Genomic DNA, 245,604 nt, shown 5'->3' on the forward strand with positions numbered 1-245,604 from the left:
CAACCAGACGTCTTGGAATTTTGCAAGTTGCATCCAGTCTCGTTGCGAATCATTGATCTGAACTGGCCTTTAGTTAGCTACATTGCAACGCTGCAACAAGGTAGCATTGCATTTGAGAGACGGTTTGCGAGGTCGGTACCGGTCGGTAGCGTTAGCTAGCGTTTTTTTCTAATTGTTAGCTGACATTAGATTGTGTTAATTACATTAGCTAGCTAACGCAACGTTACCTGATATGAGAGATGGATACTGTGCGCAACGTTGTCTAAACTAATGTTGCCTTTATTGACATGGTCCGGTAGCTAGCGTTAGCTGTGCAAATAGCTATGTCATATAGTAACGTTACATTTCATCAAATGTAATACGAAATCTACATCAACAAATAATATGACCTCTCATGTTACACAAAAACTTATTAGGGTTCCATAACATTACATTACATGCATTTGGCAGACGCTCTTATCCAGAGCGACGTACAACAAAGTGTATAACCATAACCAGGAACAAGTATGACGAAAACCCTAGAGGGAAGTACCGGTCCAAGTGCAGGGAACAACCGCATAGTTCAACTTGGACCCTGAAGGTTAAACTGTTTAACACTAACACAAACGAGAACAGCAACAACGCAGTCTATGCAAAAATACAAGCAGTAGTTAAGACAGGTGCATTAACTAAGTCACCTACAAAACAGCTACCTCGTTACAACCCTAAGCTTACAGTCATTTACAGGGAGGTAGGAGATGGGGAGAGGTGCAGCCTGAGGAGGTGAGTCTTCAGTCGTCGGTTAAAGTGGGTCAGTGTCTCAGCTGTTCTGACCTCCACTGGGAGGTCATTCCACCATCTTGGGACCAGAACAGACAGGAGATGTGTTCGGGAAGCACAGGTGCGAAGAGGGGGAGGTGCCAGGCATCCTGAGGTAGCAGAACGGAGGGGTCTGGCTGGCATGTAGGGTTTGTAATGTAATGTAATGGTTCCATAACCCCCCCACCTTTAACACTAGCAGACACTGGAAAAAACAGTACGCCGCTCACACACAAGTGAGTTGAAGAACAAGCCTGTTGCATTAGCTCCGCCTACCCTCTCTGGCGGACCAATCACTGATTGGTGATGGAAAACGCGTCACTATCTATGCGCCGCTTGTGATTTTTTCCCGGGAATGTCGCCACAGACACCCAGTTCTTTAATCATAAATAATAATAATAATAATAATATAAATTAATATAATAATAGGCTCAATCACCATTGTGTTACCTAATTCAGCGATAGATAGTGACTTAACAGACATTTATTTTAATGAAAATCTTCGAGATTATGACTTTAAGTTACCAACATACTATATTTTTCAGATCCACACATCAGTCAGTCCCTGGGCAAATCATGTTGAGAGTGCTGAGCTGCTTCTGCAGAAACCCAGATCCATGCACCTGCTTCAGCCCACAGTGCGCCACCTTTGCTCCTGCATCAGAGCCTACCATGGGAGCCCTCCATCAGCATCCTCCGACATTCCAGGAAACCAAGGCGATACAACTAATTTCTGATGTCAACAAGGAGCTGATTGGTAAATGGTGTGTTGTTCTGTACGACAATGACCCTTATCCAGGCATCCTTCAAGATGTTGATACAGAGAGTTGTGCTTTGGTCAAAACAATGCGCAGGGTTGGGGTCAATAGGTTTCATTGGCCAATGAAGGATGATGTGATCTGGTACACACACGAGAGTGTGGTTGGACTTGTGCCAGAACCAAAACCAGTGACGTCAAGGCACATGATGCTTACTGACTCAGTGTGGAAGGAACTCTGTGCTCGTTTTAATTAGTTACCTGTATATTTTCCAAAAGCCTCAAAGCTACAATGAGTTTACTCCTCAGGCTGAAATGAGAAATATTTGGACTTGGTACACAAATGTAATGTTGTGGTGAGATGCTGTTAGTGTCATGGGTTTGTGTTAGAGTATTAGTATTAATGTTCATGCCACATCAACTTTAGGCCATAATATTTTTGAAACATGAAAAGGAGTTTGACCCAGTCTTTACTGCAATACCTCTACTATCTTTGACACGTAATACCTTCTGTTTTTGTCTGTTACTGTTGTTCTCTACAGTAGCCTATTGTTACATTATTAACATTTACCATTAGCACTGTGTCCTTACCAACACAATGTGTCATTACTGCAGCAATGCTTTATTTTAATTATTATTATGATTTTTATTTGCAAAAAATATTTTAACACTTATGTAGAAATGATTTACACATTAGAATTGCAATATCTGTAATAAAAAGCAATATATTTTATCTTTTTGTCTGTATGAAGACAATTGACATCTAAGGTTACTGTCTAAATTATCCATGGCATAGAGAAAACCATGAAATCCCCTATTTTTAATTATTTTTTATATCAGTATTTACAATGATGCACAAAGCTTGATGACAATGAATTTAAATGTCTTAAAATTTTACAGAAATTAAAAAAGGAAAATGTACAAAATGAACGTTATTGTAATGTTGCGGTAAGGACATTTTGTAAGAACAACTGATGAAAACCATCAAAAATAAACATGTTCCAGATTAAAATCTTAATGACTATATGCAATTTTGTGTATCTGTTTATATGTATTACAGACTCTGATGGTTAAAATTAAAATTCATAGAAGTTGATTTTTTTAATTTGGGAGAGTCAAAAGTGACCGTAGTTGCAGAAACACAAAGCTATGAATATGAATGGTATTACCACTTCCGGAACCAGACGTTTCAGCTACTTCTAAGGCGCAGTATAAACCAAGATGTAATTCAAATTGGACGTTCATTGTGCATACGGACCTTCTATTACCGGAACTACATCATTCTACAATATGAACGAAAATAGGAACTTCTTATCTGGACCAGGACAGCAAGACGTATACTATTAAATACCTCTTGGCAAATGATTGTGGGATCAACAACCGTTGTCTTAGTAACACAGGGACGCCGTAGCAAGCAGAGACTGCGTTGCAAAAGGTTGGCTGTCGATACTTAAGAAAAATATTGCAGCGAGAACTTTGTAATACTAGAATTACAATGCAAGTTAGCCTACTGGAACTTCGAGCTGGCCAATGTTTTTACGCAATATCTGACTTAGGCTTTCTTGTTTGCTTGCTTGCTCAAATATTAAGCGATTAGCATTAACTCGACGACCACCAACATTTATTTTGTCATACATAGCCAAAATCGGTTTAACGTTGGTAGCTTACACGGCTTTCCAACAAACGAGCTGACTACAAGCTAGATACGAAGCACGTGGTGGAAACGTTCACCAAAATTTAGATTACTTAACTTTACCAACGCTGCTTTTTAAAATAATCGTAGAGTTCCCAGTGTGTGACCGCTGGCGATGATGGCTGAAACTCGAGTGATTCCCAGCGGAAAGGTTTACCGACAGATGTTTGACGCCCAGGTATGCTATAATAAACCTTACATGCATTAACAACTTTTTACTCTAATTCTAAAAGTTGAAGTAAATCCCATTTGGACTCGTGGGATTTACACGGCATTTAGGCTAACTAAAGGACCCGTTCTAATAATTTGGGTTGACTCAGTGCGCTATGTTTTATTTAGCAAATGTCATCATGTTCAGAGTTAAGAGATCGAGAATATTATTTCTTTCAGGTTCAGTTGTCCAGGACTTTACATGACACTCGGAGGAGACGTGCAGCTAATGAGGTGTCCGTGCAGAGCGACAACGCCCCGACAGCCCGTGACACTGACACTGTTCAGAGGATCAGGTCTGTATGGAATAATTATCGCGCATTGGTAGACATAAGTATTAGGTAACCATATTAGCTAGTGGCCCTCTGCTTAAATTAAATTCTTGTATGTATATTATGTGACCACGGAGGCAGTCGGACTTTTTGAACTCGTATTTTCAGCTATAGACTGGGATCACGGCTATCTTGTACGTGTCATCCAGGCGGCGATCATCTATTGTTCGCGGATATATTTCACCCAACTGTGGCCACAATGTCGCCGGTAATACTATGTCATTGGAGCAGTCAGACCCGATTAACGTAAAAACTGTAGATTGTAGGCTGTGAGAATTCAGAAATGATTGAAAAACCGCAGTTGATATATCCATGGTTAGTTGCTTAAAAACTTCCAATCACGATTACGAATGTAACCTTAATATCTGCATGGACAGCTGTCAAGTTCCTCTTGAGCTCATACTTAAGATATCTGATTTCAAACAGTTCTGATATTTGTAACGTATTACAATTGTTGTTTTGTAAAGCCAATGGAGTGCTAGTGGTAATGAAATTACTGTATATACATGTTTTAAAGTTACATCACTTGTGATTCAAGAAGCATAGCATTTTCCTCTGTCATAGTGGAAGGTTCACGGTTTGGCGATGGGCATTTCATACTTATACAGCACATGTATGATGTCATAAGCGTAGGTTTTGTTTCAACACAAAAGTTGGGTGTATTCTTTAGGACGTAAGTCTCCAACCATGTACACGTGATTGTTTCAACAAAATAGAAAATGAGGGTTTATATCTTTTGTGTAAAAACCGTCTATTTTGTCAGCCACTAAGAACAAAAATGAAAAGACTACTTCTTTTGCTACTGTACAGTTTCTTTGGGCAGCAAAGATATGCTTCAAAAATGCATTTTGTATCAACAGAACACCAAAAAAACAAGAATTCATTATGGCCAGAATTGGACATTCAGTCAATTTAAGCTCATCATCATTTAAGTAAAGACTATTGGTATCCATGTGTGTCAATCCAGCAATGTGTCAAACCTGGACTTTAACATTCTGGCTCTCTGTCTATACTACATGATCTGGAAAAAATATTCTACATTACTGACATCAGTGCGGAACTTACCTTTAGCTTTCGTCCAAGCCCCTGTTCTGGTGAAGGCAACCTGAAAAATGTAGTTCACTTTAATCTATATTATGAATTTCAAAACCTCAACCTCAGGCTCATTTTCATAAGCCTGAATAGAATAAGCATCTTCAGCCTTTCCTCACATTTCCATTCCATATCAGGAACCAATTTACTTGTCCTTCTTTGTACATTTTTTGAGCATCACCAGGGAAGATACCCAGCATCTGATTATGTCTGTGGGTCACAGACTTCAAGTAGCAATCAAATGCAAAGGATTTGCAACCAAATATTGAATCTGACAACTTTATAACATATTCCAATGACTTTTGGTCCTATAAAATGTGGGGGGCTATGTGTAAAAATAGCTGTAATTCCTAGACAGCACACCCAATTAGGATGTAAATACCCTCAAATTAAAGCTGACAGTCTGCATTTTAACCTTATATTCATTGTTTCAATGTGCTGGAGTACAGAGCCAAAAGACCAAAAAATTGTCCAAATACTTACAAAATGCACCGTATAAAACCTTGTTTTGATTTAGATGAAATTATTGCTATGTATTCCAGTATTTTACTGCAACAGCACAATATCTAGATCCTGGTAGTCTTCAATCACCTACTATTAACAGATTTTTTAAGTTGAATACAAATCCATAAAATAATCTTTGTAGATTTATTTTCCAAATGCAGAACATCTAGCTATATTGAATGTCATTTTCCAGAATGCTGCTAATGTTGCAATGCTGTATTCTCTGTGAACACAAATTAGTGTTAACAGATTCATATTTTATGCAAATTTGAGAATCTACTCAGTGTAAAACCTCATGGTTCCAAACCCAACATGCATGTCACCACCATAATTTGCAGTTCAGCTGTTTGTGCACTGATTTAGGTGAATCTGAAGACAATTTACATGAAATAAAAACTGGAAAAGGTCAAAGGTTAAAGTCTTGGATTCTTAACCGTGAGGAATTTAAATTAAATATGAGACTTACTTCCTTATCCAGATATCTGCTCACATTCCACCTTTATCAGCTTATAGCCTACCTAAAGGCTTTATTAAACTGTTCTGATTTCTGGAACTTACTTTTCTAACAGCACTCTACAATTTCTGCTCCTTTTCAATAGAAGAGTTGTATGGGATGCCCAAATATCCCCCACAAGCCATAGAGACATAGGATTATATAGCTATTTGTACAGGTTACGTCCTTAACCATCATAGATTCAGATAAAAAACAGCCTCAGTGACTACTTGTACTCACCTGTCTGTCATACAACAATAACAATAACTCATATGTTTGTAAATGTCTTCTTGCTACAGTTATGAGTAGATGTATTGAGGTCAGTTATGTTTTAACAAACTCAGAAATCACAGTCAAGGCGAGTTATAATATTCTTAGGATACTGTGTTTCAATCAGCAGACACACCACAGCTTATCACATCCACACCTCCTTAGGTGCCCTGTCATTTATACATTCCTTTATAACAAACAATTAAATCAACCACCTCCTCAAAAAATGTCTAAATTTCCCCCCTGCAAAGCTACTCAATAAAGTCCATAAATCACCCCAAGAAAAATGGAACTACTTTCTTCCAATGTCCCATAAGTAACAACAACAAACAAAAAAACTTATCTAAGCACAACTGTGCATTGCCTCAAAACTTTGCTCGGTTACAGGTTCATGCCCGTTAAGTCCACCAGTGTGGGGAAGACCAGGCATCTGGATTCAGCCTGCTTTTTATCTATTTCCCCTTTAGTATCACGTCCTGGTTGCCATCTTGAGAAGGTTTACGATACCCTCTACCTGTTAAAGGAACAAATGGGGGACTGGCAGGTTGTGGGCGCAAGGAATTGCGTGTTATGCATTAAAACGACAAAGCGCTTCTTGTCGCATTAATACCGCTAATTAACTCAACCGGCAGTATACTGAAATTTGCTGACACAGTGCTGGATGGATCCATGGATTTATGTGGTTTAAACCAAATTCTGACCCTACCATCTGCATTTTGCAGTAGAAATGGAGATTTGTCAAACCTGGCAACATTATTTGAATCTTTAGTTGTCCCGTTTTGGAGATCACATGCTCACTGTAGTCTCATCTTCCTGTTCTTAACTGACAGGAGTGGAACTCAGTGTGGTATTCTGCTGCTGTAGCCCATCTGTTTCAAGGTTTGACACAGTGTCCCAATTGGAAGGCAACTGCCTTACTATCTGCATCCTTAGAATTGAGCTCCCTTTGAAGATAGCATCCTAATGGTAAAGGAACTTCAAAAGTCAACAAATTTGTGATTCTAGCTCAGTGTTGCCAACTTAGCGACTTTGTCACTAGATTAGGTGACTTTTCAGACCCCTTTAGTGACTTTATTTCAAAAAAGACCCTAGCGACAAATCTAGCGACTTTTTAACTAAACATTAGGTACTTTCCTTGAAAGAGAGTTGCCAACATTTCTCTGTGAGTCTGCAGTATTCCCTGTGCTCTCTGTGGCTTTCTAGTAGGGCTGAACGACATATCTCAGTGATAATTATCGCGTGCAATAACGGTCGTTGCCACCGTGTGGTGTACCGCTTTTCTTTTTGTCTTTTTCTCTTATATTAATTATACCTGACGCGATAGCAAACAACCACGCTTTTGGAGGCCGCGTGAAACGCTTTCCGGATTTTAAAAATTCACCTATTGCGTGGCAACAGGTGAGCTGAAAATTGGTAGGGCGCAAAACTTTCCTTTAAACTAATCATTGATCTCAAACTGTTTTAATTAATTTTCTGTGATTAACAAGCATGCAAAGATCTGACTAATCAATTGGAAAGTGACACACAGCTTCTTCACATTGTGTTAGGAAGATTTAATGATACATGCGATTTAAAAAAAATCCTTTTTAATCACTAAGCAGTGGCAGAAACTTCCCCTGATTTTCCTTGAGTATCAATACAATTAATCCACAAAATAGGCTACTCAATGCTATCATATATAGCCAGCTCTCCCCAAATAGGCAGTTTTAGCGAGTAGCCTTGGCCTTATAGCCTACATTTATTTTCATTTGCAGTACGAAATTGTGCACATTTTTAATCAAAATTATTTGCGGATTCATGCACTTCTTTCTCCGCACTCGTATTCATGGCAGATTTCTGCAATGCGTAGATTGTAAACAATCTTGAAGTGCAGGTTTTGTTTTTTCTGGTTATTCTGAAAGCTAACACGGTAGATAACAGACTGGTGTATCTTGTTTGTTAAGTGCAGAGTACTTGGTGATTAAAACTGATTTTTAACGGATAAATTGAATTTATGATTTAATCCCCCTAACACGGTATGAAGACACTGTGTGTTAGGTTACTTGCCATTTGAATAGTCCGATCGTTGGCACACTTGATAATAAAGGAAAATGAATGAAAACAGGTTGAGATCAATGATTAGTTTAAAGGGAAGTTTTGCGCCCCACCAAGCTGCAGTGCGACCTTGCTGCTGATTGGCTGTCTTGGCTGTCAACACTCAGTAGGTAAAGGCGGTTCCGTTTTTCTCCGGAAGCATTTTACACAGCCTCTTTAGTTGTTTAGTAACGCTTCAGGTATAATTAAAAAGAAGGCAAAAGAAAGGTGATACCCCATACGGTGGCGACGACCGTTATTGCACACAATAATTATCGCTGCGATATATCGCCCAGCCCTGCTTTCTAGCCAACATGACTGTTGCGGTCTGTGGGAGAGAGAGAGTGTGTGGCTCTCTCCGAGAGCAAGGTTTGGTCGACTGACCAGCAGCAAGACTGAAACATGAATGAGCTGCGCATGCGCATTTCAGTGTGCCCAACGACCAATCACTGATCATTCATTTGACTGTATATGTGTAAATAGTTAGTTTGACTCTACTTTGAAAATATGCTTAGTTAATTTGACTGTCTTGTAAATATGTAGCCTAAATAGTTCATTTGACCAAGTTAGACTATTTAGTAAATATGTACATAGTTAGTTTGTATGGCTTTCATTGGCATCTTTTCAGAAAATCTCCCTCCATTGTGTAACATGTTTTTTTAAATATGCAAATGATTATGTGGTGACATCATACATATGCAGATGAACATATGACGTCATCTAGCGTCTTTTAGAGGAGGCCTTAGCTACTTTCCATAGAAAATAGTTGGCAACACTGGTATAGCTATTCTGTTCAGATTATTCAAAGTCTTAGTTTCAGTGAAAACCAGAAAATATGTCGGTGGCGTTATCTCTGCTGAGTTCTAAGCCTATCATTTATACAACTACAGCATCCACAATTATTCATCCCCACCTAAAGGCTTTATCAGCTTGGTGCAAAATTAAGTTTGATAGCGCTTTGTTGGGTAATTCGTATCAAAGCATCGGCCATTCAATTGTTGAATAGCGTGCCAGAGTAGACAATGACACGTTCGCACCTGGGTAAAAGCACCTGTTGTTGTCTACTGTCTGGTGAGTGGTTTTGTGAAGAAAATTACACAGACTGCCTGTATTTCTTTACTTTTTTTCTAATTTTAAAACGCATTTTGAGCTCAAATATTTAGGGAAGTTATGGAAGGGGGGGATATTGCATTTGCAGTATTGGAGTAATTTTAATTTTAATGTCCCCCAAGCCCCATAGCCTATCTACTTTTACGAGAAACGGTCACTTGCTGTCTCTCTGCAGGTGTGTGTGTGTGTGTGTGTTTGTGTGTCTAATTGAGAAACTTGGTGCTGACTTCTGAGCGAATGGCATCAAAGAGGTGGGAAGAAAAGATCCAAATTATATTGGGAAAATTCAGGAGGAGAAAACATTTGGAGAGAATGCATTATTCAAGTGTTACCGAATATGGTATTTGTATTCGGCACCATCCCTAGAAGGTGTGGCAAATAAAGTGGCCATTGAGTGCATTTTACCACATGTTCTTTATCAAACCATCATCTCACATACGTTCTGTTGACATTATCTATGATTTTACAAAACGATTAAATTCCATTTGTCGGCATTTTCTCAAAATGGAAGTCGATAGTTCTTGACGTCAGGGTCTAAGGTAGGTTCCTTAAGGAGTGGGGTAACACAAGCCGATTTAAAGTCAGAGGGAACATGGCCACAGGCATGGGAGGCGTTAATGATGGAGGACAGATAAGAAAGGACCTCACTGGATATAGACTGGAGGTCTGCAGATGGAATGGGGTCTAGCGGACAGGGGGTTGCAAGATATGTGGTTGTGGTACTGTATTTGTGTCCTCCAGCATCTTGAAGGAGGTCTGTGTAGCAGTGGGTTATCCCTGAGGAGTAGGGGGCATCACTAAATGAGTGAAGGAATTCTTGATACTAGCCACGCTCCCTTCAAGCCCATTGAGCCTTTTACAGAGCTGAAATAGGCCAATTGTGCTTAAGGAGAGTGGATTGTGATTGTTGTTTTTAATTTTCATACTTAGCTAACAACAAGTGTAATGTTAAAACAGTGATAATCATCACTTTTATTTTAACACCTATTCATTAATAGTGTTACTAGTCAGGATTAATAAATTGCTGCTTTTACTGCCCTTGTTCTTTGATTTATGCTCTACAGCTCATAGAAACTGAAAAGGTTTCTCTCCTGCATTGCAGAGGCATTTGAGCTACGCTTTGTCCTTCCCACCTAGGCCAAAAAACTCAGAGGGACAAATATCAGTGTCCTGATGCTTCCCGTCCTCAACAGGACACCCAGGACACTGCAGAAGCACGGCCCGCATAGTCTCGTCCCCCATGACACATGAGAGGAAGTGAGTGGTTCTCCAGAAACCCTCATGACTCAGATGGCAATTCATCAGGCCCCTTTTCTGCTGATCAAGCAGAAAGACCTTCAGCTTCTTCTTCCCTGAAACAGGGGAAAGAATTCCACACTTTTACTTATCCCTCTAAAGGGGGGACCGGAAAGTCTTCAGACTTCCCATCTACATTTCTCATCCACCGCAAAGGTGATGAGCATTTCTTTGCTTAGGCCTCTCAGCCAGAGAGAGGATGCCAAGCCCAACACAAAGGTAAATCTCACCTCCTCCACATAGGACTTGGAAGACCTTAGACCAGGGATGTACAGACTTTTCTTACTGAGGGCCAGATGGATTAAAAATTATGGAGGGATGGGCCACAGGGCTTGAGAACAGGTTAATGTCCTTTTCAATGGAAGCAAAGTCTTGAAAGCGCTGGTTCAATTCTGTGATCAGTGATGTGAGTACTGTCACATTTCCCCATTTTCTCAAGTGGGAAGTGTGCGGCATTGTGGTCACTGATTTGTCTCTCAAAAAGACGGAGCTTCATGGCAAATAATTTAATGTGCACGTACATTTGAGACACTAGCGTGTCTTTCCCTGGCAGATTTTTGTTAAGCACGTTCAGCTGGCCAGTTAGGTCAACTAAAAAGGCCAGGTCTGCCAACCAAGCAGGGTCCCTCAGTTCATAAAGGGCCAGGTTTTTTTCTTTCAAAAATCGGTGAATTTCCAATCGCAAATTGAATTCAAATAGAACCGCTTTAGAACAGAGCTGCGACTAAGCCAGCACACATCAGAGTGGTAGATTATGTCACCATATTCCGCATCACTTTCAGACAGAAATGTCTGAAATTCTCTGCGATAGAGTGCTTTCGATCGGATTAAGTTGATGGTTTTCACCACTTTACTCATTATATCACCCAGCTGGGTGGCTCTGGCGCAGAGTGCTTCCTGATGTGCAATTTCATGGCCTCACCTCAAAACTCCCCAACTTTTCTGCATACGATTGAAGCCATCTCGTTCCACTCGCCCGTCATGGCTGGTGCTCCATCAGTGGTAACTCCACACAGCTTGTCCCATAGTAGATTGATGTTTTCAACTGACACAACTTCAAAAATGTCCTTTCCCATTGTTGTACCTGTGAGGCTCCTTAGATCAAGGAGCTCTTCTTAAATGCAAAAATCGTTGTCAACCCCTTGCAAAAAAATTAACAACTGAGCAGTGTCTGTGGCATCAGTACTGTCATCGCATGTGATTGAATAGAAATCAAATGTATGTGCTTTGCCTGAAAGTTGCTGCTTTTGGTTACTTGACAAATCTTCTATTTACGGGGTGGCTGTATTTCTCGTAAGACTAACATTAAATTTTTAAGTTTTGAAGAGGGGAAAGAGGAGGGGGAGCTGATCTATTTTTAGATGCGGGTTTACGTGATAGCGACACCCAGTGTTTAAACTAGGAACATCTTTTTTTTTACTTTCTTAATAGTGTTAAGTTCTGAGTAAGGACCCACACGCAGACCAGGGAAATCCAAAAAACGTTGTCTTTAATCAGTCCGAGGTTCGAAGCCAGGTAATCAGAGAGAGGACGGTGCCGAATCGAGTTTCCAAAAGAATAGTGAAAAGACAGGCAAAAAATCAAAAACCAGGAGATCAGAATGGCGAAGGTACAAAGGGACAGGCAAAAGAGAAGTCAAGGCAAAGCGAAGGTCGAACCAGAAGCAAACAAAACCAAAAGGGGCAGGCAAACTCGAAGTCGGGCAAAGGGGTGTCGCAGGAATCTCGATAGACAAAGGCTTACAAATAATCGGCACAATGAATACGATCAACGTTCTGACTCTGAGCTGGTGGAAAAGACTGACATTTATACACTGGGGAAGGTAACAATCAAGGAGGGGTTAAGTGAGTGAGGTAACAAACAACATCCAGGTGAAGAACATTAGGAAAACTAATTCAATGACAGGGGACTGACAAAACGCGGACTGGAATCACATAGACAACAATGATAATAGACGGCCTGGGTGAAGCAGGTAAAACACGTGCAGAGAGAGAGAGGTGCAGTCAGAGCAAGAGACAGGTGCAGGCAATTGCAGAACTCAGCGTTAGAGCAGGCTAGAAAGAAAAGGCGCGGAGCTACAGCGCAGCATGGAAAAGGGGAGACTGGTTAATGTATTAGTATAGTGATCTAAACTATCAAAAACCCAAAACTAGTGTGTGTTAGTCCATTAGTAATATTCACATGTTAGTATATTAGTGAGGTTAGTACTTTACAATCTATAAATTAGTAGGGATTAGTAGAAATTAGTAAAACTAGAAATAGGCAGGAAGTAAGTAAAGCGAGACTGGAAAGAAGGGGGGAAACCACGAAAACCCGGAACCACCCGAATAGTGAAATCACACAAGTACAGGGGAGTGAAGCAGCTCAGGGAACACAGACACAGAGACAGTACTGGGGAGACAAGTGACCGGAAATACAGACTACAACAAATAGTGGATCTTTTGTTTTTTAAATTTTCTTAATAGCAGGCCAAATTAGATTTTATTTAACTTGCGGGCCGTTTCAGTAATGCTGGGGGGCCGCAGATGGCCCACGGGCCGTAGTGTGGACACCCCTACCTTAGACTGTCTTCTATTTGAGGAGCTTGTGTTAGCCTAATCGCTAAGGATTTGGAATGTTTTTGAACCTGACAATATAGACGTGCATTCATGACAGTGAATGTTCTTGGTGAACTATGTTTGCAGCAAGAAGTTACTGTGAATTATTTTAAATTAACATTCCATTTAGTTCGCCAACAATGTATTTTTAATATGGATGCAAATAAAAAGGGGCCTTTTTGTCGTGGCTTCCAAGATATTAGAGGACTTATAGAAATCCTGATATGTCAGATATTGTACAAGTACACTGAGTATTGTCATGTAGTGCAACTAATGAAGAGGTCTGCAGAATAGAGTGATATGCCAAAGAAGTCATTCCTCAATATAATTTTACTTATCGCTCACATTTCAAGATGAAACAGTTTGAGGTATTCAGTGTTAATCATGGCATAGCTCAAAGTTCATATACAGTTCACTGTGTGTGTGTGTGTGTGTGCATGAGAGAAAGAGAGAGAGAGAGCGAGAGGGAGATATGCTGTTGCTAAGTATGCATTTCTTGGTACTCTGTCAAACACTACACACTACTTTCATCCTGCACAATTATGGTAGTTTCCTAGCTACATTGTTTCAAATAAGTGAGTTGTATAGTCGTGGTCATGTATGTGGTGTATGTAAACTTTTGACCCACTGGAATTCTGATATAGTGGATTAAAGCTGAAATAAATCTGTCTCTAATCGATTGTTTTAAAATTACCTTTTATGTGAACAAAGTAGATGCCCTAATTCACTTGCCAAAAGGAATGTATGGTAACATGAAATGTGCGGAATTGTTAAAAACTGTTTGAATATCTCCAGCCTAAGTGTATGTAAACTTTTGGCCTCAACTGTAACTAAAAGCAGGGAAATTTTGCAAGGGCTTTTCCAAGAAGTTGCACATTTTGGATAATGTTTTGAACATGTAATCTACCCCACAAAAGAAATTTTCTTCACTCAAAATCACATATTGTGAACACATCCCATACCGAAAAAAAATATATGTAAAATATATTTAATAACATATATAGATATAATAACATATATTTTAACAATATATGTAAATATTAAAAATTGGCACATTAAATATATTTTGTTTAAATATATTTCCATATATGTTTTCTGACTATTATAATGATTGTGAAGACAATCTGTATAGAATTTTTTTAAAAAACCATGTTGTATATCGATCATAAAAAATATTTCATGTCAATGTTAGAGATTTTGTCCCAGGAACCCCCATATGAGAAAATTTTAATTAGATATGATTATAACTGTACACAGGTGGGTAGTGAAACCTGTGATTAGAATGGATTCTTAATTGTCTGCCATCATGATAAATTAGTGAAACTTAACTATTCCTCATTTGCAGGGGACCTAACTTCCACAAGGATGCCTCTGGTTTCCTTGACCCACAGAATCAAATAGACAATAGCTATTCAAGTACTTGGCCTAAACATGCCACATACATTCATTTTAGTGTACATTTCATAGCAAGGAGTGTAGGCTAATTGTATACCTTTGCATATTTTTATCCATATATTTCTTAACCAAAATGTACTGTGACATATATTTATGCATATATTCTTGTCCATATATTTCTAACCAAAATATGCTGTGACATATTTTAAGCATATATTAAAATATATGTTCTGTATATTCTGAATATAAGAAATATATTTGAACAGGAATGAACATATACTGACAAATAGTGCACATATATTATGGATATATGGAAATATATGCCAATATATTTCTTTTTGGTATGGGATAAGAGAGGAGAGTCAATTCTAACATGTTTTTAGTTTCAATATCTTGCAAGAATTAACATTTTGTTTGCTGGCAGGAACTGAAAACTAATATTATGCAATTTGCTGTTGCTATGCTTCTGTGAAGATCATCCACCTATTGCCAGAGAATTTTTTATTTAGATGCTTTCCAAAAGAGAGAGCGATGGTCTGTATCTATGGCAGCTAGGGCTGTCAAAAAAATATTTGAAGTTCGAAAACTATTCGAAAATCTTTTCTTTTTTTTAAGTTCGAACCTAAATGTGAACATTCGAATATTAGTTTTGGACCCCGCGTTTTGTAATTAACATAAATATACAGGCTTTAATTTCATGCGGCGAATCATGTTCATGCACGCGAAATTCATTTGCTGTGCTAACGTTACTGGTCATCTGACAATTTAGGCTAAATAATGTTCCCATGGCAGGCTATGTTTTCTTTCTGTTTTGAAGATTTTGATAAAATTTGATGATGAAAGAAGTTAAACAAACTAAACCGAGTAAGTAATTTATTTTGTTTTAGGCTACAGTATTAGCCGTTTGAATAGATTTTGTGTTAAGAAATAAACAGGGATTTCCTAGAAACAATAATTTCCCTATTATTGTGATTAATAAATGCTGAGTTGTGGCAAATTACATCCACAAGAAAGTGCTTTATTCATTTGCGCATTAGGCTATAGAAACTGCAGGGGGCTCATTTATAAAATGAATTTGCTTGCATACGTCAAGTGAAGACCTGACGTAGAGCCACAGCAGTTTCCACGGTCAAATCGAGTCATGTTGAAATTTTATAAATCACTACTTTGACGTGATTTTCTACATATGCGCCACACAGTTGATCTAAAATACTCTTTATAAATGAGGCCCAGATGTAGTAACCTAGTATGAAAGTTCACCGATGTCCTCTATTCTATGCCCGCTTGTGAAAAATAACGCGCAGGCCAGTTTAGAGGGAGCGTCACGTGTATATTGCGCCCGACAATAAGCAGCTTATTTTTGTTAATTATAGGCAAATGATATTCAAATATATTTGAACGCTAACTAATTACAAAAGCTAATATTTGAACTCAATTTCATGGCACTTTCGACAGCCTTAATGGCAACTGCAGCAATCGATTGCAGCTAGTGTGCAGGTGTGTTGTTCATAATTCCACTGTGTTCATCAATGGGAGATTATCTGATGTGAAATCTTAAACTTCGCAAAAAGATATTTGCACAAAAAGGCAGAAGCAAGTATGTGAACTACTAGCCAAACTTAGTGGGTCTTGCTGAAAAGCTGTTGGACAAGTAGCGCACAGAATTTGAGCAAATATCCGCTTTACAAACATGAAAATAAAGCCTTTTTCAAGCTCTTCAAATAATTTTGTCAGAGTTTAAAAGCTTTTTCTCCAATCCACCATAATTATAAATACATTTTATAGCACAATGGCAGGCTTTTTTGCTGTGTGCATTCATTCACTGTCAGAACGATCATCATTAACCAGAGCCCCCCTGGCAGTACATAGCTACATTACTTGGGAATGACTGCACCCATTACACCAATGAGGGCTCATTTGAAAGGATACAGTCTTGTTCAATTCATTCTGTAAATTGATTGACTTAAAAGTGAACCTATCGCTGTTTAAATAAGCAAATGTCTGCTATACAAAATACTACTGTACTTAAGAGACCATGGGGTGGTCAGATAAACCAGCCATGTTCTAAATCGTTTCTTGCTGGATTGAGTAGAAAATACCACCTGACCTAGCTAACAGCGTTAGCTTGAATATGAGGCATTTTGGATAACAGAAACATGTACATAGACAAAAGAACCAGTATTTTATATAAGTGAATGCAATGTAAGTACATTCCATATGGACATTTTAAACTTTTTTTCTGAATTTTCAATCAATCAATCAATGTTTATTTGTGTAGCACATTTAACAAATGAGCTTTGTCACAAAGCAGCTTTACAGAAAACCGGCCCCCAAAGAGTAAGCCTAGGGCAACAGTGGCAAGGAAAAACTCCCTGACTGATAGCAGGAAGAAACCTTGAACCTCCAGCAGAACTGGACTCAGAGGGGGAACCCATCTGCCGTGGGCAGGCACCGGTTTGTTATGGAAAATCAACAGTGGCAGGAGGCGGGGGTACCCAGCTGGTCTAGCTGGTCTAGCTGGTCTAGGGCTGGAGCTACCCCCCCCGGGTTGGGGGAGGTGCTCAGCAAACTTGGGCTAGAGCTCCAGGCAGGTGCCGAGAGTCAAATCTTATTTGGTGATCTGAGCTAAAGTTCTGAAAGCTGAAAGGGTATGCGGTTTTTTCATGCAAAATTAAACGAGACTATGTAACCGTACAGAGTATAAAAAAATAAGTTTTATTATGTGGGTTACTGTGTAATAAGTCATTGGATGGGATCGGGGACTCTTTTTATTTTCCTGCCATTTATTGCCCTGAGCACTGATAAGGGAACGAGTGGCGTTATTGGCCAGAAAGGAGTCTGTTGTTGGGATTACCTCGAATTTGTGGTGTGTTTGTGGCCCATTTTAAAATGAATAGCGGATCTTTGCTATATTACCATTCTGTGGGTGCCGGCACCCATACCACTAGGGGGAGGAAATTATTGTGTTAATAGGAAAGGACATGCCAGCAGTATATTTTAATATTTTAAGATATCATTTCTTTCTATTTGAATTCTTATGGCCTCTTTCTGCAAGTTTCTGCAAAAGGATAATTTTTCTAGTGTTAGGTGGCGCAACCAGCAAATTTACTATTGCAACTGCAAGATCAACTTTGGGAAACTTTAACTTTAAACTCCTAAATAATATTTACAAATCATTTATACAGGTTTTTAAATACTTTAATTTCTTCTTATGGAAAACTTTAAGAAGTGTTTGTTTCTATGAGTTGCAGCAAAAGTGCTATCAGTAATGGATTTAGGTAATGCATAATGTTACATGTATTTTATAATAATTAATGTTTATAGTATTGTTCAGTAGTGGTAAGCACATTATAGTATATAATTCAATAGTTATATTTGTTTGCCCCTTTCGTCCCCTTTTGTCATTTAAAAGCTATATAACAAATATTAATATGCACATACATTCTGGAGTTGAAATGGCCTTTTAAATCAATTTTGGTCAGTTTAAAAAAAAAAAAAATCGAACCATTTTGAAAAGCTTATTTGTCATTGACCCATATGTGAATAACTTCACTTTTTTATGGTGAACATGTTTTTGCAAAATTACCTTCATAGTCTATGAATAGAAAATTCATAGTCATGAATTGAATGCAGAATTTACTCATCAAAGCTGCTGTAGTTTTATGAAACATTTTGTGCAGCATGATTTAGTAAAAACTATTGTGCATGTTTTTTATGCTGAATAAAGAAAACGTTTTTATTGAGCTATCATATCCATATAGCAGAAGTGGATTTGTGTGAACGTTTGTTCACAAATGTGTATGTGATAACAGGGATCAGCTGTCTTCAGGTGCGAGGCCCCTTCAGGAAAGCGAGGAGGAGAATGTGGAAGAAGAGGTTCGAGGCCTGCCAGATACCGTTGGTGAGTGAATCCTTGAACATTTGGCTTTAGCGAAGTTAGAGAATACCCAGACCAAAATAGATAAAAATAAAATGTATTTTTAAATGCATTACTCAGATAAAACATATAAAGAAGGTATATATGAGGAATAAAATGAAATAGTATATTTGCGTTGGGCAGCTTTTCCATGTAAAACAGCGATTTTTGAACCTCTATATCTCTGAGCCTAATTCATACTCTTCAGAGTCGTGACAACCATATAAATGTTTGCACTGTGAAGAATTAAGTCTGATGTTAATAGTGTAAAGTTATCATTCCAAAGATGCCATTTGAAATGGCCTTACACTGTACAGGGAATCAATAAATGTTAATAGTTTATATTTAGTTTGCACAGAGCAAGACTTAGCCTAATTCTACATGTAATGACGTAGTAACCATGTAACTTGGAGTTATGAGTTGGAAATTAGATTCATATCCTTACAAGATCATTACAATATACACTCTATATACTATAATATACACTGTAAAGCAGGATCTATAAATTAAGCACACTAGTTTTAAAATTGTATGCTATGTACTGACACAGTTTGTAGATAAGTTCTGCTTAAAGAGTGATACAAGATATGTGGTCCCAAATAGGCAACAATAGAAATTAACATGCTTCATAAAAGTGCAAAATCTGTATGTATATTGCCTTTCCAAAATTGCCAATGCACAATGTACAGAACATTACTCTTAAGAGTATGAATTAGGCTCTTTGAGAGAGGGGTTGAATCTTAAGCAATCTGCCCAATGGTGAGTACATGTTGTTTGAAGTACAGGAGACATATACAAAGCAGTTGTCAAAGATCTGTGCTAATACCCCGTGATGCAGGCTGATGTTAGCGTTAGAACTGATCAATTTAATTTCCTGTCTTTCCTGGCAAATGAAAAAATGTATCTTAAAACATATTTTTTTGTGATTAATTATGATAATGATATGCCACTTGTGATGAGTTGTTATATGCTACCATGGCTGGTAATGACAGGTGCTATGCAATTATTGTGGCAGTGCTATTTATGTTTTATGTTGCATTATTCAAGTGTTACCAAAAATATGCTGTAAATGCATGTTAATATATTATATATGACATTATGTAATGCAATTATTGTGATATGATGTCTATGTACAGGAAATCTCATATACTGAAATGACATATATATACATATATATATTCTTTTTTTGTGCCATTTTTTCCCAACTGGAATGCCCAGATGCTCTTGCTGCAATGCTTATTACAACTAGTGTTGTCAATTCACATGAGCACAAACAAGCAATGTGATGCCAGCCACCATATGTTATCACGCCACAGTCAATTCACGCTTGCTCAGACATGAGACTGCCAATTATGCATTGCCCCTTGGAGCTGGCCACAGTCAGCACTGGAATTCTCAGAGTTTCGATACTAGACTATGGGGCCCATCCATGCACTTGAACAGTGCCTTAGCAGAATGAGCCACTCAGCAGCCCTATGAATGTCTTTTATTTTAAGGATTTTCAGATATACTGTTCATTTTTCATTTCTGAATGTATTCATTTTTGTTATAGAAGCTTTACAGGCTAGCAAGTCTGACTGACCTCATTAATAAGATGAGGAAGAATGTAAAGCAGACTAGAACTTCTTGAATTTATTTGGTCAGTTGCTTGATGTGCTGTCAAACCATAATATATGTTGTACAAAAGTCACTGCTTTAAATTTCTGGTGGATTCTGTCCTGGTCTACATAGTGGTGGAGAAGCTGGGCTCTGACATCATTGAGCGGCTTGCAGAGAGGAAAGAGAGGAGTCACGAAGAAATGATTGCCCAGCTGCACCAGGACCTTGCTGCACTCAGCTTTGTATGCTAATAGAAGAGGAGGGAAATAAAGGCCCAAAGGAGAATCACTGAACTTAGTTTTATTTCATAATTATCTTAAACCGGTTTCTGGTTTTTTGAGAGTGCACAAAAGCATTTCATAACATTCAATACAGTTGTGAAACCTGACAAAAAACAGGTTCTGGATGAGTATTACTTTGAAAGTAAGCTGTTTCTCAGGGCTTAAAGGTAAAAACCTATTTTTTATGAATGAACAAGCTGTTGAACAATGATAGTATTTAGTGAGCTCATGGTGGCATAACTGTGTACATATTTGGAAAAAACAAAGCCAACTATGATGTGAGTACCATGAAGTGGCAGGCATTGCTGGTGATGGTTTATAAATATTTTTATTTAATTAGCTTAGTCATGATTCATAAGTTTCTCTTTTTTTCTTTTTAGGAGTGTGAGTCTTTCCTGAGAAAGACAGCAGATGAACTCCTGTGCAGACTTTTAGAGTCTATTGAGAACGCGGACAGGCTGATGCAGAGGATGAACAGTGACTCTGAACTGAACATGCTCACTTTTCAGGTGATGGGAATAAAGGGATAGTGGAATTTCTTAGGGCTAACAACTATTTTGATAATCGACTAATCTGTCAATTATTTGTTCGATTAATCGATGAATCGGATAAAAACACAAAAAGAAATTTTATTTCCATCATTTTATTCAAAAAACAAAATGTTATTCCAAATTGACAATATTAACACAAATAACAGACCTAAAATGTATGCTATACAATATGTGCAAAAGATATATGCTCATTTTTAAATAAAGTGAACAAAAAACAGGTATTTTTTATGTTGCTTATACGGGCCTGAGCTGTTAGAATAATAATAAATTATAAATAATTTTTAAAAAAAACGTAAAACACAAACTAAGTGTTTACAGGCTTTGCTACATCAAATAGCTTTAACAACAGGCCACAGACTATGGAGGCAGATTGTTTCTGCAGTAACACTTACTCACACTCACTCACTCTCTCAAACGCTCACTCTCTCTGTCACACACACTCACTATTTCACACTCACTCTCTCACATGCTCTCTCTCTCTCACACACACTCACTCTCTCTCACTCACTCACACACACACACACACACACACCCTCTCTCTTTGTCTTTCTACAGGAACTTTGCATTACAGTGCAAAAATGTTAGCATGTCCCTAGGATTTTGGTGGCCCTAAACAAGTCTATTGAGCTGGGGGGGGGGGGGTGTTGCTGGATTATGTGGAGCAGGGAGGGGGGGGCGGGGGGTTGGGGTGTTGGGGGGAGGGGGTTTACTTGATAAAATCGTTACTACATTACATTCTTATGAACTGTTCTGTTGCCGTTCCATTTTCAATTTATACCGCTAGTTCCGCGATAGTTCCGGTGAATAACGTAAATACGAAAATAACGTTATTTACCTTAGATAAACATTGGATCGTGTGGCCCCCCCTCGTGGTCGTGTGGTCCCCCCTAGCGGTTGTGGCCCAAAACAACCGCATAGAGCGTTTATGCCACGGGCCGGCCCTGATGCTAGCTCTCTTCTTGGAAGCTATGTTGCCTGCTGCAGAGAGCAGCCGCTCAAACAAAAACGAAACAAAAATCATGACTGCACTCTCCGTGTTAGCTCCCGGTCTCAGCCCCGAACTGTGCATTACATTACATTGCATTACAGGCATTTGGCAGATGCTGTTATCCAGAGCAACGTACAACAAAGTGTATAACCATAACCAGGAACAAGTATGACGAAAACCCTAGAGGGAAGTACCGGTCCAAGTGCAGCGAACAACTGCATAGTTCAACTTGGACCCTGAAGGTTAAACTGTTTAACACTAACACAAACGAGAACAGCAACAACGCAGTCTATGCAAAAATACAAGCAGTAGTTAAGACAGGTGCATTAACTAAGTCACCTACAAAACAGCTACCTAGTTACAACCCTAAGCTTCCAGTCATTTACAGGGAGGTAGGGAGGGATAGGGAGAGGTGCAGCCTGAAGAGGTGAGTCTTCAGTTGTCGTTTGAAGTGGGTCAGTGTCTCAGCAGCTCTGACCTCCACGGGGAGGTCATTCCACCATCGTGGGGCCAGAACAGACAGGAGACGTGTTCGGGAAGCGCAGGTGCGAAGAGGGGGAGGTGCCAGGCGTCCTGAGGTAGCAGAACAGAGGGGTCTGGCTGGCATGTAGGGTTTTAATATCTTGTGGAGGTATGCTGGGGCTGATCCCTTGACTGCCTGGTATGCTAGGACCAATGTTTTAAATTTGATGCAAGCTATAACAGGCAGCCAGTGGAGGGTAGTGAGCAGGGGAGTGACGTGGGAGTGTCTGGGGAGGTTGAAGACCAGACAAGCTGCAGCATTCTGAATAAGTTGCAGGGGTCTGATGGCAGATGCCGGTAGTCCAGCCAGAAGAGAGTCCATTGCTTGGACCAGGAGCTGGGTTGAGTAGGTGGTGAGAAATGGGCGTATTCTCCGGATGTTATACAGGAAAAATCTGCATGCTCGGCTTACTGCTGCGATGTTCTTGGAGAGGGACAACCTGTTGTCCATCACCACTCCAAGATTCTTGGCACAGGGTGATGATGTCACTATGGTGTCCCCTAGGGAAATGGAAAAATCGAGGAGGGGAGATTTTAGAGCAGGAATAAAGATTAGCTCCGTCTTTCCCGGGTTGAGCTTCAGGTGGTGATTGTCCATCCAGCTCTGGATGTCCCTCAGGCAAGCGGAGATGCGGGCAGGGACCTGTGTGTCCGATGGGAAGAAGGAGAGAAAGAGTTGTGTGTCGTCGGCATAGCAGTGATAGGACAAGCCATGGACAGAGATTACAGGGCCAAGGGATCTGGTGTATAAGGAGAAGAGAAAGGGACCGAGGACTGAGCCCTGGGGAACTCCGGCGGCGAGGGGACGGGGTGGTGATACCTTACCCGCCCAGGCAACCTGGAAGGAACGGTCAGAGAGGTAAGACTCAATCTCATAAAAAACACGTTTTCAACGTACAAAAATGCCAAGTTACTCACACATACAAGACATACACCGTCAATAACTCATTCATTCAGACTGCCAAAATCCAGGCCTGCCATTAAAAGTATTGATATCAAAATGACGCCAAGTTACGGTACTACAAACAATATAGGCTATCTTGCCTCACCGAAATTTAATAACATGTATTCCAAAGCAATGCTACCCAATATTTCCTCAATTCTTTCAAGTCACTTGGCCCTGTGTGTATATAAGCGTGCAGTACATGGACAGGCCAAACATATGTGTGGATGGCTCACAGTCAAGATTGATTGAATAGGCATCTATATGTCCAATTTGTATTGGTATGTATGTATTTTGGTGGCCAGCCTTTCTGTTGCGTGAATGATTGTATGTTTCTTGGTATAAATGTCTGTTCGTAAATGTCAATGTAACATGCTGCGAGGGAAATGTCCCCATGGGGATAAAGAAGTTCTCTATGTATGTATGTACAATATGTATTTTACATGTATTTATTGTACGTTGCAAATATACAATCACTTGTACATTTAGTCAAATTCAATTCAGAAGCAAGTATAAACATATGTTTTCTGGAGAAATATTCTTCCTGTAGTGACTGACCAGCAGTTTTCTACATGAATTTCAATGTGTTCCATGAGGCAATACGAAATATTTGACACTTTGATCTGACACAACGTTTGCATGACATTGTAATATGGTAAGATTACAAAACACAGGGCCAAGTGACTTGAAAGAATTGAGGAAATATTGGGTAGCATTGCTTTGGAATATATGTTATTAAATTTCGGTGAGGCAAGATAGCCTATATTGTTTGTAGTACCGTAACTTGGCGTCATTTTGATATCAATACTTTTAATGGCAGGCCTGGATTTTGGCAGTCTGAATGAATGAGTTATTGACGGTGTATGTCTTGTATGTGTGAGTACCTTGGCATTTTTGTACGTTTAAAACGTGTTTTTTATGAGATATCATTTCTTTTTGCAAAGCGTTTTATTACGAGCGTGAGAAATGCGAAGTGACCCTGTAAGAAACGGTTGTGGATTATGGCTATCCTTGTGTGAATTTGTACAGTCTGATGAGCGTGTACATTTAGCAGTTTCGGTTTGCTATATATGTAAAACAGTGGCTGTGACAAATGGTGCGGTGGCGTAATTGAAAACGCATCAGAAAAGGTGAAATATGGCCAGTGTAGCTATGTAGGCTACTCACGGATTTGACGGGCATCCAACGAGCCTTGATTGACAAAAGAATCAGCAAGCCCGTAGAATTAGAGCTGCCTAGGTCACAACTTGTGTACCCTTCTGTCCTGCTCCGTTGTCTGTTATTTCGTGAAGATGCACTTTTAGTGATTGTAAGGTTTATTAGGTATTTTGATAGGCTTATCTGCAGGTAGGAATCCTCTTTGCTGTTTTGTTAAGCTAGAACCGGAAAAGTTGATAGTGGAGAATAGGAGCAGACGCATATGTCCCAGCAGGCTTTGCATATGAGAAAATAACAACAGTGGGAGATAAATTAGGCGAAATGATGAAATTGCGTAGTTGAAACAATATGTTTTTTAGCAGAATGGGCATGTAGGTGAAGGTTGACATGATCACAGACTATAGTGCGAAGTAAATGAAGTGACCATGAGCGAGCTTAGTTTCCTTATCAAACGGTATATATAACAGTCTGTATTTAACATTAGTTGTTGAAGTGGAGGGTTAAATAACGTGTGCAATCTATTGCACTAATGTGTTTTTCTCATGTTCAGTGCTAGTAGTTATACTTATGAGTGAATCATGATTTTAAATGTAATGTTTTAATGCGGAGTTGCAGAACGTACATACGTAGTAATTGTTTGTAGCCTATGTGGCTAGATAGAGAACAGGGCGAGGTAACATGAATGTAGAAACGTGGCGTTTGCTGATAAGAAGGTTTTGTACGGTAGCCAAGTGAAGAAATATAGTTAGTAGAAATGGCACAGTGGTGAACTGGTGTAACTTTTTAATAAAAGGAATACATTTGCCGTCATGAAATGCATATGGGTGGCCGTGAGTGAGTTTTGGTAAAGCAAATATAAGCGTAAGAAAACGTTAGTGTAAAAGAGGAAATGATCTGCCTGAGGGCGAGTCGGGATTCAAGCCTTAAAGGAGTACCATGGTGGTTGAACGTGACACTTCCCAGTTGTCTTTAGGCAACAACAAAACAAATGTGCATCATTTTTTTATTCTTCAGTCATTTCAATGTACTTTAAAACGTATTTTTCTAAGCCTAAATTTCCCACTATAAAAATTCACCCGAACCGTCTGGGCGTGGTAATGAGAACTGTCAGTTAGCTATGATTGACAGATCGTGCCCTGTTACCACGCGCTCTCTTTGGGAGACTGAATTTTCACAAGCTAGCTAGCTTAGTAGTATATCAAGTATCGATAGATAGCTAAGGTAAGGATGTTGACTTGTATCCAATTATAATTTTTGCTATCTAGCTAGCCAAGTTAAGATAAAAGCACAACTATAACGTCCTCATAAAAGCAAACTAGCAAGCTAACGTTATCGATAACATTGCCTTATGAAAGCAAACCTCCTAGCTAGCTAACGTTAGCTAGCTAGCTAAATGAATATAACCAGAAATAATCTAAAGGCACTCTAATTTAAGTGAACCTAACGTTAGTCAAATATTTGCATTGTCTGAACAGCAGGACGGTATGTCCTGTCAGATTTCTTTACGGAGCGTGGAAATGGGAGTGGTTACTGTATTCGTGACGCAGCAAAATGACAACTTTCTCAACCGGTTGAAAATAGGACGATGAATTTAAAACGCATATTTCTCCAAAAATACAGAACGGACATGTTTAATACTTTGCTCATTGTGTTTCTTCAATGCCTCTTGTGCAAGTAGCACATAAAACCGAGAAAGTGTGAAAATCACCATGGTACTCCTTTAAACTGGAGGTTTACCAGTCTGTGACTTCGTTAGTGCAGCACCATGTCATAGCTATGCAATGCGTGAAATATCATTAGCAAACCTGCCGGTGGTTTTAAAGAAGAACACAGGCCAGTAAGCACAGAAGAGCTCCCGTTGACTCCATATAGCTTAGCAATATTGTAGCCGGTTAATAACTGAACGTACAGACGGTACGTCATAATGCATATGGCTTAGCAATATTGTAGCCGGTTAATAACTGAACGGTGAACGGTGGGTAGATATGGTGCAAAAGCAATAATTGATAAGTAGGCTAGTAGACAATTATTAGTGAGGGTCGAAGCAGGTTAAAGAAACATGTTCCTAGCTGGGCTTGAACTTACGACCCCGTGTTCCCAAGACTGTAACCTTGCCCACTAGGCCACAGGTGGACTAGCTGTTTAAACTGGAAATGTTTCAGAGTAAAAAGGTATGGGTATTTTGCGTGTGTATGCACGTTTTTGATTGGGTCGTGTAGGTGAAGATTTGGCTGGTGTCAGTGAAATGTCCAATGGGGAGACATGTTGTTAGTGGGATAGGCGGCAGGAAAAATAAGAATGAGAAGAAGAAGAAGAAGAAAGAGAAGAAGAAGAAGGAGAAAACGCAAAATCCCCTTAGTTTGGGGCTTTATTGTGTGGACATGTGAAGTTGTTTATGAATTCTGTCTGTTGAAATGGGGTCAGAATGTACAAAATTTAATGTTTTTAAGGGCTGAGTGTCTGTGGCTGTTGTGGTTATTTCTGTGGGGAACCCTGAAAAGTGCCAAACTCTCGGTGCTGTATAGGTATGGGGCATGCCCCCGCCAAGGCGTAACTTGGCGGGATGGCATACCTGCCATCCCAATCCAGTCAAGGACTGTGCCGCATATCCCTGTTGCTGCCAGGGAGGACAGGAGGATGGAGTGCTCCACAGTGTCGAATGCAGCGGAGAGGTCTAGAAGAATCAGGACAGAGGAGAGGGAGGCTGCTCGTGCGGCATGGAGTGACTCACTGACCGAGAGGAGTGCAGTCTCTGTCGAGTGGCCAGGCCTGAAGCCAGACTGGTGGGGTTCAAGCAGATTATTCTGAGAGCATACCTGATTAGCTAACGCAGCCCAGGTGCGTGTGCTCTCTCCACCAGCCGAGATCTTCGGCGGACCGACTGCTACAACAGGTTAATGCAATTAACTCCAAGCAGCTTGTGCAGTCATGTTATGTTTGCAGATACAATACATGCAAATGCTTTAATTTAATAGTTTATTCACAATTATAAGGTTTAATAGCAGGTATTTCTTTCCTTCTCAGTTCGCCAGTGGTGCAGGCTCTTCACATCCAGGGTTAAGGATCAGAGTGTAGATGCAGCAGGCCTGGCCAAGGGGTAGCTGCCTGTTCTTGCATGTCTAATATTAGTCGTGTTAGAGTTTCAGCTATGTTTCTGTATGTTATTTATTCAAGGCTGAATTTAAGGATCAGGAGTTGCAACAGTTAGAGGCTGAGAGGGTGAGGCATGTGGTTCAGTGCATGAGTCAGATGACTGTTAAGCCATAGAGAATAAGTCCCCCGGAGTGGGCAAGGGTTTGATCCCCCACCATGACACATTGTGAGCTGTGATCACTTCTCTATCTGTTACCCTCTCTGTTTTCTTCCATTCATAATACTCCTCTTTTACAAGGGGAAAAATATAGAAGCTGAGAGGTGGGAAGGTGGATTGCTTTGCTGAGGACAACTAGCCACATTTTCAATAGATCTTGGCTGTCAAAAAGTAGTTTGTGAAAGTGACATGAGGATGTTTTTGCCTTTTTTTCCTCACAAGTTGGAATTGCATATGCAAGAGCCATTTTTAGTCCTATTGATGCGTTGAGGCGCTTATCTCATGTTTAGTACTGCTGATACAGGAAGCTGTTTACATGAGCTTCTTTCCTTGAGCACAGCAGTCTCAGGCTGCATATATCATCGGAAATTGTTCCAGCCAAAGATATGATTAAATGTAAATTTTGAAAAGATAATCTGATATATACACACACACACTGCCTCTGAAGGAATAATAGTAGCTGTACAAGCTGCTGTGTAGTGCTTTTTTTCAGCCACAAATCAGTTGATGCCCCTGTACCTGTAAAGTTGGCACATTGTGAGAAACTTCTGTAAGTATCTAAAATACACTTCATTGCACACAAAGTGCCCTATTTTAACAATCTTAGTGCATGGTCTAAAGCGCATCTCCCATTCCTTTTAAAAGCCACCTGTTTGCACCTTGGCGGATTGCTAATATAACAAACAGCAAGCTGGACTTTGAAAAGACTTTACCTCTGATGAAACAGACTTGCTCATGTACAAGTCCATTAAAATTCTCTGAATTAATTGTGTAAAATTTGTTTTTGGTTCAAATTATTTTTAAGGTTTATTTCTCTTAATTAGACTTTTAATTCTCTTTAAATGGTAAATGGTCTGAATTTATATAGCGCTTTTATCCAAAGCGCTTTACAATTGATGCCTCTCAATCACCCATTCACACACACACTCACACACCAACGGTGAAAGGCTGCCATGCAAGGTGCCAATCAGCTTGTTGGGAGAAATTAGGGGTTAGGTGTCTTGCTCAGGGACACTTTGACACACCCAGGATGGGGGAGCGAACCGGTAACCCTCCGACTGCCAGACAACCACTCTTACCTCCTGAGCTATTTCGCCCCCGTCTTTAAAAATGATTTTGCTCAGTTATGGAGTAACAAGAGAAATCACAGTGGGTTTAATTGCTGGAAGTATGGAAACCTGGGATGGGTAAATTTAAAAAAGTTAAGAATGAAGAAAAGGATTCAAATTTGTGTTAAAATTGTGAAATTTTAATTCATTTTTGTTTCTGAATCATATCGACATGTAAAAAACTTTTATTCACAGTGAATCCCCAGGACCATATTTGAAAAACATTTGTAAAAATTAATTAAAAAGTCCAAATAAATTCAACATACGCTGGACAAAGTTTTGGACTTTTTCAATCAAATGAACCATTCTGGTTGTTTCCCTGGTTATAGATGAAGCAGCTCTTCTGCCAACAGTGGTTGGTGAATCTCAGTTCTTTAATTAACATTGACACATGCAGGTCACCATCACGTCTTCTAATGTTATCATTTATGTTCAAGACATCCATGACTTTTGGAAATGTTAGGCAATGCATAGCATCCAACAAAGAATATTCAGACCTTCTGAGGGCTATATTGTAATGTTCCATGTGACATATACAAGTATATGTATCTGAAGCACGTGTTTTCATGAGTCTTCAATTGAATGAAAATCCACACACTACTGTATATACATGTCCTCATCCATGTCTTTGATAGATAGACATTGTCCCTTAACAGCCACCTCTCCAGGGGGGAATCCCCCTGGAAGACTGCAGGAATTACAGAGTTGATCAATATGAAGGTGTCGGTCTTGATCCAGGATATTGTGTGAATACATATGGAACCTGACATGTAGCTTCGCAAATATATTTATGTGGTCAATTTTATTTGTCGTTACTGCGATTGTCGGATCAATAGTATGACCATCCATTAGGACGTTGTATTTTTTATTGTATATCTTTTTATATACACAATGATAATTTTTCACATTGTAATCTTTATATTTTTCTGCATGTTTGCGTGTGCCCCTGTATTTAACAGACAGGAGGGTGTGCACAAAGTCATTTTTTCTCGATTGGGCTCTGTACTCCACAATTTTAGATTTGTAATCAGCTTTTATTAAAGGGTATTCTTATACATTTTGGTTTCACCGTGTAGAAATTTCAGCTTGTGTACAATATATTTTACATATAAAATGTTGGAGTACAGAGCCAAATCAAGAAAAAAATATATGTTTTTGTCCCAAACATTATGGATCTCTGTAGGTGCATATTTCTATCTTAATATTGCTCCCTTAAAATAACAACGAAACAACTGCGGCATCACTTAAGACCAGGTTTCTGTTGGTCTTAGTACAAACACTTGCAGCTGCATAAAAATAGCAGTATACCAACAGTCGCCTGACGACACCTCATCTTATGACCAACCCACCTGCATGGGCACAAGTTACTTGGCTATTTAAATGTGGGGGCTGACCAGGAAAATGACAACTGTATTGATTTGAAACCAACAAAGACACTTTCGCTTGGGTTTCTGCTGCTTTGCACTGTGTGGCAAACAAGCCTGCCACAGGCCACCGAAGTGGCTTTCCAAGGGGCCCTGCAGCACAGAGACACAGGGAGATGATGTTCAAACAGTCCACGTTTATTTACGAGGGTGGCAAGATGTTACAGCCAACTGAGCAGATGTAAAAACTGTCATGACAGAGGCTCCCCTTTGTGTGGGTGGGGATGGCAGATTTAACCTGTGCGCACCGATTGCCTCACTGCGCACAGGTGCAGCCACCCTTGTTCTCGGATCCAGTTAGCCTGGCCAATTATCTAATTCCTAACCAATTATCTAATTAGCCAGGTCTAATTAGCTTGACCCAGGGCAGGTGTGGCTGCTTAAACCAGCCATCCCCACACCACACACTGATTATAAGATGAAGCCCAAAAACATCTTGACCAATCAACAACATCAACATTTATCAAGAATGTAAATATTAAACTCTGAATGCAATCAGAAGGCTGCATTTTTGGTTGGGGAACTGATAATGAACCGATATGATTTTAAGCAAGACACCTAACTTGACTCTGAAGACCCTTTTCCACCTGAAGGACCTTTTCCAGAACTCAAGAACATTTTGGTTTGACACTTCCAGGCACATGGACTGATTTAGAGTCCTGTCACCTTTTATAAATGATATGCAAATCGTATCTACATTGTAAGATTGATTTTGAAAAAGGGGATCTAAGGTGATAGGAGATAATATTATGTACTCATCTTCAGCTTCTGCTTCAACTTTATTGTTTGAATCACCATTGTATTACATAGAGCATATTTAATTTACTGGCCCTGAAACGATAGAGAGGTTTGCATCATTTGTGCAAACCTGTCTACAGCTTCACAGATTTTTCTGTAATGTAGAGGCACCATAAATTGGATGAGCTACCCAGAAGAAAAACACCCTAAAACACAGAGCACTCTTTTACAGGATCTGCAGGAGCTTTGGGACTCTGTGCAGCAGGGGTCAAAGATGAGGAGGAAACAGATCCGAGATCTGGATGCAGAGCTGACCCAGCGCGAATCGGAGAGAATGGCCATGGTGAGGGGAAGAGTGCTGGGTAGTAACAGATTACATATAATGTCAATAATCAGATTACAACAATGAAGTAACTAATCATCCCAGTTTGAAAATTATGACTAATCTGATTACAATTAGAGCCCGACCGATATATCGGCGATTATTTGACTTTTTTGACGACATCGGGATCGGCAGTTATGCAGCTGATGTGTCCCGATTTTTAAATATGTACAATAAACAAAAAAAAAAAAAAAAATAGATTATTTATATGTACTTGTCTGTTCGAACGTTGTAATTGCTATTTACTCGAATTATCCAGTAGAGGGAGCTCTAATACAAGTGTGAACTGCGGCAGCTGACGCGCTACTGTAATAAGACGTTTGTCACTCGTGCCTCATCCAATATTCTCCACTGCAAGACTTGTCTGCACAGATTCGTTTGCCGCAATAAAGGTATGTATATTTAGTGAAAGTTTTTAATTAAATGCGTTTATACGACCACTATGTTTATCAATCCTCATTATCAAGCGAGCGAGCTAGCTAACATATTTGGTTCACTTTAACAAGCTAGCTGGCTAGAAAGCCTTTATGAAGTGGCAGTGAGCACATAAGCAGCGTAGGATCGACATTTCCAGAGGACATCGCTGTATTCTCAAATAAATAACCAGATAAAATAAAGTGGTGATTGAATGCATCAACACATTTGTTTTTTTTTATCTGAGATGATATTAGCTACTATATGATGCTGTGTCAATAGCCAACGCGTTATTGCAAGCGAGTGTGTCATCTAGTCACGCGTCATTGTAGCAAGCCAACCAGACAGTAAAAACGCTGATAAAACACTTCTAACGTGGATCATTTTAAGCCATGTTATCTAGCTTTGTTGTGATAACGAGAGAAGGATTGCTGTTGGAGAAGTGAATCAACCAACAGTTAGCGCGGGTAACCTGCACGAAAGCTCATTGTAGTTTTTTTTCCACCTATTTCATCCAGTCAATTTAATTTCATCTAACGTTACACTTGATTCACTCATTAGCTCCGCTAGATAATGTCTTACTCTTTGAGATCATGTAGTAGAAATAAAATAAGAAAATATAATTCATTTAACTTACTGAGAATATATAATAAGAAATAATGAGGCTGTGTCAATAGCTAATGCGTTATTGCGAGCGAGTGTGTCATCTAGTCACGCGTCAGAGCGCATTGTAGTTACTTTCACCACCGAATTCTTATGGACAGGGAAGCTCGCTAGATAAAGTCTTACTCTTTGAGATCATGTAGTAGGAATAAAGTAAGAAAATATAATTAATTTACTGAGAATAGATACTAAGAAATAATAATAACAAATTAATAACAACAATAATAATAATATTGATAAAAATGCATGCTTTAAACTGGAAAACAGATTTTTTTTAAATTAATTTTTTATAGATGGCTGGAAAAGAAAGGAGTAAAAGCAAGGTGTGGAGTTATTTTGATTTCACACACTTAAAGATGGTGTAAATATATATATATATATATATATATATATATATATATATATATATTTATTTAATTTAATATAATCTTTTACATTTTTTTAATCTAAAAAGTTCTTTGTGTGTTTATTTTTATTTTTATTTGTTTGCTTATAAGTTAAATGTTCTTAAATATAGAAACTTTAATAAAAAAGTTTTTCAAATTGATTTGAAAATGTTGCACTTTTTGACAAAATATCGGTCAAAACATTGGTAATTGGTGGGCTAGTACTCTCCAAAATCGGGTTCGGCATCAGACCCAAAAATCTGGCATCGGTTGGGCTCTAATTACAATTGCTGATGCTGATGATTGCATTTTGGATTACTTCAACGTACAATGTACACACACATATGCTCCACATGTACACCTACACACAAAGATGAGCTGGAAATCGGTATACGTTTTGTAGCTATACACTCTATACTATACACTAAAAAAAAAAAGGAAATCACAGTTTTGTCAGAAATGTACAAACAAATGTATTTTGCTAACAGGTTTATTCTAGAAAATACTTTGGGAATTGAAACTGGCAGTAATCAGTGTTTCAGAAGATTATTTTTTTACAAACTTTTTAGTAATGTAATCTGTAATTAGGACCAGATGAAATTTTCGAAGTAATTTGTCCAACACGGGAATGTAGGAACAAAAAGTGGCACACAGGTGGCACAAGAAGACGCCACAGCTTTATGAAAGAAACCACCTATTTAGAAGAAAAAAAAAAACATGTTTTCTTTGATGCGTAGATTGCAGTGATACTGAAAACTTGCACTTCATCCCTGGAGACAATTGGACACATGGCAGCATATGACGTTCACAGGCTGATTGACAGTGAAGCCATGGTAAGACTCTTCTTATGGTGGTTTACATTTGAGGAAGGTGGGAGGCCAGGAAAGCTGCTAACTGACTGTGAGTAACTGTGCTAACTCCACTGATCTACTGTATTGGATAGAAGAGTCAGCTTCAGTCCAGGAGCTAGTATCAGCTTCATTGCACATGTGTATTGTAGTTAATGAGGAATAATTTGTCATTTGTCATTTATAATGGTTGCAGAACTGTGCTTGTACCTAATAGGCAGAAGGTTCAAAGCCTAGGTGGGGCATTACCATTATACACTTGATCCAGGTGCTTAACCTGAACTTCTTTAAAGTGATTGTAAAGGTAAATCTGTGAATAGCTTTAGACTACATTGTATGCGGTTATTATAGCAACAGTACGAGTGCTCGATTGCATGGCAAAAATCAACATATATCAGTCTAAACATTTCCATCTATTCCTATGTGGATGGAGTTCAATTTATTACCAGGCTCTAACTTATTGGATCCAGGTCTTTCATAACATCATGAAGGACCTGACATAATGACAAATAAATGTTTTAGTCTCATTACATACCTCCCATAGTTTGAGGCAAATATAAGTATTCTGTCCTGATAAAACCACCTCTGGGCAAAACACTCTTTTGCCATAGAGAATCGTTCTCCCTGTTATCAATACAGATTTGTAATATATAGCTGTAGTTATTTTTTCAGCTTTCAGTGGGGTAATAAACACTAAATCACGTTTTTTGAGTTCTGAAAGAGTATCCTGTCTCCATTCGAAACATCACATTAGCCCTACAGTAAAGAAAAACTAAAATCGAATTAAGCCGTGCCACTGCGTTTTGTGTCGAAAAAAAGAGCCATGCACTGCCATCCAAAGGTGAAAACATTTGCCGGGGGCCCAGCCCTTATCCATGACGTAGAAGTTCAGAAAACCTGAATCTGCAACGTTAGTCTTTTGTAATTGTAGTAATTTCCAATTTTGGTATTTTTTCAATTTAAGTAAGTAAAAAGTCTGGCTGTTTTCTAATTTTAGCTGATGGCTAGCTAGCTAGCATGAGTTTCACTTGTGAATGCTATGTTCAAAGTGAAACCATTCGATTATGGTCACCTAGCTAATGTTTGTCTACTTTTCATGGTTATGGATCACTGTTTCTTTACTAGGGAGGTAAATAAGATAGAAGATGTGAAGGACTGATACAGGCGGGTCATTTGTGTGCAACCGTATAAGGACAGTACTCAAGTCCTATTGGGTTTATGTAGCCAAAATACCTTTGTTGCTCTTCAGGAAACAACAATTAAAAGTAATTTGCTGACATTATAATAAAATAGCAATTACAGCTAGCTTGATCCGTGGTGGGTCCCTATTCAGAACAGTGACAGACATAAATGCTTTAATTTTTTTGACAGGTGCATTTATGATGCATTACTGACTGGCTCTCCCTCCTCCTCCCCACTCCTTCCCTCAGTTCCTTCACCATTGACCCCAGTAGAGTGCCACAGTTTGTAAGCCCTAAAACCTGGATGTGAGTTCGCAAATGTGAGCCATGGCTTCTCTCAGCAGATTTCCAATGCTTTTTTCCCATTGCTCTTTTGATTTCGGCAGAAAATGTTTGCAGAAAATAAGCTTAAGAGAGCTTCACATTTCTTTCTAAAGCATAGATTATATATGTTAAAGAGAAGTTAAAGAGAACGCCACCTGTGAAGACTTGTAGGCCTTAATATGATGTAAATGCCTTCAATTATATAAATATGTTATAAAAAATCACATGAAAGATTTTAGTTGTTAAAATTTTTTTTTTAAACTTTAAAAGTTTTAAAAAATCCTTCAACTCTTAAGTCGCCAGTGTTTTTTCTTTAAAAAAGTCGCCTTTTTTAAAGAAATCAAAACGATGAAGATCGGAGGAGATGAGAGTAGGGCATAAGACTAGAGGTGGTGTCTGTGGAGCAACTGCTCGCCTGTGCCAACAGAGATGGAAAAGTTGTCTGTTGTAAAGAGCTGTGCTTTCTAGCAGCAGCCGTTGACACTGACACTCTTGGAGGAAATCAATTTTGGCATTTGAATAAAAGCAAAAAGGTGGGGAAGATGGCAAACAATATACGTCCATGAAGCATGTTTGTTCACCATTTGTTGTATTACCTGGGACAGTAAGTCAGCGCTAGTCAGTGGAGGTGCAGGGTCTATGCTGTTACTATAATAGTCCACAAAACCTCAAGCGCCAAGTTTCATGAAACCTGATATGTCCCGTCAGCCTCATGGTAAATATGTGACCCAAGTTTGGTGCCAATAGATTAAAGTGTTGCATGGATATGGTGACTTTCATTATGGTGTCTTCACTGCAAAATTTGTCGGTTTATTTCGGCCATATTGTTTGACTTAACCGCTACCTTCTAAAGACTATTGAAGACAGTGATCCAAAGAATTAATACCCACATTGTTTGGCAGCTAGTGTCATTTACTGCTATGATCCACAACAGGTTTGGTTGAAATATCTGCTTTCTTTGCAGAGTAATTATGATTTACAGCTTTTTTTCTGTTGTAGCACCCCCAAGTGACCGAATTTCATAAAACTTGGTGGGTGCCTCTTAGACCACCTGTTTGGCATCAGTACATCTAAGCATTGCAGAGATATGGCTCACATCCTGTTTGGCGCCATCAAATTTGTTTGTTTACTGCAGCCATATTATTCAACCTATCTTTTAACAATTTTTGGTTAGCCTACCCTAAAGACGAGACATGCCAAATATTGGGGTGGCCCAGTCAACAGTCTAGGAGGAAATATTTTTCATAAAATTTTAAATGGTAGAAAATCAAATATGGCGGAAATTACGGCCAAAAAAGTCCACATCTGGCCTGTTGGTGGCGCTAAAGGGACTAATGTACTGACCCCAAATTTGATTTGAGGTGATACCTCGGACTGTCCTCTATTAATGTGCCAAATTTCACAAAAATACACCATCCTGTTTTAGTGGCTACCTTCGACTCTAGTGGTTGCCATCGGAGTAAAATAATAAGAGTGAAAAAAAACTTAACAAATACAGTAGCTGCCTATGCACCTATGGTGCTTTGCCCCTAAATATGTCTTTGTCCCAAACATTCCAGAGGGCATTGTATGACAGCTGGAACTATAAATAAAATATGTATTGAAAAGTACCATGGCAAAGGCAACCAGTATTCCTAGCAATGAGGCTGTTTTGGTCCTTGCGTTACTAGTATTTGCAGAATATGTTTGAGCTACTCTTATGTTTTTTGTTAGTGGGCTAAAGCTGGTGAATCTTTACCATCATATTTAGACACAGCTGACTGTCTGAGCATCATGATGCACTCAGCTCACAATTTGGTATAATACACGATACAGGATTCATGATTCCATGGTTGGGTTTTGTGATTGCGAACTGGAGAGGGGGTTGAATGCCTAAATTAAAAGTAAAACTAAAAAACAAGCTAGTGTCCTTGAACAATAGTAACCATTAATGTGAAAAGCAGGTTGCATGTTACGTTTCTAAACAAGTGACCTGATTTTTGAAAACAAGCCAAAAACCACAACCTGCTACTTTTTTTCAGGTGACTTCATAAAAAAACAAGCCCAAAGTTGTGTATTAGTGGACTGGGCCACCTTTGTCTATCAGTAGCTTATATTGTTCAGTTCTGTATGCGCAGTTCCTCACATAGTGTCCTACATATAGTGTAGCCTATGGTGAGCGTGTATTGCTTCATACCATGTTTAGTTACAATTTTCATGTACAGTAATCACCCCTTGTCACTGTCATATTGGGAATATACAAATGAGTTTGGACATTATGGGTGTCGTAAACACTGTTATAGACATATATTGTCATCTGAAACCATTAATTCTTTATGTCAGTTTTTGCCATTCTCAGGTTTTTCCTTGTTTACATATTATTTTTGTTCCTCTCTCACATATTGTCTGTCCATGTCAACCAGTGACAATTACTGGCTAGAGAGAGGGTGCACAATTGGCTCAATCTTGAGTACTGTGATAAATTAGGCTAAAAACAAAACAAAAAAACATTTTCTGTTACATGCATCCCTGAAGGGATCTGAAGGCATCCCGGGGATTGTTTCTGATCGTCCAAACACATTTTATATTGTCACTGGGACATTGGGATGCTGTTAGTCCTGATCCCTGAGGAATACTCTGCCTCTACTGCAAGCCAACTAATAATAAAACAATGTGTGTCATCCTTCAGATGACACACGAGACTAAGAACAGGTTAACAGTGCTTTGGTTCATTATCAGATGACACACAATGATGTCAAAATTACACAGCAACCCTCAGTCCTGTAAATAATTTCAGTGCCAGCGGTTCACTGTTTTTCTTTAGATGATAAACCAGGCATCCCTAGCCAACCGACGCGCTCTGGCCAGACTCTGTCTGAACCTGACAGAGAAGGACCTGCAGGGAACACTATCTCACAGGCAGTGCTGGGAGGACAGGCTGCAGGACTGGAAGATCATCAAGGTCCGCGCCGCAGTCAATAGGTTCAGGTATGTTGGTCACATACGTATGCACCCCTCAAACTTCTTCACTGGAGACGTAAACTGGTCCATCAGAGAATTAACCACAAAACATGAACAAACTATTCTAATATTAAATCTCAAACCTTTAATAAATGAAAATCAGTTCAGTTAAAAGTTAAAAGCCAGGTAAGAATTTTATATTTAAAATATTAGTAGTAAGTCATTCACAGTGATGCCTTATACAAGTAAAAGGAGTAAAATTAGATAAATTGTTGGGTACAGATTCAAGTTTCATATAATTACTTTTTAAAATACCAAAATTGACCAGTTTTAAAGCAAACAGATAATACACCCTTTTTTCATATTTTTATTTACTTGATTCAGGCAGGGGAAGGGCAGGGAAGGTAACAGCTAGAGAAAGCGGGGAAAGTGCCATAACGGGATTGAACCTCCAACCGAAAAGGGGGATTCATGTATGGCTTAGATAGAGGTTTGGCCATCCTATGGACTACGCCACACATCTCACCAGTTTTTTGCATTTTTAAATAGGAGATTCTTGGGTAGTTGCTGATTTTAAGGTGAAAATCTCATAGATCCCTTTACTTGTCCAGGACTAGGGTTGGCTATCCGTGATATACGCTGTTCTAACATGAATAATTGCTTGTGTTTTTTTTTTCACTGAGGAGGTTTAGCCTGGTTTGCGTGTTACATTCCTCAGTAGTTTATATGTTGCCTGGGTTTCAGTGTGTGCGATGCATTCTGTGATCACTTGGTCAGGGATTTCATGAGCAGTCCACAGATCCAGACCCCCAGGGAGGTACAGACCACACTTGACACCTTACAAATGGAGCAGAAGATGTTGAGCGAGAGGCGCGTTGAGATCCTGCAGTCACTCAGGTCAGAGGTCATCCAGACCATAAGAATCAAGTTCATAGCAAATGCCTGTAGAAACCGCACTAATTAGATGTCACAATTTTAATCTTGTAAAATACCAACATTCAAGTGAAAGTAGCAGAGGTCAGAGCACAGAGCTCCTTATGAAGTTAAAAGGTTTACTTATTGCTAAAGTACTATTTACTGTGGAACAGGCCATTCTCTGCTTGTGCTCTTATGGGTTTTGTTGCTTCTCTGACATGCATTTAAAGCATCTTGTCATTATACTCTTGAAAGTTGCTCTGGCTTTCAGCATCTACAGGTTAAATAGAAGTGAATATTCTACTTGTCCCCTTAATACACTGAAGAGGTTTCATTCCACCTACCTGCATTTTTGACAGTCATACACAAATCGGAGTCTACAGGCATGTTAGTGCCTTCCAACATCATGCCAGGGTGGCACCTGCAGGCTAGCAGTTGCCATGAGTAAGCAATATGCTTGTTCTCCAATGAACAATAGCTCTCTCTCCTGGGGTACTCTCCTGTAGTAGGCTACTGTGTATGGTGTAGGAGGCATAAATGTCAGTTGCAATAATGGTGGTGTCAGCACTATACTGTAGTGATAACTTGAGAGGTACAATTACTGATTCCAGTTTGGGAACAAAAACAAAAAAACGACCCTGGACATTCTGATTCATGCTGATGACATGTAGTGTTGGTGTAGTGTAATTCATGTTTCAGTTTTTGTTTACAGTTCCATGGTGCCTCCCAAGTGCTCCAAAGCATTGGCTGCTGAGTGGTACTCATCTCTCTCTTCTGTCAACGAACAGATAGGTGATAAAATCTGCCACTCCTTCTCTTTCTCTGCCCTCAATCCTGTGATTTAGCCTCTTCTCTTATTCTGGGTTTCCCTTCCTGTATTTTTGGGTTAAAAGCAGAAACCAAGGTGTTACGATTTGGTTTTGTTTCATGGAAAATATTTTGCCTGAAGGTGGAGATTGCAAGTGGTGAAATTGAACAATTACTTTACATCTCTTGTCAGGAGCAGTTGAAAAAAACTTCCACATTTCTTTCTTTGATAGCTCTGCTAGATTACTTCCAAAGTTAGTTATGTTTCAACTTTTCATAAATAGCTTAAAACCAGAAATCTTTTGATAATAATTTCATAGTGTTTAGCTCTGCTTCCAAAAACATAAGCAAATGTTTTATAGGACGTGAATTTGCTTGTTTTCAGACAAGACCATCCCTTTCGGCAACCACACCCCCACACTTCACACCTCACCGAATCAGCACAGCAAGATTGACCCCCTCTCTTAAACATGCCCCCTTTCTTGTAGAACTGCTTAAAAATGGAGACTTCTTTATCTAGGGAGTTAGTCAGAATAAGAGTCAAAGTCAGGAGGAAGGAAGCAGTTCTTGGCGGCTGAACATCAGCCAGTAACATCTGTTGTGGTGGACATTCTGGGGTGGCTATCTGCTGTTTGCCATCAGAGGAATCTGGACCTTATATTGGGGCCTGGTGTTGTGTGGGGTTTGGTGCACACAGGATCTGATGCTTCCGTCTTCAACTGCCATTTTTACCTTGCTTTTTGGATTATTCAGCTGTCTTTTGGTTTTTGGACCTTCATCTTGGGTTTCTGGGACTAATTTGGGAGAAAGCTGTGATTTGGTATTTTCTTTCATTCATTTATTTTGTGACTGTGTCCATGTCTTAATATATTTGTAAAGCTAGTTGAACTGTGTCTTTAGATTAGATGTGAATATTTGTTGTACCTTAATCATTTTCTTTATTTGAATCTGTTTGTGAGTTGTACATTTGGTAAAGGTTGATCCAACAGGTTGCTCAACAAATTCAGCATTTTTAATTAATAATTGATATCTTTGATAATAATTAACAAATTAAATTTACTAAATTTATTTTACATGTTGGATAAGTGAGGGGTTTTAACTGTTGATACATTTGTGTTCGGTGTTCAGAGTGCCGGGTGTCAAACGAGGGTGTTAACTGCTGGTTAAAACTGCCAGTTTCAGAAATTAAACATATTTCACATAACCCTCACATCATGTTAAATTCTGTTTGATTACTTACTACCGTGTACATACTGCGGTATTTTTATCTGTTGTACATGGGCACGGTAGATTTGGTGAGAATCAGTGGGAAATGCCCACAGTACATTACATTTAACTTGCACAAATAATTAACAAAAATAAATTCATGATTAACTAATGGTCTGATTGTGGTCATCAATCAAAACTTTAAGTAGAATCAGGTGCTGTAGCACTGGACTAAAACAAAAACCTGCAGTGGATAAGATTGGAAGCCCTGCTTTATATAGATGTGTTTTCCTTTTCCCTGCAATGATGCGTATTCCTCATCCTGGAGAGCCACAAGTTTTCTGGATTTTTTTGAGATCACTGACCTTTGGCTATGTATAAAAATGTAGGAAATACGTGAAGAATTATTCATGGTATACACAAAATGTACATAAAGATGTAACTGTACTGTTTATTTCACAATATTCACATGGGATAGTATCAAAGGTATTATACTAAGTTTACTCCCAACCTCTTTCCTACCATTGCAAAAAAATTGTGTAGATAACTAAAAGCAGTGAAATTTTGCAAGGGTTTTTGCAAGATATCTTAAAACCTCTCAAAATTGCGTATTTTGGATAATGTTTTGAACACATCATCTAGACCACAAAAACATTTTCTTCACAAAAAATCACGTTTTGAACAGATAAGAGGAGAATACATTCTGACATGTTCAATATCAATATGTAAATATCTTAAAAGTGTCAATATCTTACAAGAATTATGTTCAATGCTGAGATACGTGCGTTAGCTGGCAGGAATTATAACTGAAAACTAATATTAGTTTGCTGTTGCTAATGTTACTGCTACGAACGTCACCCGCCTATTGCCAGAGAATTTTTCCGTTAGAAGCTTTGTAGAAGAGAGAGAGATGGTCTATTAGACGACCGATTAGAGCTTGCATCTACAAGTGTGTTGTTCACATTCCGAACGTGTTAATAAATGGGAAATTATCCAATGTGAAATCGTAAACATGTTTTTATGTTGCACAAGCAACTAGGTGAACTACTAGCCAAACTTGGTAGGTCTTGCTGGAAGCGAGTGGCGAACAGAATGTTGATGTAGAATAAGAAGAAATAATGAAGAGAACACTAAACTCACTTTTCAGTGAACTTAAATGCCCTCCAGTGGGGCCATAACTTTGTCTAGGACCCCATCTTTGAGCAAACCTCCACTTTATAAACATGAAAATGAAGCCTCTAATTGAGATCTGCCTTTTCAAGCTCTTCAGATACTTCTGTCATACCTTAAATCCTTTTTCTCTGACCCACCATAATTATAAATACATATTATAGCACAATGGCAAGTTGTTAGGAGAACTAGCTGGCTTTTCGGCTGCATACATTCACTCATTATCAGCACGATTTTCACGACGCAGATTCCCCCCTGGCAGTACAGTTAGATTACTCGGGAATGGCTGGACCCATTAACACTAATGAGGGCTTATTTGAAAGGTTCCAGTCTTGTTAATGTGTTTTGTTACTTGATTGACTTTAAAGTAAACCTATCACTGTTCAGATAAGCAAACATCTAATATACAAAATATTACTGTACAAGAGAGAGCATGGGGTGGTTAGATAAACCAGCCATGTTCTAAATGGATTCTTGTCGGATTGAGTTGAAAATTGCACCTTACCTAGTAAACAGTGTTAGCTCAAATACGAGCGGAGGCATTTTGGACTGCAGAAACATGTACATAGACAAAAGTGCCATTATTGTATATCCGGAATGTAAATGCAGTGTAAGTACATTACATATGGACATTTAAAACTTTTTTTCTGAATGATTTATTCGGTGATCTGAGGTATGAAATCTAAAAGCGTATATGATTTTTTTAATGCAAAAATAAACGAGACCGGGTCACCATAGAAAGTACAAAACATTTTATGATGTGGGTTACAGTGTAATGAGTAATTGGGGGATGGAGAGGTTCCTTTTATTTTACTGCCATTTAATGCCCTGAGCACTGATCAGCAGACGAGTAGCATTGTTGGCCAGAAAGGAGTCTGTTGCAGCTGACCTCAAATTTGTGGCGCAGTTTTTAATTGATTTTTTTGTGGATATTTGCTTTATTACCATTCCTTGGGTCCTGGCACCCACACCATTAAGGGGGCTGGAGGGATAGGGCTTTCTGATCAATTGCTGTGCAACTGAGTAACAACAAATGCCAGCAGACCCTGTGGTCTTCCAAGACCAGGAGTGAGGACCACTGGCTCATGGACATGCTTTTTATTGCATTTAAACTTCCATCTGTGTTCACTTTCCTTCCTGACTCTCCCCATATTAGATCAACTAATTGTTTTTTAAATGTCTCTATTAGAAACTCAATTTTACAATTGTGACTGTGCCGTTGGAGTGCCTATGGGGACCCCTGGAGGATAATCATTGAAATACATTTTCTTAATTCCGGCAGGTCACATGGTGGAGACTAACTGGTGACCCTAGATTTGAGGCTAATGTTTAGGATGTTGTGTGTGTTACTGCAATTCTTGCCAGGTGCCTGTGTTCAAATCAGCATGATACTCAGTTGCGGTTACTCAGTTACTGGTTGTTTTGCCATTATGTTCTTACATGAAACATAAGAATTTTTCATAATGAGAACTGATCCTTCAGGTCAACTAGGCGCATCATCTGACCAGGCACACCTCAAGGATCTCTGCATCTACTAAATGATCTGGCAACCTGTTTCAGGCATTGAGACGTGGCTTGTTGTTGATGATACTGTAGGCTAGGCCTTTTATATATCCTTGGTCTTCTGCGTTCATTATGAGAAATGTTGTACATTATTTCCTCAGATTCCCTTCACATTCATTTGATGATTAAACTGCGCTTGTACTATGAACAAACCTATCAAGGCTGCTTTGAGGAAGTTGACAGATTTAAGGTAAACCAGCATGATTTTCTACCATTTTCTTGTCGCATGGTTTTTTATTTCCTGCACAGTTGAGTTACCGGTATATTGTGGGAACCTATGTTTGTCAAGTGATGTGGGATTCTTTTTACACACAGGAAGAAGTAGTTGGATATGGGCTTCCACCGGAGGAGATCCAGAGCATTGTCAGTAGTGAGCTCCTGCCAGTGATTGGTCAGTGCCAGAGCCAATCAGAGGAGCGGCTAGAAGCCATGGATGTAAGTATGTCATGAAGCACAATAAAGCATTTGCATTTAATTTTTTTTAGAAATTGTACTTTTACATTTTTTTTTGAGTAATACAATTAGACAAACAAAAATCATTTGAACTATTGAGGCCTCCATTCTCTCTCATGGACTAATATGAGTTTTAATGGCAAGATAAACATTTAATTTATGTGCCATTTCATTTATTTCTTTATGTGCCAAAGTTGTGTGAAGCTTAAGACCTAATGTCAGCGTTCGTACGGTCATGAAAAACCTGGAAAAGTCATTGAAATTTAAAATGCAATTTCCAGGCCCTGGAAAAGTTATGCTAAATAATATTTTTTGAAAAGTTTTGGAAAAGTAATGGAAACACAGCTAAAGTTGCATCAAATATAATTACTAATTAATCCAATCATAAAAATAGTATGTATAGTAATAAAACGTAAACTGGCACGTAACCTTCGCGATATTTTGGTGGTGTGAGAAGTTAATTCGGTCTGGCTCAGTCTGTTTACAGGCACGCCCAACAGGCACGCTTCTGCTAATGTAACAGTTAGTAAACGTAGGCCCTACTGTGCCGACAATATGCCAGGGAAGTGCAGCTTCAGTAATATATCAGGGCTCAAAATTAACTTTTTTACTTCGTAGCACTGGTGCTCCCAACTTCAAAAAGTTAGGAGCACCAACAATATATGCAATAGATTTTTTATTGATAAAAAACAACAATATAACAGTACGGTTTACAAGTAACAGTTAAACTGTCACGCCTAAAATGTGTCGACTCTTCAAGGAATTGCGTGTTATGCATTCAAACGACAAAGCGCTTCTCGTCACATTAATACCGCTAATTAAATCAACCGCCAGTAAACTGTTTCTGAAATTAGCTGTTTCAACCGGGTCGCTACACAAAACACTACGTTAACGTTAAAAAAAAGCCGTAATCATTCGCTTCAACTTTTCAGCTTTCGATAACGCTAATAAATTGAACATAAACTTTTGTCTTCAGGTAACATTAGTTAACGCGTTAGCTCCCTGTGTCGCGTGACAGTGGAGTGCAGCGAAAGGGAGTGATTGGAGGCTAATATTAACCAATTTAAAATCAGCATTAATGGTAAGAATGTCAAGCTCACGATTGTTTAGAAGGGTCACCGTCAGCTCACAAGGGACATACTGAGTGTACTAACTAGTGAATGTACGGAGAAAGAGACGTTCGACTGGAAAAAGAAAAAAAAAAAGGTCGCACCAGAACAATTATTTGCACTCGCACAAATGCTCCCAATTATATTTCGAGGTCACACAGATTAAATTTCGGAGCATATGCGACCAAAATGGTCGCAATTTCGAGCCCTGTTTGAGACATTGACAAAAATATTAAACTATTCGAATTAAAATATGAGAGAATGTATCTAAGTGTGTCTGTCTGGTGTTTATTTGTTTTAGAGAGGCACCATATGTTTCAGATGCAGACCTAATTTTACTTAGTGTTACAATAAATAATTTTAAATCGTCCCGCTGAGATAAAGTCATTTGTTTTGGTCATGGAAATTCAGTTAAAGGTTGTGGAGAAGTCATGGAAAAGTCATTGAAAATCATTGGTGAAAAAGTGTATGAACCTTGTAATGTACTACAACTTTCAGTAGGCTGCTTAACAATGCCGGGACATATCTGGCCAATTAGCCTGCAAAATGCAGAGAAACAACGCAAAAGCGACAGGTCCAAGTCTCCTCTCATCACATGTTCACTTGTACAAGTTAGCTAGCCTATAGCAAACAGCTCCAATCAAGTTCCATACTCATAAAATGAAGTTACAGGTACTTTCTGGCACAGAAATTTATTGTAAAACGGCAGAAATAAACTTTTTCACAAACTTGTTTTGTTTGTTTCTTTCTTCGTATGCGTAGGCTTACAGTAATATACCAGAATTAGCATAATTATTATTAATTTACACTAGTATTCATAAAGATTATCAGTGGTCGAGAGATTGTAGGACAGATTCATTTTAGCTTGGCTGTAATTTATTAATTTGCAGTAATACATATTTAACAGCGGTTAACAATTTTATTTGATGTAACACTCATTACTTGCAGCCATATATCTCTCAAGGCTAACAAAGAAAGAAAGGCTGAAAGTCTCATCACAAACAATTAAACCATGTAACATTCTTATCATCAAGTGTCTTTTTGTAGCCTTAGTAAAAATATATATATGTTCTAAAGTAAACCAAAAGAGGGAGCTAGCTGCCTAGAATAGGCCACTGCAGAACAATACAAGATGAAATAAATAACAAACAAAAAAAAACTTAAATATACAGATAAAAATTGTTATTATGTGGCAAATATCTTAACTGTAACACGTTACATAGCAAAGCATTTTTGTGGTTAGGGGTGTGGTGTTTATTAAGTTCATTAAGTTTGAAAATGTTAATGTAGCATAGTTATATAATCTAGATTACAATGAAACCGTCGACTAGCTGGTGATACCAGTCACTAAAGCTTTTCGCTTTTCCCCCTCATGGTACCGGCTCAACTCGACTCGACTCTACTCAACTTTTTTTGGTTTTCCATCGGGCAAAGGTTGGTACCAGATACCTGGTACTTTTTTGGTATCACCTCCGTCGAGGTTCCAAGCGAGCTGAGGCGATACCAAAAGGTGACGTGAGAACACTGCAGATCACTGATTGGTCAGAGCAATGCGGTGTCGCTAATGACGACCAGCTACGTTGACGGGGGTACTATCTGCAGTGGAAAATGAAGTACCTGGTACCAAAAGCGAGAAGAGTCGAGTAGAGTCTGTACCATGTGGTGGAAAAGCGGCTTAAATGCAGCTTTCATGAAAAGGCATGCCAATTTGCTATTAAAAATCGTGTTTTATAAATGTTTTATGCCTGTCTGTTTTGAAGTTGTTGCTACATTGTCACTATTATAAGGATTTGGTTGTTGTGAATATGCTTGGTGGCTTGCTTCGTGGGCACAAGATGGCTTCTTTTCTATTTTCTTAATATATCCTATTGGCTGAAATAGCATCACGTAGCATTCCCTATTCATTCTCTATGGGAATTTTTTAATATTTGGAAAACTGTTTGAAATTTCAAAAAGATTTGAGCAAGCACACTGCTTTGAACCAAGCTGAATATTTTGGTGGAATGGCATGTCTAGCTGAAAAGCGGTAGGAGGAGTAGCATGCAGAAATCTTGGCGTAAAAAAATATGAAGAATACTAGAATGCAAAGTTTATGAATAAACTTTAGTGTGGTAGCTTTAGCAGCTGTTTTGCTGTTACTTGATAAAGAAGTTAGAGAGCTGTGGCATCTTAAAACCTTACCAAGCTTATGACAGTTATTGTAAGGGTTAATTTAGTTGCCAATTTATAGCATGGGTAACTAGGATAAATCAGGCAAAGGTGTATTATTGTTATCATTATTAGGGGTCCAAGCAGCGAAGCTGGTGGAACCCTATTGTATCTGTTAGGATTATTATTATTATTATTATTATTATTTTTCTCCGCTAAAAGTGTCTGAGGCTCAGTAACCATAGGTCCTAGAGCAACCAAATTTGGTAGGTGGGTTCCTATGGCCCCCCACTACTCAGGCACTACAAATCACCTATGTCGGCCAGATGGTGGCGCTATAACAAAGGATCATACTTTAAAAGGCCATAACTCCCACACCATAAGTCAGATCAACACAAAACTTCCTCGACCGATGCATCTGTGCTCTACAACTTTGCTATTGGGACCACCTATGTCCGCCATATTGTTTGCCCGCCATTTGGACTTTTTTATTAGTTGCGGTGCGGAAGAGCTGTAGCTCCAAATCTGAAGTGTTACGACATCTAGTAAACTACTTTATGGCAAGTGGCTAGAAGACACCCATGGCGACGCAACTAAGTAATCGATTCCAACACCGTCGGGTCTAGTTTTTTATCAGTGAGGGGAGGGTCTGAACTTCATAATGGACAATATTATCTATCTGGGTATTCATAAAAATATTCTTTCACCACTAAAAAATCGTATTCCGTCACAGCAACAAGATAAACCCAACAATAGCCCTAAGATGTGCCAATACGGCAGTGAAAACGCTGCTCACTGAGTAACGAAATAAACGAGACGTTTTAAAAAATGATACCATGTCATTCTACAGTCAATATCTGGGACTATATATTGAATAAATATACAACATTACCATTGGTTTTACGCGTAGAAATGTCCCTTTTGAGACTGAGTGGTCATATATTGTCTTGGACAATCCCTTTTTGAAATAAACGCTCATCTGTGATGCCTGGTTACCTTCAAAAATAGCTGTGCGTAATACCACACCTGTGGTTTATGGCATTGTCGCCCTTTTTAGTACAGCCTGGCTTGATTGACAATTCATTTATTCCATAGGTGAGAGTATAAGCTTTCTAACGATGTATAACACATCTGATTTTGCTTTTGGAATAGTGTTTTATCGGTCAGCGTAACCGAAAATTTTCTTATCGCATTCACTTACGCATTCACTGTGGTAACAGTCGCTAAAAGACGCTGCACCTAACGAAACTTTGTCAATGATTTTTCATAATTTCTTGGAAAATACTATTATTATTATTATTATTATTATTATTATTATTATTGACCTAGACAGACCTAGCTGACATCATTTTCTGGAGCAAAACAGAAGCAAATAGTATCATTGCTTTACTGTCTCTGTCTCTATCTACTGTAAGGAAAAAAAGGACGTCTCTCGAACGTGATGAAAATGTACAGCGTTTATTTCCAATACCAGCAGTGACAAAGCGCACGAATGACACTTTGATTTCAGCAGAGTCCGACTGAACCACAAACCTTTCCAGAGGCTGCTTCTTATTTGTTTTCAAAGCTTTGAACAGGGGTGTTGAATACACATACTAAGAAGGATGTAGTCAGTTTTGTAACACCTATCAATTAGGCCGTAGTGTATTGGCCGTCCTGTTGTGATTGAATTAGCACGTCTGTTGACTTGGATGGTTCCCAATCTCTCACTCCCGGTCGCTATTCTACCATTGTACCAACTGTATTGTGATAATGATAAGATCAAGGGAATGTGTGGCCAGCAGACATATTGGCATCAGAGACAGATTTCTTACACTACTGAACACATAAAATTTCATCATTGCTATGTAAGTATTACTGCTCAAAATTTTTCGGTTTGTTCCGTTGCTACCATAATATGTGACAGGTGCTGGTGTTTTGGTCCTCAAGTAGGGCAAGGTAATTTTTCAGTTTTTTACAGATTATGAAAGTGCAGATTATAAGCTTTCAAGCGATGTGTCATACATTGAAATCTGAAAATAGTTGAAGAAGATATGCTTATTTGAATGTTGGTACTCCTAAAATCAAGTAGCAGAGAAAATCCCTGTGGAAAGTGAGTGCCACCCCTCCTGGTTTAAAACACACTCACGGGAGACAACCGTTTTCGTTTGTAGCACTTCCGTGCTCTTTTATTAAAGCTCTCGGCTTTTTCTCAAAATAACAAAACCGAGGTTTCGTAGGTGTCTTTTCACCGGCGCTCGTCCTCCTCTCCGGCTTCCGGTCTCGCTTTTAAAAACCCCAGGCTCACTGTTGAAAGCAATCAGAGTCAATCAGCGCAATTAAACAATTGACAGTTATCGGCGCTGATTACCTCCACCTGACAGTTGTGGCGAAGGATCCGAGAGCCGCTCCTCTCACACTCTCTCTCTCTGCAGCCGACGCTCAAACCACGCCCACCCCACCACAATCCCCTTGAAAGATCTTGAACTTTTCACACTTCTCACAGGGAGATTATGGGTGGGAACAATAGCTAGTTAACTCCACCCCAACCACTAGAGTACCTGTCAATCCTTGCCCATTTAGGGGTTACCCTATTTAAAGCTTTATAACTCCAGATGTGAACACCACAGAGACTAGATAAATGTCTGAAATGAAGCAATACATTTGTACCATTTATAATATTAGCTTAGATTACTTTATATTCATAATTTTGTAAGAAATAAAGTGCCACAAATGCAATGGTCAAGGCAAAAAATCTAAAATGAATTTTCTCCTTTTTTATTTCGCAATTAAATACTGGGAGATTGCGGGTTAAAGTATACATGTCCTGGATCAAAAACATCTTGACCACAAGTTCATAAATTCGAAGGGTGGATATGTAGAACTACTAAAGATCTATGAAGCAAAAACTAAGCAGTGTACCCAGCATCTCCAAATCTACCCAAAATGTCTAAATTATTAACACTGGTCTAAAATAGCTAAGGGTCCAGAAACAAATCCAAAATCTCTCCAAAAAGGAATATAATGCTTTTTGTCCATTGTAAAGCATATGAGCCCCTTATGAAGGTTTAAGATGAAACATAGATATAATTTAAACATAATGCAAAAATATAGTCACACAATGCTGCACAGTACCTAAATGTGTAATAATTAACTCTTGTATGTATTTCTATACTCTGTACACTCCTGTGTTTTCTTGTATGGGAATGGGACGATATGAAAACTATTTTCAGCCGTCCACCACGTTTTGGCAATGTTTCAACACTCTCCTCATCACTGTTGTATGCGTCACAAAAACTATTACACTACTAAATAACGTTTACATTAGAGTGTGAAATATCCACATTACATAATACCACTAACCTATTTAAAGACACTCAATTTCTAAAATAACATATATAACCGAAATATTTTGAGCAGTAATACTTACATAGCAATGATGAAATCTTATCTATGTTCAGTAGATGGAAACAGAGACAGTAAATCAATGACAGTTCTATCCGCTTCTGTTTTGCTCCAGAAAACGATGTCAGATAGGTCTATCAACAAACATATGGGTTAGCTATGCCCAGAAATCCTCAATAATAATGGTATTTTCCAAGGAATTACGAAAAACGTAACAAAATTATGTTTCATTAGGTGCAACGTCTTTTAATGCTACCATATATAGAGCGAATGCCATGGTAAGAAAATGTTCGGTTACGCTAACCTATAAAACGCTATTCCAAAAGCAAAATTAGACATGTTATACATCGTTAGAAAGCTTATACTCTCACCTACTGATTGAGCGTCCGCCATTGTAGCAACCTCACACAGTAAACAAACATAGGCTACTACCACACGGCTTTATTTATGGGCGGTGGCTTGACCGAAACAAAGTGACAATAGCCAACGAAATCAAACATGCTAATTAAACTGCACCCCCATCATGCCTCCAAAACCCGGCTGTAAGAATCACTAAAACAAGCCGACTTTGCTGACAAATTATAAGTATTTAGTGACCCTAAAAATGTTGTTTATTCTATTGAGTGACTTCTTCAACACTTTAACTTTAGTAATATGAAAAAAAGGAAAACAGTAAAAAAAAAATTAAAAAACCTTTTTTGCCTCCTAGCGCGATTTCAAGATTTGCGACTTGCGGACCTTTTCTCCAGCACCCGTCACATATAACAAACTTACTTGTGTCTACAGCTGCAGTTTCTCGCTGCATTTACTAATATTGAATATAAACAAAAGACGCAATTTATGCTGTAGTCTGCCAATGTCGAAATAAATAATACGGTACTCTGTGGGCGAGTTGATATTTCGTTTTTTTTTTCTCGTTTTTTCAATGTCGTATTTATTATTTGAAAAATGTATCATTATTCTATATGTCTCTGGGGCGCTCTGAAATGTGCATTCTCTGCTAAGCTGAGCAATGGATTGGAATATGTGTCTGATGTAGTGTTGCACGGTATACCGAATCTTCAGCACCTTTTCGGTAGCCTACTTAAAGAAAAAACGGTTCGGTATTATAATTTTCCAATGTTCGGTACTTTTAGGTCAAATATAAAAGCCAGGGAAATGTGTCTCCCGCATTACTGATTGAGAGGATGAAAGGTGTAATTTGTCAGAATCTTCGCTAGATGGCAGTAGAAACTAATGTAGCCAAGTCAGGTGACATGCGCTTGTCCATTCCTCCTCGTTGATACAGCGCAAGCTTTGACTCAGTAAACTTCAGTAGCAATAGGTGTTCTAATTTGGAAATATTTTGTTATAGGAAGATGCTATATTGATATTAAAATGTGCTGTTTTAGATCTATTTAAAAGTGGAGATTATTTAGTTCACAATTGTTAAATTTTTGAAATATATTTAATATATTTTTCTATTAGTGTTGTAACACTATAGGCCTATGCTTATTAATATGTTGAACAGGCTTCAACTTAAAGGTTGTTAATAACCCAGGTTGTTCATAAACCGTGAATTTGAAAACGAGGTCAACCCTTGTGGACATTATGTTTCTTGTGATGTTCTGTGTAAGGACCCACACGCAGACCAGGGAAATCCAAAAAACGTTGTCTTTAATCCGTGCGAAGTTCGAAGCCAGGTGATCAGAGAGAGTGCGGTACAGAATCGAGTTTCCAGAAGAAAAGTAAAAAGACAGGCAAAAAGTCAAAAACCAGGAGATCAGAAATAGCGAAGGTACAAAGGGGCAGGCAAAAGAGAAGTCAGGCAAAGGGGTGTCGCAGGAATCTCAAAATACAAAGGCTTACAAAAAATCGGCACAATGAATTTGATCAACGTTCTGACAGGGACATGGTGGAAAAGACTGACATTTATACACTGGGGAAGGTAACAATCAAGGAGGGGTTACGTGAGTGAGGGCGGAGTAACAAACAACATCCAGGTGAAGAACATTAGGATAACTAATTAAATGACAGGGGACTGACAAAACGCGGACTGGAATCACATAGACAACAATGATAACAGACGGCCTGGGTTTAGCAGGTAAAACACGTGCAGAGAGAGAGAGGTGCAGTTAGAGCAAGAGACAGGTGCAGGCAATTGCAGAACTCAGCGTTAGAGCAGGCTAGAAAGAAAAGGGGCGGAGCTACAGCGCAGCATGGAAAAGGGGAGACTGGTTAATGTATTAGTATAGTGATCTAAACTATCAAAACCCAAAACTAGTGTGTGTTAGTCCATTAGTAATATTCACATGTTAGTATATTAGCGAGGTTAGTACTTTACAATCTATAAGTTAGTAGGGATTAGTAGAAATTAGTAAAACTAGAAATCAGCAGGAAGAAAGTAAAGCGAGACTGGAAAGAAGGGGGAAACCACGAAAACCCGGAACCACCCGAATAGTGAAATCAACAAGTACAGGGGAGTGAAGCAGCTCAGGGAACACAGACACAGAGACAGTACTGGGGAGACAAGTGACCGGGAAATACAGACTACAACAGTACCCCCCCCCCCTAGGAAACGCCTCTTGGCGTTTTCACCGGTGGTACAGGGTGTTTGACATGAAAGTCCTTAACCATCTGCTTATCCAAAATGAAGCGAGAGGGGATCCAGCTTCTTTCCTCGGGGCCGTAGCCTTCCCAGTCCACCAGGTACTGAAGGCCGCGACCCCGACGACGAACATCCAACAGTTTGTTCACGGTGTAGGCATCACCACCATCAATGAGTCGGGGGGGAGGGGGGGGCTCAGGGGCAGGGCAGAGGGGATGGGTAACAACGGGTTTTAAGCGGGAAACATGAAAAGTGGGGTGAATTCTGCGCATGGTGGAGGGTAACTTTAATATAACAGCAGTGGGGCTGAGGATTTTAACAATAGGGAAGGGGCCAATAAAACGAGGAGCTAACTTCTGGGACTCAACACGTAGGGAATGTCTCTGGTGGTGAGCCAAACACGCTGTCCAACTCTGTAGGAGGGGGCTTTAGAGCGGCGGCGATCGGCCGTCACCTTCATCCTGGCGCTGGCGCGAAGCAAGTTGAGGCGAGCGGTCTTCCATGTTCTCCTGCAGCGCCGGATGAAGGCTTCAGCTGAGGGGACCCCCACCTCCTCCTCCTGACTAGGGAATAGAGGCGGCTGGTACCCTAGGCAGCACTCGAACGGAGAAAGTTTGGAAGCGGAGGTGTGTGAGTTAATGGCATACTCTGCCCAGGGTAGTTGATAAGACCATGAGGTGGGGTTCTTGGAGCAGAGGCATCTAAGGACAGTTTCGATCACTTGATTGGCCCGCTCGGTCTGGCCATTGGTCTGGGGGTGAAATCCTGAGGATAGGCTAATGGAGGAACCCAACAGTGAGCAGAAAGCTTTCCAGAAACGTGCAGTGAACTGGGGGCCTCTATCGGAAACTATATTAGTGGGGATGCCGTGTAATCTAATAACGTGATGAATGAGTAAGTTGGCAGTTTCTTTGGCAGAGGGAAGCTTGGTGAGGGGAACGAAGTGAACAGCTTTAGAGAACCTATCAACTATGGTGAGGATAGTGGTGAAAGTGTTGGATGGGGGTAAGCCTGTGATGAAATCTAATGCTATGTGAGACCAGGGGCGGTGTGGGATGGGGAGGGGCTGTAACAGACCTGAGGGTGGGTGGTGAGAGGGTTTGTTCTGGGCACAGACCAAGCAGGCAGCCACAAAGTCCAAGATCTCTTGTTTCATGGAGGGCCACCAAAAACGTCTCTGAATAAATGTCCTGGTTCTGGTGGCCCCCGGGTGGCATGAGAGTTGCGAAGCGTGGCCCCAAAGGAGAACTTGAGAGCGGACTTGGGCAGGAACGTAGAGACGATCCGCTGGGCAATTACTTGGACCAGCCTCATCCTCCTGGGCCTTACGAACCATCTCCTCGATGTCCAAGTGAATGGCATTGATGAAACAGCTCCGCGGGAGGATGGTGTCAGGTGAAGGATCTTTGGTGGGTGGTTCAAACCGGCGGGAGAGGGCGTCAGGCTTGGTATTCTTTGACCCGGGGCGGTAAGCAAGGGTAAAGTCAAATCTGGAGAAGAATAGTGCCCATCGGGCCTGGCGAGAGTTGAGGCGTTTGGCTGTGTGAAGGTACTCCAGGTTCTTATGATCAGTCCACACCAGGAAAGGTGTTTGAGAGCCCTCAAGCCAATGGCGCCATTCTCCCAAAGCCATCCTCACCGCCAACAGCTCACGGTTCCCAATGTCATAGTTCTGTTCTGTGGGTGTCAGGCGGTGAGAGAAGTAGGCACAGGGATGGATCTTATTGTCCCTGGAGGAACGCTGAGAGAGAACGGCTCCCACCCCAATGTTGGAGGCATCAACCTCTACGATGAACTGAGCCGTAGAGTCAGGATGAACAAGGATGGGTGCAGAGGTGAAGTGGTTTTTGAGGGCTCGGAAGGCTGTTTCAGCCTGGGCGTTCCACTGGAATCGGGTCTTAATGGATGTGAGGGCGGTGAGTGGGGCTGCCAGAGAACTGTAATTACGGATGAAACGGCGGTAAAAGTTGGCGAAGCCCAGGAAACGTTGCAGTTCCCGACGACAGTCTGGCTAAGGCCATTCCACAACCGCCCGGATCTTCTGGGGGTCCATCTGAATGCTGCCGGCGGAGATGATGTATCCCAGGAAAGAAGTGGTGTTGCAACTAAACTCACATTTCTCCGCCTTGACAAATAAGCGGTTCTCCAACAGTCTCTGGAGCACCTTGCGGACCTGGATGATATGTTCCTCCTTAGTTTTGGAAAAGATCAGGATGTCATCCAGGTATACAAAAACAAACTTATTTATCCAGTCCCTCAGAACATCATTCACCAGTGTCTGGAAAATAGCTGGTGCGTTTGTGAGCCCGAAGGGCATCACCAAATACTCCCAGTGTCCGGTAGGAGTGTTGAAGGCTGTCTTCCATTCATCGCCCTCTCGAATGCGCACCAGGTGATAGGCGTTGCGCAGGTCCAGCTTGGTGAATATGGTGGCTCCTTGCAGGAGTTCAAAGGCGGAAGCCATGAGGGGGAGTGGGTAACGGTTCTTGATCGTAATGTCATTGAGGGCTCGGTAGTCGACGCAAGGCCGGAGTGAGCCATCCTTCTTCCCCACAAAGAAGAATCCGGCCCCTGCTGGTGAGGATGAAGGACGGATGATGCCGGCAGTCAAGGACTCCTGGAGGTATTTATTCATAGCTTCCGTCTCCGGCCGAGACAGAGAGAACAATCGACCTCTGGTGGGAGTGGTGCCGGGCTTCAGGTCAATGGTGCAGTCGTAAGGGCGGTGAGGAGGCAGAGAGGTGGCTCGGGACTTGCTGAAGACCTCTTCAAGGTCCAGGTACTCGGGAGGAACCGCCGACAGGTCCGTCGGCTTCTCGGGAGGAGGTGACTCAGGAACAGAAGAATGGGCCTCTCGCAGACAAGATGCTAAACAGAATGGGCTCCAGCCCAAAATCTTGTGCGAGTTCCACTCCAAGGTGGGGTTGTGCTTCTCAAGCCAGGGATGCCCGAGAATGATGGGTGAGTGGGGAGATTCAATGATGTGGAGCCGAAGCTCCTCTTGATGGTTGCCGGAGAGCCGAACCTTGAGAGGAACGCTGGTGTGAGTAATATTCGCCAACCTTTGACCATTGAGCGAGTTGGCCACTAGGGGGCATGACATCTTCTCCAAGGGGATCCCCCATCTCTCGGCGGCCCCAGCGTCCAGGAAGTTCTCCTCGGCCCCGGAGTCGATGAGGGCGGTGGTCCCCTTGGTTCGTCCATCCCACTCAATGTTGACAGGCAGGCAAGTCCGGTGTTTGGAGGAGGATTCGGTTGGAACCATACCCACTAGTGCTTCTCGACACACTAGCGGGCGTTGTCTTTTTAGCGGGCAGGCTGCGACATAGTGGCCTGGTTTCCCACAGTAGAGGCATGACCTGGTGTGCATTCTTCTATCCCTCTCCTCCTTGGTCAGGCGAGCACGGTTGACTTGCATCGGCTCCGGGTCCGACATCATGACTGGAGGAGGTTTGAGATTGGTAGAAGGTGCAGCAGTGGTTCTGGACCTCTCAGTGACTGCTCGGTTGTAGACCCCTTGACTGCGAGCCCGTTGGCGCTCTCGGATGCGTGAATCCACGCGGATAGCCAGGGCAATGAGATCGTTTAGGTCCTCGGGCAGGTCCCGGGTCAGCAGCTCGTCCTTCACGCTCTCAGACAGGCCATTGAGGAAGGTGTCGTACTGAGATCTCTCCTCCCAGCCACTGGCGGTAGCCAGAGTACGAAAGTCGATGGCGAAGTCCGACACCGTCATTCCCCCTTGGCGCATGCGCAGGAGTTCTTGCGCCGCATCATGGCCGTGCTTGGAGCGGTCGAAGACCCGTTTCATCTCTTCTGCGAGCAGCGTGGAGGTCTGCACGCAGGGAAGCCCCTCCTCCCAGGCAGCCGTTCCCCACTTCCTAGCTCGCCCGGTGAGCTGCGTGATGATGTAGGCAACTCGGGCCTGCTCAGTGGGGAAGGTAGCTGGCTGTAGCTGGAAGATCAGCCGGCACTGGGTAAGGAATGGGCGGCAGCCACCAGGTTCTCCGTCGTACTTCTCCGGAGGAGGAAGGTCGGGCTCACGAGCACGTACAGGTGGGATGTCAGGCGTAGCGGGAGCCGCAGGTTGCTGGGGAGCGAAGCCAGGCGAGGAAGCCCGGAGTGCAGATATCAGCTCCGCCACGCAGGAGGTTAGGGTCTGCAGCTGGTGAGAGACCGACTCCAAGTGGGACTGGTGGCGTCCCAACATGGCTCCCTGCTGCCCAAGTACAAATTGTACCTGGGCAGGGTCCGCTGGGTCCATCCTGGTCAGAACGTACTGTGATGTTCTGTGTAAGGACCCACACGCAGACCAGGGAAATCCAAAAAACGTTGTCTTTAATCCGTGCGAAGTTCGAAGCCAGGTGATCAGAGAGAGTGCGGTACAGAATCGAGTTTCCAGAAGAAAAGTAAAAAGACAGGCAAAAAGTCAAAAACCAGGAGATCAGAAATAGCGAAGGTACAAAGGGGCAGGCAAAAGAGAAGTCAGGCAAAGGGGTGTCGCAGGAATCTCAAAATACAAAGGCTTACAAAAAATCGGCACAATGAATTTGATCAACGTTCTGACAGGGACATGGTGGAAAAGACTGACATTTATACACTGGGGAAGGTAACAATCAAGGAGGGGTTACGTGAGTGAGGGCGGAGTAACAAACAACATCCAGGTGAAGAACATTAGGATAACTAATTAAATGACAGGGGACTGACAAAACGCGGACTGGAATCACATAGACAACAATGATAACAGACGGCCTGGGTTTAGCAGGTAAAACACGTGCAGAGAGAGAGAGGTGCAGTTAGAGCAAGAGACAGGTGCAGGCAATTGCAGAACTCAGCGTTAGAGCAGGCTAGAAAGAAAAGGGGCGGAGCTACAGCGCAGCATGGAAAAGGGGAGACTGGTTAATGTATTAGTATAGTGATCTAAACTATCAAAAACCCAAAACTAGTGTGTGTTAGTCCATTAGTAATATTCACATGTTAGTATATTAGCGAGGTTAGTACTTTACAATCTATAAGTTAGTAGGGATTAGTAGAAATTAGTAAAACTAGAAATCAGCAGGAAGAAAGTAAAGCGAGACTGGAAAGAAGGGGGGAAACCACGAAAACCCGGAACCACCCGAATAGTGAAATCACACAAGTACAGGGGAGTGAAGCAGCTCAGGGAACACAGACACAGAGACAGTACTGGGGAGACAAGTGACCGGGAAATACAGACTACAACAGTTTCTGATCTATTAAGGTAATTTCAGTATTGTTAGGTATCGAGTATCGAATCAGTATTGTGTATGTTTCAAGTATTGTTTCAGCATCGAATATTGTGATACTAAACCTGGTATCGGTATCAAAGTCAAAATTTTGGTATCGTGACAACACTAGTCTGACGCCTTTTTTTGTTGCGGTGCGGACGCACTGCAGCTCTACATACACGCCGGGCCATCTAAGTGTTACAACATGCCATCTAAGTATTACGACATAGTAAAGGCCTTTACGGCAAGCGGCTAAGACACATCCATGGCAACGCAACTAAGTAATCCGACAGTGTCTCTTAGCACAAAATTGGCCGTCATCAATATTTTATACAATCATCATGATATTCAGTAGATATGTTGGGTGAAGGTATATGATCATGAGGACAAAACCATTTTAAAATCGCTCCATAGGGGGCGCAATAGTGCCAATGCTTGGACCCCTCCCAATGCCGCTTGCGGCTTTAATTATTATTGTAGTTGTAGCATTTATTGTATTAATGATGTGCTGCTACTATTACATCATTATTGATGTATTATTAGTAAACTCTTCTGTAATAGTAATGATAATAATAATTAATACTCACTTTGTGGTATATACACTAGCTATTAAGTGTAGCCTTGACAGTGCATTCCCAAACGTTAGATCAATATAGATTGGAAGTTTTTATCATGGTTGCTACAAGTCTAGATAGTCTAGTTTTGTTTCACCATACATGTAACCGTAATGTGATCGTTTGCTGAAAATAACGAGCATTAAAATAATGGGTGGCTTGCTTCATAGGCACAAAATGGCATCTTTTCAATTTTTTCTATGTGTCCTATTGGCTAAAATAGCATCACATGTACTATGGTTCAACATTTGCCATTGTTGCTATTTACTTTTCATTCCCCATTCATTTTCTGTGGGAATTTTTTCCCAATAAAACTTTAAACATGAGGAAAACTTTTTGGAATTTCAAAAAGATTTGAACAAGCACACTGCTCTGAAACAAGCTGAATATTATGAAGTTGGAATAGTATGTCTAGCTGAAATGTTGTAGGAGGAGTAGCATGCAGAAATTTAGGCGGGAAGAAAATAAGAAGAATAATAATAAGTATTCATGAGAACAGACAATGGGTTGCTATAGCAACCACACTAATAAGTATGCTAGAGAACAGGCAGTGGCTTGCTAAAGCAACCACACTAGTGATAAGTATACAAGACAATAGGCAGTGGTTTGCTGAAGCAACCACACTAATAAGAATAATAAGTATGCAAGAGAACAGGGAGTGGATTGCTGAAGCAACCACACTAACTATATCGGGTAAGCACTCTTGAATCTAGGTAAGTTTTCTTGAATCTATCTAGCTAACAGGATTTGCCCTACTCCTCAAAAGTTACTATCTCTCACAGTGTTATAAAGAGTTCTAAGTTATCACTATTCATGAGGCACACTACAGAATTGTGGGCAATTGCCTGTCCTAGAAGAGAAATCACGTTGAACGGAACACATTTGAACCAAACAACTTGTTGCATGGGTGTGACAGGAATATTTTTTATGTGCGCACAGTACATTTTCTCAAATCTCAAATGCGACAATATTGTCACTTTACAGCCCTGATAAATGCTAAGGTTACTTAGTGTTAAATAAAACCACAGGGTTAAATGCAGCCATTCCACCTTGCACCCTGCTCCTGCTCCAGCAGCCATACCACCATGCACCCTGCTCCTGCCAAATGGCTGCAGCTAAGCAAGTGTGGGCTAGGTTAGTACTTGGATGGGAGACCACCAGGGAATACTGAGTTGCTGCTGGAAGTAGTGTGGGTGGGCCAGCAGGGGGTAATCTTCCCTCTGGTCAAATAAACCCTAATGCCCCAGTGCAGTGACGGGGACACTGTGAAGTAGGAGATGCCGTCTTTCGGATGTGACGTTAAATCGAGGTAAATTGAGGTCCTGACTCACTGTGGTCATTAAAGATCTCATGACACTTATTGCAGACAGTAGGGGGTTCCCCGTGACCTGGCTAAATTCCAAATCTGGCTCTCGCAAACTTTCCACCTAACCATCCCCTGATTCAATTGGCTAAAAAATGTTCTCTCCCTCTCCACCTTCGCTAATGTGTGGTGAGCGTTCTGGTGCCAAATGGCTGCCGTGCATCACCCAGTTGGGTGCTACACATTGGTGGTGGGTGAGGTGAGTTCCCTTTCATCACTGTAAAGCACTTTGAGCGTTCAGAAAAGTGCTATATAAATGCAATGATTCATTCATTCATTCAAATGTAAATTGAAAACATATGAGTTCTTTTTAAAATTCTAAATTCTCTTTCTCTCTTTCTTTTCCTCTCACTGTCTCCCTGTTCAGAGAGCATTTGAGTCTTTGGCTAAGAGGGTTGGTGCACTGAGTAAGGCTCTGTTTAGGTTTGCCCAAGGGTCAATGCACATGTGGGAGGTGCACATTGCCAGGCTGCAGAGGCAAGAGCAGAAGCTACAGGAACAGATGGAGGAGCTAGCGCATACCCATGAGCTGAGAAACCAGGTAAACTGTGCCCCTCTGCCATGTCCATTGCCAACAATAACAGGTGGGCTCTTTACAACCCAGATAACCAGCGGCGCTCAAACTAAGCATAATCCACATAATCAGGCAAGCTTTGTTCCTTTGTCAAATCCATTTCTTAAAAATAACAAGGCTGGCTCAACCATAACCAGTCATAACCACATGCCAGACAACCAAGTGAGGCCATGCTCATAATCAGCATAATCAGCTAGCTCTGCCTTTCTGTCACATTTATGACTATAGTAACCAAGTAAAATCTGGATCACCCTAGGCTCTTTACTTAGCTTGAGTTGTTTCTGGGGTAGATGAGCCCCCTGGACCCACCTGTTCTGCTCTGTTTTATCTCCCCTGCAGACGAAAGAAGCTGAACTGGATATGATGCTAGACCGGCTCAGACAGGAGAGCTCAGAAAACACCCTCCGAATTTCACTGGACAAAGCTCTCCATCTCCTGGAGGAAATCAAGAATGGGTAGGCCTGTTTGCATAACCTTGGGTTCAAAGAAGTAGCAGTTACTGTATATCAAGATTGTCCAGAATCTAATGGAAATTACCAATTTCTACTTAAAGTGTTGTTTGTAACTACATTTTCTTGTCGATTGAATCCATTCACTTTTCTTTGAGGGTAAATGAGGTGACAAAGTCTACTGATGACGTTTAATTAAATATGAAGATAACTATGTTTTTCTTCAGCTGAATCTGTAAACCTATCTATAATGGAGATATGTGCAATTTGTTCAGCTGCAACGCAGCAGACAGGTCTTCCTGCCGTTTTCAGTTCGATGAACTAGGTCTGAACATGTTGTAATACCCCACAGATATATTACCTCACACAAGGAAGAGGTGGATACTGTAGAGAAGTACCCTGCCTCGGTGCTGAAGGAGATGCAGACATACAGCAAGGCTGTTAGTGGATACTTCAAGGTCAAAGAGATATATTGTCAGGTACAAATACAATGCACTTTTCTCAAAGGAATCACAGGCCGAAAGTGCATCTCAGTTTCCTCCACCTGATTCCATCACTACCTTTGGTTGCTTGGATGAAATGAACAATGTGATGCAGTGTGGCATTGTGCTGCCAATATTTAAAACATTCATCTTATCACAATTTTTTAAACTTTCTTCTACAGGGCGCTGAAAATCTCTTCAGCCAATTCCCTTTTATTGACCTTGGTAAGATTTTGTTGAATGGACCTCGATGTGACAATCACCCGAATCTGATTGCCACCCTTCTTTTTTAATTTCTTAATTAATTGATTTTTTAATTAATTGCACAGGAAATTAATCATATGAGGCATAATTCCCTCATAATTCCCCTAGGAAAGTGGATGTCACCAATTATTATCTAATTAATCTAATTCTTTGGGTAATCTTTTTTGCTTTACATTTTTGCAGAGGGAAACAATAGCAGCCTTTTTGTTTTTGCTCAACCCTCATACATTTTATACATATAAAGTTTTGTGCATAGATTGATTTTTACACAGAAACTCAAGTAAAGAGGCATTTCAGATCTTTGTTTATGTCAGATATACTCAGGAATGTCCTTGAGGAGAGAAGAGGACAGTGCCATGGAGTCGAGGACCTGACAGGCTCATCCTCTGAGCTGCTCATTGCAGAGGTAGAAATTATCTACATGTATTCTCACACAGTAGTACCACACTGTAAAAACTTTTAACTTTTGCTGTTTGACTAACAAGGATGTGCAAGCATCTGTTTTATTCTTCACAAACAAACAGTTTGTTTTTTGCTTGTTAAGAAAAAAATAGCCATAATTAAGGAGAAATGTTGATTGAATACCAGGCACAGTTATGATCCCTTTTTATATAGGATAACACTGACTCCCCTGAAGAGCTTTATGATTCTCCAAATGAGACCTTCACGACGTCGAGAGGAAATTTGTACAATGCACAAAGTTTTAGGGTGCAGTGGGAGGCAGATGGAGAGCAGGTGCTGAACCTCTCCGAGGTGCAACTGGTGGCATTCCCAGAAAGACTTCTGGTTGAACTTCAGAGAGAGTAAGATCCCGTTACACTAATAAACAGCACTATTGTATGTAAAAAACAACGGCAATTATTAGGGGTCCAAAGTGCTGGAACCTATTGTTTTTCTTATGATTGGGATTATTTGGGGTCCAAGCACAAAGTGTCTGATAACTTACGAAACTGCACAGTGGTCAAAGGTTGCTTGCTTTACAGGAAGGAAAGATTTTGGCACCAATTGGACACTTGATGACGCTCAATTGAATTGAATTCAATTTTCCCGTTTGGCTAAGAGATATTAAACCAAAGTTAACCGACAATAAACTCTCCTCACAATAAACAACTTTTCCACTGAAAAGGTGTGTTAGGTAGATTTTCCACCATTTTTAATAAATTAAAAACTTAAAAGACATCTCCTACAAAATTTGACCAATTTGCATGACACTTGGCATTCTGCATCTACTCATATTATCTTAAAAATTATATTAACTAAGTTGCTATACTTAAAAATGTTCCTGCAGGAAGCCAGTGAATTTGCATGTTGGTGTGGCTTTTTACAAAACAACTAATAAATCCCAAAAGGTTTGGCATAAAGAGATGGGTGGGTCTATTGATTGCTCACTGCAGGTAAATGCAAATAATTCAACAAGTTCAGCCACAGTGTGGCGCTACAGAGCTCAACAATTTAAAAAAAATCAGCCTGACGTTTCTCTTCAGTATGAATATGTCTATGTACAATTTGGACATTGCCATCTTGAATTGTCAGCCATTTTGGTTTTGTTCATATTTCACTTTCTGACTTTCACCTTGTTGATTTACATGCAAATTGGGACACTGATTTATGGTACCTCCAAACCACTAGTCATCAAATATGGTGCCGATTAGCTACATGGTGGCGCTTTAACAGTCTACTGAAATTCCACAAATTAAACAAAGTCCTGCTCCGTTTGACTTAGCAAACAGTCTCAAGATCCCTGTTTATATAGAGAATAAATTTGCCTCAAGGACCCAATATGCTAAGATTAAGGGTTTGATTACTGTTTTGATTAAATTATAAAAGACTTAAAAGACATCTTCTTGACAGTTTAACTAATTTGTACAAAACCTAATTGTAGCATGTATGCACAAATATTATATCTTTAAATATTATACAAAAAAAGTTGCTACGCTTAAAAACATGCCCTCTGTAATAACAAATTATCATGTGGGTGTGGCTTTTTTTCCAAGAAGCTAATAAATACCAGTTAGACAAAAAGTGATTAAACTTGGTAAGTCTATTTACAAATACATCCTGAGGACCGCCTTGAAGAATTGCTCCAATTAAACCACAAGGTGGCGCTACGGAGCTCAACTATTTAAAAAAAAAAGGAAAAACAAAAAAATTCACAATAGAGGGTATGCATTGACGTCACTTTCCCACCGGAATACGCCCCTTCAGTCGGACTGAGTGGCAAAACATGCTGCGGCATGGCTGCCTTTAGTAGAGGAAACTGCAAAACCGGGAGTAAAACAAATGATTCTCTGCTTAAATTAAAGGCAGTTGGACTCGACAGTGATCCTTACAACTTACCAAAGAACCAGTGGTCCATGGACATTCAACAAGAAATCGGCGCTATCTTTTTACAGACTGCCGAAAGCTAAAGAAAAGAGAAGCAAATGGATCACTGCAATTCGCAGAAACTACTGGAATCCAGGCACCGAAACGTGGATTTGCGGTTGTTGTTTTGTGTCAGGTATGTTGTATTTTTGGGTAAAAGCATACCTTAATTTATATGCTTGGCTAGCTAACATTGTCTAACCATCCCCCGTTTGTTTGTAGAACACAAGGCTCATCATCATAGATGTTTCTTAATAAATGCTGACAAAAACTTTGCAGTTACACATAATATAAATGAAAGATGAAAAGCTAAATATTGAATTGATGAGTAGTCTATACAGCAGCTACCTAACTTAAGGTATGATTTTACCCAAAAATCCAACATACCTGACATAAAATGACAACCGCAAATCCACATTTCGGTGCCTGGATTCCAGTTGTTTCTGCGAATTGCAGTGATCCATTTGCTTCTCTTTTCTTTAGCTTTCGGCAGTCTGTAAAAAGACAGCTCCGATTTATTGTTGAATCTATTTGTACAGTCAATCGCACAACAGCTCTTTTCCATTTTAGATGTTTTTTGTGTTTTCGCGGCATTCAAGCTGAACGCTAACGCTGCCACTCAGTAGTCTTTCCGCCACTCAGTGGGTGTAACCGCAGTGACTCCCACTTGCTGTGACGTTATGTGCATACCCTCTATTCACAAAAATCAGATTTTCCTTGTAGACATGATAAGTTTGCATGACTGACTAAGTGCCTCATTCAGAATGTAGTTTTTTTTTTTTTTTCATTTTCATACATATTTGATTTGATTGGATTTTGAGTCCCTAATTGTTGCTTGCAGCTATATTTATTATTCTTCCCTAAAACTGAATCATAGAGCTATGAAACTTCACCAGTAGGTTTATATGCACCCCCAGTACTTAGGTTATCATAATTATGCCAACTGGCCAGATGGTGGTGCTGTAACGCAGTAGTTTACATTTTGGCCCATAACTCCTGAGTCGTGTGGTCTCAAAGCAAAATTACATTTTTTCCTCAAGTCGATATCTCATGCCGAACAAAACGGATATTCCCAATTTAATTTGAGTCATATTGGATTTACTGCTATTTTGAATTTTTTTGCTAAACCTACTTAAGCAAAATACTCCTGGGCCGTTTGGCCTATCGTTACCAAATTAGGCTTGAAAGAATCTCTGCGGACTTGCCCTCAATAATTATTTAAAAAATTTTGACTTTTCAAAACAATATGGCCGCCATACATCAAGCAATTTTTGGTACAGACAAACCAGCTGTAACTTATGAATGCTTTGTCTCATCATCATTAAACTTGGCCTACATGTGGAATGGTTGATGCAGCATAGCAAATTTGGTGGCCCATTGCCAATAGATGGCACTGTAAGAGGAAAATACATAAATCTCCCATTGGATGAACAATCATTAAGTCATATCTGAAAAATATGGCCGCCATCAGTGTTTAGTGGGCATGTGAAAGGCTTAGCAATGGCTGATTCTCATGAAACTGGAATTTTTGTTGACCTCAAAGCTAGGAACAACCATGTACAATTTTCAGAGGCTGAAAATGTTTGTACCATTCATTCAATGTGTGTTGTTAGAGCTTAAAAATTCATAATTCTTGCATGCTGCTTGGACCCCATTAATTACCGCTTGCGGTGATTATTATTATTATTATTATTATTATTATTATTATTCTGTGATAAAAGTGTTTGCCCAGCAAAAACTCCATCCTAGATTAACAAAATTTGGCAGGTTTATTCCCATTCCCATCTGCTACTGAGGTAAGCAAAAATACCCAGATTGGCCAGGTGGTGGTGCTATAGGAAGAAAGTTACATTCTTCTATTCCTCAACTCTTTTTTCCTCAGATAACTTGGGTCGTCATTAAATTTGCCTCAAGAACCATTAAAGTCCACCATACTGGATTTTTTGCAATTTCAAATTTTTTGAGAATAATTTAAAAGATATCTCCGCCTCTACCGTTTAAAGTATCAACATAAAACTTGTATCAATTTGTTCAAGAGTCTGTCCATAAAAAGTTAATATAAAGAAAGTTGATACTCCAAAGAACATGGCCACAGTAAGCCAATAAATTGGGATATGTGCGCGGCTTATACAAATATTAATAACTCCAAAACAGTTTGATGCAAATTTGACAGCCACTGGCACTCACATCCCAAGCCCAATGCTAAAGTATTGGCCCAACTGAATCACATAGAGGCGCTTTAGAGCACAATATTTTAAAAAAATACATATATTCATGAAAAATCACTTTTGTGTTATCGACATTTAAAACACAATGGCATTTGTTCAGCAAATGCCATTGTGCAGAAATTGTTTGGCACTTTTCTGGGTTTCCTACAGAAATAACTACAATGACCACATAATCTCAACCCTTAAGAATGTTATCTTCTGTACCTTCTGACCTCATGTAAACAGACAGAATTCACAAACAACTTCACACATCCACACACATTTAAGGGATTTTGCATTTTTCTTCTTTTTACTGCTGTTTCATCGACAAATGCTCTAGTACCACAACCAACAATTCTCCCCATTGGACATTTAGCTGCATCTGCTAAGTACAAAATCTGATTAAAGTAGCCAATTGCAAATCACTAAATACACAGGCATAGGGGCGTTATAAAAACTTTGTTGTCGCCATTTTGGTTCTGCATGGAATGGAAGCTAGCTTGCTTGCTGACTAATAATAATTGCCCAACATTTACAGCTTTATAATCGTTGTGGGAAACTCATTTATATTTCATTTAAATGCATTCTCTATCATTTCACATGTAAACCCCACATAAAACCTCAGAATTAATTTGTAAACCATTACACTACACTTAACCAAAACATGGTATAGCCAACTACATAGACACGTTTGTTTCATTCATGCTGCTGGCTGTCTACTCAGCCACACAGCTTCATTAAGCAAGATACATGGCTAGTTAGCTTGCTAACTTCATCTTAGTTCAGTTAAAATGAAAAATGAAACTAGCATTTCCTTTACACTGTATGTATGGCATCAATGATAGACTAGATGGCAGAGTAGATGCCTGCTTTACTAGTAGCTACCTAGTTATAGACCTTTTGAAATACCAAAACAATAACATTACATCTGCGCATGGAAACTTACTCTGGTCCTAATAAACTTTCGGTGAGGCTAAAGAGCCACTAAAATGAAACTAAAGATGACAATACTTTTTTTAAAGTCTTCCCATTATTGAGAAGCAATGATACAGTTGAGGCCAAATGTTTACATACACCGAGGCTAAAGATATTCAAACTCAGTTTTTCACAACTCTGCACATTTCATGTTACCATATGTTTCTTTTGGAAATGTCAATTAGGGCATCTACTAAGTTCACATCAGAGGTCATTTTAAAACAATCGATTAGAGACAGATTTATTTCAGCTTTAATTCACTATATCAGAATTCCAGTGGGTCAAAAGTTTACATACACCAAGTTGACTGTCTCCTAAAACAGTCTGGAAGATTCCATAAATTGATGTAATGACTTTTTTGAAACTTCTGATTAGCCAATTGTCATAATTAGGAGTTAATTGGGAGTTAACTGGCAATTGTGGCTGTATTTAAGGGCCTATCTTTAGACACTGCCTTTTCACCCTTGATACCATGGGAAAATCCAAACAACTCAGCCAAGTCCTCCTTCAGAGCAATTTCCAAACAACTGAAGGTACCATGAGCATCTGTACAAATGATTGTATGCAAATATAAAAATCTTGGGACCACACAGACACTGCATCGTTCAGGAAGGAGGCACAAATGAACTCCTAGGGCTGAACAAACTATGGTCCGAAAGGTTCAACTGAACCTCAAAACAACAACAAAGGAACTGGTGAAGGAGTTGGAGGCATCAGTTACCAAAGTATTTACATCCACCATTAAGAGAATCCTACATCGCCATAATGAAGTTTGCAGGTGATCACCAGGATGAAGACCTTGCCATTTGGAGTGTTCTCTGGTCAGCTGAAACAAAATAATGATCAGCGCTATGTATGGAGGAAAAAGGGTGAGGCTTTTAATCCAAAGAACACCATCCCATCTGTGAAGCATGGGGGTAACAGCATCATGTTGTGGGGGTGTTTTGCTGGAAAAGGGACTGGTGCACTTCAGAAAATAGATGGCATCATGAGGAAGGAGGATTATTTAGGAATACTGAAGCAACACCTCAAGATATCAGCTAGGAAGTTAAACCTTGGTTGCAACTGGGTCTTCCAGCAGAACAATAATCCTAAGCATACCTCCAAAGTTGTAACAAAATGGCTTAAAGACAACAAAGTGAAAGTATTGGAGTGGCCATTACAAAACCCTGACCTAAATCCCATAGAAAATGTGTGGAATGAACTGAAAAAGCGTTACTGAGTTACACCAGTTCTGTCTGGTTGAATGGGCAAAAATTCCGGCAAAGTATTGTGAGAAGCAACGCCACCAAATACTAACAAAGTGTATGTAAACTTTTGACAATCTGATATAGTTCATAAAATATAAAATAAATCTGTCTCTTAGCTATTATTTTGAAATGACCTCTTATGGAAATAAAGCAGATACCCTAATTGAGTTAACACAGAAAATGATTGGTAACATGAAATGTGTGGAGTTGTGAATAATTGAGTTTGAATGCCTTTAGCCTAGGTGTTGTGGTACAAGTAAAGATTAATTAAGAATATGTTTATTTTCTGAATCCAGTGATTCCTTGTTAAAATGTTCAGCACTCTGAATACTGAACCAAGCAATATTGCCTGCTAGAACCCCTCACTTAACCTACATGTAAAATATATTTTATTTGATTTAATTTAATAATTATGTTTAAAATGAGAATTATCAATTAAATCGCCAGATTCATTGATAGGTCAGTCTACAGTAAACTGGTGGAATCAACCAACACATCAAAACAAGCTCTGTATCAGGTTTTAAGATTAAATAATCAAATTCAATACAAAGCAGTCAATTTGTTTAATTAATTGAAATCATACTTTCTTTATTGAATGCAGGCTCACTACTTATAAATTTCAAAACAAAATTGCTGCCCACGCCCTGGAAATAACATTAGCTCGCATTTTGCTTTCTGTCATTAAGCTGGTTTGGTAAAATATCTGTTAATCATCAATTGTCTGTAGCTGTTTTCACCTCCTGATGGAAATCTGTGTTTTATTGCATAAACAGAATTAAAAGCACTGTGAAATGTCAAGATTGTGTCATTAGCTAACATCAGTTATCCACGTACCAGCTAGCTAGGCTACATACAGTATGCTAGTCTTTCCTTTGCCTGCCTACCTTCAAAATTCTAAACAAAAAGCTCAAAAAGTTGATTTTTTTTTTCATTTTGGCAGTTATTATATGTATTATCATGGGACTTGCATTTTAATAGGTAACAGCGTTTAGTCCTCTTGAATAAATGTGAAATATGTGAATAAATATTTTTGTATTTGAGGTGGTGAATACACATCCCCACAGGGTGGTCCATAATAGGCGCTCTCACTCTACAGGTCATACCACAGACATGCATGCATATATAATTCTCTATGGGTCATACCACTATCAGTGATGTTTTATAGGGAAGTTGATAATACCAAGAGGAAACTAATTCACTTTAATTTCCAACAGTAAGTTTGTTTCAGGTTGCAAGAAGCAATCTACCACTAAACAACACAGTGTTGATTAAGACATTTTTATGGAAAACATTGCCTCTGAAAATTCTATGATACATCTGATGCCAGCTAGGTAGTTTACTTGTAAATGAAACTCAACCCACCGAAAGTTTTCTTGGAACACTGACGTCACTTCCACTGTTCATTAAAACCCCTGTGAAACCAATGTCAGATCAAAGAGTCACAGAGCAAATTCATTACGAACTACCGGTAAATTTCTTTGACCAATTACTGATTAAATTGTTCACCAGGACCACAGTTTTTGTCAAATAATTTGGGATAAGCCACACCTGCTTATCACAAAAATGCCATGCTTTTTGGAGTATCAACTTTGTTTATATAACTTTTAAAGAGAACTGTCTCCTGACCATATTAGTGCAAGTTGGTCGTTTTTCGGAAAATATGAAATAGCAAAAATCTAACCTGATACACTTTAATGGTCTAATGGACTTTTTTGTGCAATGTAAGGAATGTAGAGACAGTAGTCCCATCTTTTTACTACTATCGGTTCAAAATTTATCTCAGTTTAAATATAGAAAATTTGATTAATTACTATACTGCCACCAACTGGCCAATTGGTGCAAGTATAATACAGATCGTAGGGGCCTTCATCCTTAACAGTCCGACCAGTTTTCACGAGTTTTCACCAGTCTAAACAGATGTTATAAGCCTTTAAGTCGAAACCTGGGAGGAAAAAAAAAATCAATTATTAATAGTAATAATAATACTAATCAGAATAGGGTTCCAGTAGCTTTGCTGCTTGGACCCCAAATAATGCATTTTATTCATGATTTACTTTTTATACAACACCCAAAGGACAGGATGCAGACAATTGTTTGAACATATAGCGTAGTCATACTATTTTTGGTGTCACAGCTGAATTACAAATTTTTTCCACTATAAATGATTGCCATTTCACTTTCTTGTGACACAAACTTTGAATGACCATATTCTCTTAAGATGGTAAAATGAAAAAACACAGGGCCAAGTTACATGAATTAATTCAGGAAACACTGGGTAGCATTGCTTTGGAATACAGCTTGTTTAATTTGTGTGAGCTAAGATAGCCAGTATTGTTTGTTGTAAATGGCCTCACTTTGATATCAGAATGGAATGCCTAGATTTAGCATGTTTTTGTTAATGGCTTTTAGACAGTGCTTTGTATGTGTGAGTAACTTACCATTTTTGTATGTTGCAAAGGTTCTTTTTGTTGGGATTAGATGTAACTCTCCATAACGTATACAGTACATATGAGATGTTGTTTAACATATACATATAACATATACAGTACTGTTTGAAGCCTGACATCAGTTTTAAGGTTTCTGTTATAAGTCTATCAAGTTTTTTTAGAAATAAACTCCCCAAAAATGTCCAGTTGGATGCATCTTGTGTGTTTATAGGATTTAATAAAGCATTTCATGGTTGTATTTTAATCCTGCCCTGTAGTGTTCGTGTGGCATACTTCATTCACTTAGAGGACTGGTATCAGATGGCACTATTCAATGCTCTGAACATTGTGGCAGCCAAGAGGGAGGAGCTGAAATCTGGGCTGGATCTGCGACTGCAACTCCAGCAGTCCCGGGCCAAGAGGATTGAGGTGGACATTCACAATGTCCGTGCAGGTGAGAAAACATAGCAGGCCTGGCCACTTGGCCCCTTTAATCCCTTCTGCAAATCTTTTCCTTGTAATTGCATAGATTTTGATTTAGAATGGCACACATCTACCCTATGGAATTGTAGGTCTGCAATTCAGCTTTCTACTTTTCCCCAAGCAGGTTTCTTTTCAAACCATTCATAAATGGATGCATTTTTATGAGTTGTCCTGGTCCCGGATTAACAGGCAGATACATACCCTGGACAAATGAAAACTGCTGTACAAGGGGTTTAAACTTTACATTAACATCATTTAGACTTGAACTTGCGTAGCATTGGAACAATTTCCCTACCTGCATGATTGGAGACATCAGATATTCAGGTCTTAGGAGTTCTGTGATAAAATTGGTCTTAGCTGGTGGTTTAACCCTAGCTAAAGCTGTTACAGCTGTCTTACATGAGCAGCTGGATAACTGGATAAGGAAGTACACTGTGCATTCAGGCCGTCAACCTTTTTTCAGATTTTTCACATTTTCCCCCATTTAATTTGAATTAATGTATTTGTTAATTAATCACAAACACAGTTTGCTGGGATCAGAGATTGTTGTACATAACAGAAAACTTTATGAAGGAAAAAGGAAACATGTCACCTTTTCTTTACATTATAGTGGAAGTAAAATTTAAGTACAAATGGTGAATGAATCCAGATGGGGCAAAGTGGTCGGGGGCCACCTGATTAGATGCACTCACTCCATGTGTGACCGTGTGTATGTCCATCTCTTTCAGAGGAGCTGATACTGCATCGCGACCATGTGGACAGATACTGCAAGGGCGTACATGATACCTTGTGTGAGATTCGAACCTGCGCCCAGGATCTGCAGCTCCGTCAGCAGGAGCAAACGGAGGACTTTCGGACACAAATTCACGCAATGAAGGATGTCTTTACCTCTGCCACCAAGTCTGACAAGTGAGACCTGGGGGTTTAGTTTATTCTATATGGTTTTAATTGTATTTACAGTGGGCTCCAGAATTATTGGCACCCTTAATAAAAATGAAGAAAACAGGCGGCATATAATAAATGACACAGATAATAATCTATATGTTATGTTCAAACATATGGGAAAACTATATACTTTTATTTCAATACATTTACTCTCATGCTTCAATGTTTTTTTATGCCATAATTATTGGCACCCCTAACAATTATTGTAAGTAAAATCAAACAAAATGAAATTGGCAATACAATTGTACTTAATTTAGTTCATCTCAGTCTAAAGGAACTATATTGTGTCATTCAATCACTTCCAGTTTCACTAGAGAATAAAAATGAGGTAACAAGCATACAAAATCCCTTTGTCACCCATCAGCATGGGAAAAGCCAAATAACTGTCAATTCAGAAGGGACCGATGGTAATTTACTGTCACATGTCTGGTAATGGGTACAAAAAAAGACATAAACAGTTAAACATACCACTGTAATGTCAATAATAAAAAGGTGTAAAACATATGGAATGATTGCAAATCTGCCAGGAAGAGGAAGCAAGTGCATGGTGTCCCCACGGACGGTGAGGAAAATGGTGAGGGAGGCCATTAATAACCCAAGGATCACTGTTTAAGAATTGCAGAGATTGGTTTGTTTCTTGTGGTCAACAAGTCTAAAAAAAGAACATAAAATGGCACCTCCATACCAACTAACTATTTGGAAGGGTGGCACAAAGACAGCCCTTACTGAGCACAATAAACAAAACCAAGAATCTGGAGCTTGCCAAACCTCATTGGAATTATGACTGGAAGAGAGTGCTATTGTCAGATGAGACCAAAATTGAACGTTTTGGCCATCGACATGTTTGGTGGCAAAGGAGGAATGCATACAGGAGAAATACCTCATACCTACTGTCAAATATGGAGGTGGGTTTTGATATTTTGGAGATGTTTTGCTGGCAGTGGTCCCGGAGCACTATTTTAGATCAATGGCACAGTGAATTCAACAAAGTACCAGGAAATTCTGGCAGAAAATGAGGCTGTCTCTGCTAAGAAGCTAGGACTTGGTCATAGGTAGATTGTCCAGCAGGACAATGACTCCAAGCATACATCAAAATCTAAACAGAAATGCTTAAGTGAAATCAACCTCCATGTTTTCCAATGGCCATCTCAGTCTCCAGACTTAAGTTTAATCAAAAACCTATGGTCAGAGCTGAAGAGGGGGGGGGGTCCATAAGCGCAAACCCAAAGATATAAATGATTCTGAAAAGTTCTACATGGAGCAATGGTCAAAAATCCCTCCAAATGTGTTCTCTAACCTTATCACAATTCATAGGAAAAGACTCAAGGCTGCCATTTTTGCCAGGGGTGTTTTAACAAAGTATTAAGCCAGGGGGGCCAATAATCGTGGAACCTGTTTTTTGGGAAAATATATATATTTTTTTTTAATTTAAGACTTTGATTCCAATGAATCATTAATCAAGCACACTAGTTTACACATGTTGGAAAATAAAGCTTATTTCAATAACTGTATTATTTTTTAGTTTAGCATTTTTGTGCATATTTATCAAGGGTGCCAATAATTCTGGAGCCCAGTGTATTTAGTTCTTTAACTAATGTATTTATAATGAATTTGATATTACTTTAAATATTGTTTGATCTTTTATCTGTTCTACTTTGTTACAAAAGATACTATACAAATAAAGATTATTATTTGATATGTGTGCATTGAGGCTTTTAGAGTAAGTGTCCTGGTTTGGTCACTTGTCTGTGAGGAGCAAAGCCAAACTCTCCAGAGTGGTCAACCAGGGAACCAAAATCACAGGCTGCACACAGATCCAGCTCCCAGAACATCATGCAAAAGCAGTAAACAGAACGGCCAACAAAATCCTTGATAACACATTCGACCCCATTCATACCTCTTTTGAGATGATACCGTTGGGGTGGAGGTTCAGAGTCCCCTGTGCACAGAAGTACTGTTTTAAAAAATCCTTTATCCCCACTGCCATTGTGCTGCTCAACAGCAACTAAGGAGGAACCTACGGACTTACTAAGCTGAGCTAGCATACATCACTTTATATTTAGTATTTAATTTTTAATTGCCACTGGTCGACTTTTTAACATCTTAACTTTTAACTCTTACTCCTGTTTAGTACACCACTTTTTACTGCATTTTACCTTTTTACTGCATGAGATTTTACTCCATGTACTGTGTTGTCTTTTTATGTGCATTTGATGTTTTTATATGTACTGTATTGTATCTCTATGTGAGCTATGCACCAGCGAAAGACAAATTTCCATTATTGCCTGCATTAATGGACAATAAAGTTTTGAATCTTGAATCTTGACATGCTCTTCCTGTAGATTAGCTGGACTGTGCAGCTCGCTACAGTCCCACCTGGAGAAGCACATGACTGTGGTCCAGAAATCACAGAGGAGCTTCAGACAGGAGGCAGAGTTGACACTGGGAACGTTAAGGGAAGCCAACGCCCAGTTCATCAAATCCCTCCAGTATGATTCACTCTTCCATTTCTCCCTTCTTTTCTTCTTTCCCTATTTTCAAATCGATCTATATTCCAGCATGCATAGGTTACCTATCTCTGTAACACATTCAGATGAAATAAGTTCAGAGGCCCCCATTGTATTTCTGTATACTTAGTTCTGACAAAGACTACATTTGTAAATGCTATGTAAAAAAAGTTGTGTAAGTCGCTCTGGATAAGAGCGTCTGCTAAATGCCTGTAATGTAATGTAATGTAATGTAAATGCAAGTGTCTCTTTAGAAAGAGAGGAACTCAACAATTATTGAAAAGAACTCGCACATGTTTATATGAAGTAAAAAGGGACCATTTACAGGGATGCAGAATGGCTTTTCCTGGCACTGTTATAGTGAATTGATGATCCCCACAGCCTGGGATTGAGTTCTGACCATGCCAGTGCCTACTATGCACCACAATGCAATGCATAATCTGTGGTAGTGTTGCCCAGGGTTAGGGAGGGTTTAATTAGCTGGGATCCACGTCTCATCAGATAGCATAATGAGTATGGCTGCATATGATTGGGCATTCCAAATTTTGGAGAAAATGGGGGAAACAAGGAACAACTGCATGTTTGGCTGTTTTTAAAGGAAAAATTATGTTGACTCCAGGCCTCTTTCCTCCATTTTATGTGGCTAAGTGGCTTATGCTGTGGGCATCAAGCAAGACCATATTTGTGCACTCAGGTTGTTTTCAGATGGGGGGAACTACACTCCTGAGGAGATTGAGGTGTTTCAGAAACGTCTGGAGAAACTGGCCAAGTGCATCGACTCCACGGACGAGGCTATCACATTAGACATGGAAGGCACAGAATCCAGGTGTCTTGAGCAGGTAAATAGCATTGCCTGTCCATACAAAAGCTGTCAACACCAGTTTTCCACTTCCATTTATTGCAGCATTTGAGGTGTCATTGTGAGTTGTTTTGTAAAATGTTATATTGCCTTCAATTCTATTTTGAACATAATATTTCACATTATATTTCCTTTCTGTGCTCTTAGGCTAAAGAAATAATTGGTATGTTTGAGGAGAAGTTCCAGTTTCTGACAGTGGATTTGAAGTTCCTGGAGAAAATTCAGAGAATACTCACCAACACGCAGGTCCAGATTAAGACAGAGGTACGTGGAGGTAGACCCCTTGTTGACATCTACCTATATGTGTGTATGTATGACATCTACCTGTATGTTCTGTAGATAGATCGCTGTTTTGTTAAAGGGAACCTTGCCTGTTAAGACTTGTAGGACTTGATTTGGTGTAAATGCCTTCAATTATATAGTAATAAAAAGCACATTAAAGATTTTAGTTATTTTGAAAAAATGTAATCATTTGACTCGTAGGTCACCATTATTATTACCATCGCAATGCACTCTGGATAGTGACGTCAAATGGTTGCACGGGTCTCCCGTTCCATTGCTCTTGTCTATTGAGCGGCATTGAAAATGTCATCTGTTCAGCTTTTTCGATTTGAGCCAGAGCGGGACATTACTCAGCAGGAAAGCACCGAGAACAGTCCTCATCAAATAAACAAAACGATGAAAATTGGAGGCCAGAAGAGACAGGAGTATGGCATAAGAGGTGGTGTCTGTGGAGCAACTCCTCGCCTATGCCAACATCGACAAAAAAGTTGTAAAGAACTCCACTTTCTAGCAGCAGCCGTTCAAAGTCACTTGACCATATGGATTTAACTATCGTTTTTGGTGAAACTGAAACGTATACATTATCCCCATTAAATTAAATGATGTAACATTATTATTGATCCGCGTCATATGGATGGTAAATGGACTGCATTTATATAGCGCTTTTATCCAAAGCGCTTTACATTTGATGCCTCGCATTCACCAGAGCAATTAGGGGTTAGGTGTCTTGCTCAGGGACACTTCGACATGCCCAGGGCAGGGGATCGAACCGGCAACCCTCCAACTGTTAGACAACCGCTCTTACCTCCTGAGCTATTTCACCCCCTATGTCGTCATATGAGCTTAAGCCGATGATAATAACTCCTTTAAATGCATAATCCCAAATGATATTATGTGCTGATACACGAAGATGTTTAGCTATTGAATCCATCCTATTCACAGATATCCCATATATCACATCACACACAAATTGTGTCATTTTATTGATATTTTTTTTACTATTAATAACCGCAAATGCTGGACAAAACTATTGAGTTAACTTCAAGTGCAACCATTTTACGTCATCTACCGAAAGTGCGTTGCACGTCTGAAATAATGGCAATCGCCATTGGTCAAACTGAAATCTTTTGTGTGGTTTTTACAACATATTTGCATAGTTGTGGGCATCTACAACATATTAAGCCCTACAAGTCTTAACAGGAGGAGTTCCCTGTAAGCTTGTTTATAGCCGAGGTAAATTGTGACGACCTGGGCTTATCTGCCCCTGCGCCGCACTTAACCACGCCCATTTAGACTAATTACCTACCTGGTTTCCGCTGTTACATGGTCCAGCCCGTAAAAATATGGTGACAAAGTCAAAAATGGCGACGGACTGTGAGTTGGAAAAATGGTCTGTCCGCAGCTGTAGCTCCGAATCCTGTTTTAATCAACGCAAAGTTTGAGGTATTAATCGTCCCTCATCTAACGCGGTTCTAACTTTGGAGTCTCCTGGCGCAATGTGATTTCAACTCGCCGTGATCTTGAGGTAGTTTTTTCATACGAAAACAAGGAAGGAGGTTGCTGGCGTGTGACCGGCGAAATCCAAATCCCGGAGTGGATTATGATTTGCCGACTGGCAAACTGTGACTCACTGAACGCGATTAGAAAGAGTGGAATCGACGTTGCTGTGAGTAACAAAAGTATTGATTGATTGTTTTTTCGGAACTCTGTTCGGGATTATTCAAGATTGAACTGAATGGAACTGAACTGAATTGGATGCTGTGTGCATTGCTTGTTTGTCAGTTTGGATGGACTTATATTTTGAATTCACCACTTTTTCAATGTATTTCTTATTTGCGTTTAAAGTTTATGGTGTTGTGTGTTTTTTTTTTGTGGATGTGGGTTTTTGCATTGTGGATGTGGGTTTTTGCACTGTTATTAATATTGAAAATCAATGGAATGTTATAGGATGTATGGCATTAACATGTTCTATGCATCCATTGTGGGTTTGACTTGACTGAAGCTTATATGTCAGGAGAGAGACCTGACTGGCACCCCAATTTTTTCATTCAAACCGTCACATGAAAAAGTGGCACCCCAGATTAATGTACTCAACCTGGCTAAAGTAAATTTCAAGTAACAGATTCAAAATAAAAAACACCACGTGGTTGAAAAAAACAACAGCAACTGAATAATCTCAATAACATGAGTTTATGAATAAAACAAAGATTCTGACACAGCAAAATTAAATTGGCTTACAACTTGGATTCTCTAATGATGAGTCAAATAGATGGAATAGCAGATGAATTATCGGGTGTCCAAGCTCCAACTCCTTCTGAGCCACCTAAAGGGAAAAAAGCTACATATTCTTTATTGGATATGGATTTGTGCTCAAGCTTTGAACTTGCCAGGCCATTGAATCCTCTGGCTACAGAGCCACAAGTAGGTGCAGAGGAAACTGCTGTTCATTCCTTGATTGAGCTCATGGGAGAAATCGGGTCCTCTTTATTTGGGTCTGGTATGGTTGTCTGATGACCAACAGCGCCACAAAGAGGAGCTAAAAAACAATATGGAACAAATAACTGAAACAATAATGGCACACTATGAGAAACAACAAAAGGAACTCATTAAACATATGGACAAACAGTGTGAATATCTCAGAACTCAAAACGATATGAACTTAAAATGGCGCCTAATCCACCATCACACAGAGATACTGAAGGATCTCCACTCTGTTCTGACACCAGTGTTTACTACCGTAGAACATCTACAGACTGAGCTCACACAGTGCAGGCAGCAACTTATTACTGTATCAGAGGAACTGACGGTCATGAAATCCACTCTGCCTCTACATACAGTTTCTGTTTGCGACACTGCTGTGCAGACCCCCCTTGGTGATCTTGAGGAGACAAGTCAGACTGGGATCCTAAACCGCCCACGGTTACAATCCACTATGCAGCAGGGTATAGCAAGACAACTTTTGCTCTCCTGGAGGTTTAACAATCCAGGGAGAGTCAAGAGGCAGATTTATTGGGAAAACTCTGATTAAAATCTAATTCCCCACTTTTGGGTGACTAGAGGATCCACCGGACCCCCTGCTGTATCTACAGAAGTACAGCGATTAACTGGCACTCAACCCCCTTACCAATGAGGAGCTCATGGCCACACTTCGCAATGTGCTGCATGGTACTGCCCGGGATTGGTGGGATGTTGCCAGTCATAAGATAAACACTTGGCACAAGTTTGAATGTCAGTTTCAGGCCACATTCTTGGCGAAAGATTACCAGGATGAACTGGCAGAGAGAATCCGCACTCGTGTCCAGGGAGAGGGTGAGGGCATTCGTGACTTTGCTTACATGTATTCTACTCTCTGCAAGCGTTGGAAACCGGACATTAAGGAGGATGAGGTCATCAAAATGATCCTAAAGAACATCAAACCCCAACTAGCCAGTCAGTTGAGGAGTAATGGGAACATCTCTGTCAACAGTCCTGTCCACCTTAGTCAACAACTAGAGAAAGACAAGGAGAACCAACTGCAGTATGAACAGAGGAAAAACCTGATGAGTAAAACTACAAAACCTGTACTCTCTTCTCAGAGGTTTTTAACGGACAGAATACAACCCAACCCAACACAAACAAGCCCTTCCAAGTGTTCTGCTGGCGTTGTAAAGGCACCCACCCACCTGCTTCATGTCCACAGTGGCAACCTGCCAAAAACAAAACTCCCAAACCTTCTACCTAACATTCTGAGCAAGTTTCTAATAGCAAGGAAGGGCCAGCCACACTTGGCAACCTTACTCACCCAACTCACTTAGGGTTAACCAATTCAATGGATCCTGTTTCATCATTATCATCATCAGAATGCCCACCACCATGTCAACTGATGGTACCCTTAAACATTAGCTCATGGAATGATGTTGCCATCCTAGACACAGGTTCTTCTTACACTCTGATAAATGAGACTGTATGGACAGGAATTAAAAAAAGGCATGAAATGCTGAAGCCCTGGGCTCAGTTGTTCAAAAAATTCAATCTGGATCAGAATGATCCGGATTTGGAAATCCCATGTTTTGCTATCCAGGATCAAGTAATCCATTTTACTTTTGTGCTGGTTTTTCAAAGCAACATTGGATTGGATCACCCTGATCCAGATACAAATTTTTCAAGATTACCAAATCTGGAATACCAGTGCTCTAAATGGGACAACATATCGCAATGTAGGCTACTAGCTATGTAAAGAACAACAGGTAGAATAGCCAGCTCGCTCTGGTCGTTCATTTAACATGCACCCCCTTCCTGCAGTCTCATCTAGAAAACACCCCCCACCCTTGACATAATGGACAATATTGTCTATCTTGGCATTCATAAAAAATATTCTTTCACCACTAAAAAATCATATTCCGTCATAGCAACAAGGTAAACCCGACAATAGCCCTAAGATTGGGATGGCAGGTATGCCATCCCGCCAAGTTACGCGTTGGCAGGGGCATGCCCCATACCTATACAGCACCAAGAGTTTGGCACTTTTCAGGTTTCCCCACAGAAATAACCACAACAGCCACAGCCACTCAGCCCTCAAAAACATTAAATTCTGCACATTCTCACCCCATTTCAACAGACAGAATTCATAAACAACTTCACATGTCCACACAATAAAGCCCCAACTAAGGGGACTTTGCATTTTCTCCTTCTCCTCCTCCTCCTCCTCCTCCTCCTCCTCCTCCTCCTCCTCCTCCTCCTCCTTCTTCTTCTTCTTCTTCTTCTTCTTCTTCTTCTTCTTCTTCTTCTTCTTCTTCTTCTTCTTCTTCTTCTTCTTCTTCTTCTTCTTCTTCTTCTTCTTCTTCTTCTTCTTCTTCTTCTTCTTCTTCTCTTCTTCTTCTTCTTCTTCTTCTTCTTCTTCTTCTTCTTCTTCTTCTTCTTCTTCTTCTTCTTCCTCCTGCCACCTATCCCACTAACAACATGTATCCCCATTGGACATTTTACCAACACCAGCCAAATCTTCACCTACACGACCCAATCAAAAACTCGCATACACACGCAAAATACCCATACCTTTTTACTCTGAAACATTTCCAGTTTAAACAGCTAGTCTGCCTGTGACCTAGTGGGCAAGGTTACAGTCTGAGGGATCATGGGGCCATAGATTCAAGCCCAGCTAGGAACACGTTTCCTTAACCTGCTTTTACCGTCACTAATAATTGTCTACTAGGCTACTTCTCAATTATTGCTTTTGCACCATATTTACCCGCCGTTCACCGAACGTATACACTGCTAAACGGTACACGCTCATCAGACTGTACAAATTCACACAAGGATAGCCACAATCCACAACCGTTTCTTACAGGGTCACTTCGCATTTCTCACTCTCATAATAAAACGCTTTGCAAAAAGAAATGATATCTCATAAAAAACACGTTTTCAACGTACAACAATGCAGAGTTACTCACACATACAAGACATACACCGTCTATAACTCATTCATTCAGACTTCCAAAATCCAGGCCTTCCATTAAAAGTATTGATATCAAAATGACGCCAAGTTACGGTACTACGAACAATATAGGCTATCTTGCCTCACCGAAATTAAATAAGATGTATTCCAAAGCGATGCTACCCAATATTTCCTCAATATGTTCAAGTCACTTGGCCCTGTGTGTATAAGCATGCAGTACATGGACAGGCCATATGTGTGGATGGCTTTCTCACAGTCATGATTGATTGATATACAACCTTACCATTGGTTTTACGCATAGAGATGTCCCTTTTGATACTGAGTGGTCATATATTGTCTTGGACAATCCGTTTGGGAAATATACGCGCATGTGTGATGCCTGGGTACCTTCCAAAATAGCTGTGCGTAATACCACACCTGTTGTTTACAGCGTCGTCGCCCTTTTTAGTACAGTCTGGCTTGATTGACAATTCATTTATTCAGTAGATGAGAGTATAAGCTTTCTAACGATGTATAACATGTCTAATTTTTTCTTTTGGAATAGCGTTTTATAGGTCAGCGTAACCGGAAATTTTCTTATCATCGCATTCAATTACGCATTCATGTGGTAGCAGTAAAACCAAGACGCTGCTAACGAAACCTTGTCAATGATTTTTCGAAATTTCTTGGAAAATACTATTATTATTGAGGACTTCTGAGCATAGCTAAGCCATATGTTTGCTCATAGACCTAGCTGACATAGTTTTCTGGTGTAAGACAGGAGCGGATAGAACTATATACTTGATTTCCTGTCTCTGTTTAAATCTACTGAAAACAGATAAGATTTTTATCATTGCTATGTAAGTATTACTGCTCAAAATACTTCGGTTATACACGTTATTTTTGAAATTGAGTGTCTTTAAATAGGTTAGTGGTATTATATAATGTGGATATTTCACACTGTAATGCAAGTGTTATTTAGTAGTGTAATAGTGTTTGTGAAGCATACAACAGTGATGACGTGAGAGTTGGAGCGTTGCCAAAACGTGGTGGACGGTTGAAAAATGTTTTCATGTCGTCGTTCCATCCCCATACAAGAAAAAATACGAGAGTACAAAGTATATAAATACATACAAGAGTTAATTACACATTTAGGTACTGTACCGCATTGTGTGACAATATTTTTGCATTATTTTTTAACCTGATAGCAATGTTCCATCTTAAAATTTCGTAAGGGGCTCATTTATGTTATATAATGGACAAAAAGCATTTTATTTACTTTTGGAGAGATTTTGGATATGTTTCTGGACCCCTAGATATTTTAGACCACTGTACTGACTGAAAGCTTGTTATTCCGACTTGAAAATGATGCAACAGTGATTTTCTTGAGTCAAAACAGTTGATTTGTAGTGAAATACGTGAATATGTTGTGATTAACAGCAATGCATAATTTAGACATGTTGGATAGATTTGGGGACGCTGGGTACACTGCTTAGTTTTTGCTTCATATGTCTATAGTAGTTCTACATATCCACCCTTAGATTTTATGAACTTGTGGCCAAGAAGTTTTTGATCCAGCACATGTATAGTTTAGCCTGCTGTATATATGCAATCTCTCAGTATTTCATTGCAAACTAAAAAAGTGCAAACTAATTTTTGATTTTTTGTCTAGACAATTGCATTTGTGGTACTTTATTTCTTCCAGAATTATGAATATAAACTAATCAGCATTAGTATTGTAAATTGTACAAATGTCTTGCTTCATTTAAGCCATTTTTCAAGTCTCTGTGATGTTCACATCTGGAGTTATAAAGCTTTAAATAGGGTACCCCCTAAATGGGCAAGGATTGGCAAGATTTGGCATGTGCGCTAAGGGGTTAAGTGTTTATTTGAAGAGACAGAAAACAGCACAATAAAGCAATACAAACATCCCCTTCCGTTTTCAATTTCTTTTAAACAGTCAGGCCCCCTCATCTGACCCACAACAAATAAATAAAAACAAAGAAATATACATTATTCACAAAATCATTGTGAATATTTTGAACACGTGTTTTAAATCATAAAAAGGCTAAATGTTCAATAGAGTTTATAGGCCTTGGGCATGATTGATTTAATTGAACACAAGCCAAAGCACATCAGCTAATTGATGTTTAATGGGTGTGTGTTTGAAAAGACCAATTACACAGCCATCTTATTCAGCCTTTCTCAGAGGACTTACAGAGAGGCACTGACATGGCAGGTATTGTCCATCGCTACCACCGTTTTGGTAGGAGAGTATACCGTCAAAGGGTGTACGTTGAGCGTACAAAACCACTGGAGCAATACACCACTGAGGAACTGTATGCTCGGTTTTGCTTTGGGAATGCTGATATTAAGTACATTGCAGACCTTGTCAGGCCAAAACTTCAACGAGGAACCCAAAGGAGTCACGGTCTGTCTGTGGAAGAACAGGTCCTCATTGCTCTGTGCTTCTGTGCATCTGGGACTTTCTACCAGGTTGTTGCTGACAATATAGGAGTGGACAAATCAACTGTGAGTGATGTGGTGAAAGCTGTGTCAATCGCATTGGCCAGCCTGGTCAATCAGTTTGTTAAATTTCCAAAGGATGACCAGATTGCCCAGACCAAGCACAAGTTTTTTCTTTTGTGGAACATACCCAATACTATTGGGGTTATCAACTGCACTCATGTGCATATACAAGCACCTTGTGACGGGGGAGAGGTGGGAGTACGTCAGCCGAAAGGGGAGGCACAGCATCAACATGCCAGCAGCCATACCACCATGCACTCTGCTCCTGCCGACTGGCTGAAGCTAAGCAAGTGTGGGCTTGGTTATTACTTGGATGGGAGACCACCAGGGAATACTGAGTTGCTGCTGGAAGCGGTGTTGGTGGGCCAGCAGGGGGCAATCTTCCCCCTGTTCAAAAAAATTCCAATGCCCCAGTGCAGTGACGGGGATACCGTGCTGTAGGAGATGCCGTCTTTCGGATGAGACGTTAAACCGAGGTCCTGACTCACTGTGGTCATTAAAGATCCCATAACATTCGCAAAAACATGCCACCTAATCATCCCGATTTAATTGGCTAAAAAAATGTTCTCTCCCTCCAGTTGAGCTGCTCAGTGGCCAACAGTAGAGGATTGTGGTAGTACTGGACAGCTCCCAGGTGTGAATGTGTATGAGTGTGAAGCAGGGCGTTCCTGCAAAAGAGCATCCGTGCTCAGCGAACCTACGCTGGGTAAATAAAGGTTAAATAAAAAAATAAATAAAAATAACATCGAACTTGTGGGCGACACTGACCTCATCATCACAAACTGCGTTGTGAAGTGGCCTGGGTCTGTCCATGATGCATGTATCCTGAGGGACAGCACTCTATACAGAGCTCTCCAAACCAACCGACTGGATGGCATATTAGGAGACAGTGCCTATCCACTCCTACCATGGCTGATGACCCCTATTCTTGCAGCAAACACACCTGAGCAGACACGCTTCAACACTGCTCATCGCAGAACAAGATGTGCAATTGAGCATTTAAATGGAGTTCTGAAGAGGTGCTTTGCATGCCTTAACTACTTGAGAGTGGAACCACAGGGAGCGAGCAACATAATACTTGCCTGTATTGTCCTGCACAACATCACTACCAGGCGCAATGTCCCTCTCTGTGATGACGTTTATGATGCACCTGAGCCTGTTGAAGACCCAGACCAACCTCCGGCGTTCTCTCAGAATGAGGGACTGGACGTGCAATAAGGGATGCAATTGTTAGAAACTACTTTTGACTGGTTCATATCTGATGATTGTGTCATTGTAATTAATATACAGTGATAATCGACATTTAAAATTAAATATTATTTTTGATCGATATTAACAGCTGTTTGGGGGATTATTTTAAGGGGACAAAATCCTTTCTTTTTTACTTTACTGTACTGAAAGGCTTAATAGATAGCCTAATGTCTACTTTATCACTGTAACGGTTAAACAAATCAAGTGCAAAATATAAATAAATGTATATATACTACATGATACAAATGTTGTATTATTTGACCAATTTTAAAGTTTACATTTAGATTACATTTTGTTCCTCAAATCCACCCTGAATCCACCCTTCTGCTGGGATCAGGATAATCCTGATTTTTTGGATCAAAGGTATCCCAATCCTACTAAAAAGTTTTGAACAACACATACTGAAGGTTTGATCCAGATCAAAACCAAGACTGGATTACGTGATCTAATCTGATTTCAGAATCCTTTTTTTCTTTTGAACAGCCTATTTTCAAGATTTGATCCAGTCCGATAGCCAAAATCCAATCAGATTACTTCTGAACAACTGGGCCCTGGACAAGAGGTCCTTTGTACTTAGCAGATGGGGGAGGAAGGCAACCTTTGGGTTGGAGTGAAGTGGCACTCACACTACAAAATCAAACAGTGACCGTACCTTGTGTTCTTCTATCCTCTCAGAGCCTTGCTTTCCCTGCATTGGTGGGACTTGATTTTATCTTCTTTACCAGCCTGCAGCTGGATGTCTCTGAGAATAGCTACTGGTTCAAATCGGACAGTAACCAGAAGTTCCAATTCCTGAGTGAACCCATGGCGAGGCTTGATGTTGGCTCAAAGTCGCAACTTGTTTTTTTTCTGCTGTTGCTCCCTGTGATCTTACTCCACTGACACCATGCAGAGATTTGGTGGATAGAGCCATTGAGAATGCTCACCTTGATGAGAGTGGGAAAAACATTTGTTGAGTCAGCTGCAGGACAACTCAGATGTGTGCACCTCTGCCCTGGGATGCACAAATGTTCTCACTCACAAAATCTTCCTCACTCAAGACATACCTATCAAACAAAAACCATACCGTGTCTCACCATCCAAGCTCCAAGTAATCAAAGAGCTTGTAGAAGAGATGTTGTCCAAAGACATAATTGAGCCTTCAACCTCCCCCTATGTAGCTCCGGTTGTTCTGGTGCCAAAGAAACAGGATCCAAAGCTAGGATTCTGTGTGGACTACAGGAAGCTGAATACAGCCACACAAACTGATTCTTACCCTATACCAAACGTCCAAGAGATCCTGGAGTCACTGGCTGGGTCTGCTGTGTTCTTTACCCTTGACCTCAATAGTGGGTATTGGCAAGTCCAGATGGAAAAAGAAAGCCGCAAAAAGACAGCCTTCATCTGTCCTTTTGGACTTTTCCAGTTCAAGGTCATGCCTTTTAGCTTAAGAACGCACCAGCCACCTTTCAGCAGCTCAAGGAGCTTTGTCCTGGGGGAACTGAGGGGAAAGGTCTGTCAGGTGTATTTAGATGATATAATCATATATTATCCATCTTTGGAACAGCACCACTATGTCCTCCAAGCTGTCCTGGACAAACTAAGAGTAGCAAACCTCACAGTCAACATGAAGAAGAGCCAGTTCTTCAGGACTTCTCTAAAGTTTCTGGGAAACATAGTTACCTCTGCTGGAGTAGAGGTGGATTGGGAGAAGACCAAGGCAGTCCAAGAGTTCCCTGTCCCCAAAAACATCAAGGAGTTACAGAGATTCCTTGGGATGGCTGGATGGTACCATCGATTTGTGCCCAACTTCTCTCAGCTGGCAGAGGCTCTCAAGTTCTTATGGACTCCCCAGTGTCAAAGAGCATTCGAGGCACTGAAGGAACGCTTGATGTCCCCACCCATCCTTGGATATCCAAACTTAAATTTTCCCTTTGTTGTTTATACTGATGCCAGTGATGTGGGCTTAGGGGCAGTGTTAGCTCAACAGACTGATCTTGGCACAGAAGAGGTCCTTGCCTTTGCTAGCCGGTGCTTGAATCAGGCCGAACGGAATTACTCCACCACAGAGCTGTCGTTTGGGCCTTGGAGAAATGGAGATACTACTTAGAGGGGAGATTTTTCACGGTGGTGACTGATTCCTCTCTTGTGTGGGTCTTCAAGAATCAAAAGCCCAGCACTAGGCTGATTCGGTGGGCACTCTGCCTCCAGGAGTTCACCTTTACGGTGGAGTACCGTAAGGGTAAATACAATACGGTTCCTGATGCCTTGTCTAGAGCTCCCGTTGACGACCTCCAACAGCAGCTAACTACATGTGCCACAGTACTTTTTTCCAAGTGGGAAATGATCAAGGAAATCCAAATATGGGATGAAACCATCTGGAAAGCTCAACAGGAGGATTCTGACATCCACACCCTGTACGAAAAAATCATGAATACAGGGGAAGTGGTTGTCAGTCCTTCTACAAGATTCACCATTTTGGAAGACAAAGTCTACAGAGTGGTACAGCTACCTCATCAAATCTTGTACCAGGTATACATCCTCTTACCTATGCATCAGCAACTTCTCCATAATTTCCACGAGGATCCCTTAGCTGGCCATCTGGGAAGATTTAAAACATACAAAAGGTTACAAGCCCTTGTATACTGGCCCAAGATGAGCTTAGATGTGAAACATCATGTTCAATGTTGCCAAGTATGTCAACTCTACAAACCTGAGAGCAGGAAGCCTCCATGTAAACTGCAGCATACAGTGGTCCAACGTCCGTGGGAGATTCTTGGGGTTGACCTTATGGGACCATTTCCAAGAAGCTCCAATGGGTACCTGCACCTCCTTGTCTTTGTGGATTACTATTCTCGGTGGGTTGAGCTCTTTCCTCTTCGAAAAGCTACAGCAAAGTCAGTGTCCCAACTGCTGAACAGAGAAATCCTAACACGCTGGGGAGTGCCGGAATTCATTCTCTCAGATCAGGGTTCACAATTTGTGTCCTCAGTCTTTGAGGAAACCTGCAAGCAGTGGAATCTCAAACAGAAAAGGACTTCAGCATACCATCCACAAACAAACATAACAGAGAGAATAAACCAGAACCTAAAAACCATGATTGCTTCTTATGTTGAGGAAAAACACAAGACCCTGGGAATAAGTACTTACCTGAGTTTCGTTTTGCTTTAAACTCAGCGGTGCATGAGTCTACTGGAGTAACACCAGCAGAGCTCAACTTAAACCGCCACATCAGAGGTCTCATGGATGTGGTTCTCAACACAAACCTTTGCTCTCCTGATATGCCTGCCTATTCAAAAGCCACTCAAATAACAGAATTCAAACAAATGGTATCTGAGAATCTGAAGAAGGCAAAGCAACATCAGAAGCGAAACTATGATAAGAAAAGGAGGGATGGAACTTTTGCTGACAAAGATCGTGTCTGGCTTTGGACTCACCCTTATTCAAAGGCAGACAAGTCTTTTACTGCAAAGTTGGCACCCAAATGGAAGGGTCTATACTATGTGGTCCGCCAGGTTGGTCCTCTCAACTACAAGGTAGTGTTGGAAGACACTGGAGAAGACCTTAGGGTCGTCAATGTAGCCGGACTTGCTACCCTTCAGCTGAGGAACTGGAAAGGGAACAGTGTCGCCGTGTCCTTGAAATCTTTGAAGAGGAGAGCGATGAAGAAGATTTCCATGGTTTCCCTGCCTCAGATCTGTCACAACAGAATGTTAAAGCTGATTCAGATTCAGATGAATAATGCCTTCCCATGTTCAGGCTTTTCACAAGGGGGAAGGAGTGTGATGACCTGGGCTTAGCTGCCCCAGCGCCGCACTTAACCACGCCTGTTTAGACTGATTACCTCCCTGGTTTCCGCTGTTACATGGTCCAGCCCATAAAAATATGGTGACAAAGTCAAAAATGGCGGCGGACTGTGAGTTGGAAAAATGGTCTGTGCGCAGCTGTAGCTCCGAATCCCTGTGTTAATCAATGCAAAGTTTGAGGTAGTAATCGTCCCTCATGCAGTCTAACGCGGTTCTGTGGGTTTGACTTGACTGAAGCTGATCTTATATGTCAGGAGACAGACCTGACTGGCACCCCAATTTTTCATTCAATTCATTCAAACCATCACAAAATGCAGTGACAATGTAGCGGGACCACTATAATTAATTTTATTCAGGGGACACACCAATCCTCACTGACTAATGGAGAGACACAAAGCATTAAACCGCCCTGATTGACGCTTTTTTCTTATTAACACCACACCCTGACACGCACACACACCACACACACAAACATACAACTGTATCTGTGTGATGATGCATGTTGGCATCACCTACCTTCTGCCATTTTCAACTGTAATGTGCACATTTCATTCACAATTTCAGTGGGCACCACCTCCATTTGGTTAAAAAACCAACACTGATGTCAGTAACAACTATTTCATTTCAGAACTTTTTCAGTTTAGCTTTACTTTCCATGTTATCAGTTTCTGTGCAATTTTGTTCCTCTGTTTCACAGGTTACAAAGAGCAACATGCAGAAGAAGAACCTGGATGACATGCTGATGCAGTTAGAGAGCATGATGAAGGCATGTGCCAGACCTGACTCTGAGGAAAAGGTAACGCCAACTTCAACATCAAGAGTTCTAAATATCAATTCTTTAGAAATGCTGTAGCTACTAAAACCAACAGAGATAGTTAACCCTTTAACTGACACTCATTGAAATAGGTGATGAAAAAAATATTCAAACATAAATACCTATCACTAGAGCACCAAATAGCAATGTCTAACAGTTTTTTTCATAACTTGACCCTTTTTTTTTAAAGAAATTATAGACCTCTACCGTACGGTTAGTTTATGGTAAAAGATGCTATTCACAAATTGCTATATTTCTGAACATTTTTCCTGAAACACAGTCATATTGATCTCTCTTTAAAACCTTAACCTCTTAGCGCATTGCCCCTAGTGGTGGGCACGCCCGCGTGCCTAAATTACTAAACTCAAACATTCGGTGCTACTGCAACCAAAGTGTGAGATGAAAACAGAAACGCGTTGTTTCAGTTTCATTAGTAGACGATACATGACAACTATCCCGAAAACGGAGTTTCGCAGCCCCACCATTGTCGCTCCCGTCGTTCATTTAACACACACCCCCTCCCTGCAGTCTCATCTAAAAAACACCCCCCACCCTTGACATAATGGACAATATTGTCTATCTTGGCATTCATAAAAATATTCTTTCACCACTAAAAAATCGTATTCCGTCATAGCAACAAGATAAACCCGACAATAGCCCTAAGATATGCCTATACAGCAGTGAAAACGCTGCTCACTGAATAACGAAATAAACGAGAAAAAGTTTTTAAAATGATACCATGTCATTCTACAGTCAATATCTGGGACTAAATATTGAATAAATATAAAACCTTACTGTTGGTTTTACGTGTAGAGATGTCCCTTTTGAGACTGCGTGGTCATATATTGTCTTGGACAATCCGTTTGGGAAATATAGGCGCATCTGTGACGCCTGGGTATCTTCCAAAATAGCTGTTCGTAACACCACACCTGTTGTTTACGGCGTCGTCGCCCTTTTTGGTACAGTCTGACTAGATTTACAATTCATTTATTCGGTAGGCGAGAGTATAAGCTTTCTAACGATGTATAACATGTCTAATTCTGCTTTCGGAATAGCGTTTTATAGGTCAGCGTAACAGAAAATATTCTTAGCATAGCATTCACTTACGCAATCACACTCTGTTAGCAGACAAATACGATGCACCTAACGAAACATGTTCAACCATATTTCGTAATTTCTTGGAAAATACTATTATTATTGAGGACTTCTGAACATAGCTAAGCCATATGTTTGCTGATAGACCTAGCTGACATCGTTTTCTGGAGCAAAACAGAAGCGAATAGAACAATATAATTGATACTGTCTCTCTGTCTCTATCTACTGAACATAGAGGAGATTTCACTATTGCTATGTAAGTATTATCGTTCAAAATATTTCGGTTATATACGTTCTTTTTGAAATTGAGTATTTTTAAATAGGTTAGTGGTGTTATATAATGTAAATATTTCACACTGTAATGTAAGCGTTAGACGGAAGTGTAATAGTTTTTGTGAAGCATGAAACAGTGATGACGTCAGAGCCGGAACATTGCCAAAACGTGGTGGACGGGTGAAAATTGTTTTCATGTTGTCTCATCCCCATACAATAAAACATACGAGAGTACAGAGTATAGAAATACACACGAGTTAATTATTACACATTTAGGTACTGTACCGCATTGAGTGACAATGTTTTTGCATTATTTTTTTAATCTGATAGCAATGTTTCATCTTAAACCCTCATAAGGGGCTCATTTATATGCTTTATAATGGACAAAAACATTTTATTCAATTTTGGAGAGATTTTGGATATGTTTCTGTACACCTAGCTATATTAGACCACTGTACTGACTGAAAGCTTATAATTCCCATTTGAAAATTATGCAACAGTGATTTTCTTGAGTCAAAACAGTTGATTTGTAGTGAAATACATGGATATGTTATGATTTACAGCAATGCATAATTTAGACATTTTGGATAGATTTGGAGATGCTGGGTACACTGCTTAGTTTTTGCTTCATACATCTATAGTAGTTCTACATATCCACCCTTAGATTTTATGAACTTGTGGTCAAGAAGTTTTTGACCTAGCACATGTATAGTTTAACCTCCTGCATATATTCAATCTCGCAGTATTTCATTGCGAACTTAAAAAGTGCAAATTTATTTTGGATTTTTTGTCAAAACAATTGCATGTGTGGCACTTTATTTCTTCCAAAATTATGAATATAAACTAATCTGTGTTAGTATTGTAAATTGTACAAATGTCTTGCTTCATTTAAGCCATTTTTCAAGTCTCTGTGGTGTTCACGTCTGGAGTTATAAAGCTTTAAATAGGGTACCCCCTAAATGGGCAAGGATTGGCAAAATTTGGCTTGTGCCTTAAGAGGTTAAAACAGTTTATTGCTTTTTTTTACACTCCATCAACATGTTTTTGGCCTGTAAATTTCCCATCAATTACAATGGCTAGGTGCACAAATCTGTATATATTGACATATACTGCGTCATATGGCATTTCTGCTTTAAAATCAGGCACTGTTTGATTGTATTGTCTGAGATTTCCTGTTCTTGTGCCTTTGTTGGCAACCATGACCTCATCGATACTTTGTTTTTGGTCAGCTGGGAGGAGAAGACACTGTCTTCTCAACATGTCAAAAATGGGCCTGATTTTATAGAACCTGTCGCTAGTGTTTCCACAGTCTGCATTGTCAGCAAAGTGGATGAACATGCGCAGTGCCTGGAACCTGCGTAGTGGCATGATGTCGGCAACCAGAGCAAAGCGGCTCTCTGGATTCCAGTAATCCTCCAGGGACGGGAACGGGAACACACCTGTGTATAGCAATATGGCTGAATACTCTTGAATCTCTTTTGGATTTGTTTTAATGGGAAATCCAAGCTGTTGAGCAGAGTAGAGGTTTGTCTGCTCACTTATGCGGTGCACCATTTCATCAGTAAATAGCATGGAAAAGTCAAATAATGGTGTCTGAACCTTAATAATTTCTGGGGGTATTGTGAGGGAGTGAGGAATCTTGGAGACCAAACGCGACTGAGCAGGGATTCTCTAAGCTATCCACCTGAGCGGAATAACCACTAAGTCTCGTAGAGACAAAAGGATAGGGGAAAAAAAATAAAGAAAAGAACAATACTCCTAGGGGAGACTATCCAAAAGAAAAAGCTTTAGGGGCCCGAGAACAGGGTGAAAAAACTAAGGCTTAAGGAGTATTGAGTGAAACAAAACAACAGTCTGAAAGAAAGGAGAACGTGAAAACTTTAATAAAACAGCCCTCGCCCAGGGAACTGTCAAAAGAATCACTAGAGAGTAGTACAAAGGAGCAAGGACAGTGGTGCTAACTTTGTAGCCCATAATCCAATCACTGCCAAGTTCAGTTCTGCAGTAACTCTTTGCGTGAACAAAGGACGTAAAAGAGGAACTGATCTAGTACTGAACAAACACAGAATCTATTACCAAACAGACTAAGTTACCGACTTTCGTGTAACGCAAGTGACACTAAAGCGAGGCTTAATGGTTTGCTTGGGGTTTAAATAGAGCGCCAACAGGTGCAAATCGTAAACAAAGATTTGCACGCCTATAATTCAATCAAGGAAAAAGCCCGTAATAACTGAAGAAAAGGCGCAGGACAAAACCAATGGTCGTAATAAATGAAGAAATGACACAGGATGGAAAAGAAATGGTGATAACACCCAAAACCATGACAGGTATAGGTTCTGGAAACTTGACTGAAGTGATATCCACTTTCCTCTAGTGATGGACGAGAATGAACAAACATCTTTTTGAACGACTCTTTTTAGTGTCCGGTATGTACCGGGTCAGCCTGTTGAACATCCGAGTGCTCATGAATCGGACTCTCCCTGCATTTTTCCAAAACTGCTGCCTGCTACGGTAGGTGCAGCGCTCGAAGCATAGCAAACGGAACAACCAATGAGCGAGTTGAATCGGACTTGACTCAAGACAGACAGCCTGCACTCACTGAACGAGTTTGAATGAACCGGTCTCTCAAACTATCAGACGTCAATGAATGAGCGAGTTGAATCGGACTTGAGTCAAAACAGGCAGCCTGCACTCACTGAACGAGATCGATTGAACCGGTTTCTCGAACTAGGACGTCTGCTACTTGCCCCTCAAAAAGAACGACAAATCGTTGGTCTGTCACATTTCTGTAACATCATATTGAGCTTACATAGCCTACCTACATACAAGGATGCAGAATCAAGGTGTTAAAATGAATATTTTATCTTTATTAATGTAAACTTATACATGATGAATGGTAATGCATTGAAGAGAAGTTTTGTGGGGCGTGCAGCACTAGTTGTCAAACGTGCATGTACAATAACGGAGTGTCACGGAGAAACTGACGCCATTTTTTAGAAAAAGTATCAAAGCTCAAGAGGTTCGAAAGGTTCGATACATTTACATGTATCAACTCGAAGGAACTGGTACTGTGAAAAGAATCGGTCCGCCCCCCACTATTTTCCTCCACAATTTTCTTTTCTCAGCACTTTTGGGGGTAACAGAAAACTGATCTGTGACCTGCACAAGCTGATTTTTGGTTACCTTTCTCCTGGGGGCACTGTCTGAGTGTGTATCAGAGTCACTAAACTCAGGGATTTGTAACTCTTCAACTGTGTCACCTGTGTGCCTTGGCACATAGTCAGGATAATCAAAGTCCTAATCACTGTCCTCTGTGTCTGACTCCTCTGGATCAAGGGGGACCCTTTCCTCTGCCATAGAAAAATTTGGTGTCCATCACTAAGAATGAAACAATGAAGAGGTCTCAATACACTGCACTACATGTTTCCCCTTAACATATATGTGCATACTAAGGCATATGTTGACATATAATGTAATAGGATAATATTGTGTTTTAGTAATATAATCTAATTTCATTGTATTTGTTCACTTTTTCCACTCAAACATCTTCCTACCATACTAACTACTATGCTAACATCTGCCCTGCCTCATGGTCATTTCTACCCCTTACCGACATATCAACCGCATGGTTGAGCATGTTTTTGTAACATTCTGGCACAATGGATTTTTAACATTTTTGATATTTAATATCATATTCCTATTCTTTAAGGTCTCTTCTATCTGAAAAACATCATGGTTTATCCCTTACCTGCCAAATTCCTGCTTTATGCCCTAATCTTTGGGGAGTGATTTGTGGTGCTGCCTCTGTCGTCAGAGTGGGGAAAGTGCGGGAACTGCTGCTCCGAACAGTGTTGAAATAAGATACTCTTTATGCAGATTGATTAAGGGGGGTTGGAGCCCCACACCAATCAGGATGCTGGGCAGATTTTTTTTCACTGTCAAAGTCAGCTCTACCGCATGGTTGAGAAGTCAGTTTAATTCAAAAAACCCTTGTATGTTCTCAAAACTTGTCAGCTACCTGAGAGATGAAGGTTCAACTGCCTTAAACAATGAATGATACAGACAGAGACAAGTGATAGTCACAAAATAAATTCATTAAAGAAGATACCAAACCACAGGTTGTTTTTCCCAACGTACTGAAATCTCAAGAAAACCACAACAGAAGATTCAGGGTATTAGCCTTGTGGCAAGATGAGTGCCACCCCTCCTACCTTCCAACACACACTCACGGGAGACAGACAGTTTCTTTCAGCACTTCATGCTCGTTTATCTTAGCCGACCAGCTTTTTAGACAATTTACACAGACACAGGTTTCTCCGTTCTTACAAACAGTCTTTTCTTTCCGGCGTCAGCTGTCTCAAGACTCCCGGTCTCGGCCTTTTAAAAACCCCAGGCTCACTGTTGAAAACAATTAGAGGCAATCAGTGCAATCAAACAATTAACAATTATCGGCGCTGATTACCTCCGCCGTACAGTTGTGACGCTGGATCCGAGAGCCGCTCCTGTCACTCTCTCTACAGCCCACGCCAAACCACGCCCACCCTACCACAAGCCTCTTTCTAACAAGACCAAACATTAATGTGTTAGGAGGCCATTCAGCTCAGTTATTGAATACCAACAGAAGTGATACTTGTCAGCCATACCATGTTGGCCTATGCTTGGAACTGGAACTGCTTTTAAAAATGCTAATTCCAAACTGGCAGACCTCAACAACTATTATCTATGTAGATATTAAGACTTTCAATTAAACCCTAATAACCCCTGTCTGGCCCCACTGTAAGCTACTCGGCAGCTGTGGTAGGGATCTCCCCCTCCAAGACCCACATGTCAATGCCTTGCTTTTCCCCCAGTTAATCCTTGCTGTGGAGATGCTCTCATAAGCCCTGAGGCTATCCTTCAACACCTGTTACATCATCAGCATATGCCAACAACTTTACCGCCTTAACCTCCTTGTACCATTGCCAAAATGGTTCTACCACTGAGGTATACAATTTACCAGACAATGGGCAAACCTGTCATATCCCCCTCTCCACTCATAATGGTTTACTCAACCCACCTCCCACTTTAACCAAGCATGATGCACCCTTATACAGCAGCCGCACTAAAGATATAAAAGATTCCCCAAACCCAAAAGCCTTTAACGTGCTATACAAGTAATTGTGATCTACCCGGTCAAAAGCCTTCTCCTGATCTAAGGAGACCATCCCAAAATCCACCTGATCACACCGTGCCAAATCCATCATGTCTCTTATTAAAAACAAACTGTCCATTATGTAGCAGTCTGGAACATAATATGATTGGTCCATATGCACCAGCTACACCAAGTGGATCCTCAGCCAATTGGCGAGGGCCTTGGACAAATTCTTATAGTCTGTACAAAGAAGTGCCACCGGCCACCAATTCTTCAATGAACACAAGTCCCTTTTTTTCAGTAAGAAAGTGAGGACTGCCCGGCGACAGCTGGCCGGAAGTTCTCCCGCCTCCGTGCACTCCAGCAGCATCTCATCTCATTTCCTTAGTCATATACTGTACATTGAGCCATCTCCCATCTGACTAGCTGACATTTCAGATACTGAGGAAGAATCTGACATTCCGCCGTCATCTTTGTCCATCTTCCACCCGTTCCTCCGGGCCTACTCCACCCAACTCCGTTTCCCCCATCTCAGCCTCATCCTCTGGGGCCGCTGAAATTACACTCCCTGCCTTAAATTTACACTCTTCTGTCTTTTTCCTCTATCCCTTATACTGGCCTCACCCCCCTAAAACCGAGATATCTTTATTTGAACCATTCTTTTTCCTTAATTTTGCGTTTACCTCACTTTTTACACTTCTCTTCAGTGATCTTCTGGGTTTTCCTATTCCCGAACCAGACGCTAACTCCACTCCCAGAGCATCCCCTTCCCCCGGCTCCTTGCACACCCTAGCTGACACAGTCCCCGCCGTCTGTTTGGCTCCGTCATAATTCGCCTCCGTAGCGCTGTCCTCATTTCCCTTCTCCATAATAATCCTCGCTTCTTACATATGTTCACCATTATGCCCTACCTGTGGCTGGGTTTGTGCGAGCAAACCATTTGTGGCCATTATCTTCACACTTGAAGCAGCGCAAGCTGTCAGTCGATGCAAACACCATGTATGAACTTTCGACAACGGAATCATTTTTAACGAGTTGGTGAATTTTCCGAACCTAGCCAATTCTCTTTCAATTACTTTGTTATTTATGAAGGCGGGCACGTTAGAAAAAACTACTTTAGTGGCCAGCGCTTAAAGTGGGGCTATTGGCACAAAAATTTATTTTACCCAAATATTCTATAATCCTAGCCACCAAGTTTTCCTTTTTGAGGAAAACTACTATGGCTTTGTTCATCCTAGATGCTGAGTAAATCTGCTCACAGTCCACCTGTTCCCTGACTGCTAACAACATGTCCTCTACCGAGGCACTACTGTCCAGCACGCATCTGAACCCATGCCGGAGGGACTGCACTTCCCCATCCGACTGAGACGCTATCACGCCCTACCCCTCCCTTTCCACCCCCACAAAACCCCTAAAAAACCCATACAACCAAATCACACCACCCTAACACCAGTTTAATCAATTAAATAAACAATACTCAATAACTAAACCAACCTACTGTCGACAGGATTTTTTTTAAAGAGCACTGAAAAGGCAGAAAGACAGAGAAAGCCCTCCACACATCCTCTCAGCTGAGAAAGAGAGCGAGAGAGAGAGAGAGAGAGAGATAGCAGGCATTCCTACAGTCAAAGAAAGCAGGCTACTTTATAAGTTGTGGACTAAGAGAGTTTGTCCTATGAAATTATATTGTCTCTCTCTCTAAGGCGATAATCTAAAAACTGCATATCTGACAGTTATTTTATCTGATTCCTTCTATTTTTCTTATGTAGTGTACTATACAATTGTTAATTCTTTGAAAATCCCACTAAAATATGTTTAGATCAAACACTCTGAAAGCTGTAATACTCTCTTGTATCATAAAATCTGCTGAGGTGCATTAAATGTGTTGGCTGTATTCCAGTCCTGATTATATTTGTTCTTAGGGGTCGTTGTAATGGGGTGATATTCTCCATGTATCCTTGAAGGTGGCGGTAGATGACGTGAACACTCTTGCCTGCTCTATCATGGAGGAGCTGAAGAAAAGGTGCCAGTACCTGGAGTGCTCTCTGGTGAGTGCATGTGTGAGGGTCTGTCTTTAGAGAGACTGGGAAAACATGCAATAATTAATTTAAGCATAAAGAAGTGCGCAATTCTATCCCAGTGGATCATCATCTGGTCAGTATTTGTCTGGCCTAACAAAGACCCACTGAAGGGTTGTCACACAATGGAAAGTTTGTTTTAGAAGCATAAATGATATGCAAGATCTGACAGTTCTTATGTCTTCTCTGCACAGCATCAGGGTCTCTGTAACTTTCTTATTACAACAAGCCTTTGTGGAACTTTGTACTTAATGTAACTTCGATTCTCAGAACACGTTGAACAAACGTGACATTTCAATAATTAAATTCAGAACATTAAAAAAAATGTAACTGATTTCTTAACATCTGTGATGTTTTTCATGGCTAAATCATAATCATCTGGGGATATTATGTTGAGGGAATATTTTGTCATAATGTTATCTAACGAGTAAATGTAAGAACTGTTATAAAAAAACTGTAATGTTTCCCATCAATCCTGAAAAGAGACCTTGAGGAGGGAATGATCTGGCTTTTATCACATTTTTTATCAGCATGACTTGTTGAAAAGGTGCAATTTAAATTATTCACATTCTATATGATATACAGACTTCCCTGTTTGCAATGGGGGGATGAAATGTGAGGAATTGTGGGGGTTGTGTTCCTCACTTGTCTGCAGGACTCCTCAGTGTCGGTCCCGAGGCCAGACTCCCCCTTGCAGGGCGCCTTTGCAGTGGCAGTTCGCCCCAAATCCCGCCGGCAGGACAAGCCAAGCAGCCCTGCCACTGACAGCCTCCTCCAGCCGAGCCGCATGGGTGTGCCCATCACAGATGATGCTGCCATGGGCGTGGTCCGGGGCCTGCTGAGGTGAGGGGATGGAGCCAGGAACAGTGAAGGAGGGAAGGCTCCTGCTGGGAAAAGACTTGGGGAATAAACATGAAATTAGACACTTAGACACTTTTTATCATCTGTCTTTAGAATCAGCAAACAGAAGGCCAGTGAGGATGTCCACACAGAATCATCTGATAGAGGCCTGGCACTTACAAGAGGTAACATCAGTCTGTTATGAAAACCAAGGACAGATACACTGTAGAAAGATCAGTGTCTGTTATGTGCACTAAGGACAGACACTGTAACATCAGTGGCTGATATGAGTAGCAAGGACAGATACAGTAAGGTAATTGTCTTATATGAGCACCAGTAACCGATACAGTAAGATCAGTGTCTGATATATGCACCAATAACAGATACAGTAAGGCCAGTGTCTGATATGAGCACCAATGTCAGATACAGTAAGGTCAGTGTCTGATATGAGCACCAATGTCAGATGCAGTAAGTTCAGTGTCTGATATGACAGATGCAGCAAGATCAGTGTCTGATATGAGCACCAATGACAGATACAGTAAGATCAGTGTTTGATATGAGCACCAATGACAGATACAGTAAGATCAGTGTCTGATATGAGCACCAATGACAGATACAGTAAGATCAGTGTCTGATATGAGCACCAATGACAAATACAGTAAGATCAGTGTCTGATATGAGCTCCAATGACAGATACAGTTAGATCAGCATCTGGTATGAGCACCTTGGGTTCACTGCAAGATAGAACATTTGTATCTGGGATTCTCTGACTTATTCTTTTCAGACAGACTGGCTGCAATGTCTGCAGGGCATCGACAGCGCGGAGGGGGTACACCTGTTGCGCCATTGCTTGAGAGGCAGCTCAGGAGGTCTGCAGAGTCAGTCAGCTCCCAGAGGTTAGAGGTCACCTTCTCTGCAAGTTTTGTTTTGATGTTAACACACACTCTCACATAACGTGGATAAGAGAACAATGGTGGAAGACTATTCTGAAGAAGAGGTATTCAAAATGTGCAGTGTACTTAGTGTACTTGGCTACCTACAGATAAAGGGAAACCATTTTTTGCAGGCCAGTCATATGGAGTTTAGTGTATTCAAGTTTTATAGTATTTATCTGTACCTTTCAATATCATGTTTAATTCCTTGGACATTTATTAATAATATCTTAATAATAACAATTAAAATAACAATAATAATAATAATTATTGTTATTTTTATTGTTTATTATTATTATTATTATTATAATAATAATAATAATAATAATAATAATATAATAATAATATTATGTTTAGAGCATATTTCATGCAAAAATGCAATGCAAAGCCCAAAGTACTTTATAAATCAGAGGAAATATTTTGCTTTAGCATTTAACCTGGAACTTAAATTACTTGTCAAAAATTGTTGTGCTATAAGAACTTCAACTCTGCATGTGATGACTGCATTAGTAGCTTTCTTATTCAGTCCTTTGGGTAAGAGTGTATGATGGTACTTGCAATTGTCATAATTTGATTAATTGTCTGGTGTGTGATAGCGTGCAAAGATTGTCAAAGCTCTCTTGCTCCGACAAGAGATTCCAGGTGTTTGGGACCAGTCCAGATGAAAAATGCATGTGAGTGGCACTTAATTTCACTCTGTTTTCATTGTTTTCATTGTACTTCATTAAAAGTCTGTAGTGTCTTCTGTGACATGTTAAATAGATTGTGTTTTTCTTTCAGCATGGGTTTTAATGGCTTGATCACTAACATTTTGTGGAAGGCCAATGATCTTCTGCTTTCTGTAGCTGAGGTAGTAACAATAAGTTTCATAAATACATTTCAAATTTCATACAAAGAGTTTTATTTCCATATAAAGTAAATAATTTGTAAATGGTTTGCTGCATTCATTTTGTCGAATATTACTAAATAGAGCCATTATTAAATACACTATGCATTTTGTTACTGACATTTATTAGGAGTTCTACAAGAAGAAGGATCGTCGGCCAGTCACACGACCACAGCATCTACAGGAGACATTTGAGCAGTGTGCTGAGGAGATAAACAAGAGGCTTCTGATCTATCAGAGCCAAACACGGGAGTATCACAATGGCTGCCTGCAAGGTCAGCCTGGCCTTCTGCCACCACTGATTGATGTACAAGGGCATGAGTGGAGTTTATTGTGTGTGTGTGTGTGTGTGTGTGTGTGTGTGCAGTGTTGAATGTCAAATTATGAAGGCACATTTAAACACAGAAATAAGTGCTTTGCCTCTCAAAATGATATAAAAGTTGATTTTTTATCAGTCAAAAAAATTACTTATGGGTCTGTGTTTTTGTGTGTTCAGATGCTGTTCTCCCCCAGGTCACACGCAGAGTGGGGAGTGATTTACAGGAATGTGCCTGGACTATCTTGACTGTTTTGTATAGAGCCACGGGGTGAGCTGAATGGAAGTGACCACTCTTCCTCTGGCTCTGTTTCAGACTTTAAGGAGCAGCTGAGCCGTTCTGAGGAGCACCTGTCCCAGGTTCCCATGCTACTGCTCTCACACCTTGGGGAACAGCACCTGGAGCAGCTAAGCCAAGACACTGTCCAGATCTACCACAGCCTGGAGCTTGTCCAGTGTGGGAGTGAGAACAGAAAGGTACCGATTTTACAGGCTGCAGACTCCACTACCCACAATGCTTTCTGTGAGAATGCTTTTGTGACTGTATGATTGCCCTGCAGAGGGAGCACAGCAAGCAGTTGTGTGTGCGCTTGGGACACCCTGCCCACGAGGAGGAGCTGAAGAGCCTGTGTGTGGTTGAGGAGAACAGACAGGTCGAGCAGGACAACACCATCCACCGGTTCAAGCTTGAACTGCAGGTCAGTCCTGGTATAAACACTGACCTGGATAACAGAACACTTATGCATAAACAAATCAGAAGTCACTTATGCAAAAATGATGTACAGGACATGGTTTCATAATATGTAACTACAGAACATGTGTATGTGTGTGTGTGTATATATATATATATATATATATATATATATATATATATATATATGTAGTTTATAAAAATGAGCAGGCAAGGATGTAAAAAATAAATGTAAGAATTAATGAAAAACAATAATTTTATTTCACAGAAGAATAGGTGTCAACATTATTGTTTGTGTACCCTCCTTTTGCAACAATAACACTACTGAGTTGTCTTCTACTGTCTACTGTAAAAGTGTGGCTATGGTCAGATCAGGCGTCTGCGGACGCACAAACTGAGAATATGCTGAACTTGTTATCCTTTAACTACATGGGCAGCATATAATTGGCGGTGGGTATGCAGTGTGGAAAATAGTGAGAGTTGGAGTCACGTGAATCCCCCGATTCACGTGACTGCCATCTCCTCCTGGCATCGGCAGGAAGGGTTGCAGGGAGAGATCAACAAGTTCACTTGAGTTTGAGGTTAGGAAAAATTGAGGAAACGGGTACTAAATGTTTGTCTTGTTTGGTACCTGTTCCAAGATAGATTGACTGCTTGCTAACTAATTTTCCTGCTACATACCTGATTTGGATGATTAAATGTGTTGGATGATGCCAGTGTCATGGTTGTGCAATAGCAGTGCATTGACAGAGGTGACAGTGGTGACTCTTTCCTTTCAGGCATGTGTGAGGAAACACGGTGAGGAGTTTGTTGCCATGGTGGCCTCAGCAACAGAAAAACTCCTCTTTCAGATGGACAATCTCCTGACTGTTGATGAGGTCCAGGCTGGTCGTGAGTATCTGTCAACGGCAAGCTGACAGTAGTCTGACACTCTGAGGCTGAGTTTATCACAACAGTATTTATGACCCCCAAGATCAAATAAAACTCATAGTATAGCACAGTGTAATGCATATTTTTAAATAGTAATGCACAATAGTAGAGTCGTTTCCAAACTCAAACGAGCTCAAAACCTACTTAAAGAGCAAATATCTTTCCTCTGATCCACCCCTTATTTTATTTACATGTGCATAATGGCATGTATATAATGATGCATGTGACCAGAATAGTGTCCTTGACAGGTCTGCATATTATTTGGAAGTATATGATATATTGTTATTTTGTCATGTTTAAGAACCACTGTAGTACAGTACCTTATGTTGTATGTAAGTACAGCTTAGTACATTATAGTGAAGATACACAAGGGGTTCATTTCTTTTAAATCCTGGTTTGTGCAATGGTTTTCTCTGCTATTTTATCACTGACATTTGTGTTATGCTTTGTATTAAGTTAACAGTTAACCTGTCAGTCTGCAGCCTGGTGTTCTGTCATTTCCTGTCCTTTAGAAACTAAGAAGGAAACCCTCGCTATGCTAATTCGTCAGAAAGAATCTGGAGTTTTATTGAAGGAGAAAGAGCCCCAGATACAGAGAGGAATCAGGTGAATTCACTTTGTCACTCCATGCTGCACGTAAACCATGCTTTATTTAAAATCTCCAAATGCCTTGCAGATCTCTTCTGTATGCAAACTACTGTGGATTACGTTAAATTTCTGACCTCTAAAGATCAGATAATATTTTTCTGCTATCACCAAGGTGAATGAAAAAATAAAAAGTACTGGATTTTAGAATATCATCCATTTTTGGAGAAAAGGAAGGAAAACATTTATCTGAAAAAGTTTTAAAGTCTGACTGCCTCTGACAGGACCTGGCCAGGGGTGTGTTACTTTGAGACAGAGGGTGACGAGACTGTGGGAAATACCTGTAGAAAAACGGCTTCAGTCACTACAGTCAAAACCACGCTGGGTCACCTGGCCACACATGAAGCACGGGACGTCGTTTACCAGGTAGTTCAAGGATGAGCCACAAATGTGCCAGCCCCCCAGCAGGGCATTTAATCCCCACAGGCTTGACTACTCAATTAACAGTTTGTTACAATTCAGGGGTTGCAATTGTGGCTGGAACTAAAACCAGAATACACAAGGTGTCCCATGACCAAGTTTGAAGATGTTCAGCAGGATGCATCACTTAACTGCAATGTTTGCACTTAATGTATAATTGAGGTCAGTAGTGAAGTGGCCTAAATTAGGGGTTTAAACACCTTCAGGGGAGACTCTACTGTAGTTTTAATATAGTAATTTGCACAAAAACATCATTACAGTAGCAAAAGCCTTCTTCCTCCCCTTAACTGTAGCTTTGACATTTGATAAGATGTAAGATTGTGAATGCTGTAAGATGTAAGACTGTAAATGTCAGAGAATAGTGGGCAGTCAATGCTCACAATAATAAAATTTAACCGGACTTCCCTTGTCTGTCCTTGTGAGAACAGCGTTACAGGCAACGGTATGAGGAGGAGCTAGCTCGGGCAGAAGAGGAGAGCGGCACACAAATGAAGCAGGCTGAACGCTGGAAACAGCACTGGAAACACTCAGTGGAGACCCTCATCAAGTTGTACTCTTTGTGAACCTGTGGAGGACTGGGCTCAACCATAAACACACACAAACACACACACACACACACACACACCGTTCCCTGGAGTAATAACACTGTATAAAGTGTTTTTCTAAGATTTATTTATGGACCTTTTCATTATCACTAGCACTGCATAAGCGTAATGCATTCATTGCATGTTTTAAGTCACATGTACTTTTCAGAAATAGAACCAAAATGAAAGTTCAGAAACACAACTTTGCATGAACAATCAAGACTATTAAAAAAAAAAGGTCTTAAACACTTAACAGCAAGCTGCACCATTGTCTCACTGGTGCAGTGAACCGTGAGATTGAAATGCAGTGAGGGTACCATCTGCAGGTCCTTACAATGTGGAGTCAATGGTCTGCTCACTGCCTGGGCAGCAGTGCAAAAGTGGTTGACAGATGTGATTAAGAGGAAAACTAATATGGAATTGAGAATTTATTTTATTGATCATGGAGGCAATATGTGTAGTAGGGCCATGTACTGGTTTACTAGCCAAAACAAATATTGTGGTGAAATTAGCAATAAACCTTTTGCAAAACATTCAGGATTAGGATAAATCACAATAAAACTCCTTTAAAAAGCTGCAGTGGATGACAAAGTTCATTGAAATTGTGTTTTACTGACAACCTTCCTTGTGAATGTGTATGGGTTTGCCGTGCTGTTTCCTTTTACCTTCTGGTTTTGAGTATCGGGACCACTTACTGACCACATGCAAAAGAATCGGGTTAGGATCAGAGGTCAGGAAAGTTGTGGATAACGCTCTATCAACAGTTTGTAAAATGAGACGGTGTGAATATATATAAATGCTGTTACTGATCAATGATCGACTGTGATTTTGACTGTGACAATGATTTCTATGATTAGTTCAGTGTCATTTGTCTGCCAATGTGACCCACATTCCTGATGTGTTTTTTGGAAAGGCACCCTCAGCATCTTGGGTGCTTTACTGAGCCTGAATTACAAATGAGTACAATGACCCAGTTTGGTCATTTCACATTTAATACAAGATTGCAGAGGGCTTACAAGTTCCTCAAATAGAGGGAACATATGAACCACTGTGCTGCTAACCTGCATTTATCTGTATCATGTACAGTTGAGGCCATAAGCTTAAGTACACCTAGGCTAAAATATTCAAAAGTTTTCATAACTCCGCACATTTCATGTTACCATACATTTCTTTTGGCAAGTCAATTAGGGCATCTCCTTTGTTCACATCAGAAGTAATTTTAATACAATCAAAGACAGATTTATTCCAGCTGTAATTCACTATATCAAAATTCCAGTGGGTCAAAAGTTTACATACACCAAGTTGACTGTCTCTTTATACAGTCCGGAAGATTCAAGAAATTGATGTAATGACTTTTTAGAAGCTTCTTATTGGCCAATTGTCATAATTAGGAGTTAATTGAGAGTTAATTGCCACCTTTGGCTGTATTTAAGGGCCTACCTTTAGAGCAACTGCCTTTTTGCCCTTGATACCATGGGAAAATCCAAGCAACTCAGCCAAGACCTCAGAAAACAAATTGTGGACCTCCACAAGTCCGGTTCCTCCTTAGGAGCAATTTCTGAACAACTGAAGGTACCACAAGCATCTGTACAAACAATTGTATGCAAATATAAAAATCTTGGGACCACACAAACACTGCATCATTCAGGAAGGAGACACAAATGAACTCCCACGGCAGAACAAACTTTGGTCGGAAAGGTTCAACTGAACCCCAAGACAATAACAAAGGAACTTGTGAAGAGTTGGAGGCATCAGTTACCAAAGTATCTACATCTACCATTAAGAGGATCCTACATCGCCATGGCCTGAAAGGCTGTCGTGCAAGGAAGAAGCCCCTACTCCAAGACCGGCATAAGAAAGCTAGAATTAAGTTTGCTGGTGATCACCATGACAAAAACCTAGCCTTTTGGAGAAATGTTCTCTGGTCAGATTAAACAAAACTTGTTTGACCATAATGATCAGCGCTGTGTGTGGAGGAAATAGGGCGAGGCTTTTAATCTGAAGAACACCATCCCAACTGTGAAGCATGGGGTGGCAGAATCATGTTGTGGGGGTGTTTTGCTGGAAGTGGGACTGGTGTACTTCAAAAAATAGATGGCATCATGAGGAAGGAGGATTATCTAGAAATACTGAAGCAACACCTCAAGACATTAGCTAGAAAGTTAAAACTTGGTCACAACAGGGTCTTCCAGCAGGACAATGATCCTAAGCATACCTCCAAAGTTGTAACAAAATGGCTTAAAGACAACAAAGTGAAAGTATTGGAGTGGCCATCACAAAGCCCTGACCTGAATCCCATAGAAAATTTGTGGACTGAACTGAAAAAGTGTGTCCGAGCAAGGAGGCCCACAAACCTGACTGAGTTACACCAGTTCTGTCAGGAGGAATGGGCAAAAATTCCAGCAAAGTATTGTGAGAAGCTTGTGGAAGGCTACCCCAAGTGCTTGATTCAAGTTATGCAATTAAAAGGCAATGCCACCAAATACTAACACATAAGTGTATGTAAACATTTGACCCACTGAAAATCTGATGTAGTTCATAAAATATAAAATAAATCTGTCTCTTATCTATTATTTTGAAATGACCTCTTATAGAAATAAAGTAGATACCCTAATTGACTTAACACAGGAAATGTATGATAACATGAAATGTGTGTAGTTGTGAAAATTAAGTTTGAATGTCTATAGCCTAGGTGTATGTAAACTTTTGGCCTCAGCTGTATCATGCTCTGTATCTCTAAATGCAACGACACACTGGAATTCAATTTAGACAGTGCACAAATAATTAAGAGTAATTGTCTTTGTGATTCACTTCATAGTTAGACAGGGATACAGTTTTATCAATGTCAATGCCTTTGAATCACTGGATTTAGACACTATCAGTTTGCTGTTACTTCCACGAAGCATAACATGAATGAAATATGTCACCTGACTGTTGAAAGATGAATGAATGCTGAGTCACTGTGAAGGCTGATTAGCTCTCCTCACCTGTAAGGTGTCTAGGTTAAGAAGTTGTGTAGGCTTCCCTGAGACAAAAACAGTGTAAAGTGAATTCCCATGTTAAAGCCTGAGAACAACGTAAAACAAAACAAAAAAAAAAAAACGTCATTCCAAGTCAGATAGCAATCCATCACACCCACCTGTCACATTATTTTTTAGAAATATACTTTTATCTCTGAGAAATCAAGGTAATTGACTGCACCCAAATTGGACTTTTTAATTGGGTATAATTCATAGTTTATTCTTTAAATATAGTACCCAACATTCAATTTGGACCAAAGTCATTCCTGTTAATGATTATGCAACGACAAGGCCAAATAAATACTCAAAATCCACCCACAGATCCCTTTAACCCCATCCCCATCCCACCCCTAGAGACTGTATATAAAATTAGTTCTTGATGTTCAACAAGTAGTAATGTATTCTCAGCAAATGTGGTACTGTATTTATAGTGTATTATATGAATACTGCCCAATGGAAATATCCAAGTTGGGTGCAGTTAATTATCTTGATTTCTGAGATAAAATTACATGTCTCCAAAATAATGTAACAGGTCCGCAAACCTTATCTATTTATAAATTTAGAATGCATTTCAGAAGAATGTGAGACAGCGGATGTCAAAAATCCACTTTTGTGTGTTTTGACATGGAATGAACCAACAGGTTTCCAGGGGCAGTGCTATTTTATCTTTCGCCTGGCTATTAAATTTGCAGAGTTTCAGCATATGTAAAATATATGCATGCACATGTTAAGCAAATAGAAATGATACTCAATCAGAAACACCATCAATCCTTTTATGATAATCATATCCATATTAGGAATAAAAGAGCATTTCTTAGCATATTTCTTTTTCAATATTTACCCTTTTTCTCCTCAATCAAATCTGCAAGAATATTAAGCTTATTTTCTCTGTACCGTTTCAGCAAAAAAAACAGATGGCTCTGCTGGAGCCTGCAAATTTGTTTTAAATGTTACTTTTAGCCCATAACCAGTACACCAAAAAAATCCATTAATAACCCAAGAATAATTATACCACTCAGATGAGCTTTGAAAGGCAACAGATCACCAATTTGAATGGGTTAATCAGATGTAAAAACAGACAGCCAACAGGGTGCTAGTATCCTAAAGGCTGTCACATGCACCACGTTTAAGAACCACAGATGTAAATAACACTAAACACAGTAATTTTGTATAGATACGAAAGAGATGGCATTTAATATATAATCTATGCTCCTCACAAGAGCATGGTAAGACTGAAAATAACTAAATATATTCATTATATGCTCCTAATTTAATTTATCAGCCTTTACATTGACTATCCATATGCATACTTTTAATTTTATTTATTTCACCTTTATTTCACCAGGCAAGTCATTAAGAACAAATTATTACAATGGCGGCCTGACAAAAGCCACTTAAGGGAAGGGGAGGTGGGCATACAAAGGCCTCACATGTGCAAAGGATACTTTCAGAAGTTCAGGTTTAAAAAAAGACAACAAAAAAAGACTTGACTACCATCATCTTTTTTCAATAACACAAAAGTCACCAAACAGTGAAATCTCAGGTGATCTTGGCACTAATAGCAAAGTGCAGGGATCCTCATCCTTGGTCAAGAAGAAGCACATGTTATGCAGTTTTTTTTTTTTTTTTTTTTTACTCAGGATTGATCAAATAATGCAGTAGATTAAACAAATGATTAATTCCCACCTGCTTTCTATGGTCTAAATCGGTTGCTGATTGTAACTTGAAAACCAAAACCAGCTAATGAAATTACAAAATCAAGACCAGTGGTAATTATAAGAATATATTTTAAAAAGAAATCCAATTTCTGAATAATTTTCCCACACGTTATTTCCCCTGGAGCGCTAACATAAAATTTGGCCAATAACTTCCTTTATCACAACAGATAAGGCTGTCTGGCTAGGAAAAAAACATGAGCAAATACAAAGCATTTATTAAACGGGTTCAAGGATGAGTTATGATATTTTATTTGGCTCTTTATAATTTTCTGTGAGAATATGACTGTTCTGTCTCACTTTGTCTTTTTGGACAACCGTGCTTTTGATTATTCCAGGCTTTTCTTCTTGGAGGGGGGCAACAGGTGGGGTGGAAGTGTGTCGGGCAGCTCGTGACCCTCCAGCTTGACCTTGATGAGATGGTTGGCAAGGGCAAACTCATCGTCGTCGAGCATGCCATCTCGGTCGATGTCCGCCAGCTTCCAGATCTTGCCCAGCACGGTGTTGGGTAGTTTGGACTTAAGCATCTCCTTCTTAGCATTGGCACCCGTTACCTTGCCATTGATGGGGCAGAGGGTGTAGAATATCTCATCATAGAGGGGCTTGTCACGTGCCACTACCCACATAGGCTCATCGATGCCCTCGCTGGCGCCTTCCCCATAACCATGACCAAATGGCCCATTGACGGTGCCTTCGAAAGCCCCGCCCCTCACTGTCTGACTTGGCTGCTGGGTCTCCTCCTGCCTCACCAGTGCCATCAGCTCAGCAATGTCATGATCCAGCATCTCATCCACTGCGTCCAACAACTTGGGCTTAATGAGTGGGAATTTTGCCAGGTTGTGGGCCTGCAGCTGCTCCTATTTGAGAAGAATGTGTCATCAGTACTGTGGTGTAGTGGTATGGTCAGTGACACCATGGTTACTGATATGATTCTGGAAAGAACAAAATTACAAATTGCTAGTCTTTGGGTGGGGCTAGAACATTTATTCACCCTGAGATTCTAACCTTCCAAAAGGTAGCTAACAAGTTTGATGTAGACTTAAATAAACCTGTATAATCAATGGACTCAGCTTCACTTAGTTATTTTCATTAGAATAAAATGTTCATATAATCAAGAATGTTCATATGCAAGAAATGAGTTTTATTGAGGCATGCTCTACATTGTACTAGGAACATTTAATGTATGCTCAGGTAAAGGCAGAAACCAATCCACATTCCTGACAGTTTTCCGCATGTTACAGTCCTAGAGGGGTCCACTGCAGTCGAGCCACGGCCCAGCAGCTTAAGGAAGCAGGACCTGACTTGGTGTGAGAAACCAATAGAGGGTATGCGCATTGACGTCACTTTCCCACCGGAATACGCCCCCTCAGTCGGGACTGAGTGGCAAAACATGCTGCGACATGGCTGCTTTTAGTAGAGGAAACTGCAAAACCGGGAGTAAAACAAACGATTATCTGCTTAAATAAAAGCAGTTGACAGTGATCCTTACAACTTACCAAAGAACCAGTGGTCCATGGACATTAAACAAGAAATCAGAGCTATCTTTTTACAGACTGCCGAAAGCTAAAAAAAAGAGAAGCAAATGCATCGCAAATGCATTGTGGGTACGGAGAATGAGAAGGCTACACACGTGTCCACAATTTTAAATAATATCGATAAAAATGCACTATTCTGCGATGTAAATAAAGTTTTATTAGGCTACTCGCCTAATAGCCTAATTGAACAGAAATGGTTATATCTGATGCTATTGAGTATTTTGTGAATTAACTGCTATATTGTTAATCAAGGAAAATGACTGTAAACAGGTTGAGACCAATAATCAGTTTAAAGGGAATGTTTCCGGACTGTCAATTTATAGCTCTGCAGCTGCTACTGGTAGCTAGTCTTTACATTACATTACAGGCATTTGGCAGACGCTCTTATCCAGAGCGACGTACAACAAAGTGTATAACCATAACCAGGAACAAGTATGACGAAACCCCTAGAGAGAAGTACCGGTCCAAGTGCAGGGAACAATCGCATAGTTCAACTTGGACCCTGAAGGTTAAACTGATTAACACTAACACAACGAGAACGGCAACAACGCAATCTATGGAAAAAATACAAGCAGTAGTTAAGACAGTTAATGCACCTAAGTCACCTACGAAACAGCTGCCTAGTTACAACCCTAAGCTTACAGTCATTTACAGGGGGGTAGGGAGGGATGGGGAGAGGTGCAGCCTGAAGAGGTGAGTCTTCAGTCGTTGTTTGAAATGGGTCAGTGTCTCAGCTGTTCTGACCTCCACAGGGAGGTCATTCCACCATTGTGGGGCCAGAACAGACAGGAGACGTGTTCTGGAAGTGCAGGTGCGAAGAGGGGGAGGCGCTAGGCGTCCTGAGGTAGCAGAACGGAGGGATCTGGCTGGCATGTAGGGTTTGAATATCTTGTGGAGGTATGCTGGGGCTGATCCCTTGACTGCCTGGTATGCTAGGACCAATGTTTTAAATTTGATGTGAGCTATAACAGGCAGCCAGTGGAGGGTAGTGAGCAGGGGAGTGACGTGGGAGTGTCTGGGGAGGTTGAAGACCAGACGAGCCGCAGCATTCTGAATGAGTTGCAGGGGTCTGGTGGCAGATGCCGGTAGTCCAGCCAGAAGAGAGTCTTACTGTTGTTACCATGATCTTTAATCAGAGCTGAGTTCATGTGACCATTTCTGAAGATAACCATACTGGTGAAGAGTTCACCGTTATGGCTCTAAACATTCTCAATGGTAACTGATAACATTATTAGCTTGCCCGATTGCCTGTTAGATTGTTACTAGCCTGCTAACTAGCACTTGTGAACGCATCATGACTCAAGGCAGTCAATACCCTGACTAGGGCAAATATTACTACTGTAATATTAGCTACCAGCATAGAAAATATGCTTCAAGCTGACATTAGAAAGCCGTGTGGGTGTCTGAGCAGCACACAGCACTCCATTTGTCCCTTCATTGTGGTCTGTTCCCTGCTGCTGATTCCGAAGCATAAAAGATGGTATACTGCCTCAAATTAACATTGTGTATCAGCAGGTGTTTAATTATATATGACGTGTTACAAGTCATCTTTGCTTGGCATTTCAAGCACTAATCATGTTTGCCTCTTCACTGAAGTGTAGCAACACCTTCAAACACTTCAATCTGCTTGCCATCATTGTTGTTCTCTGTTATGCATACACATATCCTCTCCCTGACTCTGAGTCAAGATCACCTTTGTCACCACATCCACCCATAGCAGACGCAAACACAGGAAGAATACAAAGTGAGATTGTGTTTTTTTTTTTTTTGGATTAACCTCATTCTAAAAAAGAGCCAAAAAAACTGGGAATCAATAGAAGGACCAACCCTAACGGGAATGGCAGTGAACCTGAGAAATGGTTGGAGGTTGGCCACTATGATAATGAACCAACACCAATGAACAAAGCATTGCTCTGGAAGGTAACTCCAGAGAGGAAAAGGACTCATAGAGAAGTGTCTTCAGAATTCTGATCAATGGAATCGCGTAGCAAAATATCCATGGTTGAACAAGGAACAAGTGTAAACTATAGCTGGCAAAAGCACACCATATCTAGGAGTTGCCAGAAAAAGCAGCAGAGGTGGGTGGCATTTCTATACCCGTAGGAATAAACGGTTTATGATAATAGCCTGGTCTGAAAATTTATCTCTTCAATCTTGAAATTGTAAAAAAGATGTGTATATTAGCTGAAAGAGCTCTGAGCCTTACCTGCATCCTCCTGAGGTTGGGGAAGTCCCCTGGGGAGAGCTGGCGCTCCCTCTCAATTCGACTATAGATCTCCCCCAGGTTACGGATCAGCTCTCTCTTTCTGTTCTCCTTCCCGAACATGGACGGCATCTCCTTCTTCAGGGAGCTCATAATGTAGGCGTGCACCTGGGAGGGCAGAGTTGATTGTACTGAAGACAGGGGTACAGATGGACTGTGAGTGAGGGCACTGAGACTGGTGGACAGATAAACCAAACAGACAACACTCTGCAACTCTCCAGATGGGTAATGTTATAGGTGATCATACACCACTGTGTGGGGCAACCAGCCACAATCGGCACTGACACAGAATTAAATTCCAGTGACCATAACACACCATAAGTTTTTCCCTTAAATGTTTTACTTAAGGGATTATTTCCCCTTACCTAAGTGGATCTTGTAAGTGCGTTGCATAAAACCCCTCAAATGTTTTCCTTAGGTAAGGGTAATTCTTAAGTATTTTACTGTATATTGGCGCATCACCTTACGGTAAAAACGGGAATCCCCACGTTACCATGGAGATGGCTCGGCTGTCCCTTGTTGAGGAGGTTAAGTTAAACGGATTCACGAGCTACTGTACCTCTAACGGCAATTTTAACAAGTTAAATAGTAAAATAACTAACAGTCTAACTAGTTACCTAATAATAATAACAATAATAATAATAATAATAATAATAATAATAATAATCAACTACCTAGCGAACCAAATTTTGAAAGGGACAGTAAACGAAGAAACCCAAATTGGCGTTATTGATGGCACGCACATCGGGGTGCCTGAATCCTGATGTGTGTGCCGTCAATAACGCCACAGATCTGTGGAAAGCCATGATGCCTAAAAAATTCCCTCTTGATGACTTCGTGTTCGGTGTGAGATGGAAATTTCACGGTTCTGTTTTGGCGGCGCCATCATTCATATGTTGAAGTGGGTTGTCCGGCACATTTTCCTCCTCCAGTGGCTCAAAAAACGCTGCCATTTGTTCAGTTTTTTTCGACTTAAGGCAATGTGTTGCTAACCTTAAATTAAACTAAAGGAAATTGTTGTTAAGGTGTTTTATGCAACACTTAACAGATTTTAAGGGATTACACTTAAGGAAAAACGCAATACTTAAGGGAAATCTTAAGGGTTTTCGTCATTTCACTTAAGGGTTTTTTTATGCAACACCCTTAAGTTTAAGGGACATTTCACTTAAGGTCTTTTATGCAACCGGGCACAGACCTTACAGGATGCCACTACACAGAATACCAGGACCTCAGTAGAACAAGTGACTCAACTGATTTGATAATAGATAAATGAATTAATCTATTTTCATTAATTACTTTTTAATTAAATTTAGAAAGTATTTAGTACATATTTAATTATTTCAACATTTAACAAACGATAACATCAGTTCTTGGATTGCATGGATGTTTCAGAGGTACTTCACACTTTTATATGGAATGACAATAATGAAAACACAAGATAAATTCTATGCAAAAATTATGTTAACCATGTTTCTCTACAAAACCTTTCATAGACTGTCTCAGAGAGAGTAGCACTTACAATAAGTGTGGAAGTTTCATGTGAAAATTTTGCATCTTAACACTGAAATTAGATTATTATTACTGTTATATAATAATAATAATAATATTTGAAATATAATTTTAAGGGTTTCATAAAAGTATTTGAAACTGAGGTGGGGCCAGTGTCTTCATTATATTACAGGCATTTAGCAAATGCTCTTATTCAGAGCAACTTATACATAGCATTTACATTGCATCCATTTATACACATAGATATATACTGAAGCAATGCAGGTTAAGTACCTTGCTCAAGTGTACAACAGCAGTGTCCTACCTGGGATGTCTTCAGGTGGGCAGAACTCACCTTGGCCAGCCGTGCCCTCTTGATGAGGTCGTTGAGTTTGCGAAGAGCTGCATTGCGGGGTAGGGACTGGATGTCCTTGAACAGTTCCTGCTCCTCAGCCTCAAACAGCTTGCGGTTGTCTGGAATGAGCAGGGGCCGGGACCAGAAGGAGCCAGTATAGACACGCACCACCTCGGGAGTGTTGATGATCTTCCCCAGTGACCACATGAGAGCGCCATAGACATGCATTAACTGCTGGGTCTGGATTTGGTCTGCCTTGTTCAGCACCACCCGCATTTTGTCCTCATGGTTCTTCATGGCCCGGATGACCTCGGAGAACTCATCTGAGATGTCTAGTTTGTGGGCGTCAAAGAGCAAGATGATACGGTCTACCCGCTCAGCAAACCACTCCAGTACTGCTGCAAAGTCATAGCCTGGGAATGGGGGGGAGGGGTTGCAAACGGAGAGAAAACAGGAAAATAATGGAAAGGGAGAAAAGCATGTTTTGAATGTTTCTTTCAGTATGTCTTCCGTTAAAAGCATTGATATGACAAAGTGCCAGTCAAGACACAATAAGATTATAGAAATTTCCATAATTGGAATAATTATTCATTGGAAAAATTAATAATTTGTCATAGTGAAATTAAACCAAAGCACTAATGATTCAAAAATATGAATTGATGAACTGCTACAATGATAAATTTGCAGAACAACCTCTGGAGAAGAATGGGCGAAGGACGATAAAACTTCAGACCTCTCTGAATCGCAAGGAACAATCATGCGAAGGTAGTAAGTGCGGCATCAGCCCCAAGGCATTTATGTCACTGGCATGACAAACCAACATTTGTCACCATAAGAAACAGAGCAACAGCTTTTGAGGTGGGATGACCGCTACTCAGTCTGAACCAATCAGGACTGATTGTTCAGACAGCCCTGCACAGAGGAAGAAGGAAAATGCTAACCCCTGTGATGCACCACACATTATAATATAGCCCAGTGGGCCAAGATTTGCCTTAGTAACAAGGCAAGTCTCTCCATGAAAAATACTTGCGAAGAGAAGGCAGCTCAGAAACCAGTAGTAGTGAGGCAGTTTGGGACCTGTACTTGCAACTAGTTGGAAAAGAACACCTTCTGAGCAGATCAACATATACCAGGGGTTTGTAGTCTAGGCTTTCTATATAGAAACTAGAAAGGGACGAATGTTTGAGAGATCAGCTACTGCAATTTGACTGGCTCTAGCAATTCTGCAGACCCAACTAAACAAGTTCATGATTCATCAGGAAGTCCCTGACCCCGAAAGCTGGAAAAACTCTCTTATCAGTGCCAACCTGGTCAGGCTTATAGGAGCATACAGCTATGGGCCTGTCACGTTAGGCTAGGGGATTTACAACAACCATCACCACTATGTACTGACCAGTACGTAAAATCAATCGGGGTTCAGGTGGTGATTAAATAATAGGCCTCTCATGTAGTAATACAAAAATGTAGCAACAGCACAGAAATACCTTTCCTGAAGTTTCAAGTATATAATTCCTTTTTGGTGGCCCTCCAGCTATCGCTTTCTACAATTTGCATCCCAAATCGAATCCTACGCCTATGCTGACTGTGACTAATGAACTGTTTTTATTCAAAGATTAGGCCAAAATGTCTGTGAATTTATATTTAGCTTATTGTTATTTTGTGTTCCAATAAAAATAATGATACTGAGTACATTTGGGCTTTTGATTAGCGATGTTATACCAGGCTGTGAAGCTTCTCACCTGGAAATAGTTCAGGTTCTGTAACCTTTGTTTGACAAATTGAGGAAAGGATGTCTCTGCACTCTTTATGAAAAATGACGTTGTTACTTTAACATTACTAGCGTATTGTCATGTTTAAACTCAGTGAATGAGACAATCTCTCAATTTAAAACAAATTGGCACGTTATTATCTTGGCCCACCCAATTAAATTCTGCTGCCCCTACTGATTTACATGGAAATCAACAGGGACTAGAGTCTTCAAGCTGAAGTCAAATTGTAGTCCATCAGGGTACTTTAGACTGAACAATATATGATTATTCACATTAATATTCAAGCAGAATGCAGGTATTAAGTGTAACAATGATCTTTGAGGAGTGACCTAGCTGGTCAGCTACCTCGTCTATTTTAGTCATGTAATAAAATGTAAATGAATGGTAAATAGACTGCATTTATATAGCGCTTTTATCCAAAGCGCTTTACAATTGATGCCTCTCATTCACACACACTCACACACCAACCAATCAGCTCGTTGGGAGCAATTAGGGGTTAGGTGTCTTGCTCAGGGACACTTCGACACGCCCAGGGCGGGGGATCGAACCAGCAACTCTCCGACCTCCTGAGCTATGATGGTATGAACAAATTTATTAAGTTATTCAATCTGGAAATGTAAGCAACAAATGTCAAAACTGCTTCACAAATATGCAAATTAAGGCCATCATATGGAACCAGGGCTAATGTTATCTAAATATAATTCACAAAACTGATTTAATGTCATGTTTGCATTGTAATCAGAATGTGGTCTCCTGCAGCAATACTCCAAGAACTGCAGAGTGAAAAAAAGTGTCAGCTGGCTACATCCATTTCCGAGTACATGGCTGCTAATCTGCAGACTCTCAGACTGAGGGGCAATTTTGCATTAACGGGAGATGTTTTTCCAGACTGGGGTGGGGGGATAAAATGTGGGGAATAGCAACTGTCGACCGGAGAGTGGTAGGGGGACGGTTGGCAATTGTAGAGTAACTGAGAAATAGCTGCATTTATATTACAGTCTAAGGCTGCATTCACACCAGATCAGCTTGCCGCAGGGTTGTGCGGCAAAAACGGCAGTCTTCCCATTCATTTGAATGGGGGTAGTGCATTTAGGCTGCGGCAGTGGGGACCGCATGGGGTGCCGAAAAAAAAACGCAGCGGCCTGCAGCAAGAAAGTTGAACCAGAATCAACTTTTGCTGGAACGCAACCCGACGTCACGCTGCAGTAGCCAATCACGTAAGTTGTTTAAATTACCATGTAGCAGTCCGCTGTTTACCGAGCAACTGTCAGATGAATTACTGACGCGATTCATTTCCTAAGATTTGATTTTATTATCGTCATCGTGATTTGACAGTACCGGTAATGGGACAATAATTACTAGCTAAATATCAATTCCAAACATCGGAATTAAGCTGTATAAAAGATTCGCTATTTAGCAGTCCTTGCATGTTAATTTATTGTACCTAGCACTATGTTTTTCATGAACCAAACGATGATACTCTCCCAGTTGTGTCCTCGCTTGGTTTATTTCGTGTACCCAGCTTCAACGTCTGCGTCTGGCTGGCAGTCTACGCTGCACAATAACAATAGCAAGAAGCTTCCTTCGGTTTGCATTTTTGCCCTTTTTTTTTTTTTTTTTGAGTTAGCGGACAGTAAATGGGGGGTTAAAGTTCACAATACAACATCACACAAATGAGCCATGTAGTGACACGCCCACACCGCCGCACAACCCTGCATTGCCTGATTTGGTGTGAATGCAGCCTAATGGAGCAATATCTATCATACTTTCCAATTTGCTGTTGCAAGACAGATGTGAACTTTAAACAAATAATCTGCAAGACAGCCAGCACACACTGTGAATACTATGAGATCTCTCTGCTCCAAGACCCAAATGAAAGCAGGTGACTTTAATGTCCCATGAAAAGAACCAGCGGAGGGCGCTCTGGTCCAGGCCACATGCCATCACCGTCATTAATCCTCCTGCTGTTCCCAGGGCAAGAGAAGGACAGACTGTAGTATCTAAATTCACCTCTGAGCTAATAACAGCATGAGTTGGCTTCTTCATATCAGATTTTTACATGTGTGGAAAACATTTTCATGACACCCTTGCTTTTGCCTGGAACAATGAGCAGGAGATCAAATATGTTTACATTTAAATGAGTTGTTCTGTGATAAAGTAAAATTTAGGGGAATTATTAAGCTGGATGTATCAACCTACTAAAAAGCAATGTAAAATGCCTTATAACTTGGCCTGTGCTCTGTATGTCTGATTCAACACATATTTATGGTATTCATTTCCAAATTCTTATACTGATGCATGCTTAAATTTACTTAGCATGGTAAAGTATGACTAATACAAAGGATGTTAGACAGCTGCAATAGTTGTGTCATATCCTCAACAATTATTCAGTGTGTTTTGCCAACTACGGGAGAATCCAAATCTTTAGTATCCAAACTGCATGAAACTTTTCATAAAATCTGCAACCAATTTTATAATTTGAATAAATGCCATAAATCTTTGACTAGAATTCTGTATCTTTTCTTTCTTTATTCTCCTAAAAGCCTCAAGGGACAGACGTGTTGTAACTAGCACAACAAAGGAACACTGGCTGCAGCACATTAGATAACTGTGGATTCAATAGATCACAGTGCAAATAAGTTTGTCCAATTAAATACTAATAAAAGGAAGAAATAGGAGTCCTGTCTGAGGTCAATGTCTCCCACTGTACTGCATCCTGGACGCTGTGCCCTTATACATCAGGGCCCAACACTGCCAAATTAGGTGGTGATGCAACTACTAATGCCTGAACAGCCAGATCCAGCACATGAAATGCACACTCATAGCATGTTGTTACTGTAGGAACCAGGGACATATAGGGGCAAACGTGCTCATGTTACATTATATACATTTAGCTGACACTCATCCAGAGGATGAAGCAAATACATCCATTCAAATATAGGCTATAGTATCTTTGCATTTGGAAATAACTCTCAGGTCAAACTATAGGTACTTACTTCAGTTGTTGTTTCTGACTTAGCAGAAGATAACTGTTGTGCTGTATCCTTGTAGGTACAAATATTACCCTATGTTTTCCCTGGTGACTTAGGGGTGTGATTCAGGCACAATGCCTTCCCCAAAGCCCCTCCCCTTCCCACAGCATAGCTGCTGCTTCATTCATGTCTATTCTGAGTAATAAATTCCCAAGGGCCTTTGCAGTCATAGGAAAATGACATGGTAGCATACCCCTGCTGATCCTCTGCTTTTCTCCAGATAAGATCCCCGGAGTGTCAATCACGCTGATGCTCTCCAGCACAGGGTTGGGCAACTGAGCGCATACAAGCCTGCAGCACACAGTGGAATGGGACAGAAAAGGATCACTAACACCTTTCACATGTCCATACATGGGCAGAAAGATCAGCTTTCATATGACTGCCCCACACTACCACGGGCCAGCCAAAAATGGCCTACAAAAAACTGTTTCAGACATTGACATTTTTGGGCTTACTATCTCAGGTTACAGTCCAGCATGCAGTGGTTCTCTTCTGATGTAAAGCAATTTTACCAATGGACATGGGGCTAACTATAAGTGGGCAACATATCCAATGAGCAGCAGGACTGGACTGACATGATAAAACCAGTGACCAATGAAAGGGGCTGTAGGAAGAGGGCCCCTTGCCAAGACCCCAGCAGTGTCTGCAAGCAACTCTTGGGCCCCATAAATGCTCTTATTCTGGTGTCATATGGGGGGGGGCTATTTATTGTCTTTGGTATTCAGTTTAACTGCATTCACATTTGACCATAACCCTGAATTTAGAATTTAAGTAAATGACCCCAAAACATTTATTGCCTCATAGATCGTAGAACATGTTCAATTGTGTGATAAATAAAACATTTTGTTATTAAATGTTAAGGATAAAAAGAAAAGTGGACTTGACCGAATTTCAAGTTTGTCCAGAGAAAAAAGGACACCGTAAAAAAAAAAAAAAACTGTGACTCATATTTCTGCCAGCACATAGGACATTGTCATGGGCTCATCACATTGAGTGTGACAGAGGAATGAAAGCTGTCTCCACTGATGGAAGCCAAGAGGAGCTCGGGGTTCTTCTATTTCTGGGTTTGCTCTATGACTTAACATTAAATCTATTAATAAAATTCTCATAATGAGGGCCTCCACTGATATTTCAGTATGTTGAACCAGAATATTGCCACGCAAGAATTTCAGTTAGATGTTACTGTTTATTTCATATAAGAGATACAAATATTTGCAAACAATTTTATAATCTGTGTGACATTGGAAGCCATCACCTACCTTAACATTGAGCTCGGAGGGGAAAGTTTTACTGATATCCAGCTAGTTTTTAAACTGATGATTGTCATCCTTTGTTTTCTCAAGATATTAAATTTCAGCTTGTTCAATAATATCAAATATCTTTTACACTGCCATCTGTATTTTTGTAAAGCCCTACATTTATATACCTAATTTAGCAGACCCCACCAAAAGCCTTCAAGAAAATAGCACTAAATTATTCTGCCTCTAAGTTTATAGAGCCACCTGCCTGCATTACAGGAATGCACATCCTAAACTCCCACAGAAAAACAGAACATATTAAACTATAAAACTACTTGATAACTCCCTTGCTGTTACACAATTCAGACAATATTTTCTGCCATGAACTAAAATCTCCTAAGCACATGTGGATTATGCCAGCACAGTTTGATGAAATGTTGGATTCAGGACACTTTCACAAACCTGTCAAACCTGTCTGGATAACACTACGGCAAATGACATTACAGGCATTTAGCAGACGCTCTTATACAGAGAAACTTACAAGTTTTTGCATAGCATTTAAATTGCATCAATTTATACAGCTGGATATATATTCTAAAGCAAGTTAAGTACCTTGCTCAAAGGTACACTGCTGGATATATATATATACATACAGCTAGACATATACTGAAGCAATTTAAGTACCTTGCTCAAGGGTACAACAGCAGTAGCAGTACATATTCATCTGTAAATATATCCAGCAGTGTCCTACCCAAGAATAGAACCTGTGACCTTTAGGCTACACTAGTGCCCTGATCCACAAGTACCTCAGGATTGAATTATACAAAAACACATGAATTCGTTAATATCGCAACCGTGAATTTTGAAGCCATTTTGTGCTTTAAAAAAGTAAGTTGCTAACAAGTTTCTATTTTGAAACTACAAAGTTTATGGCGTACAGGCGGGCTAGTATGGATACTTCAGAGGTGGATAGCAGAAAGATACTGTTGTTGTTGTTTTAATCTAGCAACTTGTAAGCAACTCACTTTTTTAAAGCACAAAATGGCTACAAAATTCACGGCTTAGATATTAATGGGTGTAACTTCTCTGGTAGAACACAACAGGAAACTCTCTTAGGCTTTCATTAACCACAGACCTTTTTTTCTCAAGAAATCAAAATCCCTATGTGGAAAAAAGTATTGGAAATCTGCCGAGGGAACCTATGGCAGAAGAAACTTCCAGGGTAGCCAACAAAAAGGCACCATTGCTATAACACTGAACACAAAATACAAAACAAAAACTCAACCAAACAAAAGCAACAACACTTTGTGGCCATGGTCCAGCATCATGAAGCAGGATAGTTAGCTGGATAACTGCACTGATTTAAAAAGTAATCCTGCTTCATGACAGATGCCCCAGGTGTTTTAGAGCAGTTCCTAAACTATGGGTTGAGATGCACAGATGGATCACAATGCGGTGGTTGAGACAGATCACAAGATTTATGTGGAAAAGCACACTGTATTTACCGCATCAACATAAATGCATGCTAATCACTACACTGCTGATGTTTTTTTTAACTCCGAACTTGACCATGATGCACATTTTCAAATAGAGCAGGTCACAAAAAAACAGCACTGACACACTTTCAGGTTCTGAAAGTTTGGGAACCTTGGTCTTTGAGTACCTGTTGAGGAAAGCATTCCCAAAGGCACTGAGTTTCCTGAAGGGTTTCCTTGGGTCCACCACCAGGGCGTTTCCTGGGATCAGCCCCTCCAGGTCCCCATGCATCACTGCAGTGAAGGAGTCCGTTGTGGGTTCTGGCCCAATCCGCATCCCCGGGAAGTCCTCCTCAAGGAGGTACCTGGACACACATAATGCATGTGAGTGTCAAGTCTCAAACTGCCTATCATGTCTTAAACTGGATTTCAAGGGCATGCCCATGCTGGCAATCATCACCAAAAAACTGCCAATAGAACACCTCACAATGAACACCTACCACAGGAGGATTCAATATTGCCCTTGGAGACCTGCCAGGTGTTATTTTTATTATATTATTCCTCAGTACTTAGATTACATAAGTTATCCCACGGAACTTGGATTCCGGAGTCTGAATTAGTTGTTGAAACAAAAACCAGCACACCCCACAATTATCCAAGGGCAAAAGTGAACACCATTTAAGGGTGGGTGATTTGATGATTTTATGTAACTGGTACAATAAGCTTAGATGAAGTGGACTGTGGCTCATTTGCTCACAGAGCAGGTGTCGCTCAACAATTTCAACAATGGGTTCTGGGTTTTGTTGTTGCTCAGCATTTAATTGTTCAATTTAAGAAGTTGATTAAGAAGTTGATGTTTACTGCACCGCACCTGCCAGGTGTTTTCAGTATTCATGAAATACTGAAAACACATTAAATTGGATATTATCATTTGGATTTAACTCTATTGGACAAAAACCTGAGTAGTGACAAAATATTTACCAAGCATGCTAACTCCTAAATCCCGTTTAATTAAATACCTGTTGATTGGTCAACAGGTGGTACAGTTGGAGTTTCCCTGTTCAAGCATTCTTTGGGAGGAGCCTCCTAGCTCCTCGCAGCTGCTTCAAGGAGCAGTTAACGGAATGTCCTTAAAGATGGCATACTTTCATCGATTTTCATGCCAGTCGAGGATCGAAGAGACCAGGGGCTCATTTCAATCGCACATTTTATCTGTCCGTGTCTACACCATATCATTGAAGGCAAAATAGAACTTCCTTGGTATTTTGAAATTATATTAACGTTATGTTTCATGTGAGAAGAAAATTGTAGATGTTTAATTTTTAGGCGAATCTACAGTAAATTAATAATTTGTATTTCCCCAATGAATAAGGAGTGCCATTGTATCTCTACTTACCTGATAAACGTAGTCTTTCCGGTGGAATACTGTCCCACGAGAAGTACCATGGGCTTGTTATCGAAATCTGCATCTTCTAAGGCGGGCGAGTGGAAATCCTGGAATTTGTAATGCTCTTCCAGAGGCAACAGCTTCGTTTTGTACAACTTCTTGAGTCCATCACTGACTGTCTGAAAAAGCTCAGGATCCCTCTTCCTCCTGTCATCGGTACCCAACCAGCTGAACATAAGGCATTTTCAATTTTTTTTTTACTTTAAGGAGACGCGTCCGCTTTGGCTACCTTCTCTGTATTATTACTGCTAACCAGTAAGCATGCAGCGAGTGCTACAGTTAGACAGAGTAGTCGATTTCCGTTTCGCTAGCTGTCCAGCTAGATAATCTATTTTACGCAAGCTGACCACAATTAACACATTTTCACGGAACGCAGTTTATTTCCAGGTATGCTATTAGGCTAAGCTAGCTAACCTAAAAAGCTACACAGTTATGTTAGTTGCAAAACCAGAAATTTTACCAAGTAGCCTAGACATATTTTCTGAGGTTAAGCAAGCACGCCCCTTCCAATGTGCCAGACTGTTCACAGGCTACTTCAGCGGTTACTGTAGCGCTAGAAACAGATTTGGCAAACTGGTTAGTCTAACGTTAATGGTTAGGCGTGCACGTTTTCAAACACACAGTTTCATGGACAATGTTAACATGAATCCCAAACATGCATGCCCAGTATCTATAGTCGCCATTAAATAGACAATTAGCCAAATCGTCTTACATTGGAATGTTGAAACGAGTCCCAGTTCGTTTTAATCGCTAACTCCTCAAAATACCAATTACGACAACCGTTATGGAATGAAACGCATAAACTCCAACGTGTTACAGTCACTGCTGTCTCTCGATCCGTTGCATTTTAGGTGCGAATGCCACTCAAAAACAGTTACCGCTGCACGTTTCATTCCAAGGCAGCTCTGCATGTAAATTGACACCTGTCTTTAAAAGTCATGGCAAGGTCCCACATGGCACGCCACTGGACAAAAATCTGTGAGGACAGCTCTACATTTTTGTGTAAGGGCGTGGCCTGAGAGATCAAAAACATAAGTAACTATAGAAATTGAATAAAAAACATAACCACGCAAGATTTACTGTTTTATCAATGAAGCCACATAAGGTTTACTCCCATGTTGTGTTGTTACAAGGGGAAAAAATTATGATAGCCCAATATAAATGTGTGAATAGAAGTTTGTTAAAACTTGCAGTTTCTGGGCCGTTGTTCAGTCTTCAGATGAAAACAAGTAAGAAGCTGCAGTTCACCAAGGAAAGAAAGGAAATTAAAATATATTGAAAGGCATGGTGCGAGTGAAAGGGATGACAGGAAAATAGAGGAGACATCAGGTTGAGTGGGACACTAAAGCTTTCGGCTACTTTACAGTGTCAGTTTTTTTTTAACACAATTGGAATTGTGTTATTGCTGAATGTCTACTTGACATTAAGTAAAGGTTTTGATTGGTGTGACAACATTGAAGTGGGTGTTTTTCCTTTCCTGGCTTATGAAACCTCTGGTTAAGCATGCAGACACAGTATTGTTTTAGAATGTTAAGGCTGACATTCTGTCAATTATGATGTAACAATCAAACTTTCAGTGTTAAAATGAATTACTATTGGTAAAGTATTTAAAAAATGAAAATTAGTACTGATTCTTATCAGATTTTACGAAAATCAAGTTTACTTAACCTGACACTGTTAGATAAAGTGGGACAAGTAAAGTCGGACAGTGTTTTCAGGTAAAGTAGGACACTCCTTGTAAATATTTAAATATTTTTTAACAGCAAAAAACAAACATTTCTTGAATAAAGATGATCAAAAAATAAAATATAATTATGAATGTGTTATTAAGGTAAATGAACACATAAAGGTGGCACACACAGCAAGGAAAGGGAAACAGAGAGAAGAGGGAAGTGACGGGAATAAACAAAATAAAGAAAGGGGAGTGGCATACAGGTAGGAAGGGAAAGATACAATCAATTGGAGGGAGGAATGAATGAAAGGAGATATTGTGTTTAAAAAAATACTACCTCCAAAAGTATGAAGACACCTGCCATCCAACATCGCATCCTATTATGGGCATTAATATGGAGTTGCTCCACACTATGCTGCTATAACAACTTCCACTCTTCTGGGAAGGCTCAATACTAGATATAGGAGCACTGCTGCAGGGCTATGATCCCATTCAGCCAGAAGAGTATTCATGAGGTCAGGCACTAATTGGCAATTAGGCCTGGCTTGCAGTTGGCTTTACAACTGATCCCAAAGGTGTTGGATAGGGTTGAGGCCAGGGCTCTGTGCAGGCCTGTCAAGTTTTTCCTCTGTGTTCTCGACAAAACCATTTCTTCGATGTCATGCTGAAACATGAAAGGGCCTTCCCCAAACTGTTGGGAAAGCACAGAATCATCTAGAATGTGATTGTACGCTGTAGAATTTAGAATTAAGGGGCCTAGCCCAAACCATGGAAAACAGCCCCGGACCAAGGGGTGTCCAGATACTTTTGCTCATATAGGCTGTGCAACAGGTAAAAATAAAAATGAAAAAGGCTAATTTGTATGGCATTTAAAAATGAAAAATTATAAACAAATAATACAGTAAATCTCTCTAAAGCACGCTATTTTATCAAGCAGTCAAAAGACCGACTATACCCTGAAGTGTGAATGGGTCTGACTGCAGGACACTCTTGGCTGGATAGCCTAACTCACCTCTGTAAGTCACGCTCAACAATAGGTAGGCTTGTATCTCTGCTGTGATTCTTGTTTTGTAGCTAGCAGTATTTGTTAGTTGGGTAGACTGTTTATGCAAGCCGCTGGCTCTGGTCCAGATTGGCAACCTCTTCAAAAGAGATCATGCCCATGGATGTGATGTCCATGACCATACTCTTACTATTTACATTAGATATATAGAAATGGTATATACAATCTAGACGTTTAGTGAAAAAACAGCTAAATTTGGTTGAAATGTGAAAGTTTTCTAACCGGCTAGGATGTACCCAGGCTATATCAGGGTAAAACCTGAGCTAAACCTGGGCTAAATTGCACTAACTAGTCTGTTTATGTCAAAACATCTGTCAACCTGGAATTCCTCCTCTAGATGTATAGATTTCGTCTATATTCAGGCTTCTGCTCACTGGGTTATGTAACCTACATTTTTAATAATATAATTAGGTACATGTAATTTAAAAGTAAAGAGCTGCACTGGATGAAGATGACATCATAAATCTCTTAATTAAATAGATTTATCAACTTTAGTATTTCTTCCTGTTTAATCCCTTTCACTTTTTCAGGTAAACTGCCAATCAGCTGTTCATAGCATCTGATACACTGGGCTTCATTTATTGAACAGGATATGCACAAATTTCTTTTTTATTATTATTTTGATTTTATTATAGATTTTCCATGACAGACAAACACACAAGAAAGACAGTATGACAATACAAGTGGAAGGAGGGAGGGTGAGGGTTACAATGTTAAATTATTTTATGCATGTGTTTCTATTTAACACATAGTGTGTCCAAAAGAACACAGGCATAATCCTGATATTACATCAGCACATGCTTTGCTCCAACACATAAATATACTTATTATTTATTTATATATATATATATATATTTAAAATAAGAATTACTTTACAGGAACAGACAAGATAGTTGAGACCAGGGGTGAATATTGAGTCCAACATATATGCACAAATTGTTAAGCATACTGTTCCTACCGACATTTACATAAGGAATGTTTTATTTATGAAAGTTTTCAGGAGTTAATTCGGGAAAATATTAGTATCTTACAAGAGCTCCAAAGCATGTATACAACCATTAGTGTATACTTTCCAATTTAGATTAGGTTTATATAAGGATTAAGTTATCATTTATTTCATTGTGTGCCTGAAAAAAATGACGGGTAGTAATTCTTTTTCCAGTATTTTTCTATATAAACTGACAATATTCATGCAATAAAAAAAGAAGATTTTTTCCCTTGTATACATATAAACTGATATTATTTTATCAAATTCTTGATGGTCACAAAATGTAATTTCCACTCATGGTCAAGAAGATAATTCATATAACATATAGGGTAGAACCAGCAGAATTGTGACAATTTTCATTTTTTACTGAATAACGTGATCAAAAGCCAGAGGGCAGCACCGGCCTTACACACAGGTATGGCCGCGGCTGTGAGACGTCATAATCACTGTTGTGGCCCATTACCTAATGATTGGGCCTAATAAAAGGGTTGGGGTTTTGGACTGTGTGGCTGCATATGGGGACTTTGCTGCATATGGTGTTTTTGTTTCCCTTTGGGATCTTTTATTCTTGTCTGCCTTGTTTGGACATTTTGGTTGCCAGGGTTGTCTTTCTTTTGTTTTTTGGTTATTTTCTGTTGCAGAAGTTAATAAACAGCTCCAAGCCAATTATCCCCTTTTCTGTTTCTGTTGGTTCACCATGTGATACAGTGGTTACCCCCAGCTGTGCATCACACCAGTGGAGAATGCAGGCATAGTGTCCCCTGGTGGACAGACAGATGATTCTTTTCCTAGTTTTTTTTTTTTTAAATTTTATTAAATTTGAAAAGTTCATGTTTTCCCTCAAAAAAAAAACAAACAAAAAAATTAAAATCAATTAAAATCATCCCATGTTGAACACAGCACCCGCAACAAATCCCCAAAACCACAGCAATGAGGTGAATGGGTCGAGGTTCTGCGAATGGTGTGGGAAACCATTGCCACAGCAGGCCTTCCAGCTAAGGAGCCTGCTGCCCTGTCATCCTGTGTAGGGGAGCCATCGGAGCTTGCTGCCCCACTGCCCTGCTCAGAGGTCCCACCGGTGCCCAACGCGGTCCAGCAATGTGCACCGCTTTTAAAGGGAATGAAAAGAGGTTATTTGATTGGCTATTAATGAATCCAGCTGCACCACACCTAATATATTAAGCACGCTTTGACCTGTACACTCCTCGCCTCTGGTCACAAAGATGCCAACATTCACTGGCCACACCCAGTGCACCAACATGCTGCAACATTGACTGCGCCCAGTGTGCCATTGATTATGGAAAATAAAGCCCTGTATCTGAAATTGGGCTTGAGCTATGTCATTTAAAGAAAATTTGACACACCCGAATTTGGAATATCAAATTTGCAAACTATGTATAAGAATATTTTTATACAGCCCTTGCTGCCAGCTTGGCAAACACACGTCTGCTGCCAGCCAGCTGGTTTTCACAATGCAGACACAAGCTGTGCATGCACAAATCATGGGTGGAGGAGATCCATTCTTACAAATACGCAGAGAGCAAACCATGGGGTCCCCTGCTAGCCAACATTGAAGAATGCTATCCACACTGACTGAACCCCTCCCATATCTCTGAGCAACCCAAAGCCAGTTATGTTCTTTTTGTGAGAAGTCACACCTGCCACAATGCCACCCTTCGGCAAAATTTGTGTGAAAAATGTATCAGTTCTTCCTTGCCCCATGGACCATCTATCCACAATGTTTTGTGGTATTACATGAATCCATTTGGAAGTTACATGTCTTTTTGAGAGAAGTCACACCCACCACCATGCCCTCCTTTTGACAATTGGTGTGAAAAGCTAATCAGATCTTCCTTGCCCCCTGGTCAACCTTTTCACAAGGTTATATGTGGTGTTATGTGAATCTGTTCAGAAGTTATTTGCTTTTTTGTAAAAGCCACACCCAATGCTGCCACCCCCGTGGCCTATTAGTGTGAAAAGTGGCTGAGCTGTTCTTGCTCCTATACATTTTCACCTTAACAGCACTTACAGTTGACTGGAGCAGCTCTAGCAGGGCATAAAATTGACAAACTGACTTGTTGGAAAGGTGGCATTTAATAATTTTGAGTTAAATATATGAATAATTTATGTTTTAATAAAGTAATATTTTAATTAATTAACATAAACATAATTAAGAACATACACATAAAAACATATGTCTAAAAGGACCTGTGTAATATTTCCATAGCGGAACCAATATTCTTGTGTTATAGTGGGGTTGGGGCATTATTATTAGTTGCGCTCTACGAATTACCACGAGAGGCAGAGCACTTGTCAGGTTCTACGGAGGATGATGTTTGTACGTTGCTGTATAGTTATGTTCATGAAGATTGGAATTAAGTGAAGACTCGTAAAGCTTGAAGTTTCTTTTCTTACCTCCTTGAGTTAACGCGGCCAATGAGGTATGCAAGGTTATCTGTACTTTACTATATTGTGCTTATAGCTACTGGAAATATATTAACAGGCTAGCTAACGGCTAATATGCTAGCGGAGTTCATGATAGCAACGTGATAGCCCACCTACGTTTCAGTGAATGTTTAGCAAGCTAATTATCTGTAAGTTTAACAGCTTATAGCCTTCAAAGCTAATGGATTATGCAAGCTATCTGTTTCAATGGTTATTCTCTAGGAGAATGCTCTGTATTGCACTGGACTCATTTTATGATTTGTGTATTTTATTTTATCTAGTTCTCACGGCATGTTTGACGGGATGGATGTGCAAATAAATGCCTGTAACCAAAAGAACGCCTTGTGTTCATGATTTAACTGGAGGGGAGTTATAGTGAGAACTCAGCCTGCTCGACACCAGGTGAAGAGATGACAATCTGCGCCTTCCGTCGACGGAGCTGCAAGCAAGTTTCGCACTCTAGCATCGAACAGATAAGACTGTGCATAAACCGGTAACCAAAGAAAGTGGCAAGCGGAGTTTTGGAGAATTGCGTGGTTATGCCAACAAGAAGTAACACATTTAAAACAAGTTAAATGTTAAGGAGTGAAGTAGCCTCGTCAACTGCTTTAAAGGGACTCTGTAAGTGCTAAAAGGGTGAAGTGTTCTGGAGTTATGTACATGTTTCTAAGTTCAAGTCATTGCTGATTCCACCATAGTTATTTATAACTAAGCAATTTTGAAGTGTAAATGATATATAAAGGGACTAACACAGTATAACCACTATTGGTATAATTTGCTAAGTGTTAAAGAGAAGTGTTCTCTAATTCATTGTGAGTGAAAATAAGTTCATTTGTATTGTGAAAAGGTGTTTATGACACATTAAGTCATTCTAAACATAGTTGGTTAAAACTAAAAGCTGATAAAGCTAAGTTAATTGCAATTAGTATTATTAGGCTAATTAGTAACATTTAAGCTAAGCTAGTTAAGTAAACTAATTTTGTTCATTTAAGTTCAATGACCAAACAAGGAAGCTTGTAAGGTCAATTCAAATAATACTGACAGTGAATGAGTATGAGTATGAAGCTAATAAACGGGACTTAGACAGTAACAGTGAAGTTGTAGAGTTACAGCAGCAGTCTAAAACCCATGATAATGAACCTTTCGACACAAACCTACCAGAGACTGAGGTAAGTGTAAGGACACAAGCTACTGCAGAAGAAGAACAACGAAGAAGTCAGAGAACCCGAAAGCTCACCGAAAAGGGTCCAAGAGGGCAAATGTAAAAAGCTTCAGCATCGCTTCACAATTACTTACGACAAGTGGAAAGCTCTTGCTAAGGAGGCTAAGAAAGCACTCGACGGACCTATCCCCAATGAGATCCTACAAGACGTCATGACAAAGATCCGCTGTGCTTCAACAGATGTAAAACAAGTTTATGAAGACCTACGCCAATACATTGCCCCCGATGGAGAGACCCACCGCCAAGTAGACACTTGTGATGCCGTCTCAAGACAGATCTTGGAACATGCATGGAATCGTCATGAAGAGAAAGACAAAGGTCAAGATTCTAATAAAGAACAAGCACACTGGATTGAGACTGGCTTGGTGTTCTCATCTGCAGCATCCCAGAGGTCCAGTTCAAGCTCTCAAAGTCCAAGGTCTGCAAGCAGTTCAAGCATAAGATCAAGACGTTCAAGCCTGTCCTCTGCAAAGAAACAAAAAGCTGCAGGGGAGCTAGTCGCAACTCAAGCCACTTTAAAGGTCTTACAAGACATGGAACTTGAGAAATAAGAGCTTGAGGCTTGCACTACAAGAAGCTGAAAATGCTGCAAGACGAAACGCATTAGAAGAGAAGCGCAGGCAGATAGAGCCCTTAGATACAGTTAAGAAGATGAATGCTGCAAAGGCACGACTACAAGTCTATAAACAAGAAGTAGGCTCAGACGAAGAGATATCAGAGTTGCTCCATGACTGCAGTCCTAGGCAGGAGAAACCTGCACCTAACCCAAGAAGTCTTCCAGTGCACCACATGTCACCACCACAATATGCCACACATGTACAACCTGCTATGTTGACACAAACTGTCCCAAGGGGGGGGCTGCTACTCACGCTCATCAGGAGGATAGTGCTACAGCACTTGCCAAAGCAATAGCAGAGTCCATCAATGCAAGCGGTCTCCCAGTACCAGAACCTTCTGTTTTCAGTGGAGACCCACTAAGGTACAAAGACTGGAAAATGTCCAAAACATTGATAGGCAGGAAGAATATTCCAGTAAATAAGAACGTCTACTACCTTCGCAAGTATGTTGGCGGACCTGCAAAAAAGCCATTGAGAGTTATTTCCTGTTAGGCACACATGCAGCCTACCATTCAGCATAGGACATCCTGGAAGAAAGGTATGGAAGCTCCTTTGTGATTGATAAAACCTTCAGGGATAAGCTCACCTCATGGTCAAAGATAGGACCCAAGAACAGCTTTGAACTAAGAGAGTTCTCAGACTTTCTTCGAGGCTGTCAAGCAGCAATGCCTCAGATTAAGAGTCTTGAAGTCCTAAACGACTGTGGCGAAAACCAAAGATTGCTCACCAAGCTTCCTGATTGGTTAACAGCCAGAAGGAATAGAAAGGTCATTGAGATTGAAGAAGCAACCCAGGCATTCCGTAGCTTCAGCCAGTTTGTTGAGTTTGTCACAAAGGAAGCCAAGATAACCTGTAATCCGGTAACCTCTCTTCATGCTCTGAAGTCTAGCGTTGGTGCAAAGGTGCTGGCAAGCAGCTCGGAAGAAAACCCAGATGCTAAAGGGTGTGTCTTTTGTGAGAAGTCAAGCCATGCCATTCACACATATCGAAAGTTCATGGACAAGTCGATCACAGAAAGAGTTTGTGCAAATGAAAAAATTGTGTTTTGGGTGTTTGAAATCAGGACACTATTCAAAGAACTGTGAAGAGGAGTGTCTGGAACACATGTAAAAGGAAGCACCCAACGTGTTTACATGAAGATCGTGCCAAGGAGGACGGAAAGAAAGAACAATGGGATGATGAATGAAAGGAGAGTGGGAAACACTCAAAGGTGAAAGAAAGGTCAAAGGAAAGGATGGAGTCTAAACAGACTAATGAAACGTCAAATGAAGCAACATCTAACCGAGTGGTGCAAGACATGAACAGCACCTACACGTCCACAGCTATGCCAGTATGGTTGTCCACAACAATAAACCCAGAGAATGAAGTTCTCATATATACACTTATGGACAACCAAAGTGACACCACCTTCATCCTGCAAGAAAAGGCAGAAACTCTGGACACGCGGAAGGAGCCTGTGCAATTAACACTCTCCACGTTGTCATCTAGAAGTACAATCATTCCAAGTCAGAAGTTAACTGGGCTGCAGGTCAGAGGCATTTATTCATCAAAGAAAATTTATCTCCCAGTAACCTATTCAAGAGAGTTTATTCCTGCCAATCTAAGTCATATTCCTACACCCAAGACAGCAAGGGCATGACCTCACCTAGAGCACCTTGCCGAAGAGATTGCTCCTTTAATCGAATGTGACATTGGCTCATAGGTTACAATTGTTCTCAAGCCCTGCTACCCAGAGAAGTCGTGTCAGGCAAAGACAATGAGCCATTTGCTCAAAGAACAGACCTTGACTGGAGTATAGTCGGCTGCGCTAATCCATGTGTCGACTATGGCGATACAATTGGAAGCAGCCACAGGATCGTTGTGAGACAAGTGACACCTTATCTTCAGTTGCCTGCTAATCTAACAAGTGAAGTTCGATACATATGCCGAAGACAAGTCAAAGAATTAGTCACTTCACAAGATGGGATAAAGGTGCTTGAATCAGACTTCAATGAAAAAACTGTAGAGGATGCTCAATTCTCTCAAGAGGATCTGTGCTTCATATCAATAATGGAGGAAGGAATAAAAATCAAGGCAAACGGTCACTGCGAAATGCTCTTGCCATTTAAGGAAGACAGGCCGAGTCTGCCAGACAATAGGAGATGTGCGGATCACCGTCTCAAGTGTTTGAGAAAGAGATTTGAGAAAGACAAGCAATACCATAAGGATTACATAGCCTTCATGGGTGCATCGATGACTCTCGGAGATGCTGTGAAGGTTCCAGAAGAAGAAATCGACAAGAGCCCTGCCTGGTACATCCCTCACCACAGGGTTTATCACCCACAGAAACCAGGAAAGATACGGTTCGTGTTCGATTGCTCAGCGAAGTTTCAAGGTGTGTCATTGAATGGCCATCTGCTTACCGGGCCAGAATTGACAAATATTTTGGTAGGTATTCTCTGTCGGTTTCGTAAGGGTCCTGTTGCAATAATGTGTGATATTGAATGCATGTTTCATCAATTTCATGTAAGAGCAGAAGACCAAGACTATTTGAGATTTCTCTGGTGGGACAATGGGGACTTTCAATCCCAACCATCAGTCTATCGAATGAGAGTGCACCTATTTGGGGCAGCCTCGTCGCCTGGCTGTGCAAACTACGGCCACAAACACATTGCCGCTCAAGGACAAGGTCGCTTCAACGAAGCATCCATCCGCTTCATCGAAAGAAACTTTTACGTGGATGATAGCCTGACAAGTGTGTCAACAGAAGATGAAGCGATACAGTTAGTCAGCGAAGCAAGCCAGCACTGGCAAGCTACGAATCATTTCCAACTGCCAGGAGGTACTTGCATCAATTCCCAAAGAAGAATGTGCTGAAACAGTAAGACATCAAGACTTAGCCTTGGGTGAGCCTCAGATTGAGAGAGCCCTGGGTGCTAAATGGTGTGTCACTTCAGATCAATTCCTATTCAGAATAGTTGTGAATGAACGCCTGCTTTCTAGAAGAGGAGTCTTGTCGACAGTAGCCTCCATCTACGATCCACTAGGTTTTGTAGCCCCTTTCATTCTAGTCGGGAAGCAAATACTTCAGCAAATGTGCCGAGACAAGATCGGATGGGATGAACCACTATCTGATGATCTTTGACCACAATGGGAATCCTGGCTCTTGAACCTACAGAACCTAGCTGATGTCAAGATTCAGCGATATTACCTTCCAGCAGGTTTCAAAGAAGTCCAAAGATACAAACTCCATCACTTCTCATACGCTAGTGTCAAAGGGTATGGAGAATGTACTTACCTGAGAGCAATCAGTGCATCAAGAGAAATCCACTGTTCTTTAGTCATGGGCAAGGCCAGAGTGGCCCCCATGAAAGTCACCACAGTACCAAGACTTGAGCTGTCAACAGCTATTGTCGCTGTCCGTACGAGTGACCTGCTCAGAAAGGAGTTGGAAATAAAAGATGCCCAGGAATTCTTCTGGACGGACTCAAAGGTTATCCTTGGTTATGTTAACAACGATTCCAGACGATTTCACGTATTCGTGGAAAACCGCATTCAGCAAATCAAGGGAAGTACCAATCCAAGTCAATGGAGATACGTGACCTCGGAAGAAAATCCCGCCGACTAAGCGTCAAGGGGCCTCAAGGCAAAAGAGCTCATTGCTTCCAACTGGTTTACTGGTCCAAACTTTCTCTGGCATGACGAGCTTCCCAGTGGAGATATTAAGGTGGGAGACATTGCAGTTGAAGACCCAGAAGTTCGTAAGGTCTTCGTACACAAGACCTTGACAACAGAAGATTCACTGCTCGATCGCTTCATGAAGTTCTCCAGTTGGACGAGATTAGTCAAAGCCATCACCAGACTCATACGACATGTCAAAGAGCTTAAAGGTTTGGCATCAAGAACCAATGAAGCCACAAGTCTCAAAGAGAGAAAGAATGCAGAACTTACTATCATAGGCATTGTCCGAAGGGCAACCTTCTCTGAGGAAATCCAAAGTCTTCAATACAAGAGGGAGATAAAAACCAAGGATAAGGCCAGCAGGCTGCACAGATTGAATCCTTTCTTGGACGAGCAAGGCATCCTCAGGGTGGGAGGTTGACTAGAGCATGCAGCTTTGTACCCACACATCAAGCATCCAGCAGTCTTGCTAAAGACTAGCCACATATCAAAGTTACTGAACAAACACTATCATCAACAAGTGCAACACCAAGGGCGTGACATAACAATGAATGAGCTACGATCGAACGGCATCTGGATATTTGGATGTAGTCATGCTGTGTCTTACATCTACAAGTGTGTCAGGTGTAGAAAGTTCAGAAGGTGTACAGAAGAACAAAGAATGGCAGACTTACCATGTGAACGCATGGAGACAACTCCTCCCTTTACTTATTGTGGGATGGACTGTTTTGGCCCATTCTATGTCAAAGAGAGAAGAAGAGAGCTGAAGCGCTATGGCCTATTATTTACCTGTCTGTGCTCTTGTGCTGTGCATATAGAACTGCTTGACGACATGACAACTGATGCCTTTATTAATCCTCTTCGTGCCTTCATTGCCCAACGTGGACATGTTCGACAACTTCGTACAAGGGATGGACCAAGAATGCATAAAGTAACTAGGCTGTGAGTTCGTCATGAACCCTCCATCCGCAAGCCATATGGGTGGAGCCTGGGAAAGGAAAAAAAAGACAATAAGAAGTGTGTTGACATCCATTCTGGATCAGTCATCCCGAAGGCTTGATAGTTCATCTTTGCGAACTTACCTTTACGAAGTCATGGCAATCGTAAACAGCAAACCTTTAACAGCACACTTACTCAATGATCCAGCTGGGTCACAGCCTCTTACGCCCAATCACATCCTGACAATGAAGTCTTCAGTAGTCTTGCCACCACCTGGAGAGTTTGTGAAGGAAGACCTTTATCTTCGCAAAAGAGGGTGTATGGTGCAACATTTAGCCAACAAATTCTGGTCTAGATGGAAGAAGGAGTACCTGTTAAACCTGCAACAGAGACAAAAATGGCACAAGACACGCAGAAACGCAAAGATCAACGATATAGTGATTGTACAAGACGACACTGCACCACGAAATGAATGGAAGCTGACCAAGGTCACTAAAATGTACCCTGGTGAAGATGGATGTGTGAGAAAGCTACAATTGCTGATCAGTGACTCAGCACTAGGTGACCAAGGAAAGCCAACTGTGAGCCAGGGCTAATCGCCCAATCAGTGCCCGACCTCACTAATTCTCTTCCGGATGAATGGAGTCAAATCCCTGCAGCAATGCTTCAACATTTACTATAAAGCCTTCCAAGAAGAGTGGAGGTCGTTAGAGCAGCAAAGGGTGGACAAACTCCATATTATACAACGACTGAATACACCATTCTGATTAGTCAAAGGGTATGCGTTAATCTTCAATAATGGGACACCTCAGCCTTTAACAGTTCTAAAATCAGTGCGCTAAAAAATTCAACATTCTAAAGCAGCTAAACACCAACACCATTCATTCAGTTTTGAAAAATGTTACATCCCCTCCCCTTTTAAATGTCCAATTTTCACAATTAGCGGCAACGTTGACTCGGGTTCTAGTCATTGTAGCTTATCCAGTAGCTTGATATAAGGTTGCCAACCATCCCTTATTTGGACAGTAGAAGAGGAATTCCGTATTTTACTCATAGCTATATCTTTGTAAATGATTGCATTTACAACCGCTGTTTTGAATATAATTCAATAGTTAGCTTGCTAGCTAGCCGGGATAACAAGCATGCTGTTAGACTATTTTGAAATAAAGCCTCAACCTTATTACAGGTTCTTGGCGGAATCCTGTGATGACCTCTATCAAATTATTAGTGAGGTCCAGCCTTTGTAGCAGCTTGTCATTCAGTGCAGTCCCATGGTAAGATGCCCCACAGTCAAACACCACACAGATTTTGTTCTTCTGAGGGTGGTACACCCCATGATGTAGAATGTACCAAACTATCCCATCACTGCGACCTAGATCATCATAAAGCACTTTGATGAGGGGTTATTTGTGCTATCTTTCTCTCATTTCAGCAGAAAAGTTGTTGGGCTTGTGATAACCTTGTTCTTACTTGTCTATTTAAGAACAACTCAGAAGGAGCTTTTCCTGTGACAGCCAATGACGTATTTCTGTATTTAGTGTAGACTGGATAACTAAATGTGGAAAATATTTACAGTATCAATTCCCTTATGTTTGTAGTGTTGGGAAACAGACATTTTTGTGTATTCTGCGTTTGGGAAGTTTTCGCTGGGCCCCGGGGGGGGGGGTGGGGTCGAGGGGGCGAGCCCCCCTGTTGTATTTCAATTTCAATGTGAATGGAACCTGTTTGAATAGATAGGATGGGTTTGAATTTGAATGGTCCAATCGGAAGGAAGCACAGCCTCTTATCACCAATCAGAGGCAGCGCTCCAGTTCTGACATTATGCAAAATGTACCCACTCTAAACTGTATAAATCTAATTACCCACCGGTACTATTTTGAACTTTCTCGCTGAGTTGTTTCCGTAGCCGGCTGCGTAATAAATCTTCCTGTTTTTACTGGGATAACGGTCATTTTACCTGTTTTTGGTAATATCTTGAATAACCAATAGTAGTATGACCAAATTTCAATAGGTAAGGTCTATGAATTTCCAAGTCTAGTTTTGAAGGCAAACTGCGTAGCTCAAAATATGTTGTGCCATTTTAATTTCTAACTTGTAGCTCCTGTCAGATATGTAGTTTTCCAATTATCACCTTTGAGAAACAATCAATATTATCTGTGTGACCATAGGAATGTATCTCTTTATTCTCTATCCCCCTTCTCACTCCACAAACATCAAGGTAAACAACCATGGGCAAGTAGGGTCACCCCGGAGGTCTTCTAACTGGGGTGTCTCGGAAAGTTTTCTCTCCTTTGAAAGTTTTATGGCCCTCTGGAGGAAACTCAAACAGTCAGAGACCCTGCATGGCTATATGCCACACAAAGAATATTCCTTGTGATCTGAAATTTGAATGCAATCTGTGATATTTAATTGAAATCACTGAGTGAAAATCATAATGTCTGTATACACAAGGATTGTTAAGGCCTGATCATTGGAATTTACCTTTTCAGGGCATTCCAGTTAAAAGCGGAAAATACCGTAGTACGACTGTTTTTGTTACACGGAAATTATTTTACCCGAAGGTGGCGATCGCAACTGGTGAGATTTAACAATTATTTGTCAACAAAATTCAGCTCTTGTTGTCAGGAGCTGTTGTAAACTTCAATGTTTCTTTTTTTTGTTTACATAGTCATGACAGTCATGTTTGATCTTTTTATAAATGGCTTAAAACCAGGCACCTTGAAAACCAGGGACTCTCTCTCTCAACCATGCCCCTCCCTCATAGAACCACTTAAAAACACAGACTTTTCTTTAGCTATTCAGTCTGCTGTTGTGCTGTGTTTGGTGCGCGCAGGATCTGACATTTCTATCTCCCCCCTCCCCTGTCATTTTTACATTTTCATCCCTGGCTTTTTGGAATATTTGGTTGTTTTTTTAGTTTTCAGACTTTGATCTTGGTTTCATATTGGAGTATTTTGGCAGAAACCTGTGGTTTAGTATTTTCTTTCATTCGTTTCTTGCGTGACTCTGTCCATGTCTGCAACATTTGCTATTTTTCTAAGGTAGTTAAAACTCATAATTAGATCACACATGCATTTCTTAATTTCTTAATCTAGTTGTGAGTTGTACATTTGATAAAGGTTGATCCAACAGGTTGCTCTGCCTATCGACAAATTCTACATTTCAATTAATAATTGATATCTTTAATAATAATTAACAAATGAAATTGACTAAATTTATTGTACATGTTGAATAAGAGAGGGTTTAACAGAGGTTTTGCCAAACACCACTTGTGTTTGGTATTCTGTGTGCCAGATGTGAAACGAGGGTGTTAACTGATTAAAACTGCTGGATTCAGAAATTAAATATATTTCACATATTCCTCACTTCACCGACACTCCACTGTCTGTCTTGGTAATTTTATCAATTTTATATTTAACTCTCAGTTTTCCATTAATAGAATTTCATAATAATAATAATAATAATAATGATAATACATTTTATTCATCAGGTGCCTTTCTGAACACTCAAGGTCACCTTACTTGGTATTAAAATGGATGGAAAAATGACAAGACACTACACATACAGGACATGATATTAAAAACTGTTAGAAAAGACAAAAACACCGCACTTACAGAACATGGTAAAAATAAATAAATAAGTAAATAAAATAAATAAGTGCCATGGATAGTGGATAGCTATACCCTGTTCATGCGAAAGCTAGTGTGAAGACCTGAGTTATTAAATGTTTCTTAAAATGGAGAGAATCTCAGTATTATGGATGTGGGGAGGGAGTGTGTTCCAGAGTTTGGGTGCTGCACAGGAGAAAGCCCAATCACCAAGAGTGGAGTGGCGGGATAGTGGGACAGTTAAAAGTCTTGCAGAGAAGGGGTGGAGCGAGCTAGTGGGTGTGTAATCCATGAGAATATCAGAGAGTTAGGCTGGAGCTAACCATGGCGTGCACTGTAGGTTAGCAGGAGGGTTTTGAATTGTATTCAGAATTTTACTGGCAGCCAATGAAGTTTGCACATGATTGGAGAGGTGTGATCATATGATTTTGTGTGGGTCAGTATTTGTGCTGCAGCATTTTGTACTAATTGAAGTTTGCCAAATGATCTTATTGGGATGCCAGTGAGAATAGATTTACAGTAATCCAGCTGAGATGTTACAAAGGCATGGATTAGAGTTTCTGTTGTGCAGTAGGACAGGGTGGGCCTGAGTTTTGATATGTTGCGGAGATGGGGAAAGGCAGATCTGGTGATGTGATTTACATAGGTTCAAATGAGAGTGGAGTCAAGAATGACACCAAGGCTCTTCACATGAGTGGAATGTGGGATGGGGAAACCATCAATAGAGATGGAAAAGGTTGGGGTTTTGGATAGTGTGGGTTTAGACCCTATAAGCATGACTTTAGATTTACTAACTAGCTAGTGAAACTGTCGAACAATCCTCTCGAACATGGATGGCGTGGAGACAAAATAGCAACTGTTCTAACTGTTCTCAGCAAAGGTTCTAACTTTTGTTTTCTGTCTCCCAATTTTCACACAAGCAAGATTAGCATATTCAGACTGATATGATATTGAAGTATTTAAACAATTGCCACTGATGATTTGGGACTGTTTATTCAGAAGATCTCTTGAAAATGTATTTATGGCTAGTAATCTGAAGTATCAAACCATTGCTGAATTTTTGCTATCCAGTCTCCAGCCCTAAAGTAATCGAACAAGTGTTTTACAGGGGATATTGTGACACTATACTATATATAGTTTTTATTTATTTGTTTATTTTTATTTTTTGCAGTGATGAACCAGCTCAGTGACCTGATGCAGTCCCTAAAGAGAAGATGGCAGCTGAGTGCCAATGAGCTCAGGCCCATTGCCGACAACATTTTGGAAGAGGAAAAGGACCATCAGGGCATGGACTTGCCAAAGAAGGACGAACTGGAGGCAGAGCTGATGAGAGCTCAGTCCATTGATGAGCAGCACCAGTAGGTGGAGGAGAGAAAAGATGAGGATGATGGAATGGAACTACACATTGTTTCTCAGCTGGGGAAAAGATCACTTGCATTTGCCTACATGTGGGCTGATATTTAAAATTTGTTCTTATGTCTGTTATTCACATCAGAACTAACTAGTTTCATTATTATTTTGGGCATGGTTCGCCATTCTCACACAGGTCTTAAGTCAGCTAGAAAGCATAAGCTTGCTGCTGACTCCTCTTTTCCTTCCTATTTTGAATAGGATGTTCAGGTACCTAAGGCTCTCCCCTCTTTAATGAGTTGATTTTGCTTCTGATTTTAACTTTTTATATTTAGGAAAAGTTGTGGAAGGAGGAGGGTATTGCACAGCAGTTGGAGTAATTTGCATTTTAAAGTTCCAACGCCTGATGGTGTCAGCTCTGGCCTTTCTAGTGTTGACCTGGCATTTATTTTTGACTGTTACCACTGAATATGTAGCAGTTTCAGGGGCATAACACAATCACAGGATATCTGCACCCCATAGTGACTGGCCTATACACTAGAGCCATAGCAAGATACACAATTGTATCTATGCAGGCTACGCACACCAGAGTGTACACATGTCCGCGTCTACCATGATAGATAGTGATCCGCATAGAGCCGCACTACTGGCGGATCACTCACAATCTCCTTTTATGTACATCTGTTAGCACAGAGGAAAGTTCAAAATGCTATTTTGTAGTCAGATAACATTAAATTAAACCCATTTCCAGTAGCAATGGGTAAGACTACATGCATTCCGATACTTCGGCTGTTTGGTGTATCTGAGGGGTTTCTAAAAGTGGCAAGGTAGTAACTTAATTTTAACATTATTTCAACACAAAGTTTGACAGGTAGGATACAACACATTAACAAAGATGGAGCTGCTGACAATGATAATTTGGATCGTCTGTTTGAAATTGATTGAGTGTAACTTTTGGTCAGAGTCTACATAGTTCACCTGCCTATAGGCTACTTAATACACAAACAAAGTGTCAGGGTCTGGGGTGGGACTCAGAAGGGGACCAGAGTTAGTAGAAGATGCGATTTATTTTGCGAAGCACAGAATCAGAAGCAGTCTCTTAATCAAGTATAGGCAGGAGTCAAAATCCGGGAAATCAGGTAGACAGGGCAGAGGCACAAAAACGGGAACCGGGGGGCAGGTCGATTAAACAGGCAAGGGTCAAAATACCAAGGCAAGGAATAACACGGGCAGGCTAAACTCGAGGTCGGAAACAAACAAGCAAAAGTCAAAAACCAGGAAGGACAAAAACACTAAACAAGGCTGGAAAGGCTACTCGAAAAATCAGAGGCACGATCTGGCAAAGAAAAAAGGTGCACACAGAAACTAAATAGCAACGCCAATGAGTGAAGATGGGATGCAGGTGAGGAAGGTAAGGAACACAGAAAACACAACCGCAAGCGAAAACAAGTAAACTGAAAATAAAAATAAATACACACTAGAAAATAAAAAATAAACAAAACTAAAACGGAACACAAGGAGAATCAGGCAGGATTCCTGACACAAAGGTGGAGCAGCTTAAAACTATTGATTCAGTAAATTTTCTGTGAGAAACTATTTGTCGATAATATAATTCTGAAAGCCTAGCATTAATCTTGTGACATACTTTTAGTTTAGCCAGAGCAGAAAAGCCAAAAGCATCACCAGCAGGTTGAAAGTGGATGGTTTCAGCCTTCAAGTTCGTTCAACTGGACATACTTTTTTCACTTCATTGAATGTCCTCCAAACATAGATTTATAGACAGGGGTTCTGGTGAATTCAGTGCCTCTGTTTCCATTGAATAAAATTAATGGTAGCGTAATTGCTGAGAAATACTAGTATTAATGACAAATCAATAGCAGCAATACTTTGGCAAAGTTAACAGAGAATTTCTATTGAGTTGCAACAATAAATCTTCAGAATGACAGAGTGATAAGGGCATCATTCTCATTACATCATTATTCACGGTTTTACAGTCTCTACGGTACCATATCTGGTTAAATGGTAAAATTCTTTTTTTTTTTTTTAGAAATATTGGCATTATCTTACCACCACAAAACCATGAAAATCAGTTAAACATATCTAACATTAATTTGAAATTAGTAGCCTACATGCAAAGTACCAGGGGAATATGCTGGAGAATCAGACACTGAATTCAGTTGCACACCAGTACCTGATGTCAAAAATCATTGTTTTTTATTACTACTCATAAATTCCCCCGCCCCCCCCCCCTTTCCCCACCCCCGGCATTCGCTAATCTCTTTTCTTTGGCACCCCAATGACATGCAGATTTTTAAATCGTACGCACATGCCTGCGGTTAAAATGGTACGTTTTTCAGAGAGAACTGATTCTAGATGCTGTAGATATTTTTCTGAAGTATGATATCGAGTGTAAGCAAGCCTATTATTTAGCTTTTCCTGAGCAGGGTCGTGGGGGGTGCTGTAGCCTATCCCAGCATGCACTGGGCGAGAGGCCGGAATACACCCTGGACAGGCCGCCAATCTAGTCCAGGGCACACACACCATTCACTCACATTCATACCTATGGGAAATTTTGATTCTCCAATTAGCCTTACCTGCATGTCCTTGGACTGTGGGAGGAAACCGGAGTACTCGCGCAGACACGGGGAGAACATGCAAACTCCACACAGAAAGGCCTCAAGCCGAGATTCAAACCCACAACCTTCTTGCTGTGAGGTGACAGTGCTACCCATTGCACCACTGTGCTGCCCATAAAATGATCATGCCACAACCATTTTGTCACACCTTGCAATAAAATGATGGCGCAGTAGTACATAAAAGCAATTGGTATTTTATTTACAGTGACCCATCTCAAGAACAAACCAGTGAAAAAACATACAAGAAAAAAACTATAATACTGAAAATTTTACTAGATAAGTATTTCTGCACAGCGAGGCACTCAGACACTTGAACTCGTCAGTAGTTCAGTATATTTTGCTAGGTTCAGAATAATGATCTGTCCAACTCTAAGACACACACACACTCTGCATCCCAAAACTATTGGGGCACCCACTTTTAACACTTAAACCCTCCCACCAAACCCATCCAAAAAGTTGTGGGAAGATTACCATTAGTAATATCCCACAACGAAAGTCCCTCTTTTCACTCAATTTCTGAGGGGTACCAAAATATTATACATTACAACAGACATATCCACCATTCTGGTATAAAAATAAACTTCTGGGGAACAGTATTAACAAATTACATTTCTCTTACCTCCCAAATGATGGCTCTGGTTTGGGTCCTGCTGCAGCAACATGGAAACGCTCTGTATGTACTTGTCACACGCTGGTGTGACACCCCTGTGTGGGCTCTCTCCACCAGTCCAAGACAAATCTGCTTCTCCAGCGGACCAAAAGCTACAGTACTTTTTAACTTGATTCATCCATTGATCCATTCATCCATTATCTATACCTGCTTATCCTGGGCAGGGTCGCAGGGGGTGCTGCAGCCTATCCCAGTGTGCATTGGGTCCAGTAATACACCCTGGACAGACCACCAATCTATCGCAGGGCACACATCATTCACTCACACACTCGTACCTATGTGGGAGGAAACCCGGAAGATAATCACACGGACACAGGACCTTCTTGTTGTGAGGTGACAGTGCTACCCACTGCACCACCGTGCCACCCTCTAACTTGATTCAGACAGGGGATGTGAAAATACAGAATAAAACACCTTTCATGCATGTAATTATGTGTATAAACTAATTACAAATGTAGTCAAATACAGTATATTTAACACATTATTCATAAATCTGTGTGAGTTTAAATTACGCAACAAAATGCATAACACATCTCTCTCAATTTGGAACCTGAAGAAATATCATTCCAAAACATGAAAAACCCACAGTTATACATGGGAACGGAGAGAATGTTGAAATGCATGCTGGAAACTGTAGGCAAAGGAACACTGATAAAGAAATCACTGTCTTTGATGAAGACAATGTAGAAATTTAGAATTTGAAATACTTCATTTCAGGCAACAGTTTACTGAACCATACACATTTAGTAAATTTATTGCCAGAGATTTAGTATCCATTGTTTCTGATTCAGTTGAGATGAGAAATCTTAAGTTTAGAACTTTTTTTAGAAATTTTAAAACAGAGTTTTGATTTTGACCAGTCAGTTCTGAAATTATTACTGATTCCAGTAGTTTAGTTGGACGTGATTGTATAGAGCATAGAGTAAGCAGATAGAAAGAGTGAAAAGCCACGATAATAAGCAAACAGGCACATCCAGTTGATCACAGAGAAATTTATTCCACAATCTCCACTGACAACTGCAGAACTTTTTGTCAGAACCATTCTGTATGTACAAAAAGAACAGTGCCAGAATGTTCAAACAGTATTACTAAAGAGAGATATTCTGCATAAATTGACTGACTTTATGCTGAATGTGCAGCTGAATGCACAGAGAAGAGCACAAAATTGACAAAAACAATGACCAAGGAATATAGACATACCACTGCACATTTACACATTCTGACAAATTTACTGTCAAAACAAGTTTCACACCTAAAAGAATGTATGTTCCATTTCTTACTATATGTATTATCATTTAAAACATTTGCATATAGTAGTTTTTAGGCACATCATGAAATATTGTGCAACATTAGTGTTCACTAGAAAAATAAAAACACAATAACATTAATTAAATGGAATTTGATAGAGTTACAGACTGAAAAGGTATCTGACACAATCAGATCACACTATTCACATCAAAGTACCAATTTGTTATAAATACTATATAATATTATTTACAAAAATGTAACTAAGCTATTGCTATGGAGGAGCAAAAATGTCAAAAAATAAATAAATTAATATAAATACAATAAAAATGTAAAAAATGAATGTACACGTATAAATTAATAAATAAAATCATACATAAATGGGGGCGTTGCTTTTACTTTCAGGCATAGTAATCAAGCCTGGAGTAGGAGGTTTAGTGCAGGTAGGCACGGCGTGAGAAGTTCAGATATCTTCCCAAAATTGGATTCAAGTGTCCCCAAAACCACTTCAAATGGCACCAAACCTCTCCAAATTGGAATATTGTGTATACCTTTTTTTCCCCCAGACATATTCCACTTCCAGAAGCTACCATTGAGGGTTGCACCCTCTGGAACCCCACAAAACAAATATTCTTTATTTACCTGTAAGGTAAAATTTTGGCTGCCCAAGCCAAAATTCCAGGATTGGGGTCCTAAAGATCAGAAGGCTGCAAACACAGCTGAAAAGACAATTGCCCCGATTGCCGTGGGACAGTCTCGCGACCTTTTCACCCCACCAACACTTGTGGCCTGCAGGAAACCAGATAAAGGATTACCAAGATGGTGTCTGTTTACATGTCGTAAAAGCACCCACAGGCACCATTGGGTCAGACAGGAACCTGGTTGACCATTACCCACGTTATGGACTGTTGAAAGCATTATATGTACGTGCATGCAAGTTCCTGGGAATAGTTTGATAAATGTGGTGGACTGTGAATAATATCATTTGCAATGCAGAGGATATTGTATGTGCGGGCAGGCACACTGACTTTTTTGTAACTGACCGGAATTGCAGCTGCTCTGGGACAGATGTTAGTTTCAGTGTCCAGATGGATCCCAGTAGTATTTTACATAAATATTAATTGGATCATAGTCCAGGATATTTAGATAGTTTCACTAACCATATGGAGTAACCTTAGTTCGGGCTCCCTGGGATAGATGTTAGTTTCGGTACCCGGACAAGCATATTTTACAGATTAAAGTCGCCATTCATGGCGTGTCATTAGCAAGATTCTCGGATGAGTAGCATCTTTACCTGCCAGTCTTAGTTTCAGAGAACAATTAGATGAATGCCTGGCAGCAGTAGATAGTCTTGCTCTCTGGGGTGCAAGTCTTGCCACCCATTATTTCTGCACACCCCAGACAATACACATATACGCAAACCCGTATTCACACACACAACCACAATACATATTTATAGAGTCAGATAAACTTGGTTTTCCTCATTGCAAAACAGATCTAAATAAACTCCTTAATCTTCTTAATCACTTGGTCTCTTAGTTCCTGTCACCAATTTTAAATCCTTACAGTTTGGTGTCTGGATCGACGTGATCGGCGGGACACTAACGTTAAAACCTTACATACCCATTCTCTCTTTTTGACTAAGCCCTGTTTTTCAGTCAAATTGTGTTCTGTCTGAGAGCTTCTATGTACAAAAGTTTCTTGTGTTTTCATCACACAAAGTAAATTCACTTAGAAACAATAAAACCACTTGGTTTTACCTTACTATGTACTCTGACTAGAGGTCGACCAATTTTTCAAGGCTGATAACGATTCCGATATCTTAGATAACAGGAAGACCAATATATCAGCCGATGTAGCTAGCAATATATATTTTTTGATATACAGCTGATATAATATAGCAAACAACCATTTTGGAGTAGCATTACCAAACTATCTTCACAGCACTATAGAGCTGATTCTGATACCGCTCCATGGTGCCGATCTTCAATCTTTAACAACAGGTAGAAACAAACTGGTGTCTCTCCCTAGTCTAGTTATAGGATATACAGTTGCAGCATATGCCCTCAAACAGAATTTTTGGAGAAACCGGGGTGAAGTTGATCAGGTTCTTGCAATCTTATTATTTAGAATTAGTGCACAAAATGCTGAATTACATGAATGAATTAATTAGTGCATGAATTAGACCAAATAACTGTACTTAAATTACGATCTTAATATACAAATTAAATGCATTAGATATTTTGAAATACAATTCACAAAATGAATACAAATTTGACATTGAAAATTAACATTCTATACATGAACAACATACATGTTCATTCATTTTTATATAAATTAAAAATACATATTTGAAAAGATTAATTCGCCTACACAGGATAACTCTCAGATACAGGGAGGCATACAGGACTTGGAAAAGCCTTTTTTAATCAAATGTTTTAATATATTTTTAATAAAAGCCATTGTTAAGTATACCTCGAACAATTTCTCTAACTGGACAATTGTACAGTGTGGTAGTCTTAGCCTCAGATGGTCCGCTGACGGACCGTCCCTGTCCGAAACCACCATCTGGCTTGCGAGGTGGTGCGGAAACTTTGACAATATCAGCCTTTATTGATACTCATGAAAATGTTAGCCATGCTCAAACAGAGCCAACCATAGCCAGATAATACTAGCAGGGGTCATGCTAGCCTGTGACATAGCTGACAAAACCTTCACTTAAAACTAAAAAATAAATAAATTCAATATCGGGGCCCTTTCAGATATCAGATATAGCACCAGATTCAGATATCGATTGAAATCCAAATATCGGCCCAATATATCTGTCAAACTGATATATCGGTCGACTTCTAGCTCTGACCTGTGCTTAGCTGAGGGGCTAATGTTAATCAGGCTTGTAAGCAGAAAGTAGGCTGCTGTAATTTGTATATACAAACCGAGGCACCCCTTTTATTTTGACTGTGCTGACTTCTCACTTTAGTCTTATTCAATGAGATAAAAAAACTGCCAGGATTCCACAAGCCCCCTATTCACAACAGGGGGAGAGCCCACAGGGAGGAAAATTACAAAAATATAAAATAGTTTATGATTTTATTTAAAATAATATAGTCTGTTTTTTTCACTGCTGCAGTGTCCATTATGCAAGCATTTGGTGATAAACAAACAAATGTAAAAATGCAAAGTGAAAGTAAGTAGGGTATGCAGCAGAATAGCTAAACCATAATTTCAGATAGATGAAAGACATAGACTACGTCCAAAAGGTTTGTAAATGAGCCTGAAGAACACAAGACTGTAAGGTTACTATAACGTATACCAGGTTTCCAAGCAGGGACAAAAGTGACGATGGATAAATTATAGAGAGGGTTGATTTTTTTTAGGTTCTTGGTACATTTACAGGGCACTGGAATGTCTAATTGAGACCTTCTTTTAAATTATTTTACTGTTTGTGAGGTAAGAAGTTACTTTTTTAGAAAAATAGCTATTTTCACGTTTGAAATTCTATGCACGTACATAGAAATGCTTTTTTTCAAGTGCTCCTGAAAATGTTCAGCTCAATGAAAATAATGCACAACGAAATAATGACTTTTCTTAGCCTACGTACAAAGATCATATTGATTGTTTATGGCTCAAAGGGGGGTTTTGGCAATGTCAGTTGTTTGGCTTTTTGTGGTCAGTTATTGGATTATAAAATACCATAATCATCAAACTGGCATGTCAATTTAGCCCTCCTTTGAGGAAGGGGACCGCCTTGTAATTTCCTCTGTTATCTCTAGTGGTTTTACCGATCAAGACATCGATGCATCACAGTAGTAAGAGTCTAAGCTAAGAGTCTAAGATTTAAAACGGTATACGGGTTATAGCACTGCACCTTGAATCAGCGACCGATAAAAGCAATATTGTACAGTAGTTGAAAGCTATTATTAGACGACAGCATCTTAAATCATGGCCATGGACCTTAAGAGTTTAACCCGAAATACGTTGCTCAAGCTCTGATGCAGCTTCCTAAAAAAAAATCCATGTTACATGTCATCCTGCCCTCCCCTACTTAAATGTAGTAAAAGCAACTACGCTCTCTGGTATTAATCAACTGATGGGAATACGGTGACACCATGACATACTTTGAGAGCCTCCACATTATCATAAGGATGAAGAAATAGAGAAATAAATACGAAAATAAATGTATACAGAAATAAATGAATCAATAAATAAATAAATTAGGAAATGAATACAGAAATACCCAGATTTTATCTATTGATGAATTTATGTCAGTTTACATTCATTTATTTTTGCATTTTTCTTGCATTTATATTTATTTATTTACTTTAAATTTAGGCATGTTTAGTCCTCCATATATTGCACGTCTCAGGGAACAGTTGCAGTGCTAATCAGCCTATTTAGCCAAATAAAGCTTTATTTCATCCACACAAGTGCATCCCATTGCACAAGCACACAAACATCAGAAGGTGACATTAATCAGTTCCAACTCAGATCTATGATTCTTAACATTAAGACTAAGGGTGGACAGAACAGAGAATAGCTTCAGGTTGAAGATGGACAAAGTTTAGCTTCAGGTTGTTATTTTTCCCTGAAATTTGAATGAAGTAAAAAGAGTTGGGCTGATTCAGAGATGAGGAAAAGAAATATAGGTTTGGTTGAAGGTTGTCAGTGGAGCGGGAGGCTATTATTCCCATTATCCAAATTATTGGTGCTCCTCATCAGTGAGCTGTCCTGTGACAAGAGGAGCTTTTGGGAGTCAGACAGGTCTTCGCTCTCTGAGCCACTGTGACCTGCTGGAGAAGATGATCTCTGTCAACTATGGAAGTAAAGCACAGACCTGTGTGCATGTGTATGCATGTGTGAGTGTGTGCATGTCAGAATATGTGCATTTGCTAACGTGTATAAGAGGCCATTTAAGTCTTATTTCATACTTCTTATCACACACACCATCTCTCCATCTCATTATCATGCTCTTTCACATGCACGATCATAATCTCTCCATCATACTGTCATACACACCACTGTATTCTCTCACACACACTCACTATCATACTCTCTCACATATACAATCACACTTTCTCACATACACCATTATAATCTCTTACATACACCATTATATTCTCACACATACCATCATAGAGAATAGTAGTATCTGTGAGAGTATGATTGTCTGTGAGAGAGATAACAGTAGTGTGCATGAGAGAGTTTGATTGAAAAACGGAAGGTAGTTTAATCGAAACAGAAGGCAGTTTAAAATATAATTTCCTGATTGACATACAGCCTATTCACAGACAATGCCTGCCACCTCTCAACTGCACCTCGAGCAATTGACATGAAGCGTATAAATCAAGCTAGTTTAAATAACACAGCTAGTTTAATAGCACTTTAAATTGAACTTGTTGTGTTAATACGATAGCAAGGTATATGGTGCTGGAGAAGTGCCAAAAATCAGACTCATGGGAGGCCTGGAAAGCAGGCGGTGGCTATATCCTAACCAAAGCCGGAAACCGATCAAGCTACTGATAAGCCATCGCTGGTAAATGAAAGGCTGGTGCTGGTCATAAGCGGCTTGTCAAATTAAAATATTTACACATTTGTTTATGTCATTTCAACTAAAACCATAACTTCTGAATTAATTGATTACAAATGAAACAGACATTAAACTCAAATGAACTTGTACACAATTGAAAAATGCAACACAAAAATACAAAAATAAACCCAAAAAAAGTGGGCATTGGGTTCTCCTTGAGAAGCTGATTAATGGCTTTTAGAAAAACAATTCCATTGAAAGACCAATCAAATCCCTGCCAATTTTAGGTGCTGCTGAGAGGGGGTGGGCCTGTGAAAAGGCTCTTATCCAATTAGGAACTGATAATTTATATTTGCCTTCTATTTTGATAATTGCCTATATTGATAATGCCTTCTATTTCAATAAAACTACCTTACGTTTTTCAATCAAATCAAAGCATGCATACTACAATTCTCTTACTATTCACTATGATGGTGTGTGTGAGAGAGTATGATGGAGTGTGTTAGAAGTATGATTTATGTCCTAAACGGGCCCTTATACATGAGCATACATGGCATATAGCATATATGGGTCTGTATGTGTGTGAGTGCATGCTCTCACTCACTGTCATACTCCTGCAAGAGCTCCACAGCAGTCAGCAGCACTGCCCGTTGTTGGGGGTCTTGGATGTCCAGCTCATCCAGGTCCTCCTTCTCCAGCAGTTTGAAAGTGTCCAGATCCTCATAGCCATTGAAAAAGAAGGTGGGCATGTGCTCCTGGACAGAGTAGGACACAGGACATGAGCATATTAACTCACACTGAGAGACAGCACAAAGTTATACACACAAGACATGAGCATGTTAGCCTACATTGAGAGACAGCACGTCGTATGTTGTATTTATTGGCAAAAATGTGACTGGTATACACATTTTGAGACAGCCTAGAGATTGGCCTGATGGGCAGCTACTCCTTTGAGGCAACCTGCTCTTACTTCGAGGTTGATGCGCACTAGCAGCTCCTCCATTGAAGTGGGCTGTGGTAGATGACCCTTCCTTCTTTTCCTCACAGGCCGTTTGGGTTTGTCCTCTCCCTCTTCCAGGACGTCCACATAGTTGAACTTAAATGTCCCCCCCTTGTGGTTCAACTGGCCCATCCAGGTGCCCATTGGGTGTTTGCTGATGATGTCAATGATGTCACCTCTCTGTGCAACACAACGTGAACACTTGTGAAAAGTGATTTTTAAAACAATGGAAGATGAGGATAATGACATTACACAGTATTTCTCACAACACATTCTTTTGCAATAGGTGTAGTTGGCTGTCATTTTTAAAAAAATGAGTTTGAACAAATCCAACCATCCATCCATTATCTATACCCACTTATCCTGGGCAGGGTATCTATACCCGCTTATCCTGGGCAGGGTCACTGGGGGTGCTGAAGCCTATCCCAGCGTGCATTGGGCAAGAGGCAGGAGAACACCCTATACAGGCCACCAATCTGTCGCAGGGCACACACACCATTCACTCACACACTCATACCTATGGGCAATTTTAGTCTCCAATTAGCCTACCTGTGTGTCTTTGAACTGTGGGAGGAAACCGGAGTAACTGGAGGAAACCCACGTGGACACAGGGGAACATGCAAACTCCACACAGGAAGGCCCAGGCTGAATTCGAACCCAGGACCTTCTTGCTGTGAGCTGACAGTGCTACCCACTGCACCACCCATTGAACGAATCTCATATGAGAAATTTGTTCAGATTTGTTCTCATTTTCTTACATCAGAATTAGAACATCACTTAAAAGTATATTATGGGTTAGTTTCAATTTCCCATTAAACCTGTAGCTAAACAGCTTAAATGCTCTATGCTATAACTAAGAAGTAATTATAACAGTATCTTCAAGTTTTTTTAAATGAAAGAAATAAAATTTATAACACATGAGTCCATCATTAATTCACAACAATAACATGGCTTAACTGAGCGGGATTGGATGAGTGGTGGTTTCCTCATGTTTTAAATACACCTATTTCACTAATACACGTATTTATTTCCGGGTTCCAAATCAGCATAGGTTACTCACTCATAGACATTGCTTAGCAATGAAACAGCAAGTCTACCCCAAGTGCCAACAACTCACCTCTATTAGTGAAGCCTTTTCCCCCAGTGGCTACAGAGTAAACTGCAACGCCTGGTTGCAAAAAGAACTTGTAACCCCGCCCACCCAATGTTAAAGTTACAATCTCAAAGATTTCCGTTTCGTTCTCTTTGGCGGTACCAATGGCGAGAAGCAGTAATTGCAGATGTGTTTTTGGACCTCACTTCCCATAGATCCAACCGGATCCAACCAGTGTCGCCTGTGTGACGTCGGTCAGTCGGCACCTGGGCCACGACAACTATAACGATTACTATTCACTGAATAAAAAATGTTTGTTATAAAAGTAACGTTATGTAGATACTCATTCATTGTCTAACATTAGGCTAACTTAAGCTGTCTTTACACTGCCGAGCCGGGTTAAAATGCTGTAGCAGACCTGGGGTAGAATTAGTGATGATCAATTTCCATAAATGTTCTTTATCTACCTTTTGCCCGGTATGAACATCTTTACACTGCAGAGAAGAATTCAGTGCAGTGAAGAATTCAATCTCGTGCACAATAAACAGTCTTTTTCGTGAATGATTGTTGTGTGATATTTTTGAAACGACTGTCTTACAAAATGTTACCCCTGGTGTTTCTGGTTTTGCTAGCTAAACTGTTCGCTGAGCTGGGTGTTAAATTAGCAATCAGAACAAGAAGAATAAAACAAAAACAAAGGAGATTTAATCAAAAAAGGGCACCAAGGCTGAAGGAACATGTGAGGAAGCGTAATAAAATAATAACAACGCTAATCCATACTGCCGTATTCTTTTATTTAGTTTTCTCCGGCTTGACATCTTTACACAGAAATCAGACCCGGTTCTGCTCCACCTATACCCCAGCTTTATTCTGATCATTATAATATATTGATGAACTTGATGGCAATGTAAATAATGGTAACGTTAAGGCCAGTTCAGATCAATGATTCGCAACAAGACGAAACGGTTTTAGAATGTTGCAGAGAAAATTGCAGCGATGTGAACTGGTTAGTTGCAGAGCGTCTGAAGCCGTTGCCTGGAGTCTCAAAAGACCCACCTTGTCAAATCGCCAAGTGCAGTTTTAGAACGTTTACAATCAGACGTCTTGGAATTTTGCAAGTTGCATTCAGTCTTGTTGCGAATCATTGATCTGAACTGGCCTTTAGTTAGCTACATTGCAACCTTGCAACAAGGTAGCATTGCATTCGAGAGACGGTTTGCGAGGTCAGTAGCGTTAGCTAGCGTTTTTTCTAATTGTTAGCTGATATTAGATTGTGTTAATTACATTAGCTAGCTAGCTAACGCAATGTTACCTGATATGAGAGATGGATACTGGGTGCAACGTTGTCTAAACTAATGTTGCCTTTCTTGACATGGTCCGGTAGCTAGCGTTAACTGTGCAAATAGCTATGTACTTTAGTAACATTACATTGTAATCAAATGTAATACGAAATCTACATCAACAAATAATATGACCTCTCATGTCACACAAAAACTTTTTAGGGTTCCATAACTCTTCCCCCACCCCTTTCTCTGTTGTAACGCTAGCAAACACCGGAAAAAACAGTACGCCGCTCACACGCAAGTGAGTTGAAGAGCGAGCCTGTTGCGTTATCTCCGCCTATCCTCTCTGGCAGACCAACCACTCATGGGTGATGGAAAACGCGTCACTAACTATGCGCCGCTTGTGATTTTTTCCCGGGAATGTCGCCACAGACACCCAGTTCTTTAATCATAAATTATAATAATAATAATATAAATTAATATAATAATAGGCTCAATCACCATTGTGTTACCTAATTCGGCGATAGATAGTGACTTAACAGACATTTATTTTAATGAAAATCTTCAAGATTATTACTTTAAGTCAATGGAGAAAGCCGAAAAAGAGGCCAACTTTCTATGTGGAAATGTAAGATCAGTAATTTTTTTACACAAGAAATAACGGTTTAATTAGTAAATCACATGCCTTGTAATGTCTCCCATGTGTCTGATTTAAAAAAAATAATTCCGCTAATAATCCCAAATTTAAGTTAATTTCAGTGCATGCAATACAGCTTGTCCTACTACCGTATGACCATATGAGGAGACTTCCCATCCTCGCTGCCAGGCATCAGTGACAAGTGTCATGCTGTGTCGTTTTATTCTGATTAGTTAGCTAGATTCATACATATGCTGTCACCATTTTGTGAAGTCAACAGTCGAAAAATGTTGTGAGCTGCATTCAACTGTACTAAACTCAAGTATGGAGGTGACGTGATGTAGTATGCACTGTAAATTCTGAAATAGTGAGAAGGGCCTTTCTTTACTTCAACTGAAGATTGGGCCTTTATTTAAGACAGGCTATTATTGGAGACAGGCCATTGTTCATAATTTTCCCTTTCTTTAGTTGTATTTCATACTTTTATACTGGAATGTTTAATTTATAATTTATCCTATAAGAATTTACAAGTATGCTTATATCTCAAATAAAGCCTATATTAGAGAAGAGGCCTACTACAGACAGTTTGTGTCATTAATGATATGGTGCTGATAATAATAATAATAGCGAAATTAAAAAAATAAAAAGGTAATATCTATATATAGAAAAAGTCACACTTTGTTTTATTTCACATTCAATGTGCTGGAGTACAGGGCCAAAAAAATTGTGTCACAAATTACTTTCGCATTTAACTGCATTTTGTGAAGCAAGATAGTCAAGCCAGGTCTTCAGTAACTTTAGATTTTCAGTCCGATATTTGTTAATACATTTTTTTTTTTTAAGTTTACATTCAATGTTATGAGAATCAATGATTTATCATGATGTAGATTTGATACTGGTATTGGTATCAAAGTATAAATTTTGGTATCAGAACAAAACTACTACACACATACACCTGCACAAACACACCTTTTCTGAGAGAGAATTTCACTGTAAGGTACTGTGTGTGTGCATGTGTGTTGTACCCTGATTTTGAGGGAGTTGTAGGGGTTTGGGTTGAAGTCTGTGTGCGCTCTGGCTTGTCCACAGAAGGGTCCTCCATTGACCAACTCTTCATTGCCCCCATTCTCCAGCTTCACATTCTCACGGTTACTCACCAAAGAATCAGTTGTGCTGACTGTCTTACCACCTGAAAAACAGTGTCAAACAACCAGACAATTTGCCAATTCACTATCAATACTAAAAAACTGAGAATTGTGAATCTGGAAAGAATTTCATTTCGAAAGTTTGTTCTGCTTTCATGGTTTCATATTGTGCTATCCTTGACAATGCAATACTTTTTAAAATCAATTTGTCAAATAAAATGAACTAACATGGTTCACATTCCTGCACACTTCCATAGGAGGGAGAGAATAGTGTGTTTGTACTCACTAACAAATGTGCTTCTCTTGAACGAACACTTAGCAGTGACTTTTTCCACATGGGTGTTTGACAATCTTTTCATTAAATAAATGAAATAATTTGTGTTAAAAAAATATGTGAAATAAATGTGTTTTCTGTTTACTCAGTTTCTTTTTGTCTAATATTATTATTATTTTTTACACTGAAACCATTCAGTGTGACGAATACGCTGTAAACACTTTTTCACTTTTTCACGGCACTGGCCTACATATATTCTCACTCTCACTTCCATATACTCTCTCTCAAGTACATTCTTTTTCCTCATTTTGTTATGTTACCTTATATGGCCTTATTATAAAATTTATTAAATTCATTTTTATTCTCATAAATCTACTCACAATACCCCATAATGACAGTGAAAACAGGTTTACAAATTTTAGCAAATTTATTAAAAATAAAAAACTTAAATATTACATTTGCATAAGTATTCAGACCCTTTACTTCAGTATTTTGTTGAGGCACCTTTGGCAGCAATTACAGCCTAGAGTCTTTTTCGGTATGACGCTACAAGCTTGGCATATCTGTATTTGGGGGTATTTATCCCATTCTTCTCAGCAGATCCTTTTATGCTCTGTCAGGTTAAATGGGGAGCATTGCTGCACAGCTATTTTCAGGTCTCTCCAGAGATGTTTTATCAGGTTCAAGTCCGGGTCTTGCTGGGCCACTCAAGGACATTAACAGACTTGTCCTGAAGCCACTCCTGCGTTGTCTTGGCTGTGTGCTTAGGGTCGTTGTCCTGTTGGAAGGTGAACCTTTGCCCCAGTCTGAGGTCCTGAGCTCAAGGATCTGTCTATACTTTGCTTCGTTCATCTTGCCCTCGATCCTGACTAGTCTCCCAGTTCCTGCCGCTGAAAAAAATCCCCACAACATGACGCTGCCACCACCATGCTTCACCATAGGGATGTTATTGGCCAGGTGAGCGGTGCCTGGTTTCCTCCAGACATGACGCTTGGCATTGTGGCTCAAGAGTTCAATTTTGTTTTCATCAGACCAGAGAATCTTGTTTCTCATAGTCTGAGTGTTCTTTAGCTGGCTTTTGGCAAACTCCAAGCGGGCTGTCATCTGCCTTTTACTGAGGAGTGGCTTCTGTCTGGCCACTATACCATAAAGGTCTGATTGGTGGAGTGCTGTAGATATGGTTGTCCTTCTGGAAGGTTCTGCATCTCCACAGAGGAACTCTGGAGCTCTGTCAGAGTAGCTATCAGGTTTTTGGTCACCTCCCTGACCAAGGCTCTTCTCCCCCAATTGCTCAGTTTGGCCAGGTGGCCAGCTCTAGGAACCTGGTGGCTCCAAACTTCTTCCATTTCAGAATGATGGAGGCTACTGTGTTCTTCGGGACCTTCAATGCTGCAGAAATCTTCTTGTACCCTTCCCCAGATCTGTACTCAACACAATCCGGTCTCGGAGATCTGCAGAAAATCCCTTTGGTTTTTGCTCTGACATGCACTGTCAACTGTGGGACCTTATATAGACAGGTGTGTGCCTTTCAAAATCATGTCCAATCAATTGAATTTACCACTGGTGGACTCCAATCAAGTTGTAGAAACATCTCAAGTATGATCAATGGAAACAGGATGCACCTGAGCTCAATTTTGAGTGTCATAGCAAAGGGTTTGAATACTTATGTAAATGTGATATTTCAGTTTTTTATTTTTAATAAATTTGCAAAAAATTCTAAAAACCTGTTTTCGCTTTGTCATCTCGGGGTATTGTGTGTAGATTGAAAATGAATTTAATCAATTTTAGAATAAGGCTGAAGCGTAAGAAATGTGAAAAAAGTGAAGGAGTCTGAATACTTTCTGAAGGCACTGCATGCTTTCACTCTCACATACATACATTCTACTCATACAGACAGATATGTATGTGACAGTAGAATATTTGCGTGACGGTGGGGAAGTTTTAACGACCACACGCAACTACAGTGAATTCAAAAGGGGGGTTTCTTTAAGTTACCACCGAAGTGGAAACCACTAGGTCTCAGTAAGAGACTTGAGGAAGGGGTAACGAAAAGAAAAGACTCAATTCCTAAGGGAGAATATCCCAACACAAAGTAAATGTCTCAGCAGGATAACGAAACTAAGGCGTAAGGAGTGAGTGAACTTTAGGAAGACTGCAGTGCAGTCTGAAGAAAAGCAAAAGAAAATGGTGCCTCGTAAAGGAGGAAGGCAAAAGGCGTTTAAGGAAAATAAAAAATTAAAGCTAGGTGACTTGTAGGACAGGTGTCTTACTACTAGTCAAAACAAAAGCTAAATTCAAAAATCCTATACCTTTTTCTTACCACAGTTTCTCGAAGAGAGCTTTTCTCTGTACCTCCTTTTGTGTACGTAAGTAGACACTAAAGCGAAGAACAGAACTCACGTGAGCGTATATAAGCTCTCTCAATCAGGTGCAAACAATCGGTCATAATCAAAAGCAATCATGGAGCGGTCTCAGGCGGTCCTGAAGATTACCACACTCAGTTACCTGAAACAGCACCTGTCCTCAAAAGAAAACAAAACCCTTTTAAACCTGTGGCTCTTGTAAAACAGACATGCTGGAAGGTGGTGTTTCCATCAGTGAGATTAGCAGTGATTTGCCTGGCTGTTAATCTTTTTTTTAATGGATTGTCACATTGGTCTATGAGTATGAATCACATTAGTCGATAAAAATTTTGAAAGAAACTTGGGCGACATAGCTCAGGAGGTAAGACCGATTGTCTGGCAGTCGGAGGGTTGCCGGTTCAAACCCTGCCCTGGGCGTGTTGAAGTGTCCTTGAGCAAGACACCTAACCCCTAACTGCTCTGGCGAATGAGAGGCATCAATTGTAAAGCGCTTTGGATAAAAGCGCTATATAAATGCAGTCCATTTACCATTTAATCGTTGAGGTTGTTTTAACCTTTTCAGAGAAGTCAACTTCTAACACTCGAGTCAAAGGTTTTGGAAAAAAGCTTTGTAGGTGTGTCGTTGCATACTGTCAGCCTTAAGTCAGATTTGGTCTCAGGAAATGTGGCTGTAGGTGTGTGAAATGAGATTCCCATTGAAGGTTTACCTTCATACTCGGAAATTATATGGCCAGTGACAGAGTTTTGGTAACCCCAGAAGTTATTTCTGTCCCAGTGATGAATTGGCTCAGGAGCATCCCAGTGTTCCCAGTGTGTGCTGTTACCGTATGAAGCATTATATTATCCCCTCAATAGCCCTGAAATACGAGGGCTGTGTATTAAAAGCACCATCATTTTTACATGGTGAAACCAAAGTGTATAAAAATACCCTTAAATAAAAGCTGAGAATCAGCACTTTAATTGTTTGATTACAAATATAAAATTGTGGAGTAAAGAGTCAAATATTTTTTATGTCTTTGTCCCAAACATTATGGAGCTCACTGTATGTATGTGAGAGTGAGAATATATGTGAGTAAGAACATATGTATGTGAGAGGTAGGATATATATATGAGAGTGCAAACATGTATGTGAGAGTGAGAACATACTGCATGTATGTGTGAAAGAGAATACAGGTATGTGAGAGTAAAATGATGTATGTGAGAGGTCCAAACTGAATTATGGCTTAAACAGCCCCTCATTCAATTCAATTTCAAAGTGCTTTATTGGCATGACAAATATAGGCACTTGTGTTGCCAAAGGAGTGGTTACAACATACAACTATATACAATGAATCTGAGAATGTGAATTTGTTATAAAAAAAATATAAAAATATATACAAAAATATCAGTAAGTGATGTTAGGTGTGTGTCTGTGTCTGACTATCTGTGTGTTGTGTGCATGAGTGAATATTATGTGTCTGCTTGTATGCATGTATGCTGTGTGTAAATGTGTGCATGAGGTGGTCACACATTGTCCCTCAGAGTATGGCAAGAGAACACAAATTGTGCTGCTAGTATGCAGCAACCTTTTTCTTCTCCTAATAGGTAGGGTAGATTAGGGTAGGGTACATTTCTGGTAGAATTTTTGGCGAATTTGGTCAAATTTGGTGCATTCCATCAGGAAGTGTTTTTCAGTTTCAATTTGGTTGCCTTTGCATTGTCGGCACAATCTTTTTTCTTCTGGCAACCATGATTTTCTGTGCCTGCCAGTTTTTATGGCTAAGTGGTGCTCGCTGAGTCTGTACCTCATCAAGGTGGTTCTCAGTGTTTTGTCAGTAACTGTGGTCAGGTACAGCATACTGTCAGGTACAGCATACTGTCTTTTTAGGGCCAAATAACATTTCATTTTACTTTGCGATTTTGTTTTAGTTTCCCAGTAGGTTATATAATTCTGTTTCAGCTGTGTTGCAATTTGGTTTATTCTAATTATATTTGTAGTTTTGTTCTGATCCTGAGCAGGTGAGGCGTTAGTGTGTGTTAGTGTATGTGGGGAACTAAGGCTCAGGACCAGCTGAGTGAGGGGATTGTTTGCTTTGCTCAACTCTTGGTATTGCAGGGCTTTGTATTGATCTGAGTGGGGGTCACTTTGTTTTAGGTGCTTCCAAAATTTGATCAACCTTTTTTGTATTTTGACAAGTAATGGGTATTGGCCTTATTCTGCCCTGCATGCATTGTTTGTTGTGTTTCTATGTAATTATAATGACTAACACATGACTGCACATATGCAAAATCTCTCTCTCTCTTTCTCGCACACAAAACACACACACACACACAGTCTTACTCATGGAACTCTGTCCACTCGTGGAGCTTCTCAGACTCTCCACAGATCCTCCAGTCTTCTGCATTGATGTTTCCAGGGGGTCTGAGTCCTGCTGGAGGGAGGGAGGAGAGCTGGGCCTCCCCTCTGAGATTGACTGCCAAGAAAGTACAAAAAAAATACAAAACCGATAAATATTCTTTTAACCGAAATATCCACTTCAATGTGTCTTTTCGGCAGTTTCATCTTTTCCATTATAGTAAATTGCATAAAGATACTGAGTAGTAAAACAATGTAAATTCAGAGAAAGAAATAAGAAAGAATCATGACCAAAAGCTGTAAAAAAATACAAATAAAACAAAAAGCCAGAGACACTCTCTTATGGAATGTTAAAGAATTTTTATTCAAAAGTAACACCACTGGCATGTCCATGTGTGCGAATTATAAAATGCCTGGGTAGCAAGATATGTTGGTGACTGCATGATAAACTTCACGATAAACTTCACAATCAAAATTGCAGGTGTGCTTTAACAACCATACAGCAGCTAATCTAATCAAGTACCTCAAGGAGACAGAACAGAAGCACAAACCAATGCCCTGTTAACGGAGCACCAGGCCAGAGAGAGACTGAAGCATGGACCAGAGCCACACAAATTGGGCTGAAGGCAACAAAGAGCCGCAAGTAATTGAATTGTAGACATTCAAAAAATTCAGGCAGGATTAGTTTTACTAGGGGAGTTCAGGTAATGTGATTTCCTGAGCACATCTGTAATTTTACTCTTGTATGAATTGGCCGTGTCCATAATTTTAATTTAATAAGAAAGTAATAATTGAATAATAATTTTTTATCATGAAAGTAATAATTTCATCCAAAACCCTACTAATTTTTTGGTGAACCCAAGGTCCCCTGATAATACCAATCCTGATAGGCATCCCAAGTTTTGCACAGATTTGACATCAAATGGATGGTTTCTGTCTTGTTCAAAAGAGGAAGCCCTTAAAGGAAAATTTCTTTGAGTGCAACATGACACTAAACTTTGCCATCTGTTCCTGGAGAGCTATAAGGAGAAAAATGACATTGATCAGAAGAGCTAGGTCTCTAAAGCTGTTAAAATGCAGCTTTGGGTAAATATAATGGCTCCTCTTCCATTTTTTTCTCATCTCCTAAATATTGCCAACTGCCTATAGACAGTCACTGTTACTGTAAGACAGTGGTGTCCAACCCTTGTCCTGGGGAGCTACAGGGTCTGCTGGTTTTTGTTTTCACCTTAAAATCAGCACCCAATTGAGCCCCAAGATACCAGGTGAGTTGAGTTAACTGTGTAATCACTGCTCAAATTGATACATGAAGTGCAGAGTCACTATGAAAACCAGCAGACCCTGTAGCTCTCCAGGACCAGGGTTGGAGGCCACACGGCCCTCCAGTCTCATGCCCTTTTATGGGGATTGGCGGGGTGTTTACCTATGCTAATTAGGAACAACTGGCACGTGCTTTACACTTAAGAGGACAATGGGATTCATCATTTTAAGAACACATGTGCAAACAATTCTGCGGTTTAAGAACACGTCGTGAATCTGCCGTAGACTTTTCTTAGGAATTTTCTTTAGAACAAATTTAAGAAAAAACTTAGGAAGATATTGATGAATGAGGCCCATTGTTGCCTTCTAAGTAAATTGACTCCTGTCCCCAGCACTGATAGTGGTTCTGTGTGCACACTTGTAATGTTTTGATGTGGACTTTTCCACAACTTTTCTTGCCCTTTTAATATTTCCATGACTATTTTAATTATTTGTTTAAGTTCTCAAGGTCCACAGAGACACTGAATTTAGATGATCTATTTACAAAATAAAGACAATTATAACAGGAGTGTGCTGAGTGTGAGTCCTGAGTGTGGGAGAACAGTAGAGATGACTGAACTGTTCAGACAGAATGCTTCTCATACATATGCTTCCTCAGTCACTGTCACTGATTTGACCTTCCTGCCAAATGAGATCTGGGGAGCGGTGAGAGAATTCAGCCCCTCTCTGTGAACACCACTCTTTGTTCTGTGGGAAAATGATCACTCCTCAGTCACATGCAAAAACGTACACCTACAATGACCAAAGCTGTTTACTTTCTCCATGACATTTGTGTTTCTGTGTTGTTCATATACTATATTTGTATGCATCTGTAGAACCAAGGCAAAAAATTTGCCACTGTTCAAAGACTTGGACAGACTGTACATATTTCTTCAGGTTTGTTCCATCATTGTAATGATAAAAGCTATTTGTTTTAAACTGTTACCAACTCTGACTTTTGAACTGCAAATATTCCCTCTGAAGTGGGGGTGTGGTGAAATCATACCACCAAAAACTAACAAACTATGGTGAGGGTGGACCCATGTCAGCTCTGTAGTGACATTTTGGCACAAAATGTCACTATTCACACGGATGTGGATTGAAGTAGAAACCACACACACTGTGACTTAGTTCTGATTTTGGAATGGCGTTACATCTGTAGAATCTGAGCTCTGAGGTTGGGGCAGAGTAAAGGCTCCAAAGTAAAGGCTCAAAACACAGTTTTCACCAAGAGCACCCACCCCATACATCTCGCCATCAGGCTCAACACTAGATGCTCTGGGGTCCTCCACGCAACAGCATTCTGCCTCTGAGATAGAGGAGCCGCTGCCCCTTCCCTGTCGGTCGAGGCCGTGGGTACGGCCTTCAAAAGGCTCGCCTGGGGTTTTGATCAGTTTGCGGCTGCCCCAGGTGTCTTGGCTGCTGGAGGAGAGCGAGGTGGTCCGGCTATCTGAGTCTCCATCCAGGGAAAGCTCCTCCAGATGCAGGGAGGTCAAGGAGGCATCTTGGGGGTTTGTCAGCTTGCTCTGCCTCCCTGTGCCATGTGGAGGTGTGTTCTCACCTGGGTCTGACATAGGGGAGAGGGTGCAAGAAACCAAGCCTTTAATTTATGCAAACATTTTATTTGCCATAGTAATGCTAAAATAAAATCATCATTAGGGTACTCTTAACAAATAAAGTGTTTTTGGTCATTTCTAAAAATGAATGTTTTTTTCTTCTGGTGATTATTATACCTTTTCCTACTTTGGTCTACCTTGAGGTCATTCATAAATGTATTCAAAATATTGCTTGATGTCAGTTGCGGGTTAATGCCACATTCATGGTAGGATTACGCCCTGGGAAGCTTTTTCGAGAAATATGCTGTTGGTGATATTCCAAAAAGAAAATACTTCTATGCTTTTACCCTCTTTTTTTCCTCAATTTTTGGTATGCCTAATTGGGTTTTTATCAGGGCTCATTGCTCCACTCCACTATCGATTCAGAGAGTGAAGACGAGAATGTGACGTCAGCTGCCGCTTCTTATCACACCACAGGTTCAGGCCTGCATAGACAGGAAGATGCTTCATGAGCAGGTTAAGAGCTGGACTTGCTGTGCATAATCGGCAGCAGGTGTCACTGGTGTGTGACGAGATGCTGTAATCCTGCTGACTGAGATACAGCAGCCCATTTATGACTGAATGTGTAAGCAACCGGCAGATATTCTAAAGCAACTGACTGCTGTCGTTGTGGGTATTTATTAATTTTTTGGGATTTCCAATAACTAATTTAATGTTAATTGAAGCCAAAGGAGGCTTATTCAAGGAAAGTCATGCCTAAGATTACTTTTTTGTAGAACTCATGATATTGAACTTTTTATGATATTGTAAGTAGAAACTGAAAAAAGAAATGTGTACTTCGGTTTGATATTCAATAAATGTGCATATATTAACTGAATTCTAATCTACTTAAAAGCTACAGGTGGCCTAATACTTCCGGCATGGATCATATATATATATATATTTATATACACACACACACTACAGGTCAAAAGTTTTAGGACACCCCCATTTTTCCAGTTTTATTTAAATTTAAGCAGTTCAAGTCCAGTGAATGACCTGAAATGGTACAAAGTTAAGTGGTAAACTGACAGTGGTTTAAAAAAAAAAAGTTTAGGTTACCAAAAATGGAAAAATAATGCAAATTTCAGAGTTATATAAAAGGCCTTTTTAAGGCAACAAGTTGTGGGTTAACAACTTATTGCTTTTCTGCAGCAATGGAAGTAAATTAAGCCTTGAAAGTTGATGCAAACAATTCCTACAGGTGTCCCAACTTTTGTTGATTACTTACAAACCCTCTGTCCGTATAAAATCAGTGTTGGAACAGACTGTATTACGACACCCTCTGAAGCATTATTTGGACAATATTGCACCTCAGGAAGTAGAGAATTGCTATCATAATGGCGAGAAAAAGACAATTAACAAAGGAAGACAGACAGACCATTATAACCCTTAAAAGTGTAGGTCTTTCCGTTAGAGAAATTGCAAAGGAAGCCAAGGCGTCAGTGAGTACAGTTTCCTACACCATTGAAAGGCACTTGGAAACCGAAGGAAACTCTGACAGGAAGAAGTCCGCCAGACCCAAATCCACAACAGAATCAGAAGACAAGTTTCTGAGAGTCAACAGCTTGTGTGATAGGCGGCTCACAGGACAACAGCTTCAAGCACAGCTTAAAAGTGGTTGAAGTAAGCAAGTCTCAACAAGAAGAGAAGACTTCAAGCTGCAGGTTTGACAGTTCGAGTGGCAGTACAAAAGCCATTGTTAAAATAGCTAAATAAGAAAAAGAGGCTTGCCGGGGCCTTGAAGCACCGGCAGTGGACTACTGAAGACTGTAAGAAGGTCTTATGAAATCTTCGGTTCATCACGCAGGGTTTTTGTACGCCATTAAGTAGGTGAAAGGATGGTTCCTCAGAGTGTGACACCAACTGTCAAACATGGAGGAGGAGGCGTTATGGTCTTGGGCTCTTTTGCTGGATCCAGAGTTGGCGACTTGCACAGAGTGACTGGCACCCTGAGCCAAAAGGGCTACCACAGCATTTTTCAGCGCCATACCCTCTGGTCAACGCCTAGTTGGTCAGGGGTTCTTCCTCCAGCAAGATAATGACCCAGAACATACCTCCAGGCTATGTCAGAACTATCTTAGAAGAAAAGAACAATAGGACAGGCTTCAAATCATGGAATGGCCAGCACAGTCACCGGACTTAAACCCCATCGAGCTGGCTTGGGTTGAACTGGACAGAAGGGTGAAAGCAAAGCAACCTACAAGTGCAACACATTTGTGAGAACTTCTGCAAGAGTGTTGGGAAGATCTTTCCAAACAATATTTGATTTCCATTGCAGAACGAATGCCACGAGTGTGTTCATCTGTCATATCTGCAAAAGGTGGCTACTTTGATGAGTCAAAAAATTTAAATAAATTGTGTTAAACAGAATAATTCTATGATTTCCTTTTAAAATCTCCAATTGTTTATTTGTTGTATGCGTTAATTTCAGAGTACATTGATACAACTCTGTGAATTTCAATAAAAACTGGAAAAATTGAGGTTCTAAAATGTATATATATATATGTGTGTGTGTGTATACATGTGTATATTATATATGTATACATATGTATGTATATATGTATGTACACATATCAGAGACTGTAAAAAATATGGACAAAGCTACCGTGACGTCAACCATTGACTCTTCGTGGGTCTCTGAAACAAGTTTTGAAGCTCAATGGCGGACGTGGCCATGTTGTCGATTTGGAGCCAAAACCATATAGTTAAGCGGTTCTGTGATTTTTACAATGTGATTGACAGTCCGGTGCGGAAAAGCCGATCAATCTGAACGAACGATTGCAGAACGAACTCAAGGCTAGGTGACTGTCTGCCGTTATGTTTTAAAATATATTATCAATGTTTACAGAGTTTAATTTCCATCCGTGACTGTACGGTGTCATGTAATCACGTTATATGTATGACATTAATAATAAAATTATGTTCAGTTATCTTCAATTTATATTTCTCAGAAAAACGAATATGCTTAGCTAGCATAGCTTGCCAGTGAGCTAGGTAGGCTATCCGTGGTTAGCTCACGCATTAGCAATATGAACCACAGGGGAAGAACATCGACTACACTGATGGTCAATCAATCAGAGATGTGTACTGGTGATTTTTGACTAGGCTAATTTTCATATAACTGTCTGGTAGACCTGCTGTTAACCGAGCAAGTTATCACTGTAGGTTTTCGCCACAGTCAGTTAATGAGCCAGTAACTGCTACACCATCGCCGTTTGTGGTGTTCACTTGCTGGGTGACACAAGCTGACCGATCATTCACAAGTCACTTTTAAACGAATAAAAATTAACACTGTCAGTGGTAATTAACAAATCTACCAAGTATTTTAATAACTGATCTGCAGGTGTGTAAATATGACAACGCACTTTGTAGAGCAAGTTTTCCACCTGGTGCATGAAGACAAAAATAATGTACACTGAATTTCGAAGTATTATTATTATTTTTTTTTATTGTAGATCATCAAAACCAATGTAGAAAAACCAATATATGCATAAGGAGCCCCCAGGACAGATTCTGAGAACCACTGGCTTAAATGCTCTTGCCAGTCTTACAATGATGATTAATTTTGTTAAATTCTGTGTGTGATTTCATCGTGTGTTGTATGTTATCCAGCAAATAAACTTTAATACTCTTAATTCGCTTCCTGAAACTGACAATTTTGCAGTGTTTATCCCAAAATTGGGATTATAGTAGCTTTGTCATGTCCGTGAAGTATGGCCCAGATAGACATTTACGGAATGTACACAACTGACAAGCCATCAAACACGTTTGACAGATTGAATATTTGCCGGTTACGGTTAGCTAGCTAGTCAAATGGCTTGGTAGCTGAAGTTGCAAACTGTTTTAGCATAGGTTACTGGACTACCAAATATAGCAAATAAGCGTTAGCTGATTACGCTTTCTGCCAACTAATTATTTGGTAAAGTAGGCTAAAGGAAATAGTAAATATGACTTGGCTACCGAAAAAAACTTCAGAGGACGATTATTTTATGGTCGTCTAGTGCAGCTGTAAATAGCACATGCCATAATGAAATCACTACGAAATGGTATGCCTGCATTTTCTGACTTCGCACAGCTGGACCGTGGATGATGAGTCAGAGCCGCAATGTCAAGGCCAAGAGGCGCCACCTCCCACCACAGTGACCATAGACTGTAGCCCCTACTGTAGCTTAGTCCTCTGCAGTAATCAGGAAGTGACGCAAACTGTACCTCATTGGTTCATGACAAATATTATAACTGCCCAAATGACACAGTAAATCATGAAATCGACCCATGGACAGTCATAAGATGAATAAAATACACATATTGTGACTATTTGTTCTTGTGAGAAAAAATGATTGACTTTGTATTTTGACCGAATTTGTACCATAGACTTGGAAGCCGGATATGAAAACATACTGGAGCCAACCGCAGTGGCGCTAGTGAGCAACCAGGAACAACAAGACCAGGAAATGAGCTTCAAAAACGAAGTCTGGTTTTGGCCACTTGATACATATATACAAACAGGTGACAAATTAAAGAAAAACCTGAATAAATGAGTGGAGAAACATAACATTACATTACTGGCATTTAGCGGACACTCTTACCCAGAGTGACTTACACAACTTTTTTTTTACATGGCATCCATTTACACAGCTGGATATATACTGAAGCAATGCAGGTTAAGTACCTTGCTCTAGAGTACAACGGCAGCGTCCTGACCAAGGAATTGAACCTGTGACCTTTAGATTACAAGACCAGTTACTCATGCATTATACTACACTGCCGCCTGAAGAATAACAAATACAGATGCTGCCATACTGGTGTACTGCAAAATACAATTAAGCAATTAACATCCTATCATGCTGAACCCCATACTTGTACCTTGAGAGCATAGCCTCGTTTTCTCTTCCTCCTCTCTGATTAGCTTCTTACTGCCCTGGCGTGAAGAGCTGACCAATGTCTGGGCCTGGATTAAGGTCGCCAACTCATCTGGCTCATCATCTGACTGCTCCCACAACTTGAAGAGATAGGAGAGAGAGTGAAGAAGAGGAAGAGGAAGATTTTTACATTTTAAAATGTATTGAAATGTTTTTAACCAAAACGTGAGAAAACTCTTCTAAATTACGGATGTTGTTAAATATATCTGCTGCATTTTAAAAAGCAGAATACAGAAATATGACCTATTATTAGGGCCACCATGACCATGTGACCTGCAGGGATTTAAACTTCAATAGTTCATCTTCCAGGGGTCCCCACAGGCACTCCAACAGCACAGTCACGTAGCTAAACATACAACTGAGTTTCTAATTTAGAGATTAATAAAAACAATTTGTTGATTTAATATGGGGAAATTCAGTAAGGAAAGTGGACACAGATGGAAGTTCAATTGCCACGAAAAGCATGCCTTTGTGCCAGTGGTCCTCACTCTTGTTCATGGGGAGCTGCAGGGTCTGCTGGTTTTTGTTGTTACTCAGAACTTAAGTAGCACAGCAACTGATCAGTTAAAGCAGTTGATTACACAGTTAACTGGTTCTGAAATGGTCAATGATCTTCAGAAAAAAAAAAAAACCCAGCAGACTCTGTGGCTCTCCACGAGCAGGGTTGAGTATCATTGCAGTAAAAAGAAAATTCATCCATATAAAGCAGGGGTGTCCAATCTTTTACCCAAGAATTTCAAAGTCTAAGACTTTGATTGAAGTCTTGATTGAAGACCATGATTAGTTAATTAGTTGAATCATTAATTAATTATTTTTATTAAAGTTTTTTTGTGCAAGTTAAATGTTATATAACTGCTCTTATTTTTAATATTGGCATTTCCCACTGCTTCTGACAAAACCATTTAAAAAATACTGCAGCATGTCCACGGTAGTAAGTAATCGAACTGACTTTAAGCAGATCATCTGTGCTTAATTTATGCCAATTACTTTATCATCTTCTATTACTGAATGGGATAATTGTCTGAGAAAGGGCTTGACAAAGGCTACCACAACCTCTAGCTGGCAGAGGACTTAAATACATTGCGAGAAAACAAGAGGAGTCAAATTGGTGGCCCTATCTATTGTTTATATATGACAATGAAAGTGTATGTATTTATAATATGTGCCAAACAGAGCCCAAAACTAACTACACCCATTAAACACATTTATAATTCAGATCAATATCAGACTTTGACAGACAGACTTGGCAGACAGTGCTACAGCATGTGTGATAGGTGGTGACAGGGGAATTGTTTGAATTCCCATGTGGAGCTTAGAAATATGTTTACACATTCCAAGCTTTATTTACACATGATCAAAACAGCTGCTTATGTTGCAGTTTGTGGATGAGTTGTATGAATGAAACTTCACTTGTAATAGTGGGTAAGGACAGGTGCTTACATCGCAGTTTGAGGATTGGATATTGCAGTGGCAGGACTGGCCTGTGCACTCTGGCCTGTCCATCCATCCGGACGGGCTGTTCTGGGCCTCAGACTCCGTCAGCTACACAAAGGAACAGTTCAGAGGGGGTTTGCAGGGGGTTCCCCATTCATAGAAGCGCTACAGCTGACAAACATAAATCTGGTGATTCCCCAGGACCTAAAAATTTCTAATCAAAGTTACACAATAGGCACATACCCAGTCAAATGTGTTAATTCAACTCCAACAGAGTATTCATGAGTTAAATAGGGACCATGAACTCTGTAAGAGTTGATTTAACATTTAACATTTTACTATGTGGATAACTATAAAACTATGGACAGAATCACTGTCTGCTTTGCAGCATTAAATCCACACAAGTGGTGTGCTCTTTGGCCAGTAGATGAAAGATGGGGAAATAAACAAGAAGAAAAGGCACAGAGCATGAAACAGAGGGTGGAAGAGGGGGAGAAGAGTGAGATAGAGCAAGAAAGAAAGAGAAGGCGAATCATACATGGGCCAATGCTTCCTCCACTGTGATGGTCTTGTCCTTCACCATTAGCATCAGCTGAATGCTCTCCATGTCACTTCTGGTGACCTCACTAGCAGGGCAGCTCATCTCTTCCACTACGGGTCAAAGACCAGAGGGTCAGACCACAGCAGTGGTCAAAGCCCACACAGGAACAGCACAGAACAGGAGGAATGGTAAAAATGGTCTGAACTTTACAACCGGGTTCTGCTTGTGTCAAAGCTGAAACATTTTACAGTAAAATAAGAACAGTTCTGTTGTAAAGGCCCCCCTACCACCCACCCACCATACCTTTGGATGTTTGCCAGGGGACTCCCCTCTGAGACTTGTGAACGTTTTGACAGAACGACCTGTTTCTCTTCTTGCCATCCCACTTCCCTAAAAAAGGGAAGAAAAATTTGCTCTACCTGCCAAACACCAGTATATGCTGTCTGTCCATCAAAGCCAGGAAGTATTCCAAAATCCTGAGTACAGACTTTTTACGGAATATATTACTTGTAAAACAAGCTTCCATTCACTTAAGGTGCCTTATTTTACTTCATTCAAATGAACCCTTTCTTTTCTTGAGAGAATATTATGTGCTCATTCGATTTCTTGACATGTATATGCAAAAATGTTTCTGGTGTGATCATATTACACACCACAAACATTTAATAATATTACATGATCTGTTATTAGAGGTTTATACATGTTACAGAGAAGAATTTGTACGTTCATAGGATATTAACCCCTTAGCGCACATGCCAAATCTGGCCAATCCTTGCCCATTTAGGGGGTACCCTATTTAAAGCTTTATAACTCCAGATGTGAACACCACAGAAACTTGAAAAATGGCTTAAATGAAGCAAGACTTTTGTACCATTTACAATACTAGCTTAGATTACTTTATATTAATAATTTTGGAAGAAATAAAGTGCCACAAATGCAATTGTTTAGGCAAAAAATCTCAAATGAATTTGCTCTTTTTTGATTCGCAATGAAATACTGGGAGATTACATATACAGGAGGTTAAAGTATACATGTCCTGGATCAAAAACCTCTTGACCACAAGTTCATAAAATCTAAGGGTGGATATGTAGAACTACTAAAGATCTATGAAGCAAAAACTAAGCAGTGTACCCAGCGTCTCCAAATCTACCCAAAATGTCTAACTTATGCATTGCTGTAAAGCACAACAAATCAACTGTTTTTACTCAAGAAACTCACAGTTGCATCATTTTCAAGTGGTAATTACAAGCTTTCTGTCAATACTGTGGTCTAAAATAGCTGGGGTCCAGAAACATATCCAAAATCTCTCCAAAAAGGAATAAAGCCTAATGCTTTTTGTCCATTGTAAAGCATATACATGAGCCCCTTACAAAGGTTTCAGATGAAACATTGAAATCAGATTTAAAAAATAATGCAAACATATTGTCACACAATGCTGTACAGTACCTAAATGTGTAATAATTAACTCTTGAATGTATTTCTATACTCTGTACTCTTGTATGTCTTCTTGTATGGGGATGGGACGATATGAAAACAATTTTCAACCGTCCACCACGTTTTGGCAATGTTCCAACACTCTGTCCAACACTCTGTTGCATGCATCACAAAAACCATTACACTATTGACTAATGCTTACATTATAGTGTCAAATATCCGCATTATATAATACCACTAACCTATTTAAAGACACCCAATTTCAAAAATAACGCATATAACCGAAATATTTTTAGCAGTAATAGCCTACTTACATAGCAATGATGAAATTTTATCTGTGTTCAGTAGATGGAGACAGAGACAGTGAATCAACGATACAGTTCAAGCCGCTTCTGTTCTGCTCCAGAAAACGATGTCAGCTAGGTCTATCAGCAAACATATGGCTTAGCTATGCCCAAAAGTCCTCAATAATAATAGTATTTTCCAAGAACTTACAAAAAATTGTTAACAACGTTACGTTAGGAGCAGCGTCTTTTACTGCTACCACAGAGTTAATGCGATGATAAGAAATTTTTTGGTTACGCTGACCTATAAAACGCTATTCCAAAAGCAAAAGTAGACATGTTATACATCGTTAGAAAGCTTATATCTCACCTACTGAATAAATGAATTGTCAATCAAGCCAGACTGCACTAACAAGGAGACAACGCTGTAAACTACACGTGTGGTATTACCTACAGCTATTTTGGAAGGTACCCAGGCATCACAAATGCGCGTAAATTTCACAAACGGATTGTCCAAGACAATATATGACCACTCAGTCTCAAAAGGGACATCTCTACGTGTAAAACCAATGGTAAGGTTGTGTATTTATTCAATATTTGTCCCAGATATTGACTTTAGAATGACATCATATCATTAAAAAAAAAAAAACAGAGGGTAAGGATAAAATTTCTGTCAGGTCTCACTGTGATTCCCTGCTGCAGCACAGGCCACTGGAGTGGATTTACTGCATAATGCAGCACTCAACCATAGAATGCTCATACCTAACATAACATACTCGCAAAAAATGCATGTACACACTAACTCACATGCATGCATACACACATTAACACACACACACACACACATATACACACATGAACTTACACAAAGACATGCATGCAGACTAACTGCACACATAGACACACACATGCACCCATCTCTACATTACGGACAGGACCCATAAACAATCACAAATCATAAAATATCAGTAGTTATGAGCCGTAACACATGAAACCCATCCAATAATGAAATAGTCTGTAATACCAACCTACAAATCCATCCTCAGAGCTTGACTGGTGATGACGCAGCCTAAAAACATGGAGCCGAGAATCAAACTCGTACCAAATGACACCACCTGACAAACAGATCTTAACTGCAATACCTTTCTCTTTCTGATACTGTTATATGTACTTTCTTTCTATGCTGCAGTTTTAAAGCATTTAAAGAGGCTGTACAATAGACCTCTAAACATTCTGCACAGATCAAAGGCAGTGAAATTTTGTTATCACTGTGTATTAATATGACATATTTGCACTGCATATACAGTGAGCTCCATAATGTTTGGGACAAGTACTTTTTTTTATTGATTTGGCTCTGTACTGCATAATTTTTTATTTGTAATCAAACAATTTGAAGTTAAAGTATAGACTCAGTTTTTATTAAAAGGTATTTTAATAAATTTTGGTTTCACCATGTAGAAATAACAGAACTTTTTATACATACAGGGTGCCATAATATGTCAGACAATTGGCTTCATAGGTATTTCTGATTTGTTATTGCCGTTTGTCAGCAAATGGACCAGACTTGTGCCAATGAAAGTCAAGGAAGCCATTATAAGGCTGAGAAATATGAAAAGAATAATAGTCACAGACGGAGGCCAAACCATAGGCTTACCAAAATCATCATCATTAAGAAAAAAGAGAGGACTGGTGAGCTTAGTAAACGTGAAGGGCCTGGTATGCTAAGGAAGAACTCTACAGTCCATTTACTACCCCTCTAACTATTAGAGACTTTCTGCTTCTTTCCCTGCCGCATTTGTGCAGCCTGTGATCAGTCTAGAAAAGAGATATTCACTAGTAATATTACCTCTATGGAATACAATATCAGACTTTATATCAGAATTTATAACTAGCACTTCAACTAATGATATTTATTTTATTTCTTGTTCATGCAAATTACAATACGTAGGTAAGACATACCGACAGTTAAAAACGTGCATTACTGAACATAGGAGTGCTGTCTATAGTAATGACATTCACTCACCTATCGTAAGACATTTTACTCAAGCCGGTCATCCCATCTCTGCCCTCTCCTTTTGTGCAATTCAAGAAATTAACAAAGCATGACAAGGTGGCAATATTGAACTGAAACTGCTACAAGCACTTTTTACTTGAAAACATTACACCTAGATGGCCTTTAATGAAGATTTCAATTTAAGTTGTATTCTGTAGATTTGTCCTTACTGTATATCATGCCCATTTCAATGTTTGATATGTTCATCTTTTGCCTCATATGGTGTTGATTGATCTTCAGTCTTGTCCTTGTTTTGTGTCTATCAGTTGGAAATGATTATCTCTCCTTTCTTAGTGCTTAGTCATTTTAATACTTGTAACTTTCATGCTTTTGATGGTGTCTATCTTGATGCTCACATTTTATATGTGATATATAAAAAGTGTATACAAATTGTTAGGCTTGCATGAATTATATAATAGTTGGTGCTCTTCCAAATTCTTTTCCATTTTTATACACTAGTGTGTACAGCTGAGACCAAAAGTTTACATACACCTAGGCTAAGATATTCAAACTCAGTTTTTCACAACTCTGCGCATTTCATATTACCATACATTTCTTTTAGCAAGTCAATTAGGACATCTACCTTGCTCATATCAGGTTTGTTTTTTTAAAACAATCGATTAGAGACAGATTTATTTCAGCTTTAATTCACTATATCAGAATTCCAGAGGGTCAAAAGTTTACATACACCAAGTTTACTGTCTCTTCAAACAGTCTGGAAGATTCCAGAAATTGATGTAATGACTTTTTAGAAGCTTCTGATTGGCCAATTTTTAAAATTAGGAGTTAGAGCCACTGCCCTTTTGCCCTTGATACCATGAGAAAATCCAAGCAACTCAGCCAAGATCTCTGAAAAAAATTGTGGACCTCTACAAGTCCGATTCCTCCTTAGGAACAATTTCCACAAGCCACAAGCATCTGTACAAACAATGGTATGCAAATGTAAAAATCTTGGGACCACACAAACACTTCATTGTTCAGCAAGGAGGCACAAATTAACTCCCAAGGCGGAACAAACTTTGGTCTGAAAGGTTCAACTGAACCTCAAGACAACAACAAAGAACTGGTGAAGGAGTCGGAGGCATCAGGTACCAAATTATCTACATCCACCATTAAGAGAATCCTACATCACCATGGCCTGAAGGGCTGTTGCACAAGGAAGAAGCCCCTACTCCAAGACCGGCATAAAAAAGCCATAATGAAGTTTGCAGGTGATCACCAGGATGAATATAAATGATCAGCGCTGTGTATAGTGGAAAAAGGGTGAGGCTTTTAATCCGGACAACACCATCCGAACTGTGAAGCATGGGGGTGAGAGCATCATGGGGGTGTTTTGCTGGAAAAGGGACTGGTGTACTTCGAAAAATAGATGGCATCATGAGGAAGGAGGATTATCTAGAAATACTGAAGCAACACATCAAGACATCAGCTAGATAGTTAAAACTTGGTTGCAACTGGGTCTTCCAGCAGGACAATGATCCTAAGCATATCTGCAAAGTTGTAACAAAATGGCTTAAAGACAAAAAAAAAAAAAAAAAGTACTGGAGTGGCCATCACAAAGCCCTGACCTGAATCCCACAGAAAATTTGTGGACTGAACTGAAAAAGTGTGTCCGAGCAAGGAGGCCCACAACCCTGACTGAGTTACACCAGTTCTGTCAGGAGGAATGGGAAAAAAATTCCAGCAAAGTATTATGAGTAGCTTGTGGAAGGCTACCCCAAACATTTGATTCAAGTTATGCAAGGCAATGCCACTAATTACTAACAAAGTGGATATAAACTTTTGACCCATCTGATATAGTACATAAAAGCAGAAATAAATCTTTCTAATACAGTTATTATTCTGAAATGACCTCATATAGAAATAAATTAGATGTCCTAATTGAAAAATTGAGTTTAATGTCTTTAGCTTAGGTGTATGTAAACTTTTGGCCTCAACTGAGAGTTACTCAGTCATCAACTGTAAAGGTCTTTCTTAGCCTACCAGGGTCTTTGCCGTTACTGAGCTCACAAATGCTCTTTCTTTTTAAACATGTTCCAAATGGTTGACTTTGGTAAGCATAAGGTTTGGCCTATGTGTCATGGTTCTGTATTTTTGTTTCTATTTTTCCTTTTTGGCCTGCCAGTTGGCGGCACTTCTCAGTTTTTGTGTTTCTGTTCATTCCCTCATTGGTTTCCCGTGTTAATTGTATTGTTTTCCATTATTGTCTTGTTATTTGATCATTGTACCCACCTGTCTCGTTATTTAATCATCATCCCCACCTGCCTCTCGTTATCCCTTCCCTCTCGTTTGATTATGTATTGAGTTCACCTGTGTCTTGTCTATTTAAGTTCTTTGTCCCCTTGACTCAGGTGCTGGTTCCTAGTGTTTGTTTCTGACTTGTATGTATCTGCTTGCTTGTGTTTGTGTTTCTGACTGTGTTTCTGCTTGTGAGTTTCCGCCTGTTTGTAGGGCGACATAGCTCAGGAGGTAAGACCAATTGTCTGGCAGTCGGAGGGTTGCCGGTTCAAACCCCGCCCTGGGCGTGTCGAAGTTCCTTGAGCAACCCTACCCTAACTGCTCTGCAAATGGAGGCACATTGTAAAGCGCTTTGGATAAAGCGCTATATAATGCAGTCCATTACATACATTTTCATTTGTGTTCGCTCCGTATTCTGACCTGCCTGTGTTCTGTTCTGCGTTTCTTTTGGTTTTTGAGTTTGTGGTTTTGCCCCTCATGGCCCCTTTGTTTGTTCCTGAGTTTTTTTTTGTATTAAATTCTTTGTGTACATTTACCGTTTTAGTTTTGTGAGTTTTTCCCACTCTGTATTTGGGTCCATTTTCCCGAAAACCCTGACACTATGTTTCTGTTTTTTCATATTTCTCAGCCTCTTAATGGCTTCCTTGACTTTCACTGGCACAACTCTGGTCCTTATGCTGACAAATAGAAATAACACACTTGAAAGGCAATCAAAAGCCTAGATTCAAGACTAGATAGTGAAAGCTCTCTTAAATTTGTACCTGACAAATCAGAAAGTCCTATGAAGCCATTTGTCCCAAACATTATGGTGCCCTGGAATGGGGGGATTACGTATAAGTGGCATTATTTCTACATGGAAAAATCTAAATGTATTAAAATACCCTCTAGCAGAGAATCTGCAGTTTAACCAAATATGCATTGTCTGATTGCAAATCTAAAATTGTGGAGTACAGAGGCAAATCAAGAGAAAACATGCCTTTTCCCCAAACATTATGGACCTCACTGTATATATACACACAGAGACATTACACCCAAAAAGACATAGCACTCACACGAAGTTAGTGCTTATGAAATGGTAGCCTTACTTCCTCTGGGTCTCTGGGGTGCACATCGTACTGCTGAACCCTAGCGACTCCTGTGGACAGGAAGGGGAATTGCAGTCAAGTTATTGCCTTATTCAGGAAGCGACCCCACCCCCACAGGACTCAAAGATGCTCATTCTCACCTCAATCTCTGACCGCAACTGCAGTGACACAGTGGTGGTTTCCTCTTTCACCTGAAACTCATAAAGGAGGAGGGTCACAGAAAGACACTGCAGTAGGCAAGGTGTGTAAATATCCCAAAATATTGATATTCATTCAGATCCATGTCGTTTTATTCTCAATCAAGTAACTATTATCATATTTGATATGGTGCATAATAACCCCTTCGCGCAAATCCCCTAGTGGCCAGGATGCTGGTGTCCTGAGATTGCTTAACTCAGACATTCAGTGCTCCTGCAACCAAGCTATTAATGGAAATAACCCACTCTGTCTAGCTTTACTGGTTGACAATACACAACAACTATGCCAAGTACCACCACTGTCGTGTAGTTTGTCCATTTAACAAGCACCCCATCCCTCATCTGCAACTATACCCCCCAAGCAAACACTGCACAATAGCGTCCATTTGGGAGTTAACCCCTTGGCGCGTAGTCACACTGGTGTTACAGTGCTAGAGTGGTCTGTGAAGCGTACAGTCACACCGGTGTGATTACACATGATTAGAATGTCTATTTATGAATGACGCAGAAATAACCATTTGAGTTGAAGTTTGTTCTTTCTAAGACTGAACACACTTATTTTCCACAAAACACTGCGCCACATAAACTCTTCACAATGCCGGTTTTCATGTCCTCAATTTGAGCATTTATTTGTTTATGCAAACATTCACAGTTGCTCAGGCTCAAGTTGAAAAAAATACAAGGCTACAGTTAGCCAACGTTAGACCGCTAATTAAACTGTCAAAATGTGCAAAATACGGGCTGGCCAAAAGCTGAATATGAACACTAACAGTTATTACAATTTTCAGTGTATCGTACAGGTTAACTCGCGAGTGATCAGAATAACTGAATAAACACTCAGCAGAAGTTCGAACATAATCTGACAGTAATCCTTTTAGCTTTTTTAATGTCACATAATGTACAAAATAACAAGGGTTCTGCACTGAAAGACCATGAGACTATGGACTACATTAGAGTGCGATGGTTCAGCTGATACTGTGGGACCTTCGCGAGGTGTCGTGCATAACTGTCAAGGACACCGTGAAGTGGCGTGCCCACTATAATCTGCAGTAATCCGAGTTTCGTCTCTATTCTTGCATTTTGCATTAGCCTATGGGAATTGAGACGATGCAAAGTAATAACAGCAATTGTTCAAGTTGCAATGCTGTTAGAATGTGCTGAGGATATGAATATAATACAAGTAACATATTATAGTCATGTTGACCTTATTGGGAAATTGGTTCCTTATGAGGCTACCTGTTATTGGGACAGATGCATATAACGTGACCGAACAGTAGTTTTGGAAATGCTGGTGGAGCAGAAAAACAGCTCAACCTGTGGTTGGAAATAGTTTTGAATTTAATGTGAATAATGTTACATGTATAATCGTTGACACCAAAAAGATGTGACTTTCAATCATGCAGCCAAGCATTAAATAGCACAGACAAACGCCAATACAGCTAAGTTGAACAAACAATCTGACTCACTGAATAATGCTGTGAGTAAAACTAATTTGGAAATAAAATATACAATATTACCCTTTCAAGATTCAGTGGTCATCTATTGTCTTGAACAATCCTTTTGAGAAATAAACACGCAAATAAAAAGTGGGGGTAGGCATTCAAATTGGCCATGCACAAAACATCACAAGATGTAGTAACTCTTTCCAGTTCTTTTTACCCAGTAGAGGACAGTATAAGCTTTCCAACAGTGTAAGGCCTGCTTCATTTATAACTTAAACTGACTGCTCCGTACGAACAGGTAGAATGGTTGCTACATTATAGCTTTGCACTGTGAACCACAAAATGTTAGTTATATGCGAGCACTCTTTACACTGTTATTGGTTTTTTTTCCCACTTTGGTTTTTGGAAGATTTTACCAATTTTGCCAACTCATCAGCATGGCCAAATTCTCTGGGGAGTGGGTCAGAAGAGGAGGAGGAACCAGGATACATACAAATAAGGCAAAGTAGGTATCACTGCTTGTAACAATTCAATTATTTACATGTCACATTTTTGATATTGTTATATTTGCATTGGTCATAATGGACAACTGTTAGCCTTTACTATCATGCTCAGGATATATTTGGGGGCTAACTAATAGGCCTAGCTGTTAGTACAAGGACATTGTTAGCTTACCCTGGGCTGTGTTAGTGTTAGCATAGTGGTTCCTGCTGGCCTACTTTTTTAGAATTCATGCCACTCATGATTAAATTGAGTGTCTTTCAACAGGTTTGTGCTATTCTATAATGTGGGCATTTCACATACTATAGTGTAAGCATTCATAAGTGGCTCATGTCATGTCTTATGTTTGATACACCAGTATACTGTGAAACTAGAACATCGTCAACATTTTTCTGATGGTAGAATATTATTTTAGTGTAATATTATTGCAAATAATATGGGGTATTATTATCTCCATGGGCAATATTTGTCACTTAGAGCATGGAAAATACTTATTCAAATTTACTGTGTGTTGATATGTGCTAGATTAATGTAAAATTTCCCTTGTAGTGATAATAAATAGTAACATTTGTAAAATGTCTTCCCATCCCCATTTAACAAAACATTATATATTATACAGTACAGAAAAACACACAAGCATGAATGATTACATATTTAGGTATGTGTACCACAGTGTGTCACAATGTGTTTGCATTATTTTTCAAATGTGATTTCAGTGTTTCATCTTAAACCATTGTAAGGGGCAAATTATATGCTTTAAAAGGAACAAGCATTTTATTAATTTTTGGAGAGATTTTTAGACATCTAGATATTTTAGACCCCAATACTGATGGAAAGATTCCCACATTAAAAGTGAATTTCATAAGTGAAATCAATTGATTAGAAGTAAAATATATGATTATGTTATGATCTACAGCAATGCACAATTTAAACATTTGGGATAGATTTAGAGACATAAGGGACACCAAGGTACACTGGTTCTAGAGCTTTTCTAGTTCCACATACCCTCAGATTTTGCACACTTGTGGTCAAAGAGTTTATGATCCAGGACCTGTGCAGTTTTTCCTGGTTTATGTATAGAATCTCTCAGTATTCAAACTAAAGGAGAACAACTTAATTTTGCACCAAGATAATCACATTTGTGGCACTTCATTTTTGCCTAAATGAATATATACTCATTTAAGTTAGTATTGTAAATGATACAACTGTCATTTTCCAAGTCTCTGTGATACTTACATCTGGAGTTATAAAGCCCCAAATAGAACACCCCCTAAATTGGAAAAGATTGGCCTGATTTAGCATCAGTTTCTGATGACCAGCTGGTTTTCCAATGCTGTTAAATGAGTTAAATGATGTCCCTGATCTAAAACAAGAAAATACACTTCAGGTAACTAGAATAGGGGGAGTATTATGTTATACCACTGCTTCCCTAAGCAATGCAGGGTACTGTTGCTCTTACTGGGTCCATGTCCCGAGACACTCTGCGCCTGCGAAGCTCCTCCATGCGGTCACAGACGTCACTGAAGCAGGTGTTGTAAAACTCTGCGTACTCCTGTGCCAGGTCATTAATGTTCCCCAGAGAGCCATCCTGCAACAGACCAACACACATCAGCCTTGAAGTCCCCTTCAACAGGTCCAAAATACAATTGCAATGCTGTAGACTAAGACTAAGAATATGAAAATTTGGTAATCAGTTGCTGGGTGGCACCCTCTAGGAATACGCCAAATTTCATAAGAATTGGTGATAAGGAAGAATTAAGAAAAGTAATAGATGAGTAATTATAATATTAAATGGTTGCCGATTTAAGATGTTGCAGACCAATAAAGCACAAATCTATGTTCTTAATGATGGCTTTTGTTAATGTAACATGCTTGAAATCTCTGCAAAGGAACAGAGATTTCTTAGGAATTTTTGAATATTTTTTTATATTTCTATCTCTGTAGTGTCACCGTGCGGTCGGTTTTGGCTAAGCCTTTAGGGCTGGAGTCTAGATCCTACTGTCAATGCACACTCCAAGTTTTATAATTTTACATCAAACAAATTTGGAACATTTTTGTGATATGCCACACCTGCAAATTCTCTGGATTGTCATTTGACAATAACCATTTTACATATCCACTAGAAACTTAATATCTGTATAAAGATATTTGAGATGTGGCTAAATACAAAATTTTGGTAAATTTCTGTAGGAGGGAAAGCATTTTAAGTGTTTTCCAAAAATTCGAAATGGCATAAAATCCAATATGGCACACTTTATGGTCCTTGAGGCAAATTTATTCCTCATGAGGAGAGCATTGTCATGATATTAAATATGAAGGATTTTCTAATCTTTTTGGAGGAACATTTTGGTTGTTATGGGAATGTTTGTGAGCTACTATGTGGAGGAACTAAGTCAGGCAATGATTAACACTAAAAAGACTAGAGGTGACGCCACTGGGTGTTTAGACTTTAAAATTAAAATTACTTCAATACTCTAAATACAAAAACTTCTTTCATGATTTCTCCTGAATATTTGGGCTTAAAATTCTTTTTTATTTTTTATTTTTTAAATTCTAAGAAATCAACTTAGTAAAGAAATACAGGTAGTTTGTGTCTTCACAAAAATCCCCCACCAGACAATAGGCAGCAGGTGTTGGCACCTGGCCAGGTGTGAATGTGTCACTGTCCCCTCCAGCATGCTGTTGAGCAACTGAATGACCAAAACTTTGATACGAATTGTTTGATCAAGCGTTATCAAAACAAATTTTGCATGTATATTCACACAAAATCCCAGGTGCAGATTCAGATTCTGCTGTTGTGTTCAGAAAACAGAAGTGACAATGATTATCGCACCCAACACAGAAAACAATAGCACGGTAAAGGAACATAAACTTTGACAGATGGACTTCCATGATTTCAAGTCACTTTAATTTAGTTTGTGCTGCAAAAAAAGTAAAGAAGAAAGTAGACATGTCGCAGTGTTCGGTTTAACCCTGTGGCATATGTTGCGTGAGCCTACGCAGACTGTCACCATCAATGGTATTTTGCGATTGGAGTTTCAAAATAAAGTAAAAATAAAAAATAAATAAAAGTGAATTGACGTTATTGAATGAATATTACCACATTATATTCACACAATGCTCAGTACCATCAGATATTGCCAGTTCCCCTTAAGTACGCTATTTGAGAGTATTGAAATCATTTTTATTTGCATTGCAAAATTGTGCATGTTTTATGGGCATTATGTAAACTTGTGGATGTACTTTACTTTCTCCTCATTGACACTTGGAGAATATTCATGGCAAATGTGCAGATTTTGTAAGTTGAAGCGCATGTTTTGTCAAAAATAACAAAAATACAACCTACAATAAAGGTTAAGTGTAGGTTAGAGATTAAAACTGATTTCTCTCTCTCTCTCTCTCTCTCTCTCTCTCTCACAAACCTGTTGCAAAACGATTTTCTTGATATAAAGAATACAACTGAATCAATTCCAGCAGTTGTATTTTTAAATTATAGGAGTTTTTGTTATATAGGCTAAGGGAAAAATGTATCAAGGCATATTGCTGGCACATTGAGAAAAGCGTTTTAAGTAATTCATTCAGTCATAATAAGCAGGGACCACACACTGGTCGGTTACATTTCAGCAGTTGTTATTTGTCACATAGTCTATTCAGTATAAATTTCAGTGAAAAACTGAAAATATCTTGAAGGCATTATACTATCTAAACCTATCCTTTCTGTAACTACAGTGCTCACAATTATTCATCCTCACAGTCTTTATCAACTTTTGACGGATTGCTATGAATGCATTTTGAGTGATTATTTGTGCAAAACAATTCAAGCAATCCATATCAAAGTTTCGGTCATTCAGTTGCTCAATAGCGTTCCAGAATGGAGAAACACATTCACACCTGGCCGGGTACCAAATCCTGCTGCTTATTGTCCTGTATTTCTTTACTGGTTACATTTGTTTTATTTATTTTAAAACCACAGCCATTTAAAAAACCATTGAATACAAAATCTAACAACTTATTTTTATTCAAAATATCAAGATAGGTTTTTTCCCCCTCGCACGCTTGCTGGTGTCTGCACACATCTTTTCTGGACTCTTCTGGACTTTTTTACACACGGAATAGGGTGGGGGAACTGAGTATGTTTTTTTTGTGATAGGTATGTTTTTTCATATTATTTTTTTAAAACTTTTGTTTTATTGTTTATATAATGTAATTTATGTCATGGTGTGTTGACTGTGGAAATAAAGGATGGATTTAAAAAAAAAACGTGTTTGTGAGTCCTGCAGTTGAAGTGTTAACAATCAGATATGGATTTGAGTGCTCACATATGCCTCCTGTTGGTGGTTGTGCAAGCAAAAGTAGTTCCTGTGGAAAAACAAATAAAATTCTGTATATGCAAATTGGCCTCTGCTGGGAAGATCTCACGGGACAGCATTGCCAGTTGAACACTTGTTTTGCTTCTTAGCAACTAGATAGCTATAGCACTATCTCGTTGGCATCTTTGCTTTGCTCTTAAATGTGTAGCCAACATTCTGACAGTGCTGTGTAGACACGCAACATGACTGATAGGCAAGTAGGCAACCCTCCTTGCAGACAGCTGTCCACATTGGTTGTTAACTCCCTCACACAAGCCCCCTATTGGCCATGATGCTGATGATCATGAGATTACTCAACCCAGACATTCAGTGCTCCTGCAACCAAACTATGAGCTGAAAACACAAACTCTGTGTTCTAGCTTTATTAGTAGACGATGCATGACAACAATGCCAAATACAGAGTTTCTAAGCACCGCCATCGTTGCACAGGTCACCCATTTAACAAGCACCCCCTCCCTGCAGTCTCATCTGCAACTATACCTCACACACATGACATACTGGACAACAGTGTCTATCTGGGCATTCATAAAAATATTCTTTCACCACCAAAATTTAATTTTCTGTCGTACTGTAGAATACAGAAAAACATACAAGAGTTAATGATTACACATTTAGGTACGTGTACCACATTGTGTCACACTGTTTTTGCATTTAAAAAAAATCTTATTTCAATGTTTCATCTTAAACATCATAAGAGGCAAATTTATATGGTTTATAATAGACAAAAGCATTTTATTCATTTTTGGAGAGATATTTTAGACCCCTATACTGACGGAAAGCTTGTAATTCCGACTTGAAAAGGATGCAAAAGTGAATTTCATAAGTCAAAACAGTTTATTTGTCGTGAAATACATGATTATGTTTTGATTTCCAGCAATGCATAATTTAGACAATTTGGATAGATTTGGAGACACTGGGTACACCTCTTACTTTTTGCTTCATAGATCTTTAGTAGTTTTGAATATCCACCATTTTATGGATTTTATTTCAATATTGTAGGGCTGCAACAACTAATCTATGACCTCGACAAAACCGATAATAAGTGAAGCAAATTTCATTATCGATTAGTTAGGTCTACTTTTTAAATGTGTAGTAGGGCTGTGTTCCAAAATGTTGTGGTCTATCTGAAGCGTAATAGACAAAAATCTTGCCGGTCTAGATAGAACACAGGTCTTGCACGTTGACTGCACAGTCACTACGTTCCTTCCTTGAGAGAATGAAAACACATTTGAAAGATGCTGGAGATGGAGTGGCAGCAAGCGGAAATCACAAATTAAGCGAGTTTAGCTTGAGTTTCATTTTGATATCTTTCGTGGTTGAATTGCATGATGGCACCACAAAACCGATGGGCAGTACTTGTGCACATGCAGTTTGTTTACAGTTTAACAGTACATTAGATTGATAGCTAACTATAAATAGTTTGCTAGCATTCCCTGTCTTATCCATGGACTGTTTCTGTCCCTCCCTACCATGTCTCAGACCACTTCTTTCTTTCTTTCTCCCTCTCCTATTTACTCCCCCTCAATTCATCCAATAGCTCACCCACAGTAACTTTCAGGAGAAATCTCCCTACTCTGTCACAATCCTCCCTCGTCTCCACTGCTCTGTCTACACTTCCCCCTCCTGCGTCTTTCTCTAACCTGCCAGTTGACCTTGCCACCTCCACCCTCAACTCCTGCCTCTCTCAGTCCCTCGACTCACTTTGTCCTCTTGTCTCCAAACCAGCACGCTCCTCACCCCCCTGCCCATGGCTGACCGAGTCACTACGCTCCAGCAGAACATCACTGCGGGCTGCAGAGAGAAAGTGGAGAAAATCCCGATCCTCTGATGACCTGACTGCATACCATACCCTGCTGGCGACTTTTACATCTGCCCTCACGTCTGCAAAAGCCTCTTTTTTCCAATCCAAGATCAGCGCATGTGTCTCTAATCCACGTAAACTATTCTCCACCTTCTCTTCCCTCCTCATTCCTCCTCCACCCCCACCTCCCTCTTCCCTCTCCGCAGATGACTTTCTGGCCGCCTTTGAAGGAAAGGTGGCTACAATCCGGAACTCCTTCACCCATCCAGTGAGCCCCCCAACCCCCCAGGACAACCCCACAGCCACACTAACCTCCTTTGAAATGCTGGAGGACTCCGATGTATTACAACTGATCACCTCTCATCGCGCAACCACCTGTCCACTTGACCCCATCCCATCTAAAGTTCTCCAATCTATCTCCAGCGAGCTCCTTCCCTATCTGTCTTCCATTGTTAATTCCTCTCTCTCCTCTGGTCATGTTCCCTCTGTTTTTAAGACGGCTCGTGTTACCCCACTACTCAAAAAACCCACCTTAGACCCCTCCGATGTAGCAAATTATCGACCCGTTTCCCTTCTACCCTTTCTGTCCAAAACCCTCGAACGAGCAGTTCTTAAACAATTAACCTCTTTTCTCCATCAGAACAACCTGCTAGACCCTCACCAGTCTGGCTTCCGATCTGGGCACTCAACAGAGACTGCACTCCTAGCTGTGACGGAGGCACTTGCCACTGCAAGAGCCTCACGCCTTTCCTCTGTCCTGATCCTTCTTGACCTGTCTGCAGCTTTTGACACGGTCAACCATAAAATACTCCTCTCCACCTTGGCTGGGATGGGAATTGCCGGGACTGCCCTGTCTTGGTTCGCTTCCTATCTTGCAGATAGGACCTACCAGGTCACCTGGAAGGGGTCTGCCTCTGCTTCTCATCCACTTGTTACGGGAGTGCCGCAGGGATCTGTACTGGGTCCTCTGCTGTTCTCCTTATACACCAGATCTCTTGGTTCAGTCATTAATTCACATGGTTTTTCCTATCATTGTTATGCAGATGACACACAACTCTTCTTTTCTTTCCCCCCTCGGCCACACTGGTCAATAATAAGATCTCTTCCTGCCTGGCTGACATCTCCACCTGGATGGCCAGCCACCATCTGAAGCTCAACCTCAACAAAACTGAGCTGCTCTTCTTCCCGCACAAGACCTCCTTGCTTCGTGAACTCTCAATCACGGTTGATGGCACCACAGTGACTGCCTCTCACTCTGCCAAGAGCTTGGGGGTGGTCCTGGATGACCAACTGGACCTCAAGGAGCACATCAAGGCAACATCAAGGTCCTGCAGATTCCTCCTATACAACATCAGGAGGATTCGACCATACCTGACGACGCACTCCACCCAGCTGCTCGTCCAGGCTACGGTGACCTCTCGCCTTGATTACTGCAACTCTCTCCTTGCAAACCTGCCAGCTTGTGCCATACAGCCACTACAGATGATTCAGAATGCCGCTGCCCGGCTCATCTACAACCTCCCCAAATTCTCCCACGTCACTCCTCTGCTGCGATCACTTCACTGGCTACCGGTCGCTGCCAGGATCCGATTCAAAGCCCTGACCCTTGCCTACACTGCCGCCAACAGGACAGCCCCCATCTACTTGCAGGACATGACTCAATTCTATGTGCCTGCTCGACCACTCTGCTCTGCAGCAGCAGGGCGTCTTGTAACCCCTCCCACCCGCCCAAAGGGATCACAGAGCTTCCACCCTAGCTCCCCAGTGGTGGAACGAACTCCCCGTCCCTCTCCGAACCTCCCCCTCACTATCCATCTTCCGCCGTGGCCTGAAGACTCATCTCTTCAGACTATACCTAGAATAACCACCACCATGCTGTGTATATATATATATATATACATATAAAAAAAATAAAATAAAAAAAATACCCTTTTTTCCTTGTCACTTGTTACATGTTGCCCCATCCCTGCACTTCTTGGTAAATTGTATTTGTCCTAATACTCTAGCTTAATCTTCTGCCTAGTTTGGCTTTGCAGATGTTAGACCAGGATAGTGTTCATTGTTCTCAGCTAGAAATAGCTGTACAAAATAAGTAATTGTACCTTACTGAACCCGTGTTCAGCAGTTGTCTACGATCATGAAAATGCACTTCTTGTACGTCGCTTTGGATAAAAGCGTCTGCCAAATGAATGTAATGTAATGTAATGTACTGATTCACAATGCCATTAATGCCAAAACTGTGTAGATATTTATATGTTGAATCCATTATATTTTGATTTTATTTTTCTCAGTGCATCCCAATGTCCATTAATTTTAGTAGTGATGTAATGATAGTGATCAGTAATTGGCCTTGACATCAGCAACTGCTAACTGAAACAATCCTTCTTAAACTCTGTCCAAAATAGGTACCATGGTGTATGCTGGGTTTCGTTCCATCCATAACTGCAATTGCCAGAATATTAACATGTTGTTAATTTTTCTCACTTAGGTGCTCCTCATGCTTAAAGGAATTATTTGCCCTAAGCCACATTGTCTGAAATATCCACGGGTGCCACGAAGAATAAAAGTCCCATATTCACAGTGTAGTATATTCCACAAAATTTACATAAGAGAAGTAAAAGTGTTTTAACTGATCAAATTAAAGGCTGAGTTTGAATCAATAGGCTCCTACTTAGTGAAAGTGTGGACGCATGGCCACTAAAACTAACCATTTGTAGAAAATTAAAAATTAAAAAGACAAAGCAAATGATAACAAGCCAAACCTCCTATATATGAATAAGTTTAAGGGAAAAAAAAGAGAGCCAGCCTTAGCTCAGAGCATGTAGACATGCTAACATTTCTGCATTGCAATGCTTTGGAACCACTCTACCTTGGTCCAGCATTGTACAGTAGCAAAGCCTGTCAACAATTAGAGTTTTATATTTTTATCTTATTCATCTAAACAATTTAGCTCCTTTAAAACTGCAGACTTGAACATTATAATAATGTTAAAGGTATGCAGCTATATGAACTTTGTAAAAACCTTAATTATGCACGATACATTTGCATGTTTTTGTCTCATAGCTTTCATGTTCCACGTTGTTTGAAAGAAAGCATTGACAACAAACAATACTTGCAAATTGTCATTTTTTGAATATTCCCTGAAACAAAAGCAAATAGTCCGCAATCCAAATAATCGATTAATCGAAAAACGAATTATCAGGTCAATCGATTATCAATATTGTTGTTAGTTGCAGCACTGGAACAATCCCATGTTCAGTCAATGCAATGTTGGGAGTTTCTACTAACTATTGTGTTTGTTCCGGCAGTTCCGTGTTCAAACTTGAATGATGTCACGATTCTGAGTAACTGTATTAGAAATGCAGGACAAGGACAATTTGCTATTTTAGACAGGGGGAGACTGTCATGTGTATTTTGTTATATTTGCTGGTATTTGATTAGATGTGATTATATATTAGAAATATAGTTGTAACTGATAATGTATGTATGTATGTATGTATGTATGATGATTTAATTGTTTAAAAATGCAATGTTATTTCTTCTGTGAGATAATTGGATCTTTGTGTGGAAATGGTACAGTCTGGATAATGTACATCTGTACAAACAATTAAGCAGGTCATTTGCTGCCAGTAGGTGGCCGGCAGTAGAAGGTATAATTGACGTGCTGATTTTGTTGTTTTGTGTATGTATGTTTGTGTATAAGTTGAAAGGCACTCTGAAAATAATAGACCCCACTTGGGTTACAGAAGCTTTAGTCTCGCTCCCCCTTCCTTATACATCCCCTCTATGCTTAAGGAGCCTGTGGCTTTAAAATTCAGATATTGCACAAGAAGTTACAAACTGCTATACAATATCCTTTGCCTCATGAGTATATTTTATAACCACTGTCAATCTGGCTACCCTGGTCTCCACATAATGCATACGCTACTTACTAGCATTCATTCATCTTGACAAAGCATGAAACATTCATTACATCAGCTAAAGTGTAACTGTAGTTTATTTCCACTGTATATTTACCAAATGCACTCTGTAACACCATACATTTTTAACTGACTTGTACCATGCATTATTGACTGTACTGTAATACTGCAGACATAATACGCATGTTACAGTACAATGAGAGAACTACTTGTCTCTTTATATACAGGTACATTTTTTTGTCTGAATTTATATATTTGTGCTCTTTTGCAGACATGTGTGGCCTGAAGCATGTAGAAATGAGCGCATGTACATTTGTGTGTGCTTGTCAGTGAGCTCATGTGTGACCTTGTGTGCATGCATGCCTATGTGTATGCCTGGTTTGGCATGTGCTACATGCACATGTGTGCCTGTGTATGCGTGCTTTGAATATGAAGACAGTGCCAAGTGACCCAGTTTTTCTTTGAATGTGTTTTTTCACACAGTCCTTTAAATTATAGCCACAAACTGAAAGACCCTTCATGAATTTTGGTGGATCTGCTACCTTGGTCCCCTGGGATTAAACTGGTGAAGTGAAAGTAAATACATGGAGCTTTGCTCCTTTTCTGACCTCTCTGTCCCCAGGAGCTGGAGCTATGTGTCATCTGATCAGTTGCAGGAGCAAGGGATTATGGGTTGAGCAGATGGAGCCTGCAATGCACCAGCGGGTGCCAGGAAGACCGCTCTCCTCGGAGTGTGCTGCCACCTTGCTGCAGGGGGAAAGGTAATTGCCCACTGACAAGAACTTCTCTTCCATATGAAACCAAAACCATGAACCTCAGTTTTGATTCCGGGAGAAATGTGATTGAATCCTTTTCAGAGAGAAGTGCAGGTCTGATTTTATGAATAGAACATGTTACATTACATTCATTTGGCAGACGCTTTTATCCAAAGCGACGTACAAGAAGTGCATTTTCATGATCGTAGACAACTGAATGTGCGTCAATAGTGCATCTCTGAAGCATAAATAATGTCCTGGTGCTACCTATAGTTCTAATCAGAAGATAATTAACCAAGTTAATCATAAAAACACACAAATAATCTTAAACCCAACTCATTTTGGTTGTGAGCTTTCAAAAGGGAAATCTTGACAATTGAATTTTATACTTTACATTTCATGAACTGAACAAATTGAAATAGAATTGACCTCAGCACAATTTTCCACACATATACTGAAGGAAATTAGAATGTCTGCCTCTTTGAGAGAAATGAAATTCAAGATTTGAAAATGACCATCGTTCTTTGAGGATTTTTTAAATTCATGAGAAGAATTTCATTATTTTAGAATTTAAAATGAATGCACTGATTTGACTGGATTTAAAAGGAACTGACCCCAAACCTGCTACTGTGAGAACAATCTCTCTCCAGTCTCTCCAGCTTGGCTTTGACAGTAAGCTGAAATTTGTTTGTGAGAGGTAGGTATCCAATCTTTAGCCTCCCATGCAGTCAAACTACAGGAGTGTGCCACTGCCCCCCCCCAAGCCTTTTGGGCTCATCTAAAAGAGGCGCATGTGCGAGATGTGCTATAATCTTGGTGCGTAGTCCTTTTGTTTATGTTCTATGTTTTGCATTTTTTATTTTGTTTTTTACATTGTTTGGCTATTTTTACTGATAATCCACAGTAACCTAAGGCAGAGGGAAGATGAAGTCATTGATTTTTTCGATGTACTGCTTTTCATAACCCTTTTAATTGAACTTGACCATACTGGACCTCACTCACAACTCTATGGCCAGAATTGTTTGTACACGAGAAGCGCTAATCAGACCCAATGTGTCACCCTACCTCAATGCTAGCTATTGAACCACTTTTGCAATTGGACATTTGTGAGAATGGTGGACCTAAAGTAATAAAACGAGGCAAGAGAGGTGGGATTCAGAATTGGATCAGGACAGACAGCCACATAGACAACCATTATTAATGATCCTACTGGGAAATGTGCAGTAGGACATAAAAGGAATAAAACCACCAAACTACGTGCATGTGCCCAACGTATCTCGCATTATCGTCAATCACGCTTCACCTGCTTGTCAGAAACATGACTTTCAGAGACGGATTCAGACAAATCAGTGGATGTGGAGCATTTCATGCCCATCAGAATAGACCTCAATAGTAACTCAGGTAAAAGCTGTGTACCTGACTCTGCAGTTCATCAGCCAGGGTTCACACTATTAAGGGCTGATTGCACAGGAGCCTGAAAATGAGGTTCGATGGAGCCTGATTTTATGTGAACCAGAGTTGGTGCATTGATATTAAAGAACTTTCACGGTTAGGTTCACTTAAGCTGGAATTATTAGACACAGACCATTTTACTTACCAAGAGACTTCTCCTCAGTAATCTTTGTCGTTTATATTCTGCCTCAAGCTAGTGCTAACATTGCTACTTAGCAGCTGGTCTCTCTCATTACCGAGACCAAAAATTGTTACCCAGACTCTGTTCTCCTCATCCTAGGAAACTAACCACATCAACTTGAGAAAAGAACTGCTAAGGTATAGAAAGCAGATACAAGTTGTTATCAGAAATGAAAAGATTCTGGATCAATGCTACTACACTATACCTCTGGCCTACCATTCAGTTGTCCGGGTGCCTCTGGGCCAATTGGACCATAATATTATGTTCCTTATTCCTAGGTATCGCCAGGAGCTATAAGCCATTAAGCAATCTACTAGACAAGTGAGACAATGATCACCACTGGAAGCTGCTATGCTTAGTGACTGTTTGGATGTAACAGACTGGTCAAGTTTGAAAGTGGCCTGTGATGGCTTAAACAAATTCATTGATACTGTCATGTCATACATTAACTTCTGTGAAAGTATGTTCCAACTAAGTCTGTCTCTGTTTTAGAAATAATAAGGCTTTGTTTACAAAGGAAGTCAAATCCTTCTATAATGAAAGGAGTGATAAATGTAAGTGGTGATAGAGAACTTTACAAAATTGCAAAATATGAATTCCAAAGGGCTGTTAGGAAAGCTAAAGCTAATTGCAGTCAAACTTGAGGAAAAGCTACAGATGATAGTACGGCAATTTGTATGAGCTTTCAACAGATCACTGATTATAAGACTAAGCACAAATCTTATAACAGAATGAAGTAAAAACTGCTCATGAAAAAAGTCTGCAAGACCAGATCAGGGTTCTGGGTTTGCCTTGAAATAATGGGCTGATGAACTTGCCCCTGTTTTTCCATACATTTTTAACTTGACTTTAGTTAATCAACATGTTTTATATCTTCTATCATTGTCCCTATTGCAAATAAAACTAGTGTAAACTGTCTTAATGACTACAGGCTGGTAACAATGATATATCATGAAGATTTTTGAAAGGCTTGTGAGTAATCATTTACCCAGCACTAATTTAGACCCAAATAAATTTGCCTACCGGGCCAATAGATCTGTGGATGCTGTATCTCTTTGCTTATTTTCAATGATGCCGCACCTCAAGGCCCCATACACCTATGTCACTATTTATATATTACAGCTCTGTCTTTAATACTATATTACCTATTACTTTATGCATTTCTTAAAAGGAAACAGCTTGAAAGAGTGGTGCGTATGGCTTCTAAAATCATTGGACTTGATCTCCCCTCAGTTGCATCTAGCCATCACAGCAGATTGCTTCGAAAGGCTCATAAAAATTCTTACTGACGTACGGCTTCTAAAATCATTGGACTTGATCTCCCCTCAGTTGCATCTAACCATCACAGCAGATTGCTTCGAAAGGCTCATAAAAATTCTTACTGACGTACGGCTTCTAAAATCATTGGACTTGATCTCCCCTCAGTTGCATCTAACCATCACAGCAGATTGCTTTGAAAGGCTCATAAAATTTTTACTGGCACCTCTCACCCTGTAAACTATCTCTTTAAGACACTTCCTTCTAATAAGAGACAGAGGAGCTTTGACTGGCATACCTCTCCTTTTCTAATAGCTCTTATCTTCTACCCATACAGTTTATAATCTTGACAATGGTTGTCTTAGCATCAAATAAATAGGCAGGCACACTGTGCACTTTATTGGATTTAATTTTGTGTTATTTCATTGATTTTATTGGACATTTTTTTTTATTTTTATTAAAATGTATTTATTTAAATGTATTTTTATTTTGGGATAATCCTGGTACTACATCAATTTATAACGTGATGGTATATATTGTAAGTGAATTGTATGACTGTGTTTGTCCTGTCTTTAACTGAACTGCAACAAATCCCTCTCAGTTTTTACTGATATGGCAATAAAGTATCTTGAGTTGAATTGAATGAATTGATGTGGTTAAAATGCAGACTCTCAGTTTTTATTAAAAGTATTTTATACATTCCATAGTCGTATAGCAAATGCATCCAAACTCCTTGGATGGTGCTTCCTTCTACAACAAGATAATGGGCTTCATTCACAAAATATGCGTACATATCACATTTGATTGTAGACTGTGTGTAAGAACATTTCCAAGAACATTTCGGCATTCTTTTTCTTTCTTATCTGTATTTGTTCATGGCTGTTTCCTTACGCTAATCACATGAACAGGATTGAATGCAAAATTTACAGTCATCATCTCGTACACCTGGGATATGCACAAAAACAAAGGTCTGCACAAGTGTCATGAATCCCTTATTGGTTTGTTGTCGGAACAGTTTTAAGAGCAAAAATAGGAATAATATAAGAAAAGTTTTGTGGACTAGGCCCATTGATCCCAAACATACTGCTAAAGAAAAAAAGAAGTTTTTCATTCACCAGATCTGAATCCAATTGAACATGTGTTTCATATGCTGAAGAGTAAACTTAAGGCAACTAGCCGGAGCAGAAGCTGGTAGAGCATCACCAGAGAAGATACTCAGCAGCACCTGGTGATGTGTATGGGTCACAGACTTCAAGCAGTCATTGCATGCAAAGGATATGTGACAAAATACTAAAAAATGCATTCATTTTTACATTCATACATTTACACAACATTATTATGTCCCAAACATTATGGAATCGGGGAGGGAGGAGCTATGTATAAAAAATGCTGTGATTTCTACATAGTGAAACAAAAGTGTATAAAAATACCTTTAAATAAAAGGTGAGAATGTGTACTTTAACCACTTTGTGGAGTGTTTACACTGATGAAACATCTAAATTGTTGAGTACAGAACCAAATCAAGAAAAAATAAGTCTTTGTCCCAAACATTATGGAACTCACTATATTTGACACTAATCAATTAAATGGGATCACTTTATAATGTAAAGTAATTTTATTCTGTCAGCTTTTCTTAGGATATATCTCCTTTTCAGTGGCCCACTTTACCTTTTCGTTGCCTTTGGCCTCCATTAGTCTTACACCCATTTCAAAAAATATTTCTCTCTTTCTTTGAGGAGGACTTTGGGATTGTTCACAGTCCTCTGAGCACGTTTAATTCAATCAGAAGTTTAATCTTTCTTGGCACGTATTAAATACCCACGGTTGGGTGGATGGTCGATTCCCCAGAAAGGCTGCTAATTCAGGCCCAATTTAGGGACTAAATGTCACTGTCATTCAAACTGTAGATGGGTAGGTCTTTTTGACTCTTGCTTTTCATATGACAATTTATTATTTCATTCACCTTTATACAGGGTAGGTTGACTGAGCACAAATGCTATTTTACAGCAACTCCCTGTGAATGCCCCCCTACTGTAAGTAGCCTAACCTGTATGTCTTTGGATTTTTGGAGGAAACCAAACCCACGCGAGCCTGCAAACAGGAGGGCCCTGCAATCCCCTTCACCACTGTACTCCCTACATTTCAAAATACACTGAAGGCACTGTGAAAGATATTTACTATAATGACAAATAGGACAGGCATTTCCCCAGCCAGATTCCAAAAATAAAACAATATTTTCACATTTAACATCTGGGTCTGATAGCTGACAACTGTTGAAATCAAGAAGGGGATACAACAGTTGACTAAAGATACCCAGAAAAGAGGTGTGTGTTTGTATGGAACTGAGATTGTGCACACTTATGTGTTGATTTCCCTAGGGGTACATACATGTGTGCAAGCGCAAATGGACATGCATGTTTGCATGTGTGTGGTCTGAGGGATCTGCTGGTGTTTACTACATTCTGTTCATCATCTATCATCAGTTTTTATGCATAAAATACCGAATAAACTTAAAAAACACTGAAAATATAAGGCATGTATTAAAATGGATTATTTGCCTATCCTGAGAAAAATGTGCCTTTTTCAGTTTTTAATACATTCAATCTAATCACACACAGATTTGAAATATGTTTCTAATCTTACTCTGAAAACACTCCCACTTCTGACAGGAAATATATGGGAGAAGCTGTTTGAATACAGCTTCATATTTCAAAAGCTGTGTAATTATGTGCCATGTAATTATTTATTATTATATTATTATATATTATAGAAATATAGAAACCGCAAACCAACGAGCACACATTAGCAGAATGGTTTTACATTTTTTTGTCTCATGTACTAATGTACTAATATTTTATCTATTTGTCAGATATCTTTACTGAATCAATATTTCAATACTGGCATTTTAGTGCTCCCAAAAAGTAAAAACAGGGCTTCTCCTTGGATTTGAAGCCAATTATCCATGGTTAGACCGAACATATAAAAAATTTTTTTTTTGCTTTGTCATATTGTAGTGTTGCATACATGAAAACAGCCAAATTTAGAATACGTTTAATAGTATAGTATATACTATAGTATTCATAATGCAATACTTACATATTCATACAACTTTGAACAAACAATATAATTGAGCAAAGTTTGGTGTGATAGGTACTGTGAAATAATGTGTTTTCATAGAGGAATCCTCCCTGATCCTGTCTCAACACACAGTACTACAGTTTAATCATCCATTCCATCATAATGAACACAAACCCAAAAAACAAAGAGCTATAACTGAAGGGATATTTTTATTTTCACCCAAATCAAAGTGAAATTTCACTGTGGCATTATTCACACATATGACAATGATGAATTCATTGACCACTAGGGCAATGTCAATGAGCTGTTTTTAACCACATAAAACAATACCCACCCCTAAGGACTTTCCTTCAAATGAAGGCTCATGAAAAGCCATTCTGGTGAGCTCAGTCTCCCATTCACAGTGTTAATGAAATGACCTAATTATTTTTGCTGAAAAATGCCCAATTACATTTTTTTACAACTATCTCATTAAACCATGTCCCTTGACCGCATTTAAATTCATAAATCTTACACACCTGCAATTACTGGGAAATATACTGAAGTAGAAGGTCATCACAGTGAAGGGGTTTCACAAATGATATGAACACAGGTTTACAGGAGAAAAAAGCATGCTGCCCCTTTGCAAGTCAATCAAGTTTCCCTTATGAAATAACAATTAATGCTACAAATGATATAGTTTTTAAAAAGGAGCAAGCTTTTGAATACATTAAAACACTGAGCATATATAATATTCTCAGGTATATATGAAATTAATGGCTAATTGGCTACATTGAAAATCTACATGCAGGGATGTGTCTGTTAAATTGCTAAATCCAACAAGCACTGTTCTGGGGATTGCAGTTTTTCTGGTCCTTTTCCCATCTAGTGTCAAATGTGGTCTGTGGAGGGAGCTGTTCCCTCATGCTCCACCTGTTCAAAATTCTAAATAAATCTATGATCCTAGCATGGGCAACTTTAGTAATCGGAAGAGTGTCAGAAATACTACACCAGAAATATAATATACTTAACGCACATTAAATTAACTTTTAAATTGACCATAAATCTTATGATGGACATTTTCTCTCGTAAAACTATTCTACGGTAGTTTGTAAATGGCTGCATAAGGTTTTACTTGTATAGTATAGTTTTACTGGGACGTGGCTCTAGCCTTTCTGCTACCTCAGGCGAAATTGTGTATTGGTGGGGGAGTGTAAACAATTGCAGCCCCGGGGGATAGGGGAGCTAGCAATCGACTACCGCAGATGCAACTTGTGGATTTTTTCTCCCTTTATTTGGAGCCCTAGGCAACTGTTTAATTAATGATACCTTATAAAATCTTTCCGTCACCTCTGAAAACATCTTTGAAAACAAAAAAAAAGACTGTTAAAACCAATAAACCAATAAACCCCAAAGAGGCTAATTTGAACATTTTAAAAACGTGTGTCCTTCTACATATCTGTATTTTGCGTGTATATCCAAAGTTTTTATTGGCTGATGTAGCTAATAGGGAGTCCAATGGGGAGATGTATATTTTGTGGACCTGGAGCATTTGTGATGATATAAAAGTAGAAGGAAAAAAACACAAAATCCCCTTAGTTTGGGGCTTTGTTGTGTGGACGTATGAACTTGTTTCTGAAATCTGTCTGTCTCTTGACATGAGGTCAGAAGGGATGAAAATGTATGTAAGGGCTGAGAGTCTGTGGCCATTGTGGTTATTTCTGTAGGAAACCCTGAAAAGTTACAAACTCTCTGTGCTGTATAGGTATGGGGCATACCGCCCCACCAAGTCGTAACTTAGCAGGATGGCATACATGCCATCTCAATGACGTTAGGATTCACAGTCGGGTACAGACAGTTTTGATAACTTGATGCAGGAAATAATGTTACCATGGTAGCCACATTCACATTGATGTAGTGAGCAAATAGATAATTTACTCAAACAATGTTGCCTCCTCAGAATATGTTCTGGACCAATGGCTTGCGGAAGATTCAGGACTCGAGCATTCTAAAGTAGAGACCATCAGGCTACGTCATGTAGTATGCATGCTGGCAATTGGCAAATCCCAGATAGTAACATTTTCTACGTAACCCCCCTTTCACCTTCAGCCTGCCAATATGACATTGAACATTAGTACAGCTGCTTTGAACACAGTACACTGAAGCCACGAAATGGATGTACCAGCGACTCCAACGGGCTTAGAACAGGCTGTTGCAGCTCAACAGGCTGCCCTAACCGCCCATGATAGGGGCATTCAGATATTACATTCCCAACAAGCAACCTCTTATGAACGGCAGGGGGAAATGCTTGAACGCCTGCACCGTCAGGAAGAAAGTTTGCGCAGCCAGGAGAATGCACTGCGTGAGCTTGCTGACAGTGTTCGCCAACTGGCTTGCGCATTAAACCCCACAGTTCCACAAGCACCTTCCTTTCCCCCGACCCCAGAGCCGATGGTATCAGTCATTGTCCGCGAACCTAAACTGCAGCTTCCCCTGCGGTATGATGGAGAATCAGGGAAATGCAGGGGTTTTTTAGCGCAATGTATGATATTTTTTAGAGCTCAACCATCACGTTTCACTACGGAGGATTCACGGGTGTCTTATTTTATCCCTGCTAACAGGGACAGCCCTTGCATGGGCTGAGCCGCTCATCCGTTCACAAGCCCCTGTAATGAACACGTCTGGAAGTTTAATGGCAGAAATGGCGTCGGTCTTTGATCACGATATTACCGGAGAAGAAGCAGCTACAAGGCTAACGCGCATTCGTCAGGGAGAGAACAGTGTTGCAGCCTTTTCTGTTACGTTTCGTTCATTGGCTGGTGAAACAGGTTGGCCAGAGGCTCCGCTCATGACGTTATTTAAGAATGCGCTCTCAGAGCCAGTGAGAGACGCTTTAGCAACTCTTGAGCCCCCGGCCACATTGGATGCTTTGGTAAGGACGGCTGTCAGGATTGATAACCGAGTGCGGGAACGTGAGCGAGAGCGAAGTGAGAGGAGGAACCGTTCCCTCCCATATGTTGCCTCTCTTCTGGGTAAACCTGCAGTTTTGGCTCCCCCATTAGGCTCTGTGAGCCATGACGAACCGATGCAGATAGATCCACCCTACGCAATGTGCGTGAACTAAGGCAGCGCAGCGAATGGTGTCGGTATTGCAGACAGAAGGGACACATTAAGAATGATTGCCCTAAGCTGGAGGGAAACGGGAGGCCTCACTAGGTGAAAGAAAGGTCCCAGTGAGGCGTAACCCATCAGCCTTTCGAACCGTTTTATCTGTAGAGCTATCCTGGAATAATCAATTAGTTAAAACTGACGCCTTTTTAGATTCAGGCGCAGTTGACTGTTTTGTGGATTCAAATTGGGCTAGTGAACTTGGATTGCCTGTGGTTCTCCTTTCACGGCCTCGCCACATTACAGCTCTTGACGGTCGCCCGCTGGGCACTGGATTGGTTAAAAAGATTACCGACCCTGTCTGCATGCGTGTCCCTTTTGGTGGTCATTCGGAGCGAGTCAGGCTCTTCCTGGTTGATTCACCAGCCTATCCACTTGTTTTAGGCCATTCGTGGCTGATGAAACATAAACCGCACATTAACTGGGGAAATAAGAAAAATACAGTGATTCAGTGGGGTTCCAAGTGTGTCAAACATTCTAATGGTCGTGGTTTGCAAAGAGAGACTAATTCGGCTTGGGACGATGAGGAAGAGGGGTTTCCGTCCAGCCCTATTGCGCCATCCCCACCTTCCGAGGACAGACAGGAGAGTTTGGATTGGGATTCGCGGTTCGACTGGGATCCTCCGGTTGACGACTTATCCCTAGGGGAGTTAACGGAACCAGAGACTATCTCTGACTCCATGCCCCACTCTCCTGCTAGTTCAGAAAATACCAGTATGGTGGGTGCGCTCGAATTTCCATTGCCACCTAACGTACCAGCCGATTACGCAAATCTCGCTGAGGTATTTAGCAAACAAAGGGCTACCACCTTGCCACCTCACAGACCGTACGATTGTGCCATTAACCTACATCCTGGCACAGTACCGCCTCGCGGTTCCTTATATTCCTTATCAGCTCCGGAAAGTACAGCTATGAAGGAATACATCCAAGAGGCATTAGCTAACAGTTTTATCCGACCATCCACTTCGCCGGCGGGGGCAGGGTTTTTCTTTGTGAAGAAAAAAGACGGTGGGCTGAGACCCTGTATTGATTATAGAGGACTGAACAATATCACTATTAAAAACCGCTATCCACTGCCCCTCATGAACTCCGCTTTCGAACGCCTCCAGGATGCGTCAGTTTTCACTAAACTCGACCTCCGTAACGCTTATAATTTAGTGCGTATACGTGAGGGAGACGAATGGAAAATGGCTTTCAATACGCACAACGGCCACTTTGAATATCGGGTCATGCCATTCGGTCTCACTAACGCCCCCTCTGTCTTTCAGGCATTTGTGAATGACGTGCTCCGAGAGATGCTGGAGAAATTTGTGTTTGTTTATTTAGACGACATTTTAATATTTTCTGCCAATCTTTCGGAGCACGTTAGACATGTTAGACAGGTTTTAAAATGTCTCTTGGACGCCCGTGCCTATTCGTAAAGGCAGAGAAATGTAAGTTTCATGCCAAATCCGTTTCTTTCCTGGGGTTCATTGTGACAGAAGGGAAGGTACAAATGGACCCAGAGAAAGTTTCCGCGGTCATGAATTGGCCTACCCCAGAATCGGTCAAACAAGTTCAGCGGTTTTTGGGGTTCGCTAATTTTTACAGGCGTTTTATACGTAATTTTAGTTCAGTGGTTGCGCTAATTACCGCACTGACGAAGAAAAATACCCCTTCACACTTTGAGTGGACGCCCAAAGCAGAGGCTGCTTTTACGGAGTTGAAGAGGAGGTTCAGTTCGGAGCCCATCCTGATAACCCCTAACCCTTCACTCCCGTTTGTGGTAGAGGTGGACGCCTCGGAGCATGGGGTAGGGGCCATTTTATCACAACGTTCTCCCCAGGATCAAAAAATGCACCCCTGTGCTTATTTTTCTCGTTCACTTTCTCCGGCTGAGAGAAATTATGATGTCGGGGATCGGGAACTTTTGGCGGTTAAGCTGGCTCTAGAGGAGTGGCGGCACTGGTTAGAAGGAGCTGAACACCCTTTCACGGTGTGGACCGACCACAAAAATCTAGAGTACATTCAGAACGCCAAGCGGCGCAATTCGCGGCAAGCTCGCTGGTCGCTTTTCTTCTCCCGTTTTAACTTCCTGCTAACATATCGCCCAGGTTCAAAAAACATCAAGCCTGATGTTTCATCAAGACTCTCCCGGATTTTTGATCAATCTGACAGTGACCACTTCTCTGAGCCCATTGTTCCTACCACCCAGATTTTGGCCCCAGTTATGTGGGACATCGAGTCTGTGGTGCGGAGGGCTCAACGACTGGAGCCGGATCCAGGTGGGGGACCCCTTAACTGTCTTTTTGTGCCATCCAAGGTACGTGCCCAGGTGCTGCAGTGGGGACATTTCTCCCATCTTACTGGGCATCCTGGCATCCACAGGTTTAAGGATTTCCTGGCCAGGCGGTTTTGGTGGCCTGGGATGGAGAGGGATGTTCGGGAGTTTATTTCAGCTTGTTCGGTCTGTGCCCGCAACAAGGGGTCTCAGCTCCAACCCTCTGGGCTTTTACGCCCTTTGCCCGTTCCGAGTCGTCCATGGAGCCACGTTGCCTTGGATTTTATCACAGGTCTGCCGGCTTCTGATGGCAACACAGTTATCCTGGTTGTGGTGGACAGGTTTTCTAAGGCAGCCCACTTCATCGCGCTGCCTAAATTGCCATCAGCACCAGAGACTGCACGGCTGGTAGTCGACCACGTCTTCAGACTGCATGGTCTGCCTCAAGACGTGGTGTCTGATCGTGGGCCTCAATTTGCCTCTCGGTTTTGGTGGTCGTTTTGTTCTCTTTTGGGTGCGTCCGTCAGTCTCTCGTCGGGATTCCACCCGGAGACTAATGGACAGACGGAACGCACCAACCAGACGCTAGAGAACTTCTTCCAACCCGACATCGTGGAGCCGTCATCTTGCGTGGGCAGATTATGCGCATAATACGCTGCGTAACGCGTCCACGGGGCTCTCACCATTTGAGGCCCAGTTTGGATTCCAACCTCCTCTGTTCCCGGAACTGGAGAAGAACAACGAGGTGCCATCTGCTGGGTTCTTTGTTCGGCGGTGTCGGGCCACGTGGAGGAGAGTCCGTGCGTCCCTCCTGCGCTCCTCGGCCAAACAGAAGGGACTTGCCGACAGGCATCGCCGTCCGGCACCCTCCTATCGGGTGGGTCAACGGGTTTGGTTATCTACTCGTGACCTTCCTTTGCGAGTTGAATCTCGTAAACTCGCCCCGCGGTTTGTGGGCCCTTTTAAGATTGTGCGTAAAATCAACCCGGTCACGGTTCGCTTGCAGCTCCCTCGTTCCATGAAAATCCACCCGACGTTTCATGTCTCTCGCCTTAAGCCGGTTCTCGTGAGCGCATTGGCTCCGGTGGATGAACCGCCACCTCCGCCTCGGCTCATTGATGGGGAGCTGGTATATACATTACGCCGCATTCTGGCTGAGAGACGAGTGGGCCGAGGTGTTCAGTTCCTTATTGACTGGGAGGGCTATGGCCCTGAGGAACGCTGTTGGGTCCCCTCTAGAGACATTTTGGACCCTGAGCTTATTCATGACTTCCGCAGGCGTGGTTCAGAGGGCCCGTCTGGGGCCGGCCCTTAGAGGGGGGGTCCTGTCATGGTTTTGGCTGATGCCACCATTTCTTTTCCTTCCTGCGCCTTTTCTTCAGTTATTACGGCCATTGGTTTTTTCATGTGCCTTTTCTTCAGTTATTACGGCCATTGAGTTGATTTAATTATACACGTGCAGATTTTCTTTTTACAATTTGCACCTGTTGGCGTTCTATTTAAACCCCAAGCAAGCTGATAAGCTTTGCTTCAGTGTCACTTATGTTGCACGAGAGCCGGTATTCTGTCAAGCGAGGTAAAGGTAAAGGTATAGGATTGAGTTGCGATATTGGATTGTTGTGGCTATAAAATTAGCACAACAGTCTTTAGCTTTTTTAGATTGTTGGCAACAAGTTAGTGCCACAATCTAAGCTCAGTATTCTTTCTTTAGGGTGTTACTTTTTCAGCCTCGGTTCAAGGTCTGTTCTCTTTGAGTTGCCCCGTTTTCTGCTCCGGCAGTTTTGTTTTATTTTCATACTCCTTAAGCTTTAGTTTTTTTTTTTACCCAGTACGTGGGTTGTGTAGAGCTTTTCTTTGGGATACTCTCCCTAAGGAGTATTGTCTTCCTTTCCCTTGTCTCTTGAGACTTTGTGGCTATTTTACCTCTGGTTAATAGCTTAAAGAACCCCCTGTTCAGTCGCGGTTGGTCTCCCAAAACTCCCACTCCCTCACATGCTTAGCTCAGTTAAAAACGTTCCCTTTTGAAGAATCAATGCATTTTATTGTACAGAATTGCTATTTTCCTATTTTGGTTAACAAGGGGGATTGCACTCCTCTGTGTTCAACGACAATTTGCACCCTGTCTACAGTATTATAACACCGCAAACGCATATCTCCTGAAAAGTTAACAACAGCTATTACATTATTTTGTGTCAAATAATATATTTCAATATGATACGGTAAATATGAGCTATTTTTATAAGTAAATGCATAAATAAAATCATGAGTCATTTGACTTGTCAACAGGTCAATGGCCAGTGCAGGGAAAAGGAACCTTCCGGCTGACCAGCACCTTCCTAACGCTATGCTTGCAGGACACAATTTTTCAATGAGCAAAACTGTGCAGCTACAGTAGACATTCATTGAATTAATACAAAGTTTACTATCTTGCTCTAGAACACATACTGTTTCTGAACATGGATTTTAACCCGCAAATCTAATGTTGACTGAACATTCTGCCACACTATCAGTGAAATGGTTCGCAGACACATTTTGGACCTGGGCCTTCAATTTCAATGCATGGCTACATAAAAAGATGTTAGTAAAGCAGGCACAGGAGTCTTTCCATGCTTCTCTCTTCCTACCTGGCCTCTTCCTCACACAGATCTTTATTGTGGATCAATATTTCTGTAAGCAGGAGGAAAATGCCAGTAGGCTAAACATACACTACATATACCTAAGTATGTGGACACCTGAACATCACACCCATACGTGCTTGTTGAGCATTTCATTTCAAAACCATAGGTATTAATATTGGTCCCCCTTTGCTGCTATAACAACCTGCACTCTTCTAGGAAGGCTTTCTAGTAGATTTTGCAAAACATGGCTTTGGGGATTCGCTTCCATTCAGCCACAAGTGCATTAGTGAGGCCAGTCACTGATTTTGGGTAGTAAGGCCTGACTTGCAGTCAGTGTTCCATCCCAATGGTGTTTGATGGGGTTGAGGTCAGGGCTCTGTGCGGGCCAGTCAAGATCTTCCACACCAAACTCAGCAAACAGGAAATGGCCTTCCCCAAACAGTTGCCAGAAAGTTGGAAGCACTGTTACGTCCCGTAACTCACCCGCGTTTAATAACCAGGTGTACGCTACCCGACGTAACAATAAGCCACCTCAATATTAACCACAACCCGAAAGAAGACCCCGTTAAGCATAAAGTGATATATAAAAATGCAAGAAGGCGTTTGTTTTAGAGCAAAGCAGGGATTTAAGAGCTATTTGTCCTAAAGGAGTTATATGCAGGTATATACAGGTATATCACAAGTTGCAGGATCTCACCGAGCAGGTAGATGTAACCCAGAAATACGGCCCTCTGGCCTAAAGGTCCGATCTCCAGTTCTTACAGATGTTTCGAGTTAGAAATTGGGGTATCATTGACTATCGCTGCAATATACACTTTCTATAACTAAGAAGTAACATGAAGACTACTATTAGCAATTTAACACATTGTAGAATATGTAACTTTAACAAGTTGTAGAGAACAGACAACGTGGACTGTAGACAGTAGGCTAACCAAGACTAGGACCAAGACCAGCTTAGAAAGATGCACATCATAAATATATATAGTCCTGCATCTTTCTAATATCGCTGCTCCATGATGGTCCCGGAATCCTTACATCAGGCATCCATTTGGCCTGGTTGCCAAGTGATGGCGTGCGTCGTCTTTCAGGCGCATCTTTGGATCGTGACGTCATTATGTCTGTCTGTAGGGGAGCACACTACACGATCAAAGGCAGACAAGGTTTGCAAATTACAAGATCTTTCATGTTGGGATCCCGAAACTCCATTGTCTCAGGAAAACACGCAAGGCTGTTTATTTTCTTGTTCTCATTTGTACTGAAATGCGGACGAATAGGACAATATTTGGGGGAGACAGTTGTTGGGGAGATGCAGGCAGCAAAGATCTGTCCAGAGAGAGTTGGAGGTGAATCCATCCATTATCTATACCCGTTTATCCTGAGCAGGGTCGTGGGGGGTGCTGAAGCCAGCGTGCATTGGGTGAGACGCAGGAATACACCCTGGACAGGCCGGCAATCTATCGCAGGGCACACAAACCATTCACTCACACACTCATACCTATGGGCAATTTAGGGACCCCAATCAGCCTACTTGCATGTCTTTGGACTGTGGGAGGAAACCAGGCACCCGGAGGAAACCCACGCGGGGAGAACATGCAAACTCCACACAGAAAGGCCCCAAGCCGAGATTCGAACCCAAAACCTTCTTGCTGTGAGGCGACAGTGCTACCCACTGCACCACCATGCCACCCCGTTGGAGGTGAATAAAGCCAAAATAACAATGCAATGGAAGCCCAGTGCAATGAAAATGTAGTTAGCTAGCCTGTGCGTGTTTAAACTGAATTGCCATATTTGGACATAAGGACATATTTGTGCTTTCATTTTTGTTTTGTTATAATTTTAAACATGCTTGAAAATGCACAAAATCATGGTCAGAAGAGTCTTACTTAACAACCGTTGGTGACGACCATGAGCACCGATTTGGCTGACCTGGGGTTTTTGTTGCACATCTAAAAACTTGTCTGCAACTGGAAAATTGTGGCAAAAATTGTGTGTAGTGTGAGCCCAGCATTATATTGCCATGAACATAGTAGACACTATTAGATCACCAATAGAGACCATGAGGCACCATTAAAAACCATTTTTTTCTCTAATTTTTTTTTCTCAGCAGGGTGTAGTCTCTTCATAAAATGTAAATTACTTTATTGAACCAATATCAACATGAAATGATGGTCAGATAAATATGCTGCTCTGGTTCTATATTTTGAACACTTTCTGTTCATGTCCTTATGTCTGATTTCTGAAATTGCTTTGAATACAGTGAAATTAATTAAAAATTAAAATATCTGTCCTTATGGCCTTGTCCTTTCTGAGTGTGTGCCATCTCTTTTTTTTAGTAGGTGCAGGACCCTATTCTTTATTGTAGCTGACTAACTGTGGCATGTAAAAAAAACACCAATATCCCCCAAATCTGGAAAATGAAATGAAAAAAGAAACAATGCTCCTGGTTTTATTCAGTTCAGTTACAAGGAATAGGGCCCAAGTCCCAACGCTGAAAACCACCTGTGTGCACATCAGTCAGGCTGCATGGCTGCAAGAAAGGGTACTGAGTTTGTGTCATAATTACCTACTATAGCTATCTCCCTTTCAAAACAACAAAGCTAACTTATGCCTACCCTTATCATGTTCCATCCCAGAATGCAAGCACAAAGGATTGATTGAATGGGTTATTATTAGAGTCCCCCTTCATTCTCCCCAATGTTCAAATGACACTTACATCCCTGTATTCCCATCCCCCCAGGAGGCAGGCTATGAGAAGAAGACACTGCTCCTGGATCTCATCTGGGGTAGCTGAGAGGCTAGGGTAAGTTCAACTTCTCCATTGAGGTTTAAAAACATTTTTAATGACCTGCCAGTGTAGCATGTGGATACAAAGATTTTCCTCTAAACATTTCTTTTTTAGCAGATGAAAAAGCACAAAAACTGTAAAAAAAACACCAACCAAAAAGTAGCTACAGATTATTCCATGGACAATACGGCATAGTATGAAATTGTGACATTTTTCATTTGCAAGTGCTGTCCTTAACAACAACATCCAATGAACATTACCAAAAATAAAGTAGCAGTGAAAAGACCACCTTGCATTGACAGTTAATTCATGCCGTCATCTTAGCACCTCAGGGTTATATTCAGAACAGTCTACTTATGTTACATGATAAATACATGGCTAGCTCAATAAAATTAGTCTAAACACTTATACATCTACGAATATCTATGAAAGGTCAGCCATTTCATTGGTATGTACTGTATGGATGTGTTTACCAAAGAGAAAGTTCATGTTTGTTACATTCATAATCCTGCAGCTGATTTAAAATGCACTTAAAATTCCTTTTAAGCTAAATCAGATCAGTAACAGGTGCACATCATACGCATATTTTACCCACAATCGGTGGTTGGGTGTTTGTTAATTTCCCTCCCTGTGCATTTTCTCTCCTGAATTTGGATTTATCAATTCTGCCTCACTCTGAGCAAGTAGCATTGGACATTAAGTATTTGCACTCTTCCCATACATTTACTCAAAAATCAAAGGCTACATTCCACATTACAGCTGCTAGGGTGAGTGACTTCAGTCACTAGCAGCACTGAAAAGCATTTCAATAACTGTTGAGCTGACTAGAACAGGTTATTTTATAAATGTTGTAACATGATGGCAAGAAAAAACTTAATGAAGTGAGGTCTCCGGAGTGCAGACAGCCGAAGGAGAAGCACCATCCATTAGCTTACTTACACTCTGAGCCTCTTGGCTTTGACGGGAGTGTCAAAAGTTCTTCCCAGACATGTGCTCCGGCACTGGGGTAAAACCATCAGCCAGAATAAGCCCAGACCTCTGGCCTAGGGAGATAAGCTTGACCTCAATTTTCAGCCCACAACAGCATCTACGTAATGCCTGCTCACAGATGCCTGACAGCCGCCTCATTGTGCCAATCTGTTTCAGTCAAGCTCAAAGTGAGCAGCTGCCTTTCTTGGCTGCCCATTATGCTACTTGTGTTCTGAATTTAAAGGTCATTATCCATGATTCTGTCAGGCATGATGCGTGGTTTTCCTCACTGAACTCCAAACTTAAAGGAAAAGAACAAGAACAATAGTAGTCCCCTTCCCCAGTAATGCTTTCAAACCAAAGCTGTTTATGACATTATTGACTTCAGTAATATGGCAGAAGTCTAACTAGACACATCACATATGGTAGAGTTATACACCACAATTAAATGACCTGTGTGCTAGTTACTTATTGACCAGCAAAATTTAATTCACAAAGAGAATGTCTCTTATCTGCTATGAAAACACCCATGATGATGAAGTGTCAGATAATTATTTTCATTCTCTATGCAGATGCCTACAAATTGCTTATTTCTAGTGGAATAACTGTGGAAGGAAACTGGAGTACCTGGAGGAAACACCAAGGCCATGGGGATATCATGCAAAGTTCACACAGAAAGGCCCCTGCTGGGATTTGAAGCAAGGACCTTGCTACCCACTGCACTACAACTGTTATTGCTAAAAATATAATACTAATTAACTAGAAAGGCATGCATAAAATCACTTTACATCACTGGTTTGACCTCATGATGAAAAGTGAGATAATACTTCAATTTTTGTATGTCTGTGTCTATGGGTATCTTTTATTTGTATTTTTGTAGGGGCCCTGTGGTCATTAGTCCTCAGTGATGAGGTTGTATGGATAACAGGTCTGTGGACTGGGTTACTGGTGAAAGTTTGCAAGAGCATTACAAAGCATTTTACAAGACAGTGGTACTGCAATGTCACTGGGTGAATTATATGATTCAATGGAAGAAATAGTCAGGATTTTATTTTCTAATAATCTCTCTATTCCTCTTTTTAGGGATATATTAATACGGGTTCTGAGCAATCAAAATTATCTATATGACCAATTAAAAGCAAATTTATATTTAATTATGCTTGGCATAAAGGCATATAATGTGAATGTAAATAAATGCAAGCCATAATTGTATGCCAAACATGAATGCCAAAGTATAAAAAGGTATCAATGCTATTTTTATGTCAATTTAACGCTATCCCAGATTATGGACACTTTTAGGTGTACTGTTGCTTGAAAAGGTCACAGCCAGAAGATGACAGATGCTTCATTCAAGATAAAGATCTGACCTGACATGTGCAGCCATTTTAAGAGGTGGAACAAAGCAGTAGTCGAATAGGGGTTTTAAAGGGAGCGAGAAGGTTTCTCTGTGGAAATCAGTCATATTTATAAAATGGTGTGGTGCTGTGGAGCCAAGGTGATCACTGCAGAGCCCCCTCCCTTTTCCGTCTGTGTCCTCCAGAATAACTAACCTACCCACTCAACCTGGGGCTGCTGGAGGCAAGCTAATATTTATTGTACAGAGAGGTGAATACATAGGCTGGAAGCTATAGAAAAATATTCCATGTTAATTTTCCGTTTATCAGCAAACAGAACACCATGAAATTCAGTTGAACCTAAAAGATTTGGGGAAGATGGTGATTTGCTCCTCACCTCCAGTTGAGCTGGGTGATTTATCCATCTGATTTTGAAACTCAATTACAGCAGGGTTGTGTAAAAGCAGGTTTTGTTCCAGCCAATTTGCCTGGTAATGTCAGGGCTCGTGGGGGGTACGGACCCAAAAGCAAAGGGGGAAAAAAAAAAACACGAAACTCAAAAGGATAGATACGAACAAGGACTTTACTACAACAACAAAAAAGGCAAACACAAACAGGGAACAGGCAAGTCCACAAAGGGCAAAACAACAAACTCAAAACATTCTTAAGAACAAAAAAACACAGAACAGAACACAGGCAGGCAGGCAGGGTACAGGCAGGTGGAACACACAGGCAAACACATAAAAGAAACACCAGAAGATACATACAGGTCAGGAACAAACACAGGTAGGAAACAAACACGAGGAACCAGCACCCGAGTCAAGGGGACAAAGAACTTAAATAGACAGGGGGTAACAAGACACAGGTGAACTCAAAAAACAATCAAACCAGAAGGAGGGGATAACAAGACACAGGTGGGAACAATGATAGAATAACGAGACAAACAATAATACAATTAACAGGGGGGAACAGGACACAAAACAGAAGTGCTGCCATCTGGCGGCCCAACAAGGGAAACACAGACAGGAAAACAGGACCATGACAGGTAAATTTGCTTCAATTAGTTAATTATTCATGTACAGAACATTAATAAGTTTGTTTTTCCCAATATTCAAGGTGGAAAAAAGTTTGATTTATAAACATATTTAACCTTTAAAAAATCCAGCTCTTGGTTGCAAATTCTGTGCATTCGATGACTGCCTGAAGTCTGAGACCCATAGACATCACCAGTTTTGGGATACCTTCCCAGGTGATGCTCTGCCTGGCCTATACAACAGTTACCTTCAGTTCCTGTTTGTTTCTGGCATTTGGATTCAGGATGGGTCATAACTTGGCTAGTCAATAATATTCTACTTTTTTGGCCCTTGGTTGCTTTAACAGTGTTTTTGGGGTCATTGTCCTGCTGCAAGGTGAAGCGCCATCCAGTGAGTTTTGAGTTATTCGGTTGGATCTGAGTGAATACTTGTCTGACTGGAGATGTTTATGTACACTTCAAACTTCAAATGTACACTGTCAGCAGTCACATGATGAATGAAGCAAAGCCATCCAGTTCCAGTAGCAGTCACATGTGCCCAAGCCATAGCAAAACCTCTAGCATGCTTCACAGATGAGGTACTTTAGATCATGGGCAGTTCCATTCTTTCTCTATACTTTTCCTTTTCCACCACTTCAGTACAGGTTAATATTAATCGCATCTGTCCATAAGACTTTGTTCCAGAACTCTAGTTTTAATGTACTTTTTAGCAAATCTTGGCCATTCTGTTCCAGAGGCTTAGCAGTGGTTTGCATCTTGTGGTGAACCCTTTGAGGTTATGCTGGTGTAGTATTTTTAAGGCAGTCTTTGACACACCTCTACCTACATCCTGGAAAGTGTTCTTGATCTGTTCAAATATTGAAAGTGTTTTTCTTTGCAATTGAAATTATTCTTTGGTCACCCACTGCAGTGTTATTTCATAGTCTACCAGTTTGTTTGCCATTGCTGAGCTCACCAGTGTGTTCATGTTTGCAAATAATGTATCGAACCTTTGATTTTGACACACTGGGTGGGTGGGTGGGTTTTGGCTATGTCTCGATTGATTTATTCAGATTTCTCGGCCTTGTGATGGCCTGCTTTGACACTTTGGCATTGACACTTCTTTGGTCCTCATGTTGAGAGACAACAGCAACAGATCCCAAATGTAAATTCCACGTCTGCAATTAACTCTCAACCTTTTGTTAGCTTTCTTGTGCATGAGATAAAGGCACACAGCTGGTCAAGAAGCAGCTGAGCAGCCAATTGTCTCATTACATTTGCTCCCCTAAAATGGGGGGACTATGTATAAAAATATCTGTTATTCCTATAAGGATGACCTGATATGGCTGTAAATACACTTAAATTAAACCTGACAATCTGCACTTTAATGTCATATTAATTCCTTTATTTCAAATCCAATGTGCTGGAGTACAGAGCCAAAACAACCAAAATTGTGTCACTGTCCCAATACGTGCATTTATGTGCGATTACCTTTGTGCAGGCGGGTGTTCAAATTCTGCCATGGTCCCTTCTCTATCTGTTACCCTCTGTGCTGCTTGTCTGAATACATACAGCAAAAATTAATACAAAAGAAGGGCTCTCCTTTAAAAAAATTTGGCTTTATAAAATGCATTCTACAGATCGCTGCTTTTTAATCACTTTTCATGTAAGTGCCTGTTCCTTTGTTCTGCAACATACATCCTGTCCGCAACTAAAAATGAATATGCTGTTTTCTATGCAGAAACATAACCAGAGCCAGGTCCCTATAGGATTTTGGATATACAATGACCACATTGCAGACTACATTTCAGGGCTCTAACTAGGCCTTCACACACAAATTTCCTTCATCGTGTAATACTCATCACAAAATATTCGATCTACTTCCCCGTTTGCTTACATGTATGTTGAAATTGTTCTGTGAACTGCTGTCTAACACAGGAATGCATCTGCATGTAAACGTGAGTGATGAAGATATTGATAAAGACCAGAGAACAATAAGGAAAAAAAACTCAAATCAAAGATGCAAGTGAAAGCTAAATTCAGTAGAAGGCAACATTATAGTTCCTTCATGGCATATCTTTTATGGCATAAAACATACATAAAGCTAAACTCTATACAGCTTTTGTTGTATATTGTCTTAGCAATCATCACTGTCATGCAAGCCAAAATCACAAGGATGCACACTGTAGAAGGAAATTCAATCCCATTAGCAAATAGGTAATGTCACTGCAGATTGGAGTGGGAGACCAGTGTCCTATTTCTGACCTCCAGCAGCTAAGCTTTTCCACTCTTCCCTCCACTCTTTTGTAAAGGAAGACCATTTATTAAATTTTGTTTATGCAAACATCAAATAATATGGAAATGGAAATATATGGCCTGCTGTCTCTATGATGTTAGAAATTCTATTCTATAATTATTTATTGATAAATCTGAGTATTTTTGAACAATGCTTAATCCTGGCACTCTTAATGACCTTAATGTGAATTAAGTGCACAGCATTTCTGGAATCATAAAACAGCCCTGATGACTGCTCCCCAGGCTAATTTCACTTCAATACAATTAATACTTTAAGGAAATACAGAATGTGGGGATTTACCCATAAAATGGCACCACTTTTCAGTCAAAGCGCTCATATGCGTCACAGCAGATGCGCTCGCATGATTTAATTATGTAGGCACAATTTTTAGTGCAAGAGAAGCATGAATGTCATGGTGCTGATTGAAAATGAAAAACCCGTTGACCTGAATTAAATTAGATTGTATGACAGGGTGTCATATTATTATGCTAAAATGATAACATAATGAAATCATTGAATACAAACAGTTATTGAGCACTTTTGAAAAAAGGTTGAATGTATTGGCTAATACATTGGCTCAATAACTTACATTTTGGGAACCCTTGAGCCTGAAGACCTTAACGTCGCATGTTGCTGTCTATAATGAGATATAATTACAAATTTGTAAACTCAATTAAGACCGTAAGGTTCTGTAAATAGATATGAAATTCTGTAAATGGAACTCTCCATCCTTGATCAAGACTTTGAACTTGGGTCTGCATGGAAAAAATCTCTCTAGTCTCCTGGTGATTTGACCTTTGAAGAGTGACTTTTTGTGTTATGGTATTGATAGTGGAAAAGAAGAGCATGTAAAAAATAATAATATTTTTAAACCCTGTTCTTCGTGACCTAATCTTTCACTCCCTGATAATGCACATGTCTGGCACAAATAGAAAATAAAAAAGGGGGGAAGCCTACTCTAGCAAATCCCATAGTTGGCACAAGGGCATCACTGTCAATACTGTCAATACTGCATTATATGTATGTCTTCTGCAATTAATGAAATATTAATCTCACACGTTTATGAAAAATTAATTTGTCACATCAGGAATGCTGTGACCTTTTAAACTGAGGGCCTCTCTTGTTAATCTCATCATTGGCACCCTGCATTGGGCAGCAGAGTCATGCTAGTTGGGGGAACTGGACTCTTAACCAAAAGGTTTGGGCTCAATACCCTAGTGGCATCTTTGTATTTGGAACCTTGAAGAAAATGGTCTGCCAGTTTGGTTACAATGCATGGCTTTATATGGAAGCCTTTCCCCATAATGGTGCATGCAAAGGGTAATAAATAATGTAAACTTGATATTCATCAGCTTGTTTATATGGGCCCTGTGTCTGCATGAGCACACATATGCATTCTCATTTTACATATGGCATACATCCTTGCCATGTTTTTCAGTGGGGCTAGGTAGGAGGGCACGACGACCCTGCCTACATTTTTCCATGTTATGCCGTCAAATTAAGTATGTGTTCGAAATAAGGTCAGTGCTCTGAGCATGTTTCGGAGTGTGACACCACTGACTCCTCCCCTAAGCCCAGCCTTTGTGGTAGTGGATTCTGCAGGTGATGGTGGCTCATGTAGGAATTGTACAGGGCAGCGTGTATGCAACCCTTGTGGCCAAGGTGGACCGTCAATGTGAATCTGGCCTTCTGTATGTCACCCACTCATGACAGTGCCTGCAGATGAACGCTCTTCAATATGCCATGGTGTATTGTTGCCACTGACCTATGGCCTACTCACAATGCATTGCCAGGACTATCAGAGAGGCAGGATACAGAAAAAAGCTGAAAGGAGTCTGACTATTTTATAAAACTGCATACCTTTTGATAGTTAAATTCAGGATAAACTGCTTCTTTCTTCCAATCAAAATTGTGTTTTAAGCAGGCCTGGGGCTAGTTCTGTTGTAACGTCAGACAATAAGGCTGTACAGGACTTTCAGTGACAGATTCCAGGGTACTGGCATAGTTCTGGGGGATAAAAGTTAAAATAGATTTAGAGTGCATAAATACAGAAATATATACAGCACAAATGCAAAGCTTCTTTTCAAACCTTTAAACAAAAGACAAAAAGTTGAAGCATTTGCTTCCCAGACCATTTCAAACATGTTACAACACAAATGTGTCCTCTTTTTTTGGTCATTTTCCACCCTCCCCAGTTATTGTGGTTGTTGATCAAATTTTTAAAAAAATGTGATGAAAACACTGATATGCATAGAAAGGGGATTCATCAATTCAACATCATGAAAGAATGGTGAATTAATTCTGTCCCTTATATAGCATGTATGACAATTTGCTTCTTTACTGAAGATCAGAACAGTTAGAGACCATTTAAGCAGTAAATAGTCTCTTTTATCTGCAGGTAACAGAACAGCATAACCAACCAAACATTACCTGGATTTTATTTTACCATTGACCCGTCATGGGTGAGACAAACAGCACTATGACATAGAACATTCATTTATGGATCATTTTATTTAAGTTGCTTTATGGATTTACTGTAGATGGATGCTAGTTTTATGAATCTATGATTTTTATTTTTGTTCTAGGTTGGCGTAACCTAACATACGGAGTGTAGCACAGTGAGTAAGGAACTGGGCTTGTAACCGAAAGGTCGCAGGTTTGATTCCCGGGTAAGGACACTGCCGTTGTACCCTTGAGCAAGGTACTTAACCGGAATTGCTTCAGTATATATCCAGTTGTATAAATGGATGCAATGTAAAATGCTATGTAAAAGTTGTGTAAGTCGCTCTGGATCAGAGTGTCTGCTAAATGCCTGTAATGTAATGTAATACATTAGGTGCTTTAATCATGTTACACTTAATGTTGCAGCAATCCCTGGTCTACAATGTTATTAGACATGTGGGCCACTTTTTCTCACACATCTCTGGAGAACACACTTAATAAATGTGTGCAGAGACAACACTATCTTATCTGTGTATGTTAAGCCAACAAATTAATCTGTATTCTGTTGCCTTTTTGAGAGTAAACACTATATTTCTAGCCTAATAAATACTGACATCGTCTATTTGTGTTATCAAAGTACCAAATTTGTGATTTAAAACAAACAAATTAATAATCATAAGGAATATGAAGAGGCGGGTTGGTGCACCAAATTTCTGCTCTGCCGCCCCAAACTTTGACCATTCACTTTGAATAATCAATTATTTTGACCCACCTCAGAAAATATAAACTTATTTCAAGTTGATATTTCTCACTTTATGTCCTATTCTTTCTCTGCTCAGGAGGCTTAGCCAATCACAAAAATTCTCTGTTCAAAATAAAATAATTTAACTAGATAAAAACACATACAAGGAAAGACATACCACAAAAGCTTTTTAAAAATTATATTGGTTTGTAAAGTGCGCTCTGCTTAATTTCTTGCTGAAAACTCTCCTGAAGTTCAGTGTAGAAGCTTTCAATTATTGACAGTGATGTGTACAGTAACTAGTCCCTTTCACTGTGCCACCTAACTTAGCTTTAGTGTTTGAACATATGGATAAATATTGGGTGATATTGAATTTTGTTACTTACGTGTAAAATAAAGTGTTCTATAGTTCTTGTTATCCTTTTGAGAGTGGCATCATAGAGAAATACCACTACTTTATTATACTTTGAGCCACAAGAGAGTGTCTTGCTTATTTGGGCTTCTTCCTCCTGCTACACTGTCAGTGTGGGGGGAAACTGCCACAAAAAAACTTGGAATTGTCAACCTTCGTTGTAATTTACCAGAAATATGAAGTGGTTTTATATGGTTTCATGTTATCATTTAACCTTTTGAGAGTAAAAAATTACAGGAAATGTGTCACGTTACAAGTGGATACTCAAGGTGATACCATTGTTCTGGAGAAAATCCTGTATGCAGTTGCATGCTGTACAGTAGTTCATATATTGGGATAAGGGCGACACGATGGTGCAGTGGGTGCACTTTTCCCCACTGTTTTGGTTGTGCAACCAGTGTGTTTGTGGTTATTGTCTTGCTGCAGGATGAAGCACTGGCTGAATTTCTTTGGACATAGCTAGACAAAATCTGTCTTTACACTTCTGAGTTTATCGTACTGCTGCAGTCCTGTATTACATCATCAATAAAGATGGGCGAGCCTGTTCCAGAGGCAGCCATACATGCCCAAGCCATGGCACAGATCACAGATGAGGGGTGTTTTGGTGTTTGTTCCTTACTCCACTCTTTCGGCTTTCCATCATTTTAGTAAAGGTTTATTTTATCTAATCTAATATAAATGGATAAATTACACAACAATGGTAACCCTTAGGAACACCATATTTGGCGTAGCTGTTATGTATCATCTACTAATGAAACTAGAACCCATTGTTTGTTGTTTCCTTTCATTGTTTGGTTGGAGGGCTTGCACAAGGGGTTAAATATCGAGTCCATTAAAAGATTACTATATTTTAGCAGCTGCTGGATTTTAAAAAAATGTTTTGTTTTTTTGAACTAGAAAAGGAACAAACTTTTGACTGCATACAATACTCCCATGAACCTAAGTAATTGGAAAAGTTGTCATCAAATCACGTGGGAAGATCATATGCATATCTCAGCTTTGTACTAGATTTTCAGTGGGTCAACACTTTGTTAGTATTTGATGGCATTGTTTTTAAATTGCTTAACTTGAATAAAACGCTTGGGGTAGCCTTCCACAAGCTTCTCACAATACTTTGCCGGAATTTCTGCCGTTCCTCCTGACAGAACTGGTGTAACTCAGTCAGGTTTGTGCTTGGACACACTTTTTCAGTTCAGTCCACAAATTTTCTATGGGATTCAGGTCAGGGCTTTGTGATGGCCACAACAATACTCTCACTTTGTTGTCCTTAAGCCATTTTGTTACAACTTTGGAGGTATGCTTAAGATCATTGTCCTGCTGGAAGACCCAGTTGTGACCTAGTTTTAACTTTCTAGCTGGTGGCTTGAGGTGTTGCTTCAGTATTTATAGATAATCCTCCTCATGATGCCATTCATTTTCTGAAGTACACCAGTCCCTTTTCCAGCAAAACACCCCCACAACATGATGCTGTTACCCCCATGCTTCACGGTTGGAATGGTGGTGTTTGGATTAAAGCCTCACCCTTTTTCTTCCATACATGGCACTGATCATTATGGCCAAACAGTTTTTTTTCCATCTGACCAGAGAACACAACTCAAAAAGGCTATGTCTTCGTCCTGGTGATCACCTGCAAACTTCATTCTGACTTTTTTATGCTGGTCTTGGAGTAGGGGCTTCTTCCTTGCGCGACAGCCTTTCAGACCATGACGATGTAGAATTCTCTTAATGGTGGATGTAGATACGTTGGTACCTGATGCCTCCAACTCCTTCACCAGTTCCTTTGTTGTTGTCTTGGGGTTCAGTTGACAAAAATTTGTTCAGCCCTGGGAGTTAATTTGTGTCTCCTTCCTGAACGATGCAGTGTCTGTGTGGTCCCAAGATTTTTATATTTACATACAATTGTTTGTACAGATGTTTGTGGTACCTTCAGTTGTTTGGAAATTGCTCCTAAGGAGGAACCGGACTTGTGGAGGTCCACAATTTTGGTTGTGGAGGTCTTGGCTGAGTTGCTTGGGTTTTCCCATGGTATCAAGGAAAAAAAGGCAGTGGCTCTAAAGGTAGGCCCTCAAATACAGCCACAGGTGCCAATTAACTCTCAATTAACTCCTAATTATGACAATAGGCCAATCAGAAGCTTCTAAATCTAATTTTTGGAATCTTCCAGGCTGTTTAAAGAGACAGTCAACTTGGTGTATGTAAACTTTTGACCCACTGGAATTCTGATATAATGAATTAAAGCTTAAATCTGTCATTTTAAAATGACCTCTGATGTAAACAAAGTAGATGCCCTAATTCAGCATTTCCCAACCTTTTTCCTTCTGCGGCACACTTTCCAAATTTACAGAATCTCATGGCACACCACTCTCAACAGAAAAAAACCGCGAGCGACGTACTGACGTTGATGTGACGTGCCAACAGTAGGCCTAAATGTTCTTTTGGGGTTTTAATTAAGCGATATGCATTTTAATGACATTTATTTTGGCTTTTGTGAATGGGATTTGTTTGTTTAAGTTTTTTTTAATTCATTTGAACATTACATTTTTTTAAAGGTGTTTTCACACGGCACACCTGACCTCGCCTGACGGCACACCAGAGTGCCGCAGCACACCGGTTGGGAAACGCTGCCCTAACTGACTAGCCAAAAGAAATGTATGGTAACATGAAATGCATTGTGAAAAACTGAGTTTGAATGTCTTTAGCCTAGGTGTATGTAAAATTTTGGCCTCAACTGTTTTATTCTGTATTACTTATCTATTAGTTATATGATACTATAACATGACACATTTAGCTAGCTAAACTCATATGTAATATCATTTTCAATACTAAAATATTTATAATGCCTTCTGTCATTTTGATTCAGCCACCGGGCCTGTAATCACCCAAATTTAAATAAAATAAAAGTTGTTTTTTTCCCCATACAAAGTTATTTTCTTATTTACATAGGAAATCACTTCTGCATTGAGAAAGATGTAGTTTTACTTAAAGATGGATAAATCCCATCTGAAGGGAGTTCCATAATTGATACTAACTGGCATACTCCAACAGGAATGTGCCTTCAAATAGTGCAAGTTCCAACCTTTTTAGATTTTGTGTAATAACAACAGCGATAGGATTCTTGGAAAATATTATGATTGTAGAACCTGCTTATGAAGATCAGTCAGTAATAATTTATATTAAGAGCATTCCAGTGAAATGAAATTTAATTAGAATTATACTAAACTGTTATGTTTTTGTTGACTAAAACTACTTTACTTTTCATTCACTAATTAGAAATTCACAAGCTCATTAGAAATTCACAAGCTCATTAGAAATTCACAAGTGTACTCTTGATGACCCACTCACCTACAGGATACAGCTGTCATCATTAAAAGATGTGCCTCACCTCCAACTGGCATCAGCTTTCCTATTGGTTTCTGGGTGGCTTGCCGTGTGATAATAGTGACTGGTTTGTGGCCTTCCCCATCCTGCCTTGAACAATGGTGTAACGTTGGAAAAGCTGCCCAACTGCAGCCATCCAGGATCACAGTTGCATACCCCTGACATAATCAAAAAAGTATTCAAGTATCAATGGCTAGTTGGGATAGTCCTGAACTGGCTATTCAGAACAGCTGGCAGCCCCACCTCCACTTATCTAGATTAATTCAATGAATTCACATGAAAAAAGAATATTATTTCAGTTCCTGTCTTGTACTGAATCTAAAAATTGATCTCAAAATTGCATGCAAAGGCACTGGGATTATTACTGCCCTGCCATTCCCACCCTAGGCATCTGGCAGTCCTTTCCATGTACCATGTTCCAAACCAGTTCCAGTTTCTGTTTCAGGGGGATTAGGGGCCTCTGTGGCTTATGAGAAGTGCTCTTTTATCATGCTGTGCAGGGGAAAAGGACTACATCATAAAATTCCCTGTAGTACATAGCAGCTTATTTTGCCTCCTTCATGTGCTAGGCACCTCACCATCTGCTATGGACTGTCCAGAATCACAGAAATGTAATTTATCTCTTACATTTGTTTGTTCCTCACATTTTTTATAAGATCACTCTTAAAAATGGATTAATGGTGTACAGCAAAACACCCCTAGCCTGTTCCAGGAGCTCTATTGTTCTGTAGGTTTTTATTACAACCTTAAAAAATCACACCTCATTCAAGAGCTAGAGATTTCATTGAGCTGCCAATTAGAATTGGGTATGCTAAATTTGTTGAAATGAAAACCTACAGGATGGTAGATCTCCATGAACAGGGTTGGGCAGTCCTGATGTACAGTACCTGTCTTATGCATTGTATGGCTTGTCTTGTTTTGCTTGCACATGAGGTGTACTGAACATAAGTCTTTTTCAAACACTGACCCCAGATAAGTACACTTTTTTTCAAGAGAGTAAAAGTAAATGCAGGGATTACTTCAGCTGATGTTGGATCTGTTGTTATTGGAACAAAACCACCCAGATGCCAGGCATCATATATGTATAAATATTTCATAGGAACATACACACAGTGTTCTGTGTGCATTAAACTTAATTCAAACTGTCAAATTTAAAATTCACATTGTTGTTGACAACTGGCCAGGATTTGAAACTGCACCTTTCTTTATCTTGTTTGGCACTGCACTGACTTTAACCTCAAAATATAAGTAATATTTTCACATAACACACACACGCACAAACACACATACATATGGCAAGCCGTTTTAGCTTTAATTCATTTCTAGAGAATATCGCAAATACAATTCTAACTAGTTAGAATGCAAATTCTTGATATCAGAAATTCAATTGTAACTCGTTACAATTCAAGCGTTTTCCCCATTCATTTCAATGGGACCTTTCATTTTTGATATCAAGAATTGAATTTTAAATAGTTAAAATAGGAATTCTTGATATCAAGATTTGTATTTTAACTAGTTAAAATTGGACATTCTAATTAAAATTCTAGTTAAAATTCTATTATTGATATCAAAAATTCCAGTTGTAACTAGTTAAAACTGAATTCCTGATATCAAGAATTCCAATTTTAACTAGTTCAAATTCAATTCATGATATCAGAAATAGGTATTTTAACTAGTTGAAATTACATTGTTGATATCAGTAATTGATTTTCTGATATCAGAAATTGGCATTTTAACTAGGTCAAATTCCAACTCCCATTGAAATGAATGAGAAAAACGTTTTAAATTTAACTAGTTAAAATTTAATTTCCGATATCAATAATATGCATTTTAACTAGTTAAAATCAAATTTCTGATATCAGAATCACACATTATAACTAGTTACAATTGAATTTCTGATATCAACAATTTGCATTCTAACTAGTTAGAATTTGAATTTGCAATATCCTCTAGAAATGAATTAAAGCTAAAACGGCTCGCCATACATACAGTAAAATCCATCACAATTTTGTAATGTATTGCTGAATATACTGTACAATAACATAAAGCATTCATCTCAGAGAATGTGTAAAACCTATGAAAAATTACTTGAATATTTTTGGCTGGACCGCAACAGCGGGGCCAGCCCTACAAACGTGAATGTCTGTGACTGAGTGACTGAGTGATGAAGTTACACCATTGGTCAGCCGGATCACGTGTTAGGTCCAGCCATATAGCCTACTAGGTTTTAACCTGGTCTTGTTTAAAGTATCCCATATGCTGAAATATAAAGAAAATTACATCATACATTTTGCTTTATATATTCAACTGTATATTCACCTTACAAATTATTTTTTAATTATTTTTTAAGAAAGATGCAAGGTAGCTACAGCACATTTTTCATACTGAAATGCTCTATATCAAACAGAACATTTAGAGGCAGAATTGAATATATGCATAATAAATGCCACATGACAAATCACATTTATTATAATCTTACAGAGTGAAACACACTAATGATGCATTGTTATCATCAGAGTGGGGGAAGAGGAATTGAATTATTATATTTAAATGTTTTTTATTTGAATAAAAATAAATTAATTATGGTGCTTTAGTTCTGACAATACTGTTTTGATGGTTTCATCATGGCTAAAATGAAATTAGCACTGCTGAATGTTTGTCATGTGCTTTCCAATTTCCCTTTTGGAGGAAGCGAGCAATGTTGTCCACATGAACTAGGCGAGATGCTATCAGCTCTGTTATCAATAATAAAATAGTGGTAGGTCCCATTAACGTTTCTGCTTTTTCATCCATAGTTAATAATCTACCCTCCCCCCTGCTCAACCTCACCCCACAGAAGCCAAGGGCCACACTGAGGGTCAGATGGAAGATGCAGCAGTTAAGCGCTTGTAAAGTTTTCTGGTGGGGGATGGTGTTAAATATTAAATTATCCATCTGAAATAGTAAGGAATGATCCCTGGACACAAGTGAAAAGGTCACTTTGAGTTGTTAGACATAATTTGGGCAAGATCACATTATTCTGCACACATAAAATGTAAGTACACCCTGGTCATATAGAAAAACAACCTCTAGCAGACATGCCCCTAGGCCCATTCTGTTATACGAACAGCTGCCTGTCAGAAACCCTTTATGTTTCAGTGGATGCCCAGTAGAGGCTTTCTGACATGCCTGTATATTACAACAGTTTACTTCATTCTTTATCATTTTAATGTTTATTCTTTTCCATTTATTTGTAGTTTCACACACTCAATAAGACTCACTTAGTTTGGAACAGTTATATAAAATTTCATTAGAGAATTACATTTTTCAGGGATACAAGCGGTGGACATAGAATGCACAAAGCAAGTTCTGTCAGGAAGCTCAAAATTGCCGCCAACCAATTGGTTAGCCACAGTAACCGCATATTCATGCATTTCCATAATCAACCAACTGCTTACCCATCCAATCACAGGCACACATCACCAATAGAGCGCCTTTTTATAACCAACAATCAGACCTCTTAGCGCTGCTGCTCAGAAGCACTGAAAGGTCTGCTTTGCATGCTTCACTGCTGCTGCTCAGAATTGCACCCACCCTCCACCACCCCAGCACCACATGTTGGTTGGATCAGCTTTTAGATACTGGGGGGTATTCTAGTATTCCTCCTGTTTAGTAGGGGAGATGTATAGTACTCCCAGTTAGATAGGGTTGTGCATGCTCGTGCATGCACTAATACCTGAAGCAGATCCATTTAGTGCCAAAACTAAAAAAAATGTATTTACATATTCATGTAAATATTTTAATACGTGAGTTGTCCAGACTGAAATGGATTTGTGCATTTTTTAAAAATTTTATCACATATTCATGATTTTGTATATTTTTTGTGTCCTTCAGTCATTATATAGACAATGTGCCTGTTTATACAGGCCTGCTGCACAACTGCAGCATACCTGACAAAGACTGGTTGAAATGTTGCAGGTTGAAATGTTCTTGTTATTTTCTTGCCAAGAAAACTTGGTCATTCAAACGCTGTGTAGCTAATGGTTTCTTTACTCTTGCAGCCTTGTTACTTCCTATATCCACCTCAAGATATTCTTAGCTGTCGATGGCTTGGATTCAGTCAACATTTGCTCTAAACTTTGACTTTCAAATAAACGCAATAAATGTGTTACCTTTTCTTTACACATTTGATGAGATAATCAAAATGATTGCGTAATAGGCCAAACTATATTTGCAAGAAAAAAATCTAACAAAGTTAAAGGAAAATGTTGATTGAATTAATCTTTTCAGTGAGTCTCTGCCTTTCTTCTGTTGCCTAAATGGTGCTGACCAAGTTCAGCGGGAATGCTTGGGAGAGCTCCTGCCAAGGATGATGAAAAAGACCAGCATCAGATTGCTCAGCTGTTCCACTACACATTTGGGTCTCAGTCACAACAACTCCTGGAACTTCCAGGGGAATGAAAAATAGCAACAACAAAAAAGAAAAAAAAAAGAAAAGAAAAGAAAGGAAAGAAAATTTGCTTTTGGCCTACCTGTAGTTCTATGAGGTGGCCCTGTCTGAAGGAATGTGTGTGATTAATGGGCCTTAACAGGTCTGCCTGATTGGGAGCTCATATAAAGTAGAAAATGTATATAGAAATGAATGTATACAGAAATATGTTTAAAAATGGCAAACCTTTCTAGGCAGCAAGCAGTATAGAGAATATGCAAACCAAGTAAATTACAGCCAAGAAAAATGGAAGAGGCTGGTGAAAATGCAGTGCAAACAATAAGCAATGCAAAGGAATAGTAGGTGGGATATAAAAACTCTTTATGGAGAAGTGTACTGTTTGTGATGGCTATTACCAAAAACAACTGTGAGTCTGAGAAAGAGGTAGTTGTCAAACTATTAATCACAGGACAAAGATGCAACCTCTTTCAGCCAAGCTGATCAATTACAGTAATAGCTTAGGTTACACATAACATATGCACACAGATGGGAATTCTATGGAGATACAGATCATACTATAACCATCTTTTCAGAGTATCATTGAGGAGCCGCACCCAGGAACCAAAAGCATTCTGGTTGAAAGCCCAGTTACATACTGTAGGTGTTGAGCTACAATTTCTTTATCAAACAACAGCATTACTCCACTTGAAAAAAACAGCTATATTAGCTAACCTATATATCTATCTTTATTCAAAAAATGCTGTTGGAGATCTAGTTGCACTAGCTTGACATCACAGCGTGGTTATTGCCAAGTAAAAACTATCATGGTAAATCTGGGATGATTTACTAACTGTATGCACATTCTGATTGTCCTGAAACTCCTGGTGTTTGGGTTTGACACACATACGGGATTAACCCATCTGTTGGGATTGTGGGTCCAGACCTCCATCTGCTGCTGTTGTCAGATCTTGGGAATCACATTTTTAACTCCTCAGCCAATAGGGTAACGATCCCATCAGCAGGATGGAATCGTGGGGCAGGAATTCCCCTAGCAGGACTAAGACCTGTGGCAGGAGTTTTCAGCAGCAGGAAAAAGACATGGAGCAAGAGAAAGGTTCAGTTAAGTCAGCATACCAAGCACCTTATTCAAGTAAAAGGGTGGGACATCGCACAACTCGCAACTTACAGAATACTTAAAAAAACATGATGATTTTGATATGATTTTGGTCAAAATGAGATACAGTAAGTGCTTATTTGGATTCTTGAAGTACTCACCTACTGTATCATTCAGCTATCATTTCCTTAAGTGGCACAATGTGCAAATATGAATAAAATCAGAAAGTTTGGTAAATTTAGCTGCCATTCAGCCAAGTCTTCTTCATTGGTGGAAAAAGAAGTAGCTATGCAAATGACATACGTCAATGAATGAATGCACGTCAATGAAAATGACATATATGGTAATTACTTCCTGATACAAACATAAGAGAGGTGAAAAATGTTGCTTTACTATTTGAAAACTTTGGTGAACAACACACGTTTAAAGGATAAGGCTCAGGTCATTTACAAATGTTCTTATCAACATATTCTATCAAAAGTCTTACAATGCTTCTGTCCAACTCTCAATACTGTCACACAGTCTCCTACCCCATTACCACTCAACCAAGAAGCCATTCATTCAAAAGGTGTGTTAAAATAATGAAATACAGCTCAGAAAGGCATATTTTCATTTCACACAATCGATTATCACGAAAAACATAGCCAGTTTAGTTCTTACCGAATGGACCAAAATGTTCATTTTAATGGGGGTTTTCACGTTGGTGCCAAAACTGATACTTTCTACATATCAAAAAAGCCATCGCTGTCACTTCTTAAATTTGTTTCGGTAAAATGATAAAGGCAAGGTTCATTTTAATGATGAATTATGTTGACCAAAGCAACAGTACAGTATGTCTCTTTGACTTGTTTTAATAGTTTTTCGGACAACAATGAAGTTCTACTACCAGGATATTGGCTATATAGCATTGGCTAGATGGACAATACTTGTTGCTAGAATACATTCCTGGTAGATTTTGGTCATTTGATAGGATATGTTGATCATAAGAAAAATATAAAACTATGCTGCCCTTATCCTTCAACAACAGATTGCAGCAAAAAAAAACTGCTGCTGCGCTCAACCAGATTCCCAACATGAATCTCCACAATGCAGTGGATAGAACACCGTGAGAAGGAGTGAATTTACTTTCTTGAGACTGACTAAGGAGAAATACACCGTAGGGTCAGTGAGGAGGAAGAATTTTTCATTATGTTCTGTCAATCCCAACAAGTGATACCTCGTTTTGTAGTTCTGATCTTATAGCTTCACAGCAAATGTAAAACAATAAATATTTAAAAATATTTTTAAATATTTAAAAATTCAATTCAATGATCCCTCCTTTACCATGTTCGTTCACAAGGTTGCACATGCTACTCCAACAACCAGGACCTCAGTGTTTATCCCTTCCATGCCCTCCTCAGATTTCACCAATCAGACTTCAAGGCTTTACAGTCCCACACCTCAATATGCTTTTTGTGTGTCCACTTATCCAGACAGGCATGCCTAGGTGGAAAGTATTGAAAAAATAACTCTTACACAGACTCACATAACCACGGCCCCATGGCCCCAGTACGGAATATAATCCATTTGCCTATGATTTATCAACATTGTGCCAATGAGCAGGGAATATATGATGGAAAGTTGCAAGTGTTCATTACATTACATTACATTACAGGCATTTGGCAGACACTCTTATCCAGAGCGACATACAACAAAGTGTGTAACCATAACCAGGAACAAGTATGACGAAACCCCTAGAGAGAAGTACCGGTCCAAGTGCAGGGAACAACCACATAGTTCAACTTGGACCCTGAAGGTTAAACTGATTAACACTAACAACGAGAACGGCAACAACGCAGTCTATGGAAAAAATACAAGCAGTAGTTAAGACAGTTAATGCACCTAAGTCACCTACGAAACAGCTGCCTAGTTACAACCCTAAGCTTACAGTCATTTACAGGGGGGTAGGGAGGGATGGGGAGAGGTGCAGCCTGAAGAGGTGAGTCTTCAGTTGTCGTTTGAAATGGGTCAGTGTCTCAGCTGTTCTGACCTCCACAGGGAGGTCATTCCACCATCGTGGGGCCAGAACAGACAGGAGACGTGTTCTGGAAGTGCAGGTGCGAAGAGGGGGAGGTGCTAGGCGTCCTGAGGTAGCAGAACGGAGGGATCTGGCTGGCATGTAGGGTTTGAATATCTTGTGGAGGTATGCTGGGGCTGATCCCTTGACTGCCTGGTATGCTAGGACCAATGTTTTAAATTTGATGCGAGCTATAACAGGCAGCCAGTGGAGGGTAGTGAGCAGGGGAGTGACGTGGGAGTGTCTGGGGAGGTTGAAGACCAGACGAGCCGCAGCATTCTGAATGAGTTGCAGGGGTCTGGTTCAAATCCCATTAGGAACACTGCTGTTATAGCCTAGCCTCAGTTGCATCAATAAATATGGAGCTGTCCTAACACCAAATCTTATTATGCACACTACCATTGTTCAGGATGTTTGTTAATACTGAATGAAAAAACGAAGACAGAGATAGGCATGTTCCTCATTTTAATATGCTCATTAGCTCATTTTTCGACTTACTCTACACTTTATGCTCTATATCTCAAATTTGTGTTGACCTGTTTACTATCATTTTTGTCTAGTTTTTAATTGTGTTTTTTCATATTGTGCATACCCCATCTACTGTCATGATATGGCCACATTGGCCCCTGCATGGGTCTTTTCTGAATGTGCATGAGGCCAAATTGTTTCTAGTTTGAATACTGTGTATATTGTTCATTATCACACCATATAAAGAATATAGGTTTTCACAAACATAAAGAGAAGGGCAATAAGGCTGGTCTTAAAGAACACTTATAAGAGAGGCTTAAAGAAACTTATTATCAGTATGAAGAAGATTGTGGAATTTAACATTGTAAGGGGGACTAAAAGGGAGGACACAAGGATAGCATTATTTTTTACACTTAATCTATTTTCAATTTTAATGTATTTTTTAAATTATAATTTTGTTTGCATCATTGTCTGTAATGTCAAAGCTGTATTTTCAATGCATGTAAGCAACATTTAATTTAAGCTTATAATTAGTATAGATTTAGTACCACAAAAGACCAGTCAAGGGCTGAATGACCTGTTCTTATTATTATAATAATGTTCTTATGTGGGAGAAATGCAGGTCACAGGAATGGTATGGCAACAATATTTATGGAATTGATTGTGATGCTGCTTTCTGAGTGACAGCAAATTCTGTTCCCTTTTACCTCATGCCCAGCATTACAGCTCCATCAACATGAACCATGTCACTGCTAAACACTCTTAATGGAGCTCACACGCTAGATGATGTTCTGTGCTGACCCTGTGGCAAGAGATTAAGAGCCTTAGTGTGCTTCACACACAAGAGCAACAAGCACTTATGCTGTAAATCTCTATTTGCATAAGGTTTAGTATATGCATGAAATAATGCTGTGCGTCCACTTAAAAATAATGATTGAAAACATGACATAAAAGAATCAATCAATTCATATTAATATTAATTTATTAGGATACGCCGTGATGTGTGACATCTGGGCTGCGTCCCAAATGACTCACTTGTTCACTCATTCACTATTCCCTATATAGTGGAAAATATGTAGCACACTACATAGGGAGTGAGCGGCAGAACAAGCGTTTGCTTTGGGACGCTGTTGTCATCACCCTGCGCCGCTACTATCTTTTGAATATCTGTCGCACAATAACGGAAATTGCGTTTGTTATTGATGTGGCGAGAAAGCGACGTTATTTTTTGGTCCCTGATAAAATATTTTTTGAACGTAATCTGTACATGTATATAAGAAATTCTCGGTAAAATATTCATTAATATTGGCATGGACCAAATGTATAGCAATATACTGTTAAGAAATCTTTTATCAGGGGCCGAAAATGCTTCTGTTAAATCACCGCTTCTGATGTGATTTAACAGAAGCATACTGGGTACCTGGCTGCGTTTATCCACAGCTTTTCTATATTCACACTAATTTACAGCAGATCTGAATTAATTATATATTTGAAATATGGTCCTGTAGATCCCTGATAATTTACAGCAAATCTTTCCTGTCAAAATGTACAATCATTTGTAGAATAGTTTCCTGAATATTGGTGAAACCAGATTTTTATTTTTACATTGTTGGTAATATGTAGGAATTTGACTGGTGTCTAAAGGGTTAACTGTCTCCATATATACCATCCTGATAAGTTACTACTGAGATATCACAGAAGGCATGCCTGTGTAATGAAGGAGCAATGGCAGCCAAACAGGGCTACGGCTATGGCTGACCTTAGGTCAATGAACTGTGCATATTTTTCAGATGTAGCATGAACCAGCATATACATCAATCTTCAGACAGTGACCATGATGCTCAATGCATATGCCCTGGAATGTGAGCTGAAAAAGATTCTGGGGAAGGCAATGGCAGATGGCAGCTTCCAGGGATGTCATCATATGACGTTATGCGAAGCTTTGGTCACGCAACATATGAACGCAAGGAACAGTCAGCTGAGGTGATGAGCTCCTTCTGAGATAATGACACCTGATCTCAGATAGCCAAACTCAGGACAACTGATACCTAAACTCAATGGACATAATTTACATATAATTATTACTGTTATTTAGAATGTTACTTCCAAAAGTATGGTTTCTAAAAAAATAAAAATAAAAAAGTGCATAAAAGGTGTATTCAAAACTCCGTATTCCATATATACTCTATATAACCAAAAGTAGCAGGGCACCCCTTGGTCTGGGACAGTTTTTCATGGTTTGGGCTAGGCACCTTAGTTCTAGTGAAGGCAAATCTTAATGCTACAGCATACTATCACATTTTAGACAATTCCCTGTTTCCCCAACATTTTGGGGAAGGCCCATTTCTGTTTCAGCATGACAGTGCCCCCAGGCACACAGCAAGGTCCATATATAAATGGCTTTGTTGAGAACGGTGAGGAAGAACTTGACTGGCCTGCACAGAGCCCTGATCTCAATGCCATCCAACACCTTTGGGATCAACTGGAAAGCCAACTGCAAGCCAAACCTAATCAGTGCCCTACCTCACTAATGCTCTTCTGGTTGAATGGAAACAAATCCCTGCAGCAATGCTCCAACATCCAACATGCTCCAAAGCCTTCTCAGTGGAGCTTATTATAATGGCCAGATTAAAGTTTGTTAAAAAAATACATTAAAAAACTCTAGAGTCCAAAAACTCGCATGGGCAGATTGAATGAATATTAACATGTACTAAAGTGATGGAAAGAGGAAAGTGTGAACAAAGAAAGGACCAGCTCATGATCTAAAGCACCCCCCCCCCCCCTCACCTGTGAAACATGCTGGAGGTAGTGTTATAGCTTGGGCATGCTACTGGAACTGGTTCACATGTCTTTATTAATGATGTGACTGCTGACAACAGCAGGATGAATTCTGAAGTGTACATAAATATCTGGTCAGATCACACAAAATGCCTGAAAACGCATCGGGTGGCGCTTCACCTTGCAGCAGGAGAGTGAGCCCAAATGTACTGCTACTGAACCCAACGAGTTTCTCAGGGCCAAAAAGTGTAATGTTCTTGACTGGTCAATCACCTGACCTGAATCCAGCTGAGCAAATTTCACTTGCTAAAGAGAAAATTGAAGCCCCCCCCACCCCAAACAAACAGGAACTTAAGGTGACTACAGAACAGGCCTGGCAGAGCATCACCAGGGAACATACCCAACATCTGGTGATGTCAATGGGTTGTAGACTTCAGGCGGTCATAGAATGCAAAGGATTTGCAACCAAGTACTAAATACGACAACTTCATTTAAGATTATGTTAATCTGTACAATTTCTTATGGTCTCCTAAAATGGACTACCAATGAAAAGGCTGTAATTCCTAAACAGATCACCAAATATGGATATTAATAACCTGAGAGCTGACAGTCTGCATTTTAACCTCATATTCATTGTTGTATTTCAAATCCAATGTGCTTGCGTACAGAACTGAAACAATAGAAACTGTGTTACTGTCCAAGTACTTACTCACTGAGTGAGTGTGTGTGTATATATATATAGAGAGGGACAATTAAAAAAAACCTGAATAAATGAATGAAAAAACATAACAAATGCAGATGCTTCCATACAGGTGTACTGCATGATACAATTAAGCAATTAATACCCTATCATGCTCTGTGGCATGTATAAAAATGCTGAGCAGGCCCAGTTGACCTAAATTTTGGATCAAAATGTTTCATTATCATATCCTACAGTAGGCTGCGTTCTAGTGATGGGAAGTTATATTGGAGTGTCGGTCTCCTCTTGTCATTTAATAACACTAAATAATAATAACGTTATAAGGAAACTTATTAAAGAAAATTAGCAAAATGATACTTACCTTCTTAGAGTAGGGAAGCTGGCAGAGGTTAATTCTATCTTTAGCGAGTTTATCTCTGATCATTATCTTCAGTTTGAGTTTGGGATAAATAATTGGTTCTTTACGATTGTCGACATTTCTGTTCACGGGGTTTCCCCCCCGATTTCTTTGAACCTGATCGACTTTGGTCTCGGTCCATGATCTAGATCCTTTCAGTCTGGATGCGCGGTACTCTGTCTTGCGGGAGGTGTACGTATCCGGGGAGGTAGGCATCGGCTCTAAGGTGAAGTACACACCGGTGGCCGTGTCTTTATCTTCTTCTTTCAGCCTCTCTACCGCGGCACGAATTCTCTGCCTATGGTGAGGACTGAAGACACCTATAGCATCCAAATCGGGGTCCCCAATTTGTTTACATACTTCCAAGTCATCATATCCATTGTCAACGAATGATTCCGCATACTGACAAAGCTGAAGTGTCTTAAGCCATTCGTACACAATGGTGGGACCGTTGCCCGTCATTCTGGGCCAATGCAATGTTTACTTCCACCTCAGATCAATACTTAAGTAGAATAAAATCCATACATGAAATGATTAGTTATAAATGAATTGCACACCGGGATGCGGGCATACCCGGCGCATCGTAGATCTCTTCTCCATTCCCGTTGGCGCGTGCGGGGGCACACATTGTAAACACAGTCGATAGTGTCGCTACATCCAGTTATTATGAATGAAGACTTTATCAGCAGAAAATTTCATCAAAATAGAATCGTTGTCCAATTCTCAAAGCAGTCCCTGTTATACTAAATCAAGCCGTAAACTACCTTTCAGGTAACCGTTTGTAGTGTGACAGGACAATGCTGACCACATCGCACTCTCAAAAAGCGAAATTCACAATCATTAACTGTAGGCTACTTTCTATAGAGCAAAAACAACGTATGCCAAATCAGCCTTACTGTACGTTTATTCAGACCAGTCCAGGGCAACACATCCTTAAGCTTTATCTCCTGTGCTGTACCTGTCACTCTCGGTCGTAAATTTAGATAATTCTACAATATTCATTCTTGTGGGAAGAAAATCGTGTGCCGGAATCCGTGCCATGGCTGCGTCTGTATATGGAGAAGGTTTTAACATACGAATCATTATACACAGACGCAAAACCTTACTTTTCAACGCTTCCCTCTTGATTTCAAATAGAAATCTTGATATTTTTATTTCCTGGATGCAATGCTGTGCGTTGTGCATAACCGAATGAATACCACTCAGTCCCTGGCGTTATTATGTGTAGCCCGCAGGGAAGAGCTCAATGAACGCAGCGTCGCTCCAGCTACGCATATACTGGCTACTGCAAAATCCAGCTTTCCAGCGTTGTTGTTGAAAACGACTGAGCGTTTAAAAATGGTAAGGTTTTTCAGATTTTCTGTTTCTGTTTCTGTATTATATCCGGTGAAATTGAAGCTGTTCGTCTATTATTAAGCCGTTGCCATGTTGTTCTTTATCATACTCCGGATCTGCAGTGCAATCCCACATCACCAGGTCTATACATTGTTACTGGTGAAAACTTTCACAGACAGAGGACAGAGAAAATCATGCACTCGGATACGTTCTATTTATTTCACAATTAATAAGACACGCTTACTTCTGTAGTCAAGACGCATTTTCTCCTCTGTCGCCAGTTCGAAGTTGGTTCCCTGAGCTTTTCTGTTGACTATTTCAGTGCGCAAGTACTCTACACTATGCCGACTTATTATTCACTATCCCCCCCTATCGGAACTGGCTAAGTCCACCGTGACCTAGCGTTAAACTTCCTTTCATAAATTAACAGTACAATACTGTCAGCAATGTTGTCAGTACGTTACTTCTAAGCATGTACTCTAAATAAGTGTTTTAGTTGAATTTGGAGGGGGCATGCTCCACGCCTATACAGCATCGAGAGTTTGGCACTAAATAACCAGTGATCACAGACTCTCAGCCCTTAAGAACATTCACTTCTGACCTCATGTAAACAGTCGGAATTCACAAACAACTTCACATGTCCGTACAAAAAGGCCCCAAACTTGAATTATTTTGTGTTTTCACCTTTCTCTGGCAGATTGCATCATCACAAATACCCCAGCACCAATATCAATAATTCTCCCGATTGGACATTTAGCTACATCTGCCAATGAGAACATCTCATCTTAAAATTAGCCAATTACAGGACACACAGGCAAAATAACTTGGCTGTTTACATGAACAGTTCAGTTTTGCAGTTTGCAATTTTGATTAATAGTTTGGCGTAGTCAGTCAAATTAGTACTTCTTATTATATGCTATAATTAGGCTATAATTATATAGGCTTCAGGGTTTCTGCTGGTATTAATCAGATGTGGTGCTACACCATGGCAAGATTTAGCACACCACGGAAATGTAAATATCCTACAATCAAATACATTTAAATGTGATCACTAACACCACTCAATACAATTTTATGAAAAATAATCGCCCGACTACAATGCATGAGATGCTCAAAACTATCATCTATAATACCATACGCACTGTTTAGCCTATCATCCAAAATTTGAGGGAAAAAGCCCGTCTAATCACACGGACTTCATCTCTCAGGCAGTGTAGGCTATCCAATGTAGCAGCGCTGATCAATTATAAAGATTAAGTGCAGGGCTACTTAAACTTCTCAAGTAGATCAAGCAAAGATACACTACATGACCAAAGGTATGTGCACACCTGACATCCAACATCTCATCCAAAATTATGGCCATTAATATGGAGTTGGTCCATCATTTGCTGCTATAACAACCTCCTCTCTATACTAGATATTGGAGCATTGCTGCAGGGATTTGCTACCATTCAGCCAGAAGAGCATTAGTAAGGTTGGTCACTGGTTGGGTGATTAGGCCTGGCTCACAGTTGGCTTTCCAATTGATCCTAAAGGTGTTGGATGTGGTTGAGGTCAGGGCTCTGTACAGGCCAGTCAAGTTCTTCCACACCGTTCTTGACAAAACTATTTCTATATGGACTTCATTGCATGACTGGGGACATAGTCATTATGAAATAGGAAAGGGCCTTCCCCAAACTGTTGAGGAAGCACAGAATGATCTAGAATGTGATTGTATGCTGTAGCATTAACTTCGCAGGAACTATGGGGCCTAGCCTAAACCTTGAAAAACCCCTTACCAAGGGGTGTCCAGATACTTTTGGCCATATAGTGTGTACTAAAATTCTGAGGACTTGACTAAGTCCTGGTTGTTTTCATTATTTATGAAGGAACAATGCAATTATGATTCTCCAGTAACAGTTCTTATTGAAAAATACATTATTGAGCACAATTACAAATGAAAATTTTAACACATTTATGTATATACATTTATATGAACCAGGAAGCTATATGGATATCTGGTTTGTCCACCATAAGCTAAATGTTTCTGTTTTAGTTGTCACACTGTTTATTCCATTCAATGTGTGATCCTAAAGCTCAATATCCAAATATCTGGGCTATTAACCACTTATAACAATTGAATGAATTTGCCTTTCCGTTAATGTCACTACAGCTAGTGTTCTTGTTATAAATAGCTACACACTTGTTGGACTTATAATATCAAAAAATAATGCACTCTTGAATAAGAAGTATAAACAGGGTATCATAATTGTATTAGCCCTTGATAACTAATGGAAACAATCAGCGTTGATAGTTTCCTCAGACTTTTGGTCACTATTCACTGTATGTTGCAGCTTAGTTTTAAATAATAACTAATTTGACTTTTTGTAGTCCCCTGTACATGAATTTACTATGTTTGAAGTGATTAATTTATTATATGTATACACATAATCTACCACTAGAAAAAAAACATTAAATTTGTGACCCTCACCCACGTAAACGTGTTTACATCATTCATAAGCTACTTATAAATTGGCCAGCTAGTCTAGGTTTATTCATACCGAATTTGATGAGGCCTCCTGCCATTTGTTCACAGAAGTTCAGTTGATGTAGGCTTGTGCTAGCTTTTGTTTGTAACAACGTCATCAGCAATAGGTAGCGTTTAGCCTAGTAGTGTAACAACACTACTACACTATTTGTGCCCAACAGGAGTGAATTTGATGGGGGAATGCACATTCCAGTTCAGTTTTTTTCTTCAGTCTCTTAAAAAATATATACAGAGCAGCACTGCTGCTAAGTCACAACATTTCTAAATCACAACCATGAGCATAAGTGTAAACTCATGTGGTTTTGAATGCCCATCAGCCCACTGCCAATGTTTAGCACTCAGTCATTCAAATCATCCACAAATTGTGAACTAATTCAATTCGAAGTCTTACATTATTATCAATATTAGACAGCAGAACAAACAAGGTTTTTCTCTTGCAAAGTGCACTGATAATTTTACTCTGTTGAACATGGTTTAATATAGTGTCATTTCATTTTGTCATGTGGTGTATTATTTTATGAAGTGGCCAGCCCCTTTGAGCACCGGTGGCAAGGAAAAAACCCGATGAACGACAGCGAAACGCATCGTTTGCATTGTAACTTGCAATTCAACAAAACAAGTCTTTAATGTCCTAAAGTCTCGTTTTTTCATTTTGGAGTGTGCGGCCCAAGAAATGCCAGCTATTGCAGGCCTTCACGTTGTTTGATTTGTATCCTGTCAGACCGGCACCTCCTGAGAACATGCTGTGCACAAGGCTCTTTTTCCTTTTTCTCACACACACACACACACACATATATCAGCTGCAGTCTAAGAGTAGGGATTGCTGATCCCTTATAATGATCAATGTATTGTGGATCGGCACAACCCTATTCAGTGCATAAATCTTGTTGCCTGTCAGTTTTAGTTGCCAGTCCACCCAACATTACAATAGCTATGATTGCATGGTGCCTCATATTCATTGTATAATCGGATTAGCAACCCACCCAGAATAAAAATATCTCATGTGACCACTTTAAATACAACAGACTATTCCGTTCCGATTTAAGTTTTCTTTGGTTTGAAAGGGGTGCTCTAAACCTTTTGATAATCTGATCAATAGGAGAATGTTATTTGTATGGAACAATAAATATTCTTTCTGCACATGTTCATTCACATGTCACTCTGTAGTTAGCGCGAGCTACAGAGAAATGCCTGTCAGAATTTACCTTGCTTTCGGTTTGTCCTAAAATCTCCCGATGAACTTGAGCAACCACTTTCCCATGAAATAAGACCGGTTTCGTTTCAATAACGTAATAACTTTCCTCCTCTGAAGCCCCCTTCAGTAAAAATGCTCTTGAGCTTGTCTTCTCCTGTTTAATAACTGTAAGAGTTTTATAATTTGTTGACACTGCTGCCTGATATGTTAGGACAATATCAATGCAAATATATTACACCCGATACTATGCATATTTGGAGATAAAGAAATTAGTATTGTGTACTTGAACATCAGATAAAGTTAGCTAGAGTTTGGGATTCTGCACATTTCAAAATTTTTTTTTATTGTGATCACATTATGCCCGTGCATATTAGATTCCCCTTTTGGTTATTTTCTTTTTGTTATTTTCATTAGTAGTTAAAATAGCACCTATTATAGTGGTGCAGTTGCGTGAAATGGAATTGGGAACATGTCCTTGCGTTTGATTGGGTAAGGACCACTGGGTGGAGAGATAAAAGGAGCACAGAAGATGGCGGTGTTGGCTAAAACGATTGAGGAGGTTCACACTGCTGTGTTGCAGCTCTCTTGGGTGTCACAGCTGTGACATCCAGCTCTCCTACTAGCCCTGTCTCCCTCTCTCCTCCCTAGTGTTTCTCCCTCTTGTGTTCTACCCAGGTAGATAATTGCTATAAATGCAATGACTGATTGATTGATTGATATATTGATTGAGTGATTGATTTGATTGTTTCCCTCACGTGCAGTCCAATCTCCTTGTGTGTCACCAGCTGTCTGTAATCAGTCATCACCCCCTTTTTGTATTTATGTCCGTTTCCCCCACTCAGTCAGTGCTTAGTTGTCAGTCTGTCTACAGAGTCTGTTTGATTCTAAGCCACTACTTACTGTAGTTAAATTTCTGCCTGTCAGTTTGTGCTAGAGTAGCCAGAGAGCTCTTCCCCAGTTCTCATCTGTACCTGCATGCCGTCTGCTGTTCTACAATAAATACCCCGTATTGGGTTTGCTCTTCATCGGCATCCTGCCAGTGTTTCTGCACTTGGATCCACACCTGTCAGCCCGCTTACATTGGGCCTACTCCGCACTCTGTATTTTGTTGCGTCTACCCGTTTTCCCTTGCTTTTCACCTTTCTTAATTTTGCACAAAAGCATACTTTAAGATACTGATTTTAACCAAACTGAACTATAGCGACATGACTGGACTGTTCGCTATTGAGCCGGTGCTTGGATCAGTCAAGAGACTGACAGGAAGAAATTTGCAATAGACAGGGAATGAGATTACCAGCGCCTGGGGAAATAGTCTCGTAGAGTAAGTAGTGAGGAAGGAGCAAATACTTCAGATGATATATATATAATGAATCTACATGGCCAACTCATTGCTTTTATATGGAGAGAGAAGGAGAGACAGTCATCTTGGATTACCCCTAGGTTTCTTACAGTAGAAGAGTGCTTGCGTGATCTTTCAGAGAGTTCCTGTAGTAGTGAAGACTTGAATAGAATGTAGAGCACTTTGTCATCAAAATGCATAAGAAATGAAGCAGGCATAACTGACTATACAAAGCTGAAGAGAATGCTAACTGTGCCATAATGTTTTCAAGACACTGAACTCAGCACAATACAGGATAGTGTATCACTGTAAATAAGCTAAAAGTAAAATATAAAAATCTCACAAAATATTTCCAACAATCAGTGCAAAGTACAAAAATATATTCACTAACTTCAGCAATGCTGAATTTGTTATACATAAATAATGTACAATAAATATGTCGGAATACCACAACAACAAAATAAGATTAATCGCATTATATATTTCTTTTTGTTTTATTTTGTAAAAGAACCCAAAATCAGAAATACTGTATATGGCCCAATAATTGGATAAAATATCATACAATCATTGTCCATGTATTTGTTGAAATTGTCTCGACATGAATTCCGTTGTGAATTTGGTAGTGAATATAAGGGGGATTTTCAAAACGTGGAACAGTACAATGCTACATTTAACTTCCCCACTATCTCATAAATAACAATTGCCTTGATTACTATTTTTTTATCCCAGGTCAGTAAATAGGCTACAATGAACCACCTAAATGAGACATGATCAATGCTAGCTTTTTCCTATCTTTTGCCAAAAAAAAATAAACTGATAAAAATGAAAATAATGTTTGTAATGTTGCCTCTTTGCTTCTGTTTCTTCCTCTTTCAGTTTTCAGCCCCTAATATAGCAGGTCTTTTATAAAATATAATTGAGCACGAACTTCATCTCTACTAACGCTAGTAGTTGCCGCTAATCTCTAATGTCAGTACTGCCTGATCTACATCCATAATGTTAGCTGTTGACTCTCATTTTTTCCTGAGCAAACTACTAATCATTTTTTAAACATATTTTAAATATTCATATTCACACTATGTAATGTGATTTTCTTATAAAAAATTATACATTATAAATATATACTGTATATATATTATTGGATTGGGCAGGCTATGGCTTAAAGACACATGTTAATATTTAGATTCCATTGCTTCTACAGGTTTATGAACCATTTCATTGACTTTCAGCAGTCAAACATACAGACCTGTACCTGCAAGTGAAGGTTGCTGACAGCAAAACAATATGTTCTTAGGGATCTGACTGTTCACTCCCATATGACTTTATTCATGTTGCATTCATGTGTCAGCCCTATATTATTTTCACAGAAATCAAACTTACAGCAAAAACATTGTGTTAGTAGCATTATGCTAGAAGTGGGCGTAAATTAATCAGATCATAGGCTGCTTGGCTCTTGCTGTAAGACGCCTGTAATTTAGGGTACAGTTTAGCAATTTTAAAAGTACTTCCACTTGTTTAGTATGTAAATGAGGCTCATCACTAGGTCAGTGCAGTCTGTATCAGTGCAAAGCACATTTTAAATGACTGCAGGAGTGACGAACTTATTATACAAAATCCCATTAGCCTATCAGTCAACCAATCAATCAACTACCAATATTAGTTTTAATTGGCTTAAATTTAATTGGAAAATACACTTGTTTTCAAATTTCATGTCTGTCTTTTAAAATGTTGGCTTTAATTCTGCTGCAGAGGGCCATAACCCAGGGGAATCAAATTAATGTTTTAAGGTGGATTCACTTATGTAATTCACTTTAAAGAGCCATTGGCTCCTGAAAGGCCCATCTGGACTAGTCCAGTGTGCCTGTCTTCAAGAAGTGTAGGTACTATAGCTAACCATTTTAACCAGGTACAAGTTACAGTATGTAAGCATGTATGATATCTGCTAAAAAGTTGAATTCCTTAATCATTCAACACATCAGAAACCAGAGTTACGACTGATAGAATACATAACGACAGCACTTGAATGGTTGACACTCCTGTTAGCGTTTGAGATCATTTTAACCAATGTTTGTTTCCCTCATTATTACATTAAACAATTTTATACATACCATATACACAAAATATTACAGGCAACAATGGGAAAGGACTACATTTAATAGCTTTAATTCTAAAATGTTGCATGTATACAATGCAATGATAGAAGATGAAATCATTTTGGAATGTAGTACTTTCTTGTCACGGTACGGGGGGTGGGACCCAGGCGCAGAGTAAAGAAAGAAACTCAAAAAAGGGAAAATTAACAAAGACTTTACTAACCAAAAAACGGCAAACAGGGAACAGAAAAGGCCACGATGGACAAAAACAAACTCAAAAAATATCTAAATAAAACAGAAAACAAGAGGAACTCACAAATACGGGCAGGGCAGAACACAGGCAGGCAGAGCACAAGGGCAGGTCAAAAACACAGGCAGATACAAACGGTCAAACACAAGCACAGATCGGGAACAAACACAAATCAGGAACAAACACAAACAGGTCAAAAACGCAGGCAGGTACATACGGTCTGAACATACGTCGGAAACAAACACAAGTCAGGAACAAACACAAGAAACCAGCACCCCAGTCAAGGGAACAAGGAACTTAAATAGACAGTGTTAACAAGACACAGGTGAACTCAAAAAACAATCAAACCAAAAAAGGAGGGGATAACAAGACACAGGTGGGAACAATGATAGAATCACGAGACAATTGGAAACAATCATACAATTAACAGGGGGGGAGCAGGACACAAAACAGAAGTGCCACCACCTGGCGGCCCAACAAGGGAAACACAGAGAGGAAAACAGGACCATGACACTTTCTTGGATAATATTTTATTAATGGTTTTAAATCAGTACAGTTTGTGAAACTGGAGACAGGCAAACAAATTCATGGCAAAGGGCAAGTTCCCTTGCTCTTCAAGATAGCTCCCACATCCAGCCTGGACACCACTATTTTCAAGCTTTGCCCGTTTTTAGGATGTTTTAGACATCACCCTTTGAGAGTTGGTTTTACCACAAATTCTTTCATGTTGGTGACCAGGTGTCCACACTTAAGATGCTAATTATTTCACCTGCTAATCTATAATTCATTGAAATTGTAACCTCTTTCTGAATAATTTGTCCAATAGAACTTCAATTCAATTCAATCCAGTTTTGGGGATGTGAATGTGGGACATGCATAGTTATTTCTGACTTGACTTCAAGAAGAGAATTTCTTATCAGACAGTTTCAAACAATTAGCAGCTTGTTACACGTTGAAGTTATAGTTAGAGCATAATTGGGTTTTCATTCCTGATTTATTGCTTTGTTCAAGGCTGTAATTTGTTTATTGAATCACTGAATTGAGGACCCCTGTCTACCCTCTTCCAGTTGGTGAAGCATTGGATAGTGCCAGCTTGCTTCCCTTGCCAAGTTTGGACAGTCTTGATTTCATTGGTGAACAAAAATTAATGTGAGGCACAAAACGCTGGCTGGAATTCAATCAGCATCTTTTCTAAACTTTGACTCACAATTTAAAGGGGTCATTCTTCTTAAAAACAATTTGTCCATTTGTGTAATCATCAAAATGTCTTTGAAGGGAAAAAGAAAACACTTGCAACTTTATATGCAGCTCAAAGTCAAGGACAGATGTTGATTGAATCCAGGCCACTGCTTTTAAGGAAGTCGTCTTACATTTTGGGGAGGTTGCTCATGGGAAAAGAGAGCAGATCTTCTTGACCTATTTGTGCTTATGCAAACAATCCATTCAATTGACAGCAAACCTCTCAGTTAAACCATTCCAGATAGCAGGTGACTCCAGGCCGGATCTGCACCCAGTAGAGTTAACTGACCCCGGACTCGCTTGTTATCTGGGAATTTATAGCCAATTAATCAGGCCATGAGGAAGGCAGTGTTTGAATAATGTGCTGATTATGGTGAATTATACTGAACATATATAGGCTATGTGACAAATTAAACTGTCCTGGAACACTAAGACAGTTTTTGAGCGTTTCCTTAATTGGAAGTACTAATACATTTCCTAGTTACCTGTGGTGTGATCCTGCTGTGCTAATGTTCAATACACATTCAGAAGTTCAAGTTTCTTTTTTTGTGTGAATTCTACCTTCACAACTCTCAGACCACTGGATGAGGTCAGTCTATGGCACTTCAATGCAACAGCGCAATGTTCTCCATCTGGTGTCAATAGCCAGTGTCAACATTGCTCTTTTTCCACTTATGCGTGTTTACACCAGTTTTCCATTCATGCATGCCCTTCTCAGCCTTTTTGAGTCTTTTATGATGAGTCTAGTATGTATGAGTCAGTGGGTTTACATGATGTTTGAAAAAGTAAATTTGGACTTTTAAAAATCATGTAAGCATTCAGTGCGTTTAAACGTTATCGATTCCGCTTGGCCACCGTGAGCGTATAGTTGCTATGCAAATTATGGAACATGCGCAGAACGCCCATTTTTGGCCTATTGAAGCATATACATGCCGTAGTAAATCGACCCCCAACCGCATTAGCTAGGTATGTTAGTCTGACACTGAAAAAATCGACTTCGTATGATTTTTAGTCGGACTAGTGATTACATGATTTTTAAAAGTCCAGTTTTAGCCGGACTAAAACAATAAAATGTTTTTCAAACATCATGTAAACACACTGACAGTAGCCTGACTGAAATTGTACGAAGTCGTTTTTTTCAGTCGGACTAACATACGTAGGTAATGCGTTTGTGGGACGATTTACTACGGCATGCATATGCTTCAATAGGCCAAAAATTGGCCTAGGCGTTCTGTGCATGTTCCATAATTTACATAGCAACTATACGCTCATGGTGGCCAAGCGGAATCGATAACGTTTCGGAAAATATATAACTTTAAAAGATTTAATTCAATCTTCTACTGGGACTTTTGCCATTTATTGAGGATGTGACTGAAAATTTTGGTGCCGTTGACTATAATCGTATGTTTTTCACAATTACTGTTAGATTGAGCAAGTACCATTCAAAGTACATTTTTATGAGTTAGTGCTGTCTGATTGTGCTAGCTACTTATTAGCTACACATTAACCTTGTACGGTGATCAATAAAGGCTAACAGCACAGTACCACTTAATTATTTTCACTTCTATCAGCACTGTAATGAACTAAAAAAAGGCGACAAATGACCCTTTCTATGAGAAATGCATTGTCGAGCTCACGCGCATACACTGCTGGCAACATTCTAAAGCTCCGTTTTGCCCTCCCTAGTATCATGGCGAAAAAAACACATTTCTGGACGGACGAGACCACCAACTTCAAGCTATTGCAACTAAAGGAGTTAAATATCCTAAAATACATGGATGGAAGAAAAACGCAGAATGGCGAACTACTCAAAAAAGTTGTGACAA

At 39.9% G+C, this 245,604-nt stretch overlaps 3 protein-coding genes and 1 pseudogene across 8 annotated transcripts; 2 read left to right on the forward strand and 2 right to left on the reverse strand.

The window, feature by feature from the left end:
• The first annotated feature begins 2,716 nt into the window (after positions 1 to 2,716).
• ccdc180 (coiled-coil domain containing 180) lies at positions 2,717 to 106,349 on the forward strand. Of its 2 annotated transcripts, XM_064335359.1 has the most exons (38): positions 2,717 to 2,990; positions 3,339 to 3,426; positions 3,639 to 3,754; positions 18,433 to 18,521; positions 20,268 to 20,377; positions 20,797 to 20,925; positions 31,392 to 31,502; positions 33,742 to 33,837; positions 38,161 to 38,324; positions 39,075 to 39,194; positions 39,925 to 40,004; positions 44,060 to 44,148; positions 44,274 to 44,393; positions 61,227 to 61,400; positions 61,773 to 61,888; positions 62,235 to 62,361; positions 62,547 to 62,589; positions 62,943 to 63,034; positions 63,244 to 63,431; positions 72,129 to 72,304; positions 73,062 to 73,242; positions 75,621 to 75,767; positions 76,480 to 76,624; positions 76,792 to 76,908; positions 90,599 to 90,697; positions 99,179 to 99,262; positions 99,948 to 100,135; positions 100,247 to 100,317; positions 100,917 to 101,028; positions 101,661 to 101,738; positions 101,845 to 101,914; positions 102,081 to 102,225; positions 102,583 to 102,743; positions 102,827 to 102,964; positions 103,737 to 103,848; positions 104,400 to 104,493; positions 104,757 to 104,898; positions 105,381 to 106,349. In XM_064335359.1, exons 2-38 carry the CDS (start codon positions 3,364 to 3,366, stop codon positions 105,513 to 105,515), a joined length of 4,422 nt encoding a protein of 1,473 aa, XP_064191429.1. In that variant the 5' UTR covers positions 2,717 to 2,990; positions 3,339 to 3,363; the 3' UTR covers positions 105,516 to 106,349. The 2 variants fall into 2 exon arrangements, with proteins under 2 accessions (XP_064191429.1, XP_064191438.1); XM_064335368.1 differs by lacking the exons at positions 2,717 to 2,990; positions 3,339 to 3,426; positions 3,639 to 3,754; ... (2 more) ...; positions 20,797 to 20,925; positions 31,392 to 31,502 and adding an exon at positions 31,519 to 31,933.
• Positions 83,603 to 85,145, forward strand: LOC135239056 (putative nuclease HARBI1; annotated as a pseudogene).
• Positions 106,350 to 109,846: 3,497 nt separating the features above from the next.
• Positions 109,847 to 125,829, reverse strand: LOC135254889 (EH domain-containing protein 3-like). Of its 3 annotated transcripts, XM_064335482.1 has the most exons (7): positions 125,586 to 125,828; positions 124,823 to 125,020; positions 123,615 to 123,791; positions 120,907 to 121,004; positions 115,913 to 116,325; positions 114,013 to 114,177; positions 109,847 to 111,128 (listed from the first exon to the last, which is right to left on the reverse strand). In XM_064335482.1, coding segments are annotated over exons 1-7 (1,581 nt in total). In that variant the 5' UTR covers positions 125,588 to 125,828; the 3' UTR covers positions 109,847 to 110,600. The 3 variants fall into 3 exon arrangements, with proteins under 3 accessions (XP_064191552.1, XP_064191543.1, XP_064191558.1); XM_064335473.1 differs by having other exon boundaries at positions 124,823 to 125,829; XM_064335488.1 differs by lacking the exons at positions 124,823 to 125,020; positions 125,586 to 125,828 and adding an exon at positions 123,927 to 124,192.
• Positions 125,830 to 150,144: 24,315 nt separating this feature from the next.
• Positions 150,145 to 235,521, reverse strand: LOC135254868 (SAM and SH3 domain-containing protein 1-like). 3 transcript variants are annotated; one of them, XM_064335453.1, is made up of 15 exons: positions 233,765 to 235,521; positions 183,130 to 183,258; positions 179,671 to 179,721; positions 179,531 to 179,580; positions 175,183 to 175,223; positions 172,740 to 172,826; positions 172,434 to 172,546; positions 171,902 to 172,003; positions 170,406 to 170,529; positions 165,186 to 165,511; positions 162,631 to 162,763; positions 157,554 to 157,717; positions 153,486 to 153,695; positions 153,120 to 153,270; positions 150,145 to 151,778 (listed from the first exon to the last, which is right to left on the reverse strand). In XM_064335453.1, exons 1-15 carry the CDS (start codon positions 234,260 to 234,262, stop codon positions 151,651 to 151,653), a joined length of 2,307 nt encoding a protein of 768 aa, XP_064191523.1. In that variant the 5' UTR covers positions 234,263 to 235,521; the 3' UTR covers positions 150,145 to 151,650. The 3 variants fall into 3 exon arrangements, with proteins under 3 accessions (XP_064191523.1, XP_064191515.1, XP_064191531.1); XM_064335445.1 differs by having other exon boundaries at positions 170,406 to 170,541; XM_064335461.1 differs by lacking the exon at positions 183,130 to 183,258 and having other exon boundaries at positions 170,406 to 170,541; positions 233,765 to 235,520.
• Between the last annotated feature and the right edge of the window lie 10,083 nt (positions 235,522 to 245,604).

The sequence above is a fragment of the Anguilla rostrata genome, chromosome 1 (assembly GCF_018555375.3).
Source record: "Anguilla rostrata isolate EN2019 chromosome 1, ASM1855537v3, whole genome shotgun sequence".
Taxonomy (NCBI): Eukaryota; Metazoa; Chordata; class Actinopteri; order Anguilliformes; family Anguillidae; genus Anguilla; species Anguilla rostrata.

Bases quoted from the DNA above. Each gene is read 5' to 3' on its own strand.
- ccdc180 (XM_064335359.1), top strand. From the start codon at position 3,364: ATGATGGCTGAAACTCGAGTGATTCCCAGCGGAAAGGTTTACCGACAG. The intron at 18,522-20,267 runs GTGAGTGAATCC...TGGTCTACATAG, and splicing joins AGGCCTGCCAGATACCGTTG to TGGTGGAGAAGCTGGGCTCT. The intron at 101,915-102,080 runs GTAGTAACAATA...GACATTTATTAG, and splicing joins TTCTGCTTTCTGTAGCTGAG to GAGTTCTACAAGAAGAAGGA.
- LOC135254889 (XM_064335473.1), bottom strand. From the start codon at position 125,049: ATGTTCAGCTGGTTGGGTACCGATGACAGGAGGAAGAGGGATCCTGAG. The intron at 121,005-123,614 runs GTACTCAAAGAC...TGTGTGCTGCAG, and splicing joins GGGAATGCTTTCCTCAACAG to GCTTGTATGCGCTCAGTTGC. The intron at 114,178-115,912 runs GTGAGTTCTGCC...CTGCCCTCCCAG, and splicing joins AGAGGGCACGGCTGGCCAAG to GTGCACGCCTACATTATGAG.
- LOC135254868 (XM_064335445.1), bottom strand. From the start codon at position 234,262: ATGACGGGCAACGGTCCCACCATTGTGTACGAATGGCTTAAGACACTT. The intron at 172,004-172,433 runs GTATGATTCGCC...TCCTTTGTGTAG, and splicing joins TGGAGGAAGCATTGGCCCAT to CTGACGGAGTCTGAGGCCCA. The intron at 170,542-171,901 runs GTAAGCACCTGT...TATCTCTTCAAG, and splicing joins TCCAATCCTCAAACTGCGAT to TTGTGGGAGCAGTCAGATGA.